This window comes from Eretmochelys imbricata, chromosome 12, assembly GCF_965152235.1.
Source record: "Eretmochelys imbricata isolate rEreImb1 chromosome 12, rEreImb1.hap1, whole genome shotgun sequence".
Lineage (NCBI taxonomy): Eukaryota > Metazoa > Chordata > Testudines > Cheloniidae > Eretmochelys > Eretmochelys imbricata.
This window is the reverse complement of record NC_135583.1, coordinates 1,420,008-1,702,144: the sequence shown is the minus strand read 5'-3', so window position 1 is coordinate 1,702,144 and position 282,137 is coordinate 1,420,008. Positions and strand designations below refer to the sequence as shown.

Genomic DNA, 282,137 nt, shown 5'->3' with positions numbered 1-282,137 from the left:
ATAAGAATGTTAAACAAAGCCAGTGTATTCTTTTTATCTGTTGGAAAATGTAATGCGCGGGGGGAGAGAAAGAATAAAGGAGAGGGTGGAAAGCTGACAGGACAGCCCGTTGGCAGACCAGCCTGCTTGCTTGCTTAAAGCTTTGTGCTGTCTTGTATCTGGACCACAACAGGACCCAGAACTGATCCCTGTAGGACCCCACTCGTTAGGCCCTTCCAACATGACTGTGAACCACTCTCTGGGAATTATTTTCCAACCAGTTATGTACCTACCTTATAGTAGCTCCATCTAGGTTTCATTTCCCTAGTTTGTTTATGAGAAGGTCATGCGGGACAGTATCAAAAGCTTTACTTAAGTCAAGATATTCCACATCTACCACTTCCCCCCATCCACAAGGTTGGTTTGACAAGATTTGTTCTTATTACCTTATTATCTTCTAGATGTTTGCAAATTGATTGCTTAGTTATTTGCTCCATTATCTTTCCGGGTACAGAAGTTAAGCTGACTGGTCTGTAATTCACTAGGTTATCCTTATTTCCCTTTTTATAGTTGGCACTATAATTGCCCTTTTCCAGTGTTCTGGAATCTCTCCCGTCTTCCATGACTTTTCAAAGATAATCGCTATTGGCTCAGATATCTCCTCAGTCAGCTCCTTCAATATTCTAGGATGCATTTCATCAGGTCCTGGTGACTTGAAGACATCTAACTTGTCTAAGTAATTTTTAACTTGTTCTTTCCCTATTTTAGCCTCTGATTCTACCACATTTTCACTGGCATTCACTATATTAGACGTCCCATCACCACCAACCTTCCTGGTGAAAACCAAAACAAAGAAGTCATTAAGTACCTCTGCCATTGCCACATTTTCTGTTATTGTTTTCCCCTCATCATTGAGTAATGGGCCTACTTTGTCCTGGGTCTTCCTCTTGCTTCTAATGTATTTGTAGAATGTTTTCTGGTTATCCAAACTATGTCTCTCGCTAGTTTGATCTCGTTTTGTGCCTTGGCCTTTCTAATTTTGTCCCTACATACTTGTGTTATTTGTTTATATTCTTCCTTTGTAATTTAACCTAGTTTCCACTTTTTGTAGGACTCTTTTTTTATTTTTAGATCATTGAAGATCTCCTGGTTAAGCCAGAATGGTCTCTTGTCAGACTTCCTATCTTTCCTACGCAGTGGGATAGTTTGCTGTTGTGTCCTTAATAATGTCTCTTTGAAAAACTGCCAATTGTCATCAATTGTTTTTCCCCTTAGACTTGCTTCTCATGGGATCTTACCTACCAACTCCATGAGCTTGCTAAAGTCTGCCTTCTTGAAATCCATTGTCTTTATTTTGCTGTTCTCCCTCCTACCGTTTCTTAGAACGATGAACTCCACCATTTCATGATCACTTTCACCCAAGTTACCTTCTATGTTCAAATTCACAACCAGTTCCTCCCTCTTTGTCAAAATCAAATCTAGAACAGCCTCTCCCCTAGTAGCTTTCTCCACCTCCTGAAATAGAAAATTGTCTCTAATACATTCCCAGGACTTGTTGGATAATCTATGCCCTGCTGTTCTATTTTCCCAACAGATGTCTGGGTAGCTGAAGTCCCCCATCACTGCCAAATCCTGACCTTTGGATGATTTTGTCAGTTGTTTAGAAAAAGAAAAGGAGTACTTGTGGCATCTTAGAGACTAACCAATTTATTTGAGCATAAGCTTTCGTGAGCTACAGCTCACTTCATCGGATGCATACTGTGGAAAATACAGAAGATGTTCTTATACAGACAAACAATGAAAAAATGGGTGTTTACCACTACAAAAGGTTTTCTCTCCCCCCACCTGTAGCCAGCCAGCCAGCCCCCCCCCCCCCCCCCCCCCAGACCAGCATTGCTGGAAACACAGGAGGAAGCCGGAACAGGGCACTTAACATATATTCCAGCACAGCCTTTGAAGCTGTGAAAGCACAGGTGTGCTGCTACAATGTGCCTCTGGGAGCAGATACAACGATTAAGCTCACAGCAGGCAGAGGCCCTGTGACAGACATGGCTCTTAGCCCCTACTAACTAGCGTGATGCACACACACCAACATCCTAGTTGGGAAAATATTTACCCTGATAAAAGAAATGTCCAGTAGTCAACACTTATTGTTTCTCTCCCTTGCAAGTGTAAACTACTCTTGCAAAAGCTGGCGTCACCCAGACAGACCAGCCTCAATTTGGCATAAGAAAGGAGAAAGAGAATAAAGGAGTACAGAGGTATAAGTAGGGGACCTACAGCACCATGATTTTTGAGTGCTTTTCACTATCTATCTGCTGGTCAGATAAGTGACAGCCTCCCAAGGCTTCTGCAGCTAAGAGGGTCCCTACGCCTTGTCCCTTATTCGTCTTTCTGCGGAATTGAGTGACCGATCCTGGCTTGGCACCGCTGGAATCGAGAGATGCAAGGAGGGTAAGAAGCACCCACACCTGATCTCCTATCTTTAGTGTACACATATTTTGAAATAGAGCTCTAGACTTTGTTTTCTTCCTTTGGGATTGTGGCTTCAGTTTTGTAACTTGTTTGTGTGTGTAACATCTCTACATTTAAATAAGTAGGCACTAGCAATTTTGTAACCACATGATTAGAATCTAGCTTAATAAATTTTGGTAACCATTTGTGCATAAGCCTGACTTGTTTTCTCTGGTTTACTGTAAAGCAGCCAACACAATTAAAGAACCTCAGCCGTTTTGGCTCTAAAGCCTGGCCATGAGGTGAGAATACTAAGAGCCTAGCGTTGAGTTGTGCCGCCTCCACGGGGCAAACTCTTGGGGCACCTGTCAGTCAATCCTGGCTGCCCGCTGCGAAGGAGCTCTGAGCTCTAGCAGTTAAAGTCACGGGTGTGGAGAGGCTCTTAGTGCTGCCATTGGGGCACCTGTCAGTCAGTATTGACTGCCCGCTGCGAAGGAGCTCTGAGCTCTAGCAGTTAAAGTCACGGGTGGTTAGGACCTTGGGGCATCCGTCAGCCTAGCCCGGGCTGCCCGCCGCGAAGGGACAGTGCGTCCTAGCGGTTAAAGTCACGGATGGTATAAACGGGCATAGCTGGCACCTCACCAAACATCCTTGGCCGTCGGCTAACACCACCCCACTCTCCTGCTGGTAATAGCTTATCTAAAGTGATCACTCTCCTTACAATGTGTATGATAATCAAGTTGGGCCATTTCCAGCACAAATCCAGGTTTTCTCCGCCCCCCCACCCCCCACAAACCCACTCTCCTGTTGGTAATAGCTTATCTAAAGTGATCACTCTCCTTACAATGTGTATGATAATCAAGGTGGGCCATTTCCAGCACAAATCCAGGGTTTAACAAGAACGTCTGAGGAAGGGGGGGGGGTAGGAAAAACCAAGGGGAAATAGGTTACCTTGCATAGACTCCCAGTCTATTGGTTAGTCTCTAAGGTGCCACAAGTACTCCTTTTCTTTTTGCGAATACAGACTAACACGGCTGTTACTCTGAAACCTGTTTAGAAAAAGCTTCATCCCTACCATGACATCACTTTTATTTTTTACCCCTTTTATCCTTACCCAGAGACTTTCAACAAGTCTGTCACCTATTTCCATCTCAACCTCTGTCCAAGTGTATACATTTTTAATATATAAGGCAACACCTCCTCCCCTTTTTCCCTGCCTGTCCTTCCTGAGCAAGCTGTACCCTTCTATATCAATATTCCAGTCATGCGTATTATCCCACCAACTCTCTGTGATGCCAACTATGTCATAGTTGTGTTTCTAGATTTCAAGTTCTTCCTGCTTATTCCCCATACTTCTTGCATTAGTATACTGGCATCTAAGATACTGATTTGATTCCCCCTGCAGTTTTGTCTTGTCTCTCCCTTATCCCTGCTATAACAGCCCATGCGCCTCCCAAATGATGAGCCTCCCGCACCAGAGCTAGACCACCACAGTCATGGATTCTGAAACCGAGCAGAGCCGCCCCTTCCAAGGTCAAGGGCCCTTCATGTTTTTATGAACAAGTTGAGAAAAGTTGTTCTGGGTGAAGTTGGTACCTATGCTCAACACACATTAGCTCCCTCGAGCCTGCACAATCCTTTTCAGCCATGGTAACATTCTGTGACAGAGGCATGGCTGCCCCCTGCTGGGCCTGTCTGTCAATTACAGCTTGCTCCTTAGCCTGGGGGAAAAGAGCCATGGGCAACCTGGGGTATGTCTACACTACAAAATTAGGGTGATTTTACAGAAGTCGATTTTTAGAATTCGATTTTATACAGTCGATTGCGCATGTCCATACTAAGTGCATTAAGTCAGCGGAGTGCGTCCTCACTACTGTGGCTAGCATCAACTTACAGAGCGGTGCACTATGGGTAACTATCCCACAGTTCCCGCAGTCTCCACCGCCCATTGGAATTCTGGGTTAAGTTCCCAATGCCTGATGGGGCAAAAACATTGTTGCAGGTGGTTTTGGGTACATGTCGTCAGTCGTCCCTCCCTCCGTGAAAGCAATGGCAGACAATTGTTTCGTGCCTTTTTTCCTGGGTTACCTCTGCAGACGTCATACCACGGCAAGCCTGGCGCGCACTCAGCTCACCATCACTGCTGCTGTTGTGGGCAAGTCTTCTGTGGGGGCTGCTGTGATCCAAGTAGCCAATGCAATCCTTGATGTTCTGTTATCAAGGGTAGTGACTCTGGGAAATATGCGGGCCTTTTTAGATTTTAGGTACATCATATTCCTGTCCTTTGTCGCTGGTGAAGAAGTCTTGCAGCCGTACATTCCAGTCTGGTCGGCGCTGTAACACCCCATAGCACTTCTGTGGTTGACACTTGTAACAGCTCCAGGGCTCTTGCTCTTTTGCCTTGGCCGAGGTACCTTGCCCTACCAGGACCTCCAAGCATTTGGCACAGAAGCACCTGCAGCAGCTGGCATTGCTACACAGCAGCTGCTCCTGGGTGCCTTTACAGCAGACGGTGCAGTAGGACTGCTAGCCATACTCGTCCATGGTGTACAGCTCCACCGCTTCTGCTGCAACTCTGCTCTCCTGCTCTCCTGCAACTCTGCAGCAGACGGTGCAGTAGGACCAGTAGCCATCCTCGTCTGACAAGTAGCTTGGCTGGGGGTTCTAGGAACGTCTTCCCTGCCCGGCTCCTAGCAACCTCCAGAGCATGGTGTACAGCTCCACTGCTTCTGCTGCAACTCTGCTCTCCTGCGAGCTGGAGGCTCCTGCCTCAGGCTGCTCTCCCAGCCAGCAGCACCACGCGGTCGCACCTACCCCAGCCTACCCCTTGCTCCCATGGCTCATGAAGCCTAGACAGTAGTAAGGAGCAGTTCAACTACAGGCTGAGCAAGTGCAGAATGGTGGTAGAATGTGCCTTTGGATGTTTAAAAGCGAGATGGCACTGTTGGTCAGACCTCAGCGCAACCAACATTCCCATTGTTATTGCTGCTTGCTATGTGCTCCACAATAGCTGTGAAAGTAAGGGGGAGACGTTTATGGCAGGGTGGGAGGTTGAGGCAAATTGCCTGGTGGCCAATTTTGAGCAGCCAGACACCAGGGCGATTAGAAGAGCACAGCAAGGCATGCTGCGCATCAGAGAGGCTTTGAAAACCAGTTTCTCTGACCAAAACACGTTTCACATTTACAGCTAAATGATTTATTAAACAGAGAGTTTAACTGTAGTCAGTGACTTAAACTGATTATTTCAGGTCAGCCTGGGAACATTTTTAGATATGCCGAAGTGAAAGTGACTGGAGCTTAAATTCTTACGTGCCTAAGTCTCTTGAAAATGAGACAACAGTTTCCCACATTACTCAGGTTGTTCTTCAAACTTTTAAAACTAGTAGATCTCATCCCGTCCCTCCTTGTTTTCATTCCACGACTGGAAGAGAAAAACAAGATCCCCAACTTTTTCAACTGCCAACCAATTTCTCAGCTTTGATTGAATTAGTCCAAATGAAGAAACTATTCTTTCTGTGCCTGCAGAAGAGGCTACTGCTGTCAAAAGCTGGTTTAGCCCTTCAACAAGCTCTGGCTCCAGCTAGTGCCTTCCACCACTGACTTTCTTTAGAACATCACCAGCCTGCCAGAAGCTGGGAGTGGATGACAGCAGATGGCTCACTCAATAATTGCCATGTTTTATACATTCCTTCTGATGCATCTGGTGCCGGCCACTGTCGCAAGACACGATACTGGACTAGATGGACCCCTGGTCTGACTCAGTATTGCCCTGCCTATGTTCTTATCAGGAAACATGTACTACTTGACTGATCCACCCCCACCCTGAAATTTATTGATGACCTGATTGATGGGTGATTATTAAATGTCCATTTCATAGCAGCATCTTCTTCAGCAGTTAGGCATTTAGAATATGGGTATGTCTACACTATGAAATTAGGTGGAATTTATAGAAGTCAATTTTTTAAAAAGCGATTTTATACAGTCAATTGTGTGTCCCCCCACTTAAGACCACTAAGTCGGCGGAGTGCGTCCACAGTACTGAGGCTAGCGTGGACTTCCGGAGCGTTGCACTGTGAGTAGCTATCCCACAGTTCCCACAGTCTCCGCCGCCCATTGGAATTCTGGGTTGAGATCCCATTGCCTGATGGGGCAAAAAACATTGTCACAGGTGGTTCTGGGTACATGTTGTCAGGACCTTCATCCCTTCCTCCCTCCGTGAAAGCAAAGGCAGACAATCGTTTGGTGCCTTTTTTCATGGGTTACCCGTGCAGAAGCCATACCACGGCAAGCATGGAGCCCACTCAGCTCACCGTCACCGTACGTCTCCTGGGTGCTGGCAGACATGGGACTGCATTGCTACACAGCAGCAGCTCATTGCCTTGTGGTAGCAGATGGTGCAGTATGACTGGTATCTGTCCTCATCGTCTCCTGGGTGCTCTTGGCCGGCCTTGGTGAGGTTGGTCAGGGTGCCTGGGCAGACATGAATGCTCCTGGCAGACCTCGGTAAGGTCTGTCAGGGACACCTGGACATAAATGAGAATGACTCAGGTCATTCTCTTCTTTTTGTCTAATGGAGATTCAGTGCTGCCTGGAATATTGGCAGAGGGATAGCTCAGTGGTTTGAGCATTGGCCTGCTAAATCCAGGGCTGTGAGTTCAATCCTTGAGGGGGCCATTCTGCCTCAGGCTGCTCTCCCAGCCAGCAGCATCGCGAGCAGCCAGGAGACAATGACAGCTAGCAACTGTATTGCACTGTCTGCTGGCGAGCACCCAGGAGATGACAATGGCTAGCAGTTGTACTGCACTGTCTGTTGCCAGCCTACTCCTTGCTCCCCCCTCCATGAAAGCAACGGTCGACAATTGTTTCGCACCTTTTTCCGTGCGGGTGCCATATTGCTGTGAGCATCGTAATCCACCCACCGCTTCCACTGCCACTCTGCTCTCCTGCTCATGCCATACCATGGCAAGCATGGAGCCCGCTCAGATCACCATGGCAGTTGTGACTGCTCTAAACACCACGCGCATTATCCAGCAGTACATGCAGAACCGGAACCTGCAAAAGCAGGCGAGGAGGCGACGGCAGCGTGGTGACGAGTGATGAGGACATGGACACAGACTTCTCTCAAAGTACGGGCCCCGGCAATTTGGCCTGGTGGCAGTGGGGCAGGCTCATGCCGTGGAATGCTGATTCTGGGCCCAGGAAACAACCACAGACTGGTGGGACCGCATAGTGTTACAGGTCTGGGACAATTCCCAATGGCTGTGAAACTTTCGCATGCATAAGGGCACTTTCATGGAACTTTGTGACTTGCTTTCCCTGCCCTGAAGCGCCAGAATACCAAGATGAGAGCAGCTCTCACAGTTCACAAGAGAGTGGCGATAGTCCTCTTGAAGCTTGCAGCGCCAGACAGCTACCGGTCAGTCGGGAATCAATTTGGAGTGGGCAAATCTACTGTGCGGGCTGCTGTGATCCAAGTAGCCAACATGATCACTGAGCTGCTGCTATCAAGGGTAGTGACTCTGGGGAATGTGCAGGTCATAGTGGATGGCTTTGCTGCAATGGGATTCCCGAACTGTGGCGGGGCGATAGACGGAACCCATATCCCTATCTTGGGACCAGAACACCAAGGCAGCCAGTACATAAACTGAAAGGGGTACTTTTCAATGGTGCTGCAAGCACTGGTGGATCACAAGGGACGTTTTACCAACATCAACGTGGGATGGCCGGGAAAGGTTCATGATGCTCGCATCTTCAGGAATTCTGGTCTGTGGGAATGGCTGCAGCAAGGGACTTACTTTCCAGACCAGAAAATAACCGTTGGGGATGTTGAAATGCCTATAGTTATCCTTGAGTACCCAGCCTACCCCTTAATGCCATGGCTCATGAAGCCATACACAGACACCCTGGACAGTAGCAAGGAGCAGTTCAAATATAGGCTGAGCAAGTGCAGAATGGTGGTAGAAGGTGCATTTTGATGTTTAAAAGCGCGCTGGCGCAGTTTACTGACTCGGTTTGACCTCAGTGAAACCAATATTCCCATTGTTATTGCTGCTTGCTGTGTGCTCCACAATATCTGTGAGAGTAAGGTGTAGACATTTATGGTGGGGTGGGAGGTTGAGGCAAATCATCTGGCTGCTGATTATGCGCAGCCAGACACTAGGGCGATTAGAAGAGTACAGCAGGGTGCGCTGCGCATCAGAGAAGCTTTGAAAACCAGTTTCATGACTGGCCAGGCTACGGTGTGAAAGTTCTGTTTGTTTCTCCTTGATGAAAACCCACCCCCTTGGTTCACTCTACTTCCCTGTAAGCCAACCACCCTCCCCTCCCCTCTTTGATCACCGCTTGCAGAGGCAATAAAGTCATTGTTGTTTCAAATTCATGCATTCTTTATTAATTCGTCACACAAATGGGAGGATAACTGCAGAAAAACCTGAGTGTCTCTGGATTAAGTTTAGAAGTGTGAGCAACAAGAGTGATGTAGTGGTGGGAGTCTGCTATAGACCACCGGACCAGGGGGATGAGGTGGATAAGGCTTTCTTCCGGCAACTCGCAGAAGGTACTAGATCGCACGTCCTGGTTCTCATGGGCAACTTTAATCATCCTGATATCTGCTGGGAGAGCACTACAGCGGTGCACAGACAATCCAGGAAGTTTTTGGAAAATGTAGGGGACAATTTCCTGGTGCAAGTGCTGGAGGAGCCAACTAGGGGGAGAGCTTTTCTTGACCTGCTGCTCACAAACCGGAAAGAATTAGTAGCGGAAGCAAAAGTAGATGGGAATCTGGGAGGCAGTGACCATGAGTTGGTCGAGTTCAGGATCCTGACACAGGGAAGAAAGGTAAGCAGCAGAATACGGATCCTGGACTTCAGGAAAGCAGACTTTGACTCCCTCAGGGAACTGATGGGTAGGATCCCCTGGGGGAATAACATGAGGGGGAAAGGAGTCCAGGAGAGCTGGCTGTATTTCAAAGAATCCCTATTGAGGTTACAGGGACAAACCATCCCAATGTGTCGAAAGAATAGTAAATATGGCAGGCGACCAGCTTGGCTTAACAGTGAAATCCTTGTGGATCTTAAACATAAAAAAGAAGCTTACAAGAAGTGGAAGATTGGACAAATGACCAGGGAAGAGTATAAAAACGTTACTCGGGCATGTAGGAATGAAATCAGGAGGGCCAAATCGCACCTGGAGCTGCAGCTAGCAAGAGATGTCAAGAGTAACAAGAAGGGTTTCTTCAGGTATGTTGGCAACAAGAAGAAAGCCAAGGAAAGTGTGGGCCCCTTACTGAATGAGGGAGGCAACCTAGTGACAGAGGATGTGGAAAAAGCTAATGTACTCAATGCTTTTTTTGCCTCTGTCTTCACAAAAAAGGTCAGCTCCCAGACTGCTGCGCTGGGCAACACAGCATGGGGAGGAGGTGGCCAGCCCTCTGTGGAGAAAGAAGTGGTTAGGGACTATTTAGAAAAGCTGAACGTGCACAAGTCCATGGGGCCGGATGCATTGCATCCGAGAGTGCTAAAGGAGTTGGCGGCTGTGATTGCAGAGCCATTGGCCATTATCTTGGAAAACTCATGGCGATCGGGGGAAGTCCCAGATGACTGGAAAAAGGCTAATGTAGTGCCCATCTTTAAAAAAGGGAAGAAGGAGGATCCTGGGAACTACAGGCCAGTCAGCCTCACCTCAGTCCCCGGAAAAATCATGGAGCAGGTCCTCAAGGAATCAATCCTGAAGCACTTGCATGAGAGGAAAGTGATCAGGAACAGCCAGCATGGATTCACCAAGGGAAGGTCATGCCTGACTAATCTAATCGCCTTCTATGATGAGATTACTAGTTCTGTGGATGAAAGGAAAGCAGTGGATGTATTGTTTCTTGACTTTAGCAAAGCTTTTGACACAGTCTCCCACAGTATTCGTGTCAGCAAGTTAAAGAAGTATGGGCTGGATGAATGCACTATTTGGTGGGTAGAAAGTTGGCTAGATTGTCGGGCTCAACGGGTAGTGATCAATGGCTCCATGTCTAGATGGCAGCCGGTATCAAGTAGAGTGCCCCAAGGGTCAGTCCTGGGGCTGGTTTTGTTCACTATCTTCATAAATGGTCTGGAGAATGGTGTGGATTGCACTCTCAGCAAATTTGCAGATGATACTAAACTAGGAGGAGTGGTAGATACGGTGGCAGGTAGGGATAGGATACAGAGGGACTTAGACAAATTGGAGGATTGGGCCAAAAGAAATCTGATGAGGTTCAATAAGGATAAGTGCAGGGTCCTGCACTTAGGACGGAAGAATCCAATGCACCGCTACAGACTAGGGACCGAATGGCTAGGCAGCAGTTCTGCGGAAAAGGACCTAGGGGTGACAGTGGACGAGAAGCTGGATATGAGTCAACAGTGTGCCCTTGTTGCCAAGAAGGCCAATGGCATTTTGGGATGTATAAGTAGGGGCATAGCGAGCAGATGGAGAGATGTGATCGTTCCCCTCTATTCGACATTGGTAAGGCCTCATCTGGAGTACTGTGTCCAGTTTTGGGCCCCACACTACAAGAAGGATGTGGAAAAATTGGAAAGAGTCCAGCGGAGGGCAACAAAAATGATGAGGGGACTGGAACACATGAGTTATGAGGAGAGACTGAGGGAACTGGGATTGTTTAGTCTGCGGAAGAGAAGAATGAGGGGGGATATGATAGCTGCTTTCAACTACCTGAAAGGGGGTTCCAAAGAGGATGGCTCTAGACTGTTCTCAGTGGAAGCAGATGACAGAACGAGGAGTAATGGTCTCAAGTTGCAGTGGGGGAGGTTTAGGTTGGATATTAGGAAAAAGTTTTTCACTAGGAGGGTGGTGAAACACTGGAATGCGTTACCTAGGGAGGTGGTGGAATCTCCTTCCTTAGAAGTTTTTAAGGTCAGGCTTGACAAAGGCCTGGCTGGGATGATTTAATTGGGGATTGGTCCTGCTTTGAGCAGGGGGTTGGACTAGATGACCTCCTGAGGTCCCTTCCAACCCTGATATTCTATGATAACTGCCAAGGTAGCCCGGGAGGGGTAGGGGAGGAGGGAAGCACCAGATGGGGTGGTGGAGGAGGGAAGGTTGGAAGGACAAGGCTACACTGCACTTCAAAACTTGTTGAATGTAGCTTTCTGTTGCTTGGGCAGTCCTCTGGGGCGGAGTGGTTGGGTGCCTGGAGGCTCCCCCACCGCTTTCTTGGGCGTCTGGGTGAGGAGGCTATGGAACTTGGGGAGGAGGGCAGGTTGGTTACACAGGGGCTGCAGCGGCGGTCCGTGCTCCTGCTGCCTTTCCTGCAGCTCCACCAGACACTGGAGCATATCAGTTTGATCCTCCAGTAGCCTCAACATTGCCTCCTGCCTCCTCTCATCATGCTGACATACCTTCCTCTCGCTCGTCCTTCCTGTCCTCACATTTTTTTTGTGCTTTTCTGGACTCTAACATTGTCTCCCTCCACGCATTGTGCTGGGCTCTTTCAGCGTGGGAGGACTTCATGAGTTCAGAGAACATTTCATCGCGAGTGCATTTTTTTCGGCTTCTAATCTTTGATAGCCTCTGGGACGGAGATGATACGTGGGGCAATGAAACATTTGCAGCTGCAGGAGGGAAAAAAGGGAGATTAGTCTTTAAAAAGAGACATTTTAGAGAACTATTTAAAACCTTGTCGCTAGCAATATACCAAACAGCTTGACATTTTTTAAAAATGTTAAAATTCATAAATGCCTAATAAAACTTTTAAACTGGAAATCTACACGTAGGAGATTTGATTATATTGAGCAATAAAAAATCATTTCAGAAGTCCAGCAAGAAGAGTAAAAACGTAATGGATAAATACTCCCACAGCAAACTAGCCTGCCAATTATATTTTGAACACAAACAGTTCAAAATTCATGAGCAATCCTCCCAAACCACAAATTGATGCCAATCAGCAAAATGAGCATTTACTTGCATGGAAAGCCATGGTGGGCCGTCTGTAAGAATAGTGCCAAAATAAGATTACTAACCAGCGGAGCCAGATTATTCACACATGCCCACACCACCATCTGCAAAGTCACTGCTTTCAGAGGAGCATTGTTCAGAATGACAGGTTTCAGAGTAACAGCCGTGTTAGTCTGTATTTGCAAAAAGAAAAGGAGTACTTGTGGCACCTTAGAGACTAACCAATTTATTTGAGCATGAGCTTTCGTGAGCTACAGCTCACTTCATCGGATGCATACCGATATTCCACGGTATGCATCCGACGAAGTGAGCTGTAGCTCACGAAAGCTCATGCTCAAATAAATTGGTTAGTCTCTAAGGTGCCACAAGTACTCCTTTTCTTATTGTTCAGAATGTTGTTTCATTCTTTTGGGGGGGAGGGATAGCTCAGTGGTTTGAGCATCGGCCTGCTAAACCCAGGGCTGTGAGTTCAATCCTTGACGGGGCCATTTAGGGAGCTGGGGCAAAAATTGGGGATTGGTCCTGCTTCGAGCAGGGGGTTGGACTAGATGACCTCCTGGGGTCCCTTCCAACCCTGATATTCTATGAATCTATGAACCAGGCCTTGGAGCTCTTGGATGCCCTGTTTGCATTGGCCATACATTCCTTTTTGACTCAGGCATACTGGGATTTCTTGAAAATATTCCTAACAAGGGTCTTTTTTTACAACCTGCAGCCATGGCAGAGTTTTTCCGCCCAGTCCCAGGTGCTGAAATCAACACTAGAGGCTGTGCTCTGAAGAATGTTGCTCCTTCTTCCCAGTCTCCTGCTTTGACTTGTGTTGTGCCTTTCGCCCTGCACACGATGCTCCTTCTCCCTCGTTATGTAACTCCCCCCACACAAAAAAACAAAAGAACTAACTTTTACCCTTCCTCCAATGCAGGGCATCGCAAAGGCTGTGGGTTGCACTACAGAGCCTGCACAGCAACCCTGACCAGGGGGTGGAGAGGGAATGGTAGCACCAGGTGCCAACAGCAGGGCCAGCCATCCCAAGCAGGAGACCCCTGGGAACAATTCACTTGAGGCTGGTAATGGTCCAGGATGCAGGCACTGGGCTGCTTGGTGTTAGTACTTTTCATTCAACTTTCTTGAGCCTGAACCACTGTTCCAGCAGCCAGAAGGGCTGTTCATAAAGCTCCTCGCCTGGCAAGCCATGCCCCGGCCGATTGGCCTAGGTATAACCCAAGGTCCGAATGCTGGGCTGTATCCCACCTGGTGCTCCCACTGGCCAACTCCTGCCACTAGCTCAGCTCACCTGCATTGGCACGAGCTTGGCCTCCGAAGGAGCGTTCACTGTGGCCCACGACCTCCCTTGCAACCTGGGGAGTCTGGCTGCTGCAGTGGGCGATTTCCCTAGATTTCCCAAACAATGGCATGTTCCCTCCCCCCTGTGCCTTGCACCACAGGATGGCAAACCACAGCCCAGACACCCATGAGCTAAATCAACCTCCTACCCCCGGCATCATCCCAACTTCACGGCTGGGAGAACCAAAGCACAGAGCAGGAATATACCCTGAGGTCCCCAGGGGGAAATACAACCCCAGGAGCCTGATCCCAGCATTCGGGGCATCCTCCACAGAGCGCTGGGGGGATGGAGCTGGGAGTGCCTGGGCCTGGCCACGCTGCACCATGGCACAGTGCTGCTGCTTGCCCCAGTGACCACAGGTGGCATAGCTGGCAGCAGCCTGGCATCGACCCAGGTAGCATAGCTGGCAGCAGGTTGGCGCTGACCCCAGGTAGCATTCCCATTAGGAGCATGGTGCTGATCCCAGCTCTCCTCCTCTTGCCTGCAGTATGCCTCCTGTTCTGGGAACAAGCAAGCAGTGCAGCTGCTGGGAAGGAACAGCTACTTCTCCCTCTTTGCCAACCCCCCGTGTTTGATCAGCCAGCGCCAGCGGCTGGCGTGCCCGGCCCCGGAGATGACCCTGCGCCAGATCAGCCAGCTTATTCGGGTCTTGAGGCAGCTGAGACTGCGAGATGCTAACGAGGCCCAGCTCCCCCACACTCCGAGGTGAGCAGGGAAGGTGGTTGTGGGATGCTGTGGGTCCTGGCAGCAGCAAATTCCCCACCCCTGCACAGCAGGCGAAGGGGCCAATTAATGGCCCCCACTCTGCACCAGCCCAGCCAGGACAGCAGGGAGAGATGTGGTGCCAAGACCTCTGGGGCACAGCATGGGGTGCCATGGACTATGCAGTCAGGCTGGATTCTGCTCTGACCCACGGACCCCAGAGGGACAGCTGTGAGCAGGCTTTCCCTGACTGGAGCCAAATCCCACCCAGGCAGGGGCCTGCAGCAGAACAGATGGGTGCCCACAAGAGTGGGGCTCTCCCAGCTGCCCCAGACACTGACCTTGCCCTGGAGCCAGCCCCGCCTGGCAGGATCCTGAGGGCGCTGTGTGCCCTCCTCACCCTGCCTCCTTCCGGTGCGTTTTTGGGCACCTCTTCTAGCCCAGCAAGCGGGCAAAGGGGATTGTGAGAGTGCAGGAGAGAGACCATGGGGGGCAAGTGCGGAGGGGCTGGGTGACAGCAGGCAAACCTCGGGCTCCCCATATTATCGGGGCCAGGAACTGGGGGACAGGCCCAGTAGCAGCAGGCTGGCAGCACAGCGGTCTGCCCCAGAGAGCATGGTGCACATCTGACCCTGCTGTCCTCTCTCCCTCCCAGCAGAAGCCGCTCCACCAGTGTCTCCACGGGGTCCCAGCAGTCCCAGGGCTGGGCTAACCCCTGCCTGCATTGCTTCCAGAGACGGCACGGCTGCAGCCCACCCTGCGTTAGCTGAGGGGAAGGAGCCAGTTGACAGGACAGCCTGAGCGTCTCTGCACTGGCCTGGAGGAGAGGAACCGCTGCCCCACAGAACCCCTGGCACCCCTATAGCCCCATTTCTCGGGCTGCAGCCTTGCAGTGTTGCCAATCCAGATCAGGGATTGGGGGGATCCATCCTCTAGCTGGCTGCAGTGACCCTCCCCGGGGGCTGGATCAGTTCCAGATGGAGGTGACCCAGCCTCCCAGACACAGAGGTTGGCGTAGCTGTGTCCCCCTCAGGAGCCTGGCAGCAGCAGAGTTGTACATGCCCAGCAGGGGCCCCACTTAGCTATGCACATGGGGCTCTCCAGCTGGCCCAGCCACAGGGTGTGTCCTTCCTTGGGCCAGTCACCTTACTCCCTGGCCGCTCTCTGGCAGAATGGGGTCCCCACAGGCATCCCCCGCCCCCGCTGCTGTGTTGGCTATGGGGGCGGGGCTGAGGTACAGGGAAATCCCTCTGAAAATGGAATTCCCCCGCGATCCCCAAGCTGGGATCCTCCCCCAGGCCAGGGAATGTCCTTGATTTGGCATCACTGGCTGGGCAGACATTGCTTGGTCACCCCCATCACCTGCAGCCTGGGAGCCCCATGCCAGTAGCTTTGTCACCAGAGCACGATTCCCCCAGCGTGGCTGGATTCCAGCCTTGGGTCAGCAGGAGTCCTTCCCCTGGAAGCCATCTCAGCCTCCCTGCGCTGACCCACCACCCTGCCCTGCCTGTGGCTGCTCCACTCAAGGGCTGGGCTCCACTAGTGATTTATAAAACAAGACCTCGAATTCCTGCCATGAGGCAGGGTCCCTTCTCCGAGAGCCTAAGGGCAGCCAGCGCAGAAGGAATGCAGGGCTCCGGGCCTGGGACTCAAAGGGCAAACTGATGCTACTGCTCCCTCCCACCGATTACCCCGGCAAATAAAGAGGACACTGCTATGCTGTGGGCCTGGCCTGTGCTTAGCGCGGAGCAGATGTTTGCCTTGTGGGGGCAGGGGCAGCAATTAAACTGCATGGATGGGACAGGTGGGAGGCAGAGGAGCTGGTGACCCTGCCTAACCAGTGGTCTAATTACACTGACCTAGCACAGGGAGAGGGGCCAGTTTCCGCCCCTCCCACAGCTCCGCCAGTGCTCCCCTAATGCTGTCCTGCAATCTTGGGCAAGCCACCCAGGCAGAGATTTTCAAAAAAAAAAAGCCTAAGGGAATTAGGTGCCCTACTCCCTTGGGCTCCTTTGAAAATCTCAGCCTTACTCATACTGTGCCTCAGTTTCCCCACATGTAAATATGGAACAACATTGAGAGACTTGTGAGGTGGGTGCAAAGGCAAATTCACGAAGGTCATAGACAGCTCTGAGATCACCAGCCCGATGGGACAGAGCCAGGCCACAGGCGGCGTGACATAGGAACAGCTGGCAGTTGGATGTGAACAAGCGACCGAGGGGGCTGGGTGGGGAATTCCCTGGTACCCAGCCAACACGTGGGGGCAGGAGCAGGAAGGCCAACAGGCTGCAAGAAGAGTCTTGTAAATACCACCGTCACAGTGAGAGCCCGGTGGTCCTAACCCAGTGTCCCTCTCCCCCGCCAGCTGTCCGCCTCTGGCATTGGGACCCTGACCTCACAGAGAAGAGCTGCTATCTAAGCCAAGCTCTGGCAGAGCACAGAGTGAAGCCTGCAGGGAGGCAGGTCCTGCCGGGTGGATGTAGCTCTGGGCACTGGAGCTATTTGAACAGGTGCCAGGGTGCTCACCCCAGCTGTTAACCGAACACTGACCTCCCACGTGTGGCACAGGTCCCGCCGCCCCCCACAGGCAGGCACATACCCATTGAGATTCCCCGCAGGAGAAGATGCCAGCACAAGCCACGCTATGAGATGGCAGGAGAAAAGGACAAGGCCCAAAGGATCAGGAGCCAAATGAAAGTGGACACAGCACCCTGGAGATTCATGTGCGCAGGGCTGAAGTGACTGCCAGATGTAGGGTCAGGAAGGGAATTCCTACACCCCCCAACTCCCTGCCACCTTCCTTTGGGGGTTTCTGGGACCACCCCCCAGGATCAGGCAGGTGTAGGATCCCACCCAGACAAGTATAGCTATCCTGGGCTGCTGGCAGGTCACTAGAACGGTGCTATATGGGAGATCACAGTGCTGGGTGACCCCTGAAACTCCAAAGGACTCCAACCCAAGCGGGGGGAAGACTGGCTTTGGCCAGGGCTCCAGCTGGATGCTGGCCATGTTGTTCCTTGACCAGGTAGAGGGGTCACTGCCACATCGCTCTTTGGGGGTGGGGGTGCTCAGAACATTGAAAGCTGCTGCAGGCCCAGCCGCACAGAATAGGAGCCCAATCAAAGAGCACAGCAGGATTCAAAGGGGCTGAGCAGTGATGGGGAGCTGCCCTGGATCCCCTCAATCACTGCTACACCCCAGGGTCCCTTGGAGGGTCCCCTGCAGTGTGCCACACCCCACAGGAGCCCCTCTTCCTCCGCCTCCTAGCCTGAGCCTCTGGACTCCAGCCCTCCTACTTCACACCCCAAGCTCTGCCCTGCGAGTCAGGCCCTGGGCAGAGATGCATTTGCTCTTCAGCCTGGAAAGTATTTGCAATGACCCCAAATAGCCTGTTCCACACACAGCAGGGTTTATTAGTCAGCTGGGACACAGCCCGGGAAGGCCTTGGGCTAGCACAGAGAAGTGAAGATTAAAGCACAGGCCGTTGGGGCCAAGTCAGCACAACACACCAGCCAAGCTGCAGTGGGACTGCAGCTTCAGCTATGTCCCTCTGACCTGGAGGGAGTCCCAGGAGAGAGAGCCAGCTTCCTCCAGAAGTCCTTCGTTCTTGAGCTGGTCTCTGCTCAACCTCCCTGCTGCGGGGGCGGGGGGGGGAAGGGAACCTCTATTGTCTCTTCAGGAATCTGCATAAATACAGCAGGTTCCTGACAGTTCCTTACTGGTCCTATTGGCTGCATCCTAGACAGCAAGGGGTCACCCACCCCTCATATCCTGCGCTGCCCCAAGAGCAGACTCAATACCTTTCCCTCCACTAGGCAGCCATGGGAAACTGAAGCACACACCGGCATTATAAAAATATTACAGCAGATTCCCACTTGATTCTGGGACATATCCAGGTCCAGGGAGAAGGACTGAGTATCTGCTAGGGACTGGACTGGGCCCAAAACTCACCTGCACTCATGGTCCAAGATACACCGAGATCAGAGACCGCGGCTCATGTATTAACCCCCTGGGCCACTCTATGCCCTTCAGAGGGAATGCAATAGTCGTCACCTCCAACAGAAACTAACAAGGTTTATTAGCATTACTGGATGCTGCCGGCCACAGTCCCAGATGACTTTTAACAGGACAGTAATTCCCATGAGTCAGCTTCCCTTCAGTACAGACCCCGCATAGCATGGACCAGCTTACCTGGAAAGAGTCTCCATTTGTCAACCCTGCTTCTGCACCCAGTCCCCGTGAGCAACAGTTACTTGGTGCCTCATGCCCAGGCCAGGGAAAACTGTCCTCTCAAGCCAACACTGCAGCTAACATTGCAGGAGGATCTTTTATTTCGGAGGCTCGCAGCCTGCTCTCCTGAGTGGGTGTGCGCTGGGCTCTGTTCCCGAGTCTCCCTGCTGTGTGCGCCTGCAGACAGAGACAGCCCAAATGAGAAACAGCCTGTCTGCACAGCACTCTTCAGGAATCTCAGAGCACAGGCAGCTGGCAAGTGTGCCTAGGAAGCATGGGATCTTAACTAGCCAAAGTGAGGAGGGCATTACAAAGTGAAGGGGCAAGTGACAAAACCTCACAGGTAGATATAAAAAAGTGACCTTAACAGAGGACTAGTTGTTGGGGAGGAAGGAGAATGGAAAATTGCAAGGGGGCTCAGGCAATTTCACCAGCATTTGTTTAATCCCGGGCACTGTCTAGGCTGCAGCTTCCATTGTTGCCCAGCAATTCCCCTGGTGGAGCTGTAATGGTACAGAAAAGGGCCCACAAACTGTCTTAATGTAGACAAAACCTAAGTAAGAGTTGTGTGCAGCCTGTATGGACCGCTGACTTCAGACCCTGGACCCTGTACAGAATACGGACCCTGGACTTCAGAAAAGCAGACTTTGACTCCCTCAGGGAACTGATGTGCAGGATCCCCTGGGAGAATAACATGAGGGGGAAAGGAGTCCAGGAGAGCTGGCTGTATTTTAAAGAATCCTTATTGAGGTTACAGGGACAAACCATCCTGATGTGTCGAAAGAATAGTAAATATGGCAGGCGACCAGATTGGCTTCACAGTGAAATCCTTGCTGATCTTAAACACAAAAAAGAAACTTACAAGAAGTAGAAGATTGGACAAATGACCAGGGATGAGTATAAAAATATTGCTCGGGCATGCAGGAGTGAAATCAGGAAGGCCAAATCACACCTGGAGTTGCAGCTAGCAAGAGATGTTAAGAGTAACAAGAAGGGTTTCTTCAGGTATGCTAGCAACAAGAAGAAAGTCAAGGAAAGTGTGGGCCCCTTACTGAATGAGGGAGGCAACCTAGTGACAGAGGATGTGGAAAAAGCTAATGTACTCAGTGCTTTTTTTGCCTCTGTCTTCACGAACAAGGTCAGCTCCCAGACTACTGCACTGGGCAGCACAGCATGGGGAGGAGGTGACCAGCCCTCTGTGAAGAAAGAAGTGGTTTGGGACTATTTAGAAAAGCTGGATGAGCACAAGTCCCTGGGGCCATATGCGTTGCATCCAAGAGAGCTAAAGGAGTTGGCGGATGTGATTGCAGAGCCATTGGCCATTATCTTGGAAAACTTATGGCGATCGGGGGAAGTCCCGGACGACTAGAAAAAGGCTAATGTAGTGCCCATCTTTAAAAAAGGGAAGAAGGAGAATCCTGGGAACTACGGGCCAGTCAGCCTCACCTCAGTCCCTGGAAAAAACATGGAGCAGGTCCTCAAGGAATCAATTTTGAAGCACTTAGAGGAGAGGAAAGTGATCAGGAACAGTCAGCATGGATTCACCAAGGGCAAGTCATGCCTGACTAATCTAATTGCCTTCTATGATGAGATAACTGGCTCTGTGGATGAGGGGAAAGCGGTGGATGTGTTGTTCCTTGACTTTAGCACAGCTTTTGACATGGTCTCCCATACTATTCTTGCCAACAAGTTCAAGAAGTATGGGCTGGACGAATTGACAATAAGGTGGATAGAAAGTTGGCTAGATTGTCGGGCTCAACGGGTAGCGATCAATGGCTCCATGTCTTGTTGGCAGCTGGTATCAAGTGGAGTGCACCAAGGGTCAGTCCTTGGGCCAATTTTGTTCAATATCTTCATACATGATCTGGAGGATGGTGTGGCTTGCACCCTCAGCAAGTTTGCAGATGACACTAAAGTGGGAGGAGAGGTAGATATGCTGGAGGGTAGGGATAGGATACAGAGGGTCCTAGACAAATTAGGCTCATATCCAGTGTGCCCTTGTTGCCAAGAAGGCCAAAGGCATTTTGGGATGTATATGTAGGGACATTGCCAGCAGTTCGACAGACATGATCGTTCCCCTGTATTCAACATTGGTGAGGCCTCATCTGGAGTACTGTGTCCAGTTTTGGGCCCTACACTACAAGAAGGATGTGGAAAAATTGTAAAGAGTCCAGCGGAGGGCAACAAAAATGATGAGGGGACTGGAACACATGACTTATGAGGAGAGGTTGAGGGAACTGGGATTGTTTAGTCTATGGAAGAGAAGAACGAGAGGGGATTTGATAGCTGCTTTCAACTACCTGAAAGGGGGTTCCAAAGAGGATGGCTCTAGACTGTTCTCAGTGGTAGCTGACGACAGAAAAAGGAGTAATGGTCTCAAGTTGCAGTGGGGGAGGTTTAGGTTGGATATTAGGAAAACCTTTTTCACTAGGAGGGTGGTGAAACACTGGAATGTGTTACCTAGGGAGGTGGTGGAATCTCCTTCCTTAGATATTTTTAAGGTCAGGTTTGACAAAGCCCTGGCTGGGATGATTTAGTTGGGGATTGGTCCTGCTTTGAGCAGGGGGTTGGACTACATGACCTTCTGAGGTCCCTTCTAACCCTGATATTCTATGATTCTATGTACGTTTGAGCCCCACCACGTTTTGAGCTCTATTCCAATCACCTAATCTAGGGGCTCCCATGCTAGGTCCCTTGTACCCAGTTTCTTCTCTGTGCTAACGCAAATAGTCTCGCTTCCCCATAGACACCAACGGAAAAAACTCTGAGCAGCTGGGACTAGCCTCTCAAGGACATAGGAACCCCAAAGACCCGTAGTAACCAGCCCCCCTGGTGCCCGCAGGATCTTTCTGCCTTCACCGTCAGCCTCCTAGCCCCCCCGCATCATCACCACTTGCTGCTCCTGTCGCATCTCAGACAGCTCTGCAGGTCAGGGATCTGCTCCAGTCAGGGCCATTTATGGCACGAGATTAGGAACAAGCAGTGCAGTCTTCCCCCGTAGCTGCCTCGAGCACCTTGAGTGCTGAATATGCTGTACAACACTGAGCTCTTCCCAGCTCCACAGGGGGAGAAAGCTCCTCAGAGCCAACTCCCCAAGCCAAATCAAGAGCATCCAATTGAAGGCAAGAAGGGCGGCCAGCATCCCACACATGGCCTGCTTTGGCCTTTGGCACAACAAGCCAGGTGGATATAGACTGATGATTTTCTGATTTATGAGGGTTTTTTTATGTTATTTAAGTAAGAGTTTTTCTTTTTAAAAATAAACCTGTTTCAAATGAAACCAGAATTTAAGACAAAACATGTTAAAGCCTAAACTTATTACAACCCCGGAAAATATTTAAATAAAAAATAAATATGCTGAATCCACGAGCCTCTCTCAAAAATGCAGGAGTTAAAGGTTGCTTTTCTGAATAAAGAACAAACCAGGGGTGGAGGGAGGAGAGATATGATAGAACTATTGAGGCCTAGTTTTATAAATATGGCACAACAGTCAGAAAGTCACGAGACCGTCTCCTTTACAAGAGACTTGACGAGACTAGGAATTTAAGCTCCAGTCACACTTAAGCATATTTGAAAGTTATCTCAGGCTGACCTGAAATAATCCAAGAGCCAAGGTAGGTGAGGGATCATCTTTTATTGGACCAACCTGAGCTCCATGTAGCTTGAAAGCATGTACCTTCCACCAAGACAAACTGGACCAATAAAAGATACGGTTTCACTTAACTTCTCTCTCTGATATCCTGTGACCAACATGGTTACAACACTGAAAACAACTGAAATCAGTTTAATTCACTGACTTCAGTTAATCCGTCTGTTTCATCAATCATTTAGGAGTAAACGTGAACTAAGTTTTAAGAAGAGAGCTTTATGTACCCAAGACATGTAAAGGCTGTTTTGGTTAATAAATGCTGTATCCTGGTTTGTGGGTTTCATTAAATTCCAGTTGCCATTCTACTTCACCGTGACACAAACTGTGACCAAACAGCTGATTATCTAGTAAATAAGCAATATCTCATTCACCATTTTCTAATGTGCTAAAGATGTGTAAGGATCAGGCCTTTGTCTGCAGCCATATTGTAAGGCCTAAAGCCTTCGTCTGCAGCCAGATTAAAAGAGCCGCCGAGCAGCAGCCATTAGCTGAGAAGCAGGAAGTCACATCCTCACATTCCATCTACATTACATTAAAGCAATGTCAGATCCGCTGTAAAGAAGGAGACCCTATCCTAACTGCCCCCACTATCACCAGATAAACAAACAGATCTTAAGAGGGTTAAAGAAAACTTAGTTTGACAGCATCTTGTCTGTCAGGAAATCATTTATCAATAGTTGTAGTTGTGAAATCCTCATTTCTTTATTGGTTTGTCATTATGGTCCCCACTTCCCCATTGTTTATCTGTATGGCCTCTGTCTGGTTAGTTAATTGTTTCTGTCTGTTACATAATTAATTTTGCTACGTGTAAATTAAGGTGGTGGGACAGGATTGGTTAGAGAATTTTGTTACACTATATTAGGATTGGTTAGTAAAATTTTAGTATAATGATTGGTTAAGGTACAGCTAAAAAGGACTCAAATGTCACTATATAAACTGGAGTCCAAAAGGAAGTTCTTTGGGAACCAACTCTAGGACACAGCCCCAAAGATCAGAGCTGCCAGACCTCAACACCGCTCCAATGCAAAAACTGGAGTCCCCCAGATGAACCTGATCCTGACTGGCCATCAAGAAAAGTTCATCTGTCTTACTGGGAGTGGTGAGCACTATATGTGTAGAGTGTGCAGTCTATGTTTGGTGATTGTTAATAAACAGAGATTATGTAGTATATTACTGTGTAAGGCTCTTTCACTGGTAAAAGACCCCATAAACCCGCAAAAGATTAAGCCCTGAGTCCACAGGGAAAGCGTGTTTGCTCTGAGTCCATGGAGGAGTAGAGCCCAAAGCCCACAGAGGGGTAAAGTTAGATGCCTAAATTAAGAGGTTTATGCCTTGAGCCCTAGGAACTGGGTAAAGGTGGGTGCCCTTGAGCGTGTGAGTAATAGAATTTTGTGTGGGTAACAGATGTACAATAAGAATGTGAAAATATTAATCTAGATCATTGCTTAAATAAACATGAGCCCTCCAAGGTAGCAAAGATGTACCAAAGCCGTTGCAAAGCTCTATTTAATTGTAAAATCCAGACATAATGATTATGTCAACCAATGAGAAAGCACCACTCTTCAGAAAATAACTGAAGTACAAATGGAAAAACTGATTAACATCAGTGATTTAAATGGCCTTGATTTCAAATCAATCCACCAGGCAACACAAGCTATAGGCCCAGATCCAATTCAGCTGCTCTTCTCCAGAGTACAAGGGGCTCCATGGCACAGGCAAGGCTCAGGCTCCAGTCACGAGAGTTCATGAAAGATGCAGGAGGTGGGTACGTAGCTGCATGCTCCTGTGAGATAGTTACAGGGCAGGTCAGTAACCGGAGAGTGCCAGCATAGCTCCAGTTACAGATCTTTGTGAAGATATCACAGAACAGCCTGAGCCATGGCCGCGTGGCTCAGCCCTGCTCCTCCACCTGAGCCGCTGTGATGGGGCTTAATTTTGGTCACATCTATTGTGGGGTGAAACTTCATCAAGTGCCCCAATCACTGAGGTGCTGACAGCTGCCGGAATTGATGACACAGGCCTGTTGCTTGGGTGATGATCAGCCACCTCTCCAATGAAGGGGAAATGTATCCTCCATCTACCACACCCAGGGAGGGGATTAAGAGAAGGGGAGTGCGATCTAGTGGGCATAGACTTCTGCTCATTTGCCCCAAACTTGACCCCTTCTGTCCCATCCCCTCCAACCCGTCCATGTCCTTGTCCTGTATTCTGCTGGAGGCAGACACACAGCATGGAAAATTCCAGCCCAAATTATAGTTTGGCAAAGTTATAAGCACCTGAGATGGGTCTTCTCCTGGAAAGTGTCACACCACCATAATAGGTAAGGCTACCAGTTTTGCCTGTAACAAACAGTCTGGAGAAGGTAGTTCAGGAACATCTGTTCTCCCGGTCTCATACGACAAGGCCCAGGGGACAGTGGATGAAATTAAAAGGCGGCAAAATTCAGAATGGAGAAAAGGAAATATTATTTCATGCAAGCACATGTAGTTGGATGGTGAAACTGAATTGTAAGCATGAAATTAGCAAGATTCCAAAAGGGAGTGGCTATGTATAGGGATAACAAGACAAGTCAGAGTGATCATAAAAAGAAAAGGAGGACTTGTGGCACCTTAGAGACTAACCAATTTATTTGAGCATAAGCTTTCATGATGCATCCGATGAAGTGAGCTGTAGCTCACAAAAGCTTATGCTCAAATAAATTGGTTAGTGTCTAAAGTGCCACAAGTCCTCCTTTTCTTTTTGCGAATACAGACTAACACGGCTGTTACTCTGAAACCTGAGAGTGATTATACTTAATGCTAACAAATGTGGGAAGGGATGTTAAGCTTCATGCTTCAGGGCTTAATCCAACCTCCCTAGATAGAGCAGGATGAGACCTAATGCAGGGGCAGATTATCCCACATCTGATACTGCCAGGTTCTTACACCTTCCTCTGAAGCACCAGCCTCTCCTGGAGACAGGACATTGCACTAGATGTCTGGCCCTTAGGAACTGCCAGACTGGATCAGAGCCATGTTCCGCCTACAGCTGCACTAGCTCCGCAGGGCTAAAACAGATGGGGAAGTGATGAGACCTCACACCAGGACATGCCCCATGGGGCCAGGTGTGTGGACCCTCTGTATCGGGAATGCACAAGGAGGAACAGAGTACCTCTCCCCACACAGGCTCAGCGAGGCTAGCCGGAGTCAGCACCGCCAGCCTGGGTGAAGACACTGGCAGGGCAGTAAAAGTGGGACAATACCAGAATTACTTTTTGGCACGCAGCCTGAAGACAGACACACACAGCGGGCTGAGTCTGCCTTTGCCTGAGTGGAAGGGCTCTGTCAGCGCCCCTTCCCTCTCCACAGATATGGCAGGGATCTCTTTTGGTCCCCAAGCTCCTCTAGGATTTCACTGCAGCCTCCAAAACAATTGGAGGGGCACAGCCAGTGGCCTCTCTCTGAGCTGTGGCTATCTGAGCCGCCATTCTCAATTACAGCAGCATGTTGATGACGACAACACAGACAGATGACAGCAGCATTTGATGGCTGGGGATGAACTGGGCTGGCTCTCCCTTCTATCTGGGTATACAGCCCCAGTGCTCTCAGCTGGCTAGGCAGCAGTGGCCCCAAAGAACCAGCACTGTCACATTGCTGGAACATTTCCCGAGAGATCCCAAGCATGCCCTACAAGGGGAGGTTAGAAGCACCTCACTGATCCCGTCACACCAAGACTGGGTGGCTCAGCACGAGGCCAGGGGTGGCCTGATTGCAGACATCAGTGAATCACAGAATATCAGGGTTGGTAGGGACCTCAGGAGGTCATCTAGTCCAACCCCCTGCTCAAAGCAGGACCAATCCCCAACTAAATCATCCCAGCCAGGCCTTTGTCAAACCTGACCTTAAAAACTTCTAAGGAAGGAGATTCCACCACCTCCCTAGGTAACGCATTCCAGTGTTTCACCACCCTCCTAGTGAAAAACTTTTTCCTAATATCCAACCTAAACCTCCCCCACTGCAACTTGAGACCATTACTCCTTGTCCTGTCGTCAGCTACCACTGAGAACAGTCTAGAGCCATCCTCTTTGGAACCCCCTTTCAGGTAGTTGAAAGCAGCTATCAAATCCCCCCTCATTCTTCTCTTCTGCAGACTAAACAATCCCAGTTCCCTCAGCCTCTCCTCATAAGTCATGTGTTCCAGTCCCCTCATCATTTTTGTTGCCCTCCGCTGGACTCTTTCCAATTTTTCCACATCCCTCTTGTAGTGTGGGGCCCAAAACTGGACACGGTACTCCAGATGGGGCCTCACCAATGTCGAATAGAGGGGGATGATCACGTCCCTCGATCTGCTGGCAATGCCCCTGCTTATACATCCCAAAATGCCATTGGCCTTCTTGGCAACAAGGGCACACTGTTGACTCATATCCAGCTTCTTGTCCACTGTAACCCCTAGGTCCTTTTCTGTAGAACTGCTGCCGAGCCATTCGGTCCCTAGTCTGTAGCGGTGCATTGGATTCTTCCGTCCTAAGTGCAGGACTCTGCACTTGTCCTTGTTGAACCTCATCAGATTTCTTTTGGCCCAATCCTCTAATTTGTCTAGGGCCCTCTGTATCCTATCCCTACCCTCCAGCGTATCTACCTCTCCTCCCACTTCAGTGTCCTCTGCAAACTTGTTGAGGGTGCAATCCATAAATGATCTGGAGGAGGGTGTGAAGATATTGAACAAAACCGGCCCCAGGACCGACCCTTGGGGCACTCCACTTGATACCGGCTGCCAACTAGACATGGAGCCATTGATCAATACCTGTTGAGCCCGACAATCTAGCCAGCTGGACAGTGGCCAGGCCAGGGAGCCGCAGGTGCTGAGACAGCCAGCTCTCCTCTGGGAGCCTTAATGCCACAATCTGAGTGCCCTGGTGACGCCACGAAGCAGAAGTGGCAAACCCCAGCCAGGGTACAATCCTGCCCTGGGCTCCCTGGGTGCAAAGTGCTGCCTTCTCAGAGTGTTGTTCCCACCAGCTACCACACAGCTGCTGTTAGCAAGCTTCCTGCATTTCCTTAGCAGACCTCTGGTCCCTCGCCCTGCCTTGATACATGCCTGAGTGAGAGTTAAGCAGGAAATTATCTCCTGCCTCCAGAACTCCCTGACAAGCTGGTCTCCCGCAGGGATGGACGTGCTCCAGCTGAGCCCAAGGAAAGCCTAGCCAGCAAGTCACTGACCCATACTGTGACTGGCATGAAAGAACTTGCTGCATGGCCACCAGCTGGTGCGTCCTGTGCTCTGCATGGACGGAGCTATGTTTGAAAACACAGACAAACCTGAACAGACCAGCCTTGACCCCCTGTAGACAAGCCTGAACTGGGTGGTCAATGTATGGTGACGTGTTTGAAGCAACCTTTACTGGAGGGCAGGGAGAGCCTGGCCTTAGGCATGGCGCCAGACCCCCGAGCCTGCCAATTGGGGTCACAGTTTAGTAGGGCACCATTTGGGAGTGGGAAGTGTCTCAAACACAGCTCCATCTACAGCATCTTCAGGTAGCTGGGCCTGCTCAAAGGACACCTCTAAGTGAAGAAGAGGGGTGGAGTGCTCACCAATAGCCACCAGGCAGATGGGCCCAAGTGGATGGTCTCCATGAGGAAGCCCTGCTGAGGAGCAGTTTGCCCTCTGAATAGCAGCAGGAGGCTTCTAAACCATCATCCACCAGACTGTAAGATGTTGTTCCAGGGCCCCGCAAGCGGGCGTTCTTCCCCCTTTTCCACACACACACTTAACCCTGAAGGAGTCACAAGCCCTGGTATCACAAGATCAATGACATGCAAAGGGTTTGCTTCCGACACCAGCAGTAGCTTCAACAGTCCTTTAGATATGGCCGAGCCCTAGTGGGCCCAGGTGTTCCACTACAGATAGAATCTCGCTGTGGCAGCAGCAGAATTCCAGCCACTGCTGCGACGCTGTTTATTGAGGGGCTAATGCGAAGGCAGGTGCCTGGAGCTGGCAGCCCAGAGAATGGCTGGGAAGTAGCATAGAGGACAAGGCAGCATGCACAGAGCACTGAACCCAAGTGGAGAAGGCTCTAGGCCTGAGCTGCAGCCTTTGTTCTGGGTAAAGGTGGGAGGGGAGTGCTGCGATGTCCCATGCCCTGGGATCAAAGCCATTGGCTGTTCACTGTCTGTGCAATGCGGTTAGCTCCGCATTACTGCGTGAGCGAGGATGGCACAGCCTTCCCTGGGGAGGGAGAAGGAGCATGCTTAGCTTTCTAGGGAAGCTGCTTCTGTAGCATGGAAATTACACTGATGGGCCATCAGACCCAAGGCTCAGTCCTTTCAAGGCAGACAGCATCTCACCTGAGCTGTTCCACTGGGCGGCTGTCTGGTTTCTTCACGCTGTTGGAGAGAACACCATGCATTCTGGCTTGGTGGCGCTGCAAGTGATGCTTGTGGCGGAAGGCATAGCCACAGGAATGGCATTCAAACTGCCCTGGAGTGACGTGGGCTTCAAGATGCGCTCTCAGCAGCACCTCGCTCCGCAGGCAAAAGGCAGATGTGATGCGCTAGGACAAAAGCAGCTGCAGCAGCCATCGCTTCTCAGCTCCCGAGTAAAGAGGAGCCATATCCTCACTCCGAATGGCAGGGGCAGGGTGCCAGCACCTGGGCTGATCAATAGGGGATGGACATTCCCTTCAAACTGAAGGGACCCAGGGGTCTCCTTGTGCAGGAAAAGGTGATGGATTTGGAGCCTTTCACCTCTAGGTGGCTAGTGTGAATCCAGCCTAGATAAGCCACCACGGTCCTCTGTTAGCAGCTGGTGGCTCTTGTGAATTGAGTGCTGGGCCCACACCACCCAAACCAGCACCCAACAGGCCACTTTGTGGGCAGCCCAGATAAAGAGGCCTAGGACCGAAGGAGCTGAACTTCCATCTGTCCACGAAAGGCAGTAACTCTACATCAGAGCTGGAGCACGGTAGCAGGGAGCAGAGCAATCCTGGGGAGGCTGGCACTGCTATGGGCCATGCCATCCCTGCTCTGTAGGCAGAGGGCTTCAGTCTCCAGAGATGCTAGGAGGTGAGACCCCAAATATCCCATCCAGTGAAGTGAGCTGTAGCTCACGAAAGCTTATGCTCAAATAAATTGGTTAGTCTCTAAGGTGCCACAAGTACTCCTTTTCTTTTTGCAAATATCCCAAGGTAATTCACGAGAAAGGGGCTCTTTCCTTGCCACTAGCTGGACTGGGAGCTGCTGGCCGTGTCAGGCTGCATTTGTCTAGTTACTAGCCTGCACCGCCAAAGACCCGGAATTTGGCTTGCACTTCCCAGGTTGTCCGAGGCTCTGAATGTGAGACAGCTGGGATGCAGCCAGCACTCAGTCTGCCAGGGAGTCCCTTACCTCTGCTGCCCTCTCTCTTCACCAGAGAAGGAGGGGGATTAGTATGGTCCCAGCTAGAGTGAAAACCACCCTAACTACAAAATACCCTCAAACTCATTCAACAACTGCTCCTTCCAGGGATACAAGCGTTTACCCAACACATACTAGCTGGAGGTGGGCAGAGAGGAGGGCTGGGTTATGTGCTGGGGAGAAGCCCAGGCCCCCCACCCCCAAACCCATAGTTGAAGGAAAGGCAGCAGGAGCTAGAATTTCTAGCAGGGTGCTGGACCCTCTAACATCCATATCCACCAAACCAGAATCTCTCCCTCCGTCATCAGCTGCTGGGAAAAGGATGGAGCTTCCTGCTTCTTCTACCCCAGTCCTGAGCCTCCTGGCTGCCACTGGGGGTGGGGGGGGAGGAGGAGGAGTTCTAAGCCCTGCCTGTTTGAGCTGCAGCGTGCCTGTCTCTCTCTCTCAGAAGCCATGTCATTGGGATCAGGAGAAGTGAGTGTGTTGGATCATACTAAAGAAGTTCTGTATTAAAATCACAAATGAGTTTGATTCCCCATAGTTTAAATTCCAGGGTATTACTAATTAAGAGGTCTCTTGGTTTTTGGTCTCTTGTTTTTACTGTTTCTCTCTCTCTTTCTGTGTGTGAAACTTGCAAGCTGCTAATTGTGTTAGTACATCCTAAGACAGAGTCTGTTCTCAAAGCAATACTTTGTAACAACAGAAACAGCACACAGAGACTCCCCACCCTTTTGTTGTATTCATCTCGCTGTATTCACAATTGTGATTAAAACAGAGATAGAGGATGTATGTGACAGATGCTTGGTATGGATAATAAGTGAATGATCAGGGAGGTGCCAGCCTAAGAATCCAGTGTTGATCGGCCGAAGAAGGCGTCAAGTGGAAACAACCAGAGGACCCCTGGAGGGGAGACTGGAATCCACCCAACAGCCTCAAGGACGGGAGAACCGAAGAACAAGATAACATCTGTCAGCACGGAGCCGTCAGGAATGTGCCATCTGCTGATTGATTCAGTAACAGCATGATGAAGCAATTCCCATAGCCTGGCATAGGAATAGAGCTTCCCTGCTGTTCCCCAAATGGCTGCAGGGGCCCCAGGGGAGCAGCATAACGCCCCCCACCGGCACCAGGTGGGGATCTGCGCCCTTACCTTAAACCTCCAGCCACAGTGTGGGAAGCTGCAGCCATCGGGCCGCTCTGCATCGTGCACCCTCATGTGTTTGTGGAGCGTGGAGCGGTGCAGGTAGGCAGAGTGGCAGACCCCGCAGGTCACTGTCCCCTGCCGGTGCAGCCATGCCACCGCGCTGACCGCCGACTGGAAGCTGCGCTGATGGGGCTGGTGCAGTCGCCGAGGGGAGGCTGTCCGCTGTGTGCCACAGAAAGGGCGGCAGCCGGCTTGGTGGGTGCTGGAGTGAAGCTGGAGTATGCGCTTTCTAGTAAAGCCCTTCTTGCAAACTGGGCAAACAAACTTCTTTCCATGGGGTCTTTCCAGAGGCCTCCCAGCTTTGTGCTTCTGGGAGCCACTTCTGCACTTCACGGACTTCACGTATGCCTCGTGGTCAGCCACACTCATGACTCTCCATCCCCTGCAATGCCAGCTGGGGCAGCGGCAGGCATTTGGTGCCAGGGTGCACAGCACGCACGTGGCCAACGAGCCCCTCCTTGGAGTAATACTTCCGGGCACAGTGCAAGCACTTTAAGACCATCCGGCCATAATCAAACGCTCTCCCCTGGACAGTCTCTGAGGTCAGGATGAAATGCACGTCTGTGCCCGGCTCAGTGTCTGGGATCTCTGGGCCTAGTGCCATCTCGGGGCCAGCAGGTGAGGCTGGGCTGGCAGCGGTGCCGTCCCAGGTGCTGGGGTCCCACCTCTGCAGCTGGTGAAGGGTTCGATAGTGGTACAGCAGGACGGTGTGGGAGGAGAAGGCTCTCGCACACAGCTTGCAGCTGTATACACTGCCACCCTGCACATCTGGGGGAGAGGAGAGAGTCAGACACGCTAAAGGGGAAGTGCTAACCAGGCTCATGGGGGTGTCTGAATGGAGGGTTTCACAGTCCCAGGGCAGCCAACACTTCAGCAGGGGTTCTCCAACCTATGGCTAACCTACGCGTGCAGGAAAGGCCATTCTGGCTCCAGGGGATCGATCATGCAGAGGTTCCCAGGCCGGGCTGGTTATGAAGCGGCTACTTGGATGATGCAGCAGAGGCGGCAGCCCAGCAAGGACTCAACTGGTGTCACGAGAACACACAGCCCAAGGAGAGTCCAGCAAAGGTTGGAAAATGGAGGGTTATGGGCAATGTTCCTTCTGTGCTTCCCCTGCTTGAGCCAGGCACTGCACCAGCTGTTCATAGCAGTCAAGTGCTGCCATCTAACCTGCCCTCGTTAGCCTTTGCAGTCAAGGTAATGAACTATTTCCCTCTGGACCAACTTAAGAGTCAGGCACTTTCCAGGGGAGCGGGCTGTGCAGGAACCCAGGGGGTTTGGTTCTCTAGTCTCCTGAACTAATGCCCCCTGACTATGCAGCAGGCCCCCCTTAGCAGCAAAGCCCAGTGTTCATTACTAGCAATGAAGCATGAGAAGGAAAAAGCCTAGCATGACTCTCAGCTCTGGGACTGAGCATGCAGGGCTGGTACAGTGCAGGTGCTCTGGAGTCAGTGAACAAGGCCTGCCCTACGCTAGAGTTAGGATGATGCAAGGCAGCTTATGTCGACACAACTCTGTAAGCATCTACACTGAAATTTCATTCCCAGTGATGACAGGTTTCAGAGTAACAGCCGTGTTAGTCTGTATTCGCAAAAAGAAAAGGAGTACTTGTGGCACCTTAGAGACTAACCAATTTATTTGAGCATGAGCTTTCGTGAGCTACAGCTCACTTCATCAGATGCATACCGTGGAAACTGCAGCAGACTTTATATATACACAGAGAATATGAAACAATACCTCCTCCCACCTCACTGTCCTGCTGGTAATAGCTTATCTAAAGTAATCTTCAGGTTAGGCCATTTCCAGCACAAATCCAGGTTTTCTCACCCTCCACCCCCCCACACAAATTCACTCTTCTGCTGGTGATAGCCCATCCAAAGTGACAACTCTTTACACAATGTGTATGATAATCAAGTTAGGCCATTTCCTGCACAAATCCAGGTTCTCTCACTCCCTCATCCCCCTCCAAAAACCCACCCCCATACACACACAAACTCACTCTCCTGCTGGTAATAGCAGGAACAAAGCTTGCAACAAAGCCCGTTGCCAATTGTGCCCACATATCTATTCAGGGGATACCATCACAGGGCCTAATAACATCAGCCACACTATCAGAGGCTCGTTCACCTGCACATCCACCAATGTGATTTATGCCATCATGTGCCAGCAACGCCCCTCTGCCATGTACATTGGTCAAACTGGACAGTCTCTACGTAAAAGAATAAATGCACACAAATCAGATGTCAAGAATTATAATATTCATAAACCAGTCGGAGAACACTTCAATCTCTCTGGTCACGCAATCACAGACATGAAGGTCGCTATCTTAAAACAAAAAAACTTCAAATCCAGACTCCAGCGAGAAACTGCTGAATTGGAATTCATTTGCAAATTGGATACTATTAATTTAGGCTTAAATAGAGACTGGGAGTGGCTAAGTCATTATGCAAGGTAGCCTATTTCCTCTTGTTTTTTCCTACCCCCCCCCCCCCCCAGATGTTCTGGTTTAACTTGGATTTAAACTTGGAGAGTGGTCAGTTTGGATGAGCTATTACCAGCAGGAGAGTGAGTTTGTGTGTGTATGGGGGTGGGTTTTTGGAGGGGGGTGAGGGAGTGAGAGAACCTGGATTTGTGCAGGAAATGGCCTAACTTGATTATCATGCACATTGTGTAAAGAGTTGTCACTTTGGATGGGCTATCACCAGCAGGAGAGTGAATTTGTGTGGGGGGGTGGAGGGTGAGAAAACCTGGATTTGTGCTGGAAATGGCCTAACCTGAAGATTACTTTAGATAAGCTATTACCAGCAGGACAGTGGGGTGGGAGGAGGTATTGTTTCATATTCTCTGTGTATATATAAAGTCTGCTGCAGTTTCCACGGTATGCATCTGATGAAGTGAGCTGTAGCTCACGAAAGCTCATGCTCAAATAAATTGGTTAGTCTCTAAGGTGCCACAAGTACTCCTTTTCTTATTCCCAGTGATGTAACTCACCCACTACGCTGACTTAACAACTCCACCTCCACTAGGGGTGTAGAGTCAGTGTTGATGTGCTAGGCGAATACAGTACCAGTGCAGACATTGCGTTGCTCACATTGACTGTTGCTGGCTTCAGAAGCTGTCCCACATACCTCACACTGGCAGTACAATTGGTACAAGTGCACCTGGTGGGGACGCGCACCGCTGACACCAGCAGCAAAGCGGAGACACGCTCAAGCCATGTAATTACTGTGGCGGCTCTATGTCAATGTAAGTTAGGTCAACTCAATTCATAGTGTAGATGTTGCCTGACTTACGGTGGGTCTTGTGTAGAGTGAAGGGCTTTATCTCGGAGAACTGGCGCAGACATGTCCCGCATACCAAGATATCATGCTCCAAGCTCCTACCGAGGCCCAGGCCTGCACATGAGAGGAGGCAAAGCTGAAGGACTCTTACATCTGGGCAGGGAAAGGGCTAGAGAGAGCCTGCTCTTGCAATAGCCATGTTACTTGGAGGAGACTACCAGACACGGATGGGTAACAGAGGCTTCCCTGACTCCACCCCATGGCTGGGAGGAGCCGCTAGTGGGTGCCTAAGCCGTACTGCCCTCCACTGTCCCAAGAGCCAACAGGACTGGAAAATAAAAGTCCCAGGCTTTTCCCCCTGTTCTGCAACTGACTTCTTTATGCAGGAAAAGTTACCAATACCAGTTACGGGTCCCCTCAGCCAGAAAATGTATTCTCGCTGGCTCCTTGGTCTCGCCTGTGCTCTCCAATGCTCTCCCTGCAGCAAGAAGGAAGAAGCCACCTGACTGGAACACAGAGTCAGGATCCGAGCCCTGAGGTGGGGGAGGAACTGGGACAAGAAGCCCATGGGGAGTCCAGGATGACAAGGACAAGCTAGAGGAGCCAGGGCAGACAGGGTCAGGGCTTTTTGGGGATCAGCACAGAAGGGTCTGTGGCCCCCAGAATGTGGATTAAAACCCAGAACTCCTGAGTCTCAGCATTGCTGTACTGTCAGCTGAACGAAGCAGGGTTCCTAGGGAAAAGCTAACACGTGATCATGTAATTAAAGACTGTGTAATAACCTACGTTACTCCTCACACAAGGAGGCTGAACTGAGTTTGCACAGGCAACCTGAATTCTGGCACATCCAAATTTTTAAGTGTTTGACTCTGCAACCTTAACGTTCTCTTAACATAGGGTTGTTTTCCCCGGGGGGGTGGGGTGGGGATTAAATGTATTCTGTTTACAGTAACAGTGCTCTTTCAGCAACAGAATATCACTGCATGGAAGAGAGGACTTCACGGATGAATATTACTCGGGGTGCTAGCTCATTGCAATACTGGCATTCCATACCTCAAGTGTACAGAACTCAGCCAGGCAACTGCCTCTGCTGCTGGGCTGGGTATTGGGATGTGCCGCAACTTACCACCCTGCTGAGCCTGCTTGGACATCACCAATTACCCTTCTTCAGCCAAACCCTGGTGCTGCTACTCACCAAAGCCTACAGTGTAAAAAGCACAAAATGATGCCCAACTTTAAAGGCATATATCAGCATAGGAGACAGTTTGATAAACAGGACTCATGGAGGTAAACAACAGCACCAGCAAAGTACAGGGTAGACACTGTGCATGTGTCCCCCACATAGCTGGACTAAAACACTGCAATTCTCTTCCTGGGTCCCCACCCAAACTATACTAAGTGCACCTCAGGTCTGATCTACAGCAAACCTCCATCAAAAAAATGGATCTCCCCCCTTCCACTGCCATTCAAGTCTGGAGAAAAATAAATAATTCACATTTCCTTTTTAAAAAGTCAACTTTGCATCAAGCAAGGCTAAGACCACAATAAAGAAAGTCACACTCATGCTTCAGGGGGGCAGACAGTTGCCCACAGGTGCTGGGAAGCAATTCCACCCAACGTACACAATTGCACAGCTAGCCAGTATGGGTTCCTTTCATCCTTCCCTTGAAGTTTACAAGAAGTGGAAGATTGGACAAATGACCAGGGAAAAGTATAAAAATATTGCTTGGGCATGCAGGAGTGAAATCAGGAATGCCAAATCACACATGGAGTTGCAGCTAGCAAGAGATGTTAAGAGTAACAAGAAGGGTTTCTTCCGGTATGTTAGCAACAAGAAGAAAGTCATGGTAAGCGTGAGCCCCTTACTTAATGAGGGAGGCAACCTAGTGACAGAGGATGTGGAAAAAGCTAATGTACACAATGCTTTTTTTGCCTCAGTCTTCACAAAGAAGGTCAGCTCCCAGACTACTGCACTGGGCAGCACAGCATGGGGAGGAAGTGACCAGCCCTCTGTGGAGAAAGAAGTGGTTTGGGACTATTTAGAAAAGCTGGACGAGCACAAGTCCATGGGGCCGGATGTGCTGCATCCAAGAGTGCTAAAGGAGTTCGTGGATGTGATTGGCCATTATCTTTGAAAACTCATGGTGATCGGGGGAAGTCCCGGACTGACTGGAAAAAGGCTAATATAGTGCCCACCTTTAAAAAAGGGAAGAAGGAGGATCCTGGGAACTACAGGCCAGTCAGCCTCACCTCAGTCCCTGGAAAAATCATGGAGCAGGTCCTCAAGGAATCAATTCTGAAGCACTTAGAGGAGAGGAAAGTGATCAGGAACAGTTAGCAGGGATTCACCAAGGGCAAGTCATGCCCAACTAACCTAATTGCCTTCTATGATGAGATAACTGGCTCTGTGGATGAGGGGAAAGCGGTGGACATGTTGTTCCCTGACTTTAGCAAAGCTTTTGACATGGTCTCCCACAGTATTCTTGCCAGCAAGTTCAAAAAGTATGGGCTGGATGAATGGACTCTAACGTGGATAGAAAGCTGGCTAGATTGTCGGGCTCAACGGGTAGTGATCAATGGCTCCATGTCTAGTTGGCAGCCGGTATCAAGTGGAGTGCCCCAAGGGTCGGTCCTGGGGCCGGTTTTGTTCAATATCTTCATAAATGATCTGGAGGAGGGTGTGGACTGCACTCTCCTCAAGTTTGCAGATGACACTAAAGTGGGAGGAGAGGTAGATACGCTGGAGGGTAGGGATAAGATACAGAGGGCCCTAGACAAATTAGAGGATTGGGCCAAAAGAAATCTGATGAGGTTCAACAAGGACAAGTGCAGAGTCCTGCACTTAGGATGGAAGAATCCCATGCACCGCTACAGACTAGGGACCGAATGGCTCGGCAGCAGTTCTGCAGAAAAGGACCTAGGGGTTACAGTGGACAAGAAGCTGGATATGAGTCAACAGTGTGCCCTTGTTGCCAAGAAGGCCAAAGGCATTTTGGGATGTATAAGTAGGGGCATTGCCAGCAGATCGAGGGACGTGATCGTTCCCCTCTATTCGACATTGGTGAGGCCTCATCTGGAGTACCGTGTCCAGTTTTGGGCCCCACACTACAAGAGGGATGTGGAAAAATTGGAAAGAGTCCAGCGGAGGGCAACAAAAATGATGAGGGGACTGGAACACATGACTTATGAGGAGAGACTGAGGGAACTGGGATTGTTTAGTCTGCGGAAGAGAAGAATGAGAGGGGATTTGATAGCTGCTTTCAACTACCTGAAAGGGGGTTCCAAAGAGGATGGATCTAGACTGTTCTCAGTGGTAGCTGATGACAGGACAAGGACTAATGGTCTCAAGTTGCAGTGGGGGAGGTTTAGGTTGGATATTAGGAAAAAGTTTTTCACTAGGAGGGTGGTGAAACACTGGAATGCATTACCTAGGGAAGTGATGGAATCTCCTTCCTTAGATATTTTTAAGGTCAGGCTTGACAAAGCCCTGGCTGGGATGATTTAGTTGGGGATTGGTCCTGCTTTGAGCAGGGGGTTGGACTAGATGACCTCCTGAGGTCCCTACCAACCCTGATATTCTATGATTCTAAGCATCATGCAACAGCCAATGCTGGAGGCAGAGGTCTGATCCAGTATAGCAACAACTTTGGATCTGTACAGTACTCATGTTCATAGCCCCCAGAGCACCTTGATAAAAGTCAAACTAAACTGCTGGAAAGGCAAGCTGGGCCATTACTCAGTGGATCCAGGAACTGCTGCAAAGTATGTACCGATGGATCTTTCGTTTTGTACAGTGCTAAGATACTTTGGTGATGAGTATTTTAGTACACCCTGACCCAACAGGCTTCTTCTCCTGCCCACACACAAACACACAGAAATAAAAGCAGCTTCAACCTGGCCTGGAGAACTGTCAAAACTAGGGGAGAGCACTCGGGTTTATAACAGCAAAGGCCCTGTCTTGTTGAGATTATAGTCCGGGATGGACAGAAGTTCCACCCACACTGATCTCAAGTGCTGACTGGAGATACGACTAGACTTCCTAAGAGACTGGCAGCTGTCCTAACCTATCAACAGTAAAACCCTGCAGATTGCTAGTGCAGGTATCTCCATCTGCAGCCAATGCAGACAGTGGGATTTGCATTTTTAGAGTTATCATGGCAATGTCCACACACAGAAAGAAGGGTCACAGCCACAGAGTTTTTCAAGAATGAAAAAAACCTCTTCTGACCACCACTGGGACACATCTACATTCAGCTCCTGGAGAAAAGTGATCACCCATGTCCACTCCTAGCTATGATCGCATTCAACTAAATTGCTCAGAGCAAATCCAACAAGGGAAAAGGCAGTCACCAACCAGGTAGATTCTCCAGGCATGAGACAAATGCTGTGTAGAAATGTGACAAGCTCAGTAGTTTTCATACTCACTAGCTGTTTACTGGAAGCCTCTTTTCCAAAAGCACCAGCCTGGGCTGTCTCTGAACAGGATTCTCTGCTGACACCTTGTGGTACTAGGCTTTGTACTGTGCTTGGGAGTCTAGCCTGGAACGCCCAATTCTCCTAAACTTTCTTTTTATGTTATAGGACTAGGGATCAGCCTCTTTGGGTTAAAGAAAGGGACTCGACTTTTCAGCTGGAGAGCTCAAAACAATTGACAAAGGTGGAGTCACATCTCCATTTTTACACAGGGAAACTGAGGCACGAAGAGGCAAAATTACTTGCCTAATATTACATGGAAAGTCAGTAACAGAGACAGGAAGAAATCCCAGACACCTGACTCTCTACTGTCCTGCATCTTTAAAAACTGCAGAGAAAAATCAGGCCCCAGCGATATTAGTAGTCATATAGTACAGATATGTGGTTTTCAGAGCAGGTAATTCTGGTAGCATCCCGACAAAGTGTGACCCAGATTCAAGAAGCACTGAAATGAACAACCTACTTAAGTGCCACTGAAGTCAGGGAGACTTTTCGGGGGGGGGCCCCACAGTGAAGCAGAACAGCCTCCCCCCAGCACAGTACAGCACAAGCCGGGATGTGTAACAAGGCTGAGTTACCAGGACCGGGGACCCATCAACTCTGCAGTGGCTAATGTTTGGTTACACACAGACAGGGCGGCAGATCTCAGCAGCCCCCAAATGCAGGTAAGGGCCGTACTGGGCTCATACCGCCCTGCTTTGAGATAACAGTTCCTGCTACCCCAGCGCTTGCTGCTTGGCTGGGGGTGGGGGCTGGGAGGGGCGCCCATCAAGCCCTGACTCGCTGCCCAGGCTCTCCGCTGTTTTCCTAGAGCCCCAGCAGCTCCTGGAGTCCTGCGGCTGGGGGAGCCGCTCAGGCTGTGCTGAAAAAAGAGAAAGGGATGTCTCCAGTCAGTCTGGTGATTGGGGGTGAAAGGGGGGGGGCAAGGGAGAGTGGAGACGAAAGGGAAGGTGACCGGGCCCACAGCGGGGCGGGAGGCGAGAAAAGGGGGCGGCCGGGCCCGGGGCGGGGCTGGGGGCGAGTAAAGGGGGGGCGGGCCCACAGTGGGGCGGGGCGGGGGGCGAGAAAATGGGGTGGCCGGGCCCGGGGCGGGGGGCGAGAAAAGGGGGCGGCCGGGCCCACAGCGGGGCGGGGCTGGGGGCGAGTAAAGGGGGGCGGGCCCCCCATGTTGTCTCGTTGGTGGCCCAGGCCCCGCCGCTCCCCCAGGGCGGCCCGCAGCCCCCTACCCCCTGCGCGCCGGCCCCCGGGCTCGAGCACGTCCGGCGCACCCAGAGCTACTTCCGGGTCATGGCCGAGCCAGGACGGGAAGGTGCCACGCGGCGATTGCGCTGTGGCCTGCGCCGGAGAGCGCCCGTCGCGAGCCGGGCCGCGCGCGAAAGGCGCACGTGGCCGGACAGGCGCCCCCTGCTGCGGCGGGGTCCGCAGGGCCGAGCTGCGGGTGTCGCCTCTGCCCCCTGCCGGGCGCAGGGGGGCCGCGGGCCCAAGGAAGCGTCGCTTCGCTGCCTGCCCGGCGCCTCTGAAGCTGGTCCCCGGGGGCAGCCCCTGGCCGGGCAGCCAGGGCCCGCGGCAGAGACGCCGAGCCGAGCTGGGGGATACACTGCCTCGCTCCCATTTTAAAAAAAATGTAATCCGTACTGGAGGGAGACGATCAGTTTCCCCAATGCCAAGATTTCAGGCACAGGGAATTTCAGAGGGAGAAAGGTGCCTGCCCGCCCTGGGGGGCAGGAGGAGCCCTGTGCCCCGTCCAGGCTGGGTCTCGGCTTGTGGCACCTTAGAGACGAACCAGTTTATTGGAGAGCAGGCTTTCATGCCTGCAGCCGACGGAGGGAGCTGGAGATCGCGGAAGCTCCCGCTCCCATCAAGTGGTTCCTCTCTAAGATGCCACAAGTCCTCCTGTTCTTTTTGTGGATACGGACTAACGCGGCTGCTCCTCTGAAACCTGACCGAAGGCTAAGCACCAGACATTCGTTCGTGGGCCCCCAGGTGGTCGTGATGTGCCCCTTCCACGTGTGGTCCCAGCATGACAGCACCCTTGATGCCACGATAAATGTATTGCCGGGATGAGAATGAAAACATTTATTCAAAAACAAAATAAGATATTTGAAGCCACACTGATGTTGAGGACACTGGGGCATGGCCGCTAGGTAACTCGAGGGGATGGAAGACCACGAGTGTCGATGAAGCCCCCTCGCACTAGGCCCAAGTGTCCTTGCCTCCCTGCCTGGAGGCACTCGCAGCAGTTATGCTGAGGATCTGCAACAATATGTTGCAGAGTCAGACTGCCTGAAACTAAACAAGGCCAAACAGGACACATATGGAAGAAAAATGCTGAATAAAGCAGCTTTATGTATAGGTTAACAAATGATACAAAAAACAAGGGAACTAGCTGGGAACTGGATTGGCTGGCTAGATGGATACTTAGGGCAGGTTGCTATTGGATAAGTATGCTGAAGAAAGGATGTATAAAAGCCTGTGTAACTTCCTGCTCTGTGTGCAGGATTTGAGATCTTATTCTCCCTGTACCTTTTTGCAGCTGCAAATAAACTTTTCTGCTTCTCCACCCCGTTGTGATTATTGGGTGAAGCACACCGGGTAGCAAACCAACCCTTGCTGTTATTTGGCCTCTCAGCACTGGGTGCTGGCAACACTGAGACCTTCACTCAGCCCATAGAGAACAAACTAGGCTAGCATCAAAGTACCCAGAACACCACTGAATTTGGTTTGTGTGGAAGGGGGCTTGTTTGTTAGTTTTGTCTTTTTTCTTTAAACACTCGGTCTGCTTGGGGTCCTGAATACAAGTGCTTAATTAACACACTTATGAGCCATATTAAGCCTGGATGTAGCAGGCAGTGGTGTCACACCTGCATCTCCCCACCACCACCTCCTCCCCCACAAACAATCTTCACACCAGGGCTCTTCCCCCACCCCCACCTATTGTCCCCATCCCACACAACTAATCCCCTTACAAAGGCTCTCCTCAATCTCCCTGCTACTGCCTACCCTCCCACACACTTTCATAGAATCATAGAATATCAGGGTTGGAAGGGACCACAGGAGGTCATCTAGTCCAACCCCCTGCTCAAAAGCAGGACCAATCCCCAATTAAATCATCCCAGCCAGGGCTTTGTCAAGCCTGACCTTAAAAACTTCTAAGGAAAGAGATTCCACCACCTCCCTAGGCAACGCATTCCAGTGTTTCACCACCCTCCTAGTGAAAAAGTTTTTCCTAATATCCAGCCTAAACCCCCCCACTGCAACTTGAGACCATTACTCCTTGTCCTGTCCTCTTCTACCACTGACAATAGTCTAGAACCATCCTCTCTGGAACCACCTCTCAGGTAGTTGAAAGCAGTTATCAAATCCCCCCCTCATTCTTCTCTTCTGCAGACTAAACAATCCCAGTTCCCTCAGCCTCTCCTCATAAGTCATGTGTTCCAGACCCCTAATCATTTTTGTTGCCCTTCGCTGGACTCTTTCCAATTTATCCACATCCTTCTTGTAGTGTGGGGCCCAAAACTGGACACAGTACTCCAGATGAGGCCTCACCAATGTCGAATAGAGGGGGACGATCACGTCCCTCGATCTGCTCGCTATGCCCCTACTTATACATCCCAAAATGCCATTGGCCTTCTTGGCAACAAGGGCACACTGTTGACTGAAATCCAACTTCTCGTCCACTGTAACCCCTAGGTCCTTTTCCGCAGAACTGCTGCCTAGCCATTCGGTCCCTAGTCTGTAGCGGTGCATTGGGTTCTTCCGTCCTAAGTGCAGGACCCTGCACTTATCCTTATTGAACCTCATCAGATTTCTTTTGGCCCAATCCTCCAATTTGTCTAGGTCCCTCTGTATCCTATCCCTGCCCTCCAGCGTATCTACCACTCCTCCCAGTTTAGGATCATCTGCAAATTTGCTGAGAGTGCAATCCACACCATCCTCCAGATCATTTATGAAGATATTGAACAAAACCGGCCCCAGGACCGACCCCTGGGGCACTCCACCTGACACCAGCTGCCAACTAGACATGGAGCCATTGATCACTACCCGTTGAGCCCGACAATCTAGCCAACTTTCTACCCACCTTATAGTGCATTCATCCAGCCCGTACTTCTTTAACTTGCTGACAAGAATACTGTGGGAGACCGTGTCAAAAGCTTTGCTAAAGTCAAGAAACAATACATCCACTGCTTTCCCTTCATCCATAGAACCAGTAATCTCATCATAGAAGGCGATTAGATTAGTCAGGTATGACTTTCCCTTGGTGAATCCATGCTGACTGTTCCTGATCACTTTCCTCTCATGTAAGTGCTTCAGGATTGATTCTTTGAGGACCTGCTCCATGATTTTTCCGGGGACTGAAGTGAGGCTGACTGGCCTGTAGTTCCCAGGATCCTCCTTCTTCCCTTTTTTAAAGATTGGCGCTACATTAGCCTTTTTCCAGTCATCCGGGACTTCCCCCATTCGCCATGAGTTTTCAAAGATAATGGCCAATGGCTCTGCAATCACAGCCGCCAGTTCCTTTAGCACTCTTGGATGCAACTCGTCTGGCCCCATGGACTTGTGCACGTCCAGCTTTTCTAAATAGTCCCTAACCACCTCTTTCTCCACAGAGGGCTGGCCATCTATTCCCCATGTTGTGATGCCCAGCGCAGCAGTCTGGGAGCTGACCTTGTTAGTGAAGACAGAGGCAAAAAAAACATTGAGTACATTAGCTTTTTCCACATCCTCTGTCACTAGGTTGCCTCCCTCCTTCAGTGTGGGGCCCACACTTTCCTTGGCTTTCTTCTTGTTGCCAACATACCTGAAGAAACCCTGCTTGTTACTCTTAACATCTCTTGCTAGCTGCAGCTCCAGGTGCGATTTGGCCCTCCTGATTTCATTCCTACATGCCCAAGCAATATTTTTATACTCTTCCCTGGTCATATGTCCAACCTTCCACTTCTTGTAAGCTTCTTTTTTATGTTTAAGATCCGCTAGGATTTCACCGATAAGCCAAGCTGGTCGCCTGCCATATTTACTATTCTTTTGACACATCGGGATGGTTTGTCCCTGTAACCTCAACAGGGATTCCTTGAAGTACAGCCAGCTCTCCTGGACTCCTTTCCCCTTCATGTTAGTCCCCCAGGGGATCCTACCCATCCGTTCCCTGAGGGAGTCGAAGTCTGCTTTCCTGAAGTCCATGGTCCGTATCCTGCTGCTTACCTTTCTTCCCTGTGTCAGGATCCTGAACTCAACCAACTCATGGTCACTGCCTCCCAGATTCCCATCCACTTTTGCTTCCCCTACTAATTCTTCCCGGTTTGTGAGCACCAGGTCAAGAAAAGCTCCCCCGCTAGTTGGCTCCTCTAGCACTTGCACCAGGAAATTGTCCCCTACACTTTCCAAAAACTTCCTTGATTGTCTGTGCACCGCTGTATTGCTCTCCCAGCAGATATCAGGAAAATTAAAGTCACCCATGAGAACCAGGGCGTGCAATCTAGTACCTTCTGCGAGCTGCCGGAAGAAAGCCTCATCCACCTCATCCCCCTGGTCCGGTGGTCTATAGCAGACTCCCACCACTACATCACTCTTATTGCTCACACTTCTAAACTTAATCCAGAGACACTAAGGTTTTTCTGCAGTTTCGTACTGGAGCTCTGAGCAGTCATACCGCTCCCTTACATACAGGGCTACTCCCCCACCTTTTCTGCCCTGCCTGTCCTTCCTGAACAGTTTATAAACATCCATGACAGTACTCCAGTCATGTGAGTTATCCCACCAAGTCTCTGTTATTCCAATCACGTCATAATTCCTTGACATCACCAGGACCTCCAGTTCTCCCTGCTTGTTTCCAAGGCTTTGTGCATTCGTATATAAGCACTTGAGATAACCTGCTGATCGCCCCTCATTCTCAGTATGAGGCAGGAGCCCTCCCTTCACAGACATTCCTGCCTGTGCTTCCTCCCGGTATCCCGCTTTCCCACTTACCTCAGGGCTTTGGTCTCCTTCCCCCAGTGAACCTAGTTTAAAGGTTAGCCAGCCTGCTCGCAAAGATGCTCTTCCCTCTCTTCGTAAGGTGGAGCCCGTCTCTGCCTAGCACTCCTCCTTCATGGAACACCATCCCATGGTCAAAGAATCCAAAGCCTTCTCTCCGACACCACCTGCGTAGCCATTCGTTGACTTCCACGATTCGACGGTCCCTACCCAGGCCTTTTCCTTCCACGGGGAGGATGGACGAGAACACCACTTGCGCCTCAAACTCCTTTATCCTTCTTCCCAGAGCCACGTAGTCCGCAGTGATCCGCTCAAGGTCATTCTTGGCAGTATCATTGGTACCCACGTGGAGAAGCAGGAAGGGGTAGCGATCAGAGGGCTTGATGAGTCTCGGCAGTCTCTCTGTCACATCGCGAATCTTAGTCCCCGGCAAGCAGCAGACTTCTCGGTTTTCCCGGTCAGAGCGGCAGATAGATGACTCAGTCCCCCGGAGTAGAGAGTCCCCGACCACCACCACCCGCCTCCTTCTCTTGGGAGTGGTGGTCGTGGAACCCCCCATCTCAGGACAGCGCATCTCATGCCTTCCAACCAGCGGAGTCTCCTTCTGCTTTCTCCCCCCAGACATATCATCTGGTCCACTCTCCGCAATGGTACCTGTGGAGAGAACATGAAAGCGGTTAGTTACCTGTGTCCGCGTTGCTGGAACCCGGACATTCCCCCTTCTTCTTCTGGAGGTCACATGTTGCCAAGCTTCTTCACTGGCCTCTTGGCTCCATTGTGCAACCTGCTCTAAATCTTTAGAGCTTTGTGCCCGTAGAAGCATATCCTGACTTTTGTCCAGAAAATCCTCTGTTTCTCGTATGCAACGCAGGGTCGTTATCTGTTGCTCCAGACCTTCAATCTTCTCTTCCAATATGGAGACCAGCTTGCACTTTGTACAGACAAAGTCGCTTCTGTCCTGTGGAAGAAAGACAAACATGGCACATCCAGTGCAGGTCACAACAGCTGAACCCCCCCCTTCCATATCACCTTCCTACTATGAGCTTCCTCAGAGAAGTTGGCAAGATGTAAGCCTCACTGGGCTCACTCCAGGCGAACTCCCAGGCAAACTCCTGCTGTGTGCTGCTCTGCTGTCCCCCGTTGCTCAGCTGGTTCGCTGACGCTCAGCTGGTTCGCGAAGCTCTGGCTATTTTTAAACAGGGCTGTCACCCCTGGGCTTTCCCCCCAGGGCTGTCACCTCCCTCTCTTCTACTACCTGCCCCCCAACACACACACACTGAGCCAACCCCCATCTTCAACCCAGACTCTCCCTCCCCACCCTCCCTCTGCCCCTGTCATACCAACCCCCACCTTAAACACCCTTCTTCTCCTACACCCCCCACACAGAGTCACTGCCAGCTCCCCCATCGCACCCTGACTTGCCCCACAACTGCCCCTTTCCTGCAAAACTGGGCTGTGCCCCTTCCCCTCCCCGGAGGGCAAGGGGGCAGTTCCTGGGCATTCCCACTGGCAGGGGGCACGGAAGCCAGCACTGACAAGTCCCACTGTCACCACCCCGCCCTGCTCCCAGGGACCACAGACCCCCACCCCCACCTGAAGTGCAGGGTTGAGACAATGCCCAGGAGCCCCCAGGCATCACATTTGCTGGGGGGCTGCCCCCAGCTCCCCGCTGCCCAGAGGGGGGGAAAGTGGGGAGATTTGCCCTGGGCCCCACAGGGGCCCCCACGAGTGTTTTCAGTGGCACTTCGGCAGCAGGGGGTCCTTCCGCTCCATGTTTTCGGCGAAGTGCCCCGAAGACCCTGAGCGGAAGGACCCCCTCCGCCAAAGACCCCAGGCCCCCTGAATCTTCTGGGCGGCCCTGCCACCGCCCCAGGAGAGTAGGGGAGACTCAGGGGTGGTGGGAGCCAGGAGCTCCAAGGGGGAAGGGAGCGCAGCAGGATTAGCACCAGGAACCCTCTCACTGCACCAGGCCATTTCCTTGGTTGGGGTTTCTTTTTGGTCTGCTCTGACAATTTAAGCTGGGGTGGCTGGTAGCATGGCGCGGGGCATTCTGGGACTAGTAGTGCAGCTGGCAGCCCAGGGCCCCAGTGAAACACAGCGGCGTGCAAACTACAACTCCCAGCACACCCTGCAACACCCAGTTCCTTTTGCACCTGCGCACTGCACTCCCCAGGCTGCTAAGTGTTTCAGCTGGCGCTGGGAAGTTGCTGACTCTTCACATTGCTGGGCTGTGGCCCAGGCCGGATTAACCCTTTGTGGACCCCTTCGAAGTGTGGGCCTGGCGCCCCCGGAGCCATTGTAAACCCTGTACTGACTGCACTGAGCTGGGGCGGGGGGGATTATACCATCTACAGTTATTAACCAACTGAATAGGAAACTAGGAAATTATCACTTAAAAGGTAGATTGATCCTTTTGTTTCATGTGATTAACAGAATTTTATTAGGCCAAGAAATCACAGTTCAGAAAAAACATTAAAAAAATCTCCCCTGACTCCTTGGTACTGAAATGTCTTCGCTCAGAGTCTCATTGTCCATTTGCTCTTTGAAGACTGAGTTAAGATTGGAACTTCACTCCTGTCTGGAAACGAGTTTCACCTTAACTTAGTTAAGAGGATTGTCTTTGTCAGGGGACTTGATCTTGTCCAACTTCTTCCCCCCAGGAGGCCCTTGGAAAGACCCTCCAGAGGGGGTGTTTCACACACTCCCTCCGGCCCCAGGGAGACGAACCGCCCGCCATGTACCCGTTCTAGCCGAGCCTGATTTTCCCAGAATGGCATTACGAGCAACGGCACAGGGAGTTTGGCCACTTCTAGCTAGAGACACCTGGGAAGATGTTGGAAGACGGGAAGCATTTGGTAATACCAGTACAATGCACAGCAAGGAAACCCTGCTTCAGCCCCCATAGGCATCCTCTGTAGATACTGTGGAGAGAAGCTGACTGACCGTGGTTTAGGAATAAGTATTAGATCCAGTTCTGGGACGCTCTCTGCTCTCACTGACTGTGCTCAGAACGTGCTCTCAAGCAGGCAGTGGCACCCGCAGCCGGTGGGGCACACTTCCTGGGTGCGAAACCACTCCATCATGTGACTGGTGTGTCCTCCATGCCCACAAGTCAGACAGAAATTGGAGGAGCCTCGCACTGCCACGTGGCAGATGGCACACTGGAAAGTGAAGCCCTTGCAGATGGCGCATTGGGTGCCCCGCACCTCGCTGCGGCAGTGAATGCAGTACACCCCGAATTCTGGCAGTGGAGGAGAGGGAAAAGAAACAGAGAGAAAAACAGTTACTGCTGGCCCCTGTAGTCCTGGAGACTGCAGTTCTTTACTGGTCCCCGGGCAGGTGCAGCAGAGTCTCCCTCGTCTTCCACCAGCCCTGCTGATCTGCCTCAGACCTGACCTGGGGAGCCTGCCTCCCTGAGTAAGAGCAGAGTTCTTCTCACAAGCCTGTTACATTCTTTTGCTGCTCTGCTGAGGCTACCCAGTTAGGCGGAGACATCACAGCATGAGACCCATTAAAAGAAGCCATCTGAACAGCGTCAGGAGAAGGGAACTGCTTTTAGCCATGACTAACCTGGGCTGGACTGAGGTGCTGTGGAGGTGAAATCCTCAGCTGCCCTCTTCTCTCTCTACATTTCTGAAGAATTTTGTCTTTAGCATCCATCTCCTCCGTGAGAAACAAACAGGCACAAGCCAAGCCCAGCATGTCAGGGGTAGCAAAGACGACCTCTGGTGTGAGGCTGCCATTTTCCTGGAGAAGAGCAGCCATGATCCAGGCTGCTCGGCTCTTCCAGCCCAATGACAAGGTGACGGGGCAAAGCGAGCTTCCTCACAGCTGCTGCTAATGCTGCTTTCCTGTCTGACATTACGCCCACCCAGAAGTGCAGTGTGCCTTCCTCTTGCTAAGCCTGCTGGAGAACTGCAATGGGCAGCCACAGGGTTTGGGGGAGTGTCTTGCCCACCCATTTTTAGGCTGGGTTTCCTAAAGCCAGAAAACAGGCTTTTGTGATTCTACCCACTAGACCAGGGGTGGGCAAACTTTTTGGCCCAAGGACCACATCAGGGTTCCAAAACTGTATGGAGGGCTGGGTAGGGAAGGCTGTGCCTCCCCAAACAGCCTGGCCCCTGCCCCCTATCCACCCCCTCCCACTTCCTGCCCCCCTCAGAACCCCCCACCCATCTAACCTCTCCTGCTCCTTGTCCCCTGACCCCCCACCCTACCCAACCCTCCCCCCCCCGCTCCCTGTCCCCTGACTGCCCTGACCCCTACCCACACCCCTGCCCCTGACAGGCCCCCTAGGACTCCCACACCTATCCAACCCCTCCTGTTCCTCATCCCCTGATTGCCCCCCCCACCTCCACCCCATCCAACCACCCCCTGTCCCCTGACTGCCCCCCGGGACCTCCTGCCCCTTATCCAATTACCCCGCCCCCTCCCCTTTACCATGCCGCTCAGAGCAGCATGTCTGGTAGCCACGCCACCTTGCTGCCTGGCAGGAGCTAGCAGCCCCGCCGCATAGAGTGCTGGCAGCATGGCGAGCTGAGGCTGCGGAGGAGGGGGGACAGCAGGGGAGGGGCCGGGGGCAAGCCTCCCTGGCCAGGAGCTCAAGGGCCAGGCCGGGCGTGGCCCATAGTTTGCCCACCTCTGCACTAGACATTGTGAGAACCTCTTAATCCATAGTCAGCGATTGGGTTGGCTCCCCATACTACCCCAGATGAGGAACAGCCTCTAGCACTGTCAAGAGGCCATCACTACACAGGGGTAAACACACTTCCAGCTAGTAACATCCCTCCGTCCCACATACAAAGCCACTTAGCCAAGATCTAAAGATCCCATCTCCACTGTGAACTGCCAACGGGGGGGGGCTGAGTACTTACCAAGCAATTTTCTGCCACAGCCAGTCTCTTGATGGACTTAATGGATACATCTTAGATCATCATGTCTGCTGAATATTTATCCCCAAACCTTTGAGGCAGGACAAGGACAGTACAGGGTAACTGGAAGAGGCAGAATTACACACTCACCAATTCCCTTGTGCGGGTCGGGAGGACAGGAGACAAACTTCAGAACCTCAGCCCGTTTCTCTCGTAGACCCCAGCGATAAAGGATTTCCCCGTAGCATTTCTTGAAGTCATCAAACTGCTGAGTGTTCGCAGGGTCCAGGAGCCTGGAGGAGGGACCCACACAGTCAGTCACTTGATCTGTTCACTCACCACAGCTCTGGCTGCGATTCTCAACCCAGCCACCAGCAATGGCTATGAAGTCACTTCTCAGGTAGCTACGGGAGCAACATATTTTCCTAGTCTCTCAGACAGTGTTATAATTTTTTGAATGACAATGTCACAGTGAGCCTGAGTGGACCACATCTGTCATCGGAACTAGGATGTGTGGGGGAGGATCAGGTTCTCTTCTGAAGCCCTCACTGCAGCTGATTCATGAAAAGATTTCACAGGCAGTCAGCCAATCACTTGAGCAGAATTGGTTTGGCGCATTAAGCTTTCAAGGCCACTAACTGAGTGAAAGTCTGGACTAAGGGCTTGCCAACTCCCCCTTGATTAGCTGTAATGCCACCACGGAACAGCTAGCTATACAGCCTTCCAGCTGACTCTGAGAACTACAGAGCCCTCTGTGGAGAAAGAAGTGGTTCGGGACTATTTAGAAAAGCTGGACGAGCACAAGTCCGTGGGGCCGGATGCGTTGCATCCGAGAGTGCTAAAGGAGTTGGCGGATGTGATTGCAGAGCCATTGGCCATTATCTTTGAAAACTCATGGCGATCGGAGGAGGTCCCAGATGACTGGAAAAAGGCTAATGTAGTGCCCATCTTTAAAAAAGGGAAGGAGGATCCTGGGAACTACAGGCCAGTCAGCCTCACCTCAGTCCCTGGAAAAATCATGGAGCAGGTCCTCAAGGAATCAATTCTGAAGCACTTAGAGGAGAGGAAAGTGATCAGGAACAGTTAGCAGGGATTCACCAAGGGCAAGTCATGCCCGACTAACCTAATTGCCTTCTATGATGAGATAACTGGCTCTGTGGATGAGGGGAAAGCGGTGGACATGTTGTTCCTTGACTTTAGCAAAGCTTTTGACATGGTCTCCCACAGTATTCTTGCCAGCAAGTTCAAAAAGTATGGGCTGGATGAATGGACTCTAACGTGGATAGAAAGCTGGCTAGATTGTCGGGCTCAACGGGTAGTGATCAATGGCTCCATGTCTAGTTGGCAGCCGGTATCAAGTGGAGTGCCCCAGGGGTCGGTCCTGGGGCCGGTTTTGTTATATATCTTCATAAATGATCCGGAGGAGGGTGTGGACTGCACTCTCCTCAAGTTTGCAGATGACACTAAAGTGGGAGGAGAGGTAGATACGCTGGAGGGTAGGGATAGGATACAGAGGGACTTAGACAAATGGGAGGATTGGGCCAAAAGAAATCTGATGAGGTTCAACAAGGACAAGTGCAGAGTCCTGCACTTAGGACGGAAGAATCCAATGCACCGCTACAGACTAGGAACCGAATGGCTCGGCAGCAGTTCTGCAGAAAAGGACCTAGGGGTTACAGTGGACGAGAAGTTGGATATGAGTCAATAGTGTGCCCTTGTTGCCAAGGCCAATGGCATTTTGGGATGTATAAGTAGGGGCATTGCCAGCAGATTGAGGGACGTGATCGTTCCCCTCTATTCAACATTGGTGAGGCCTCATCTGGAGTACTGTGTCCAGTTTTGGGCCCCATACTACAATAAGGACGTGGAAAAATTGGAGAGAGTCCAGTGGAGGGCAATAAAAATGATTAGGGGACTGGAACACATGACTTATGAGGAGAGGCTGAGGGAACTGGGGATGTTTAGTCTGCGGAAGAGAAGAATGAGGGGGGGATTTGATAGCTGCTTTCAACTACCTGAAAGGGGGTTCCAAAGAAGATGGCTCTAGGCTGTTCTCAATAGTAGCAGATGACAGAACAAGGAGTAATGGTCTCAAGTTGCAGTGGGGGAGATTTAGGTTAGGAAAAAGTTTTTCACTAGGAGTGTGGTGAAACACTGGAATACGTTACCTAGGTAAGTAGTGGAATCTCCTTCCCTAGAAGTTTTTAAGGTCAGACTTGACAAAGCCCTGGCTGGGATGATTTAGTCAGGGATCGGTCCTGCTTTGAGCAGGGGGTTGGACTAGATGACCTCCTGAGGTCCTTTCCAACCCTGATATTCTATGACTCTATGAACTGCCCAGAAGCTACACAAACGGGAGTTGCTGTGTGCTACCTTTTGTTCTTGTCGTGTTGATCTCTCTCGCGCTCCCGGTGGTCAGCGTACGTCAGGTTTCCGTAGCGGAGGTCATCAGGCGAAGACTCGCACCAGGCGGTGAATGTGTGCTCTGTCTCTTTGCTTGCTGCATAAGTCAAAAGATGGTTAATGTGTCCCAGAAAGGCAGTGATGAGTGGGGTATGAATGAGGCCCTGTGATGTGGGGAGGAGATGTGAAAGTTAGATGGAAGCACGTGCAGCTATGTGCTCTCCCACCCTAGGAAGTGTTAATATTGTCTTCTACACCAGTACGTCTCAACCAGGGGTCCGGGGCGCCCCCTGGGGGCTGTGAATAAGTTTCGGGGTTCTGCCAAGCAGGACCAGTGTTAGACTCGCTGGGGCCCAGGGCAGAAAGCCGAAGCTCCACTGCATGGCCCTGAGCCCTGCCACCTGGGGCTGAAGCCTGAGTAACTTAGCTTCACGGTACCCCCTGTGATGTGGGGCCCTGGGCAATTGCCCTGCTTGCTACCCCTTAATACCAGTCCTGGTTTTTATATGCAGAAAACCAGTTGTTGGGGCACAGGTGGGCTGTGGAGTTTTAGAGCACGTTGTGGGGGCCTCAGAAAGCAAAAGGCTGAGAACCCCTGGTCTACACCATTACAAACACTCCTACATCACAGGGAGCCAAAGCCAACCCTTTCATTTGCAATCAGCCTCTTGCGAGCATCCCTCCAGCTCCCCAGCAAAGGGGCCATGCAATGACTGTATGGGGAGAAGGACACAGGAAATCTGGATTCAGAAGGCCGCACCTGGTCTTCCACCCCATATGAAAACATGCAGATTGCTTCACAGGAGACTTGCACCGGTGGGTGCTGGTAGGAAAGTTAGCACCAGTACAGTTCCATTCCCAGTGGCTGGGAGCACACTGGTGTCACGGGTTCCACACCTTGGGCTGGGGGAGGGGAGGATTCTTGTTCCTCTAGGGCCATGTGAGGAGGCTGGTATCAAAAGGGGCCTCATGGAGGAAATCTTTCAGAGAAGCGCATGACCCCTGGGTGTAGGGAGAAGAGTGGCACACCAACATCAGTGGGATTGTCCTTGCTTCTGCTCCCTTCCCTGTTCCATAGATAGCTGCAAACTGCACGGAGCGATTAAAGGTTTGCTGCTGCTTGGGCCCAATGTAGGCCATTGAGAGTCAAATATCATGTAAATGGCATTACACTGGATCCTGGGGAAACAAAAGCGTTAACTTGGTGGGAAATGCCTGTAGGATCCAAAGTATTTGTGTCACTTTTAAGGGCTGCCACCGACACTCGAGCCTTCCCGACTGCCACTATTCTAGCTAAGCCATCGCAAAGTCAAGAAGCAAGCGCCTCTCCCACAACTCTGGAGTAGAGAGAAAACGCGAAGGCCCTGGTCATAGCCCTTCCAGCAAATATCTGAATTGTCCCAACTGGTAATGGCTATGGGCTGCGATGTACAGAATGACTGGCTTCAAAGTGGACAAGTGCTCTGGCAGCAATGATCCCACATCACCTTGTGTGACCAGCACAGCAACAAGGCAGTGTCACCTGGAGCATCTGCCAAGCCAGGAGAGGAGCAAAATATCACCAGCCACAGCCACCTACTTAGCTTTGGTCACAAATACCCGGGAAAATAGAAGGGATGGGACGGATATTTGGAATCAAGTCCTCGAAAGCTGAATGGGGCTTGGGGAAGGTTTGCTCTATTAGACAAAGCAAGCTGCCTCAGTTCCTTGTAGTCCAATATCAGAGAGACAGGTTGTCTAGTAATAGGGTCATTCTGAGTGGTTTGTCCCACCACCCATCTGCCATGGGGAGAGACACTGCCATAGAGAGAGCTGGTTTTGGCTCCAGTGTGATCTCCCATCCAATGCGCTGACAGTGACCTGGAGTCCTCGTGCACATCAGGGTGAATTTTGCAGGGAGACTCGTTCCACCAGTGCACAGTTTGACAGAACACACTATGGAAGGACGGAAGAGTCAGAAGAAACATCAACATTAAACCATTAACAAGGGCAGATGGCACTTGGAGTCATGCTCATTTCCAGCCATGGTACCTGACCCACCAAAAAAACCATGGAATTTTGCTCTTTGCTTCTCAGATCCACAACCACTTGCAATTCTTTACCACCATCACCACCACAGATAGCCATTTATTGCCTAGGGTGCTCATGCGAATAAAGTAATTTCCTCTAGCTGTCCACTCCCCTGCCTCTCCATACCTATGTTCCAGCCTCCAGTGTTGAGTCCAGGATCTGACATGCTGGAACAGGAGCCCGAAGATGTAAAGCTGGGCTGTTGAGTGGAAACAAGAGGAAGTTGTGTCACACACGAACCAAAGCTATTTCAGATTTTCAAGAAAAGCAGTTGGAAAGAAATGGCTGTGCATACATATCGGCTGTGGGAGAGCCCATTGGAGGAGCGCTGAAGGAAGGGTCCAGGGGAACTCACGCATCCCTGCAGTCTGGACTGGGCCTCAAACACACTGCAGAGCATGGCCAGGGTCTGCACGTCATGGAGCTGACAGTAGTGAGCCAGCCTGAGAGAGGAGGAAAAGGGAGAGAGCAGGAGCTGAGGCAGAAATCACCAGCCAAAGGGAACATTGACAGCAGGCCAGGGGTTGGGGGACCTTATGGAACTAACTATGCCCTGCTGCTCAGAGGGTGTATGGGGTCTAGGGGAAATAGACTCTCCTTTTCATTACTTTACAAATAAATAGATAAAAGAGTTTCCAGTTGGATAGACAATCAAGACCTAATTCCCAAGAGATGATGCCTCTCCACATGGGGGTACCTAATCCCTTACTGTGGGGTGTTTCTTAAGGACCCCATCTGCACTGGGCATGCCCAAGGATCCTGGGGTCTGCACAGCTCCAAAGAGCAGTTCTGCAGGAGCAAGGCTAATTTGAGCCATGAGACTCGCCGTCTGATCATTTTGGTGAAGATACTCAGACTTCTCAGGCTCCTGGGGCCACTCCCTGCCCAGACCCCAACCCCAGCTTATAGGCCAGAGCAACGGGGATGAGACCAAAGTTTCATTCCTAAAGAGAGTTAGTTGATAGGGAGGGCTGGGGATGGATTTAATATAGAGCAGCCTGCAACACTGGCAGGAGATGGGATCCAAATGAGAGATCCAAAGTGTGCACTCTGCTCTCTACAAGCAGGATAATTAATAGGAGATGAATGGGGATTTGGGGTGAATTTCATCTATTTTGACATGTGGAGATTGTGCCATGTCCTACGAATCAGGGCTATGGCCCGGAGCTTGGAGCAGTTCCAGAGCACCGGAGCTGCAGGTTTTTGCCTGGAGCTGGAGCAGAGCTGGAGCACAGCTCCAAAGCCCTGCTACGAACACACTGGTACCTGAGACAGAGACAGCAGATTTGGCCACTGTCAAGAGGTCAAACTTGGTGAATTAGTGGAGATAACTGTTCATGGCAAGGAAGATAGTGAACTAAGATCTCTACTTATTATAGTTTGACTAATGTAGTTATCTCCCACTTCCCTTTTCCCTCCTCCCCCTTGCCTCATCCACCATCATCGTCAGGCGATAATGTAGCCTGCAAGCTCTTTTGGGGCAGGGACTATCTTTTAACTGTGTCTGTATAGTACCTAGCACAGCAGGGCCCTGTTTTCTGATTGGCATCCACAGGCTTTACTGCAATACAAACCACAGATGCTTCCTCCCAACCAAACATAAGAGCAGCACCAACAAAGGGAGTTCTCTTCACCGTCTTGGTGAAGGACAGAGATTGGCACTGGTTGGAGGATGGTTATAAGAATGGACTGTTCCTCTTTCCCATACCAGGGCAGAACTAGGGCAGAGCCCATATAGCAGGTTTGGCAGAGCTGTCAGCAAAACAACTCAAAGCAGATTCTAAGCTTCAGAACAGATTAGCATCGGCTATCAACACTTCCTGTCCAAACAGATTCAGATCAATGTCATGAGGTAGGTAATGTGTTGTGCAAGAGGTCTGAGTGTCAATCAGGCCTTAATGGAGATAGCTACCAGAAAGCTCTCTGGATGACAAGAGATAGTTTGTACTTGGAGCAACAGCAGGGAATTTGATTGTTAAATTGGCAGCCAAATCAAGACATTCAGTTGGAAGGTGGCGAGGGAAAGAATCCTGGATAAAAGCAGCAGTTCCCTCTTACATCAGGCCTCCTCCGTGCTAGTCAATCCAGATGTCTTGGAGCACCACATAGTGTACCATACACATTACATCAGAGCAGAAGCTAATCTTAGCTCAGCCGAAGGGCAGGTGGTCACTTGACGAGAGTGCCAGGGCTGCCTTCTATTTGCAATAAACAGATTTGTGGCTTCCCTCCTTTGTCCCATGAACGTGCACCTCACGATGGAGATGGAGCAGTCTCCCCATGTCCCACTAAAGGTGTGGGCAGTCACAAGAAGTGCTAGAGAACTCCACAACTAGAGGTTATGCACTGGTTATCCCTGCATCAGCCTTTAGGCAGGATCTCTTAGCTCAAAGTCATTGGGATTAGCAAGCAGCTCCTCTCATCTGAGTCTGAAACAAGACCCTACAACTTTCAGCTCTGAACAGCTCTGCTCCAGAGACTACTGCTGCCCCTGCTTTGAGCCTTCAGAGACCTACAAGGACTCCAGGAGCTGACGTCCAAATGGATGTTGAGCCCAGGGCGTCTCCAAATCCGGGTCAGACTTTGGTCCAAGACAGAGATCTGTGGCTACCGTAGCCAGTGACCAGACCTGGACAGATACAAGAGAAACAGCGTCAAAGACAACTAGAAACAGAAATATACCTGCACTGAGGGCTCTGACCTCGCGCTGCAGTCAGGCATGCAAGGTTCAATAATGGCAGAATTCTTTCTTAACAGGTACAGCTGATTTGCTAGAGGCCCCAGAATCAGCCAAACCCTGATGGTTTTGGAGTTGGGCTCCATAATCATGGAGGATCAGTCAGTCATGTGAACCAACTAGCTATCTCTTAGCTGCAGGAAAGCAGTGTTAGCTGTTGGGGAGGGACCCCATTGACAGACCAGACCAGACCAGGGGTCCATCTAGTCTATTCGCCTGTCTGTGACAGCGGACAGCACCAAATACTTCAGTGCAATGTGCAAGAAGTTCCCTAGGGAACAATTATGGAATAAATCGTTGATAGGAGGAGTTTCTTCTTAACCCCCACTCATTTTGAGGTTGGTTTATGCCAGGCAGTGGGAGGTTATCATCATCAATAAGTGTCTAATCTGATTTTTAAAATCTGATGGTGCTCTTGACCTCTGTGACACTGTGTCAATGAGTTCCACAGGTGAACTACAACATATTAAAACACTTGACCTTTGATCAGTTTTAAATTTGCTGCCTTTCAATTTTATTGAACGCTTCTTGTTCTTTTATTATGCATGAGGAGCACCTCATTTGCCATCTGTATACCTAACCCATTCATTATTTTGTATACTCTATCACATCCCCTCTGATTTGTCTCCCTTCTAAACTAAACCGTCCCAAACTTTTCAATCTCTCTCCACTGAGACATCTCTCTAGGACTCATTCACTCTTCTCACCAGTCTTTAACCCCTTGCTAAGTTTTCTGCTATATCCTTGTGAGATGGGGTGACCAAAACTGCACACAGTATTCTAGCTGAGGGTGAACCACTGATTCCGTCACAGAAAAGGAAGAGGGCAGGGAGGGAGGTGTTAGAAGGGCAATGGCAGGTAAGAGACAAGACAAGAGAGCTGAGAACATGGGAGAGAATAGGAAGGTGGAGAGAACGTAGAATGCAAAGAAACAGAGCCAGGGAATTTCAGGAGTGTGGCAGCACTGTGGTACCTGGGGAGATTGGAAAGGATTGAAGTACAGAAGCAAAGCAGGCCCTGAGTGAAGCAGCAGGCCACAGGGGCCAGGGGAAAGCAGGGTAATTCATACAAAGCAGGCTCATAAGGGGACATTGGGAAATTGTCATGCTGCAGCTCGGGGCTCCAGGTCTCAGCTGAGGAGCAGGACATTTCTGTAATGCTGCAGTGCAGGTGGGGGAATGAAATGCAAAAGTGGTATAAGCACTGCAGCAATCAACCAGTATATCCTTCTAGGAATTAGCCTTTCCTATGACGTGCTATTGGATCCTTTTAATCCTTACATCACGTGAATCAGAAAATGTTTGTGGTTTATATTTAAGGAACACAAATATTTTTAAGGCTCGACATTTAGGTTTTTAAAACATTTTTTTTAAAAAAGCTTAAAATGAATTGAAACATTTGTATGAACTTAAGCAAATCAAATGAAATAGTGGTTTAAAGGTATAACGTTTTGCTGGAGGGTTTGCAACACAAACATCAGACTATCCTGCTAAGGTAGGAGAATCAGAAAGTAACAGAGTACAAACAAAATGAAACTGAAACTAGTCTGTTTTCACCGGCCCAGTGGAATCCAATGCAAAGTAAGCAGCGTGATGGAGAAAAGGAAGGTCTCAATACCCAAAACACTATTAGATTGTAAGGTCTTTGGGGCACAGGCTGTCCGCCTTTTGTATTCGTCCCTGTGGGTATGAGCCCCACAAGAAGAAGAGAGAGAGAGTTCCTCTTGCGAAAATGCTTACAGCAGCTGCAGTGATTTTGATGCATGGCCATTCCAGTCACTGACACAGCAGCACGCCCTGTGTCTAGGTTGGCCTATGAGAAATTCTCAGAGCACCTAGTCATCTCAGCTGGTTTGGCAAAGGGTCTGAAACGAACCATTTGCTGGCCTGGCTCGGGATTTCTCAATGAGATGTTACAAAAGTGTCAGTGCTTCTGCCCCAGTTACCAGGGACGACTCGTCTTAACCCTTCCAGGTGGTCTCTGGAGCGACTGCTGTGCCCCAACGACCCAGCCATGCCCTTGAAATCCAGGATGATGGCATGAGAATGACAAGGCGAGAGTAACGTGTTCACTAAGGCGTCCCATTCAGCTGCTGTGCTCTAGATAAAGGGCAAGCCCAATACCTGGACGAGATCCCTACGTCCAACTGCCAGGGCTGAGGAGGCATTCTTCTGGCAGGTCTCCTGAATGTTACTGATGTTCAGTCTGAAAAAGAAAGAGGGCTCATCTCTTACTGACACACTACTTGCCAAGGGAAGGTTGGCTATGGATCACGACTACTGGACAGAACTCCCTAATCACACTGCAGGGTCAGATCGATCAGCATTTCCTCCACAGTCATTAAGAGACACCCGACCGCATGCCATCCAGCCGCCCTAACAGAGTGTCCACTGCACAATGTCCTGTTTCAATCCAACAGTGAATAGCAGGATCTGCTCTGATAGTCATCCGGAGATGGTCCACCACCAAAGAGTTATTACCATGGTGACATACTGGTGCAATGTGGAGCTGAGATTTGTTCTTGAACCCAGAAGCTGATAGCCATCTGGGCTGCCCCATTTACAAATTATTGTTACCATTCAATCCACCAGTCAGTTCATTTTATAGCCAGCTCTAGACTTTGAGGGGGAGCCAGGTATGACCCTGGGTGGGATGACATGCCACCACTGACAAGCCTCCAGCAGCACTGAGGGATTAGTGAGGCAGTACATGGACTTCACAGCTACTTGGCGGATTTCACGCTCACTGGCGGCAACATAGCTCCCCTAAACACCCCCATGATTTTCTCTTTCCTCTGCTTCCATTCCTATCAGGGAGTACTGGGGAAAAGACTGCGTAAGACCTTACAAGCAAATGGACCAGAAAGAGACCCTCCCCCTTTAAAGACAACCTGCAAATGTGAAACAATTGGCCAGTGGCTGGGTTATTTTTGCTTCTTTATGATAGAAAAGGTAGGGAAGGGATTTTGTGTTTTTTTTCCTTTTTAAAAACACATGACATTTAGGGACCATCTCGCCTCAAAGGTCCTCTGCTGACGAGGGAGAATGACAAGATCACTAGAATGGAAATGAAAGTGTAGCAATTGAAAGAAGAGTTTTCCCATCTGTTTTTTTGTTTGCTTTAGAACTTCAATGACTAATTAGCACATTGGAGAAAGGATGTCTTTAATAAAGATTCAGCACCTCCATACTTTTGATTAAGAGGAAAGCACTCACAATACAGATGCACAGCCCTGAAATTAATATGCTGTGATACAGGAAGGCCAGAGAACAGTGGAAGAGTGTTAGAAGGGAAATATATAAGCCCTAGGCTAATTAAGGCATGGTTCCCTGTAGACTAGGGAGGGTTGCTACAGGTTAATTGGAGCACCTGTTGTCAATTAAGGCCCTGTCAGGAACCTAATAAAATCTTCAGGCAGTCTGTCATAAATATAAAGGGAAGGGTAAACCCCTTTGAAATCCCTCCTGGCCAGGGGAAAGCTCCTCTCACCTGTAAAGGGTTAAGAAGCTAAAGGTAACCTCGCTGGCACCTGACCAAAATGACCAATGAGGAGACAAGATACTTTCAAAAGCTGGGAGGAGGGAGAGAAACAAAGGGTCTGTGTGTCTGTCTATATTCTGTCTTTGCCGGGGATAGACCAGGAATGGAGTCTTAGAACTTTTAGTAAGTAATCTAGCTAGGTACGTGTTAGATTATGATTTCTTTAAATGGCTGAGAAAAGAACTGTGCTGAATAGAATAACTATTTCTGTCTGTGTATCTTTTTTGTAACTTAAGGTTTTGCCTAGAGGGGTTCTCTATGTTTTGAATCTAATTATCCTGTAAGGTATCTACCATCCTGATTTTACAGGGGGATTTCTTTATTTCTATTTACTTCTATTTTTATTAAAAGTCGTCTTTAAGAAAACTGAATGCTTTTTCATTGTTCTCAGATCCAAGGGTTTGGGTCTGTGGTCACCTATGCAAATTGGTGAGGCTTTTTATCCAACATTTCCCAGGAAATGGGGGGGTCAAGTGTTGGGAGGATTGTTCATTGTTCTTAAGATCCAAGGGTCGGGGTCTGTAGTCACCTAGACAGATTGGTGAGGCTTTTTACCAAACCTTGTCCAGGAAGTGGGTGCCAGGTTTTGGGAAGTATTTTGGGGGGAAAGACGTGTCCAAACAGCTCTTCCCCAGTAACCAGTATTAGTTTGGTGGTGGTAGCAGCCAATCCAAGGACAAAGGGTGGAATATTTTGTACCTTGGGGAAGTTTTGACCTAAGCTGGTAAAGATAAGCTCAGGAGGTTTTTCATGCAGGTCCCCACATCTGTACCCTAGAGTTCAGAGTGGGGGAGGAACCTTGACACAGTCAGAGGGGGAGGAGGAAGGAGAGAGGACTGGAGCGTGGAGGGTTGTTGTGAGATTTGGAAGACCAGAGAACTGAGGTAAGGGAGACCCTGCTGCAGCAGGACAGGGAGACTCCCTCCCCACAGCGTTGAAGGACTGAGGGCAAGAAACCTGCAGGGGCTGAGAGGGGCTGGGATTCAGAGCAAGGAGCAAACCCAGACCCCTCCCGTTTCCCTCCTCTATTGCCTTCCTGGGCCACTAGCGGGGCCCTCAGCACCCAAGAGCAGGGGCAAGGGGTGGCGTCTTAATGCCTCCGAGGGCCCCCCTCCCCCCCAAGAAAAGGGCACGTCCCACCATATGAACATTGGCCATCTTGTCACAACGCGCGCGCACAAAGTTGAAAACACCTTTTTGAGAGGAAGAGTGTTTGAGTGTATGTGCACACATAGGTAGGTCGGTAGAGAGATAAACAGATAGCTATGGATTTCCAGGCCTTCTCGTCCATTGTAAAGAAGCAAAAAAGGGCGAAAGCCCATTCCAAAACCAACCCTTTAGAGTTCTCCTTTAACATGCACCCCTATGAAAAGGGGCCCACGCTCACAATGTTTGTTTCAAATGATGAAGTCCTGCAACAGCCAGATATACAATTTTCAGCTGCTAGGGCTGGCGCTGGTTCCCACATTTCCTTCACCATGCATCCCTTCCAGAAGTTTTTGGGAAAGAAGCCATCTCTCCTAGGTAGACAGGGACACCATGGGAATGATGCAAGAGGTGAAGGATGGTGCTCAGTGGAACAAGATGTTGATTGATTTTGACACTGCAGAGCACAGCGGTGGCATTGAGGGCCACCTTAGTTTGGGGCTAGAGATAGGGCTCTGTGGGCTGGTACTCACATGTACTGCTCCCCTAGCGATTTGTGCACGGGAAGCAGGCAAGAGATATCCTGTATGATGACTTTGCCAGCAGCTTTAATAGGTCGGTTATTTGCATCTGTCCCCTCACGCTTGCTTTTCCATCTCCTTGATTTCTGCAGAATAGATGGCAACAAGTAACTGAGGGAGGAAGACAGCAGCTGTTATCAGGGCAGGAACAATGCATGAGCATCAGGAGTAATGCAAGCAGCACCCACCCCTGCCTTCCGAAAGCTGTGTGTTACCCCCCGAAGAACAATAATAATTACATTAATTAACAAGTGTCTCCATCTCTAGGAAGTGAAAGCCAGGCAAGTGGCAAGCTCAAGGGCAAACACACACGCTTGAGAGGGATTTTACAAATTCCAGGGGGGTAGGCAGTAAAAACAAATCAATACCTAGCAAGCCAATAATACGCAGAAAGGGTGGCAGAAGGACCAGTAAAATATCTTCAATGGTTCTGGGTCTGGTCCCAAGAGCCCACTGTACACAGGATGACCACTGAGTTCAGCAAGAGCTCTGAGCAGAGATGTGTGGGAGGAGGTCCTTTATTTGCTGCTAGCTTCAGACCAGAGTTACAAAGAGAAGTTGACATGCCCATGTTGTCTCTTCTACCTAGTTCTAATGGGTCCTTTGTGTGTCATTGTCTAGGACCAGGGTGGGACTGACTTGGATTCCAGTGCCTCCTTGTCTACAGCATTCACCAATGCTTCTGTCTGAGAATAAAAGCTGGCTGCCTGGTGGCAACACTCAATCAGAGGAGCCTAGGACCTTCCTACAGCAGTTGCCACTCAGAACCGGCTAATTTCAGGAGACAGAGCAAGGAAGCCAAGCATTTCCCCAAATGGCCACAGAGTTTTCACCTTTATGCCAGGATGTATAAAACTACTTGGGCCACCCACATCAATTATTTTAGATGGCCAGTTTCCTGGCCTCTTCCAACTCCCCAGCTTGTCGGCCCACCACTGGAGGGAGAGGAGTGGGTGCATGCAGTGGCCTGACCTCCCAAAGGGCCTGGAGCAATGTCTTGCAGGAGACACTGGCTGCTACGTGATGCTCTCGGATTGTGCCTTTGATTCCTGGAAAATCCAAGATGGGCAATGGATCTCTTGGTGAGCAGAGTGAAATAGCAAGGGTCTGCTGAACGCGCCCTGACTGCACAGGAACAGTCTGGGCAGGCTTAAAAATTACACACACAGGCACTTGATTTTTAAAGGTCATTTAAAATTAATTCCTCCCTTACTGACTCTGGGTTTTGCCATGCAGCAGCTGAGGTCATCACTAGAACCTGCCACACAGAACCAAGAAGGAATGCACGCTCCTTACCTGGTTGAGATGGCACAGGTGAGACAGAGCCCGGAGGGTCTGGACCTGGGCTCTGGCAGGTAAGTGAAGGACAGATTTTTTTTAAAGAGAGTCTAGGATGGGATTTAAGGTCAGGGTGACATAGGAGCACATATCCCATTGACTTTCAATGAGGCAGATGTGGGTGCTTTTCAAAGCCCCACCCATACTTCTGTAGCCTGCACAGGTATGATCTGATATTCAGAGGCATTGAGCATTTACATCAAAAGGGGTGCTGTGGATGCTGCACAGAACCTCTGAAAATCCAGCTACCAGGGCTCTGCCCTCACGTCCAGCTGTGCAAACCCCAGAGAATCGGGGCAGAAATTTTGACATTCAACAGCATTGTGTATTTGTTCCTAAAAGCATCAGAATTCATCTCTGAGTGGGATCACTCTGTCGGGTGTGGGCCAGTGTCCTCTCTGATATGCAGGGCTTGCCTTTAGTCCGGTAGTTCCTTGAACTGCTCCCTGAAACTGATCAATATGTTGCGTGCCAGACGTTGCTCTCATTGGAGTCAATGGAAAATGCCGACAGACTTCCCAGAGCAGGCTGGATCTATTTGGAGGATACCCACAGAAGTATCAATGTTTTACAGCAGGTAGCCATTAGTGCATGGGGGGAAGGGAGGAAATAGAGAATGTGCTTTGCGCTATAGCATGCATGCTTCCCCACTCTGTGCCCCACACAGCATTGACCAGGAACCTCCTTGGGTCAGAAGGGAGCAGACGTTTGAACCCAAGTTTGCAGGCGCAAGGCCTGTTCTCTGCAGGTGTAATGCCACCGACTCTGGCAGAGGTATGCCAGCAGAGTACTCTGGAGAGCAGTGTAGCACACAGTGGCCACCCGTTAACTTGCGGGCCCCAGCAGGGGAGAGGATTCCATCTGCTCTGCAGCACTCACAGATGGACAATTCTCCCAGACTGAAGTAGGTTCCTCTGAAACACACACACACTGCCCTTCTGTCACTGAAAGCAGATTCAAACCCCGCCTGCCTTTAGGGAGGCATTTTGGAGACTCAGAACATGGACAAAACACTGCATTTTCCACAAGTAAACTAGTCACTTTTTTTTTTTTGGGGGGGGGGGGGGGAGGGGAGGATGAGGATGGAAGAATGGGATATTCCACGAATGGATCATTTACACTGCTAGATGTCAACAGGGCAGGCAAAACAATGAAGACATTAACTGATTACTGGGCCTGTCAATCAAATCTTCCCCCTTCCCTTGGATAAGGGCTGTCTACATACTTGCAAAATTTGGACCCAGGATTGTTCACTGGCCTGGCTCCACCAGTAGAGCTAGATGACATGGTGGTTACAAAACCCACACCCCCTGCCTACCCTACAGCTTCTGTCCCCGCCACCCCCCCGGAGCTGTGCCTGTGGAGATAACTCCAATTAAAAGTCCTGCTTGCTTCAACCAACCAGTGGCAGTAGGACAGAAAGCCAAGGAATCAGCAGGAGATGTCAGCCTTGGTGTGGGCAGCCAAATGTGAGCCATATCAACCTTCACCTGTAATAGCGAGGTGAAGCCCATGGAGACTGCAGGTCCCAAGTGACGTTCCACCTTGGTCCAAATGATTGGCAAACCACAAGAGTAGCCCTCAGTTGGGCAACATTTGGGCACTTTTAAGGCAGGATTACCCAAGGTCAGAAGTGTCCCGTGTTTGGGTCTGTCATTGCACGGGGCTTGGGAAAAGATCACACAAGGTTCCATCTCCCTTTTTGCTCAACTTGTTTCCCAGGGAGCATACTCCTCGATGGTTTAAAGACACCCCTCTGTCCACAGCATTCAAGAGGCACAGGAAATGCGCTTCTCCCTGGGGGCTCTGCCACAGGCTGATGGTGCCCCACTGCCTTCATGATACACTAGCCTGCAATTGGCTGCTCAGGTTTAAAGAGGCTGGAAACATAACGGGTGGTGCTCAACTGTCAATTAATGAGTCTGCCCCCATTGTACTTGAAGCTGCAGGTGGAAAATTTGGGTCATTTGTCCCCAACCTTTCTACCTCTACCTTCGTGCAATCTAGAATCCAAGCCAGTGGGAACTGCATCTCCTCAGCTGCTTCAGAGAGCCCAAGAGGAGAGGCAGGAGAGAAAGGAAATAGCTAGTGACAGTGAATTGAGATTCTTGAGCTCCTCTGAGCATCAAGAGGAAGGAACCGAGAGTGTTCAGACAGTCATGGGGAAGGGGATGGTTGTGGGGAACAGCCCTGAGTAATGACTGCACAGCTAGCCCAAGGGTGCCATTTGCTGCAATCTGAGGTGATAATGATGGCAGTAAACGGGTTAAATGTGGAAACAGACAGCCCAAGAATAAGCCACCGACTGCTTGTAGCAACCACAATTATCTCTGCATAATCAGCAGAGCGGGTTACGAAATCCTGCATGCTCCTCTTGGAATGGGGCTACTGAACATTCATGTCTCCCCTCAGGATCTTGCTGACACAGGCAGTGTCTTAGGTAGCCCCATGAAATGTAGGGGCACATCAGAGATAGAGAGGTTCAAGGGTTAAATTTCTTTTAATGGGGTGGAGGGATAGCAGGAGGGGAGAATTCAGACAATGCCAAGGATTAAGTTCACCAAGCTCCAGATCAGGTTCAAGCTGCTTCTCATGAAATCTCCAGTGGGGCGCAGTGTGTTTGTCAAGTCTTTCTTGCTCAAAAAGTTCTCCTCCTTGTATTTTGAACAACAAACCCCAGTAAACTCCAATTACAGGTGTCCGAAACCTGCCTGGCCACCAAACTGCCAGGGTTTTTAGAACAAGCTTCTCTGCAACATTAAAATTTGCTATTTGCAATGTCTGCCCTGGTAGCCAGTTCCAGCAGCTTCCAAGGAAGGGGCAAAAAATCCCAAGTGGGCAATTATGGAAAAACTTGTCCATTTGGGGACTATTTCTTCCTGACCCTCATCATCATTAGTGGCTGGTTCCTGCCCTGAAGCAGGATGGTTTGGTGCCTCTCTCATGTAATTGGTGGATAGTCTCATTATCCTAATCAGTGTCTAATTGTTCTCTGACTCCCCCTAAGTTCTCAGTCTCAGTGATCTCTGGTGGCAAGAAAGATCACATGATAGTTATGTAGGGCATAAAAATATTTTTTTTTATCAGTTTTACATTTGCTTATGGGGTTTCACTGACTGTCCCCAGCTCTTGGTTATGAAACAAAGTAATTCACTTTTTCCATATGAGGCATTGTTTTGTATCCCTCCATCATGTCTCCTCCTCTCTAAAATTAAACAGTTCCATCTTTTGAGTCTCTCTTTATATGGAATTCCCCTCGTGGCTCTAACTATTTTAGCTGCCTGTCTTCAAAAACCCCTTCGATTTCTTCTGTATCTCTTTTGAGGCAGGGTGACTTGCACTGAACACTGTTTTCCAGGTGAGGGCGTGCTATTGGTTTATACAATCATTACATGGCATCCTTCCTGTGCCAATACTGGGGCACAGAGTGGAATCTAGACTCTGCTATTCCGCTCTGTCATTGTCTGCTGTACGGTGGTAAGACTGACTGGTCTGCTCTCCCTAGGATGCCCGAGTCTCCTCACACCAGCTGCTTTCCACTTGACAGCTTCCCAGGGGAGTTTGTCTCTTGGCATCCAAAGTACATGCCCCAAATTCAACCAGGGCTTTCTTCTAATTCTAGTGGAAATGAGACGTTGGTGAGTAATTTCTCAGATCTCTACATTGGTGGTGAAGTCTTTCCTTCCAACGCTTAGAATTTTTCAGACACTTATTTTCGACAGTGTCTACTTTTCTGTTTAACATTTTGGTAGACTGATTTCTAGAATGCCTTAATACTATGGATAGCACTAGTCTTTACACATCCTGACATTGTGACTGCTGCATATTGAGCAGAGGTTTCTATTGCACTGTCCTCAGTGATGCCCAGGTCTGCTTCCTGAGCAATTATATTTCACTCCACACTCCTCAGTTCAGAGGATTCCTTTCAGTGAGCATTACTTTGCTTCTCTCATTGTGGAATTCCTTCCACCTGTTGTGCTGAACAGTCACCTAGCTTGGTTAGGTCCTTCTGTAGTTCCTCACTCAAATTAGGTTCCTCCTCTCCTCTCTTGACTCATCTAAGCAATGATGGGTTATCCACACATTTTGACACCTCACTACTCACTCCCTTTTCCAGATAATTGATAAATAAATTGAACACTGGCCTGAGGATAGAACTTTGGAGCATCTCACTTAAACTTTTGCCATGTTGGAAAACTGGCCATTTTCCTCTAGCTCTGTTTTCTGTCTTAGTTGCTGATCTACGGCAAAACTTTATTTCTCACCCTATCAGAACATTGGTTTCCTTAATAGCCTCTTGCAACGGATTCTGTCAAAGGATTTTTGAAAGTCCAAATGAATTATGTCTTTCTATTCTCTTTCAGCCACTATTTTGGTGACACATTCATAGAGTTGTAGTAGATTACGGAGGTACAATTTTCTTTTACAAAAGCCATGCTGGTCTGTCGCTATCGTATCATGTTCCTCTAGGTGTACCATAATTCTATTTTTAATTAGAGCTCAACCATGTACCTGGTACTGAACTACAGATTACTGCTCTGTCATTCCCAAAATAATCCCTACTGCTTTTTTAGAGGTAGGACCGAAGGGTAGCAAATCTATTGAATTAAAAACCAGCAGCTGATTTTCATGATAGCAGGTTTTTGTCAGCAGCTCAACCACTTCCTTTAAGTGAATTTTTCTTCTAAAATGGTTGGATGATGCTATGAAGTCCAGGAGACTGGCTGCTCTTTAGCAGTTTGTTCCAGGACCTCTTTGAAATCTCCATCTCTGACCCCTTGTCCTTATCCGAAAAGAGAAGGCCTGGGACAGGCGTGACCCCTCCTCCTCGGTTGTTTTGACTGATTGTCAGGGTCTGTGGAAGACTGGTACCAATGACTGGGATGTGGGCGGTCTGGCCTGGTGATCACCGCAGTGTTCAGGAACCAAAAGCCAACAGGTATGTCCAGAGTCAGGTGTTGGAGCTGAAAGCTGGAGGCGGGGTCAGACAGGAAACAGGTGCACCAGTGCTGATTCAGAAACCAAAGAGCCATAGCCTCGTCAGAGCCAGAGCAGTCAGTCACCAGGGTGATAGGATTCAGGGACTGGAGCAAGTAGCGGAAATAGGGCAGGGTCAAAGTCAGGAACTGGGGACAAGGCTGGAGTCAGGGTCTGTAGCAGCAAGCCAGGATCCAACCTGTTGCACAGACAACTTCCTGTGTCTCTTTCTAGCTTAAATAGCATACTCAAGAGCTCCTCCCATCATGTACCTCTGGGCAGTAACTTTAGTGGACAGCTCCCAATTCTCCAGTCAGTAGTAGAGCTGTTAGGTGGTACTGTGGATCCAGCAGTGGCCTGAGCGCCTGTGGGCATGGGTTCAGGACTCACGGATCCTCACACTGGTGCAAAGAAATCATTTCGCTTTTCTGCAATGTCCTTAGCCTCCTTAATTGCTCCCTTTACTCCTTGAAAGTAAAGGATAAACCAATAGCACGCCCTCACCTGGAAAACAGTGTTCAGTGCCAGTCACCCTGCCTCAAAAGAGATCCTTTTCTACTATGTTATTAGCCTCTCTGATCTCCCTCAGCAGCCTTTTCGTGATCAGAAGGCTGGGTTGGACAAGCCCACTAGTATACTCTTACAGTTTGGGATCTGTCTCTCTACAGATGCTACTGCCCATTCAGAAGTGTTATCATATTTGATTCTCTGGACTCTTTTAGGTTCAGTGTATAGTGCAACTCCCCTACTCCATGACCCCATCTACCCCTTCTTGGCACTGGGTCTAATAATGGAACAGCCTGTTGTTCAGGTTAGCCTAGGTCAGGCAGGGAGTGCTTTATTCTTGGGCAGAAGACAGGGTAAGGGAAGGAGAGCATTAGCACAGCACACAGTACCGGGAAGTCGTTAATTGCTTGTATGGACCAGCGCCGCCGAGCAGAGCGAAGAGACATCTGCGCATGAAAACACTACACCCCAGAGGAGAAAGGAAGAAAGGCACCAAGAAAAAGAAAAGAATAAATAACTAAAATCCAAAAAAGCCTGGACCGAGGGAGCAAGGGGCATTGTGGCCTGTAGTTAGTTACTCCACAGTGTTCCGCAAAGGGCCATTTCAAATCAAGGTCCAATCGGAAGCATCACCCCTTCCTTCTGCAGTGTGACATTAGCCATAGGTTCTGCAGGGAGGGGGCTGCTGTCTCTCGGCCCATCACTGGCTCCTTTGGAGGACCTCAGTGCTCTACAGGCATTAATGAGCTAAGCCTCCCACCTGAGGCGGAGGAATATTATTGTAACTGGCACAAAGAGGTGAAGAGACTTGCTCTAGGTCACACAGCGAGGCAGTGATGCAGTCGAGGACAGAACCAAGATCTCTTGAGTCCCAGCCCTCTAAGCACTAGAAAATGCTTCCTCACTAAGGTGCTGGAAGCATAGAGCTAAGCACCAGCCTGAACACATGACATTTAATATAGCTGGTGCCTGCCATGGCCCCAGAACCCACAACTGTGGCAGACCGTTGGTGTGCTACCTGGAGAGCAGTCAGGGGTGGTGAAAGGGAGCTTTTCCTGTGTGTTCACAGGACTACAAAGGCAGACCAAGAATGCTATGGAGAAGGGAGGGATAGCTCAGTGGTTTGAGCATTGGCCTGCTAAACCCAGGGCTGTGAGTTCAATCCTTGAGGGGGCCATTTAGGGATCGGGGCAAAAATTGAGGATTGGCCCTGCTTTGAGCAGGGGGTTGGACTAGACGACCTCTTGAGGTCCCTTCCAACCCTGATATTCTATGATTCTAAGCAGCCCACGTGAGGAGCTCACAAAGGGTTTCCAGCATGAGAGGGCTGACAGGCCTTGACACTAAAGACGATGCCATTGCTAACAGAGCTCATGAATTCGTGGCTCAGCTGACTCCATAGAAGGGCCGTGCCCAAGCTGAGCAGCGAGCCAGGCTGTTTGCCTTTGGCTGGAGATACTGGGCCAGGTAAGGTAAGGAGCTCTCTCGCAGGCTCCTCAGCCACCCAGCTGCTCACATTGCTCCTCCCTTGGGGCCTGCAGGAACATCGGCCATTGGAACCTGGCACAGTGTTTATGGTAAAATCCCCAAAATGGGGATCTTACAATGGGCCTAAAGATTCCTCTTTTACTTTCAGTCGAATGGCTGGGCCAACGACAGGAGCTACAATTAGAGATGCTGAGAAAAAAATGGCAGACCCAGAAGCTCTGCACTGATTTGATTTCACTGACACCTGATTTACTACGATGCCCTTCTGGGAGCTGCCAAATGGTCCAGTTTCTTTGTGTCTGTGTTCTCTCTCCTTTGAGCCAGCAAGACTGGGGCAGGGGGTAACTAGGAGTAATGGTGAAAGACAAATTTAGTCTATCAGGAAAAGCTCCATGGCTGTGAGATGTTATAGGCTGTACACTAACCCAGCAAAGGGACGCCCCATTTAATAGTGAAGTGGACCAAAGGACAGGTGAACACATGGTAAGGAGCAGTCCGGCACCAGACCCAGGGACTATGGGGGCAGAGGGGACAGATCGGATCCAGTAAGATTTTCCCTTCCTTCCTTTTTGCATTCAAGTTGGATCAGCATAATCTTGGTCACGTTCACTGACTCATGTTACACAGTCAAAGTATGCCTTTACAAAAAAAAATTCTAAACACAGACTGTTTCCAGTAGCCTTAAGGATGAACCGTATGCTTCCCGAATAAATATAAAACCTTGATCTGGATTCAAAACCACTTCGAGTACAAATGGGTTGGAGTCAAAAGGAGAAAGGGGACATCTTGCTCATCTCTGCTGTCTGCAATAGCATGCCAAGCCATTTTCAGCCAATAAAGGACACTCAGAGCTGTCAACCATGGTCTGAGCCTCTGATACAACCTGACCCTGTGTCTCATTGCTGGAACATTTCTTCCATCACCACCATCCTCACACAAAGAGCTTTAACAGCCACAAGGCAGTAAACTACACCACCATGAGAGAGTTGTTCATATTCAGCTTGTTGCATGGCTCAGCAAGACAGAGTCACGCTGGGAGGATTCAGAGAAAGGCTTACCAGGAGAACTACCCCTCCTTCGGTTGCAGGCACCTGCAACAACCTTCACAAGAGGAGGAGGGAGGGCCCAGCAGCGAGAAATTAAATATAGTTGAGACAAGCAGAGAAAGAGAATTAAGATTCCCCTACTCTGCTTCACTCAAATAACTTCTACTGAAGGCACCATTGGACGGTCTCATTTATAGTGCCTCAAAGTAGTACTGAGCCTGGCACCTGCCCTTGCTGTACAGATCTCGTGCCAGTGTACGGGCAGCGGCTCTATTCTGGATGATTCCCCTTGGACTCAGATCTCAGTCTTTGGGCTTGTAATGTTCAGATCTGCCAGCCGGGTAGTGTGGATTCTGAAGCTTTGATACCAGCACGTGAGTGCAAAGTAACAAGACCACGGACGTCAGAGAAATCAGGCAAATCCATCCACTGTCCTATTACCATGGAGGGGATGCCATGTTTCTCTCATGGAATGGATTTGGGCAAGAAGCTGATGGTGCTAGTTCCTGAGCCAGGAAAGGAGGCTGTGCTCTGCACATGAGCCTGGAGAGAACTCACAAACACTTTCTTTTCTTGAAATTACTTAAGTTCCAACCTCGTAGAGAAAACCATGAGGATGGAGCCCATCCAAGTCAATGGCACTGTGCAGTTCTTTGCAGGATCAGGACCTTGATTTGTAAACTCCTCAGGGTAGCCCCTGCCTTTTACTACATGTTTACACAGTGCTGGGTGCTCTGAGTCCCAGAGGCCTTTGGGTACTAGCATTATACAAACGAAACAATAGAAAATTACAACTCTCCATTGACACTAATCGTATTGCTGTTGGCTGGTGAAACTTCTACTAGAAACCCAACTTTTCCTTCTTCCTGGCTAATAATTGTGAGTCACTTTTTTAGGGATTGAGGGTGGTGGGGAGGGGCAGCACATTAATTCTCAGAGACCCATTTTCAGTTTTCATTTAGAGATCTCAGTAGCTTAGCTGCCTCTCCAGGAACACTAGAGTATATTCTGTGTTCAGCAATGTTGATCAATGTTTGTTGATTCCAGTCATCCCTTTGGTAGTGACTGCTATGGATATGGCCGCAGAGGTATTTGCAGTTTAAATACCTAGTTATCTTTCTGGAGTATTCATTTTTTTGACTGAAATTTAACTTGGCTGGTCTCTGCTAGAAGGGGATTTTGTTTTACATCCAGGGGAGATAAAATTGATTTTTTTAAACAAAAGCAGTTTTTATTTAAATTGGATTTTTTTTATTTTGTTGTTTAAATACATTCAGAATTCATTTCATTCAGATTTTATTAACTCAAAATATGTTAAGGCCTAAATTTAGTCATAATCTCTTAAAACACTTAAATAAAAAATAAATAGGCTGAATCCATAAGCCTCTATAAAAAAAAAATCAAAAGGCTGCTTTTCTATATGAAAGAAAGAACCAGGAGAAAAACATTTAACTTTTGAGGTCAAACTTTATAAATACGGCACAAATCAGCCTAAGTAATTTAGGAGACACTCTCATTTTCAAGAGAATAGGGGAAGACTAGGAATGTAGGACAAGGACTAGGTCACTTTCACTGAGGCATATCTAAAAATGTTCCCAGGCTGACCTGAAATAATCAGTTTAATTCACTGACTATAGTCAAATCCTCTGTTTAATCATTTAGTTGTAAATGTGAAACGTGTTTTGGTCAGAGAAGTTTATTTGTCCAAAACATTTAAGTTTGCTTTGCTAAATAAAAAGAAATTGTATTTGCTGTTTCGTGTTTAATTCTAGTTACCATCCTAATGCACCTTGATATAGTTCATGAGTAAAATGTTCATTATCTAGTAAATAAGCAATATCTCATTCACCATTTTCTAATATACTAAAAATCTACAATTAATAAGCATCTGAAAATATTAAGCTACCATTGCTTAAATAAGTCTATATAGTTATAGTGAACCCTCCCAGGAAGCAAACAGATGTACCAAACCTAGTGAAAAGTCTCTATTTAGTTGTAAATGAACATGTTTTAATGGTTATATCAACCAAAGAGAAAGCACCTTTCTTCAGAAAATAACCAAAGTACAAATGGAAAAGTTGATAAAAATCAATTATTTAAATTCAGGCTTTCCACTTGGTGATTTAAATTGATGGTTTAAATGGCCCATTTACATTTGTATTAAAACCAATCGATCCTCCAGAGCAAGGAGTTGACAAGATCCAGATTTTTTTTTCCTAACCCTAAAATTTAATGATTCAAAAAACCCAAACCATTAATATAACAGGAAGGCTGTGAGATCAAACTCTGAGAAGTCAGAAAATCTCATTCCATGACTCCTCTGCCTACAGACAAGTATCTGTGACTTTTTCACCTGCAGCAACATTGCGTGCGGTTCTTACTTTCTCGCCCTGCTCTTAGAGTAGCCTGGACAAAGGAAAGCCTGCAGGGCTGGGAGAGGAGGACATATGAGTCTATCTGTATTTCACTCAACACAACAACACACATGTGCTTGGTTGTGTAGGTTTTTCCTGGACATATTAAGGTCGTGTCACCATCAGTCCATGGGCTGGAGAGGCAGGTCCCATAAAAATAACACCCACGTGCTTATGTGCACATTTTTACACTAGCCTGGCATGTTAGCAAGGTGTGTGTCAGGGACAAGCATACTACAGAGGACAGAGGGAGCAGCTCTTCAAATACACTCTCATGTGAAGGTGGGGATAGGCTGGAATGCTAATGATCAGGCAGCAACACAGCAGTGCCCACTGAAAGGAAGTTTGAGTAGAATATGGGCAGAACAATAAGGGTGTGTCTTCACTACCTGCTGAATCGGCAGGCAGTGATCGATCCAGCAGGGATCGATTTATGGCGTCTAGTCTAGACACGATAAATCGATCCCCGCGCGCTCTCCCGTCGACTCTTGTACTCCAGCGCCGCGAGAGGCGCAGGCAGAGTCGACGGGGGAGCGGCAGCTGTCGACTCACCATGGTGAAGACACCACGGTGAGTTGATCTAAGTACGTTGACTTCAGCTACATTATTCACGTAGCTGAATTTGCGTAACTTAGATCGATCCCCCCCCAGTGTAGACCAGGGCTAAGAGAGCCTACTGGGGTCTATATGGAGGCAGGGCTTTTGATGAGGAGAGGTCCCCCCAGAGGCTCCGCCCATGGCTGAACGTTCTACTGCCTATCAGTTGAGCATAATACAGACCCAAAGTGGCGACTGCTGGACATTCTGTCCATGAGGAAATACAATTAAAGCAGGCTGCTGGAAAATCAGTTCCTGTTTTGCTGCCCTGCCAGGACAAGAGGCCAGGACTAACTCCCCAGGCCAACAGTGAGGAAAACTCAGGCTCTTAGGCATCTCTTTGTCCTGCTTTAGGCATCTGGGAAGCCATCCACTGCTGCAGGAAAAACTCCATACCTGAGCACAGGCCTTGGGCCATTTACTTTGGAAGTCTGGAATGTTAAGGCATTCTGTGAATAAGCTTATACGAATTCTTTGAATTCTTTGTTTCAAGCATGTCAGTTCACCCTGGAACAGGCTGCAAGGCTGGTTACTCACACAACACCTGCACAATAGGCCCCTCTGGACCTGCCACCAAATTGCTCTTTTAGAACTTCTTGCAGCCTCACTTATTCAGCCCTTCTTCCCCCAGTGTAACAGGACACAATGGTGAGAAAACATGCCACTACTCCCAAAGGGTTTCCTGAGTCAGGACTAGCCCACTCTGCAATGGTAACAGGTGCACTTAACCTATCCAGCTGGGCCAGGGACGTCTTGTCACAGTCTGTGTGTACAGCAGTTAGCAAGATGGGTCACCATCGCCAACTGGGGCATCTAGGTGTGACCACTGACAACCGCATCTAGAAATGGAGGCAGCTCCCCCTGGAGTTCCTCAGTGAGCCAGTACCAGAGGCCTGGTTCTTTACCCTGGAGCATGTCAGGGAAAGCAGACACAGGCCAACTGGTTATGGAGATCCTCACTCCGGAGGCTCTAGAGCAGTCCCCATTTGTTCTGCAACCTCCACAGACATTGCTCGTAGGAGCTCTGTGTTCAGCAGCACAGGGAGCACCTTGGTTATGTTAGGCCTACCTCTGCAAGGGAATCAGTCCAACAAACAGCAAGTTCAGAGGGAAGCTGAAATAAATGGGCCAGTCAAAACAGAGGAGTGATCAATGGACAGAGAAACAACACAAAGGAGCCAAGCCACGGTGACTTTTCACCAGAGCGGCTCATAAGGGAACGCGTCCCTAGTAGAATGAAGAAGCTCCTTGGGCACTAATGTATGTGGTTAAGGGCAGTGATGCTAACGGGCTAGAGAGAAGGAAAGCAGGTTGTTACAGGCATTGGGAAAGGTTTCCTGGCCAGGCCCTTACCCTCTCCTTGTAGTAGAAGGAGCTGATGGAGACCTGCTCCTTCTCACTGCGGGTGGGACTCCCACTGTACAAGCGCAGATTGCCTGGGGTTTCTGTACGGATCTTCATTGGCGTGATCAGGCCACTATGATAGGCCGATAAAGCCGACAGAGATCTGCCAAAGAAGAGAACAAGCTTTCAGTAACTTACCCTTGGCAAACCACCATGGGAGTTCCAGCTACAGCATGTCACTAGCCTGGCACCACTGTTATTTCTGGCATGTATTAACATGGGAAAGCTCAGCTGAAGCAAGCAGCCAGCATCTCTGACTTCTTATACTTCCTGAGACCAAGGCACTAGCGATTGGACTTACTGAAAACCAGTGGCTCAGCAGCTGCTGTCCTCCCAGCCTCTAGCCCCTAGCTCCAGTCACTGGCAAATCCATTCATAGAATCATAGAATATCAGGGTTGGAAGGAACCTCAGGAGGTCATCCAGTCCAACCCTCTGCTCAAAGCAGGACCAACCCCAGCTAAATCATCCCAGCCAGTGCTTTGTCCAGCCTGACCTTAAAAACCTATAAAGGAAGGAGATTCCACCACCTCCCTAGGTAACCCATTCCATTCACAGTGTAATATAGGGGGATTTTGCAGGCTTTGCTGAAATGCGTGACTTTGTGTTCACCTGGGAGTAGGTTCTGTAGGAGAGACTGCACGGTGCATTGTCATGGGTCTTGTAAAATATACCAGGTAACCTGTGGAGACAGGACATAAAACCACATTCAGCACAGATAGGATTTGAACTTTCGCAGCCCTTTCCCCTGCCCAAAGGGGTAGCTTTCACAGTGATGCCTGTGAATTTAAGGCACACAAACCCCACCAACAGTAATGAGGCATGTGGCGGGATGCCCACAAACCAGCCCAGCCCCTCTCCCCTCAGCTCATCCTGGTCTGTAAATGCCATCTAGACAATCTGATTTTTCTCAAGCCAAATCTACTTCCCTGAACCCATCAAAATAAAGAGCCCAGCTATGTCAGACCTTTTCAATTCATCAGCTCCTCACAGCTGGCTCCAAGGAGAGGAGGAGAAGGAGAAGCCCTGTCCTTGAGCTGTAACTCTGCACGGTCATTTGTCAAGCACTCGGATACTCCAGTGATGATAAATAACTAGACAGAGAGGAGCTGCTCTCACTGTTCAGACTTGCAGTGTAGCCCAGCACAAGATGAAGAGAGAGGTGGTACATATGAAGTACCTATAAGTCTACGCCCATTTGGTAGTGCCCCAACAACCTTCTTCAGCCCAGTATACCCTGCCCGCCGGCATGGCACAGCAGGCTTAGCAGATCCAAGCTGCCTTGACTAACCTGCTTCACTTTGTCAGGTGAAACGAGTGTGGCTGTGTTACATTGTACTACCCCGGCACACGAGACTTTCAAACCGGAATGCAGGGAGAGTCACTCCTGCATCTAAAGCAACTTTCCACAATTCAAGAGCTTTTAAACAGACCCTAATCTGCCCCTTGAGAAGGTCACTACCTGGCACACGCCCTCCTGGGAAGATAGTTATTAATGACTGTGCCCTCACTTCCCACGAGGGCTGGGCAACAGGAGTTACTAATGGACAGGCTCCCAGCTGGCATGCTGGGAGCTTACTGCTGGGAACGAAGGTACCAGTGTGCAAGGGTTCAACCTGGAGGAAGGGAAGGGCAGCTCTCCCACCAGCCCCAGTCACAGGAGGTAGGTAACAAGAGGGTCAAGGAGCCATGTGCAGCAGTTTGCCATGGGGAGGAGCCAGCATGCTGTGCCACAGACGGGAAGGCATGCAGATGCCAACCTGCTCCTGGAGAGGGGGTTATGTTCATGCCCAAGACACTACCAGAACCCCCCTATCTCTGACAGGCGGCAGCACCTCCAGCCCAGCAGGTGGCTCTAGATATTTTCAGCTCTTCTTTGTCTCCCAGTTTCACACACCAAACACCGCTCACAACGTGGCCTGAGAGCAGCTGCGAACTAGTGCGATTCCTACAGAACGGACAGCCCTGGCTGTCTAACCTCGCCCCCTATCAGCTGGGGGGCCAGCGACCAAAGCCTGCCTTTGCTCCAGGGTGAGTGCCCACTGTCCGGGGGATCTCCAGCAGGCAGACCAGCTGACTGATCCCTTGGTGGATGGCTCTAAACCAGCCGTCAGACCAACCTGCGCCACAGAACCTGGCTCCAGAGGTCCGTGGAAATGGGATGTTGGAATCCTGGTAGGAGCCGTAGGCATTAGAGACCCGGGCGAAGGTGGGCAATGGCGGCGTTACGGTGTTCGTCAGAGCATAGGGGTTGCTGGAGGTGCTGTCGTCCTGGTTCTGAAACAGAAGTTACCCAAGATCACGCTGCGAGTCTTGGAGGAAAGCTCTCCTCACAGACAGGACGCCCAGCTGGCCTGACGACTCGGCAGCAGCCCAGTGCACTGCAACAAAGGCTGGCTCCAGGGAAACCTCTTGTCCTGCGACCCCGAAGAGGTCAAGCACATGGAGTGGTTTCTGCTCTGTGGTGGGTGTGTTCACTGCATGAGCTCCTTCTCCTCCCCAGCTCACAGAGCCTTTGAGGAGTTGCTGACCCACCTTCCTTTGGTTTCATGGCTACCTTGAGCAAGGAAGTGGAGGTTAAGAGCTCAAAAACCCAACGGTCTCTGAGACAAGAAGGCACAGAGGGTTTGGCCTTCAGACTCTGGACTCCTCTGTTATAGCAAAATGTAACATAGCAGGGAGCTGGCATAGCTAAGTGTCCCAGGCACCACACTGCCACACAACTCAACACGACCAACGTCTCTTTATGGGGGACCACCACCAGAACAGCAGGCGTGTCGCAGCTCAGGCCTGAGGGGCACTGGAAGAGCTGGGGGTGGAGTGGGGCAGGAGTGGAACGGCGGGGGGCTGCAAGTCAGGCCAGAGGGGCACCGGCAGAGCTGGGGATGGGGTGAGGGCAGGAGTGGAACGGCGGGGGGCTGCAGGTCAGGCCAGAGGGGCACCGGCAGAGCTGGGGGTGGGGTGAGGGGAGGGCAGGAATTGAATGGCAGGGGGGCTGCAGGTCAGAGCTCTGTGTGTATGGGGTGGAGGTTGGTGCAGGGATGGGATAGGGGGCTGCTGCAGATGAGGACTGATATAATTTGTTCTAGATGGTGGTGTCCAGCCCAAGCCACATAGGACACAAACAAGTAAATAAAACCCAAATTTGATTAAACCCAAGAAGGAACCCCCAAGCTTCCCTGGGGACTAAAACTTGCTCCCAACATTGCAATGTAGACAAACCAGGGGTCTCAGACAAACGTGCCCTGGCCGAGACAAGGGGGGCAGCACCTGGCACAAGGCCAGCCTGCCTGTAATGACGTCCCTAGGAAACGGGAGGGCATGGGCTCAGCACAGACCATGCTTAGCTCAAATCCACCTCACTAGCTTTGTTTAAAGAAAAAAACGTAGGTCCCTTGAAGAAGGGTGGAAGGCTCTTTCGGTGAAAGCCCAGCCTGCACTGCTCCTCCCATGTCCTGATGTCGGGAAGCCAGCAGCCCAAGCAAGAGTTAATATTTCAACTCTCTATAGCTTCTCCTGCGTGGCAATTTCCCAGAGCCAGCTCTCCCTCCACAACCAGCACCCCCCACACCAGGCCCCCCAGTGACACCTACTGTAGGAAGGAGAGTAGCTGTAAGTTCCCCCACAGCCAGTGATGAGCAGCCAAAATCTTAACAACCGGTTCCCTCCTTACCCCACAAGGGGGTCGTGGCCCACCCCCGCGACTCCTGCCCCATCCAACCCCCTCCCCTGACTTCCCCCAGAACCGGGCAGGAGGGTCTCGTGGGCCACTGTAGCGGGTGCCCACCCCGTCCCTAAGAGCCAGAGGGACCTGCTCGCGGGGGAGGTAGGGAGTCCCGGAGGTCCTTACTTGGGACAGCTCCCAGGAAGCATCCAGCAGGTCCCTCTGGCTCCTAGGGATGGGGTAGCGTAGCTGCGGGGGGAGCAAGGGGAGCGGCCGCTCCCGCCACTGATCACATCAAAAGTGGTGCCTTAGGCACCAACTCCATGGGTGCTCCGGGGCTGGAGAAGCAGAGCAGGGAGGAGGCGGCGAAGGCGGAGCAGAAGTGAGCTGGGGTGCTCCCCGCCCCATGCCCAGCCCCAGCTCACCTCCGCTCTGCCTCCTCCCCGCTCTGCTTCTTCACCCCCGGCTTCCCGCGAATCAGCTGTTCACGCGTGAAGCCTGGGAGGGCTGAGAAGCAAGCGGCGGTTTCGCGCTCAGGCCCAGGGAGGCAGAGGCGAACTGGGGCAGGGAGCAGTCCCCCTGCATCTACGCCCCCCGGGTTACCTGCTGCGGTGCGGGCAGACCTCCTTGCGCCCCCGCCCCCAGCTCACCTCCACTCCGCCTCCGCGGGCCTGAGTGTGAAGCCCTTTTAGAACCAGTTGTCCTGAAGCCCTTTTAGAACCGGTTATCTGACAACCGGTTCTAAAAGGGCTTCTAAATGTAACAACCAGTTCCAGCAAACTGGTGCAAACCAGCTCCAGCTCACCACTGCCCACGGCTAGACCTCCTCCACACTTTCCTGCAGCGACCCCTGCTGGCACATGCTGGGAGTACAAAGCCAAGGAGACACTTGAAACTTCTGAACTCAGGGAGCAACAAACCCTCAAGGGTCTGATTTTGAGAACTGCGTGCATTCAATCACATGCTCAGTTTTCCCTCCCCCCACCCCATTTACCAGACATCTACACAGGCAGAGTCTCAGAGCTCACCAATGGCGAGTGGGGTTTCTGACAAGGCTGGAAGCTCTGCAAAGGCAGAAGGTGTAGGGAGAGGAGAAAAGCAGGAAAAGTGTGCAATCCTTCCTACCACAACAGACTCCAGGTAGGAGACCAGCTGACGCAGGCAAGGCTCCAGGCAGCTCTGGTTCCGCTTCACCTTCTGCAGGGAAGTGTCATTCAAAATCTGGAACAGGCACAAGATGCAACTTGGGTCATCTTACCCATAACCACACCTCCCCACCAGCTCTTCATCTGCAAAGCAGCTGAGCTGCTAGAGTCCATACTGAGAGTCTGGAGGCCCAGGGAAGACCTCCCAGAGCCCTCAGTACAGGCAAACTGACCTGTGCTCTGCTTTGAGAAGGACTGTCATGTTAAGGCACAACACCGGCTGTCAGATCACTGGAGTCTGTTACTGGCTCTGCCACGGACGCGCTGTGTATCCTTGGCTAAGTCACAGCTATTCTGTGCTTATTTTCCTAACCATAAAGCAAGGGGGGATATTGACCCACCACCTAGTGGTGACAAAGATTACATCAGCTCATGCTGCAGACCCCTGCAATAAAGGTGCTACAGAAACACACCGTGCTATTCATTGGGGCAGAGACCATCGGAGCAGAGACCATCTTTTTGCTCTGGGTTTGTACAGTGCCTAGTGCAGTGCAGTTCAGCTCCAGGAGAGGCGCTCCTACGTGCTAATGCAATTCTAATAATAAAAACATGGCTGGGAGGCTCAGGTTCAACTCCTGGTTCTGCTGCAGATCTACTGCCTCCCAGGGGGGTGCAAGGATAAGTCCAGTAAGGCACTGAGGTGGTCAGATACTACACTGATTGGGAACAGAGAAGTATTTAAGACAGACAGACAGACGTTAACAAGCCCGGGAATCCTTTAAATCTTACTGCTCTAAGCCTCCCCCTTGACAATAACTGCTTGTCCCTAGTTTGCCCCCTCCACTCTGCAAACACGGATTATTCCCCTAGTGGGGCTTTAAACACTGGCTGCAGACCACACTGCCATGGGCCGACAGCATCCCTGGTGTAAGCCCAATTAAGTCAATGATGCACTTGCACCAGGGATGCATCTAGATCATGGTTTTTCTCTAGGTCCTAGGGGTATTTTTATCTAGGACCTTGCCCTCCTCACTTTGTCACAAAGGTCTGGGAGATATAGGCCAAGGTTGGCATGTTTAAGATCTGCTCTTAGTAGTGGGCCCCCCCGTGACAGTGCCCCCCATAAGACTTTATGGAAATATGCTTATGAATGTATGTATGACATAACTGGAATATGTTTTATGCTACATATGCCATGTAACCTATCTCTGAGCTTTGAGCAGGGCGTTGGACTAGATGACCTCTTGAGGTCCCTTCCAACCCTGATATTCTATGATTCTGTAAAGGCTATGATCTACTGAATCTATTCATCCTATTTGTATGCATGTGTCATTATTGTATTCGAAGTTATGAATACTGGCTGTAACCTTAGTAAGGCATTTGGTCAGCTTCTTTAGAAAGGAATTTGCAAGTTAAGTGCCCAATCAGGAAGCACTTAACGCACAACGGATCTTGTAAGGCTCCAATCCACATAAGAAGTCTACACGAGGACGTTCAAGGTAGCATGTGGACAATGGCTGCTGCCTGTAAAAACTGAGTCATGCATGGACATGTGACTTGCCCATGTGACTCCAAAACTCCATCTTGGAGCTGGACTTTGCATAGGAGAGAGGAGGGGGTCTCCACCCACAAGAGAAAATCTATTTAAACCCCTAGGAGTTAAATCTATTTAAACCCCTCCATTTGGTCTTCAGCTGGCTAAAGAGATAGCCTCTCCACCTCCAAAAATACTGAAAGCTTTATACAGGGTAAAATGGATTTATTTGGGGTTTGGACCCCATTGGGAGTTGAGCATCTGAGTGTTAAAGATAGGAACACTTCCCAAGCTGCTTTCAATTAAGCCTAGAGCTGTTAGGGACGTGGTTCAGACCCGGGTCTGGGTTTGCAACAGGCTAGCGGGTCTGGCTCAAACCAGGCAGGGCGCACACATATATCCCTACCTTCAGCAGCTTTGCCTTCATTGTGGAGCTGATAGTGGTAGTGGGGGCAAACTGGAAGGAGGGTGCAGCATTATTGGGATACTGCACCGGGAACATCACCCGCATCTTGACTCTCTGGTTCCCACAGTGCACAGACACTGTGCAGCTGCGATTCACTGCATCCATCTGAGAAAGGAAAAGAAACCACTTCTGACGCAGACCTCCCAGGGCCTTTAGCCATATTGTGGCTGAAATCCGCCACAAGGAGCTGGTCCCACTGCAGAGGCCCCGCCAGGCTGCAATGCACACTGTGCACAGGGGCTGCAAACACAGAGATAGCAGAAACTCCAGACACAAATGGGGGACTGGCTCAGCACTTCCCAGCTTTGCACCGAGACTGCAGGGAGATAGCCCACTCTGCAGTGGAAGCTGCAGGCAAGAATTGGGAGAATCCATTCTTAATATGGCCTTCTCAGTCCATCCCATGTCACTGGGCAGCTCCTCGTTTATTGGGTTAACCCTATGCACCCACTCTGGAGAGCCTGGCCCTTTGGCTCCAAGAGGGCAACAGCAGCACCTGCCAGACAAACCCTGTAACCACCACCTACCAAGTCAGCTGCTCCAGAGCTCTCCCCTAAGCCACACAGTTCTGCCTTCTCCTGGCAGGCACCATACACAAACAGGAGCTTGCTGTGTAAGGGAGAGTCCAATTCCCAAGAGGCAGTGTGGCCTAATGGCTAGGGCATGGAGCTGGACTCGGGACACCTGGGCTCTACTCCTGATTCTGCCACTGACCTGATATGAGACACTCTGCACCTCAGTTTCCCTTCTGGCCCTTTGTCTTGTCTATTAAGATGATAAGCTCTTTGGGATAAGGGCTGTCTTTCATTAGATGCACATATACAGCACCTTGCACAATGGGGCCCTGATCTCTGTTGGAGCCTCCAGGCTCCATTATAATGCAAGTAATGATGATGCTGGGCTCTGGGGCTCACCCAGCGCAGTGCACCTGGCCTGCTATGTAGGAGAAAGGGACCCCAAGGCTCTCCCTGGCTGCTTCCAGAACCACCAGCTGGGGAATGGGAGAGGTGGGGCAGAAGGAGCTCCAGGGCTCCCCACCTTCCTCCTCATTAGGAGCCCCCAATCATAGGTTTTAAACTTGAGTTCAGGCCAGCGCTCACGCCACACGCTTACAAAACATCACAAGGGGCAACACTGACTCCTAGCAAAAGAATGAGCTCCCAGAGCACTTTCAGGGCTTCAGCCCCTGGCCACCCCCAGGGGCATAAGCCATTCGGAATCACCCCATCACCCCACCTGAGATCTAGCCACTGCCCTGCCAGAGAACGTCAGCACTGGGGAACTTCTTACAGTGGCTTCCTTCCAGGAGAGATTTCCCCAGTCTGCCACTTAACAGCTACAGCAAGACTGTAGCTGTGGCCTGGAAAATACCTCCCCACCCCTCCGCCACCCTGTGCATCTGTGGTCTAGAAATACCTGCACCTCCCACTCCCTGTACCCGTGACTTGGGATTATCCTACGACTGGCCTGGGGAACGTCCTGCATACATAGTCCAACTTAAAGCAATCAGCCTTGTAGTGCTTGGAGAGGGTCCCCAGCACAAGATACTAGGCGATCCAGTCCTGCCCGCGTCCCCTGCTGTCAGCGGGAGGAAATTCTCCCTCTACCTCCACATTGACGTTACGGATCTGCACGTTGATAAGGGAAAACTCCTGCTGCAGTGTCTGCGGCAGCCCCAGCTGGTCCGATTTTCTTCCCACCAGGAGGTCGTTCTGGAAATCTTCCTTTAAAGCTGGCAGGAGAAAAGGAAAACAAACAGGCTGAGGCAGGCTGTGAAAGAGAAGCTTCAGGGGAATCGCCAATCTCCCAGTGCGCAAGGTGCCCACAGCAACAGGCACACACCATCAAAGAGCATGTGACCATGGGTACCACTCAGCTGTCTGGGAGTGGGCCCAGCCCTTGGGCCAGACAGACAACAGTCTCTGAAGCCAGCAGGAAGAACCGCAGGCTGGATGGGGCCCTGGAGAGCCCATCCTTTGCAAATCATGGCCAGCTGCCTGCTTCTTTCCAGGTGGCGTTTAAGGCTTGGTTTTAATCTACAAAGGCCTAACTGGCTTGAGCCCTGCCTACTCAAGAGAGACCTTCCCATGTGATATTACCAGAGCAGAGGACAGAAGAACTGTAGCTCCTGGCTCCCAGCAAGGGCTCTGCGCTTTGGAATTCACCCCCGCACCTGCTCCAAGAGACCCCAAGTCTGATGGCTTTAGGACATCCTGTAAAGCCATCAAATGAGTCAGGCTCTCAAGCAGTGAGGGGTGCAGTGAAAGCCAGGGTTCATTTGCTTCCCTGGCTTTGGGAGGCTGCTGGGTTTACTATTACTTGTGCTAATCATTTGCACTTTTAATGTGGCAAAGGGGTCTAGAATTCTGGCAAGGCGAATTCCAAGCCAAGGTGCAGTGTGCACATCTAAATGCATACATCTAGCTGCCAGGTCTACTGCTCACGTGGCCTGTCTGACAGCTAAAGCATGCAAACAGAAGGAAGATTCCCTTCTCCTGAGCTGGGGACTCCTGCCTCTCCCTGTTTACAAAAGGATGGCGCTAGCTTGGCCACCATTCTGAGACAGCCAATCCCCACAGCAGGCAGCCACAGAGAGCAGGCTTTTAGAAAGGAGATGGGCTCTTACACCTCACCCATTCTCCCAGCAGGAGTGTGGGCTATACACCTGTAAGCAGTTTCTCTTTGAAGTTTGTTTCTGAAGTTTTTTTGTTTAAGTATGGCTACTTTTAAATCTGTTATAGAATGTCCAGGAAGACTGAAGTGTTTTCCTACTGGCTTTTGTATGTTACCATTCCTGATGTCCCATTTGTGTCCATTTATTCTTTTATGTAGAGACTGTCCGGTTTGGCCAATGTACACAGCAGAGGGTAATTGCTGGCACATGATGGCATATACAACATTAGTAGATGTGCAGGTAAATGAGTCCCTGATGGTGTGGCAGATGTGGTTGGGTCCTCTGATGGTGTCGCTAGAGTAGATATGGAGACAGAGTAGGCAACGAGGAACCAATCTGTTACAAACCTTGTTGCCTACTCTGTCCCCATATCTACTCTAAAAGAAAAGGAGTACTTGTGGCACCTTAGAGACTAACAAATTTATTTGAGCATAAGCTTTTGTGAGCTACAGCTCAAATATGCTTAGGCTCAAATTAACTGGTTAGTCTCTAAGGTGCCACAAGTACTCCTTTTCTTTTTGCAAATACAGACTAACACGGCTGCTACTCTGAAACATATCTACTCTAGCGACACAAAAAAATCCAGCCCTCATGGCTGCAAAGGAAAGCTTAAAAACTTGAATCAAATGGATGCAATGGAGCAATTTTGACAGGGTGAACGTATCCTATGCCCAGCTGGGCAGCAAAAGGGTTAACTCTTAGTTGTGGGGAGAGACAAGAGAGCACATTCTGCCCCATAAGAGCACATGAGCTGCCAGGTCAGAAGGAGAGAGCCATGGCCATGGCTCATTAAGGGTGCTCTAGACTAGGATAAGAGGTGCTGTATTTCATAGAATCATAGAACCAGAAGGGACCTCGAGACGTTATCTAGTTCAGTCCCCTGCACTCATGGCAGGACTAAGTATTATCTAGACCATCCCTGACAGGTGTTTGTCCAACCTGCTCTTAAAAATCCCCAATGACGGAGATTCCACAACCTCCCTAGGAAATTTATCCCAGTGCTTAACCACCCTGACAGTTAGGAAGTTTTTCCTAATGTCCAACCTAAAACAGCCTTGCTGCAATTTAAGCCCACTGCATCTTGTCCTGTCCTCAGAGGTGAAGAACAACAATTTTTCTCCCTCCTCCTTTTAACAACCTAAGAAAACACTGACAATGTCTCGGTAGTTGGTGTGCCAAGCCACTGCCCATCACGCTGACCAACTTCCTTGGACTCCCCATATGTCTGCATCCACCTGCTGTCTCCGGTCTTACACTTCAATTGTAAGCTCTATGGGGCAGGAACCATCTTTCCAGGTCTGCCTTTGCCCAGGGCCTGGCATGATGGGGCCATGATCCATGCCCAAGACTCTGAGGCAATACTGCCATGCAAATCAATGGTACTAACAATAGAGACAAGGAACCAGTTTGCTTTTCGGGTGTTTTTTCCTTCCACAGGTGGATGACCGTTTCTTGGCAGGGTCACGTCAAACCCTTCCACAAGGGACAGTTAAGCAGGCATGCGTCAGTCTCTTACTCAGAGCACAAACGACCACTGGCTTAGAGATGACCTCCAAAAGGTTTCCATTTCAAACAGCAAAAGAACTTCTCTCACCTTCTTCGTCTGCATGCCCGGAGCTATGCTGGGGTTCAGAGTCCTGGGTGTGGAGGGTCTTATCCGGCTCAGGCAGGAGGGCAATCCCATCAATGAGTTCGTCAACCCCTTCCAAGATATCGTTAGCACACAGCTGAAAAGAACAAGCACACCCATGTGCTGTGTCACAGGGATCAAACAAAGGCAGCCCAAAATACATGAGGAACGATAGAGCAGCTCATCTCTCCAGGGAGCTTAAATTAGCCAGGTGGGCATATGCACAACAGCCACATCTCAAAGACCATGGCACTGCTTTCCTGACGGCACCCTGTGACAAAAGGCATGGCTTTTCATCAGAGAAGAGGCCTGGCCTTTGTCACCCAGCCTGCTCGACCACATCTCCCCTCATCACTTGCAAACGTGGCTCTGTGTGCATGGCCATGTAGCAAGCAGGGGGATATATTAACCAATGGTTAGCCAAGTTTTATTCTAAAATAAAGGAGATTTGACTTTTCTAATACCATCCCATGACAAACTGATCAGTACAAGAATATCACGTGCCATGACTTGCTTTGCTTTTTAAAGCCAGTACTAGGATTTTTGCCATTGTTATTTACACTATGGTCAGGACTAGCACCCCAAATTAAGGGCCACAACCCAACTGGGCTGGGCAACGCCCAGACAAATAGACAACAGGCCCAGAGAACTCACAGCCTGGATTTACAAGACACAGGAGAGGGTGAACAGTCAAATGTGGGGAGGCAGAAGGACACAGTAACGACCAAAACAAGCGTGCTGACACAGCAAACTACCAGCCTTACTCATGGGCATCTCCCTGGGATACAAACGATGAATCTGGACATAGGAGAAAACTAATACAAATCATGCAAAACTGCTTGACAAGAGACCAAACCAGGACTACTGCTAACGAGTAACGGGACACAGTGTGATCTGGCTGGAGGCAATGGGTCGAAGAGCTGCTACTCTCGCAAGTCAGAAAGCAAGGGAGGCCAGCTGGGACCAAAGTCTCCATCAGAGCTTTGCACGCCAGAAGAGAGTGCACGTATTCTCAGACTTGACTCCCTAGGAGAGTTGGGTTCCTGCAGCACTGAGTCATCTGTACCCAAGTATGCGGAGGTCTGCAGAGGCAATGCCTGCTGGAGAGTTTTAGATTCTGCAGTTATCTTGGGGCAGCTGGTAACCCTTCCCACTGATACTGGACAACACCACTTCATAGTGCACCTGCTCTTACAGCAGGGCTCAGGTGTTGGGAATAATCATTTGAGTGACAAAACAGCCTTGCTGTTCCTGTGAAGCCTTCGAGGTTCTGTATGTCCAGTGGAAAACCTCCTGCCTAGCAGACATTTGTCCAGAGCACAGTGCAGCCTGCTGTACATTACAGGTCAGACCATCATAGGGCCTAATCACATCAACCACACTATCACCTGTACATCTACCAATGTGCTATATGCCATCATGTGCCAGCAATGCCCCTCTGCCATGCACATTGGCCAAACTGGACAGTCTCTACGTAAAAGAATAAATGGACACAAATCAGATGTCAAGAATTAAACATTCAAAAACCAGTGGGAGAACACTTCAATCTCTTTGGTCACTCAATTACAGACCTAAAAGTTGCAATATTACAACAAAAAGACTTCAAAAACAGACTCCAACGAGAGACTGCTGAATTGGAATTAATTTGCAAACTGGATACAATTAACTTAGGCTTGAATAAAGACTGGGAGTGGATGTGTCATTACACAAAGTAAAGCTATTTCCCCATGTTTATTTTCTCTCTCCCCCCCCCCCCCCCCGCACTGTTCCTCACATGTTCTTGTCAACTGCGGGAAATGGCCCACCTTAATTATCACTACAAAAGGTCCCCCCCAATCGCTCTCCTGCTGGTAATAGCTCACCTTACCTGATCACTCTTCTTACGGTGTGTATGGTAACACCCATTGTTTCATGTTCTCTGTGTATATAAAATCTCCCCACTGTATTTTCCACTGCATGCATCTAATGAAGTGAGCTGTAGCTCACCAAAGCTCACGCTCAAATAAATGTGTTAGTCTCGAAGGTGCCACAAGTCCTCCTTTTCTTTTAAGGTCAGAGTTAGGCTCTGTCTACACGACACACCCTGGTGGCACCGTGTAGCATACGGCTAGCCAGACACTGCAGTGAGAAAGCACACAGCATCCACACTGGTGTGCAGCTCCATATGTGAGCGAAAGGCTCCAGCAGCGGGGAAACCTTTCCCCGCTGCTGGAGGAGTCTTTCCCTGCAGGAGGGAGAGGGCTCCAGCACTGGGGAGCTATCGGAGCCTTTCCCCCATGCCAGCATCTTTCCCCACGGTGGGGAAGGCCCCCAGAGAGGCATGCAGCATTCAGACATGCGTAGGCCTTCTCTCATGGGTATAAATAGCAGTGTAGACGGTGAGTAGAGAACCATGTGCGGTATGTACTCAGAGTGGTATGTCTGTACTGGTCGAAACTGTGCCTCACTGTCTCCTCTGCTATCTGTACCTGTGGTAGGGGGGCTGTGTGTGTACACTCCATGCCACTGAAAGAAGGGTGCAGTGTAGACACACCCTTGGGGGGCTGAGCTGTGAGTGAGAAGGCTGGATGGCACCTAGAGACTTTGTGCCTGAGCTCTCCATGATGCCATTAGTCGCACTTCATACAAGTAAATGATGGTAAATTTGACACTTCAGAATGCTGTCCCCAGTCCAACGCCAAAAGTGCTTTGCATACCCTCTGCAGCTGGGAGTCAACCCGCCACATCCGCAGCGTCTGGTCACGAGACCATGTGACCAGCTGGTAGTCCTTGGAGCCTAAAAGAAGAGAAAATAATTTCTAGAAGCAACAGAAAACAGACTTGACTCTATTTATGATATAAGTGGACTGAACCAAGTAGCTAGGTCCAGTAGATGGGACACTGGAGTGGGAGTCAGGACTCCTGGGTTCTATTCCTGCCTTTGATATTCTCCAAGGTCACATAGCAAGTCAAGTCACTGTTCCACTCTGTGCCTCAGTTTCCCCATCTGTAAAATGGGGATGGGGCTGCTGCTGGAGTTAGAGGAGAAAACTGCAATGCAAATAAAAATACATTTTGCAGTGAAAGTTATCACATGGGAAATGAATCGGATCTACTAGGAGGCACTTATTTTTAAAGCGTCACACTGTTGTGTAGCTGAAAATCCAAGTAATAGCTCAGTAGTTTGAGCATCGGCCTGCTAAACCCAGGGTCGTGAGTTCAATCCTTGAGGGGGCCATTTAGGGATCTGGGGCAAAAATTGGGGATTGGTCCTGCTTTGAGTAGGGGGTTGGACTAGATGACCTCCTGAGGTCCCTTCTAATCCTGATATTCTATGATTCTAAGTAACAATGTAAAAGTGAATTGCAAAGCAGAAAAAAAAAAAAGGGTTTCTCCTGTAACATCTCCTTTAGGATGCAGAGAGCACAACAGGTTTTCTACATTTGGAATATCAAATTCTGGCTCCCCGCCGCCTTCCCCCCTCCCCCCAAGGATTTTGGGAATCTCTGGAGGACCTGAGGCTGTAATGCTGCAGAGATCCCAGCCCTCAATTGGCTGACACAAACATATGAGCAGCTGCCCTACACACAGCATGGATTTCACTTAAACTAGTTTCAAAACAGTTTAGTTAAACTGGTGTAACTGTGTGTGGATGTGCTTCAATAGGTTTAAAACTGGCTTGCGCTGGTTTAGCTTGTTCCTGTAAATTTACCAACACAATTAAACTGAGACAGACCAGGTTTAAACCTACATAAGAGTGTCCACACACTAAGATCCCCCAGTTTAACTAAATCAGTTTAAACAACACCTTTAGTTAAGCCAGGACAACTTTGTCTGGAGCACCAGCCTCTGTGAGGGTATGAGGGCATACAGACGCAGTAAGAGGTTATAATAATCAAATGTATAACACCCCCCCCCTTGCATAGCTCTTTTCAGTAGATCTCCAAGTGTGTTACCAAGGAGGTCAGTGTCATTATCCAAATTGTACAGAAAGGGAAACCGAGGCACAGAGAGGGCGGTGACTTGCCCAGCAGGCCAGTGGCAGAGCTAGGGATAAGAACCCAGATTTCCTGAGTCCCAGCCCAGTATTCTAGTCACTAGGCTACACTGCTTACTGGTTAGCACGTATGTTCAACGGGAAGAGAACAGCCAAACACCCATCGCTCTGAGCAAAACCAAAGGAAGAAGTTTCCTAAGTGCCATTATAAAAATTCCATTAAATGATTGGGAGGGGGGCCTGGGGACCTGTTCTGGAGAAGAAATTGGTCCTGGTTAAAACTGTGTAGATAGGTGTTTGCACCAGTGCTGCCAGTCTCACTACCAAGCAGCACAGATGAAATGGTGGTGACAGATATAAAGTCCATGCCCTGTACCCAAAGAGGGCAGAGGTACCATAAGACCCTTGTGTAAACCAAGGACCAGGGGCCTATGGTTACAGCAAGAGAGGAGGTCCCAGCACTGGAGCTGTGCAGGTTAAAGCCCTGTGTGTGCCCTCATTGATCTGTTTGGTTATCTGACCTTTTTGTGGGGTTTTCTTTTATATTTGAAAATGTCTGACTAGGGCAGGGGTGGGCAAACTTTATGGCCCAAGGGCCACATCGCGGTTGCGAAACGGTATGGAGGGCTGGGTAGGGAAGGCTGTGCCTCCCCAAACAGCCTGGCCCCCGCCCCTTATCTACCCGCTCCCACTTCCTGCTCCCTGACGGCCTCCCTCAGAGCCCCCAACCCATCCAACCCCCGCTGCTCCTTGTCCCTTGACTGCCCCCTCCTGGGACCCCACCTGCACCTGACCGTCCCCAGGGACCTCACCCCATATCCAACCCCCCCCTGCCCCCTTCCCCTGACTGCCCTGATCCCTATCCACACCCCCAGCCCCTGACAGGCCCCCCCAGACTACCATGCCTATCAACCCCCCTGTTCCCCATCCCCAACCGCCCCCACCCCCAAACCTCCACCCCATCCAACCACGCCCTGTCCCCTGCCCGCCCCTCCCCCAACCTCTTTCCCATCCAACCACCCCCTGTTCTCTGTCCCCTGACTGCTTCCCAGGACCCCCTGCCCCTTATCCAACCCTCCGCTCCACGCCCCCTTACCATGCCGCTCAGAGTGGCAGGACTGGCTTATTGGAAAGCCTGGGAGGTGGGTGGGAGCAAGCCACGCTGCCCACTTGGCGGCGCAAAAGGGGGGACAGCAGGGGAGAGACCTGGGGCTAGCTTCCTCAGCTGGGAGCTCAGAGGCCGGGCAGGAAGGTCCCATGGGCCATAGTTTGCCCAACTCTGGACTAGGGTCTGAAAACTGGCAGGAGGGTTCCTTTCCCCAGGCTCCACCTCCTTTGGCTGGTGTATTGAGTACATGGATGCTACTGAAAATGCAGCTTTTATTGCATGGGATGCTCCTGATATTTGTGGCTTGCTTTTTCCTTGCAATAAACGGTGAAGCTCAGAGGGGTTCACTCAGTTTTGAATTTTTTCCTTCGCTTTATGCAAGAATCTTATTGTTGTACAATTTATTCTGAAAAATCCATTTAAAAACAGACTGACGGGATAGTGGGAAATGAAAGAGTCAATGTTGATACTCGTATCGATTGGCTCTGTTAGCCTGGGAATAGTTTGCGTGGCCTCGTGCAATGGGACATGTTCCAATAAACTACGCTCTGTGGGGATTGGAAAGCAGATAGAGGCTAGTTCAAGTCGTGGCAAGAGCAGAAAGGCAATTGCTTGAGTATGGCAGCCGCAAGGCAGACTTCAGCTGCTGCCGTGCACCAACGGCAGTTGCATGAGAACAGCAGTCACAGTCCTGTGCCCACCTTCTTTCTGCTTTCTCCACTGGAACTCCAGCACCACATCGTCGTGTCCCACGAAGGTGTGAACTGGCGTGTTCAGGTCAAAAGTGTTCCAAAGGAGGAGGCTGTTCTCTCGCCGCAGCTGGGGAACCATCACGGTCACCAGCCCATTGCTGAAAGGCTGGGGGAGAGAAGCACACCCAGAGAGGGGCTGCTCAGCTGCACAACGGTTAGCCTGGCAGCTCTCACTCCCCCATATTGCCTCGATCGTACTTTCCAACACCTTCCCATTCACACTGGCACCAGGGCACATCCTGGCACTACCACCAGCTGACTTCAGGGAGGATTGTAGGGGCTCAGGAGCCAACCCTACAAGGAGGAGCTTTCAAAGGGGATTACCATGCAAGAGGATTCAACATGCCCTGAAAGGAGAGGGGTGCACTGCGCTCGAAAGAGGCATTCACCACAGCTCATTTAAAACCAGCCATTTCCTTCTGCTTATTACTAACCCCACCTAGCAACAGCGATTTTAACACTCCCTCTTCACCCACCATTGCTGCTGCTCTTTGCACAGGCCGAGCCAAACAGCAATCATTCTTTGGGTCTCACGCGCTAGCAATCGTTTGGGGTCCTGACCCTGAAATGGAACACTAAACTACAAGTATGTATTGTGCATACACACCAGGCATGGTACAGGGCCGGAGGGAGGGAGAGGTGAGGAAAGGCTCATTCTGGTGTCTGGGGAAGATGGTGAGTACAACCTAATGCTGAACGGCTAGGTGTCAAAGGCTATGTGCAAAAGCCGCTCTGCGGCAACGAGTCTCAGAGCGCGGGTCAACTGACGTGGGTTTGCGCTACGGGGCTAACAGTGGCAGCGTAAACATTCCTGCTCAGGCTGGAGTCCAGACTCCAAGACCTCCTCCCTCGCTGGGTCTGAGCCTGGGCTCCAGCCCAAGTGGGAACTTCTATGCAGCTATGTTTAGCCCCCCACCGTGAGCCCGAGTCAGTTGACCTGGGCTCTGTGACTCACTACCGTGATTTTTATGTTTTGAATGTAGATATAGCCAAAGCTGAGGAACAACTTGTGCTTTAAATGCCTTGGACCTCACACCACAAAGACAGCAAGTTAGTGCATTCTTAGCTACACAAAAACCGTGACGGCCCATTAAAATACATGGGCATGGTTAAAAAGCCCTCACAGAAGAGATTCAAGAGATAAAATCTCTGAGCAGAAGCTGTGAAAGAGGCATGGCTAGGCTGCTACAGTGCCGCTCTTAGCGCGTTGTCTCCACCAGTGCAATGTAAGTCAGTGACAGAGCGGACAGAGGGTATAAGGAACTGCTGAACCAAAGCTGCAGTCCTTCTTTAGGACTTAGACACCAGCTGCAAGCCCCATGTGTGCGAGTCTCTGTTACAGTCCTCTGGGAAAGAGCCAAGTTTCACATTATTAGGCACCCCCTCCCATGAGCCTGGTTCTCACGGAAGATGCTCTCACACTCGTACTGATCAGTGCTGTAACTGAGGTTTTTAACTCAGATTAATAAAAGCCAGTGGCAAAAACAGTGCTAATGATTCCCAGGGAGGAATGCCTCACTAGGTAATTTCCCTTGGCCATCCCAGGCTCTAGCAAGGCTATGGGGCAGAGGGACCGGTGTTCACACTCACCGTGTATCTCGCCTTCCAGACTGGAACCTGGCAGGGGAGGATATTGAGATATTTCCGAGGCTGACGGTAATCCCAGAACTTCAACAGAACAGAAAACAAGCCAGTGAGCTTCGCTCTCAGGGGCGGGGGGGGGGATATTTCTGTGTAAGACATGTGCCAGACATGCGACAGGTGCTCCACAGTGTCGTAAGAGACATCCTTGCACTAATGGAGCTGAACTGGCCCCAAGGGGGGGCTATCAGCCTCAGACACAGTGACTCGGGGTGACAGGTGTGCACTGACCAACACAAGACTTGCTGTAGAGGGTGATGTCTAATACCAGATCTAGTTCCCACTGAAGTCAATGGACAGATGCCCAGTGATTTCAGTGGGAGCTGGGTCAGGCCCTTAGGATGGCACTGGTACATTCCCTCTGAGAGACCTGGGCACTTACCCTGACAGAGTTGTCCTGGCTGGAAGTGGCCAGGATGTACTCGTTGTCCGGATGCCAGTCCAGGCCATGGATTTTAGAGAGATGCGCTGCCAAGTACTCCACTGCAGTGCTGGGTTTCTGCAATCAGAGGCATTTTAGTTCTCACCATGCTGGTTATTAGGAGCAAGAAATCTGGCCCGATCCTGCCAGGTAAAGAAGGCACTTCTCCACCCTCACACTCAGTAGACATCACCAGCCAGAGAGAAAGATAAACAATGGCTTGTAGGCTAGAGAAAAGTTACTGTGAAGTACAGTGGTAAAGTTCCATAGGAGTTAAATACAACAGTGCACTGGGTAAGGGGGCGCTTTATATTTGATGCAACTAGTATCCATCAAGAAGCCAAAAGCAAGGTGCTAAGGGGTATGTTTTCAGAGAGAGGGAGGCCAATGATACAGCTCTCCTTCAATCTCAGACTCCATTGGCACCGCGCTTACCTCAAACTGATCGTTCAGAGGGGTGGGAAACCAAGGAAGGAAGAAGCAGTGTAGGACTGGCATGGTGCCTTGATCCCACATGTGGGAACATGCAGAGGCTACTCAAAGACTAACAGGAGCTCACCCGCTTGTCCCAGATACGGACATCCCCATCGTGGCTGGTTGCTAAACAGCTGGCGTTTTTCTTGTTCCATTTGACCTGGGAGGCTCCAGCTGCAGAAGGAGCAGAGCAGAAAAAGGTCAGCGAACAGCATCTACAAATAGCTTAAAAGTGAGGTGGGCCAATGAGACATGAAGCAGATGCAAAACGTAGGGCGGCCCCACAGCATTTCAGACCACTTGTGCTCTGCACAGGACATACAACTAAGAGGAGATACATCCCAGGAGCGAGTGTGAAAGACCGTGGCAAAACATTTCATGGGAATGCAGCAGCAAAGTTAAAGAGCAGCTGTTCTTCAGAAAGAGGCTAACCCCAGTTTTGGGGGGCTTCATGCATGTCTCTCAAGGAGCTCAGATCCAATGTGGTCCATTTACAAGTCAAAAGATGTTTTTCTGAACCTCCAGCCACTTTCAGCTCATCACAGGGAGCAACTGCCTCTGTGGGGGAGCTACAAGCTCTGCATCTCTCACCACTTTAGCACCAACCCTCTCCCTCTGTCTGCTCCCTGGTGCCCTGTGATTAACTCAGCCCCTTTACTCTCACATGCACCAGTAATGCACTATAGAGATTTTAACACTACTCACCTATCACTAACATCCAGGACTTTAATCTTGCTGAGGTTGGAGTGAAGGCTGAGCATAGGCATGTGACTGAGGCGCTAGATGTGTGCACTGCAAGTGGTTCATTGTTGGAAGTGAAGGGGAGTTCATCATGGAGGTGGGGAATCCAAGGGTATTTGGGTGTCAGGAGACGAGCTAAGGTTGTGGTGGATGTTCATGTTGGCCTATCTAGAGAACTCTTGGATTGTTAGAGACTGACAGGAAATGCACTTCAGAAGCCTTGACCCTAAAATTTGTCGGATCCTCAGAGACGCCAAGGTTCAAGATAAGTTTTGGGACTCTACCGTCTCCAAGGTAATGGCAGGTCAGAGACAATGCATTTTGCTAAGGGACAGGAACAACCGATGCAGTGTACGGATCTATGTTTCTCAGCTCCATCAGTACTTAGGAACTCAGTCAGCTGCAAAGCCTGCTGCTCAGCAAATGTTCACAGACACAGAGGATGTGTCGGATCTAGGAAGAAAGCTATTGCAGCAGACACACACAGCTCTGCTGTGTCAGGGCTCTGGCATACAAAGCCTATGATGGATGAAAATGGTTTGCTCGCCTCAAATCATAAGAGACATAAAAAATAACGGTCAAACAAGATGGTAACTAGACTAAGGGGCAGATCTTTCCTTCTGTAGCCGACCTCCCTGTCTCCACATATAAATATATGGCTCTCTTGAGATCTGGCCAAAAATAGGGGACCACCACTTAAGCAGACTTTTTTTTAGAACATAAGAACGGCCATACTGGGTCAGACCAATGGTCCGTCTAGCCCAGTACCCTGTCTTCTGACAGTGGCCAGTGCCAGATACTTCAGAGGGAATGAGCAGAAGGACAATTATCAAGTGATGCATTCCCTGTTGTCCAGTCCCAGCACCTGGCAGTCAGAGGCTTATGGACATCCAGAGCCTGTCTAACAGCCATTGATAGACCTATCCTCCACAAACTCATCTACTTCTTTTTAGAATTTACTTATACTTTTGACCTTCACAACTTCCCCTGGCAACAAGTTCCACAGATTGACTATGTGTTGTCTGGAGAAGTACTTCTTGTTTGTTTTAAACCTGCTGCTTATTCATTTCATTAGGTGACCCCTGGCTCTTGTGTGATGAGAAGGGGTAAATGACATCCCTGCTCATGCTCTCCCCACCCATCATGGTTTGATAGACCTCGATCCTCTCCCCCCGTAGTCGCCTCTTCTCCAAGCTGAACGGTGCCAGGCTTTCTAACTTCGCCTCATGTGGAAGCTGTTCCATCCCCCCCATCACGTGTGTTGCCCTTTTCTGTATCTTTTCCAATTCGAATCTACCTTTTTTCAGATGGGGCAACCAGAACTGTACACATATTCAAGGTGTGGGTGTACTACGGCTCTATATAGTGGCATTTTTTAAAGATGTAGTGCCCATCTTTACAGAAGGGAAGGAGGAGGATCCTGGGAACTACGGGCCAGTCAGCCTCACCTCAGTCCCTGGAAAAATCATGGAGCAGGTCCTCAAGGAATCAATTCTGAAGCACTTAGAGGAGAGGAAAGTGATCAGGAACAGTCAGCATGGATTCACCAAGGACAAGTCATGCCTGACTAATCTAATTGCCTTCTATGACGAGATAAGTGGCTCTGTGGATGAGGGGAAAGAGGTGGACGTGTTGTTCCTTGACTTTAGCAAAGCTTTTGACACGGTCTCCCACGGTATTCTTGCCAGCAAGTTTAAGAAGTATGGGCTGGATGAATGGACTCTAAGGTGGATAGAAAGCTGGCTAGATTGTCGGGCTCAACAGGTAGTGATCAATGGCTCCATGTCTAGTTGGCAGCAGGTATCAAGGTGGAGTGCCCCAAGGGTCGATCCTCAGGCAGGTTTTGTTCAATATCTTCATAAATGATCTGGAGGAGGGTGTGGATTGCACCCTCAGCAAATTTGCAGATGACACTAAAGTGGGAAGAGAGGTAGATACACTGGAGGGTAGGGATAGGATACAGAGGGACCTAGACAAATTAGAGGATTGAGCCAAAAGAAATCTGATGAGGTTCAACAAGGACAAGTGCAGAGTCCTGCACTTAGGATGGAAGAATGTTATGCACCGCTACAGACTAGGGATCGAATGGCTTGGCAGCAGTTCTGCAGAAAAGGACCTAGGGGTTACAGTGGACAAGAAGCTGGATATGAGTCAACAGTGTGCCCTTGTTGCCAAGAAGGCCAATGGCATTTTGGGATGTATAAGTAGGGGCACTGCCAGCAGATCGAGGGACGTGATCATTTCCCTCTATTCGATATTGGTGAGGCCTCATCTGGAGTACTGTGTCCAGTTTTGGGCCCCACACTACAAGAAGGATGTGGAAAAATTGAAGAGAGTCCAGCGGAGGGCAACAAAAATGATGCGGGGACTGGAACACATGACTTATGAGAACAGGCTGAGGGAACTGGGATTGTTTAGTCTGCGGAAGAGAAGAATGAGGGGGGATTTGATAGCTGCTTTCAACTATCTGAAAGGGGGTTCCAAAGAGGATGGATCTAGACTGTTCTCAGTGGTAGCGGATGACAGAACAAGGAGTAATGGTCTCAAGTTGCAGTGGGGGAGGTTGAGGTTGGATATTAGGAAAAAGTTTTTCACTAGGAGGGTGGTGAAACACTGGAATGCGTTACCTAGGGAGGTGGTGGAATCTCCTTCCTTAGATATTTTTAAGGTCAGGCTTGACAAAGCCCTGGCTGGGATGATTTAGTTGGGGATTGGTCCTGCTTTGAGCAGGGGTTGGACTAGATGACCTCCTGAGGTCCCTTCCAACCCTGATATTCTACGATTATGATATTTTCCATCTTATTATTTATCCCTTTCCTAATGGTTCTTAACATTCCATTCGCTTTTTTGGCTGCCGCTGCACAGTGAGTGGCTGTTTCAGAGAACTATCCATAATGACGCCAAGATCTCTTTCCTGAGTGGGAACAGCTCATTCAGACCCTATCATTTTGTACGTATAGCTGGGATTATGTTTTCCAACGTGCCTCACTTTGCACAATCTCCCTTCTGCTTCCCAGTTTCTAATAGAAAAATGAGCTTACGTTGACATGGAAGGTTCAGATGTTACGGGAGTTATATAAAGCTACCTGAGGTTCTCTTCTCCCTGCTTTAGTTTGAAACTCCTTTCAAAAGGATTCAAAAACAACCCGGCAAACTTCTGCCGTCCAGCTCCCAAACAGAGACATAAAACAAGAGGCTGCTGCAGGTCAAGAGGTCCTCTGCATTTCTGTAGCATTGCGAATTCATGGCCTGTGAGTAAGGCTGCTGCTGGTACAGACCCTAAAGGGCTGTTAACAAGGCAGATTCTCTCTCTCTCTCTCATACACAAGGAGATTAGTGAGGCAGAAGAAACAGCAACCCATAAGGACACTTTCACGTTGGCTCATCTGTGCTCTATCTTCCTCCGTCGCCATTCTAATGTTCTCCATGTGCAGTAACTCATTCACAGAACCTATTAGGTCTTCCCTTAAGGATGATGGGTGGAGATTAACACTGTTGGGGTCTCTGACAAGAGCCTGTCCAGCCAAGGTAGTGTTAGCTGATCGCCTTGACGAGAGCGTGACGTGTAACCCAAAGGAGGACACCTGTGGCATCCTTTCAGATCCCCAGCTGGTTTAAGGTGCTGCAGGGAAGCATGATATTGCATGTTAATGTACCCAGCCCAGAACCCCTCTCTCAGTAACTGGACGGAGGGTGGGAAGTCAGCAGCACTCCAGTGACACCTAAACCAGAGTGGATCCAGACTGCTGGCATTTCACATTAAAAAGGTTGCTGAGCAGTTTTTAAACTAAGAGATTGTGGGGAGGCGGGGGGAAGCCGATTGCTGCAGAGGCGCACATGGATCGGACAGAGAGGTCTCTTAGAGGAGAGTCTATTGAGAGAGATTCTCTAGGTTTTAGTCAGGAGGAGAGGATGGAAGAGGATAAAGTATGGGCTAGATCAGATGAGAAACATTCACAAAGAATCTGACACATCAGAGAACGGCAGACAAATAAACAGTGACTAGTTTTTAAAGTGCTTGTACACAAATGCTAGAAGTCTAAGTAATAAGATGGGTGAACTAGAGTAAGAAAAGGAGTACTTGTGGCACCTTAGAGACTAACAAATTTATTTGAGCATGAGCTTTCGTGAGCTACAGCTCACTTCATCGGATGCAGCTCATGAAAGCGTATGCTCAAATAAATTTGTTAGTCTCTAAGGTGCCACAAGTACTCCTGTTCTTTTTGCGGATACAGACTAACATGGCTGCTACTCTGAAAATTGATATAATAGGCATCACAGAAACCTGGTGGAGTGAGAACAAGCAATGGGACACAATCATTCCAGGGTAAAAAATATATCGGAAGGATAGAACAGGTTGTGCAGGGGAGTGGGGGTGGGGGTGCACTCTATGTGAAAGAAAATGTAGAATCAAATGAAATAAAAATCTTAAATGAATCCACATGTTCCACAGAATCTCTATGGATAGTAATTCCAGACTCTAATAAGAATATAACAGTAGGGATCTTTTATCTACCACCTGACCAGGATAGTGATAGTGATGATGAAATGCTAAGGGAGATTAGAGAGGCTATCAAAATAAAAAACTCAATAATAGTGGGGGATTTCAATTATTCCCATAATGACTGGGTACATGTCACCTCAGGACGAAATGCAGAGACAAAATTTCTCGACTCTTTAAATGACTGCTTCTTGGAGCACCTGGTACAGGAACCCACAAGGGGAGAGGCAACTCTCGATCTAGTCCTGAGTGGAGCGCAGGATCTGATCCAAGAGGTAACTATAAGAGGACTGCTTGGAAATAGTGACCATAATATAACAACATTTAACATTCCTGTGGAGGGAAGAACACCTCAAAAGCCCAACACAGTGGCACTTAATTTCAGAAAGGGGAACTGTGCAAAAATGAGGAGGTTAGTTAAACAGAAATTAAAAGGTACAGTGACTAGAGTAAAAAGAAAAAGGAGTACTTGTGGCATCTTAGAGACTAACAAATTTATTTGAGCATAAGCGTTCATGGGCTACAGCCCACTTCATCGGATGCATAAAATGGAACATATAGTAAGATATATATATATATATATCTCATACACACAAATACAGGTAAGTTGGAAGTTACCATACAAACTGTGAGAGGCTAATTAGTTAAGATGAGCTATTATCAGCAGGAGAAAAAAACTTCTGTAGTGATAATCAAGATGGCCCATTTAGACAGATGACAAGAAGGTGTGAGGATACTTAACTTAAGGAAATAGATTCAATGTGTGTAATGACCCAGCCACTCCCAGTCTCTATTCAAAGCCAAGTTAATGGTATCTAGTTTGCATATTAGTTCAAGCTCAGCGGTTTCTCGTTGGAGTCTGTTTTTGAAGCTTTTCTGTTGCAAAATTGCCACCCTTAAATATTTTACTGAGTGGCCAGAGAAGTTGAAGTGTTCTCCTACCGATTTTTGAATGTTATGATTCCTGATATCAGATTTGTGTCCATTTATTCTTTTGCGTAGAGACTGTCCAGTTTGGCCAATGTTCATGGCAGAGGGGCATTGCTGGCACATGATGGCATATATCATATTGGTAGATGTGCAGGTGAATGAGCCCCGATGGCGTGGCTAATGTGATTAGGTGCTATGATGGTGTCACTTGAATAAATGTGGACAGAGTTGGCATCGGGCTTTGTTGCAAGGATAGGTTCTTGGGTTAGTGTTCTTGTTGTGTGGTGTGTGGTTGCTGGTGAGTATTTGCTTCAGGTTGTGGGGCTGTCTGTAAGCGAGGACTGGTCTGTTTCCCAAGATCTGTGAGAGTGAGGGATCATTTTTCAGGATAGGTTGTAAATCTTTGATGATGTGCTGGAGATGACGGCTAGTGGCATTCTGTTATTTTCTTTGTTGGGCCTGTCCTGTAGTAGGTGACTTCTGGAAACTCTTCTGGCTCTGTCAATCTGTTTTTTCACTTCAGCAGCTGGATATTGTAGTTTTAAGAATGCTTGATAGAGCATAATAAGAACAGATAGATAAGAATGTTTGTCTCTGTCTGAGGGATTGGAGCAAATGCAGTTGTATCTTAGAGTTTGGCTGTAGACAATGAATCATGTGGTGTGTCCTGGATGGAAGCTGGAGGCATGTAGGTAAGTATAGCGGTCAGTAGGTTTCCCATATAGGGTGGTGTTTATGTGACCATCGCTTATTAGCACAGTAGTGTCCAGGAAATGGACTGCTTGTGTGGATTGGTCGAGGCTGAGGCTGATGGTTGAGGCTGAGGGGATGGAAATTGTTGAAATCATGGTGGAATTCCTCAAGGTCTTCTTTTGCGTGGGTCCAGATGATGAAGATGTCATCAATGTAGCGCAAGTAGAGTAGGGGCATTAGGGGACGAGAACCGAGGAAGCGGTGTTTTAAGTAAACCATAAAAATGTTGGCATACTTTGGGGCCATGCGGGTACCCACAGCAGTGCCGCTGATTTGAAGGTATACATTGTCCCCAAATGTGAAATAGTTGTGGGTGAGGACAAAGTCACAACGTTCAGCCACAAGGTTTGCCGTGACATTATCGGGGATACTGTTCCTGATAGCTTGTAGTCCATCTTTGTGTGTAATGTTCGTGTAGAGGGCTTCTACATCCATAGTGGGCAGGATAGTGTTTTCAGGAAGACCACCGATGGATTGTAGTTTCCTCAGGAAGTCAGTGGTGTCTCGAAGATAGCTGGGAGCGCAGGGCCTGAGGAGAGAGTCCACATAGCCAGACAATCCTGCTGTCAGGGTGCCAATGCCTGAGATGATGGGGCATCCAGGATTTCCAGGTTTATGGATCTTGGGTAGCAGACAGAATACCCCTGGTCGGGGCTCTAGGCATTTGTCTGCACAGATCTGTTCCTGTGCTTTTTCAGGGAGTTTCTTGAGCAGATGGTGTAGTTTCTTTTGGTAATCCTCAGTGGGATCAGAGGATAATGGCCTGTAGAATATGGAGTTAGAGAGCTGCCTAGCAGCTTCTTGTTCATATTCCAACTTATTCCTGATGACGACAGCACTAGAGTGAAATCCCTGCAAGCTGCATGGACACTTTTCAAAGACACCATAATAGAGGCCCAACTTAAATGTATACCCCAAATTAAAAAACACAGTAGAAGAACTAAAAAAGAGCCACCGTGGCTTAACAACCATGTAAAAGAAGCAGTGAGAGATAAAAAGGCATCTTTTAAAAAGTGGAAGTCAAATCCTCATGAAGTAAATAGAAAGAAGCATAAACACTGCCAAATTAAATGTAAAAATGTAATAAGAAATGCCAAAAAGGAGTTTGAAGAACAGCTAGCCAAAAACTCAAAAGGTAATAACAAAATGAAGCATCAGAAGCAGGAAACCTGCTAAACAACCAGTGGGACCCCTGGACGATCGAGATACAGAAGGAGCACTTAAAGATGATAAAGTCATCGCAGAGAAACTAAATGAATTCTTTGATTCAGTCTTCACGGCTGAGGATGTTAGGGAGATTCCCAAACCTGAGCCGTCTTTTGTAGGTGACAATCTGAGGAATTGTCACAGATTGAAGTGTCACTAGTGGAGTTTTTGGAATTAATTGAGAAACTTAACAGTAACAAGTCACCTGGACCAGATGGCATTTGAAAGAACTCAAATGTGAAATTGCGGAACTATTAACTATAGTTTGTAACCTGTCCTTTACATCAGGGATAGTGCTTGGGGTGTGCTATAGACCACCGGGATCTAAGTTGGATATGGATAGAGCCCTTTTTAATGTTTTTAATAAAGTAAATACTAATGGAAACTGTGTGATCATGGGAGACTAACTTCCCAGATATAGACTGGAGGACGAGTGCTAGTAATAACAATAGGGCTCAGATTTTCCTAGATGCGACAGCTGATGGATTCCTTCATCAAATAGTTGCTGAACCGACTAGAGGGGATGCCATTTTAGGTTTGGTTTTGGTGAGTAGTGAGGACCTCCTAGAAGAAATGGTTGTAGGGGATAATCTTGGCTCAAGTGATCATGAGCTAATTCAGTTCAAACTGAACGGAAGGATTAACAAAAATAAATCTGCAACTAGGGTTTTTGATTTCAAAAGGGCTGACTTTCAAAAATTAAGGAAATTAGTTAGGGAAGTGGCTTGGACTGAAGAATTTATGCATCTAAAGGTAGAGGAGGCCTGGGATTATTTTAAATCAAAGCTGCAGAAGCTATCGGAAAGCCTGCATCCCAAGAAAGGGGAAAAAATTCATAGGCAGGAGTTGTAGACCAAGCTGGATGAGCAAGCAACTCAGAGAGGTGATTAAGAAAAAGCAGAAAGCATACAGGGAGTGGAAGAAGGGAGGGATCAGCAAGGAAACCTACCTTATTGAGGTCAGAACATGTAGGGATAAAGTGAGACAGGCTAAAAGTCAAGTAGAGTTGGACCTTGCAAAGGGAATTAAAACCAATAGCAAAAGGTTCTATAGCCATATAAATAAGAAGAAAACAAAGAAAGACGATATGGGACCGCTAAACACTGAGGATGGAGTGGAGGTCAAGGATAATCTAGGCATGGCCCAATATCTAAACAAATACTTTGCCTCGGTCTTTAATGAGGAGCTTAGGGATAATGGTAGGGCGACAAATGGGAATGAGGATATGGAGGTACATATTACCATATCTGAGGTAGAAGAGAAACTCAAACAGCTTAATGGGACTAAATCAGGGGGCCCAGATAATCTTCATCCAAGAATATTAAAGGATTTGGCACATGAAATTGCAAGCCCATTAGCAAGAATTTTTAATGAATCTGTAAACTCAGGGGTTGTACCGTATGATTGGAGAATTGCTAACATAGTTCCTATTTTTAAGAAAGGGGAAAAAAGTGATCCGGATAACCATTGGCCTGTTAGTTTGACATTTGTACTATGCAAGGTCTTGGAAAAAATTTTGAAGGAGAAGGTAGTTAAGGACATTGAAGTCAATGGTAAATGGGACAAAATACAACATGGTTTTACAAAAGGTAGATCGTGCCAAACCAACCTGATCTCCTTCTTTGAGAAAGTAACAGATTTTTTAGACAAAGGAAACGCAGTGGATCTAATTTACCTAGATTTCAGTAAAGCGTTTGATACCGTGCCACATGGGGAATTATTAGTTAAATTGGATAAGATGGGGATCAATAGGAAAATTGAAAGGTGGATAAGGAATTGGTTAAAGGGGAGACTACAACGGGTCCTACTGAAAGGTGAACTGTCAGGCTGGAGGGAGGTTACCAGTCAAGTTCCTCAAGGATCGGTTTTGGAACCAATCTTTTTATTATTGACCTCAGCACAAAAAGCGGGAATGTGCTAATAAAGTTTGAGTATGATACAAAGCTGGGAGGTATTGCCAATTTAGAGAAGGACAGGGATATCCTACAGGAGGATCTGGATGACCTTGTAAACTGGAGTAATAGTAATAGGATGAAATTTAATAGTGAGAAGTGTAAGGTCATGCATTTAGGGATTAACAACAAGAATTTTAGTTATAAGCTAGGGACGCACCAATTAGAAGTAACAGAGGAGGAGAAGGACCTTGGAGTATTGGTTGATCGTAGGATGATTATGAACCACCAAAGTGATATGGCTGTGAAAAAAGCTAATGCGGTCTTGGGATTCATCAGGAGAGGTATTTCCAGTAGGGATAAGGAAGTTTTAGTACCGTTATACAAGGCACTGGTGAGACCTCTCCTGGAATACTGTGTGCAATTCTGGTCTCCCATGTTTAAGAAGGATGAATTCAAACTGGAACAGGTACAGAGAAGGGCTACTAGGATGATCCGAGGAATGGAAACCTTGTCTTATGAAAGGAGACTCAAGGAGCTTGGCTTGTTTAGCCTAACTAAAAGAAGGTTGAGGGGAGATATGATTGCTCTCTCTAAATATATCAGAGGGATAAATACTGGAGAGGGAGAGGAATTATTTAAGCTCAGTACCAATGGGGACACAAGAACAAATGGATATAAAGTGGTCACCAGGAAATTTAGACTAGAAATTAGATGAAGGTTTCTAACCATCAGAGGAGTGAAGTTTTGGAATAGCCTTCCAAGGGAAGCAGTGGGGGCAAAAGATCTATCTGGCTTTAAGATTAAACTCGATAAGTTTATGGAGGAGATGGTATGATGGGATAACATGGTTTTGGTAATTAAATATTCATGGTAAATAGGCCCAATGGCCTGTGATGGTCTATTAGATGGGGTGGGATCTGAGTTACCCAGGAAAGAATTTTTCTGTGGTATCTGGCTGATGAATCTTGCCCATATGCTCAGGGTTTAGCTGATTGCCATATTTGGGGTCAGGAAGGAATTTTCCTCCAGGGCAGATTGGAAGAGGCCCTGGAGGTTTTTCGCCTTTCTCTGTAGCATGGGGTATGGGTCACTTGCTGGAGGATTCTCTGCTCCTTGAAGTCTTTAAACTACGATTTGAGGACTTCAATAGCACAGACATAGGTGAGAGGTTTTTTGCAGGAGTGGTGGGTGAAATTCTGTGGCTTGCGTTGTGCAGGAGTTCGGACTAGATGATCATAATGGTCCTTTCTGACCTAAATATCTATGAATCAGCTACCGTACCGAATGACTTGAAGATAGCGAATGTAACGCCAATATTTAAGAAGGGCTCTAGAGGTGATCCTGGCAATTACAGACCGGTAAGTCTAATGTCAGTACTGGGCAAATTAGTTGAAACAATAGTAAAGAATAAAATAGTCAGACACATAGAAGAACATAAATTGCTGCGCAAAAGTCAACATGGTTTCTGTAAAGGGAGATCATGTCTTACTAATCTATTAGAGTTCTTTGAGGGGGTCAACAAACATGTGGACAAGGGGGATTCAGTGAACACAGTGTACTTCGATTTCCAGAAAGCCTTTGACAAGGTCCCTCACCAAAGGCTCTTAAGTAAATTAAGTTGTCATGGGATAAGAGGGAAGATCCTTTCATGGATTGAGAACTGGTTAAAAGACAGGGAACAAAGGGTAGGAATAAATGGTAAATTTTCAGAATGGAGAGGGGTAATGAGTAGTGTTCCCCAAGGGTCAGTCCGAGGACCAATCCTATTCAACTTATTCATAAATGATCTGGAGAAAAGGGTAAACAGTGAGGTGGCAAAGTTTGCAGATGATACTAAACTACTCAAGATAGTCAAGACCAAAGCAGACTGTGAAGAACTTCAAAAAAATCTCACCAAACTAAGTGATCGGGCAACAAAATGGCAAATGAAATTTACTGTGGATAAATATAAAGTAATGCACATTGGAAAAAATAACCCCAATTATACATACAATATGTTGGGGGCTAATTTAGCTACAACTAATCAGGAGAAAGATCTTGGAGTCATCGTGAATAGTTCTCTGAAGACGTCCACGCAGTGTGCAGCGGCAGTCAAAAAAGCAAACGGGATGTTAGGAATCATTAAAAAAGGGATAGAGAATAAGAAAAAGAATATCTTATTGCTCTTATATAAACCCATGGTATGCCCACATCTTGAATACTGCATACAGATGTGGTCCCCTCATCTCAAAAAAGATATACTGGCATCAGAAAAGGTTCAGAAAAGGGCAACTAAAAGGATTAGGGGTTTGGAACAGGTCCCATATGAGGAGAGATTAAAGAGGCTAGGACTTTTCAGCTTCGAAAAGAGGAGACTAAGAGGGGCTATGATAGGGCTATGATAAAATCATGAGTGGTGTGGAGAAAGTGAATATGGAAAAGTTATTTACTTCTTCCCATAATATAAGAACTAGGGTCCACCAAATGAAATTGCAAGTTTAAAACAAATAAAATGAAGTTCTTCTTCACTCAGTGCATAGTCAACCTGTAGAACTCCTTGCCTGAGGAGGTTGTGAAGGCTAGGACTATAACAGGGTTTAAAAGAGAACTGGATAAATTCAAGGAAGTTAAGTCCATTAATGGCTATTAGCCAGGATGGGTAAGGAATGGTGTCTCTAACCTGTTTGTCAGGGGGTGGAGATAGATGACAGGAGCGAGATCACTAGATCATTACCTGTTAGGTTCCCTCCCTCTGGGGCACCTGGCATTGGCCACTGTCGGTAGACAGGATACTGGGCTGGATGGACCTTTGGTCTGACCCAGTATGGCCGTTCTTATGTTCTTATAACACCCCTAGGATACATTTTAGTTTCTCAACTGGTTCAGTCAAGTATAAAAGGACATAGAAAAATTGTGTTAGGGAAGAGAGCCATGGTTTAGAGAGAACAGACACGTGCAGCAGGGTGATGAGGAAAGAACAAGGCTCCGTACATCTGAGTCACAGAGACACCACACAGCTTAGCACCTCACTTTCGAGCAGCTGCCCTAGCACCACCACAGGGTCCTGTACCCAAGAGCTTTCCAACCATTCATTCAGCCTCCCAAGCCCACCTGGAGGGGAGTAGGTATTATGGGGAGGAGGTGACTGGGATAAAGTCAGTGGCAGAGGTGGGACTAGAACTCAGCTCTCGTGCTTTAGCTCCTCCCCTTTTGTCATAGTCAGTCATTGTTACGAGACACAGAGTCCCTAGCAAGCCTGTCAGCATGAGACATACATGTATACGGAGCTCTCAGCACAGGAACAAATGAGCACAGCACCATAGCGCCTCCTGCATATGGAGTAGGTATGTGCTTGAGGCATAATCAGAGCCAAGGTGAGAGGGGGCCCAGACCCCTCCATCTTATCACCCTCACCCTCTCTGTGCTTTCAACCACTCTGCATAGCTCATTTACCTGCTAAAGCCGGTCTTCCTTTGTTCCAGCCAGCCAGCTCTGCAACGCCCTCCCCTGCCCCCAGCTGGCTGGCACGCCACTTCTCCACTGCACCCCAGGCACTCCTTCAGGCTGACTCACAGCTGCCCAATGCATGCAGGCCATCCAGCCAGCCTCCTGCCCACTCACTCAACACCTCTCCACGCCCCCAATCGCTGTGACTCTTGGCCCTAGCGATTATTTTGGCACTGGAAAATGGCAGCATGCAATCAAGGAGGCCTCTCCTCTTCATACACCTCAATTCTGCTCTAAACAGCGTCTCTGAAAAGAGCCTTTGGACCTCCAAGAAACAGCCACTGCCCAGGCTGCTGCTGTGTGGGACAGTCACCTATGCGAGTGTTTTCATGCCTGGGTCTGAATGCAGAAGAAAACCAGAGAGAGCAGGGAGGGTGGAATAGCAGAGGCATATGACAATGCAGGCAGAGGTTATGCCTATAACAGGAACTAGTACTTACCAACTGCAGAGAGCGAGACTGTAGGTTTCCTGGTGTCCCTGAAACACAACATTACCAATATAAGTCCCTCATCTCTCCTCAGCTGGGACAACCCCTTCTCCCCTAAGCATTGGCCTGCTAAATCCAAGGTTGTGAGTTCAATCCTTGCGGGCGCCATTTGGGATCTGGGGCAAAAATTGGGGATTGATCCTGCTTTGAGCAGGGGGTTGGACTAGATGACCTCCTGAGGTCCCTTCCAACCCTGATATTCTATGTTTCTATGTAATGGAAAATTGAACTTATTACTGGCTCCTGGATCTTATTTATCTCTGGGGGGTTGTTTTTTTTTTAAACAAGGAGGCGGATATGACACAAACTTGTCTGTGCTCACAAACAAGTCTAATGGAAGGGGGCACCAGCCAGAGAAGAATCACAATTTTAGCCTGTGCTTTAACATGTAAAGCATTAAGGTTAAATATAATACTTAGTCCTGCCTTGAATGCAAGAGACTGGACTAGATGACCTCTCAAGGTCCCTTCCAGTTCTATGATTCTAAGACTGTAGGCAGAACTGGGGGCTTTTTAGCAGAGTCTTTGTGATAGGGTAGGGGGGAGAGAAACTATGCTCCCTTTGGCGTGTGGCTATTGTGGGAGGCAAAGGGACAGCTACTGCCATTCTTGTGGCGGACGTTACAGCACAACATTTCCAAAAAAGATTCAGCAGTATATGAAGAAGCTACAGTAAAATTAGACAACCTGTCAATCAGTTTATCAAAGCCTTTGATGATCCCAATTCACAGCAGATGGAATCACAGCCCCAGAGTAAAGACAACTTATCTGTCTCCAGGCTATAATAAAATTAGGAGGAATTAATAAAGTTGAGCGGTCCCGATGGGCCAGTTGCTGAGCTGGTGTAAGTAAATGCAGCACTGTGACAACTCACAGCAGCAGACACTCCGACCTTAGGACTTTAACATAAGAACATAAGAATGGCCATACTGGGTCAGACCAAAGATCCATCCAGCCCAGTATCCTGTCTACCGACAGTGGCCAATGCCAGGTGCCCCAGGGGGAGGGAACCTAATAGGTAATGATCCAGTGATCTCTCTCCTGCCATCCATCTCCACCCTCTGACAAACAGAGGCTAGGGACACCATTCCTTACCCATCCTGGCTAACAGCCATTAATGGACTTAGCCTTCATGAATTTATCCAGTTCTCTTTTAAACCCTGTTATAGTCCTAGCCTTCACATCCCCCTTAGGCAAGAAGTTTCACAGGTTGACTGTGTGTTGAGTGAAGAAGAACTTCCTTTTATTTGTTTTAAACCTGTTACCCATTAATTTCATTTGGTGGCCCCTAGTTTTTATATTATGGGAACAAGTATAACTCACTTTAACTCACTCTTAGGTGGAACTGGTCAAGAAATTCTTCACTCTAATGAAATACTTCAAATAAAAACAAATAAAAAAAATTTAAGCAGTTTTCTTTGCAATTATTCAGGCTGTTGAAAAACTGAAGGTTTTTGACAAAAATGGAGTTTTTTCTTTCCTCCCCAAAGGAAAAAAAAGGCAGTTTTCTATTAAAAAAAGTTTTGATAGAAAGATTTTTGGGGCAAAAATCCATCAGTGCCTCTTCCTGTTCAGTGTGGGACCATGACATAACTTTATAGAACAGCACAACTGTGCAGATTCTGAACCTACTTGAAGGACTGGGAGCTGTTGAGACTAAGGGAAATTGGTTCTGGCTTCTGCAAGCACAGCTGAAAGAGAACGAGAGCACTTTTTCCTCCAAGCTGCCAGTCACCAAAAAAGAGAAGCCCCATAATCTTCCCATAGCGTAAGAGTGGAGGTTCTTGCTCTTACTTGATATCCCAAACGTAGATGTACGTATCAACAGAACTGGTAACCAGCAGATCTGGCTCAAACACCGCCCAGTCTAAATCACTGCAAATGCAAAACCAAAGGAGAACACAATTGTCAGTTGCACACATAACACACTGTTGGCATTCTCTTCTCGGCAGTTCATAAAGCAACTCTCCACAACTTTCCGTAACAAACCCATGGCATTTACATTGAGATTTCCTAAAGACTTCATGAATAAAAGCAGGACCTACCTTATTTCTTTAAGTAAATGATCCTCGCCACACTCTGCCTTATAGCTACTACTTCTGCCCACCGCCCCACAAAAAGAGGGTTTCAGAGTGGTAGCCGTGTTAGTCTGAATCAGCAAAAACAATGAGGAGTACTTGTGGCACTTTAGAAACTAACAAATTTATCAGGGCATAAACTTCTGTGGGCTAAAACCCACTTCATCAGATGCATGGAGTTGAAAAGGTGTTACTCACACCTTCTTGTCAACGGTTTGAAATGAGCCATCCTGATTACCACTATAAAAGGGATGTTTCCTCCTGTTGATAATAACCTACTTTAATTGAATTGTCTCGTTAGAACTGACCCCACGCTTGGTAAGGCAACTCCCATCTTTTAATGTACTGTTATATAGATCTTCCTACTGTATTTTCCACTCCATGCATCTGATGAAGTGGGTTTTAGCCCACAAAAGCTTATACCCAAATAAATTTGTTAGTCTCTAAGGTGCCACAAGTCCTCCTCGTTGTTTTTACAAAGAGAGGGGATATTTTAGCAGCAAACCCCAGATTGCCAGGCATTTCTTAGCCCCAGCCCTCCATTCTGCGAGGCACATCACAGCTGTACGTGCAACACAAACACAGCCCTCAACCAGAGAGGGCTGGCAACTGTCCGAAGGGCTGCAATTAGTCTTCACAATCCACATGCAAGGGAGAAATGCTTTCTTTACCCCATCCCCAACACAGAATGAAAGCACTAGTCCTGTGACAATCCCAGGCCCATCCGCTGGCATGCATCAGACTCCAGAGCTTCCCCGTGTACTAGTGCAATGTGCGACAACTTAGCCATTAAGGACAGCCTGTGCCCTACTTCCCTGTATCTGGCGTCAGTCTGAGTCGCAGGTGGGATTCAGTTTAATAGCGCCCGGCTGTCTGTTTCCCTGATGGCGGCTGCTGTTCTTTAGGAGAACTGCCATGGGAAAATGTAATGACACCGAAGTCACCAGACACTAACTTGAACCAGATGTGCATGCTGCAGCCATGGAATGGTGGTCTCTTTAAATCAGAGATCTTCTCCAAGTGGCAGCAGGGGCTAAGGAAGTGGGTAAAAATAGTCTGAATTTCTCCAAGCAAAAGGGTTGTGATGACTATGCTTCAGTGTACACCAGCTATGAAGCCAGCCCTGTGATTTTCCTCACAGTACCTCAAAGCAGTGCTGGGTTCCTCATTCTCATACCTGATCACACGCGTGTGCCCTTGCAGTGACGTGCCAACTTCCCCATTACCATCTTTCCATTTATACAGGTCAACTCGCTGGTTGCTCTGAAATTAAATGGATGAAATGAGGTGGTGGAAGGCCCACAGAGCAGTACAGGGCTCCGGATCTGTCAAGTTCGAGGTCCCTGCGATTGGAACAGTATCAGTTACTGGTGAGTCAAACCCTTTATGGCAGAGGCTTCACTCAGACTGGAAGGGGAACGAAGATGAACCCATGCCTGATTGGCAGATAAAGCTTTTGAAACTCTCTTCAAAGCCTAAACCTTGCTTCAATTCACTCAAAATTAGAGGTGAATAGGAATGTAGACAAAATCCCAAGGTCAAATGTTTCCCTAAGTGTCCTACTCTGGACCCAGTGTGTGGTGTTCAAACTACCGGCAGCCATGAGTCAGCCTGCAGGAATTCCTTTGCATTCTATACAGATTTATCCTGGAGTTTTAAATGACAGGTGGGAAGAGGTCCCCCAAAACCCATCTATGCCACTGCCAAACAGGAAGGAGTGACTGTTACAGTGGGAGCATTTCAGGGTGCTCCCCACTCCTTCTGGCTAAGGGAATGAGGCACTAGCTCACATTGCTATTTGGAGATCACAAGGATGACCCAGGTGTATCTATGGTAAGTATCTCCCTGGAACTGTTACTTAGATTGGAAGCTCTTTGGGGAAGGGACTGTCTTTTTGTTTTGTGTTTGTACAGTTCCTAGCACAACAGGGTCTTGGTCCATGGCTAGGGCTCTGAGGCACTACTGTAATACACCTAATAAATAATAGTGTGGTTCCAAGACTCATTCTTGTTACAGCAGAGTGACCGCTTCGCTAGAGTTAAGACCAGTTTTCTGTTTAAAGCTTGATTCTAAGTTCTCTAGAATCAGATTGCCTTGAAATTCAGTGTGCCTCATAGGGCTGTGGGGTTTTCTTAGCGAGCCAAATTTGGCCCCATTTGGCCAAGGGGTTCCCAAGATAAAGCTCCTGGAAAAAAACAGCTTTTCTTAAAGCTGACAGATTCTGGCAACCTCCCTTTTACTCGCAGACAGAGATAAAACCAGGGCTCAGCTCATCACACCACAGCAGAGCTCTTTTGGGGGAAATCAAATTAAATGCTATTTCAAAAAGGGCTCGTTGCAAGCCTCCCGCGCTTATTCTTGCACCTAACCAATTACACTGAGCATGTACAGACAAAGAAGTTAACAGGATTATTAGCTTCAATGTTTCCCACCAGCTGGATAGTGCAAGTGGATAAGCAGCAGTCCACTGAACATGACCTAAGCTCAACTCTGCCCGATTTTCAGAAGTTTGAGCTTCGCTGAACCTGACATTTTGGAAGGGAACGAGGTATCACCGAGAACATTAACTCTGCATTAACAAAGCTTTTGCCATTTAATTATCTGCATTATCCCCTTGTTTTAACAGTACAGACATCTGATGGAAACCATAATAGTTCAGAGTACAGGTAGTTTACATTTATGCAGCACTATTCATTCCAAAGCTCGGTATTTACAGATGGATAACACACTTCCTCATCACTGAAACGCAACCCTCCGGCTCTGCGATGGAATGTGGCACCTGTTTAACAGTGACAGCAATTCTATATGTGGGCTTAGAACAGGGAGACTCCCACAGCCTTTTGAAAGAGTCGGGGGATTTGGGGGAGGTGGAATACCAGTCCGCAGTGGAATTTGGCCAGGGCACCCCGGATACCACCTCACCTCTTTGTAGGATGTGTCAGCAGGTGTCTCAGGACCTCAGTGGCACATGTCAGCCGGAAGGTGGCATCTTTGGCAGCACAGCTCCTGGTTCCAGAGAGCGACAGCTGCACACTGCGATTGCTTCCCAACAACTACTCCTCAGGGCACGTATGAGCAATGGCTTCAGAGGGGTCTGTTCACCCCTCTTGAAGAAATGTTTATGACTATCCTGAAGGCGGGGGAATAACAGGGTCCCAGGAACAGAAGGGCATGAACTTTCCCAGGCCAGACTCTAGTCAGAGCCAGGCACAAGGAGAGAACGTGTGTGCGGATTCCTTTGGGAAGAAGCCAAAAAATAAGAACTCCTCCTCCAGCAACCCTGGGATGGACTTCCTCTCTGCCTGCATTGACTGCAGTCATGTACAGCACACAAAAGAAACGTGAATGACTCCCAAGTCAGAGTGATGGTGTTTCACACCCCCTGCGCACAGCCATAAAGGGCCACCCAAGGTGCAGTTCACTCGAGAGGGCTATCTCTAAAGAGTCCTGAAAACCAATGAAAACTTCAGAAGTGTCATGAGAACACTGCACAGACTTCAAGGAGAAGGATTCTAGCATTCCTGCCTCCAAATTAGATAGGGTAAGTTTTAGCCCGTGGAAAGCCCTCTTCCAGACTGCCACCGGAACATCAGCCAACAACAACAAGGGAGAAAAGGAAAGTCCTCTGGCCTGGAGATGGGGATGCCGCCACTTGAGCCCTAATGCAAACTCCTTCCCTGACCTGCTTCAGCAATGAGGATACCTATAAACCTATTACCAAGACACTGAAACGCAATGGAATTCGTTTTAGGCAGGCTTGGTGCAAACTACAGCTTATTATGGGGGAGCAAAAGGATGCTCTTTGCATCTCAAGGATGCTGGGTTAGAACTTTAGCACCGCTCTTCTGAAGGCAAGGCTGCCTGGAGGGACCCCCTGGTTCACTGGGAGTTAGCAAAGCTCACACTGCTTAGCTACAGCATTCCCAGGAAGTTGGCTTGCTGCTGGAACCAGCATTGCAAGGACAATGCATTCCTTTTTCAGCCTGCATTTGAAGAGAAGCCTCTTACTTGGCTTGCAACTAACATTGCTTTTGGGCTGCCAGGTATTATTGCTTGTGATCATCACAGGCTGTAAATATCAAAAAGCAGTAGTGAAGGGCACCTTTTTGTAAGCTATTTAGGAAGAGCCAGCTGCCTGAAGGCATGGATAAGATGCCTGTCATTTGTCTCATGGGTCAGAGCAACCAACGTAGGATGATTCCTCAGTGTCTCTGTTTTTTCATTTTAAAACCACCTTAACTTTCAGTGTGATAGTCACTTCAGGACAAAACTCAGTCCTTTGCCCATTTGCAAATCCCAACTCTTTTTTTTTGCCCTCCTGTGTTTGTTATGGAGATAAGCCAATATTGATCGGCTTTATTTACAGACTGGGTCAAGAACCACATCCCATCAGCAATGCCAAGAACAAAATAGTACAGAGCAAGAAATTTAACACACTTGTAAGTCATGTAACAAAATGAAGGGGTTAAAAAAATGCAGAGCCCACCATTCCCTATTGGATAATGATAATTTGTGGGCCTTATCTATTTGAGAAGATTCTTTAGAAAAGACAAATAAGAGACATCTAGAATCATCATCCACTGACCAGTAACTAAGAATTACCACCTTGCCAGCAATAAACCAAACATAAGACCTGATCTTGCAATATGATTTGCACACATGTGCATATATATGCTACTCTTGTACCTGCACAGAGCCCTGTCAGGGGTGCTGGAACAGAGAGGGTCTGGGGGCATGGCCCCATCACTTTTAAGAGTGGGAGGGCTCTGCCCTCCCATTTTTTACTGGCATAAAGGTGAATCATGAGGGTGGGGCCTAAGCAGAAGGGGCCTCAGGGGCTGAGCCACAGTTCAGGAGCCGGTGACCTCTCCACTTCTGCTGCTCCCGAGCCCCACTAGCCTTGTAGAAGCAGAAGTTCCACCTGTGTGGATCCAACTGCAGGACTAGGGCATTCATGGAGATGTAAGTGTTTAAAAAGTGAGCTCACCGAAGCTGCAAAGTAGTGTGCATAGCTGTCATGTGGATTCCATTGCACTGCCCCAATGTCCCATTTGCTCTGACGGGAGATCTTGCGGTGACCTTCGGTTGGCACATCCAGGTTAACTAGGTAGAGGAAACGGCGGCTGCAAGGTACATACACACAAAGAGCCTGCATTATCACAGCTAGCCTGAAACCAAGCTGAACTAACAATCTGCCTATCATGCCAAAAAAAAAAAAAAGAGAAGCATTTGATAAGGCACAAATAAATATTACTCCTGCAAACGCTGAATTCCCTCAATCCCCTTTTGGTAAGTGTGTGAAGTCAAAAGTGTAGAAAGGATCAGACTGGAGACACTGATAAGTTAGAGAGGATCCAAAGAGAGACAGAAAAGATAAGAGGATATCAGGACTGTTAAAGTTACTTCTACAAAAGGCTGGCACTGGAATGTCCTGAATTACTTATTACTGATCACACAAAGGTCAGATGTACGGTAAGCAGGCAGCTGTTCTGGGCGCTCTGACAGCACTGCCAAGAGGAGGAACAGGAAGACAGCTGGGTTTCCTTTGCAAACCAAGCCTTTTAAAATCATCGGAGGCTACATTCTCAGAAGTGTAAGGCGTGTGGGAGACAGGCATATGCATGGTTTTCACAGGGTGCTGAGCATGCTGGTGGACAGAGGCATGGGAATGGGCTCAGGTGTGGGTGTGGCACACACAGCAGATTTTCAAAAATGCAGGGCTGCCCCCAAGCCATTATAAATGCAGGCAAGCTAGCTGTGTTACTGGCATGAGCAAATCAAAACGTGCAAGTGGGAGTGGTATCCAGCTAGACCGGGGTGGGCAAACTTTTTGGCCCGAGGGCCACATCGGGGTGAGAAACGGTATGGAGGACCGGGAAGGGAAGGCTGTGCCACGCAAACAGCCTGGGCCCCGCCCCCATCCGCCCCCTGACTGCCCTCCTCAGAACCCCCGACCCATCCAACCCCACCTGCTCCTCGTCCCCTGACTGCCCCCTCCCAGGACCCCCAGCCCTAACCACCCCCCGGAAACTCCCCATCCAACCCCCCCACTCCCTTTCCCCTGACTGCCCCCCCGACCCCTATCCACACCCCCACCCCCTGACAGGCCCCCCAGGACCCCACCCCCTATCCAATCCCCCTTCTCCCTGCCCCCAGACTGCCCTGACCCCTATCCATAACCCCAACCCCTGACAGACCCCCCTTGGACTCCCACGCCCTATCCAGCCCCCCCGTTCCCCATTCCCTGACCGCCCCCCTGAGAATCTCCACCCCATCCAACTGCCCCCTACTTCCTGTCCCCTGACTGCCCCCTGGAACCCCCTGCCCCTTATCCAACCCCCGCCCCCTCCTTATCATGCTGCTCAGAGCAGCAGCAGTTCGCAGCCCCACAGCGCTCAGAGAGGGAACAGCAGGGGAGGAGCCAGGGGCTAGCCTCCAGGCCAAGAGTGCAAGGGCGGGGCAGGACGGTCCCGCGGGCCACACAGTTTGCCCACCTCTGAGTTAGACCTACACTGACTGCCGGGCCTGCTGTTCCTGTTCAAATCAGACACTGCTGGGGACAAAGCGGCACTGAGGGATGTGACTACAAGGAGGAGACAGGCAGGCTTGGGGGTGGGGTGATGGGTATCCACAGACTTTGTCTTTTTGCTTTAAAGACAGAGAGACAGGAGCAGTAGAGGGAGGAACAACCATTGAGCACAACTGTGGAGTCAGCCAGATAGCTGCAGCCACATCTTTCATTTTGAAAAGAACATGCTAATGGCTGGTAATGTGCCATTAGCATATGGCAATGAGTTACTAGCTCACCGTAATGTGACAGGTGGGAGCAAAACACATGCAGCCCAAGCAGTTTAAACACCAGCCACTCAGGAGGCTTCCGAGTCACAGTGCCAAAGGGAGCAGGTGCCTTGAAAGCCAAATATCTATGGCACCTGCTACCATGCCAATCTAGAGGGTTTCTTCCAACAACCAGAACTGCAGGACCATACATGCATTCTGCAGGGTTATGCCCTCACATATCACTGGAGGACCATGATGGTAGCTGCTCCCCATCCTTGTCCTGACCTCCTCTGGGCCTGGTATAACCTGACTAGTCCCTCCATATCTTGGCAATAGTGCTCCAGTGCATAAGCACAGGGTTTTGCACTTTTCAAATAGGTAATTCATTTGTTGGAGGCCCGACTTTGCGGTGCACACTCAGGGGAAAGTCAAAGCCCAAGGGGTGTGCTCAGCCTAGGTCCTAATTTATAAGAGAGCCACTTCTACTCTTCTCTCATGTTTCCTTGCAGGATCCAGAGGCAGAGAAGGCAAGGGCCAATGTACAGAGGGGTCAGGTGCTCTCAGACCACTGCCTCCAGTTCCTAACACATACCTTGCCACACAAGGACGTGATACACCAGGGTCCTATACAAAAGGGAATGAGGGGTAAGGAGTGGGGTGGGGGAGCTGGACTTTGGAAAACCACGGTAAGATAAACTGGGGCATTAATTTAGCTGACCATACTGCATGGATTCACCTGGCAGCGATATTGACAGCAAAATACAGGATCTCCCACCCACTTGCATAATTTAAGAGCTTATTAATTCATTTATGATTCTAAAGAAAACCATCAGTGATCTGTACTTCAAGCAGAATTCCAGATGGCCATACTAGTTAAGTGACACTCCACAGACTCTACTGGTGTCATCAGGAAAGCATCCGCTGCAGAAACAGCGACAGTGTTTGAGTTAGTGTTTCTGTCTTTTGCCTCTCTGTCGCGTGGGAAACGTGACCCAGTAAGCTCTGAATAGAAGTCAGTTTCACCCCCCTCCAACAGTACATCAGCTTTTCAATCAAGATCAGCCTGAAGGTCACTGATTTGACTTCTGAAAGAGACTGCCACAAATTTCTATTGTAGAGTGTCACACTCACCCTGAGAGCACCGCATGCTGTCCAAGACAATCCACTGACATAGCAGTTGCCTGTCAAAGAGAAAAAACTAAATTACACCCATCAGTTTACGTTTCCAGTCAAACAAAGCTATGTGCAAGATTGAAATCCTGAAGGAACGCCTGCCTGCTTATCTTTAAGAAGGCCCAAGCCGGGAGGGTGGAAGCAATGCTTGCTTGACATCAGGGATAGAAGAATTATCTTCCTCCCACAAATCACAATCTGAGATGGGGAGCTGATCTGAAGGATGAAGGTAGTGTGAAGATGTTGTCTCTTTAGTGTAGGTTGAAGAATAGATATGACAGACACAGCTGCAAGCACTGAAAGCTTACTTCATTTCCCTTAACTCTGCAACCACAGATGAAACCTTTTAATCACTGTTCTCTAATGATTATTATTAATAAGTAGCTTTTAAAAAATGTTAACCCTGCTTTTATTCCGGGAACATCTTTTACAATCCTGCACGTATGTAAAGTGTGACCACTTCTGTAGGCCAGACATGCACAAATGGAAGATAGCTAAGATATATCAGAGTCTTCTTTATGTTTAACTTTCGTATTGATGGAAACTAAGAGACCCCTAAGTCCCTCCAAGAGATTGAGACAGAACAGACTGGCAGATAAGTTTCTGCAGGAAGAGAAAATGAAGCAGGTTTTGAAAAATTGACATCTACGTGCTAACGGTGCGTAGGAAGCTTTATCTGAATAGCCAAGGGCCTAAACCATCAATTTACATATCATTTAAATGTAATTAAAAAAACTTCTAGCTCTTATGGTTTCAAAGATAAGCTTCTAAATATGACCCAACTGTAAAGCAACACAGTGCCATCTTCCTAAGTCTGCAGCCAGCTAGCTAGCTCCTGTCCTTTTACTGCTGCTAAGAGCTTTGCCAAGCAGTGTCAGTGTGAAATTAACAAGCCTCTGGTCAGCTTCAAGCTACCAACTGGGCAGCAGAAAAAAGAATAAATATATATGTTGGTTTTACTCTATTGCCGGGCTGGCAAACCTATGAGCAGGGTAGTGCTGGCTGCCCTCCCTGCATTTTTTTAGTGTTCAGATTGTTTTGTTCTGGCTGGTAAGTTGAGTCTTCTGGCTAGTAGTGGGTCTCATACATTTCTCCAAACACTGAAGCTAAGAATTTAAAACGACTCCGTTATTTAGGACCCTAAATAGCAAGGGCTAAAGCTATCCCCCTGGACTCCAGTTAAGAACTGCAAACAGAATTACTAGTATAAAGTGTGTTATGACATTTACAGCAACGTAACATAGGGGAGGAGGATTTGCAACAATATTTCTGTCACAGTTCAGGGCAACTGTACCTGTATTCCCCCGAGTGGTCCCTCAAGGGCCCCCACTCTAAGTTCCCAGCTCCTCAGCCGTCACCTCTCTTGGGTAGAGAGCTGCATTATTTTCCTTTTTTCTTTAAAGGCTGCACAGTTTTCTACCCACCCTCTGATACTCCCAGCAAGCCAGTCTGCCTAAAAGGCCAGCATCTGTGCTTTGCTTTCTCTCCAGAGGCTGTGCCCTGTGGATAGCCCACAGTTATAAGTTACCACACAGCTCTTTGTAAGCAAGCACCTTTACTCTTCAGGTGAAAGCATTACAGAGAAAACATATTAAAAGACTAAAAGAACCTACTTGCAAGCTAAAAAGTTTATCAGAGGTCAACAAGGGCTCTGGTAGGTGTCAGTCCTTCAAAACTCACAACTGGGCTTTCCCCATGGTTACAGGTTCATAACTGGCACAGATTCAGAATCAAGAACCACCATGAATAGCTTAATCTTGGCCTCATGTAACAGGTGATCAGCAGACAGTGGCCTGCTCCTCAGGGCCTAGCTTTGAAAGGCTGGGTTTTTGCATAATCAGAGGTGAGGAATTTGCATTCACCTCCCCATAGATCAGGGGTGCACAAACTACAGCCCACGAGCCGTTTTAAGCCGGACTGTGAGCCACACCACGCGGCTCGGCCCCACTCCGGCTGGGGCATTGGGTCAGGGGCCGCACCACGCTGCTCCCAGAAGCCGTGGATGGGGATGCATGGGGCGGATGGAGCTGCGGATGTGGCAGCGTGCAGACCCGCCTGGCCACGCCTCTGCGTAGGAGCCAGAGAAGGGTAATGCTACTGCTTCCAGGAGCCACTTGAGGTAAGTGCCGCTTGGAGCCTACACCCCCTGAGCCTCTCCCCATGCCCCAACCCCCTGCCCCAGCCCCGATCCCCCTCCTGCTCTCCAAACACCTTGATCCCAGCCCAGAGCACCCTCCTGCACCCCAAATTCCTCATTCCCAGCCCCACCCCAGAGTCTGCACCCCCTCCTGCACCCCAACCCCAATTCTGTGAGCATTCATGGCCCACCATACAATTTCTATCCCCGTCGGGCCAAAAAGTTTGACCACCGCTGCTCTAGATATTCCCCAGGAAATCCACTTGACACTTTGTATTACAAAAGCCCATTCTTGTCTGACACATTGTTCAAGATAGTCCTTTGAAACGCTAGGTCTCACATCTGTCACATCTCCCCCCTCGAGCAGTTACATGCAATCACGACCCACAATAATATATGAACTATTCATTTAATACAATGGACTCCAAAGATACTTAAACTTAATTAGTAAGGTCTCCCTAAGATATAACAGGAAATTGCCATCTCTATCACAATAGCTAGAATAGCTCCTTTTACGAAAAATGAAGAGGAAAATAGCTGAAGCCATTATTGACATAAGCGCTTTTGGTCTGATGAAGAACTAGTCAACTGGCAGGTATTTAATACAGCTAGCGTGGAGCAACCTTATGCTCTTGGTACTTTGTCCATCTTTCCCAGGAGATAGGAGAACGCCAATAATTCAAAGCTCAAGTCATCTTGTACAAAGGTTTTTAAAATAGGTTTAATCAGCTGTTCCTGTTTTAAAAAGTTCTTTGCAATTTAGTAACCATTCATATATGGTTGTAATTAACACTTTATGTATCGGTATACTGCATTTGTAGACAGTGAGTAAGTGTTGTTAGGACAAATTTCAATGCCATAAAACTTAATTACTGACGAGAACAGGACAAAGTGCCAGTATACAGTCTCACATCCTGGACGACCATTCTGTCAGCGTCACAAATGAGGTCACTTGATAGGAAGATGGCCGGTCCAGTATTACAGGTTCGAATCTGGGTGTAAAACTTCACTGTCAAATTCATTGCAGAGGTTTTGCATGCCAAGAACATGACCTTTCAGAATGCAGCTCTGAGCAAAACTAAGACAGATTTCCTCTAGACTAAATTCTCAGGTTACCTGCAATTGCTGCAATTAGCTTATTTAGATAGGTATGTTCAAACTATTGCATGTTTGAAAGGAATGCTTAGTCAACAGCACAGGCAGCATCCCCCACCCCCCAAACATCTTTACTGCTCTTCTATCTTCAGAAAGCACCTTCTCATACCCCCGAATGCTATCTGCTTTTGGATGTACCGTAACTATTGCTTTCCACTTTGCAGAAAGCAGACAGACTTGATTTTCCATGGTTGCACTATCTTTAGATTCAGTAAAGAGTCCTGTGGCAACTTATAGACTAACAGATGTATTGGAGCATAAACTATCTTTAAATTGTAAGCTCTTGGAGGGTAGAGACCAGTTACTTATTTAGCTTAGCTCACTGTCTTGCATGCTGAAAGCTAATCAGAAAAAAATTATTTTAACCCACCTTTGGGCTGCACTGACAGCTTGCCAAGAACCTATGGGCCACATCCATTTGGATCAAAGAGCACAGATTACAAGCTCCTTCAATTTCAGCGAGGAGATGTAGCCTGTAGACACTCCAGGTTTTAATCTGCTATACGGCTTTCTGCTAAGCGATACAGTATTGTAGGCTGTGGCCTGGAGTTTCCACAAGTAACGCTTTGGTATTAAACATCAGGTTGGCTGCAGTGAGGAGCTCTATGGGCTGTAAGTGCTGAGTGTTATTTGTCTGTAGATTGCTCTTTAGCATCTGTGTAATATTCATGTCACAGAGGCAGTGTGGATAGAACATAGATGAGATGCAGGCTGTCACTGGTCTGTAGGGTGACTCCAGAAAATCACTTCACCTCTGTGAACCTCAGCTTCCCCAGCTGTAAAATGGGGATAATGATACTGAGGATTGACTTTGTAAAACATTCGGAGATATACTGCCAAGAAGTGCTCTGTAAGAGCTAAGGAGTTATAGTGTTTTACCACATGCTGTGAGCAGAGCTCTCACACAGCCCTACCCATACAGATCCAAACCCAAACCATATGAGTATGTTCAGCGTTAGTGAAAGGTGCCAGCCTACCAGCCCTGGGGACTGAAGTCCTCTACTCCTAGAACTGGCAGTGCCAGTTCCTAAATCCACCAGTGGGCCTTGCTGCTGACCTGCAAGAAACAGCTCTAGGAGAAAGGAAGTAGGTTCAGCCTCCATAGTCTTTTTAATCCTCAGCTTCTCTATTAAGATTGACAACTGTCATGTTGAAATCTATCTGCAAGGAAGAGGACTGAGACCCCCGACTCATTTCACATAAACTGTCAAGTGGTAAGATTTGCTTTCTCCTGATCTGGACCAGATCTGAACAAGTGAACTAGAGGTGAATGTCTTCATCTCATTATCAATTCTCTGGAAGCAATTCTTCACCACGGCACCATGTTCATTTCTCAAAACTTGATCTCTTTAATACTTTGACTAGAGGAAGAGATGGAGGAATGCAAGATGCAAAACAAAGAAGGCTGTAGGCTGGATTCATTACACTGAAAACATTAACTCAACACCTTTGTTCCTAAAGAAGTAGTGTGACAGAGATGGTAATTTCCTGCAATATACTGCACAAACCTGACTGAATTAAGTTGGTCTGTCATTGTGGCCAGGGACTGCATGTAATTCCATGGGGAAGAGGGACCACAGCGCTAACAGGAGCTAAGAACAGGGGGGCTGGTTAGGTAAATTCCCTTCAGCTGTAACACCACCAGAGCAGCATCACCACTTGGGGAGGCTTGCATAGACAGGTTCAAACTGGATTCTCCATGGACCAACAGACAAAAAAAGGACTTCTGGTTAAACAGCCTGAGTTAAAACAGACTCAGGGCCTTCTTTCTGATCCTACAGATGAACAGGACCATCTGTCTCAGTGGAGAAGGGGCAGTCCTTTCTTGGAAGGACGTGGCCCAGTTTGTCGCCTTGTTCTGAGCAAAAGGGGTTATGAATTTGTAACCACAGAAATAATCCCTGGTGGGGTTTAAAGGACTGTTTACTGGCCAGACCACTTGTTGGAGTTGGGGTGATCTCTGGTACACTTATTGGCATGTGCAATATAGGCTCTTTTATTGTGTTAATATGTTTTCTCTGTAATGTTTTTACCTTAAGAATAAATGTGCTTGCTTAGAAAGAGCTGTGTGGTAACTTAACTGTGATAATTACACCGTTTTCTGTCTCCAAGACGAAGAGTAAAGCAGGCCCTGCTTAGGCATCCTGGCTTTACTTGGAAATTCACAGCTCAGGAGGGACAGAGGCACTAGTCTGCACCCAAAAGAGGTGACTGCTGGGGAGCTAGAAGCTAAAAGTGGGAACTCTTGCTGGACCACAGAGAGAGAATACAGGTGCAGTTGGGGATCGGTCCTGCTTTGAGCGGGGGGTTGGACTAGATGACCTCCGGAGGTCCCTTCCAACCCTGATATTCTATGAACTGTAACAGACAGAGCTACTGTGTTCAACTGTTGTTGCAATTGCTAGTGCTTCTTTTACGCATGTTTCCTTATGTGGTATATTTTAAAACATCTGCATTTGGATGCACTTGTAAGAGAGTTTCACTATAAGTAGTAGCTTCCAAAATATAAGTTTGCCTTCTTGTTTTCTTGAAGAGAGGGCCCCCAATTTTCTTCCACTCAAACCCAGTTGAACAATGTAGACTAGAGATAAACTGCCACAGAAAATAATTTAAATGTTGCTTTCACCAGCAACCCCAGCAGTAACAGAAACAGTAAATCAGCACGTCAGACATGGGTCTGTTCCCCAAGTGTTTTAAATGGGTTATGGCTAAATGAACAAGATATAATTTGCACATCAGATTTTAGATGATTAAGCTGGACAAAAATACTAGAACTCTGGGTATAGTCATTTTAATAAGAGGAATAAATATATGATCAGCAATTGAGCAAAAACAATAAAAAAGTTATTCTCAATTGATTAAGTGTATGCATTCAGCAAAACACGGGATGCTTAGCAACAAACTTCAATTTAAAATGCTCATTTTCTTGGCAACAGAGGTTATGAGTTTTTAAAAATATGTTGCTTAGCAGGCACAGAGCTATCTTGGCTGTTCAGATATTTGATAGTCACTACACTTTCACACAAGGATTTCAAGGAAATGAAGCCAAGAGGATTTCCTATCACGCTTATTGCCAGAGATCTTTCTGCTATTTTATTAAAAGAACCTTAAATGCAATAGACGTGCAGGACAGGAAAGCAGCCAGGTTTCTACGTATCAACTTGGTCATTCATTTCCATTCACCATGAATCTCTTTTGCAGATTGCAGCCATGCTTAGATCCCCATCACCTTGCAAGGGTTGTAGCTGTGATGGTCACTAACACTGAAACTAGCAGCAACTGTCCAGATTACCAAAATCCATTTCAGGAGAAAGAAACAGAAAATACTTTGACGGAGTCAGTCACTCACCTGGCAGTTAAGTAAAGGGGCGAGGCAGGCGAGCCAAGAGTTAAAAAATAAACCTAGGGTAAGCATGTTGAAAGAAGGGGAAAATGATACAAGTATGTCTTATCTGGTAGTTTGGAAGAAAACATAAAACCAAGGCCTTGAACACTTATGGTCATAAATGATTCCAAGGCATTTCTCAAAAAAATAGGCCTAACTCTGGGATCTTGCCCAAATCCTGGATTAAAGAGACACCAACACATTTAAAAATATATGCTGTAAACAAAATAATATTGCTAAAAGTACCAGGGGAACCCAATTTACTGCTCACATTTTTATTCAACTTTACTTTAATAAGAACTTGTTCTGAAAAAGTTAAAGGGATAGTCAACTTTAAAAGGTTTCTACAACTGAATTAAAAGTAGTTTCAGCTAATACACTCGCTACTGAGTATCCCTGCCAAACTTTGGGGTTTAGCAATTACATTTTATTTTTTAAACAAGAGAAGAACGAGGGGGGATTTGATAGCTGCTTTCAACTACCTGAAAGGGCTTCCAAAGAGGATGGATCTAGATTGTTCTCAGTGGTGGCAGATGACAGGACAAGGCGTAATGGTCTCTAGTTGCAGTGGGGGAGGTTTAGGTTGGATATTAGGAAAAACTTTTTCACTAGGAGGGTGGTGAAACACTGGAATGCGTTATCTAGCGAGGTGGTGGAATCTCCTTCTTTTGAGGGTTTTTAGGCCCATCTTGACAAAGCCCTGGCTTGGATGATTTAGTTGGGGATTGGTCCTGCTTTGAGCAGGGGTTGGACTAGATGACCTCCTGAGGTTCCTTCCAACCCTGATATTCTAGGATTCTCTCTCTCTCTACTGCTGCTTTAAGGCCTCACACAAACAATGGGGGAAAATGACTAATTTCAAAGGAAACTCTGAAAGTGACTATATAGCAAGTACCACCAAAAGAGAGAGAATTTTCTCTCTAATATTTTAATTACAGGCATCTCAGTTGTTAACTGTAACAACAACAGGTAAAAAAAATTCTTGATAGAAGTATGATTTTATACTTCAGTAAGGCTTTTGTTACTGTCTCATATGACTTCTCTTAAACAAACTAGAGAAATATAGCCTAGATGAACCTACTACAAGGTGGGTGCACATTATCAATGGTTCACAATCAAGCTAAAAGGATATAGCATGTGGGGTCCCACAGGGATCTGTCCTGAGTCCATTTTATTCAATATCTTCAAATATAATTTGGACAATGACATAGAAAGTACACTTATAAAGTTTGTGTATGATAACAAGCTGGGAGGGGTTGCAAGCACCTTGGAGGGCAGGATTAGAACTCAAAATGATCTTGACAAACTGGAGAAATGGTCTGAAATAAATAGGATGAAATTGAATGAGGACACAGATAAAGTACTTCACTTAGGAAGAAATAATCAATTCCACAAATACAAAATGGGAAATGACGGCCTAGGAAGGAGTATGCAGTGTTGTAGCCATGTCAGCCCAGGAGATTACAGACAATCTGAATGAAGTAATAGCTTTTATTGGACCAACTTTTGATGGCGAGAGAGAGCTCTTGAAAAGCCCTGTGTACTTTGAAAGTTTGCCCCACTTACCAACAGAGTTGGTCCAATAAAAAAAAAATATTACCTCACCCACCTTGTTTCTCTAGGAAGGAATATTGCAGAAAAAGATCTGGAGATTATAGTGGATCATAGACTAAATTCAGGTTTCAGAGTAACAGCCGTGTTAGTCTGTATTCGCAAAAAGAAAAGGAGGACTTGTGGCACCTTAGAGACTAACCAATTTATTTGAGCATGAACTTTCGTGAGCTACAGCTCACTTCATCCACGATATGCATCTGATGAAGTGAGCTGTAGCTCACGAAAGCTCATGCTCAAATAAATTGGTTAGTGTCTAAGGTGCCACAAGTACTCCTTTTCTTTTTGCATAGACTAAATGAGAGTCAACAATGTAACACGCTGCAAACAAAGTGATCGTTCTGGGATGTATTAGCAGAAGTGTTTTACACAAGACACAAGTAGCAATTACTCCATTCTAGGGAGCCCTGATAAGGCCTCAACTGGGAGTATTGTGTTCAGTTGTGGACACCACACTTTGAGAAAGATGTGGACAAATCAGAGAAGGTCCAGAGGAGAGCTAGAAAAATGACCTGTGAGGAAAGATTGAAAAAATTAGGTTTGTTAGTTTGGAATAGAGGTGACTGAGTGGGGACATGATAACAGCCTTCAACTATATAAAAGGCTGATATAAAGAGGAGGGTGAGAAATTGTTCTCTTTAGCCACGGAGGATGGGACAAGAAGTAACAGGCTTGAATTGCAGCAAGGGAGATTTAGTTAAACATTAGGGAAAAGTTCTTAACTGTCACAGAAGTTAAATGCTGGACCAAATTAACTAGAGAGGCTGTGGAATCTCTGTCATTGGAGGTTTTTAAGAACAGATTGGACAAACAACTGTCAGCGATGGTCTAGATTTGTTTCAGAGTAGCAGCCATGTTAGTCTGTATTTGCAAAAAGAAGAGGAGTACTTGTGGCACCTTAGAGACTAACCAATTTATTTGAGCATAAGCTGTTGTGAGCTACAGCTCACTTCATCGGATCCATCGATCTAGATTTGGTCCTGCCTCAGTGCAGGGGGCTGGACTTGATGACCTCATGTGGTCCCTTCCACTCCTGCATTTCTATGAGCTAGTCTACACTAGAAGTGCTACAACGGCACGGATGGAGCTGTGCCACTGTAGCATGTCTGGTGAAGATGTCCAAGCCGATGGGAGAGAGCTCCCCTGTCCACTTAATTACTCTACCTTTGCCAGAGGAGGTAGCTCTGGTTTTGTCTACACTGGCACTTTTGGCAATAAAACTTTTGTTGCTCAGGGGTGTAAAAAACCACACCCCTAAACAACAAAAGTTTTAACCACAAAAAGCACCAGTGTGGACAGTGCTTTGCTGGGGGGAGCCGCTTGCCCACCAGTGAAGCGATCGCCCCTGGTTGGGGGTGGTTTTATTTTGTCGCCAGGAGAGCTCCCTCCCAGCGACAAAGAGGGGCTACCCGGCACCTTCCCAGGGCAGGGCTGCAGCAGCACAGCCATGCCATTGTAAGGAGCGTGTCTCCAGCCGACGAAGCGCTGTCTACGCCCGGGGGGCTCCGGGGTGGCGTATTCACACCCCGAGCGACATCAGCGACGCCCAGGACGAGGCGGCGCAGACAAGGCAATGGCAGCATGCCTCCAAGCGGACAGTGTCCCTGCAGCTCCGACTGGGCATGGACTCTTCACTACCCGCCCCACATTTCTGCGCAGCGCTGTGGCTGTTAAATAGCTGTCCAGTGCCCTGCTCACCCCTGCAGACCCCTGAGCCGAGCCCTGTCCCTGCGGGACTGCAGTGCCCGGCGCTGGCAGGAGCAACGCCGCCACCGCGCTGCTGCGTGGCTCCCCAGAAGCGGCTGCATCGCGGCGCTGGGCGCAGGGCCCTGCCCAGGCAGCAGCCCGCCCCACCCGCAGGGGGCTGGGAGAGGCGCCCCCCGGCGCGAGGGCTGGGCGGGAGGATCCGAGCCCTGGCGGGGCCCGTGCGCCGGGGAGCGCCGCAGGCGGGCTCCCCCTCGGCCCCAGCGCCATGGGAGGGGGGAAAGCAGGGCGCTCCCCACACGGACCGGGGGCGGGGGGGGGGGGGCGCGGAGGCCGTGGCGCATGCGCTCTCCCGCAGGCTGCGGGGGCTTGTTACCTGCGAGTCCCGGAACTCCACCACCACATTCTCGCTGCTCCAGCGTGCCGCCATCTTCAGCCGCCCCGCGCGACGCCGCCGAGGCGAACGGCATTGGAGACGCGACTGCGCACGCCCCCGGCCGGAAGCGCAAGGGCTGCTGGGAGATGTAGTCCCGGTGTCCCAAGGCAGGACTCAGAGAAGCGTTCGCGCAGCCGGGCTCCTCCCCCACAGCCTGTGCGCTCAAGGCGCGTGGCCGCTCCTAGCAGGGAGCGCTCCGGCCGTGAGCGTCACGGGATCCCATGACTCCTGGAGCTGGGGCTTTAAGAAAAAACACCAACTATTGGGAGACCCGCACTCAGAGCACAAGTTGTCACCCCTCTCTAGCTCTCTCTGCGTGTAATCATCTTCCCCAGGGCCTTGTACTGCATTGCTGAGCTCATGAAAGGAGCAGCGAGGCAGTTTTCTTCAGTTACCTAAATATTTTCTTCTTTAGGTATTTTTTTGCCATTGGTTAAGAGGCTATTGGTTGGTAGGTTAGGCCCTGAATTTAGGTACTGTAAAAATTATTAAAATAAAAAATGTTGACAAAAGCTGGTATTTACAAAATTGCTTTAATGGGATTAAAAATAAAAATAGTTTTGTGTTTGGGTTTCAACATTACCTTACAATGGTCCCAAACCTGCTAACACTTGGATGCATGCTTCATTTTGCTTAAATTAGTAGTCCCACTAAAATTAATAAAACTGCTCACAGCCCTGATCTTGTAAAAATGTCTATGTGCGTGTACTTAACTTTACTACCATGAGTAGGTCCATTGAAGTTAATGGGATTACTCATACAGTAGAACCTCAGAGTTACAAACACCAGAGTTATGAACTGAGCAGTCAACTACACACCTCATTTGGAACCGGAAGTACACAATCAGGTAGCAGCACAGAAAACAACTACAAAAAAGCAAATACAGTACAGTACCGTGTTAAACTTAAGTTAAAAAATGTTTTGAAAAGGGAAGGAAACTGTTTCTGTGCTTGTTTCATTTAAATTAATACGGCTAAAAGCAGCATTTTCTTCTGCAAATAAAATTTCAAAGCTGTTTCAATGTTCAGTTGTAAACTGTTGAAAAGTTTCAGAGTAACAGCCGTGTTAGTCTGTATTCGCAAAAAGAAAAGGAGTACTTGTGGCACCTTAGAGACTAACCAATTTATTTGAGCATAAGCTTTCGTGAGCTACAAGTCACTTCATCTGATGCATACTGTGGAAAGTATAGAAGATCTTTTTATACACACAAAGCATGAAAAAATGGGTGTTTACCACTACAAAAGGTTTTCTCTCCCCCCACCCCACTCTCCTGCTGGTAATAGCTTATCTAAAGTGATTACTCTCCTTACAATGTGTATGATAATCAAGTTGAAACTGTTGAAAGAACAACCATAATGTTTTGTTCAGAGTTACGAACAGCTTCCATTCCCGAGGTATTCGTAACTCTGATATTTTACTGTAATAGTAAAGTTAAGCATGTGTTTAAATGTTTGCAGGACTGGGGCCAACGTTTGCAACTGCAATGCTGAAGATTTATTCTATATGAGAACCTGAAAGTGAAACTAACTAGGAAATAACTTCAAATAAAATTGAGTAGTCTATTTTCATAGTGGAAGCCAAGTAAAATGCAAAAACTAACCAAAAAATAAAAATACTGAAAAGTAAATAAGGTTGTAACAATTATTTGGTGTTAATATTCTAAAATGGTCCTACTAGTGCTAATTTGGGATTTTTTCAATCTAGCCCTGTTGCACATAAGGAATCTGAGAAAGGTAAAATTATTTCACTCAATCATACCATATCAAATCACCAAGTCACTGCTTTTTTTTTTTCCTGGTTGTGTGTCACAATCTGAGGCCCCAAATTCTGCAATGAGATGTATAGTAAGACCTCTACATCCACATGGCACCCTACTGACAATTGCACAATCAGTGACAAAGGGAGGACATGACAAAAATCTACAAATACTTGAATGGTGTAGGTGACAGGAAGGGAGAGGAATTATTTCAAGTACTACAAAGAACATAAGACCTAAGAGTAATAATGGGATGAATTCAAATAGAAACTTTCTGGCTGACTATCAAGAAAAACTTCCTTACAATAAAATCTATTAGAATCTCCAGCAGAGTGGTGGAAGTGCACAAGGACAGGACATTTTTACAATGGTCTGGATGCATTATTATTTTAATTAAGACCTGACACAGTGTGCTTTGTGGGTGCATGACACAAAATACAGACAAACAGCAAATACAGACAAATACAGCAAACAGGAAAACATCAAAAAAGAGCTCTCCGACCTGGAGACTCTCATAAATAACCAACCTTCCATACAAATGGACTTTGCTAAAATAAGACAGGAGATCTACATTACACACTTCACCTCCCTACAAAGGAAAAAGGACTGTAAGCTGTTTAAAATCCTACCTGCCACATGTGGCCACAACAGTGGTACCCCAAACTCACCCAGCAATATCGTCAATCTATCCAGATACACACTCAGCCCAGCAGAAGAGTCTGTCCTATCTCGGGGACTCTCTTTTTGCCCCACCACCCCCACAAACATGATACAGTTCTGGGGTGATTTGGAAGCCTACTTTAGCCATCTCTGACTCAAAGAATACTTTCAAGATAACACTGAACAGCGCACTGATACACAGATACCCTCCCACCAACAGCACAAGAAGAACTCCACATGGACTCCTCCTGAGGGTCGAACTGACAGTCTGGACCTATACATACAATGCTTCCGCTGACGTGCACTGGCAGAAATAGTGGAAAAACAACAATGCTTGCCTCATAACCTAAGTCATGCAGAACGCAATGCCATCCACAGCCTCAGAAACAACCCTGACATTATAATCAAAGAGGCTGATAAAGGAGGTGCTGTTGTCATTATGAATGGGTCTGACTACCAAAAGGAGGCTGCCAGACAACTCTCCAATACCAAAGTCTACAGGCCACTTTCCTCAGATCCCACTGAGGAATACGCAAGAAACTGCACCATCTACTCAGGACACTCCCTACACTAACACAGGAACAAATCAACATACCCTTAGAGCCCCGACTGGGGTTATTCTATCTACTACCCAAGATCCACAAACCCGGAAATCCTGGACGCCCCATCATCTCAGGCATTGGCACTCTCACTGAAGGATTGTCCAGATATGTGGACTCTCTACTCAGACCCTACACCACCAGCACTCCCAGCTATCTCCGTGACACCACTGATTTCCTGAGAAAACTACAATGCATTGGTGATCTTCCAGAAAACACTATCCTAGCCACCATGGATGTAGAGGCTCTCTACACAAACATCCCACACGCAGATGGAATACAAGCTGTCAGGAACAGTATCCCTGATGATGCCACAGCACAACTGGTTGCTGAGCTCTGTGACTTTATCCTCACGCACAATTATTTCAAATTTGGTGACAATATATACCTCCAGACCAGTGGCACCTCTATGGTCACCCGCATGGCCCCACAATATGCCAACATTTTTATGGCTGACCTGGAACAACGCTTCCTCAGTTCTTGTCCACTCACGCCCCTTCTCTACCTACGCTACACTGATGACATCTTCATCATCTGGACCCATGGGAAGGAAACCCTGGAAGAATTCCACCACGATTTCAACAGTTTCCACCCCACCATCAACCTCAGCCTAGACCAATTTACATGGGAGGTCCACTTCCTAGACACCACGGTGCAAATAAGTGATAGTCACATTAACACCACCCTATACCAAAAACCCACCGACCGCTATGCCTACCTTCATACCTCCAGCTTCCATCCCAGACACACCACATGATCCATTGTCTATAGCCAAGCGCTGAGGTACAACCGCATTTGCTCCAACCCCTCAGACAGAGACCAACACCTACAAGATCTTCACCAAGCATTCTCAAAACTACGATACCCGCACGAGGAAATAAGGAAACAGATCAACAGAGCCAGATGTGTACCAGAAGCCTCCTGCTTTGAGACAAGCCCAAGAAAGAAACCAACAGAACTCCACTGGCCATCACATACAGTCCTCAGCTAAAACCTCTCGAACCCATCATCAGTGATCTACAACCCATCCTGGACAACAATGCCTCACTTTCACAGGCCTTAGGAGGCAGGCCAGTCCTCGCCCACAGACAACCTGCCAACCTGAAGCATATTCTCACCAGCAATGACATACCGCACCATAGTAACTCTAACTCAGGAACCAATCAATGCAACAAACCTCGATGCCAACTCTGCCCACATATCTACACCAGCGACACCATCACAGGACCTAACCAGATCAGCCACACCGTCACCGGTTCATTCACCTGCACGTCCACCAATGTAATCTACGCCATCATGTGCCAGCAATGCCCTTCTGCTATGCACATTGGCCAAACCGGACAGTCCCTACATAAAAGGATAAATGGACACAAATCAGATATTAGGAATGCAATATACAAAAACCTGTAGGAGAACACTTCAACCTCCCTGGACACACACTAGCAGATTTAAAGGCAGCTATCCTGCAGCAAAAAATCTTCAGGACCAGACTTCAAAGAGAAACTGCTGAGCTTCAGTTCATTTGCAAATTTGTCACCATCAGCTTGGGATTAAACAAAGACTGTGACTGGCTCGCCAACTACAAAAGCAGTTTCTCCTGCCTTGGTGTTCACAGCTTAACTACTAGAAGAGGGCCTCATCCTCCCTGACTGAACTAACCTCCTTATCCCTCGCCTGATTCTTGCTTGCATATTTATACCTGCCTCTGGAAATTTCCACTACATGCATCTGAAGAAGCGGGTATTCACCCACAAAAGCTTATGCTCCAATACGTCTGTTAGTCTATAAGGTGCCTCAGGACTCTTTGCCGCAAAATACAGTCAGTCTCTGCTCCAAAAATCTGCAAAGTTATGCATGTGTATTTGCATAAATGTAATCACACCAGCAGTTCCACTGAAGTCAATGAACCAGGTCACTCACATGAGTAAAGCCACTCATTTGTCTGTGCTTCAGCTTCCCAACTTTAAAATGGAGATATTAATCTTTCCTTTGTCTGTCTTGCCTGTTTGAATGCTGTAAGCATTTTGGGACAGGAACTGCCTCGTATTATGTGTCTGTACCATGCCTAGCACAATGGATCCCTATCTCTGCCATGGGCTCTAGGCAATAGTGTGAAATTAATAATAAACTGAAATCTATGGTGCAACCTTAACTATGGACCCCGGACTGTTCCGCCATGAGAGCACACCGCCAGCGCTTCACACACCATTATAACCAGCAGCAGAGGCTTGCGGCTGCCCCAGAGCCCAGCCCCGCACACCCCCAGCGCCCAGCCCTGTCCGCGCACCCGCAGAGCCTAGCCCCGTCCCTCCCCAGCGCCCAGCCCCGCGCACCCCCAGCGCCCAGCCCCATCCCTCCCCAGCGCCCAGCCCCGCGCACCCCCAGCGCCCAGCCCCGCGCACCCCCAGCGCCCAGCCCCGTCTGCCCATCCCCAGCGCCCAGCCCCGTCCATCCCCAGCGCCCAGCCCCGCCCGCCCCCAACCCCGTCTGCTCATCCCCAGCCACCAGCCCCGAGCACCCCCAGCGCCCAGCCCCGCGCACCCCCAGCGCCCAGCCCCGCGCACCCCCAGCGCCCAGCCCCGTCTGCCCATCCCCAGCGCCCAGCCCCGTCCATCCCCAGCCCCGTCCGCCCCCAGCGCCCAGCCCCATGCGCCCCCAGCGTCCAGCCCTGTCCGCGCACCCCCAGCACCCAGCCCTGTCCACGCACCCCCAGAGCCCAGCCCTGTCCGCCCATCCCCAGCGCCCAGCCCCATCCATTCCCAGCGCCCGGCCCCATCCATTCCCAGCGCCCAGCCCCGTCCGCCCAGCATCCAGCGCCCAGCCCTGCGCATCCCCAGCGCCCATCCCCGTGCACCCCCAGCGTCCAGCCCTGTCCGCCCATCCCCAGCGCCCGGCCCCATCCATTCCCAGCGCCCGGCCCTGTCCGCCCATCCCCAGCACCCGGCCCCGTCCGCCCAGCATCCAGCGCCCGGCCCCGACCGCCCCCAGTGCCCAGCCCCGTGCACCCACAGCGCCCAGCCCTGTCCGCCCAGCGCCCAGCGCCCGGCCCCATCCGCCCCCAGCGCCCAGCCCCGTCCGCGCACCCCCAGCACCCAGCGTCCAGCCCCACGCACCCCCAGCACCCAGCCCCGTCCGCGCACCCCCAGCACCCAGCGTCCAGCCCCACGCACCCCCAGCGCCCAGCCCCGTCCGCCCAGCGCCCAGCGCCCGGCCCCATCCGCCCCCAGCGCCCAGCCCCGTCCGCGCACCCCCAGCACCCAGCGTCCAGCCCCACGCACCCCCAGCGCCCAGCCCCGTCCGCGCACCCCCAGCACCCAGCGTCCAGCCCCACGCACCCCCAGCGCCCAGCCCCGTCCGCCCAGCGCCCAGCGCCCGGCCCCGAGGCTGTGCGCCGCTTTGATGGTGACTCGAAGCGTGCGCCCGAGGCGGGCTTTCGGGCAGGGTCTGGAAGCAGGGGCAGGTCCCCGCTGCCGGGGAAGGTGGGGCCGCGCCCCCCCGAGAGCGCATCTCTAACCCCCCCTCGCGCCCCGGCCCGCCCCCCGCGCCGAAGGCGCCGAGCCGGCGATGGGGGCTGGCAGTGAGGGGGTTAATGCGGGCTGCGGGGGCGGAGGGAGGCGGGCGCATGCGTCCTGGCAGCCTCTATTGTCTCGCTGCCCCAGCCGCGAGGCGCCGCTGGAGAGAGCGGCCCGGGGCGGAGGCGAGAGAGCGGGCGGCCGGGCGAGGGGCCGGGCTGGGCGGCGGGAGGCCCCGCTCCACGGGCAAGGCCCCCTGCGGGGCTGAGCGGGCCGGAGGCTGAGCCAGCCTCGCTGCGGGAGTGCGCGCAGATCGTCCCGGCGGCGGCTAGCCGCCAGGCGGGCGGGCGGGCCTTGCCTGCTGTCTCCCCTTCCTCCCGCCGCGGCTGTGGGCGAGCGGCCGGGGCCTCTCGGCACTTGGCGGGGACATGCCGCAGGCGCGGATGAATTTTAATTCCTAGTTTGCCGTCGCCGCCTCCTCCCTTTTCGTCAGCCTCCCCTCCCCCGCCGAGGGGTGTCCGCAGGGGCTCGGGGCCGAGCGCCCTCCTTCGGGCGGCGCGGAGCGGCAGCAGGCCGGGCCGGGCCCGCCGATGGGCGGCAAGCAGAGCACCGCGGCCCGCTCGCGGGGGCCCTTCCCGGGGGTCTCCACCGACGACAGCGCCGTGCCCCCGCCCGGGGGGCCGCCCCACTTCGGGCACTACCGGGCCGGCGGCGGCGCCATGGGGCTGCGCAGCCGCTCCGTCAGCTCGGTGGCGGGCATGGGCATGGACCCGAGCGCGGCCGGCGGGGTCCCCTTCGGCCTGTACGCCGCGGCGGCCCGGGCGGCGGGCGACCCCGAGCGGGCCCCGGGCGGCGGCGCGGGCGCAGACTCCGCCTACGCCCCTGGTGACGGTTACCAGGAGACCGGAGGCGGTCGCCATGGAGACGGGATGCTGTACCTGGGCCCGCGAGCCTCGCTCGCCGACGCGCTGCCCCTGCACATCGCGCCCCGCTGGTTCAGCGCGCACAGCGGTGAGTCCCGGGGGCGCGGGGCGCGGCCGGGCTGGGTTCGGGATCGGGCTTCGCACGGGGCAGGCCGCCGGTCTCCTCCTGCCTCGGCGCGGGAAGCCGGAAGGGGGCTTGGGCAGTTGACTGTCGGGCTTGTGTAAGGAAACGCGGGATCCGCTGGAGCTCACTGGGGGCCCGAGGGGCACACTGGCCTGAGCTGGAAAGGAGCAGGTTGCAGCCATGTTCTTTAATTCGGAGAGATTGGGCCCTAGGGGCTCTCCCCAAAGGGGATGATCTGGTTGCCTAGGTTATAGAACTGCACGTGGGCCACACCTGACTCAAGGCAATGCCTGCCCTTTACCTTCCTAGAGTGCCTGGTGTAAGAGTTGAGGCTGGCATTAACTCTTGTGGTCTGTCTCATGGCAGGAGAAAGGGGGAGGCTTCCTAGAGAGAGGATATTGTTCTGCCTTCTAGATGTGTCAAGTGTGGGTCTAGCAACTTCGACAAAAGTGGGCTGAGGCAGGTGTAAAGTCACTACAGTTTAAGCCATTGGCTTGGAAGGACTGAGCCGGGTTTTGGTATCGTATGTGAAAGGGGGTTGATTACAGTTCTTATTGTCCAGATGTCCTCAGACAAGAGGAAGGAGAAGAGGGGATCAGGGGAACCTTGGGAAAACGAGAAGTAGGAATTTCTCATTTCCTCTGAGAAGAGGCCAAAGGGGGTTTCCTATCCAACCATCTGGTATGGTTATGATGCCCTGGAGCAACTGGAATGAGAGAGGCAATGGCTTGTCTGGCTTACTTGACTAGACTGGGAAGCCAGTTTGGCACCACTACGGGAAATTTGCTAGGCTGAGGGAAGGGAGGAAGCTCCCTCCCCCATGCCTGACCTCCACTCTTGAACCATTCCATTGGCTGGGCTGGATGGAAAGAACCTGGCTCTTCCAGTGGGATTGTTACTGGCCTGGGACAGGGGAAGAGGTGGGAGCCCTCCCTGCTATGAAGTCATTTCAGGGATGTTGTCGTTTCCTGGAACAATCTGGGACTTCTCTCCCCCTCCGCCCCCTTCCTGAATATTGTAAATGTTCTTGTTATGTGACATGGTTCTGGGAATCTCAGTACATCTTGGGGGAAATGCCTCATTTCAAGAGGGGCTTGAGACTAGGGAGCAAAACCTAGTAGAGGGGAATTGAGTACAAAGCAAGACTCACAGGACTTGCTTCCCACTCCTCCCAATCCATAGGGGTTGCTGCAGCCACTCAGATGGATGCTGTCTGGTGTCCTGAGTTAAATCCTAGATTGTGGAGTGCCACAAGCACAGTTACTGCTTTTTACTGCCTGCCTGATTATCTGGGTTAAGTCTAGTGGCTGGAGCACAGGATTGGGAGTTAAGACTCCTGGGGTCTATTCCTAGCTGTCTTGATGTATGACCTTGTGCAAGACACGTTATCTGTGTCTACCTCAGTTTCCATCTCTCTTCTTAAAAAGAAGATACTTCTGTAAGGCATTTTGTGAAAATGCCTGAAAGGTGCTATAGAAATGCAAAGTATCATTCTTGCAGTAGAATCTCACTGATTTGCACCTCCCAGCAAAGGTTTTATTAGATGGCACTGTAGGCCTTTTATTCCTAAGGCTTCATTATGCAGAATATACAGAGAATGCTATCAAGAATACTGTAGTATGTGATGGCACTAGTTCAATTAGAGCTAAGCTACCATTCTCAGCCTCTCTCTGCGAGGCAGAATCTGAATTTTTGAAATGTTTTCTCGCTTCCTAGCTAATTTGGAAAATGAATTTAAAAAAACCTCCTGGGTCTCCCAGTCGTTAGTGTGAATTAGTGAAGGTTTGTGCTTTTACTCGGACCTTAATCCATCCCGTGCTTTGCTGCACACTGGGCTACCCACATTTGCCATCCTTGCCTGTCAACTGCCCTTCTCTCCAAAACTTCCCATTTCATGTTGAGGTGCTTGATGTCATTCAGAACTGTTAGTTTCTATGTTATTTGCTGTCTTCCTCTCCTTCTTCTTATGTTTTCTGGCTTCCATTCAAGGGCGGTATTTGGTAAGCGTTCTTTTTCCATTCTCAGCACATGTCCCAGCCACTGATGTCTTCTTTTGTAGATTATTTGTGAGAGGGTAATTTTTCTGATTTCTTCATTCGTCTTCCTATCTCTGTTATTCCCAATATTCTTCTCAGACATTTGCTATGAAATGCATCCAGCTTTTGTGTATCTTTCTTGGTTAGTTGCCATGTCTCACTGCTATATGTTGTGATGGTGATAACAATTGCTTTGTACACATTCAATTTTGTCTTGAGGGAGATGTTTTTGAGTTGCCAGATGTTTTTGACAGGTTTCAGAGTAACAGCTGTGTTAGTCTGTATTCGCAAAAAGAAAAGGAGTACTTGTGGCACCTTAGAGACTAACCAATTTATTTGAGCATAAGCTTTCGTGAGCTACAAGTCACTTCATCGGATGCATACTGTGGAAAGTTTAGAAGATCTTATTATATACACACAAAGCATGAAAAAATACCTCCTCCCACCCCACTCTCCTGCTGGTAATAGCTTATCTAAAGTGATCGCTCTCCTTACAATGTGTGTGATAATCAAGGTGGGCCATTTCCAACACAAATCCAGGGTTTAACAAGAAGGTCTGGGAGGTGAGGTAGGAAAAAACAAGGGGAAATAAGCTACCTTGCATAATGACTAAGCCACTCCCAGTCTCTATTTAAGCCTAAGTTAATTGTATCCAATTTGCAAATGAATTCCAATTCAGCAGTTTCTCGCTGGAGTCTGGATTTGAAGTTTTTTTGTTGTAAAATAGCGACTTTCATGTCTGTAATCGCGTGACCAGAGAGGTTGAAGTGTTCTCCGACTGGTTTACGAATGTTATAATTCTTGACGTCTGATTTGTGTCCATTTATTCTTTTACGTAGAGACTGTCCAGTTTGACCAATGTACGTGGCAGAGGGGCATTGATGTTTTTGAGTCTTTTTTTTGTTTTTTGAGTCTTTCAAATGCAGCATTTGCCTTCCCGATTCTTCTTCTTCTTCTTCTTTTTCCTCAGAACTAGTACCACCTTGGCTGATGGTACTTCCAAGATACATAAAATTGTCCGCCTTCTCCAGTTTCACCTTCAGTTTTGATTTCTGTCCCTCTAGTCCCCATTAACATGACTTTACATTTCTTTGCAATGTATCTCAAACCTATCTTCTTCATTACTACTTTTACTTGGTATGTGCATTTTTGTAGTCCCTTGGCATCTTCACTGATAAGAGAGATGTTGTCAACAAAGTCTAGATCAAATAGCCTTGAATTGTTCAATTTTAGGCCACGTGTATCACTGTCGCATTGTTTTTAGTATTATGCTTTTACTACTGCCCTCTAAAAATTGCATATGAAATGCTTTGCTGTCTGTGTGAAACTCTAGGTATTTGGTCTCTCTGGTGTCTGCTTCAGGGTCCTGTAGGATGTTGTGGGTTTACTCTAAGACATTGATTCCCAAATATTAACAACCTGTGGACCCCTTTCACTAAAATGTCAAATCTCGTGATCCCCCTCCTAAAAATGAATATTTCCAGGGATTTTTCTTCTTCACCTGAGTATAAATTTATAAAAAGCAGTGATCTTGGAAATATAAAATTTGTTTTTATGACATGCTTATTACACTCTTATTAATTATCATTAATGTAATAAAAATACTGTATGAAAAGTGCAACACTCTTCCAAGATCTCACTTTCGTGGCTTGTATCACTTTGAATAAGCCTGTTATAAGACAAGGCTCCTATGTTTCATCAAGGAGTATCAGTTCCTCCTACACAAGCATTCAGGTCTTGAGCAGTCCAGGCAAACAACACACGTTACAACAAGGCTTAAACTTGTTCTTCATAATAATTTTAAAAACAATACTAGCTGCCTATTTCATTTTAAAAACAGCAAAAAATATCCACCTCCCTTTCCATTTCTTATAAGGAATCTTGAAGTTTAAATCTCCTCAGTGTGATAAATATGCTTGCTTTGATCTGCTTAGCTCTTGGAAGTCCAGGGGCTCTGGGCTGCTGGCCCTGTGCTGCCTGGGGTTCTTAGGGACAGCTCTGTCCACCATTAGGGAATTTTTTCCCGAGAACCCCCTGTAACATTTTGCAAACCCTCGGGTTCACGAACCCGTTAGGGAACCACTGCTCTAAGAATCGGGGGGTAGCCGTGTTAGTCTGTATCCACAAAAACCAGTAGTCCGGTGAAAATTAGATGCAGACAAATATACTGGCACATGAAGAGAAGGGTGTCCCCTCTCTTCATGTGCCAGTATATTTATGTCTACATCTGTAATTTTCACTCCATGCATCTGAAGAAGTGGGGTTTTTACCCACAAAAGCTTATGCTCAAATAAATCTTTCAGCCTTTAAGGTGCCACCGGACTCCTTGTTTTTACTGTTCTAAGAAGTACATTACACTGTTTGGCCTAAGCCAATAACCCTCAATGTGGTGGGTGCCCCCTTTGCCACTGAGAAGAGGAGAAAACGGGAGCACAAAAAAAACTAATAATGGAAACTTGTCTGATTTTTGTTTCAGTATTCACCTCCCATGTCTTCCGTGTGCGGACAGGTCTGTGGGGAATTTTGTAAGGGGCAGGTTGAGGGAGGGGGAAACAAGCTATGTGGCTACTGTAGCCTTTTGTTGCCCATGGTTAGAATAGAGTGGGGGAGGGAAATTCAATACACCACAATAGATTGTCCTCTGCAATCCCTCTTCCTCTGTGGTCTCACTGCTGCCTGGAACAAAACCACTCCCCTATTAGCCACAGTGAAAATGCTGAAACAACAAAGCTTTGGTAAATGGAGAGAAGCCTTGATATTGGCTTGGGTGACTTTACCATTCATTTGTTAAGGGGACTTGAGAATGAGAACAGGGGGAGTTGCTGATACATCGAACCACATTCAGAATCCATGCGTTTCAGACCTAAATGCACTTGGTCCTTTGTTAGAAAATATTTTAATCTGCTTCTACAAGGAGGAACCTTCAGAGGATGTTCCCTCCTTGTAGAACACAACTTATTGTCTGAGGATCTTATTTATATTACAGCAGTGTCAAGAGGCCTCAAATGAGATCAGAGCCTCCTTGTTGTGCTAGGCACTCTGCATGCTCCTCAGAAGAGACAGGCTATTTTTACTGAACAGCTGCCTCTGTTGTACTGTTATTTCTCGGGTACAGTGACACCGGGACAATACTACCTCTTAACAGCCTCTAGAGCAGGGGTGGGCAAACTTTTTGGCCCGTGGGCCACATCAGGGTTACAAAGCTATATGGAGGGATGGGTAGGGAAGGTTGTGCCTCCCCAAACAGCCTGGCCACCGCCTCCTGACTGCCCCCCTCAGAATTCCCAACCCATCCAACCCTGCCTGCTCCTTGTCCTCTGACTGCCCTGACCCCTATCCACACTCCAGCCCCCTGCTCCGTTCCCTGCCCACCCTGAACCTCTGCCCCATCCAACCTTCCTCTGCTCTCTGTGCCCCCGGGATCCTCCACCCCCTTACCATGCCAGAGCCAGCCATGTCGCCGGCGCCGCCTGGCAGGAGCAGTGAGTCAGCGTGCTGGCATCGCTTTGTGCTGAGGCTGTGGGGGAGGGGAGACAGTGGGGGAGGGGCTGGGGGCTAGCCTCCCTGGCCGGGAGCTCAGGGGCCGGGCAGGATGGTCCCGTGGGCCAGATGTGGCCTGCTGGCCGTAGTTCACCCACCTCTGCTTTAGATCTTCCTAGGAGGAAATGTGAAGAGACTGCAGACAGAATGATTCTGTAAAACAACCCTGAGAATGGGTTGGTTAGAGTTTCTTGTCAGACTGGATGCCCTCTCCTTAGGGAAGGAGCCTCCATTATTTACTAAAATGAATTCCCCTTACTGAGAGGGTTTCCTTAGGGGGGCTTAGCTCCCCAGTTAACCGTGGTTGTCCTTTTACCTGGAGCTGTGATTGGCAAGTCATGGTCTTATTTGGTGGTTATGGCCTTTCTTATGCTTCATTTGATTAGGAGGCCACAAAGTCTCCTATAACGTGTGGATTTGTTTTTAGGATGTTGGCTTTTCATAAGATAGAGAGTAGAGGATGATTTGTTTGGGGTTTTTTGTGGGGGAGAACAAATGGTAGGAACTAACTCCTCTAGGCTTTTTCACAGAAGCCGGTGCTAATACACAATTATGAAGGGCCACAGTAAAATGAGGAACGTATGGCTGGCTGACATATCCCCAGCCTTGTATGGGCATATGTACCTCAATCCATGTCATGCTGATGCCCCCCCCCGACCCAGCTTCATCACAGGAAGTTGTGAGACTTATACAAGATGTAAATGCCCTAAATGCATCTGGAAAATCCACCAGCAGCAGCCCCAGAATTCCCAGTCCTTGAAAGTCTGAAGCTCCTTGAAAAGCCAGATCACTTTATATGATACCCCTCTGCTGATCTCAGGAGATGCCCAGCCATTTGTGTTTTGGTTTGCTGTGTCTTGTTAGGAGTATCATAAACTTTCTGTGCATCAGCTCTGATGGGACACACATTATATGTGACAGGTTTTAGAGTGGCTAAATTGTTGTCTTGGGCACTGTAAGCAGTTGAGCCATTTAAACACATTCTTGCTGTGAAAGTCTCCAACCTGTATTTGCACAGTGAACCAATGGGTTCTCTGCAGCTTCTCCCACCATAGCACAGAGGGGCTACAGATGTGCACTATACGCATCCTGAGTGTGGGTTTCTGGAGGAGACAGACCAGAAAGCCCAACATACAGGAAGCTGCTGATTCTAGATCTCTTGCAAAGCAAAGGAACATGTATGTGTTTTTTGGTTGGCTCTTTAGAAGGCAAGTGGAGAGTCCCAGCATGTGCATGTCTGTATCGGAAGAGCATATTCTCCCTCTAGCCCTGCTCCGTACAGCTAGATAGCAGGCATAGGATGATGAGCTGTAGTGGTAGAACTTGGATGTGGTGGGGCCTGAGGTCCCAGAGCTTTCTCACAGTTGCTGAGTGACTTATTCCAAGATCCTGGCCTGCATTTGAACCCTCTGACTCAAGACCCGAAACCAGCCCAGTCACAAAAAGAGAGCTTTGTTCTGACTTGCCGGTCAGCAAGTTGCTGATGAGCCTTGAGTGCAGCTGTTTTGGTTGGCTTGTACAGATCTCCAGTACATAAATATAACCAATCATCCTCTCCCTCTGCTGGCCCCCACAGCCAGAGTTAGAGAAGAGTGTCTCAAAGTCAGGAGACAGTCACCACCAGGAATTCCACTTTATTAGTGGAAATGTCTAGGGGGCTGTACCTGGGCCACCGTACATTGGCATGGTGCCTGTCACTCTTGCTAGCTGTCTGTTGGGGCTTACAGGTCTGAAGGAGGATCAGAGGTCTGATCTTGACCCACCTCCAACAACTCTGCCCACTGGAGTCCATGGAAGAGAGTGCCTTTTCCCACAGGTCTCGTCTCGTCTCCTCTGTGCCAAACTAGACAGGCCGCAGAGAGCTCATTTAATGAATATCTCTGAGATGGGGAACAAATCTCTTGGTACCATAGTAGCTAAGTGGGCTACCACAAGATAGGGCTAATTAACCTGCCATTAACTTGTGGTAGCCTCCAGATGTGTCCAATAAACAATTTGTGTTTTTCCCTTTGCTAGAACAAATATGCACCAGCTTTTTCTCACTGGATTTGAGCCAACATCTCTGATCATGGAGGCTCATGAGTAATGTACCAGAGACTACAAGCTTAACTCACCTGCTGAAAACCACATTAAAGGAAGGCTAGAGGAACATTGTAAAACAGACAGCCCAAGGTCTGGCTTTCCTTAAAATACGGCTGTGAAGATGTCTGGTTCTCATCACTTAGCATCCCTGTCACTCCACTGAGGTCCATGCGTTTACTCTTGAGTTGCCCGGATATAAGTGTGATCAGAATTAGGCCCCAACTCCCTTTTTGTATTCCTCAGTGCCCTTGTGAGGTAGGTTAGCAGGATTTAACCGTGTCTAAAAGACTGGGGAACTGCAGATGGAGAGGTGAAATAGGTTGCCCACGATAGCACAGGTAATGGCTGAACTAGTAGTAGAACCCAGGAGCCGTGACTCAAGTTCCCTGCTCTAACTGCTAGTATACTCCTCCTCTTTGAAAGTGACTCTTTAAAAGAGATGAATGCCATTAAGTGTTGGTGGCAGTAGAAGTTGCCCATTTGCTGAGGGGAGACATGTGCTGCACTCTTCCAGATCCAAACAGAAGCAGTGGGTCTCTTCTCCATTGTCAGATGTGAGTGTGATGGGGCACACCAAAGCAATACTTTCTTGTACCTTTGCTGTCTTCCCAGGCTGCTGATGTGGCTGTATCATCAAAGAGAAGTGCCTGAGTGGATTGCTGCGGAGTGCTTTTGGGGCTTGCAGTAACTCTAGTGCTGGGGGGCCAAAGTAACTCCAGAAGCTTGTTCACTCCCTGGCATGCTGCTGTTGTGCCTGTGAGCCAGTCGGAATGGCTTGTTTGTCATACCTTGTGCCAGAGTGTGAGTGAACAGGCCCAGCCTCTGGAATGTGCCTGGAGGAGTTTCAGGGGCTGTCTGCTCCTTCCTCCTCTGGAGTCTTTGCTTGGGCTGCCTGGGGTGTGCAGTGCTGTGAACCCCACCCCTTCCCTTGCCTGCGGCTAGTCTGACTGCTCACACCATCCCCCTCCAAACTCTTCTGATCAACTGCTTCTCTGCAAAGATGAATGTCTTAAGGGAAACAGAGGGCCAAGCAGGAGTATGGGGAACAGCTGCAGGAAGTCAGTGATCATGGTGGCCTGGACTCTGTAAAAACACCACCTGATCCTTGTGCAGTTGCGCACCACTTCCTTTGGGCAAAGCAAGAGAGAGCCTGCAGGCTTCCTGTGCTACTCTGCTGATGTGTGTTGGGTTAGGGGGCCTAGCAGGCTTCCTGCGGGGGTGGGGGACAGGACACTAAAGAGGAAAAACCAGTCCTTCCCCCTCTCAAAACTGGACAGCTTCCCAGTGCTGGTTCCTGCAGTGCAGAGGGCTGCTCCTGTGAGGTGCTAAGCACCCAGATCCCAGCCAAGAGAGAGGAAGTTGAAGATGCTCAGTATCGCCTGAGCCCATAGCGTGTATCTAAGGCACCCCTGGCAGGGGATGTTTTCAAGAGGAGACTGCTGGGACCTTTGCTTATCCTGCACTATTCTGAGATAGAAATCGTAATCCAAGAGCTTGGGTGACACCTGTGTAGCCAGCATCTACTGGGCACAGACTGCAAGATGCAGGAATTTGGGTGGCAGCAACCAGGATCTCTGGAGGATCCTGGTTGGGAGCCACTTACTATCTGCGTGTGTTAGTGGCTGTGTAAAGTGCTGCTCACTTTCTCTGGGTACAGAAGCCTCCCAGCCCAGGTGCACAGAATCACATGACAGGGCTCGAGCAAGCACACTAAAAATAGCTGTCTGGATGTTGTGGCACCAGTGGCATCTTGGGCTAGTTACCCAAGAATGAACCTACCCGCCCAGCTGAGTCTGAGCTCCAGTACATATGGCCAGCTATAGTGCGAGGCTGTCTGAGCTGAACAGCTCGCTCGCAGCTGCAGTGTCTAAGTATCCTGTGTGACTTGGCAATGCAGACAGTCCAGTGTGATGTGCTTCTGAGGAAGTAGCATATGGGGCTACTCTGAGCATAGTGCGGTGACTTGTAGGGGATCTGAAGGGAGCTGCGATAAAAGGCAGGGATTTCCACGTTCATTAATGAATCCAAAAGCGACCCCAAAGCCTGTTGCAGCTTGCTTAAAAACTCTCTTGTCTCACATAGCAGCTGACCCTTTAAATGCTTGCAGAGATGCCAAAGCTCACCGGTGTGCTGGCAAGAGAGCTTGCAGTGACCCATCGCCAGGCCAACTGCTAGATGCTGCCTTGGTTCCTTCCAATCGAGCTGAGGCATGCATTGCTGAGTGAGTTGTGTTGTCCCACCCCCCAACACACTCTTGCGTCCTGTGTGCAGAGGAGACGTTTCTGCAGAAGACCAGGGTTGTGAGCACTGAGCTCAGTATGTAACTTGGTGGCACGGTACAGAGGCTGATGTGGAGCTCTGAACTGGAGGAGACTGAGTGTCTCCTTCTGTCTGCACTTACCTACTCCCAAGGTGTCTCCTGGGTCACCTCGTGTGTGTGGGTGCAGAAGGGGAGCTGGGCCGGGGCTGGCATAGCAGGGTGGTGTCAGGTGAGGACTCCGGGATGTTGGTAGAGCTGTGAGGTCTCCACAATCTGGGGTGCAATAGCAGAGCTATGTGCTGGGAGCTCTCCCTGCCCCAGAGCTCTGAGGCTGTTACTTCGTCAAAGGCAGCTGCAGCTCCCATTTTCTGCAGAACTAAAATACACCAAATATCCAAGCAGACAAATGCACTGGCCACACTGAATTGGGACAGGGCAGTGACTCCAGTGGAATCTCTTCTGGCTTGTGGACAGTCCAGATGGTGAACCAATGTCCAGGTTGGATAGCTGTTTATTGTCACCTGCTGTGTTTTGCAGGCTTGTGCTCTTCAATCTGCCCCCTGTTTCTGGCTACAGTCTCATTGATTCCTGTACACTGTGAATAAAGGAGCTAATAATTGAATTTCCAGTTTGCCTTTATGTGTGCAAGAGCCATGATCAGGGTCAGGGAGGGCTTAGTTTGTGCTAGAAGCTTAGGAGAAGAATTTCAGAGACCGATGTAGATGCCTAACTCCCATGGATGGTCAGTGGGAATTAGGCACCTCATGACCACTTGTGCCTTTGAAATTCTCCCCACTTTCCATCAGGGTGGGGTGGGAATCTGTCCAGTTGTGAATGGACAGAAACATCAGCCACATCCCCTGTCTCTTGTGTATGGGATGTGTGTACTGGGCTAACTGTCACTGCCAACTGGACATTGTTACAGCTTGATGCCAAGACACTTGGACGCGTGAGGTGTTGCTGATATGTCTTTGGCTAGTGGCTCCTAGGGCTGTAGCTGCCCTTCTCACTCCAGTGGCCCTCTGCTGGAGTCGTGTGGACTCAGTACTGAGGTCCCTTCTGCTTTATGGGAGGCTGTGCTGTCTGGAGTGCACTGCCAGTCGGTGTTGAGATTTCAAAGTGTTTTAGTTCCTGCTTTATTCTTGTGGCTCTTGGTATCAAAGATGTTTCCATGTCTTCTCCTGCACTATAAATAGCACTAAAGACCTATAGTGAATTCCACCCTTGGCATTCGCAATGTCTGGGTGTTTCTCTGTTCATTGTGTGTGTTACTTGCCACCCCCCAAGCGAGACTGCTTTCAAATCTCTGCCCTTCAAATTCAGGACCTGTTAGTGTCAGCAAAGACCATGGGTCCTTTCTGATACAGCACAACCTCTTGGGTATGCCTCTGCCACTGGGGAGAGAACAAAGGCCCTTCCTTAAAGGCTGGAGGAGGGGCTGTCTGTGATTCATGCGGGAGTCTCTCTGTGGGAAGTGATGGAGCTGCATTTCCTCAGAAGTATGCTGCAGAGGAGCTAGCCCAACCTCTCAAACCATTCCTCAAAGGGCCTGCACATCCCTTAACCAAGGATGGGAAAGAGGCACGAATACCAAATACACACAGGTGATCTGGATGCAGAGCCCTTAAATAAATGATGGCTGGTGGGGAGGGGAGACCAAGTCAGTGCAGATCAGGACTGGCTTTTGGCCATTCTTTAATATTAAAGTTGGCACTTGTGTGGGATCAGGTCAGGCTGAGCATTCTGCCCTGCTCTGTAGCTCTTGCTGGTTGCCGGAGGCACTGTCCCCACTAAGAAAAACTGAGTTCCCTTCCCACTCCATTTTTCATTTGACTGCTGTCCAGTGGCATAATCCCCTCATTCCTTCGATGAGCATCAGTTCAGCCATGTGCGGCGCATCCTCCCATCCATATTGCTGTGCTATCTGGGCCCGGTTTATGATTTTTCTGCCTGTAATCTCTCTGCCTCTAAGCTATTGTCCTTTGGTCCCTGTTAGGAATTTGCCATGAGTTACAGCTTTTGTCTGTCTCATTGGGAATAGTTACTGTTCACCACTTTCTTTGTACATCAGTTTTTTTGTCTAAATTGTACACTTCCTTATGGGTGATTTTTTAAAAATATTTTCATGCACATTGATATTTGCTAACCTGCACACCCAAAAAAAGAGGGGTACGGGTTACCAATAGTACAGTACAATGGTATCCTAAGCCCAGTGAAATAAGCTTGGCGGGGGAATCTCTAATCCCTGCTCAGCTCCAGCTGCTTCTGCTTGTGATTCGTGGCCCTTTGGTTTGGGCTCAGGTAGCACAGAGAAGACAGCCTAAGAGGAAGCCGTGATTGCTGTAGAGGGCAAGATAGGAACAGCAGGGCAGGGCTGTATCTGGAGCCAAAGGTGGCACGCAAGCCAATTTTTACTGGCACGCTACTGCCAGCCGGGGTCCTGGCTGCTGGCCCCGCTCAGCCTGCTGCCGGCCTGAGTGAATGGAACCCCAGGCCGGCAGCAGCTGATTGGGGCCGGCAGCCAGGACCCCGGCTGACAGGGGCCGGCAGATGGAACCTTAGACTGGCAGCGGGCTGAGCTGCTCAGCCCGCTGCCAGTCTGGGGTTCCAGCTGCCAGCCGGGGTCCCGGCCATCGGCTCAGCTCAGCCTGCTGCTGGCCTGGGGTTCCAGCCGCCTGGCCCTGATCAGCTCTCCTGCCAGCTTGGGGTACTGGCAGACAGCCCAGGGCTCTGCTCCTGGCCTGGGCCCAGCGCTCTGCAGCCCTTATCAAAAATTACACTACAATTAGCTTAAAAACTTACTGTTATACACAGTTTTTTAAAGTAATCGTTTCATCAAACCTATATTTATTAACATACATTTTTTAACAAAGTAGTTGTACATATGTGTCTGTACTTAATTTGTGTTTTCAATGATTTACCTTCTAAAAAAATCTCGCATGTCTTGCACCCCCAGAAAGGGCGTCTTGCACCCCACATTAAGAACCACTGTACTAAGCTGATAAGATCTGTATTTTAATTTAATGTTAAACGAAGCTTCTTAAACATTTTTAAAACCTTTGTTTACCTTACATACAACAATAGTTTAGTTACATACAGTAATAGAGAGAGAGACTTTCTAAAAACGTTAACATGCATTACTGGCATGCGGAACCTTAAATTAGAGTGAATAAATGAAGACTTGGCATCCCCCTTCTGAAAGACTCAGCACACCATGTCTGTAATAAGCCATCAGACCCAAGCAAGGCTCCTTGCTATCAGGTACTGTTTTGTGGTGAGATCTCTGCACTCTGGAATAGCAGCATCTGTGACTGTTTATTTGTGGCATAGGCTGGTGCTCTGGGCAGAGGTATTGCAGTGCACTGAGTTTTGGGGGAGAGACTGCAAGGGGCTTCCATTACGGAGAAGGGCAAAGCAATCCGGGTGACTGGTTTAGCTCAGGGGCAGGCAAACTTTTTGGCCTGAGGGCTGCACTGGGTTTCTGAAACTGTATGGAGGGCCGGTTAGGGGAGGCTCCCCAAACAGCCAGGCATGCAGCCCCTCCTCTGCTTCTTGCCCCATCCACCCCTCGCCCCTAACCGCCCCATGACAGCCCCCCTCGAGACTCCTGCCCCATCCTCCTCCCCTCCTTCCTGACTGCCCCCTGGGATCCCTGCCCCCATTCAACCCCCATTCCCTGCCCTCTGACCCCTGTCCATGCCCCTGCCCATCCCCTGAACTCCCCTGCCCCCTTACCGCACTTCCTGGAGCACCGGTGGCTGGCAGCACGGCTGCACCAGGTCATGTAGCCACGCTGCACAACACAGAGCACCGGGTCAGGCCAGGCTCTGCAGCCCCGCCGCCCAGAGCATTGCACCTTATGGCTGCGGGGGAGAGGGGCTAGCCTCCTGGGCCAGGAGCTCAGGGGCTGGGTAGGATGGTCCCGCGGGCCAGATGTAGCCCGCGGGCCATAGTTTGCCCACCTCTGACCTAGCTGCTGCGAGTGTTGCTTGAACAATAACAGTAACTGTACCCTACAAGTAAGTGTTGCGTTGGCTGTGTAGCCAGCCGGCTGCTGCTGCTTTACCAAGGGAGCATCTCCCTGCCTTCAGACTGGCAGATCTGTCGTAGGCAGGACCCTGAACAGCTTCTCTGTGCTTGTCTGGGAGAGGGAGAAGTGCTTCAAGGCTTCAGTTGCAGTACTGTGTCTCTTGAAAACGAGGCTTACCTAAGCCACCTCCAGCAGCCTTACCCATGCTGAGAGAGTCAGCAGGAAATCAGCTGGCAGTCCTGCTCCAAAGCCAGAGTGTGAATCTGTCTGGTTTGACTCCATTGGACTGCAGAGGTGCAACCACAGCACAAATGGTGGAGTGTAGTGGGGAGACTGGGAATTGGCAACCCAGGAGAACAGCCATATGAATGGGGCACCAGCAAGGTGACACATCTGTGCGGAGTATGCATGTCCCCCTATCCTGCCCCTCCATCAGGTGCTATTGTATTGCATTTCTGTTGCCCGGCCTGTGTGGAACTTGTGCTTTCCCTGCATCTGCCAGAAGCAGGCTTGTGTCTATGCTACTGTGGAAGCGCTGGCTGTAGATTGGCACCTCACTGTTATGTCCAACATCATGTTCCTCGCTGACGGCCAGGGGACAGGATTTCCTACAAAACACCTGTGCTGCTCTTTGGGTGGCCAAGAGGCTCTATCTCCCGTATATGTAAAATCTGCCTCTTTCCTGAAAGTGAGGTGGAAGGAGCTGGAGCCAGACCTGGCATGCAGGCTGGCTCTGTGCATGCTTCCTCCACTTAAGGACATAAGATTTAGCACTGCGCCCCCAATCCTGACCTGCAGCACTCTTTGCTTCTCCAGTCCTGGGTCCAGCCTGCACCTCTGCCAGTGCACAGCACTCCCTGCTCGTCCAGCGCTGGGGTCCTTGCAAGGGCCTGCCAGTGCACCTCAACCCTGACATGCTCCACTGCCTGCTACCCCAGTGCTGGGGCTCTGAACTGGCTAAAACATCATTGCAGCTGCATGATGTGGGTGCACTTCTTGTTTGAACCCTGTTCCCTAGAGATGAAAAGGCACTGTAGAAGAGCATGGTGCTACTTCAACCCCTGTGACATCCCCTGTGTGGCGGGGGTGGAGGGGGCTTTCCTGGCTTGTAAAAGTAGCCTTGCAAGAGTGAGCACAACAGTCTGGACTGTGCAGCCAGTGTATCACTATGTAATGCGCGTGGTGTACACACTTAGCTTCCCTGGGTACTTCCTTTGCCCTGGCAGCTGTAATGGGGAACCAGCTGAAATGGTGTCCACCTTCGGGGAGAAGCCCTCTGCTGCTTGTTGTGCAGCTGTGTAGCATTGTTGTGCTGTATTCCTCCCCGGGTGGGGTAGATGAAGACGCTGATGTACGCTGGTTGGTACAGCGCTCTGGGGTGAAAGGTGCCATGGAAGCTGTCCCTCTCCCTGCTGGAAACGTAATGGGGGGAAATGCAATCTGAAAGTAACTGGCTGCTGGCCAATACTTTAGCCAAACTGCCTCTAAGTGATCCCAGTTCTGTAGTGTTCTTGAACCCCCTGAGAGGGTAGAACTAAGCAACAGGTTTTGTTTTGATATGTAGGAGGAGGATGTCCCACGGCGAGGGATGGATAGAAGGATGTGTACTTGGCATGGGATTGGGGGAAGACAAGACTGGAAACGAACACTGCAGTTTCTTCCTGCCTAAAGCTATTTTTTAAGGTACCTTTCTGGGGAGACCTGCAGTGTCTGTCAGTTGGGACTCAGACACCCCAATGATCCCTAGAGACCATCCAGATTAAACCCAGCACGGTTTACATTCTGCTCTGTGAAATATGGCTCTTTGTGATGCCCCTTGTCATAGGGTGGTGGCCCCGTCAGGGCAGATGGTCTCCTCACAGGTTGACTGGGTCCCAGGTGTGGAAGACAGGTTATGTGACCCAGTCAGGCCTTCAGGGGTAAGTAAGAGGGAGGCCTGAGCAGAGCGGGTTTGCCCGCTGACCTCTTGGATTGGCTGCGGCTCGTGGCAGCACCCCAGGTAGGAGAGGCCTCAGAGTGGCTGCTTGAGTTACTGCAGGACTTTGAGAGGGGGTTGAATTGTTTTGAGCTATGTTAGACTAGATCCCAAGAAGGGCTGTTGGATTTGTGCAGATCTCTTGTGAGCTGGTGGGAGACTGAGGTAGGACTCCACAGAGCCACCCCAGACCACAAGGGGGTGCTCAGGGGAGGCAGTCACCAACCTATGCCCTGCATCCTGAAGGATCCCAAGGGCAATGCGTGCTAACAACATGCAGAAACTAGTTCATCCACCATTGCAGTGGGACTGCCTCTGTAAGGCAGCGGGGTGGCTCTTTGCACCATTGCAGCTCAGACTTTTCCATGCTTTCTGTCTCCCCTGCACCATGGCTGTCAGTATACCATTAGGACAATACTGATGTGGGGAGAGCTTTCAGGGCTTTTCTCAATAGCCACGAATGGCGTCAGTCTGTGTAGGATCTGTATTGCATTGGGTGGCAGCTCACAGGCCGGGAGGGACCAAGGCACAACAATTACAGAGAGACTTGTAAATAACTTGGCCGCAGAGAGCGCCTTTTGGGGGGGGTCTGTGGCACTAAAGCACTGCTTTGTGCTTCCCCTGTTTTTGTGAATGCCAGCGTGGCTGGTTGGCTAGCTCTGAGTCCTCACTGCTCTTTCTGCCCAGGGTTGGATTTTTAAAGGAGCACAAAACTGCCAGAGCCTCAAATTTGAATCTACTCTAAAAGTGCCCCAACTTTCCTCCTGATCCTGAAACATGCACACAACCCCACTTCCTCCCCCACCTGAAATGCGCACATGGCATGCCTTCCCTCTGCTCTGTCTGTGGAAGTTCCCCCGCCCAGCCTAGTGTGCCTGGCTGAGCCAGTTTGATTGTGGGCCCGGTCACCTTGCTGTGTCTCCTTGAGCGTTCCAGGCAGTTAGCTGATTCTCTCAAATGGTTGCACGTTTTAAATGCTCAGGCCTGGAGGGATGCAGGACTCATGGGCGCAGGCTGTAAGTTACAGTGGTGATCTGAGTCTGTAAAAAACACAACTGCTCAAGGCTGCTAAGAGGGGGAAGGACTGCAGGGGAGGTGCATCTGATTTTTGGGCTTGACAGATGTGGCTGCACCCTTCTGGTTTACTGTCAGTCTCTCTCTCTCTGGAACTGTTCCGCAAATCCTGGGGCCCCTGAGCATGCTCACATGCTGTCTCATAGCTCTGGAGAAGCTTGGCATTGGCTGACCCTTGAGACAGTGGGGTGGTGGGGGCCATTACCTTGCAGTTGGGAGCTGTTGATTCCTTGCCATTCCCACACCTGGCAGTAGCTGTGCCCACAGGATGTGCACTCTGATCACCACTAGTTGGTATTGAAACAAGGAGTGTCTGGTTTGGGACTGGTCAGGTGGGAGCCAGCCCAGGGGATGTCCAGCTTTCTGCTCTGTAGCTGCCATCGAATTGGCCTGGGAATAGTGTTTCCTCCCTCGGGCACTTGTTTTGCATGTTGCAGGTTTGATGCTGGAGTGGTTCACAGCTGTCAGGAGTTGCCATGGCAACTCTAGTCATAGGCCTTTCACTGTCCACCTGCATACAGCATGTGTACAAGGAGCAGCAGAAGCACCTGCCCCAGCCAGCAGTGCCCTGTCTGGGGGCAGTAATGCCCATCAATACACCTCCAGAGCAGGCGGGGAGGAGGACTGGCTCATGTCTGTACAGCATTTAGTTCCTAGTCATGTGTCAGGTAAAGTGTGATGTGGCTGGGTAGCTTGCCTAGTGCTGGGACCAAAGAGCATTATCCAGGACACCGACCCAGGTGGGCATAGGGGTAGCAGGAGCCTGTGATTAGGGTCTAGGAACCTGGGGGCATGGTTCCCTGGAATGGCCCAGGGTTGATACCCAGTGGAGTGATGCTGGGACTGCAAAATGGGCTTATTCGCTGCTCAAAGTGGAGTATTGGTGTAATCTGGAATGGCACTTGGCCACTGGACTGAACGGGTTGGGAGCCTGAGCCTAGTGTGCAAGGGGCTGCTTAGCACATGTCTTAGGTGCAGATGGGATGGCTGTGGCTCACGTTTGGTTTGAGACTATGCAGTTGCTGCTGCTGCTTTGAATTCTTCCAAGCAACCTCCCCTCTCCTGGCCTCTGGAGCAGGCTTGCCAGACTGCTGCAGGGAGAGGGCACCTGTGTCCAACCATTGCTGGCTAGTATCCTGAGCTCTGCTCCCTGTGGCCTGTCATGTGTCTGGTGAACTGTCCCCTTCATCCTGAGGCATGTCAGCCAGATGTCCAGGGACTAAGGAACTGACCATGCTCCCATTGAAATCAGTGGCAGATCTCTGTGGCTGAATCAACAGCAGCATTGGGCCATGAAGAGCAGCAAGTGCCAGCAAAGCAGCAGTATCCCATGTCACTGTGCAGAGTTCTAATAAATGCACAGCCTGAGACTTAGCTGAGTGTGGAGGCAAAAGTGCCCACTGGCCCAGGGCAGGGGACTTCTGCATCGGAGGATTGATGGGGCACCTTCGTTCAGAATGGGCTTGGTCTCAGCCAGCAGAGTTGCCCATGTGTCCTGGTGGTGGTGGGTTCCTGACCCTGATCAAATCTCACCCACTGGAACATTCACACTGTCTGTCTCCTGGTCAGGGGTTAACTGTTCATGCTGGGTTACTGTAACAGGCTGTGAAATGGCTTGGCCTCTGAAACAGGAAGTACGCAGGTTAGTCTTTAAAGGAGGGCATAGTGAGAAAAGTGACTCATCTTGTGGTTCCCTGTGCCAAGGTCTCATCTCAATCTCCTCCAGTCCCCTTCTGCCAAGTTTTCAAAGCCAAAATCTCTGTGGGTTGGTAGAGCAGAGCCCTCCAGTACCTGCAAGCCCAGCGTATTGTTCAGCCCTCCAACAAGAATCCCGTCTTCTGAGCTGAGCTGGCGATTCTGTTGCCTGAGCTAGAATAGGGCTCATTTTGCTCTCCCTTAGCCATGTTGAACTCTATTGTAGCTGTTGAATGAGTCAAGATTGAGTATGTCACACCTCCTGCTGAGCCCTGGCCAGCTTCTCCCCTAAGGGCCGGTAGTAAAAACTGAACCCTTTACCCCCCTCCCCGAAATCTGCCTAAGGTACTAACGGTGAATCTGGCAAATGAGCAAAAGTAGCAGTCCTGGTGTCTGTGAAAATGCATTGGGTGCTGAGCCAAGGGGCTTGCAGGGAGGAGAGGGTACAACAAAGCCAGTTCAGATACACCTGCTCTGTGGGAAATCTCCCATCCGTGGTGTGTGGTAAGCAAGGCTCTCCTGCCGGCACTGCAAAGTAAGCAGAGATGACCAGCAAGATGAGAAGGTGCCAGGCTCACTGCGACTGCCCTACAATATAAATACAAATGTAACCACCTGGCAGGCAGCTGGTTGCCCTGCTGCCATTCAGCACACCTCTCCCTGTGAGCACTCTGTGCTGCTTGCCTGCTGGCGGCTTTGATAGCCCTGCAGGGAGAGGGGGAGGAAGTCAGGCCAGCATCTCTGGGTGCTGAGGGCCCAGGAAAGAGACATTAGCACTGCCCCTATACGCCCTCATCCTCGTGCTCAACAGGTGTGACTAAAAAAAAAAAAAAGGTGCTGCTCAGCCTCCCTCTGGTGCCTCTCCACACTGACATGTTCACACTGCGCATCATGCCAAGGTTTCATGGCTCCAGCAAGTCCTGAAACTCACCTGTGACTCAGAATAAACTTGAACTGAGCCATCCTGTGGTGAGAATCTCTGGTGTCAATCCAGTCCCTTTCCCATCACCAGCTACCCCCTCGCTTAGCCTTGCTGCTCATCAGGATGGTCATGTTAGCAGTTGGCTGCTGTGTGCTCCCAGTAACCTTTTGTTTTAGAATGCCTGTTTCCCAGCAGCCTCTGGGGGCATTCACTTGATTAAAGGAGAATCCTAAATGGGACTGACTGAAAAACTGACACCACCCTCCCTACAGGGAAGCGTGCCCTGTTCCCCCAATTCAAGGTGCTGTAATGTGCCCTGGAGCTTCTGAGCTGGGGCTGCATGGGACATGAATTCCAAGGTTAAATCCCACCCACCCACCCGCTTGTCTGCCAGCTGCTCCCCAGAGTTCCTGTCTGGGAACTGCTAGCTGTAGCTTCCTGACTGCTCTGTCACCTCTGTGGTGCATATGGATTAAAATCCACAAGACCCAGGCTATGTGGGAACTCGTAGATGGCAGATTGCACCCATAAACAGGGGGAGGTGCTCAAAGGCAGAGAGGGCAGGTGGACACCCAGCCACCCTTTGAATGAAGCAGCGCACCCATGAGAACGGAGTCCGCAGGCAGAAAAATACCGGTGCTGGTGTCTGAGGTCTTTCTGATCTGGGGATTAAAGCCCACTCTGCTTAAAGGTGCAGGCTGCCTGTCTCTCTAGCAAGGCTCAGGTGGTTCTTGTGTGTCTCGGTGGCCGGCGTGTCTCTGCTGAGCAGTGTGGCAGGGAGACAGGCTGAGCTCCTTGGGCTTTGGAAGATCTGAATTTTCCATTTCTGACAGCTTAACCTGCTGCCGTTTGCACTAGCCTTTGGTTGAGAGAAGTGGCAGAACTTTGTGTCCATCTCTGGCTGGGGAAGCTGGGAGGATGTATTGCAGATCTGCAATAAGGCAGCTGCTACAACATATCTAAAGTCTATCCAAGCTGTCCTATAAAGCTCTCTTCTATGACCAGAGGAAGCATCACCTTGTGGTTAAGGCACAGGACTAGGAGGGGTTTGATTCTTGGCTCTGCTACAGACTCTCTGTAACCTTGGGGAAGTCACTTAATCCCTCTATGCCTCAACTTCCCTGCCTGTAGCACATGAATAGCCCTTCCCTTTTTTGTTGGAGGAGTCCATCGTTGTCCCATGGGCCCCACTGCCGTGGGGCTCAGAAAAGCCTCTGAATAGAAGTTATTAAAGAGGAGTGACTGCACAAAGAGCCTTGACATTCTGTCCTGTCAGAGAACTAGCATGCCCATGTATACGCATGCGCGTACATGTCGTGAGTCTCCCATCCCCCAGCCCTCTTGATGAGTCTATTTTTCACCCCTTAAGAGCAAGTGGAAAAAAATCCTAAAATAAACTGCAAGCAATAAATAGCAGAGGCCCTTGTGCCTGTGGCCCATGTGATGTCCCGGGGAGGCTGGTTCCCTCTTCTGTCACTTGCGTGTCACGTGTTCAGTTTGAATGTTAAAGCTTTAAGGGTGGGGTCCTTTTTGGGGAAGAGGGTTGGCCTGGAAATTGGTGTCAGGGACAGAACTGTCCCAGCCAAGCTCAGTGGAGAGGAGGGCATCCTGGCTGAGGGAGTCTTCTCTCTGCAATCCACAGGTGGTGGGGTGGCGTCGTGGAATTAATTTAAAGCAAATGACTGTAAAGCTGAGACTTCCCACCCCTCTTTTCACATGTTTGTGTATCCCCATGCCGCTGAAAGAGTCCTCTCGTTATCATAAACCTCATCACTTTCCACTCCAACTGCAGGCCGCCTTTCCTTTTAATGGGCTTTCTTGAATGTAAATACAGAGCAATGTATTGTTAACCCCCGAAACCCTACCAAACAAGACACTCCACTGCACATGCCTCTTCCCCAGGGGGAGAGGAGGAGAGAACAAACATGGGACAGATGTTGGTCACGTCACTTGATTCACTTCTGGCTGCTGGTACTATGGTGATGAGTGGGGGGTAAGAATCGGTGTGGGGTAGCAGCAGGGGCTGGTCCCTGGGGCAGTGAGCAGTGCTCATCTGGTGGGGTTTTTGGCACTCCACTAACTCTTGCCTGGTAACTCTAGTTCTTTGAGCAGGATGCTAACAGTGCAATGCAAGATCTTTCCTGCTGTGTACGCTGAGCCAAGATGGCACTGGTGTAAGTGGATGCAGCTCATTGAGGTCAGTGGGGTTGCAGCTGTCGTGGTCCAGGGCTAGCTCCACTTCTGACCCCTCAATTTCTTTTGAGCCCACCCTTCCAGGTGTTGGGCCTCTTGCCTTTCCCTGGCCTGGAGTGGAATCCCTTGATTCTCCCAGTTTCAGACCAGGTCCCTATGATGCAGTGTCTGGGCACAAACTGTTGGCTTAGCAGACCCGGCTGGGTTTGGCAACCTGCGTGTCTTCCCTACGAGAGCTCTGAGCAGTGCTGACTTAGTGACCCAAACCAGCCTTCTCCAATCGAGTAACACCCAGCTCGTATTAACCCTTCTCATCCTCTGATATCCTAATGCTGCGCAAAGGGGTCAGGACCATGGGAACACAACTCCATCAGCACCGCTTCATGTCTGCAGCTTGTTTGGTACGGTCATGTTAGGGTGGAAGATCAGCAAATGAAGTGCATTTACCAAGGGATGTCGCTACCTGGCTGGTGATCACGTGGATACCAGAAGCCTCACTGGTGCAGTAATATCGCCAATGATTGCTAGGCTGAGCAGACTGTCATAAGGACCTAGCGAGAGACTGGTCCATGTGACGCTTGATCTGCAAGTGGGCAACCACCCCTGGGGTTTGCCTTGCTGAGCAGGAACACAGCAGAACCAGAGAAAAGGACTCTTCTCTTCCCAATCTCCCTGAAGGCATAGATAGGCCCAGCTTATCCCAGGCATCTCACCTCTTGGGGGTGGGATTCAGCCTGCTCCCCTGCAGTCTGCCTCTCGCTCCCCTGTGTTTCAGGGGCTGTGGTTTTTTCCACCCCAAAGTTCTTAGTTTCTGTCCTGGATTTCCCTTCTGGTGCTAGGGCAGCATGGTCAGAGACGAATGTCAAAGGGAATGAGCTCTGTATTACCCTGCATTACCCTTTAGCTATTGAGTAAATGAGGTGTGGGCTGCTTTCTTGTTTGTGCTGGACTTAACCCCTGTGTAATCGTGTGGCCAGCTATACACAAACAATCACCAAGCAGATAATAGTCACAAAATGTTAGATTGCTTCTCCATCCTTCATGGTGACCTCTTACAGGAGTGCTGGATATGTGCTCATGCCTCTAGAATGACTGCTCCTTCTGCTCCCTGGGCATTCCCCCATAGCTTCTTCTGCTCTCCCATGTGAAGATGGGATAAGCTGCAGGGCAAGGCTGGATCCTGCAAGGCACTGAGCCCTCTGGCCCCAAACCAGCAAAGTGCTTAGGCACATGCTTTGCCAGATTGGGACCAGAGTGCTGAGCACCTTGCAGGATAAACCTTCGTGCAGCTGCCTGCATCCTCCTTACTGCCGCGGCTCCAGATGTCTCACTGCAAAGCAGATCTGGCCTCAGTAGCAAGTTTCTAAAAGAATCTCACTTCTCCTTTAGCTAAACCCTTTCTCCCAAGTTCTCTGGGGCTTGCAGATGATTTGCCTGCAGGGCAGAACACCTCTAATCACCTGTCTCGAGGATCCTGCCCAGCTCTTGGCCAATGCTAGAGAGTGACAGTCCCTCCGCTTTGAAAGGTGAGATGCAATTTCTATGGGACCATCAGCGTGGCTACTGAAATAGACAAAGGTGTGGGCTACTTTCCTGTTTGTCACCTCAGTCCCTGGAAAAATCATAGAGCAGGTCCTCAGGGAATCAATTCTGAAGCACTTAGAGGAGAAGAAAGTGATCAGGAACAGTCAGCATGGATTCACCAAGGGCAAGTCATGCCTAAGTAATCTAATTGCTTTCTATGATGAGATAACTGTCTCTGTGGATGAGGGGAAAGCAGAGGACGTATTGTTCCTTGACTTTAGCAAAGCTTTTGACATGATCTCCTACAGTATTCTTGCCAGCAAGTTAAAGAAGTCTGGGCTGGATGAATGGACTCTAAGGTGGATAGAAAGCTGGCTAGATTGTCGGGCTCAACAGGTAGTGATCAATGGCTCCATGTCTAGTTGGCAGCCGGTATCAAGTGGAGTGCCCCAAGGGTTGGTCCTAGGGCCGGTTCTGTTCAATATCTTCATAAATGATCTGGAGGATGGTGTGGATTGCACCCTCATCAAGTTTGTAGATGACACTAAAGTGGGAGGAGAGGTAGATAGGATACAGAGGGTCCTAAACAAATTGGAGGATTGGGCCAAAAGAAATCTGATGAGATTCAACAAGGACAAGTACAGAGTCCTGCACTTAGGACGGAAGAATCCCATGCACCGCTACAGACTAGGGACCGAATGGCTTGGCAGCAGTTCTGCAGAGAAGGACCTAGGGGTTACAGTGGACGAGAAGCTGGATATGAGTCAACAGTGTGCCCTTGCTGCCAAGAAGGCCAATGGCATTTTGGGATGTATAAGTAGGGGCATTGCCAGCAGATCGAGGGACGTGATCGTTCCCCTCTATTCGACATTGGTGAGGCCTCATCTGGAGTTCTGTGTCCGGTTTTGGGCCCCACACTACAAGAAGGATGTGGAAAAATTGGAAAGAGTCCAGCGGAGGGCAACAAAAATGATGAGGGGTCTGGAACACATGACTTATGAGGAGAGGCTGAGGGAACTGGGATTGTTTAGTCTGCAGAAGAGAAGAATGAGGGGAATTTGATAGCTGCTTTCAACTATCTGAAAGGTGGTTCCAAAAGGCTGGATCTAGACTGTTCTCAGTGGTAGCAGATGACAGAACGAGGAGTAATGGTCCCAAGTTGCAGTGGGGGAGACTTAGGTTGGATATTAGGCAAAACTTTTTCACTATGAGGGTGGTGAAACACTGGAACGGGTTACCTAGGGAGGTGGTGGAATCTCCTTCCTTAGAAGTTTTTAAGGTCAGGCTTGACAAAGCCCTGGCTGGGATGATTTAATTGGGGATTGGCCCTGCTTTTGAGCAGGGGGTTGGACTAGATGACCTCCTGAGGTCCCTTCCAACCCTGATCTTCTATGATTCTAGAAAGGGTTGGCAAGAAAGGCGCTTTCCGCTCTTGCCCTCACTTCTTTCAAGGGCTGCTCACCCTGCTTCTCCAGCGCTCGGCCTCAGCCTGTGTCTGGGTGAATGGCTTGAGTCTAATTTGATGCCACCACTTGCCCAGTCAGACCCCCAACTACCTGACTCTGCTTTTGCGCATGGGCTTCCATTGGGAGGTGAACTGGGGCCCAAGTGATGGTATTTATGGACGTGGGCTCCAGCCAGGATGGGAGTCCCCTTGTGCCTAGTGCAGTACAGCTCCTGCCCCAAAGAGCTCAGTCTGGACAAGCCGAGTGTGGAAGGGGAGCAGAAGTGTGGTGAGAGGAAGCGACCCTCCCAGCTCGGAGCAGTTTGGAGGTAGAGCCAGGAGCGGTGTCCCAGGCACTAGACCCCATGCCAGCGTCGGTTGTGGGTAGCACAGCTCTGGAGCCAGTTGCTGGGGCTGCAGTGCTGGAAGCCACCTGTGTGTTTCTGCTAGTATCTTTCTCTGTAACTCTCCCTCCTCCTGGCCTGCTCCCTATGCAAACGCTCCAGCTTGGTTGTGGTGCTGTGAATGAACTGTCTCTCACTGGGAGCCTGCTCTTGGAGAGACTGGCGCCTACTGGAGCAGCTCCTGGAGGAGTTAATGACGGAGGAGTGGTGGGCAGAATGCTCCCTTTCCTTGCTGAATGTCCATGGATTCCTTGCACAGTCAAGGAGGCTGACACAGAGAGCACTCGCTAGGTACATGGCTGCTGGCCGTTCAGGTACAACTGACGATACAGCAGAGGGAGGAGATGCAAAGCTAGGTTAGACTATAATTAAACGTAATTGGCTGAGCTCTCCCCTCCCCCTTGTGGAATTAGGACTCTAGTGTGACCCACTTCCCTGTTGGCCAGAGACAGCTGTTCGTTGCTTTCTGCAGTCTGGCTGCGAAGGAGAGATGGGCTGCGGTAGTGTGTACCTTGCTGCATATGGGCAAACAGATACACCACCGCACCCGTTACATGAGCAGTGGATACACAGCGCAGTGCTGAGAAGTTTGGTCGGGGTGGGGTGTACATGTGCAGCGTGGCACCCTCAGGAGTTGCTCTCTGCTCTGACATCCCCGTTTTGTGTAGGTGACAGGGTACCAGAGAGGTTTTTCTGCTGCTTTTCCCCCTTTCATTTGTGGCTTCATGACTTTTTTTTTTTTTCCCCTGCCCCTCACCTCCCCAGTACACTTGGTGCTTATTAAAATAAATCTCACTGTTGAGATAGATCAGAAGTTTGTCCACTAAACATTCCGACTTTGGAAGTGGGGGTTGAGCATCCAGAATGTAGCTGTAAGTGTGAACTGGTGTGGCTTCTGCTTCACTGGTATCTCTTAATCCTGTTGAGATACTGTGCATTCAGGCTGGCCGGCCTCGCTCATCTCATGTGGACGCTCTGCTCATCTGAGAAAACAAGCATGTTTGTCTGGCTCTGTCAGTGTAAATACACCTGAGCTTCCCATCTGTGGTGGGACTGACTCTTGGGACTTGTTACACTGCCAAGTTTTGTTGACAAAACTTGTGTCGACACCCAAAAGTAAACAAAAATCGCCAGAGGGTGTTCACACTTGCTCCCTCTGTCGACAGATCATGTCTGCATTGGGGACACCATCATTGACAAGGTGAGCAATGCACCGTGGGTATGTATCCCACAGTGCAGTGTTGTGGGAAGGAAGAGCTGATTCCTGCGCATCTTGGGATTCTCTGAGTTCTCCCACAGCCCCCTCAGCTGCCGTGAGCTCTCCGTGCTGAGGAATGGCAAAGCAGCACAGCAGGCTGTCCCGCAGACTGCTGCTGTGTTCCTAGTGCAGGGCAGAACAGGAGCATTCCAATGATTTGCTCTTCATTTGTTCCCCAAACGGAGCAGCAGCACACAGATACTTCCCAGAGCTTTGAAAGAGGAGGGGCACATGCCTGCCATACAGCAGAGATCAAAACACTGAGCAGAGCATCAGGGCAGGCCATTGTGGGAGACTGTCGGAAGCCAGTTCTGTGGACAAAACAATCAGCAGTGTCTACACTGGCTCTTTGTTGACAATAAAGGGAGGGGAAAAGACAAGTCTCTCTCGTAGGGTGGAAGTTTTTTGTCTCCAAAACTGGGTGTTTTTCGTGACAAAAGTCCCATTGTAGTGTGTACCTCTTGCTGTTTTGTAGACCAGGCCTTAGATCGCATATTCATCATCTCTGGGCACTTGTGCAACACTAGCCCGGCAACATGTTTGTGTAGGCATGCCTTAGGGTGAGGATGTGAAGGTGAGTTTCAGGTCTCTCTTTCGTTCCAGGAGATGAGGTAGCAGCTGAGTGTGCCTATGGCAGGAGCCAAGACAGATCCTGGCCCAATCAGCATTGCATTTGTGGTTCCCATTGCTGCCCAACAGACCCTCACTGGTTTGGAACTACTGTGCCAGCTGCCCCAACAGCTGGCTCCTACAGAGTGTAGTTTGCAAACAGAAAAGGAGGACGTGTGGCACCTTAGAGACTAACCCATTTATTTGAGCATGAGCTTTCCTGAGCTACAGCTCACTTCATGGGATGCATCCGATGAAGTGAGCTGTAGCTCGCGAAAGCTCATGCTCAAATAAATGGGTTAGTCTCTAAGGTGCCACAAGTACTCCATTTCTTTTTGCGAATACAGACTAACACGGCTGTTACTCTGAAACCTGTCAGAGTGTAGTTTGGTATTTTTAGACCTAACGATATGTTAGCTACTGGAAAACAAACCCCAGAAAGGAGGCTTACAAGGACACTGAGTACGTATTTTTGAAAATGTTTTTAATAAACCCCTCTTTCTTTTTCTTCCTCTGTCCACTCCCCAGACTCGAAACTGCCATCTTCCCCTACTGAATTCCCCTCTTCATTAGCAAGCATATGCTGGTATTTATTATTATAGGGCTGCCACATGACTGTTGGATGTGCATGTGATGTCTTGGTTTTATTTAGAGTCCTGAACCATTTAATTCTTGTGGAAATGCTGCCCACACACAGAGTTGGCAGGGCCTCTTCAAACCAATATGTGAACAAAAGAGGGCCATGCTGAGGCCTAAACAGAAACTGACCGTAGGAAAGGGGCCCTGAAACAGGGAGTGAAAATGATTGATTGGAAGTGTTGTTGAAAGACTTTCCACATAAGGCAAGATTTGGACTCTTGTTTAGAGAGGAGATGGGTAAGAGGGAACATGATAGTGTGCACAATAGCAAGTGATATAGAGGTGGCAAATCCCCTCTCATAATACAGAATGAGGGGGTGTTGAAAGGAAACCATTTTAAAAACTAATAAAAGGAAATACCTTTTTTATTTTGACACAGCGTACAGCTAGCTTCTGGAACTCATTGCCACAGGATATCCTGTGGTAATGAGTGCTTTAGGCTTTGAACAAGTGCAAAATCCACAGTTGTTAGCTAGGATAGATTGCTGTAAGGGATGGAAACCCAGCTGCTGCTGAGCGTTACAGCAGACCTGTTATTGGCAGGGGTCCCCAATAGACTGCTTCTGCAGGCAGGCCACTCCAGCACTGTTTTGGCAGGGGGTTTCTTGAACCTCACAGTGAGATCTGCTGTCTGACAGTGGCCAGTACTAAATATCACCCTGAATGGGGTGCTGATTTGATCCCATCAGGCAGTTCCTATGTTCTGCAGCCTCCTGTTCTGGCTTTCTCTCATTAAATACCGAAAGGCATTTTGCCATAGGCCCTCAGCTGTGGGCTCCTCAGTGTTTTAATCCTGCCTTGCCAAACAGTCCCCCAAACGGACCAACTCAGGCACAGTGTGCTTGCCTTCCTTCTCCCATGCCCCGAGTGAGGACCACTGCCATAACGGGCTGCCTTCAGGCAGTAATGGACTGTTCATTTTCCATGCGCTACCAGGTTGGGATAGAAGATCTCTGCTCTGCAGGCTCCCTTCTCCCAGCCATAGGCAGTGACCGCACCCTGCTTCTCCCTACTAGCCCCGCATAGACTCGCTGAGCCTTTGGCCTTGTCGGCCAGCTCCCTGCTGCTGTGAATGCAGGTTCCATGTGTGTGGTGTAAATCTGCCGTTTTCTTCCCCTCTCTCACCTGTACCCTGAGCTGCAGAAGTATCCGAATAAACCTCCATGCTGGAAGGTTCCCCAGAGGAGGGAAAAATGCTTCCTCTTTGGGACATGTTTCAGAGTAACAGCCGTGTTAGTCTGTATTCGCAAAAAGAAAAGGAGTATTTGTGGCACCTTAGAGACTAACCAATTTATTCGAGCGTAAGCTTTCGTGAGCTACAGCTCACTTCATCGGATGCATACTGTGGAAAATGTTGAAGATCTTTTTATATACACACAAAGCATGAAAAAATACCTCCCCCCACCCCACTCTCCTGCTGGTAATAGCTTATCTAAAGTGATCACTCTCCTTACAATGTGTATGATGATCAAGGTGGGCCATTTCCAGCACAAATCCAGGTTTTCTCACCCCCGCCCCCCCCACACACAAACTCTCCTGCAGAAGGACTCCTTTTCTTTTTGCGAATACAGACTAACACGGCTGTTACTCTATACCCATATGTACAGACACTCTCTTTTCTTAACCTGTGTAATATTTAATTTTTTTACATTAGCTTTAATAAAATTTTTAAATCTATTCCCTGGGGCGGGGAAGAGCTTGCTCCACAACCCATCCCCAGCCCGTCCGACTTCTCCCCAGCAACAGCAGGATGTCTGAAAGGCAGCAGAGTCCAGACCAGGCTTTTAATTAAATTAACATGTCTCCCTCCCAGACTGATGGACTGGAGCCTGAATTAAAGATTCTCTTTCCCCCTTCCCCCCATACCAATTATTGGCTTTGATTTTTTTAAAGCTGCTCTGTCTCTTTCAGCATCCATCCTGCAGCCCCTATTCGTGTGGCAACAGTATAAGAGCTTAGGGAGCAAGATGAGCCTCAGGAAAGGAGGGGTGGGAATTGTCAAAATTTAACAATGAATGTGGTTTGGTTTGCCAGAGACCTGCAGCTGGCTGTCTCCTGCAGGGGGCAGGGGATCTTGTGTCAGGGAAGGGTGAGGGGCAAAGGCCACATGGGCTGAAATGCCTGCAGGTGTGGCTCCTCTTTGAAACCACGTCTTTCCTCAGGTAGCTCTGGCCTTGTCCTCCGCTGGTGTCAGTTGGCCTGGTTCAAGTGAAGTCAGGGAGCCTGCTGCTGAGGATCTGGCTCGCTGCTCACAGCTGCTTTGGGTGAACATGAGTTAGCTTGCTAGCAGGGGCAAGGCTAGACTAAATGCAAGACCACCTAAAGCTCTAGGCTGGGATAGAGGTGGACTCTGGTTCCTGGCTCTGCCACAAGACTCCCACTGTGCCTTAGCTTCCCCATCTGGACAACGGGGATAATTGGCCTTTGTTTTCAGACTGTGAGCTCTTTGGGGCAGTCGGACTCTGCGTGCTGCACCAGACCTGCTGGGGCCCAGTCTTCACTGGGACACCCACGTGCTTCTGGAACCCAAGTGGTCAGTAGTAACAACTAGCTAGTGATCAGGTGTAAAACCACTCCAGGAAAGGCAGGTCCACTACCCATGTAATAGGCTCTTGGTCCCCATTCCTCTTGGGGCTGCCAAGGAGCTCAGGGATGGGTTAGGTGTTGTGGAGAAGGTTGGGTGAGAAGTTGGTACATTGTTCCTATGGGCAAATACCTTCCTTTATTTACATTGAATTTGTCTAGCTGCAACTTCCAGCCATTGGATCGTGTTAAACCTTTGTCTGCTATATTGGTCAGCCTGTTATATATTTGTTTCCCATATAGGTATTTATAGATCAAGTCACCCCTTAGAATCATAGAATATCAGGGTTGGAAGGGACCTCAGGAGGTCATCTAGTCCAACACCTGCTCAAAGCAGGATCAATCCCCAATTTTTTCCCCAGATCCCTAAATGGCCCCCTCAAGGATTGAACTCACAATCCTGGCTTTAGCAGGCCAATACTCACACCACTGAGCTAGCCCTCCCCCCTCACTGAGCTAGCCCTCCCCCCTTAAACTTCTTCATTCAGCTAAATAGTCTCTTGCTATACGGCAGGTTTTCAAATCCTTTAATCATTCTCATGGCTCTTCTCTGGCCCCTCTCCCGTTTAACAACATCCTTCTTGAACTGTGGGCACCAGAACTGTGCACAAGTTTCCAGCAAGGGTGGCACAAGTGCCAAATAGCCTCTCTGCTCCTACTCGAGATTCCCATCCCAACTTCACATTAGCCCTTTGGCCACAGTGTCACACTGGGAGCTCATGTTCAGCTGATTATCCACCATGGCCCCCAGATCTTCCCAGGATAGAGTCCCCTGTCATGTAACTCTAACTCTGCCTGCTTTCTTAAAGTACATGTCCTGTCTTGAGGAGAAGATCTTGCTGACGCACTCCCGCTAACTTTTTTCTTCTCAGTCATTTCACCAGCGTACATAGTGCCTCATATTGCGTGTCCCTTTCTCTGCCCTGCTTGCAGCATGAGGCGCGAGTAGAGACGTAATATCTCTGATGTGATGGGCAGTGGAATATAAGCTCCATCCTCCACAGTTGAGAGGAAGAAGCCATTCAAAGAGCCACTCTCTGCTCCGCAGGGAGGGTGTGAAATGGTGCTCTGTTCATACAGCCTCCCCCGTTACATATACAGACACAACAGGGGCTTCTAATCACTTGTGGCAAACATGTCAGCCTTCTGTCTTTGGCTCTGATCCTGTTGTCACTGCTGTCTGGTGCCTCTTTCCACTGCCGCATTGGTGTCATGTAGGTGACAGGCTGTCAGCTTTTTCCTGTTCGTTCTTTTCTGGGCCTCTCGCTCCATAGGAGCAGATGAGATTTTGCATGTCTTTGTTATGCAGACTTGGTTTTGTCAGGTTTTGTAAGGCTGGAAATGTGTTGCTAAGACTCGGAGCTGCTGGGGAAGGTGGGCTTCAAGAGCATAAATGAGGTGGTGGGTTGGGACAATTGCTCAGCTGAGGTGCTGGCCAGGTTTCTGAACCAGTTGGGCTGCTGGGTGTCTGCACTGCAGCTGGTGGAGGGAGTGGAGATTGCAAGCAACTACTTTGGCTGTGGTTTGTGGGTGTTTTTAAATGAACAAAAAAAACTCCCTACGCTTACAGTTCCAGTGCAGCCAAGGTATCAACAAGGTCCAAGTTAGGAGGCGAGCTCTTGGGCCAAGTACTAGGAAGTAAATAACTATACACCAGCAGTATTTGCAGAACCTTATTAAGAGGCGCACCGAGTGGCACCGAGTTGGGGTGTCAGATGCCGAACTCCCTTTTGCACTGTGATGAATGCATGTCAGAACTTGGCATAGGCATAGGAAAAATCATGGAGCAGGTCCTCAAGGAATCAATTCTGAAGCACTTAGAGGAGAGGAAAGTGATCAGGAACAGTCAGCATGGATTCACCAAGGGCAAGTCATGCCTGACTAATCTAATTGCCTTCTATGACGAGGTAACTGTCTCTGTGGATGAGAGGAAAGCGGTGGATGTGTTGTTCCTTGACTTTAGCAAACCTTTTGACACAGTCTCACACAGTATTCTTGCCAGCAAGTTAAAGAAGTCTGGGCTGGATGAATGGACTCTAAGGTGGATAGAAAGCTGGCTAGATTGTCGGGCTCAACGGGTAGTGATCAATGGTTCCATGTCTAGTTGGCAGCCGGTATCAAGTGGAGTGCCCCAGGGGTTGGTCCTGGGGCCGGTTTTGTTCAATATCTTCATAAATGATCTGGAGGATAGTGTGGATTGCACCCTCAGCAAGTTTGTAGATGACACTAAAGTGGGAGGAGAGGTAGATATGCTGGAGGGTAGGGATAGGATACAGAGGGCCCTAGACAAATTGGAGGATTGGGCCAAAAGAAATCTGATGAGGTTCCACAGGGACAAGTGCAGAGTCTTGCACTTAGGACAGAAGAATCCCATGCACGGCTACAGACTAGGGACCGAATGGCTCGGCAGCAGTTCTGCAGAAAAGGACCTAGGGGTTACAGTAGACGAGAAGTTGGATTTGAGTCAACAGTGTCCCCTTGTTGCCAAGAAGGCCAATGGCATTTTGGGATGTATAAGTAGGGGTATTTCCAGCAGATCGAGGGACGTGATCGTTCCCCTCTATTCAACATTGGTGAGGCCTCATCTGGAGTACTATGTCCAGTTTTGGGCCCCACACTACAAGAAGGATGTGGAAAAATTGGAAAGAGTTCAGTGGAGGGCAACAAAAATGATGAGGGGACTGGAACACATGACTTATGAGGAGAGGCTGAGGGAACTGGGATTGTTTAGTCTGCAGAAGGGAAGAATGAGGGGGAATTTGATAGCTGCTTTCAACTACCTGAAAGGGGGTTCCAAAGAGGATGTCTCTAGACTGTTCTCAGTGGTAGCAGATGACAGAACAAGGAGTAATGGTCTCAAGTTGCAGTGGGGGAGATTTAGGTTGGATATTAGGAAAAACTTTTTCACTAGGAGGGTGGTGAAATACTGGAATGTGTTATCTAGGGAGGTGGTGGAATCTCCTTCCTTAGAAGTTTTTAAGGTCAGGCTTGACAAAGCCCTGGCTGGGATGATTTAGTTGGGGATTGGTCCTGCTTTGAGCAGGGGGTTGGACTAGATGACCTCCTGAGGTCCCTTCCAACCCTGATATTCTATGATAGGCAAAGCCTATTGAATTGCACTCCAGATGACGGCCGCGCCTGGGGAAGGGGTCTGGCACTTCCTTCAAGGACCAGTGTGAAGAGCCATCACAAAGCTATGCAGTAAGTTGGATTGTGTCTCATTGGCTGGCCCACCTCTATGGACCGGTGGGGCACCCATGACTGGGGTTTGAGGGAGGGGCTGTTGGAGCATCACAATGAAGCAGGTGGCAAGAAGAGATGCTCTTTAAGAGCAACGTGCAGGCAGCCAACAGCCATCACCACACATAAGGAGGCTGGGTAGGAGGGACTCTGCCCAGCCTGAAGTGCTGACACCCCTTGGACTCGTAAAAGGGGGTGAGATCAGAATTCCGGGTGACAAATATCTGGAACTCTTGAGTGCTTTTAAGAGTGAAGTCAGTATGGTTAAGAAATCCCTTTGCAAAGCCTGTGGTCCTTGCTTTCCTGTTACGTTGTCCCTGAATGGGTTAAACTAGCAGCCCACAGCTAGTACCCACAGCTAGTGTTCTCCTGCAGGTAACATAACTACTCATTTAAATTGGGCATTTGTACTTGCTAGCAGGCAGCTAGGTGTATAACTGGCTACTAATGTGGGTTTGTGCATGCAGTCATTTTAATGGAGTGTGCAGTGGTGTGTGGTACACTATTCATTTATCCTCCTTTTCCCTTCCTTGCTGCTCCTGTAGCTCTGCCTAGAGATCACCAGGTCCTTGAGTCTGTCTTCAGTCTTGCATTGTCTAAAAGAGCCAATGTATTGCAGAGGCAGAAATCTGGAGTTATGGTCATGCTGGCCATGTGCTAGAACTTACCATGCAGAGAGGGTAGGATGCGTGCCTTGCTCCTCCCCATGGGACGAGAGCCCAACGGCCAGGGAGAACTGCATTGTCACTGGTGTGGGTGACCCTCCTTGAGCCACTGCAGCGGGGAATGGATTGTGGGGCAGATGGGAGAAGTCTGTTCCAGTGAGTCCTGTTGCCAGGCTCCCTACTCCTGACACCAGAACAATGGTGATGCTGCTTTCGCTGCACTTCGTCATGAAAACTCAAGGGGCTGTGAGGCCAGGAGCCAAGAGTCACTTCAGGTTGTATGATGCTTGGCCCCTGTGACATCTTAACAGAGAGCTCCAAGTGGTGGTGATTCTGGCCAAGGTTTCCCCGTTCCAGCTCCCGCTCTCCAGCCCTCCTGGTAGGAGCTTTAGGGATGGGAAGATGCTGGGGACTAAGAGCTGTGCAGCTAGTGGCTGGCTTGAACCATCACTGTGCCACATACCCATGTATGGTTCAAGTGTGGATGCTCGCACCCCAACCTCGACTAGCCAGCCCTGGGTTAACTCTGCACTGCAAAGAGCTCAGGCTAGCCCTGGCACTGGAAGGTTAACCATCAAGGGTTCAGCTCTGCCAGGACCTGATGGAGGCTTCCAAGGTCCGAAGCTCAGCAGCAGGCAGCTCTCTCTAAAATTAATCCTCCAACCTTCTAGACCAGGCTGCGGGGGAGATGACATTGTAGCAGAGTCGAACCTTTCTGAGAGCAGCAAGTCCTTGGATTTTCAAAGCCTCTTCCACAAGAAGCCTCCTCCTCAAATTCTGCTTAACCATGAGGAGAGCTCTCTGGCTAGAGGAACTGCACGAGAACCTTATTGGCTGGGTGGGAAAGTCAGAATGGAGGGTGTTGTGGGAAACCTGTTAGAGGAACTGAGGAGTTGAATCTGTGGGCTCAAGGTGATCTCTGTAGTTTGACAGTTCCAGCCTGGGCAGGATTTGGCCTTTTGAAGCCTGACTTCTATTGGAGGTGTTAATGGAGGGGCAAGTCATGCCTGCTGTCCTCACCTCGATCACCTCCAGGAGGAGGTTTGGCGCTTTTACAGTAGCTAGCAATATGGTGCCAGACCGGGACCAGGGCAGGCAGTATGCACTGGAGGGAGCACTATAGAGAGGCTGCATGAGCCAGCAGAGATCCCTGCCTGCAGCATAGCTGAATAGTGTCCCCAGCCACTGACCAGCTTGGCTCTCCAGCCCAGGTAACGGGATGGCAGTACCTTGGATAAAATACTGGTAAGCATGGACTAGGTGAAGGTGTGTGGGGCATAGCGTAGGTGCTGCCGGGCACCATGACAGTACTTGGCCTTTTGTTCCAGTCACTTACCATTTGTATCTCTCTCTTGGCTTGCACCCCGTGCTGGGGCTGCCTGGGGTCCGAGGGGGAGGGTGTTGCAGCAGCAGTTGGAGGGGGAATAACTCCAGGAATGTCCCTGCAAGCCCTGTGGGCGGGGACGGTCTCCGTATGGCGCCCTGGCTTGGAATGAGCCTCTAGGTACCGCCTACCACCACCATGGCCCTGAACACTCTGAGGCTCGGGAGGTGTTAGCAGGTTGGGGGTGGGGTGTGGGAGGTTTCCCTGCAGCCTTTCCCAGGCAGTTCCGGTGTTGAGTGGGTTGAAGTTGGTGGGGCCAGAGGCTTATTTCCCCTGCTTGCTGAGGCTGCTCATAGAACCAGTTGTGACTAGCATCTTGTGTGTGTGTGGGCGGGGTTTCTTGAGGGCCCAGTGTTGTTTGGGGAACCTCTCCCGTGGCTGTCAGTAGTGCTCAAGCTGTTCCTGTATGAAAGGGGAGCTCGGTCTAGTTCCCAAGCTGGCCGCTGCCATTGGAGTGGGTGCTGGATCCGCAGGCTCAGCAGAGCCACCTGGGTGAGTGAGGCTCAGCTGTCTCCCGTCTCTAGAAATGTGCCCTGCCCGATCAGGGCTGGGGAGCAGGGCGGTGGACACTTATACTGCTGCATCTCTTCTGTGGACAGAGGGCATCAGTCTCCAGGGTGGTCAAGCCAGCAACTTTCGCCAGCAATAACAGACTGTCACTATCCCCTATCAATGGGCAGCGTGATGCAGAGGTGTGGGTCACACCTGCTCCCTCTGTCCTGGCTGCAGATCACAGCTGTTGCCTGGACACCACCTGCCATGAGTCAGACGCGAGCGAGCTAGTGGGACGGTGCTATGACTGGGTCAAAGCAGGGACCCTCCTCACCAAACAACACAGTATGCAGGCTTCTGTGGGGGGGGTCTCATGCAGAATGCCCCGGAGTCCAACCTGGCTATCGCTTAGGCTTGTTGAGTTTCTCCAGGGGGTAGTGAGGCTGCTGAGCTGGATCATAGTGGGGGCTGTGGGATTCTGGGCCTGTTCTCCTGTAACTGTTCTCAGTCCAGGCCCTGCTGCATGGCACGGGTGGCTAACTTTTATAACACGGGTAATTGCTCTGTCTTAGGGGCTTGGTGTCTCTGCTAATGGAAACAGTGTAAATATCCCTATTCTAACAGAACTGGCTTTGCCTGCTTGGAAAGGGTTAATGGGTATGGAGGTAGGAGGGAGACAGTCCGGGCCATCCATATGCCAGCTGGTACAGAAGCCTTTGCTGGCAGAGGTTGGCTTCCCTGCTGCATCCCTGGTTATCGATTGTCCTGCTGCTTCATTCTCTCTCCCTGCTCTGGCTGCACTCTGCAAGTCCTTCAGAGCCTTTCCTCAAGGGAGTGTGAAGCACCTGGCAAGTGTGAATTCAATCAAGCCCCATCACTGCCCCACGGGAAGCAGTCAGTGCTGTCAACACCCTCTTACACCTGAGGCACCGAGAAGTGAAAGAGACTTGTCTGAGCTTACACCACAGGCTGGTAGTGCAGCCAGGACTGGAACCCAGGACTCCTGACTCCCAGGTCTGTGCTCAAACAATAAGGTGACATTTCTTTTCTGATCCATGGCTCTGCAGCAGCCTGCTTCCCAAAACCATTGCAATTCCCAAAGCATTCTGGGTGCTGCAGCACGTAGAAGGGTTAAGTTGTGCAAGAAGGATGCAGAGTGGGAGACTGGGGGTGGAGAGCAGGCGCCCTGGGTTTTCCTGGGCAGCTGATGAATGGGGTGTGTGAGGCCATAGGAGAGCTAGAGGCCTGGTGGGTGAGATGGGTGGGGAGGCCAAGACCTGGGTGAGGGAGGGGCATGGGAAAGGAGGAAACTCTTTCAGGGGAGGCAGACATGAGGGTGGTTGAAGTGGAGCAGGAAGTGATTTGATTTGCCAGGTGGTAGCTGGAGAAGTAGGTAACCAGTCCGCAGGGCCGAGGGCCCCTGTAGGGAAGAGATTTAACCCCCACCTGCTGTGGGTCCAGTTACTCAGTAGCTGGCATGGTCTGTCTAGTCCCTGTGCTCTGCAGGATGGCTGCAGCCCTTGGGCAGGGGGAGACACTACCAATGCCCAGAGGAGGGGAGGAAAGCCTAGACCCAGCAGCCTGCCATTCCTGTGGGTTCCCTCTGGCCCCCCTCCTGCAGAGGCTACACATGTACACGGGCTGGACTCCTCCACCCATCCTGGGGCAGTGAGCTCCTGCCAATTTTCCCTGTGCGCTATTGTCCACCTCTGGGTGAAGGCAGCCCTGGGGCTGGGGCTGGGGTAGGTCCTGTGATAAAATCAAGGAGGAGCATGCAAGGTAACGTTTGAAGCCTAGCAGGAGGATTATGGGTGGCCGATTATCGAGCTGATCTATAAGTAGAACAGTGAGATCTGTGGGAGCTGCCAGTGAGAATTGGGAGCCATCCAACTGTGGGGCTCATTAGACGCCTCTGGTGCTACTTCTCTTCTGGGTGTGGAAGCCAATCCTCCTGTCCCAGGTGCCTGGGGGAGAGCAAAGAGTGCATGCTGGCCGGAGGCCTGGTTCAGCCCTAGCAGGAGACGCAGTGAGGTGGGGGGGATCTCAGGTCTGCGTGACCCGCTCCCAGTGGGCAGAGGGTACTGCTTGTCTTGCGCTGTGGAGCAAAGGAGGCTGGCAGCGGTCTCTAGCACGCTGAAGGTCACCTGTAAGGTGGAAGGTGTATGGAGGCCCCAGCTAATCCCTGTTGGGCAGAGCAAGGAAGAATCAATAGTGTGCTGAGCTCCAAGGACAGGGCAGCGGGGGCTAGAGCAGCCAGAAGTGAAGCTGGGGAGCTGGATGTCCCTCCTCCACCAACCCAAGGGCCGGGTGGGGGCGACAGCGAAGAGCAGCAGCTCCAGCCCCTGCCATCAAGGAGGGGCCATCTGCCCTAGGGGTGTTCTAAGCCATGTCTTTGCAGCTGCCACGTTTGAGCTGGAGGAGACTAGGCAGCAGGTGGCCCAGGATGATGGAGCCTGTGGCCCCGGCTCACCAGTCTGACTCTGAACCCAGTTACCCTCCAGCGATGAGCTGTGGCCAGTGGGAAAGAGTGGCTTTCTAGTCTAGTTGGGAGTACAACAGGTGCACACAGTGTTCATCTGGCAGCAACTGATCCCTTGGTGACAGGCTGAGCAGAGGTCCGAGGACTGAATGTGCCATGGAAACCGAACTCCCCAGAGCTGGTTCCACTAGGATGGGGGCACAGAACGCTCCTTTTCAGGGGATGGAAGTGTGCATGCTATTGCCCCTTGGTGCCTGCTCTGAATAAAGCGTGCCTCCCTCTCCTGGGCTGTCAGGTGGCACCTGTCCTCACTTAAAGCTCCTTGCTCCAGATCCCTCAGTCAGTGTAGTAGTGTCCCTCTCCAGGAGCAGCCAGGTGGAGAATGGCAGGTGGTTCTTAGAACCAGCTGGCTCTTCCTGGTGCCTCTCTAGAGGAAGCTGGTAGTGACAGTTGAGGTTACATGAGCATTTCTGTTCTAAGCCCCTATCTCCAATTGCTCACATCTGCTCTCTTTCGGACAGGACAACATCCTGCCTTGGTCTCTGCCCAAAGGTGACCTGTTTTGGAAAGTTGGAACAAAATTGGTGCAACCATATGGGAGGAGGCGACAAAGGATGCTCCAGTGGTTAGGATACCAGCATGGGACTTGGGAGACCTGCGTTTGTTTCCCTGCTGGCTCACAGATTGCCTCGGTGGACTTGGGCAAATCACTTAGCCTCTCTGTGCCTTGATTTTCCCACCCTGTCAGATGGAGCTGACAGCACTGCTGTGCCCCCCAGGGGTGTGTTGAGGATAGAGGTTGAGACGTGCTTAGATACTGTGATGAGGGGGACTAGATAAGTACCTTCCATGGATGATGCTTTCCATGCTGCAGAAGCATAGCCAGACAAGTTTTACGCAGGGCGAGACCTCAGCTGGGCGTGCGCTGCGACTCAGAAGAGAAATGGCCCGTGCTGAGTGTGTCCCAACAGCAGCCTTCAAGGCGGGTGCTCTGCTGGGTGCAGGGCGCGCTGCACGCCTGCCTTCCCTGAACTCTGTGTGTGGCTTAGGAAGGTCACCCGCACACGCAGGGCTAAGCTACTTGTGCAGTCAGGCTGACGTTCGGGCACCTCCCCCCCACTCTGGCAGCCCCCTCAGGGCACAGCATTCTGCTGTGCCCAGACCAGCTGGGCAGTGGCCGTGGGGCTCCTGGCTTATGGGCTGTGTCTTATAGGTTGGGAAGGAGTGTATGGTCTTCAGCCAGTGCCACTGGCTCAGTTTTACTGTGCGTTGTGCACTCACTTGCCAGGTGAAGCAGTGAGCCTGGCTGTCCACCCTGCCATCCTTCCCTGGACTGAGAGCACCGGGCTCTGCTCTGGGTGGAGGGGGGGCTGCTGGGTCACTGCTGCTCGGGAGATGAGCACTGGGCTGGCTGAGTGGGGAGGGCACCCATACAGCAGCAGCTGCGCCCCACTAGCAATCTGCCTCCCACCCGATGGCCCAAAGTCATCCCATAACCCAAGTGCCCCCAAAGGATTGTGGGATGTGGTGGGTCACAGGTGGGTGGGCGAAACGTCCTGTGAAGCCTGTCATCTCAGCCCATAATTGGGGTACAGGTCTGTCGTTCTAACCCCATCTCTTCAGTCTCCTGCATGTCTCAGCCAGGCACACTCGAATCTGCTCTTCATCTCCACCCAGCATCCTGTGCTCCTCTGCTGCTGTAACCTCAGAGGCTCACAGGATGTCTGCATGTGGCTTTGCATGTTGTTGTGTATCCTGCACGCCTGTGTCTGTCGGCCCAGGTGTGTAATGGTGAGCAGATGGCCAGGAGCATTTTGCATCCCCTCTAGCTCTGGTGACCTTCCCACCTGGCGAGTGGGGTTTGGTTGGATGTTCAGGTCCCCTTCTCACTGGCCATTTGCAGTCTGGTACCAGGGCATCCGCACGCCCTGGGCCCCTTGTGCTTCTGTGACCAGCTCCTCGGCCTGGGGAGCGGGAGTATAAATCTCTCCGGCTCCTATGGCTGACTGCCTCCTGGTACTGCAGGGTTTCTCCTCCCAGTGCACAAGGGAGACAAGTCAGTGTTCCTAGCCCTGTTTTACAGATGGGGAAACAGAGGCACTGAGGGATGTGACTCTCCTGAGATCACCCAACAGGCAGTGACAGAGTGGGAATAGATCCCCAATCTTGTGGTTACTATCCCATGGGCCATGTGCTAAGCCAAAATACGTTCCTCACCCCGTCCCCTGCTGCCTGCCATGGATTTGGCAGTGGGCAGGCTGGGATTCAGGGTGGTATTCCAGGGCTTGGTACTGTGTGGAAAGGAGGTATGTGGGGGGTAGGGAAGGGACTGAGGTGTCCCGCTAAATGATCTTTTGGTCGCTTGTACTATTCATTCCCTGGAGAGCTTTAGTGATGGTTTTGCCCTGTGATTCAAGGCCCTGCGCTCAGACCCTTCCTTGCAGAGCTCTGCGGTGAGAGGTGCAGGTCACACACGCTGACCTGTCGAAGCAAACAGACCTGTCCAGGTGCCCAGAGCTCAGAAGATGGTTCTTCCAGCCAAAGCCCTCGACTCACTGCAGAGGGGCTCTGGTGGTTACCTAACTGCTACCACACATCCAACCCTGCCAGTACCCCAGTCTGCTGCAGAGGCTGTGTGACAGCAGAGGGTGCTCTGCTGGGCAGCTTGGGAGCCCTCCAAGCAGAACAGCATTTGTAGCCAATCCCCCTCGAGCCCTGCAGAAGCTGGGACCTCACTGGGTTCTGAACAGATACCCTGTTCTAATAGCTCGCAGTCTCATAGCCTTGGTTCAACCCTCTCCTATCCTGCACAGTCAGCAGTGTTGCAAGAGGGAGGGAAAACTTATCTTTATTCTCAAACCTTTCCCCTTTCCTCCAGTTCTAAAGCCCATTGTCTCCAGCCCTGAATACAGCCCATTCTCCTCATTGTAATCTTGTTAACTCCCTTCCATTCCTGGTTGGGGCAGACACTCAGTTGCTTTTGCAATGCCAAATATTTGTGGAAACAGCTGAGGTGCAGAGCTCCTTATGCTCGTTGGAAGGCTTGTCCATTGCTTGTGTCCATGGTGGCTGCCTGTCTGCTCCATGCCCTGGGCTCACTGACTCCCACTGAGGCTGGGGAATTTTCAATATTGCACTTTCACAAGGTTTTCTCTCTCCTTGTGAAATTGGAAGCCAGGAAAGCCTCAAATTGCATGGTTTGCCCGGCCACTTTCCAGGGCCAGCTCTGAACTGATTTGGTGTTTAATACCCTGAAGCTGAGGTTCACTTCCCCTCTCTTAAGCTCTGCTTTTTGTGAGTAATCTAAGCACATTATTGGTAATCGAACATTGTAAATTGTTCTGAACTGTCCCATGGGCTGCTCGCCCCAGAAGTTCAGAGCCCTCAAATTTCTGCCCTGATTGGTATCCTCCATGGCCACCCTGCTAAATGTACCCTGAAGCTTTTTTGATTGAGATTATCAAAATGATTACAAATTGATGTCAGTGGAGGGGGGAAACCCACTTCCCCAGCTGCTGTTTTCATGGGAGCATCCTCTGTCAGATGTTGTTTCCCCACCATGTGTTCCTTGAATGGCTATAATGTATGTCCGTACACATATAGAGCCAAGCTATTTGCAGCCTGCACTGCTGAAATGTGGCTGTGTCTGGGGTGGAAGGCTGCAGGCAGGCAGCATTGCAATGTAGAACAGAATGAGAAGAACCTTTGGCGAAGGACACTAGAGCCATCAAACTGCGTGGAGCTCCACTGATCTACCTCAGGAGACTGAACTGACAGGCTGGCTGTGGAATCTTTGGTATCAAGTAGCCTTTTGTGCGTAGCCTCACAAAGCCATCCCCAAGCCTGTCTGCTGTAATCAGCCAGCCCCTGAATGCTCCACCCACCACTGGTAGCTCCCTCCCCACAGAAGGCACCACCTTTCCTACTGCCCAGGGAGGGAGCAGGCAAGCCCCATGTCAGTCTGAGACTGGGATAATGGCGGGCACCTGTCAGCTCTCCAGTCAGGACAGCCTGGCAGAGGATGACCACTGGTGTCTCTGTGTTTGCATTGTGACTAGCCAGAACAGCTGGCCATACTGGGAGGGTTAGAATAGACCCACTGCAATTGCCAGCCGACAAGCCAGGTTTCTACCTGCAGGACTTCTGCCCGCCAAGTCCCCTGCCGTCCAAAGAGCTGGCCTGGATTCTGTTCTGGGGGAAAGTGATGGACAGAGAAGGGTTTGTGACCCCTCCGTTCTGGATGCTGGCTGCTGCTGCCAGTGTTCTTCAGCAAGTCTTGGGAACTGCTTAGCCCTGGCATGAGCAGCCATGTGGAGTTTCAGGGCCATAAATGACAAGTAACCTACTCAGCTGTAGCCTCTGCGGGTGTTGAGGCTGGTAGATTGGAGCTGGGATTTCCCCTGGGCACCAAGGTTAATGCCCTGGGCTCACTAGCCAGGGCATCCTATGGTTGTCTCCCAAAGCACAGCACTACTACTGTCTCAGCTGCCTCCAGGATATGGTTCAGCACTGACTGGGAGGGAAGGGTGCCCCCTGCTGGGTCACCAGTACCGTGGGGAGCAGTTCCATTGCTGTCCCCATAGGCTAGTTTGAGATCTGGCAGCCAAGCCGGAAGGGCTGGGGTTTGCTGTGGTGGTGGTGGGGAACGTGTTTGCAGAGCAGGTTTCAGAGTAGCAGCCGCGTTAGTCTGTATCTGCAAAAAGAAAAGGAGTACTTGTGGCTCCTGAGAGACTAACCAAAGGTGCCACAAGTACTCCTTTTCTTTTTGCAGAAGCAGGCTGTGTTTGGGAGGAAATCTTCATGGATTCTAGGAGCTGCATCCACCTAGCGCAACCCCAGCAACGCACTGTGCGACCAGGCCAACAGCACTCTCCCCTCTCTGAGATTCCCTCTTGCCTTCGGTACCCGGAGACTGCATGCGGGGAGGTACAGCCGGGCATGCGAGCTGCTCACAGCTGGGCAGGGAGCCAGCCAGCTTGCGGTGTCCAGCAGAGCACAGCCAGTGCCAGAACAGGGCCAAATGTTCATTGATTTTTATAAGGCAGGGAGGGAGCCAGGTAATGAGCCCTGCTTCAAACGAAGCAGGAGGCCAGCTGGTTGTGTGTCCGAGCCGAGCGCCTCCACAAGAGTCCTGTGTCCTCGTCCCACATCCTGCTGCTCGCTATCTGGGGGTGGCAAACTTCACACCTCAAACCACTTAATGGCACCACCACATCCCGGCTCCAGGCGGCAGAGTGGTCTTGGCTAAGTGGGGCCAGATCATTGAAAACTGGGCTGCATGGGACAACTTTCTGGGGTGGGGGGGACTGGAAAGCAAGCCTCAAGCGGGGCTGCTGTTGGGGAGCTTCCTCCATACCAAACAGCCGCTTGCCAACTTTTGTTAGGGCCACCTCACAGCCTGTCCCAGCCAGCACCCGCAGGCCAGTTGCCCATGGTGCAGGGTCTTGTGGGAGCCTGAGAAAGGGGAACGGTCTGGGGTGTCCTGGGGCTCTGCCAGTGCCAAGGGTTTTATTACCTGAGGAAGTGCCAACCTGGTTTGCACCAGAACAATATGGAATAAGTCAGGCACTACATCAGTGAGGGGGCTGGGCATGCAGCAGCCGTCTAGCTGCCTGGGACTCCATGGACATAGCCCCAGAGGACAGCTGGGCTTTTGCTACCTTGGGGTTGACTTTCCTGCTGCTAGGGAGGTATTGCTGTGGGAATGCTGGTGGATTCCATGCAAGCAGCTGGAGATTGAAGTACTGAACCTTGGGTTAGCCCAGGTGAGTTGTTTGAATTAACCCACCCACGTGCAGTGATTGGGCTGGCCTGCCTGGAATGGAGGGGTGGGGCAAGACAAGACAGGTGGAGCTGTTCAGAGCAGGAGGAACCAGCAGCTTGTGCTGACATGTCTCTGGCTGCTCGCAGCTGGTTGTCTAGAACACGTGAGTGGCTGAAAGTCCCAGCAGGCCTCGCTGAGCTCAGCAGCAATCAGAACCTGAGCCCCAGCTGAACAGTGGATCCCTATAAAGAGCCAGCGAGCAGTTGGCACGTCAGGTTTCTTGATCTTCCTCTCTGCTGGCTCCACCGTGTGAAATAGCCTGTATCTGGGAACTGGCTTCAGGGTGAAATCACAGAGCTGGGATAACCCAGGAAATTCGCCTGCAGTACTCTGCTCCCCCAGTCTGATCCATCTGTTCCTACAGTCCCATGCCATGCATGGTCTTGTGGCTGAGTTGGGTTATTGGGTTCTAGTCCCAGCTCTGCCTCTTAACCTTGGGTAGTCTGTGCCTCAGTTTCCGCATCTTCAAAAGGCGGCTGATGCTTGCAGGAGGCTGGTAAGTCTCAGCTCCTGAGCTAGAAAGCCCTACATAAACACTGGTCATTTAAATACCACATCAGTCTCTTTCCCCATGTGGCCACCATGGTGGGTATTTCAGCTTACAAGCTGCATCTGGCTAAGTTCCTAGTTGTAGCTCACCCTTTGGGCCCTGGAAGGGTCAGTACAGCTGAAGGAAGCATGGGATGCTGACGTACCTTGGCCTAGTTTTATACAAATCTAAAGAATTGCTTGGGCATGCCAAGACTGTGCTAACAGCTGAGGACTTAGGTCAAAACAGCCCCCAACCCTGCCCTTTCTGGGACTGGAGCTGTTAGTGCACAGAGAGCTCTGAGAGGGTGTGGCACCGAGACAGGCATGCCTTGTGGGGGCTGGCATGTCTCATTCTCTCCCCCACAGCCCCTCAGTGCTGTCTCACACACGTCATTCGCTAACCCTTTGTGTGTGGGGGTTCAGGGTAAAAACTCTGTGCTTCTCTGGCCTCTAGTAGCCTCTGCCTGTGTAGTGTTTGGGGACGTATTTCTTCTCCTGTTACTTGGTCGGGGGGTATGTTGTCTTAGCTGCTCCCTGCTGGGAGGCCAGCCCTTTGCCGAGGGGTCCTGTGATAGCGCAGGGCTGTGTGAGTGACTGTTATGTAAAATATAACATACAGGCAAGCCGCCTGTTGGAGTCTGTGGGTTCTGTACAACATGCGTGCGTGTGGAGCATGTTGATGGAGTGGGGTGTATCCCATGTGATTTACTAGAGTAAATCTCTGAAATAAACTTGCTGGGGTCATGCCCTGGCTTTGAACCTGTGTTATCTGCTCTCTTTAGCTCTGTGTCTCACCAGCGTTGCTTTATTCTGCCCCCTCCCCTCCGAAATCTTTTTTTCCTGCCCCTGGAAATAGCAGCTGTTACAGAACAGGCCAGGTGGCTGGCTGCTCCTGCTAGGCACCCTCGGCATGTTCCAGTCGGTGGCATGGTGCAGGGAGAGGGACTAGTGACCTGGCAGGGCAAAGGAGAAGGCGCCTGGGATCTGTTGCTTGCTTAGAAACACCTGTTGTTTGCTACAGGCCTGAGTAGCCAAGTACCCTTGAGACTTTCCCTACAATCTGACAACTTGAAAATTTCCAAGAATAAGCCTTTCCTGGTGTCCCTGGCACATCCGGCCAGTGCCGCAGGGGGCTCTCCTCAGACTTAATGTGGCCTAAACAAAACAAGAACTGCCCATAAGGCTGTGTCCCCTCCGCTTTCCTGTTTGGTGCTGGCTGCGAGAGGAATCGCCCCTGATGCGATCAGAAGGCTGCTCGGTGACCTGGATCTGAAGGGAGTTTGACAGTTGCAATCCTGTTCCCAGTGAGCTTCCAAAGCTGGTGCTTCCTTCCTGGCACTATTTGCGAGGTGCACTTTGACCTCTACCCCCTCTCGTGCTCCATGTATGTTTAGCAGGGTGTTAGAGGGCTTTTCCTTCACCCCCTCCCCTGGTTCTTGTCATGCAGACAGAAAGCAGAAGTCCAAAGTGCAGACAATGCGATGTTTGTTGGAATTGGTTCCAAGTAAACCTATCCAAAGCTCTACATGCCAGCAGAGTCTGTTTCCCAGGGTTCCGTTCCCAGCGCTGACACTACAGAGCCTTGCCTGTGTCCCTGTTCCCCATTCTCCCCTTCCCTCCCTATTCCTTATTTCCCTCTCTCCCTTCTGAGGCCCAAATATCCCTGCAATGCACTCCCACAGTCCCACCCCTTTCAGACCTCAGGGGATGGGGTAAGGAGTGAGGCTGTGTTGCCCTCACAGACAGGCATTTCTTTGGTCTTTTAGTGTGTTATACCTTCCCAAATGGTGGCTTGACTATGCTTTAAGATTTCCCGCCCTCAACCCCTATGCAAAGTGTGCTCTGAGTAACACTTTAACTGCTCTCATCTGTTCCTGTTGTACTAACAAACAGCCTGGGGACTGCAGCCTCCCCTGCCTTCTCACTGCGGTGTCACTGTGTTCGCCAGGCTGCGATCGATAACGCTTCGAGAACAAGGCACAGGATTGTTGGCAGGGGGGAGAGTGTTGGAAATTACTTTGCTGCTGTAACCAGCCCAATAGGAGCATACCTTATGTGAGTTCCACTCCCACCCCCACCCTGGCTGTGTCTGAGACATCAGCATGGACAAGTCCTGATTATCAGGCAGTGCAGAGCAGCGGCAGAGTACCAATTAGGGGCCAGCCCATGTTAGAGCAGAGCACTACCCTAGGGATTGCCATGCCAGAGGGTCTTGGCACTAGGCTGGGGTCGGTAAGACTGAAGAGGGCTCACAGAAATGCAAGGGACTGTTGCAAAGGGATACGAGCAGGCAAGCTGAAAACCAAAGGGAACATTGGACCTGACCCAGAACCTGTGGAAATCCATAGGACTTCAATGGGCTCTGGTCCTGGCCCTCAGATCCCAAAGGGCTGACTGGCTGTAGGATCTGCCTCAGGCAGGGCGAACATGGTGGGATCTCCTAGCCTTTTGGCTTCTCATGTAGCAGTGGTTTCTTTTAACAAGGGAGCTGTGCAGTTCCACTCCTCGGGCACCGGTCTGACTTCAGCCTGCTGTTCTGGAGCACTAGAAGCCAGGGGGCTGGAGGCCAGCTTGTTGGAAAGGAACTGTTGGGTCCCATTTGTGCTCCTGCGTCCCCCATCACACGCTCCTCCAGCATGAAGGGTGCAGCTGGGTCGAGAGTCTGGGGTTGGCTGGGCTGTCCCCTAGATGCAGTCTTTGCTATCTGGGAGGAGGCACGTTGGCATGTCCGTGTAGGGAAAAGTTGCCCTGCAGCTGCTAGGGCCACCCAATGACTTCAGCCCCCACATCTTCACCCAAACCTGCAAAACTGCCCTAGCGCCATAGCAGTTCCTGCCGGGGTCCTTCTGTGCCATGTTAGAGTTAAATTCCCTCCCCATAGCCCGTGGCACTCGCTGTCCTCGTTACCCTGCTATTTTAGCTGTAATGAATCCCCCAGAGAAGGGGCTGCTCTCCCCATAGTGTGTGGTTGGGACACTAAGAGCCAAGGAGTTGGAATCACTTTATAGGGAGCGGGTTCCTCTCTTCCCTGCCCTTAACGCAGAGGCTGGAGGGCAGCAAGCCAACCTCCTGCTGCTGTAGTCGCTGACCAGTAGGGACACAAGGACTGTGGCTTTGGCAGATCGTAAGCAGAAGATCCCATCTGAGCTCTTCCTCTCACTGTGCCCCTGTTGCTGCTCTTGAATGATCCCTTCAGGTGATCCCAGAGAGGGGCAGAACTGGGGCAGCTGTTAAAATAGCATGTCAGGTGGGACCTGGGGCTGTGAAACGCTGTTTAGCAACTGTCAAGTTCAGCGAGAAATCAGGTCTTTAAAGGGACACGTACCTGTTCTGGGCTTGGTACGCTAAAAGCCTGTGAGTAGTGGACACGCATAGCAGTTGTCAGAGAATACCCATCTGTCAGCCAGTTGTTGTTAGCATCTGCATGGAGCTGCCTTGTTCTGATGCTGCTTTTAACGATGCACAGGGTCACTTTGTAGGGCACTGACCGGAACAGGCTCAAGGGAGTGTTCCTGGGATCTGGCACTCATGCAGCAAACAGGGGATCTCTGCAGAGTTTGAGGGTGCCAGTCGGTCTGGCATGCAGACACCAGTGTGGGCCCCCAGTGGAGGCTGGGACCGGACAGCACCAACTGCATGCACTGTGATGTACAGGCAGACTAGATGCGTAACATCTTCTCTTCCTCTCCCTCCATGTGACCCTGAGGCCCCAGAGCGACTCCCATGGGTTGCAGAGAGGGTGATCTGCAGTCCCAGCCCTTAGCTGGGAATCTTGCCCTGAACTGGATATGGAAGAGTCATCCCTGGGCTGCTTCACTTTAAAATGGGAGAAAGGGCTAAAAGGCTCAATGTGTGCAAGGCTGCTTGCTGGAACCAGGCTCCAGCTGCTGCCATTAGTCTGTCAATCGCCTTAAGGTTCAGGTGGGCCCCAACCTCAGTGGGTGGCCAGCCCAGCTAAGCTGCCCCCTTCCAGCTCCCTCTGCCTGGGACATTCCAAAGCACTTATCAGTCGATGGGAGACCTTCACTCTGCTTTAGTGGGAGCAGTTAGACCTAGGTGGAGCCACCTTCCTGTATCAGAGCTGGGTCTGATGCTGACCCCAACAGCTGCTCACCTCACATGGGGAGGGAGGCTGGGCCAGCCTGCATCTGTCTCCTGCACCCAGAAGGATGCTGCAGCCTCTCCTGGGGCTGCCATTCTTGCAGATGACTGTGTGGCTGTGCGGAATCAGGATTGAGATGGCCAGGAGTTTGGGGCTCCTAGAATCCCCCCTCATGGGCGGGGGGGCACGGACCGGGACCTGATGGGCTGAAGTCACTGCAGGTGCTTACCGGGGAGTGGGGTGCGTGTAAACAAGGGACATGGAGAGCACGGGTAGAAGGAGAGTCCATGCAGAGGACAGAGACGGAGCGGTGGGGATGCAGCCTGCCCCAGCCTGCCGGAGAGCCCTGATGCACACTGGAGCTCTTTGTGTTGCTAGAAGAGTTCGCCCAGCTTCTGCAGAGAGCCTGTGCTCCAAGTGGCTTTTCCTTGTTTGTCCCCAGGAGAAAGCAAGAGACTTTGGCGTGTGATAAAGGGCACGTGTGCCTGGTTGCTAGGTAACTGGGAAGACACGCCCCTTGGTTGCCTGGCAGACAGGCGGTGTCTATGGTCCAGGTTGCTCTTTTTTTGGTCTGGTATTTTCACCTCTCTGAACGCTGGGCTGCTGATTCCTGTTAATGCCTCTTCCAACCAAAGCTTAAACTGCCCTTCCAGGGAAGGGGTGCCTCAAACTCTGACACTTCCATTCAGCCTTTCCTCCTTTTGTGCTTTGGGGCGCCCCCGAGTTTGTACCTGAATGGAACAGCATGCAGATGCTGTTTGGAACTGGGTCGCTCTCCCTTGCCCCCAGTCTGCTGTGTAATGTGTCCCCACACTTGAATCAGTACTCCTGGCCGCGGAATGGCAAGGAACACCCATCGCTTACAGCCTGTTATGTTATGGGAAGTAACCATAACAGTGCCGTTGTGGACTTGATATCTGTCCTCTCTCTGCCCTGGTCTACACTAAGAGTTTAGGTCTTATTTAGCAGCGTTAGATCGATTTAACCCTGCACCTGTCCACACAACTAAGCCATTTTTATTGACTTAAAGGGCTCGTAAAATCGATTTCTGTACTCCCCGATGAGGGGATTAGCGCTGAAATCGACATCTCCAGGTCAAATTTGGGGTAGTGTGGACACAATTCAACAGTATTGGCCTCTGGGAACTATCCCAGAGTGCTCCATTGTTACCGCTCTGGACAGCACTTTAACTCAGATGCACTAGCCAGGTACACAGGAAAAGCACTGGAAACTTTTGAATTTCATTTCCTGTTTGGCCAGCATGGGGAGTTCATCAGCAGAGGTGACCATGCAGTCCCAGAATCGCAAAAGAGCTCCAGCATGGACCAAATGGGAGGTACTGGATCTGATTGCTGTATGGGGAGACGAATCCGTGGGATCAGAACTTCGTTCCAAAAGACGAAATGCCAATATATTTGAAAAAATCTCCAAGGGCATGATGGACAGAGGCTATGACAGGGACCCGCAGCAGTGCCACATGAAAATTAAGGAGCTCAGGCAAACCTACCAAAGAGGAAAGTGGATGCTCCAGGTCGGAGCCCCAGACATGCCACTTCTGTGATGAGTTGCATGCAATTCTAGGGGGTGCCCTACCACTACCCCACCCCTGTCCATGGACACCTGAAAGGGGGAGTCTCACGCATCAGGGATGAGGATTTTAGGGACGAGAAAGATGAAGAGGAGGAGGATAGCACACAACAGGCAAGCGGAGAAACAGTTCTCCCCGACAGCCAGGAACTGTTTATCACCTGGAGCCAATACCTTCCCAAGGCGGGCTCCTGGACTATGAAGCCGGAGAAGGCACCTTTGGTGAGTGTACCTTTGTAAATATAATACATGGTTTAAAAGCAAGCATGTTTAATTATTGATTTGCTCTGAATACTTGGGATGCATTCGCGGCCAGTAAAGCTACTGGAAAAGTCTGTTAATGTGTCTGGGGATGGAGTGGAAATCCTCCGGGGACATTCAGAGGGGGCCGTTCCTGCTGGTCTGTTTGCCTGTGGCTGAAAAGAAATCATCCCTGCTTTTAGCCACGCGGTGGGGGGCTGTTCACGCTGAGCTGTTCACGTTCAGCTGACAGGGATCTTCCCTGATACTAGTCACACAGGGGAGGAGGGGTGAAGCTATCATCCCAGAGAATTGGGTGGGAGGGGGGGTTTAGTTGGGTTTGTGCTGTACGTTAACCCGAAAACCGCAGCCCCTCCTTTTAAATGGCCAACCCAACGGGTGCTTGGTATGGGAAAGAAGGGTGCTGCTCTTTGAAACCATTCCCACGTGTTATGAAGGTTGAAGAAGCTGAAAGACTGTGGCTTACCATGGCTGCCTGCAAGCCAAATTCTGTTGCCTGGCCCGCGTGTGTGATCTCTCACACCAAACCAGCAGGCCCTCACTATAAGAAGCAAAATGCGACCTTGTACCAAAAGCACCGGTGCTATGTAATGTTAACAGCTTGGTTCACTGTGAAAGAGTCTACCCATTGTTCTCTAAAATGTCTTTTTAAATACTACTCTGCCTTTTTTTCCTCCCGCAGCTGCAAATATTTCAACGCTCCTCCTATCGTCTCCGTCCCAGAGGTTAGCACGGATAAGAAGGCAAAAAAAACGCACTTGCGATTAAATGTTCTCTGACCTCATACAGTCCTCCCGCACTGAAAGAGCCCAGCAGAATATATGGAGGCAGACAATGGCAGAGTCCAGGAAAGCAGAAAATGAATGCAAGGACAGGAGGGACGAGCAAGATGAGTGGTAGTGGGAGCAAGAGGAGAGGTGGCGTCAGCGTGAGGAGAGGAGGCAGGATGCAATGCTGAGGCTACTGGGGGATCAAACTGATATGCTCCAGCATCTGGTGGAGCTTCAGGAAAGGCAGCAGGAGCACAGACCGCTGCTACAGTCCCTGTGAAACCACCTGCCCTCCTCCCCAAGTTCCATAGCCTTCTCACCCAGATGCCCAAAAACATTGGGGGGGGGGCCCCCTTCGGGCACCCAACCATTCTACCCCAGAGGACTGCCCAAGCAACAGAAGGCTGGCATTCAATAAGTTTTGAAGTGTAGTGTGGCTTTGTCCTTCCCTCTTCCCCTCATTCACCACCCCACCCGGTGCTTCCCTCCTCTCCCACCCCTCCTGGGCTACCCTATTTGTGTGATGAATTAATGAAGAATGCATGATTTTGAAACAACAATGACTTTATTGCCTCTGCAAGCGGTGATTGAAGTTGGGAGGGCGGTTGGTTTACAGGGAAGTAGAGTGAACCAAGGGGGCAGGTTTTCATCAAGAAGAAACCAACAGAACTGTCACACCGTAGCCTGGCCAGTCATGAAACTGGTTTTGAAAGCTCCTCTGATGCACAGCGCGCCCTGCTGTGATCTTCTAATTGCTCTAGTGTCTGGCTGCGCGTAATCAGAAGCCAGGCAATTTGCCTCAACCTCCCACACCACCATAAATGTCTTCCCCCTTACTCTCACAGTTATTGTGGAGCATACAACAAGCAGCAATAACAATGGGAATATTGGTTTCGCTGAGGTCTAACCGTGTCAGTAAACTGCGCCAGCGAGCTTTTAAACATCCAAATGCACCTTTTACCACCATTCTGCACTTGCTCAGCCTGTAGTTGAACAGCTCCTGACTACTGTACAGGGTGCCTGTGTATGGCTTCATGAGCATTAAGGGGTAAGCTGGGTCCCCAAGGATAGGCATTTCAACATCCCCAACGGTTATTTTCTGGTCTGGGAAGTAAGTCCCTTGCTGCAGCTGTTGAAACAGACCAGAGTTCCTGAAGATGCCAGCATCATGAACCTTTCCTGGCAGTCCCACGTTGATGTCGGTGAAACGTCCCTTGTGATCCATCAGCACCATTGAAAAGTACCCCTTGCAGTTTATGTACTGGCTGCCAAGCTGGTCTGGTCCCAAGATAGGGATATGCGTTCCGTCTGTTGCCCCACCACAGTTCGGGAATCCCATTGCAGCAAAGCCATCCACTATGACCTGCACGTTTCCAAGAGTCACTACCCTTGATAGCAGCAAGTCAGTGATCGCGTTGGCTTCTTGGATCACAGCAGCCCCCACAGTAGATTTGCCCACTCAAAATTGATTCCCAACTGACCGGTAGATGTCTGGCATTGCAAGCTTCCAGAGGGCTATCGCCACTCGCTTGTGAACTGTGAGAGCTGCTCTCATCTTGGTATTCTGGCACTTCAGGGCAGGGGAAAGTAACTCACAAAGTTCCATGAAAGTGCCCTTATGCATGTGAAAGTTTCGCAGTCACGGGGAATCATCCCAGGCCTGCAACACTATGCGGTCCCACCAGTCTGTGCTTGTTTCCCAGGCCAAACATCAGCTTTCCACAGTATGAGCCTGCCCCATTACCACCAGGACGGCCAAATTGCCGAGGCCCGTACTTTGAGAGAAGTGTGTCCATGTCCTCATCACTCTCGTCACTGTGCTGCCATCGCCTCCTCACCGGCTTTTGCAGGTTCTGGTTCTGCACATACCGCAGGATAATGCGCGAGGTGTTTACAATGCTTAAAACTGCCGTGGTGAGCTGAGCGGGCTCCGTGGTATGGCATCTGCAGAAGAGCAGAGTTGCCACGGAAGCAGTGGCTGACGACGGATGCCATGAGAATAGATATTTATAGAGAACGACGAGGACTCGCGAGGTGCATTAGTGAGAGCAGAGTTGCAGCAGAAGCGGTGGAGGACGACGGTTAGCACCGCGCACGTTTTCTGAGGAAGAACACACGTACCCGGGACCCCAGGACAGACAACATGGAGAAATTTGCTATTGAGGCAATAGCAGCAGAGCAGAGTGGCAGCGGAAGCGGTGGATGACGACGGTTAGCAGTCCTACTGCACCATCTGCTGAAAGCAGTATGGCATCCACACGGAAAAAAGGCACGAAACGATTGTCTGCTGTTACTTTCACGGAGGGAGGGACAACTGACGACGTACCCAAAACCACCCGCAACAAAGTTTTTGCCCCATCAGGCATTGGGAGCGTAACCCAGAATTCCAATGGGCGGCGGAAACTGCAGTAACTGTGGGATGCTAGCCACGGTAGTGAGGACGCGCTCCACTGACTTAATGTGCTTAGTGTGGACATACACAATCGACTGTATAAAATCAATTTCTAAAAATCGACTTCTGTAATATCGATCTAATTTCGTAGTGTAGATCTACCCTCTATGAATTCCAGTTGGAAATCTGCCCAGTTTACAACTCATGCTGTTTGTTCTACATGGTAGCTCCTGCCAATCCTCCTTGGGATCTGAGAATCAAGCTGGGTTCTTTCTGGCTCATCAACAGTGAAGAATCATAGAATATCAGGGTTGGAAGGGACCTCAGGAGGTCATCTAGTCCAACCCCCTGCTCAAAAGCAGGACCAATCCCCAATTAAATCATACCAGCCAGGGCTTTGTCAAGCCTGACCTTAAAAACTTCTAAGGAAGGAGATTCCACCACCTCCCTAGGCAACGCATTCCAGTGTTTCACCACCCTCCTAGTGAAAAAGTTTTTCCTAATATCCAACCTAAACCTCCCCCACTGCAACTTGAGACCATTACTCCTTGTCCTGTCCTCTTCTACCACTGAGAATAGTCTAGTCTAGAACCATCCTCTCTGGAACCACCTCTCAGGTAGTTGAAAGCAGCTATCAAATCCCCCCTCATTCTTCTCTTCTGCAGACTAAACAATCCCAGTTCCCTCAGCCTCTCCTCATAAGTCATGTGTTCCAGATCCCTAATCATTTTTGTTGCCCTTCGCTGGACTCTCTCCAATTTATCCACATCCTTCTTGTAGTGTGGGGCCCAAAACTGGACACAGTACTCCAGATGAGGCCTCACCAATGTCGAATAGAGGGGGACGATCACGTCCCTCGATCTGCTCGCTATGCCCCTGCTTATACATCCCAAAATGCCATTGGCCTTCTTGGCAACAAGGGCACACTGCTGACTCATCCAGCTTCTCGTCCATTGTCACCCCTAGGTCCCTTTCCGCAGAACTGCTGCCTAGCCATTCGGTCCCTAGTCTGTAGCTGTGCGTTGGGTTCTTCCATCCTAAGTGCAGGACCCTGCACTTATCCTTATTGACCCTCATCAGATTTCTTTTGGCCCAATCCTCCAATTTGTCTAGGTCCCTCTGTATCCTATCCCTGCCCTCCAGCGTATCTACCACTCCTCCCAGTTTAGTATCGTCCGCAAATTTGCTGAGAGTGCAATCCACACCATCCTCCCAGATCATTTATGAAGATATTGAACAAAACCGGCCCCAGGACCGACCCTGGGGCACTCCACTTGATACCGGCTGCCAGCTAGACATGGAGCCATTGATCACTACCCGTTGAGCCCGACAATCTAGCCAACTTTCTACCCACTCTTTCTACCCAGAAGAGTCTGCAATCAGAGCTTGGCTGGCTAGTCTGTTGACAAAGCATGAGCCTGCAGATTCCAGCTCCCTCTCCTGGGGCTCTGCTGTCTGGGCAGTGCTAACAGAAGTGGGAAGGAATAAAAACTTATTTTAGTCACTGAAGTAAGCTGCTCTGACTCTGTCCTGAGTGTCTGAGTAAGAAGGTGCCTTTATTTCTGGTCACTTTCCAGGGGATAACCACAGTTGTAAGGTGTAAGGCAGTCAGTTCCAGCAGGAGGCACTGTGTATGTTCATCTGCTGTGGGACCACTAGCACCTCCGCTTCCAGAAGTAAGAAGGAGGCTGCTCTGTGGAGGAGCTGCAGGGTGCCCTGTTCCTCTTTTCTGCCTGCTGTCATTTCCTGGAGGAAACCCCCCCCCTTTGGCAAGACATTCCCCCCCAGGGCAGTGGCAGCTCGACCAAGGAAAATGCAGGCAGAGCAAGCCAATGGGTAGATCCACGCTGGTGTCCTCTGGATCAGGGAGTGCTTAGCCAGGCTCCTCAGGAAAGGCCTCTGGAGAGATCTATTGCCACCTTTTGTGAAGCCCAGCTTGACAGTGCTCTGTACTATATAGTAAGCACAGGCTGTCGCAGCCAGGGACACGCTGTCCCTGCAGGGGTGAGCAGGAGAGGTTCACATACACCTTCCCTAGGTAAGTCTGGCCCCCAGCCTCCTTACCAGAAGCTCTGGAAAGACACCAGTCCCATGATCTACATGTTCTGTACTGGTGTGAGTCAGACCATGCGGAGCAATCGGAACCAGGATATGTCTCTGTCCCAATCCAGGACCCCTTCCCGGGCAGCATGCCCTCCTCACAGCTTGTAAGGAGCCTAACTGAATGGGAAATCTTTGGGGCCTGGTGCAGAAGGCTCAGGTGGGTGCTAGCATGTGCCCCACATCCGACTGCCCAATGTACTCCTTCAAGCTGGTGGAGTTTGATTATGGATGTTATCAAAGGATAGGTGAAAAGAGAAAAGGAGTACTTGTGGCACCTTAGAGACTAACCAATTTATCTGAGCACAAGCTTTCGTGAGCTACAGCTCACTTCATCGGATGCATTCCGATAGGATAGGTGGTGATTGCTTCAGCGTCCCTGATCATAGAGGAGGCAGACCTGTTTCTCTTGCCCTTAGCTGGTCTGTTTGTGGTTTCAGTATGTTCTTGACACAACCCTTGGAAAGGCTTGGTCAGGGGTGCTAGGACGCCGTACAAAGGTGCTGGGGCTTCTCTCCTCCACACTAAGATTTCTTACCCAGCAGGTCACTTCCTGCTGGCAGTGGTGCAGTTCAGCAAGCCAGTGTCAGACCCTTGTGTGGACAGTGTGTTGGGGAGACTGACCTTCCTCCCCAAGACACTGGTGGATTTCTCCCTTCATATGCTGCCATTATTGCAAGGCCCTTCTCCACCAACTCCCCGGGCTTCCGACTGCAGGGGTCCGCAGCCTTTAAAGCTCACCTAGGATATGAACTCTTGGCACCGTAGATCAGCAAGCCTTTCATTGTCCAGGAGAGCCCTGTCTACAGGACTGGTGCTGTGTATCAGTCTTTGCTCCGTAGCAGCCTTGCAACTTCCTGGTCGTGTCTAAAGCACTTTGGGGGGAATATTGACACTGCAGTTAAAAAACCTGCAGCTGCCTCGTGTCAGCTGCCTCGGGCTGCGGGGCTGTATAATTGCAGGGTAGGGATCCAGGCTTGGCAGGAGCCCAGGCTCTAGGACCCTGCAAGGTGGCAGGGTCCCAGAGCTCAGGCTGCAGCTGGAAGGGCAACAGTAAACAGCCCCTTTGCCCAAGCCACACAACCCATGGGGGTCTAATTGCAGCGTAGATGTACCCTGGTGCCAGGGGAGGAGGTTAGTTTCTGCAGCCAACCTTCAATCCATTCCTAGGCAGAAGATTTGCAAGGCAGCCATTGGGTGGTGGTTTGTTGCTAAGACTCACCCACACAGGAAACATGGCTCATGGATTGTTACAGATCTCTTCCTGGGCTAGAAGTGCTCCAGTTCATCTTTCCTCCTCCTCCTCCCCCACCCCTGTGTAGGTGGGTTTTAGCCTGTACGTTTCATGTACCTTAGCCCTTGCCATTGTTCCTTTAAAACGGTCTGTTTGTGGTTTCGGTATGCTTGCGAGTGTTGCTCCGCATCCTGTTTTCAGGTTTCAGAGGAGCAGCCGTGTCAGTCTGTATTCGCAAAAAGAAAAGGAGGACGCGTGGCACCTTAGAGACTAACCAATTTATTTGAGCATGAGCTTTCCTGAGCTACAGCTCACTTCATCGGATGCATTTGTCAGTTGCAGCAGCTTTCAATCTTTTCCTACAAAGCTACAAGCTCCTGCTCTCTTTAAAAGGCAGCCCTGGGGCGTTCGGCCCCAGAAGTGGGGGTGTGTATTAGGGTCCTCTGTGAAGAAGAGTGGATTACTGCAGGTCATGCTTACACAGGAAGGCCTAACCAGTCATGCAGGAATAAGTGTCCCGCAGGGGTAGGGTTATTTTGGTGTGAGCTGCTTTTCTGGGTTCTGTTTGAGCTGCTTCCTAAGCAGCTTACTTAGGTAAATGGGAAAATGCCTCTATTATACCAAAACAAGTGTCCATGTGGGGGCTATGCTGGTAGGACTCTGTTTAAATTCCCACCTTGCTCATTCCAGGAGAACTGCCCTGTGCAGACTGGCTTTCCCTGTGACTGTTGACCTGGAAAGACTACCTCGCCCTCAGGTCACCAGCCTGCCTTCTCCTCTCATTGTGAGGGGGTCCCCAGTAACTTTCATGGCACATTTCAGAGTGTCAAGCTGCTTTGCTTAGAGAAGCTGAGAACAGGGAGTGGTTGTGGCTTCTGCTGTGGGGCTTGGTGTACTGGCCTAAGCACAGGGCTGGTAACTAGGACTCCTATGGTTCTAATCCAGGTTGGCCCTGATTTTTCACTGCCTCTCAGCAAGCCAGTTCATCTCTTTCCCTTTCTGTAAATACGTACCTAGCTCTCGGGGAGGCTTGATGAGCTACAGGGGTGAAGAACAGTATGTTGATCGCATCCTTGGTAATACCGATAACCACCACAAAGCCCTCCTCTGTGGGTCCGTCTGGCTGAGGTCTTGCTGCCCTGGCCTGGGATTCGTCTTTGATTTTATGTTGTTGGCAATTTCCTGACAGCCTCATGGAAAGCTGCACTAGTGGCCTATGCACAGCCATCATGCGGCAGCTGTGGAAACCCCACAGTGCTGCAGGGAGTGCCGGGTCTCCCTTTGCGTTACCTACAGTGCCAGGATGATACCTAACACACGGGGCCCTCACCTATTTTATGGCCACTGAAGGTGCCGTGACTCTCTCCGCAGATTTCCAGGCCTAATGCCAGATCGGGCAAGTACCTTATGCCTCCTGCAGTGTCCCCCAGAGACAAGATTTTTAACTTCCTGTCCTGACCAGTGCGGTGTTGTGCGCTGTTCAGGAACGTTGCGTGGCATTCCAGAGATGGCTGCCTTTCGGTTGTGGATGAGTGACTTGTTTGTTGTAATTCTTTTGGCCTCCTTTTTGCTGTAAAGCACTAAATAACGTATATTTCGCATTCCTGTTGAGGCCATTTTAAGTGTACAATCATTATTCTGGCTCTGTGCACAGGAAGGGCCTGAACTCTCTCACTCTCGTTAAACCGGGGGAATTTGTGTATCGAGACCTGCTTTCAAGAGCAAAAATGACCCAGCTAAAACCATTTGGTAGCAGAGAAAAATCTGATTAATCCTTAACCAATTTGTATACGTTCCTTCTCTCACCTCTACGGGCTATGCATATATATGAAGAAGGCTCTTAGTACTGCAGTCAGACCTAATCAAAGGACCTGTCTTCTTAAAGCTATTTATCCTCTCCCTCTCTGCAGGCAGGGAATTTCCTGAAGTGCACGAATATTCTAATACCGATCTGCATCAGGAGCTTATGAGCGCTGGCTGCGTCAGAGAGCGCTCTGCTTTGCTGAGCTCAGGGCGGGCAAACTGGTAACCATGGCGTAGCTTGGCTCTGCCCACGCTAGTTCAGCACACTGCCTTCTGGAGCTCTGTGCTGGAAGAGGTGGCTGGCTGGTAAAGGGTTGGACGGGGCAGTACTGAGCGTGACTGCACGGGGGTGGGGGAGAGACAGAGACAGCCCACCCAGCTTAGGGTTAGCACTTGGTCTTTCAGTGCCAGAGGGCTAGGGCTCTGGGGGCGTTGTGAAGGCAAAGTTCTCAATTGTCATGAGTCCCTTGTGCTGCTCAACAGCTGTTCACCAGCCCTGGGGGAGCAAAGGTTCTGCCACCCCCTTGCCTTCTAGATAGGTGGGGGTGTGAGATTGAGACGATTTGAGACTAAAAGGCTGGGGGATGGACCCCATGGGCAGGTGGGGGAGGAAACCTTTTGGAGCAAGAATAGGTGTTGGGATGTGACTTTTGCTCCTGGAGGCTTGCACGGGACGGGGCTTTGGCCCTCAATCAGCCTCGACCTTTGATGCAGCCTGGGTGCCTGGTAGTACAGCCTCTGCACTCAGTGCTGTTGCTCACTGTGGGCTTGTCTACACACAGACTTGTTCCCCATTAGCTCCAGTGTGGAGACTTTGCTCTGGAATAAGTGTGTCCACATATGGAGTTAATCGGGAAGAACTTTGTGTAGATGAGCCCCTAGAGCCGAACATTAACACTCTCCCTCTCTCCTTTTCTGTCCCTTTCCCTCTCTCTCATGGTTACATTTTAAGGGCATGGCTACGCTTGCAGATGTAGAGCACAGAGGGAAGGTGATGCCGTGTGTCCACACTGACAGCTGCAAGCGCACTGGAGTGGCCACATTTGCTGTACTTGCAGCAGTATTGGGAGCGGTGCATTATGGGCAGCTATCCCACAGAGCACCTCTTCCCATTCTGGTGCTGTGGCTTGTGAGAAGGAGGCAGGGAGTGCGGGGCATTCTGGGTCATGTCCCAACGCCCCGTGATGCATTGGTTCGCATCCCAGCAATCCCTGAGCTTCCGTCCACATTTGGCGCCATCTTTCAATGTTTTTTTTTGTACTGCGTGCTCTGTCTTCCCTTTCGTTCTGCGGGAATGAATCCCGAAGTGCTGAGGAATATGCTGATGGGTCTTGCCAGCACGTTACGTCTGGCAGTCGAGTTACTCCTTAAGCTGCAAACTGACAGTGAGGAGTCCGATGATGATATTGACTTGAGTAACGCACATGACATGAGTTTGCTTGTGGCATTCACGGACTTGCTCACCACAGTGGAACACCGCTCTTGGGCTTGGGAAACAAGCACCGAGTGGTGGGATCACATCGTCATGCAAGTCTGGGATGACCAGCAGTGGCTGCAGAACTTTCGGATGAGAAAAGCCACTTTCATGGGACTGTGTGAGGAGCTCGCCCCCACCCTGCGGCGCAAGGACATGAGATTGAGTGCTGCCCTGCCAGTGGAGAAGCGGGTGGCTATTGCGATCTGGAAGTTGGCAACTTCAGACAGCTACTGATTGGTTGCTAACCAGTTTGGAGTGGGGAAGTTGACCGTTGGAATCGTGTTGATGCAAGTTTGCAGGCCCATTAATCTCATCCTGCTCAGAAGAACCGTAACTTTGGGTAAGGTGCATGACATTGTGGCTGGCTTTGCACAAATGGGTTTCCCTAACTGCGGAGGGGCGATAGATGGGACACATATTCCAATTCTGGCACCAGCCCACGTAGCCTCTGAGTATGTTAATCAGAAGGGGTATTTCTCGATGGTTCTCCAGGCACTTATGGATCACCGTGGACGTTTCATTGACATTAACACAGGCTGGCCTGGAAAGGTCCGTGACGCACGCATCTTTCAGAACACTGACCTGTTCAGGAACCTGCAAGCCGGGACTTTTTTCCCCCAGATCAGAAGATCACCATAGGAGAAGTCAAAATGCCCATTGTGATCTTTGGAGACTCCACTTACCCTTTAATGCCATGGCTCATGAAACCCTACACAGGGAGCCTTGACAGCAGCAAGGAGCGGTTCAACGACAGGCTGAGTCGGCACAGAATGACTGTGGAGTGTGCTTTTGGCTGTTTAAAGAGCCTCTGGCGCTCTCTGTATGGGAAGTTGGACCTGGCTGATAAGAACATCCCCGTGGTTATATCCGCAGGGATGTACCCTCCATAACATTTGTGAAGGGAAGGGTGAAAGATTCACTCAGGCATGGAACTCGGAGGTTCTACACCTGGAGGCTGAATTTGAACAGTCAGAGAGCAGGGCTGCCAGGATTAGGGATGCCTTGAGGGAGCAATTTGAGGCTTAAAGGAACCAGTAATTTCTGGTGCCCTGCACAGGAGGGAATTGCTGTGGTTCTTTTGTTAGTAGGAATCTGTGTTGCTACGCTGACTTGCAGTGCCTGTTTCTTTCCTGGGCTAAAGTATCTTTTACTTAGAGCAATAATAAAGAATGTTTTCAAAGCCAAAAAAGCCATTTACTGAAGAAGGAAAAAAAAAATGCATTTGTTGAAAAGAAACACAACTGCTTGGGAAACACAAAGGGCAAGGGGGTGGGATGGGGAATGGTACAATCACAGATTTGTGTATGCCCTGTTATCATACTCAGCCTTCCTGTCTGGAGTGCTGTGCAATGAGTGCTGCACTTCTGGCTGGCTAAAATGCATGGTGATGAGGGTTGAGTGCAGTGAGTAACGGTCACGGTTTGCAGGGCTGGGTGGTGAAGCTACAGGTGCAGGCAGCTGGTGGCGGTAAGAACCCGGATGTTGGGGAAAGTGGGTTGGAGGTGACATGGGGGCACAAGGGAAAAAGAGTTTTGGGACAAGGGCTGCGGGGGAGACGGGGCAGGCATGGTAGTGCTCCGCCTACATGGCTACAAGTGCCTGGATCAAGTCCACCTGGCGCTCCATTATGCCTATCAGCTGATCCGTGCTCTGCTGCCGGAGCACCGTGCTTTTGTGCCGGCACGCCTCATTCTGCTGGTGGATCTTACTTTCACTGTTCCGCCACTCCTGCACTTTTCAATTTTCATTTCTCGAATGCTGCATTACTTCATGCAACAGGTCTTCCTTGCTTCTACGTGGCCTCTTTCTGATTCTTTGGAGTCTTTCAGCCGGTGATAACACAGACAGCTGAGATCTCACGGTTGCATCTGTAAAGGCAAAATGCAACACTTAACAGAGGCAGCATTGTTTACAACAGACAGAGCAATGATTCCCCTGTACTTAAGGGCAAGCACAGTCTACACAATAGCATAATTTGTCTGTGCCAAAGCGCGTGCACGTAACCCACAGGAGCCCCAAAATGGTGAGTAAGCACAGGGTCAAGTGTGACTGATTGTTTCACGGCTGTACTGTCCTCTGGGATTCTGTGCCTTGGGGAGAGCCAACAGCGGCAGAGCGCCCCTATGCTGAACACTGTCCCCACATTTTCCACAGGAGTCTGTCCTGGAAGATATTTTGCTGCTGAGGGTGACCAGGGAAGCAAGGGAGGGTCTTCTACTGCAATGTGGCTTCCACCCTGGCCCATATGCAGCTTGCCTGTGTGCAGCAATGGTCCCCCCGCCCCTCATGGCACAGTGGCGCTGACAGGTTAGCCTGACTGGGTCAGGACCACAGTGGCTCTCCCGAGAAACCTGTGCAAGCGCATTGCCCACGTTCTGGATGAGACCTTTGAAGAGATCACTGAGGCCGATTACCGCGATGTGAGAGAGCACATCAACGCCCTATTCCGCATCTAGGCATGCGTGCGGCCCTAACCCTCCTCTCCCCAAGAGCCCGCACCGAATAACTTCCTTCCCAAAATAAAAGCCACATACCAGGAACCTCCTGTGGTGTTTGTCCTTCCCCAAGCACTGGCCGTCACGACTGGCTCCCTTCCTCCTGGCTTGAGAACAGCTCCTGGCTGCATGCATCTAGGGATTCCGGGGTGTCTTCCTCTGCCGGAGCACCCTCACTCCTGCTTTGCTGCTGCTCCTCCTCCTGCCTTGTTAAACTGGGCTCTGAAGTGTCTATGGTGGTACTCGGAGTGGAGGTGGGGTCACCCCCAAGTATTGCGTCCAGCTCTTTGTAGAAACGGCAGGTTGCGGGGGCAGCACCGGAGCAGCTGTTAGCCTCCTGGGCTTTGTGGTAGGTATTCCACAGCTCCTTCACTTTAACCCTGCACTGTGGTGCATCCCAGTCGTGGCCCCTTTCCATCATGTCCCTTGAAATCTGCCCAAAGATATTGTAATTCCTGCGGCTGGAGCGCAGCTGGGACTGGACAGCTTCCTCCCCCCAAACACTGATGAGGTCCAGCACCTTGCCATTGTTCCATACTTGGGATCGTCTAGCGCGCGGAGGCATGGTCACCTGGAAAGATGAGCTGAGAGCACTTCACGCCTGGCTGAGCAAACAGGAAGGGGATTTTCCAGATTCCCTGAGAATTTAAAGGGCGGGTCTGACGGTTGGTCACCTGAGGACAGGGCAATAGAGTTCAAAGTGATGACGAGAGTGGCTAGCACAGGTATTGTGGGACACTTCCGGAGGCCGATCAGAGCGCACTATAGGACCAGGGCGTCCACACTGGTGCCGCGGCGCTCCAGCGGGGGTGCACAAAACGTTATTCCACTTGCCGAGGTGGAGTATCAACAGCATTGTAGCCGCGGAGTCAGAGCTCTCTACTTGCCTTGCCAGTGTGGACGGGTAGTGAACTAGTTTGCCCGGGGCTCCTTTTTTGCGCTCTAACTCGCAAGTGTATCCAAGCCCTTAGAGTTAGTGCGTGGCAAGCCAGGGTGTGAACATACAGTGCACTGGCTTGCCACAGGCTAACTGGCTGCGTGGACCCTGGGGCTGTGTGCTAAAAGTGTACTTTGATATCCTGCTCTTTGAACGGGAGTACATTGAAGTACAGTAGGGAGCTTTCGGGGTACGGCAGCAGGGTCTGCACGGGGCTTTCAGGGCGTGCAGGTTGGGTAGGGCACTGTATGTTCACACACTGGTTTGCAGCATACTAACTTTCCATGTAGATTGTGAGGTAATATCTTTTATTGAATCATAGAATCATAGAATATCAGGGTTGGAAGGGACCCCAGAAGGTCATCTAGTCCAACCCCCTGCTCAAAGCAGCACCAATCCCCAACTCAATCATCCCAGCCAGGGCTTTGTCAAACCTCACCTTAAAAACTCCTAGGGAAGGAGATTCCACCACCTCCCTAGGTAATGCATTCCACTATTTCACCACGCTCATAGTGAAAAAGTTTTTCCTAATATCCAACCTAAATCTCCCCCACTGCAACTTGAGACCATTACTCCTTGTTCTGTCATCTGCTACCACTGAGAACAGTCTAGAGCCATCCTCTTTGGAACCCCCTTTCAGGTAGTTGAAAGCAGCTATCAAATCCCCCCTCATTCTTCTCTTCTGCAGACTAAACAATCTCAGTTCCCTCAGCCTCTCCTCATAAGTCATGTGCTCCAGCCCCCTAATTATTTTTGTTGACCTCCACTGGACTCTTTTCAATTTTTCCACATCCTTCTTATAGTGTGGGGCCCAAAACTGGACACTACTCCAGATGAGGCCTCACCAATGCCGAAGTATAAGGAATTAACACATGTTGCAAGAAACACCTTAAAGGAGAGTTATGGGTTACCAGTTGTGCTACTGAGACATAAAGGCAGTATCTCTGCAGGGTATCATGAAACAATTTACAGCCCACGCTTGACGGTGACCACATCCTGGAAGAAACCTTTCCCAAACAACCTCGCCAAGCTCATCAGAAGCAAGCTTCCCACAGACCACGACACACCAGCTGAACAGATGCAAAGCCTGCAGTGTCCTCTCCACTTCTATGATGATCAACACCCCCCACAACATGCCTTTCAGGGGTCCTACGTATGCCTATCACAACACATGGTGTACCTCATCCAGTGTATCAACTAGGTGGGTGAAATCAGAATGATGTGTGCTCGAACAAAGCTGTGCAGAAATGTGCGCTGTGCACGCGAATGAAGTCTCGCAGAAAAATAAGACAAAAACACCACAAAACAATTGCTCCATATCTGACCTCTCAGTCTTCCTCCTCAAAGGAACCTTCCTAGCACCTTCAGAAGGTGAACCTGAGAGCTGAAATTCATAACTCTGGTGGATACCAAAAATCATGGACTCACAGAGAGGGTGGTTTTATCTCTCATTACAAGGGCCTGTAACCCAGTAACTCTCCTTTATCCTGCAGAGGTGTTAATAGCTCACTTCAGTTGGAATGGTCTCTTGCAACACATTAACTCCTTATGCTTAACAATCTGTTCCACCTTGTATTTAGCTGTGACACTCTGAGTACCTTCCTCAGACCAGAAGGAGAGGTCTGTGGCACTCAAGTTTGTCTCTTTTACTGGGACAGCTTCTGTTGGTAAAGATCCTCCTCCGCCTTGTCTCTCTTATCCTGGGACCAATGCAGCAACACTGCAAGCAGGTAGATTGTGACAGAGATGGCAATTTCCTGGACAAACCTTAAAATAATTAAGTTTAAGTATTTTAGGAGTTCAGTGTATTCAAAATGCAAATGGTTATGTATTGTTGTGGGACTGTGTAACGTCCCTAGGGGGCAGCCATGTCTAATGTAAACTCTGGGAAGTATTCTGAGCCTCAAAAGACTGTTTGAAACAATGGGCCAGACAAGAGTGAACTTTCAAAATTCTAGGAGTACTTGTGGCACCTTAAAGACTAACAGATTTATTTGGGCATAAGCTTTCGTGAGCTAAAACCCACTTTGTGGTTTCCCAGGAAAGCTCTAGGGGAATTGTTAAGCCGATGTCTGCAAGAACTCAGCCTCCAGAAGCTTTGCACCAGGGAGTCTGCTGATCACCTGTTACATGAGGAGAAGCTCACAGCCCTAACTGTGAAGTGGTAACTCACAGCATGACACAGGGGCGTGCTTGTTCTGAGCAAAAGGTGTCAGGAACTTGCAAAGCCTTGGCTGGAAGCCCCCGATTTCACTTGGTGTGGGGCTTGATAGACTCTCTAGTGCTGGGCTGCTTGACAAGGCTACAGCCTTGGGCTGATGGGACCGACTGGTTGATGGAGGAGGGAGTTACTGTCCCCACACCTCCTGCTGAGCCCCCCACCCCCGAAGCAAAAGTGGCCTTTGGACTCCTGTTGTGCTAAGAACTGGCCCTGAACCCCACAGGCCCTGAACAACCCTCCAAAAACTTCTCCATCGCTGCTGACCTAATCTGGACAGGCAGGGCAGCCTAGATGTTGAAGACGGTACAGCATCATATCAACTCCTTGACCCAGCCAGTTCCACAGCCCTTCAGATTTGTGCTGTGCTGGGGCCTACCCAGCAATGGGACCCTCATCAGCATCTGAGGCCAGCTGCAGAGCCGCTACCACTGAAGGAGAGATGGCCCCTAGGGGCTGGTATTGGACAGGCTTTCCCATCAAAGTGGGGTCACTTAGCTCTGTCCTGCCCTTCCTGCAGAGACTTGTTGTTTCCATTTGCCAGAGTTAGCTCTCACTGCAGACCTTGTTCATTGCCTGCTCTCTTTCTCTGTTTCTGCTGGGACCAGTCCCATTGCTGGGAGCTCTGTGATTAACAGGCCAGCTAGCACAGTGTTCAAAGCCTGGGCCATGGCTGGCTGTGACCTTTGTGCTGAGGTGTTTGTAAACAGGCAGGCTGTCTCTAGAATTGTGTTGAGTTGCTTCCCCCACCCCCACCCCCCCCCACCCCCTCGCAGACCCATGGGGATTGTTCAGGGCTCCAGCAATCAGAACCAGATCAAGCAGGCTGAGAGCTCTGTTACATCGGGTGCTATCAGAGATGGGGTCTGTGAGAGCTAGGAGGTGTCCTTTGCAGGACTGGATCATTTTGAGCAGAGTTCACTTGCCTGTTGGCCCCCTTTGCCTGCCACCTGGGGCTTGGGTTGACTCTTTCATCTTAGGCTGCTACTCCTCCCAGTGCTCTCTCAGATTCCTAAAAGGACACACACATGCCTACGTCACACTGTGTGTCTGGGGGACATGTTAGAAGCATGTCTCTATGTGGCCACCATATAATTCCAGTGCTGAATTGAGGCAGATTTAGGTGGCAGTTGGAACCCAGGACCCCTATCCTGTGGCAGACTGGTTGACTTTAGGCAAGTCACTTTCTCTCTGTCTGTCTGAGATTATCGCCATGTACAGATGGAATAAAACCACCGAGGTGTCTGCTGAGGTTTGTGAAACACTGTGGGTTTGCCCAGTGGTATCAGGGTACAAACCATGTCTTTGTGGGAAGCAGCTCCCCTCTCCACTGAGTAAGAGGGAACAGGAATGCCAGCAAAAAAGGGACTTGGGATCCCAGGCAGCTAGGCGCTGAGAGCACGAAGTGCAGCATAGTGAATGTCAGGGTTCCTTCCCCACTCTGAACTCTAGGGTACAGATGTGGGGACCTGCATGAAAGACCCCCTAAGCTTACTCTTACCAGCTTAGGTTAAAAACTTCCCCAAGGTACAAACTTTGCCTTGTCCTTGAATCGTATGCTGCCACCACCAAGCGTGTTAAACAAACACCAGGGAAAGAGCCCACTTGCAGACGTCTTCCCCCCAAAATATCCCCCCCCCAGCCCTATCCCCCCTTTCCTAGGGAAGGCTTGATCAAAATCCTCAGCAATTTGTACAGGTGAACACAGACCCAAACCCTTGTATCTTAAGAAAAATGAAAAATCAATCAGGTTCTTAAAAGAAGAATTTTAATTAAAGAAAAGGTAAAAGAATCACCGCTGTAAAATCAGGATGGTAAATACCTTACAGGGGTAATCGGATTCAAAACATAGAGAATCCCTCAAGTTACAAAAAGACACAAAAGCAGGAATATACATTCCATCCAGCACAGCTTATTTTACCAGCCATTAATCAGACGGAAATCTAACGCATTTCTAGCTAGGTTACTTACTTACTAACAGAAGTTCTAAGGCTGCATTCCTGATCTGTTCCCAGCAAAAGCATCAGACAGACCCTTTGTTCGTCTCCCTCCCTCCCCTTCCCCCCGCCCAGATTTGAAAGTATCTTGTCTTCTCATTGGTCATTTTGGTCAGGTGCCAGCGAGGTTACCTTAGCTTCTTAACCCTTTACAGGTGAGAGGGTTTTGCCTCTAGCCAGGAGGGATTTTCTAGCACTGTATACAGAAAAGTGGTTGCCCTTCCCTTTATTTTTATGACCTCCTGAAAAAGGGCAAGAGCCGCAGCTGTGGCCAAGCTGAGCAGCCATGTCGTGCTGCTGGTGTCCCTCACCCCCATCTCCCTCTCCCCTCCTGCTCCCTCCTGTGGCTCTGCGCCCGTTCATTACGTGAGCTGGGTTAGCTCCTCATTGTGGATCCTCTGCGTGTCCAGCACAGACCTGCTCCATGTGCTAGCAACAGCAATACAAATGCTCCCAACGGGAGGGGAACTATCAGTGTGGCTAGCAGGAGTGGGGTGAAATTCAGAGGGGGGAATCTGAGCTTCCGGCACAGGCTCTTTCTGACCGAGCCCTACTGGGAAAGGTGGGAGCTCCATTACTCTAAACCTAGTCTGGAGAAAGCTGTGGGCAGTGCTCGCTAGGGAAGTGAACTGGCCGATAGCCGTGTTCGTTGGGTGGTCGGGCTCTAGGTGGCGTGGGACCCCGGTGTGGGGTCTCTGCCTCTGTCCTGCCTGCGTTAGCCGTGGCACAGAATGCATTTGCATTTCCCGTGGCTGGCAGGCGTGTTCTGGCCTGTGCGTCATGCGGAGAGCAGCAGTGGACTGGGCACAGAGTGCTAGCAGAGTTCTAGGTACTGAGCAAGGAGTGTCTTCGCTCCTGGTAAGAGCCTCTGTTAACACCTGGGCAGTGTTGGCTGTCTGCTTGGAGCAGGCTGGTTACTTCATGCCAGGGCCTGCCGTCTGGCAGCAGTGAGCCTGCGGCCCGGCTCCCTTGTGGGGTTGGGGTGCATGTTGTCTAATCGTGGTTCCCTCTGCTTCTTTCCAGGTTTCAAGTGCCCCATTTGCTCCAAATCTGTGGCTTCCGATGAGATGGAAATGCACTTTATCATGTGTCTGAGCAAGCCCCGCCTCTCCTACAACGGTAAGGGCTCCCTTTGTGTGCAGCAGCTGGCTCGTGAGCCTGAGGGAGGGCCAGTAAACATCACAGGGTTTGCTAGGCAGCTCAGCCCAGGACACGGAGAAAAGCCTCATCGCAGGTAGATGTGCTGCGTCTCTCCAGGAGAGGGCCCAACTGTCAGGCTTGGAGGGGTCAGCTTTAGCTGGCTTGCTACGGGGAAGCATGTCCAGATAAATGCTCTCCTGGGCTATGAGTTAGCCCCACCCCCAGCTTATCCAGGGCTCTTGCTTCTTTCCACCCTTCGGATACAGGAGCTGCCCCGTCTCGGCCATGCCCTTCCCCCCTGCTTTGCTTCCAGCTCAGGGACTTCCCGTCACACTTGTGTTCTTCAGCTGGGAGTGGCCAACCAGCTATTGGTCCTGTGTGCCCAGGCCTCTGCTCTCCACCCCCTTGTTAGGTGTAACACCCTTCCCCACACAGCCCCCATCCAGCCCTACTTGGCTCTTCCCAAAACTACCCCAGTGGGGGGGGAAGGGGGCAGCTAGCTGGGTCACACGTGTGGGGCTGGGGGCTGAGGATCAACCCTGTTGGCTTGCACTGTGCAGAGCTTTGTCTTGCCAGGTGGGAGTGGGGTGGAGGAGTGTGTGGGGAGAAGATGGGGCAGCCCTAGACATAGGCTGTGCTGGGAGCAGAAACCCTGAAGTGTAGTGTCTGGGGAGGGTGGGCTATGTGCATTTCCTCCAGAGCATTTGTGGGGCGGGAGTGCCCCCAAGGCACTCTGGGGTCACTTCATTTCTCTCAGTGACTTGATCAGTGAAGAATTGAACACTGGGGATGGGAACTGATTGGCCTAACTTGGTTACGCAGCCAAGACACTGTGTGGCTGGTGGTAGGATCTAGTGGTCCAGGTAACCCACTTCCTGGGAAATAGTCAAGATGGGTTTTGTAAAGGGAAATCATGCCTCGCCAGTCTACTAGAATTCTTTGACAGGATCAACAAGCATGTGGACAAGGGGGATCCAGTAGATGTAGTGTATTTAGATTTTCAGAAAACCTTTGACAAGGTCCCTCACCAAAGGCTCTTAAGTAAAATAAGCAGTCATGGGATAAGAAGAAGGGTGTTCTCATGGATTGGTAACTGGTTAAAAGATAGGAAACAAAGGGTAGGGAATAAATAGTCATTTTTCAGAATGGAGAGAGGTAAATAGTGGTGTCCCCCATGGGTCTGTACTGGGCCCAGTCCAATTGAACATATTCAGAAATGATCTGGAGAAAGCAGTAAACAGTGAGGTGGCAAAATTTGCAGACACAAAACTACTCAAGATAGATAAGTCCCAGGCAGACTGCGAAGAGCTACAAAGAGATCTCACAAAACTAGGGGTATGTCTACACTACGAAATTAGGTTGATTTTGTAGAAGTTGATTTTTAGAAATCGATTTTATACAGTCGATTGTGTATGTCCCCACTAAGCACATTAAGTCGGCGGAGTGTGTCCTCAATACCATGGCTAGCATCAATTTACAGAGTGGTGCACTGTGGGGTAGCTATCCCACAGTTCCCGCAGTCTCTGCTGCCCATTGGAATTCTGGGTTAAGCTCCCAATGCCTGATGGGGCACAAACATTGTCGCAGGTGGTTTTGGGTACATGTCTTCAGTCGCCCCTCCCTCCCTCCCTCCATGAAAGCAACGTCAGACAATCGTTTTGCGCCTTTTTTCCTGGGTTACCCGTGTGGACGCCGTACCACAGCAAGCATGGAGCCCGCTCAGCTCACTGCTGCTGTTGTGAGCACTGTAAACACCTCGCTCATTATCCTGGAGGATGTGCAGAACCGGGCTAAGAGGCGCCAGCACGAGGACGACTGATCGGTTCATGGACACAGACGTTCCTGAAAGCATGGGCTGTGGCAATTGGGACATCATGGCGGCAGTGGGGCTGGTTGATACAGTGGAACGCTGATTCTGGGCCCGGCAAACAAGCACAGACTGGTGGGATCGCATAGTGTTGCAGGATTGGGATGATTCACAGTGGCTGCGAAACTTTCGCATGCGTAAGGCCACTTTCCTTGAACTTTGTGAGTTGCTTTCCCCTGCCCTGAAGCGCAGGAATACCAAGATGAGAGCTGCCCTGACAGTTGAGAAGCAAGTGGCGATAGCCCTGTGGAAGCTTGCAATTTCTGACTGCTACCAGTCAGTCAGGAATCAATTTGGAGTGGGCAAGTCTACTGTGGGGGCTGCTGTGATTCAAGTAGCCAGGGCAGTCACTGACGTTCTGCTATCAAGGGTAGTGACTCTGGGAAATGCGCAGGTCATACTGGATGGCTTTGCTGCAATGGGGTTACTTAACTGTGGTGGGACGATAGACGGAACGCATATCCCTATCTTGGGACCGGACCACCTTGCCAACCAGAACGTAAACCGCAAGGGGTGCTTCTCAATGGTGCTGCAAGAACTGGTGGATCACAAGGGACGTTTCACCAACATCAGCGTGAGATGGCTGGGAAAGGTGCATGACGCTCGCATCTTTAGGAACTCCAGGCAGTTCGAGCAGTTGCAAGAAGGGACTTACTTTCCAGACCAGAAAATTACCATTGGGGATGTTGAAATGCCAATAGTTATCCTTGGGGACCCAGCCTACCCCTTGCTTCCATGGCTCATGAAGCCGTACACAGGCAGCTTGGACAGTAGTAAAGAGCAGTTCAACTATAGGCTGATCTAGTGCAAAATAGTGGTAGAATGTGCCTTTGGACGTTTAAAAGCACGCTGGCACTGTTTGCTGACTAGGTGAGAGCTCAGTGCAACCAACATTCCCATTGTTATTGCTGCTTGCTGTGTGCTCCATAATATCTGCGAGAGTAAGGGGGAGACGTTTATGGCCAGGTGGGAGGCTGAGGCAAATTGTCTGGTGGCTGATTTTGAGCAGCCAGACACCAGGGCGATTAGAAGAGCACAGCTTGGCGCGCTGCGCATCAGAGAGGCTTTGAAAACCAGTTTTGTGACAGTTGTGTGTGTTTCTCCTTGCTGCAAACCCGCCCCCTTTGTTGATTTTAATTTCTTGTAAGCCAACCACTCTCCCCCCTTCGATCACAGCTGGCAAAGGAAATAAAGTAACTATTGTTTTGAAACCACGCATTCTTTCTTTATTAAAAAAAAAAAGTGAGATAACTGACAAGGTAGGCTAGGTGGGGTAGGGTGCGGGAGGAGGGAAGGACAAGGCCACATTGCTTATTGTAGCCACACTACAAATCATAGAATCATAGAATATCAGGGTTGGAAGGGACCTCAGGAGGTCATCTAGTCCAACCCCCTGCTCAAAGCAGGACCAATCCGCAACTAAATCATCCCAGCCAGGGTTTTGTCAAGCCTGACCTTAAAAATATCTAAGGAAGAGATTCCACCACCTCCCTAGGTAACACATTCCAGTATTTCAGCACCCTCCTAGTGAAAAAGTTTTTCCTAATATCCAACCTAAACCTCCCTCACTGCAGCTTGAGACCATTACTCCTTCTTCTGTCATCAGCTACCACTGAGAACAGTCTAGATCCATCCCCTAACTCAGGGGTTGTACCGTATGATTGGAGAATTGCTGACATAGTTCCTATTTTTAAGAAAGGGAAAAAAAGTGATCCGGGTAATTATAGGCCTGTTAATTTGACATCTGTAGTATGCAAGGTCTTGGAAAAAATTTTGAAGGAGAAGGTAGTTAAGGACATTGAAGTCAATGGTAAATGGGACAAAATGCAAAACATGGTTTTACAAAAGGTAGATCGTGCCAAACCAACCTGATCTCTTTCTTTGAGAAAGTAACAGATTTTTTAGACAAAGGAAACACAGTGGATCTAATTTACCTAGATTTCAGTAAGGCATTTGATACCGTGCCACATGGGGAATTATTAGTTAAATTGGATAAGATGGGGATCAGTAGGAAAATTGAAAGGTGGATAAGGAATTGGTTAAAGGGGAGACTACAACGGGTCCTACTGAAAGGTGAACTGTCAGGCTGGAGGGAGGTTACCAGTCAAGTTCCTCAAGGATTGGTTCTGGGACCAATCTTATTTAATCTTTTTATTACTGACCTTGGCACAAAAAGCGGGAATGTGCTAATAAAGTTTGCGGATGATACAAAGCTGGGAGGTATTGCTAATTTAGAGAAGGACAGGGATATCCTGCAGGAGGATCTGGATGACCTCGTAAACTGGAGTAATAGTAATAGGATGAAATTTAATAGTGAGAAGTGTAAGGTCATGCATTTAGGGATTAATAACAAGAATTTTAGTTATAAGCTAGGGACGCACCAATTAGAAGTAACGGAGGAGGAGAAGGACCTTGGAGTATTGGTTGATCGTAGGATGACTATGAGCCGCCAATGTGATATGGCTGTGAAAAAAGCTAATGCGGTCTTGGGATGCATCAGGAGAGGTATTTCCAGTAGGGATAAGGAGGTTTTAGTACCATTATACAAGGCACTGGTGAGACCTCACCTGGAATACTGTGTGCAATTCTGGTCTCCCATGTTTAAGAAGGATGAATTCAAACTGGAACAGGCACAGAGAAGGGCTACTAGGATGATCCGAGGAATGGAAACCTTGTCTTATGAAAGGAGACTCAAGGAGCTTGGCTTGTTTAGCCTAACTAAAAGAAGGTTGAGGGGAGATATGATTGCTCTCTCTAAATATATCAGAGGGATAAATACTGGAGAGGGAGAGGAATTATTTAAGCTCAGTACCAATGTGGACACAAGAACAAATGGATATAAAGTGGCCACCAGGAAATTTAGACTAGAAATTAGATGAAGGTTTCTAACCATCAGAGGAGTGAAGTTTTGGAATAGCCTTCCAAGGGAAGCAGTGGGGGCAAAAGATCTATCTGGCTTTAAGATTAAACTCGATAAGTTTATGAAGGAGATGGTATGATGGGATAACATGGTTTTGGTAATTAAATATTCATGGTAAATAGGCCCAATGGCCTGTGATGGTCTATTAGATGGGGTGGGATCTGAGTTACCCAGGAAAGAATTTTTCTGTGGTATCTGGCTGATGAATCTTGCCCATATGCTCAGGGTAGCTGATTGCCATTTTTGGGGTCAGGAAGGAATTTTCCTCCAGGGCAGATTGGAAGAGGCCCTGGAGGTTTTTCGCCTTTCTCTGTAGCATGGGGCACGGGTCACTTGCTGGAGGATTCTCTGCTCCTTGAAGTCTTTAAACTACGATTTGAGGACTTCAATAGCACAGACATAGGTGTGAGGTTTTTTGCAGGAGTGGTGGGTGAAATTCTGTGGCTTGCGTTGTGCAGGAGGTCAGACTAGATGATCATAATGGTCCCTTCTGACCTAAATATCTATGAATCTTTGGAACCCCCTTTCAGGTAGTTGAAAGCAGCTATCAAATCCCCCCTCATTCTTCTCTTCCGCAGACTAAACAATCCCAGTTCCCTCAGCCTCTCCTCATAAGTCATGTGTTCCAGTCCCCTAATCATTTTTCTTGCCCTCCACTAGACTCTTTCCAATTTTTCCGCATCTTTCTTGTAGTGTGGGGCCCAAAACTGGACACAGTACTCCAGATGAGGCCTCACCAGTGTCAAATAGAGAGGGACGATCACGTCCCTCGATCTGCTGGCAGTGCCCCTACGTATACATCCCAAAATGCCATTGGCCTTCTTGGCAGCAAGGGCACACTGTTGACTCATATCCAGCTTCTCGTCCACTGTAACCCCTAGGTCCTTTTCTGCAGAACTGCTGCCGAGCCATTCGGACCCTAGTCTGTAGCGGTGCATTGGATTCTTCCGTCCTAAGTACAGGACTCTGTACTTGTCCTTGTTGAACCTCATCAGATTTTTGGCCCAATCCTCTAATTTGTCTAGGTCCCTCTGTATCCTATCCCTACCCTCTAGCGTATCTACCACTCCTCCCAGTTTAGTGTCATCTGCAAACTTGCTGAGGGTGCAATCCACACCATCCTCCAGATCATTAATAAAGACATTGAAGAAAACCGGCCCAAGGACCGACCCTTGGGGCACTCCACTTGAGACCGACTGTCAACTAGACATGGAGCCATTGATCACTACCCGTTGAGCCCGACAATCTAGCCAACTTTCTATCCACCTTATAGTCCATTCATCCAGCCCATACTTCTTTAACTTACTGGCAAGAATACTGTGGAAGACCGTGTCAAAAGCTGTTTGAATGACAGTCTTCTGTTGCTTGGGCCATCCTCTGGAGTGGAATGGCTGGGTGCCCAGAGCCTCCCCCACCGCATTCTTGGGTGTCTGGGTGAGGAGGATATGGAACTTGGGGAGGAGGACAGGCGGTTGGGTTAGGGTTAGGGGGAGCATAGAAACATTTGCACCTGGGGGGAGATAAAAAGGGAGAGTAAAATTTAAGATGATACATTTCTGAGAACACAAGGGAGACTCTTTCACAGTGAATCAAGCAATTCAGAGCAGACAGCACATGTGTTTTAGGTACAAGGTCGCATTTTGCATTTTATATTGAGCGCCTGCCAGTATGTTGACACATCACAAAGAGCTGGGCCGCAGAATTCGGTTTCCAGGCAGCCATGGTAAGCCTTTTGGTACGCGGGGTTGGCTTCTTACGCCTTCATAACATGTGGGAATGGTTTCAAATTGCAGTTCCATCCTGTCCCATAGCAAGCAATGCCGGTTGGGTTTCACATTTAAAAGAAGGGGCTGCAGTTTTCAGGTGGATGTGCAGCATCCCGCACCCCACTGCACCGCATGGCTATTCTCTGAGATGATCCCTTCACCCCTCCCCCCGCCACTTAGCTATTCTCCGTAACACCAAGGGAATTTCCAGAAAACCGGAAGAAAGCTAATGTTGTACCAAGGTTTTAAAAGGCAAATGAGATGACCCCAGTCTGACACTGATCACAGATAATGGAGCAGCTTATATGGGACTGGTGGGTGAAATTCTGTGGCCTGCGTTGTGCAGGAGGTCAGACTAGATGATCATAATGGTCCCTTCTGACCTAAATATCTATGATCCCTTTTAGCCCAGCGCAAGCAATCCAGCATGAACAGGGTCCTTTTACTGTTCCCTTACAAAAATTCCCCTATTTCAACCAGGTGACCATGAATGATATCACTCTCCTGAGGCTAACACAGAAAGATAAAGACCGAATGTTGCTTGAATGCGACCAAAACCCAGGACCATTCGCTGCCATGCTTTGTGCTGCAATGATTCCAGACTCCTTGCTACTGACTTGGCATGGTAAAGTGTCCTACTGTGGAGGACGAAATAAGGTAGCCCTCCCCAGAAACCTTCTGCAAAGGTTTTCAGAGCACCTCCAGGAGAGAATCATAGAATCATAGAATATCAGGGTTGGAAGGGACCTCAGGAGGTCATCTAGTCCAACCCCCTGCTCAAAAGCAGGACCCATACCCAATTAAATCATCCCAGCCAGGGCTTTGTCAAGCCTGACCTTAAAAACTTCTAAGGAAGGAGATTCCACCACCTCCCTGGGCAACGCATTGCAGTGTTTCACCACCCTCCTAGTGAAAAAGTTTTTTTCCTAATATCCAACCTAAACCTCCCCCACTGCAACTTGAGAGCTTCCTGGAGAAGTCCCTGGAGGATTCCCGCTCCATCCCCAGACACGTTAACAGACTTTTCCTATAGCTGTACTGGCCACGAATGCATCCCATTCTTCAGGGCAAATCAAACATTAACCACTATTGCTTTTAAACCCTGTACTGTAGTTACAAATGTGCACTCACCAGAGCTGCCTTCTCCAGCTTCAGGGTCGGGGATCCTGCCTTGGGAGGGTATTGGCTCCAGGGTGATGAAAAGGTCCTGGCTGCCAGGGAGAATGGATTCACCACTTGCCTGCTGCGCATTCTCCTCCTCCTTCTCATCCACAAAATCCTCCTCCCTGTTGAATGAGACTCCCGCCTTGCAGGTGTCCACGGACAGTGGTGGGGTAGTGGTAGGGTCCCCGCCTAGAATGCCATGCAGCTGATCATAGACGCTGCATGTCTGGGGCTCTGACCCAGAGTGACTGTTTGCCTCTTTTGTCTTTTGGTAGGCTTGCCTGAGCTTCTTGACTTTCATGTGGTACTGCTGTGTGTCCCTGTTCCAGTCTTTCTCCACCATGCCCTGTGCGATTTTGGCATATATATCAGCATTTCTTCTTTTTGATTGGAGTTCAGCCTGCACAGATTCTTCTCCCCATATAGCAATCAGATCCAGTGTCACCCATTTGCTCCATGCTGGAGCTCGTTTGCAATTCTGGGGGGACTGCATGGTCACCTGTGCTGCTGAGCTCACCACGCTGACCAAAGAGGAAATGAAATTCAAAATTTCCTAGGGCTTTTCCTGTGTGCCTGGCTGGTGCATCGGAGTTGAAAGTGCTGTCCAGAGGGGTCACATTAGAGCACTCTGGGATGGCTCCTGGAGGCCAATACCGTCTAATTGCGTCTGCACTACCCCAAATTCAACCCAGCAAGGTCAATTTTAGCGTTGCTCCCCTCGCCAGGGAGGAGTACAGAAGTCGATTTTAAGAGCCCTTTAGGTCAACGGAACGGGCTTGGTTGTGTAGACGCAGTCATCTTAAAATTGACCTAACGTGGCTAAATTCGACCTAACCCCATAGTATAGACCAGGGCTCTGTGACTGGGCAACAAAATGGCAGATGAAATTTCATGTTGATAAATGCAAAGTAATGCACATTGGAAAGCATAATCCTAACTATACATGTACAATGATGGGGTCGAAATTAGCTGTTACCACTCAAGAAAGAGATCTTGGAGTCGTGGATAGTTCTCTAAAATCATCCACTCAACGTGCAGCGGCAGTCAGAAAAGTGAACAAAATGTTGGGAATCATCAAGAAAGAGAAAGATAATAAGACAGAAAATATCATATTGCCTCTGTATAAATCCATGGTACGCCCACACCTTGAATACTGCATGCAGATGTGGTCGCCTCATCTCAAAAAGGATATATTGGAATTTGAAAAGGTTCAGAAAAGGGCAACAAAAATGAGTAGGGGTATAGAACGGCTTCCATATGAGGAGAGATTAATAAGACTTTTCAGCTTGGAAAAGAGGCGACTAAGACAAGATATGATAGAGGTCTATAAAATCATGAGGGAATTGAGATGAGAAAGTAAATAAGGAAGTGTTATTTACTCCTTCTCATAATACAAGAAAAAGGGGCCACCAAATGAAATTAATAGGTAGCAGGTTTAAAATAAACACAAAGTATTTTTTCACTCAACACACTGTCAACCTCTGGAACTCCTTGCCAGAGGATGTTGTGGAGGCCAATACTATAAGAGGGTTCCAAAGGAAGCTAGATAGATTCATAGAATATCAGGGTTGGAAGGGACCTCAGGATCTAGTCCAACCCCCTGCTCAAAGCAGGACCAATCCCCAACTCAATCATCCCTGCCAGGGCTTTGTCAAGCCTGACCGTAAAAACTTCTAAGGAAGGAGATTCCACCACCTCCCTAGGTAACGCATTCTAGTGTGTTTCACCACCCTCCTAGTGAAAAAGGTTTTTTCCTAATATCCAAACTTAAACCTCCCCCACTGCAACTTGGGACCGTTACTCCTTTTCTGTCATCTGCTACCACTGAGAACAGTCTAGATCCATCCTCTTTGGAACCCCCTTTCAGGTAGTTGAAAGCAGCTATCAAATCCCCCCTCATTCTTCTCTTCTGCAGACTAAACAATCCCAGTTCCCTCAGCCTCTCCTCATAAGTCATGTGTTCCAGTTCCCTGATCATTTTTGTTCCCTCCGCTGGACGTTCTCCAATTTTTCCACCTCCTTCTTGTAGTGTGGGGCCCAAAACTGGACACAGTACTCCAGATGAGGCCTCACCGATGTCGAATAGAGGGAACTGATCACATCCCTAGATCTGCTGGCAATGCCCCTACTTATACATCCCAAAATGCCATTGGCCTTCTTGGCAACAAGGGCACGCTGTTGACTCATATCCAGCTTCTCATCACTGTAACCCCTAGGTCCTTTTCTGCAGAACTGCTGCGTAGCCATTCAGTCCCTAGTCTGTAGCGGTGCATTGGATTCTTCCATCCTAAGTGCAGGACTCTGCACTTGTCCTTGTTGAACCTCATCAGATTTCTTTTGGCCCAGTCCTCCAATTTGTCTAGGGCCCTCTGTATCCTATCCCTACTCTCCAGCGTATCTACCTCTCCTCCCACTTTAGTGTTATCTGCAAACTTGCTGAGGTGCAATCCACACCATCTTCCCCATCATTTATGAAGATATTGAACAAAACCGGCCTGTGGACCAACCCTTGGGGCACTCCACTTGATACCAGCTGCCAACTAGACATGGAGCCATTGATCACTACCCGTTGAGCCCGACAATCTAGCCAACTTGCTATCCACCTTATAGTCCACTCATCCAGCCCATCCTTCTTTAACTTGCTCGCAAGAATACTGTGGGAGAATACTGTTGTTCCTTGCTGAAGTCAAGGAACAACACGTCCACTGCTTTCCCCTCATCCACAGAGCCAGTTATCTCATCATAGAAGGCAATTAGATTAGTCAGGCATGACTTGCCCTTGGTGAATCCATGCTGACTGTTCCTGATCACTTTCCTCTCCTCTAAGTGCTTCAGAATTGATTCCTTGAGGACCTGCTCCATGACTTTTTCCAGGGACTGAGGTGAGGCTGACTGGCCTGTAGTTCCCAGGATCCTCCTCCTTCCCTTTTTTAAAGAGGGGCACTACATTAGCCTTTTTCCAGTTGTCCGGGACTTCCCCCGATCACCATGAGTTTTCCAAGATAATGGACAATGGCTCTGCAATCACATCCACCAACTCCTTTAGCACTCTCAGATGCAGCGCATCTGGCCCCATGGACTTGTGCTTGTCCAGCTTTTCTGAATAGTCCCGAACCACTTCTTTCTCCACAGAGGGCTGGTCACCTCCTCCCCATGCTGTGCTGCCCAGTGCAGTAGTCTGGGAGCTGACCTTGTTCGTGAAGACAGAGGCAAAAAAAGCATTGAGTACATTAGCTTTTTCCACATCCTCTGTCACTGGGTTGCCTCCCTCATTCAGTAAGGGGCCACACTTTCCTTGACTTTCTTTTTGTTGCTAGCATACCTGAAGAAACCCTTCTTGTTACTCTTAACATCTCTTTCTAGCTGCAACTCCACGTGTGATTTGGCCTTCCTGATTTCACTCCTGCATGCCCGAGCAATATTTTTATACTCTTTCCTGGTCATTTGTCCAATCTTCCACTTCTTGCAAGCTTCTTTTTTGTGTTTAAGATCAGCAAGGATTTCACTGTGAAGCCAAGCTGGTCGCCGGCCATATTTACTATTCTTTTTACACATCAGGATAGTTTGTCCCTGTAACCTCAATAAGGATTCTTTAAAATACAGCCAGCTCTCCTGGACTCCTTTTCCCCCTCATGTTATTCTCCCAGGGGATCCTGCCCATCAGTTCCCTGAGGGAGTCAAAGTCTGCTTTTCTGAAGTCCAGGGTCCATATTCTGCTGCTCTCCTTTCTTCCCTGTGTCAGGATCCTGAACTCGACCATCTCATGGTCAGTGCCTCCCAGGTTCCCATCCACTTTTGCTTCCCCTACTAATTCTTCCCGGTTTGTGAGCAGCAGGTCAAGAAGAGCTCTGCCCCTCGTTGGTTCCTCCAGCACTTGCACCAGGAAATTGTCCCCTACCCTTTCCAAAAACTTCCTGGATTGTCTATGCTGTGCTGCTCTCCCAGCAGATATCAGGGTGATTGAAGTCTCCCATGAGAACCAGGGCCTGTGATCTAGTAACTTCCGTGAGATGCCAGAAGAAAGCCTCGTCCACCTCATCCCCCTGCTCCGGTGGTCTATAGCAGACTCCCACCACGCCATCACCCTTGTTGCTCATGCTTCTAAACTTAATCCAGAGACACTCAGGTTTTTCTGCAGTTTCATACTTGAGCTCTGAGCAGTCATACTGCTCCCTTACATACAGTGCAACTCCCCGACCTTTTCTGCCCTGCCTGTCCTTCCTGAACAGCTTATATCCATCCATGACAGTACTCCAGTCATGTGAGTTATCCCACCAAGTCTCTGTTATTCCAATCACATCCTAATTCCTTGACTGTGCCAGGACTTCCAGTTCTCCCTGCTTTTTTCTCAGGCTTCTTGCATTTGTGTATAGGCACTTGAGATAACTCACTGATCGTCCCTCTTTCTCAGTATGAGGCAGGAGCCCTTCCCTTTCATGCACTCCTACTCGTGCTTCCTCCCAATATCCCACTTTCCCACTTACTTCAGGGCTTTGGTCTCCTTCCCCCGGTGAACCTAGTTCAAAGCCCTCCTCACTAGGTTAGCCAGCCTGCTGGCGAAGATGCTCTTCCCTCTCTTTGTTAGGTGGAGCCCGTCTCTGCCTAGTACTCCTCCTTCTTGGAACACCATCCCATGGTCAAAGAATCCAAAGCCTTCTCTCCAACACCACCTACGTAGCCATTGGTCGACTTCCACGATTCGACGGTCGCTACCCAGGCCTTTTCCTTCCACGGGGAGGATGAACGAGAACACCACTTGCACCTCAAACTCCTTTATCCTTCTTCCCAGAGCCACGTAGTCTGCAGTGATCCACTCAAGGTCATTCTTGGCAGTATCATGGGTGCCCACGTGGAGAAGCAGGAAGGGGTAGTGATCTGAGGACTTGATGAGTCTCGGCAATCTCTCTGTCACATTGGGAATCCTAGGTCCTGGCAAGCAGCAGACTTCTTGGTTTTCCCAGTCGGGGCGGCAGATAGATGACTCAGTCCCCCTGAGGAGAGAGTCCCCGACCACCATCACCCACTTCCTTCTCTTGGGAGTGGTGGTCGTGGAACCCCCAACCCTAGGACAGTGCATCTCATGCCTTCCAATCGGCGGAGTCTCCTTCTGTTCCCTTCCCTCAGATGTATCATCTGGTCCACTCTCTGCATTAGTACCTGTGGAGAGAACATGAAAACGGTTACTTACCTGATTCTGCGTTGCTGGTACATGGACCCTCCCCTTTTTCTCTGGAGGTCACATGCTGCCAAATTTCTTCACCGTCCTCCTGTCCGCGCAGTGCAGCCTGCTCTGAATCTTCAGAAAGTTGTGTCCATAGAAGCATATCCTGACGTCTGTCCAGGAAATCTTCATTTTCTCTTATGCAACGCAGGGTCGATACCTGTTGCTCCAGACCTTGAACCTTCTCTACCAACATGGAGACCAGCTTGCACTTTGTACAGACAAAGTCGCTTCTGTCCTGTGGAAGAAAGACAAACATGGCACATCCAGTGCAGGTCACAACAGCTGAACACTCCCCATCCATATTACCTTCCTTCTACGAGCTTCTTCAGGAGTTGTAGAAACTACTCAGAGAAGCTGGCAAGATGTAAGCCTCAATGGGCTCTCCCCAGGCAAACTCCCTCTGTTAGGTTCTCTGCTGTTTGCTGCTCAGCTGGTTCACAGCTGACTGGCTTTTTGTAACAGTCAGGCCCACTCAAGGCTCGCCTGGAACAAAGCACTCCCAATTCACACTTTTCAAACAACCAATCAAGCACATGGTCAAACTGTCCCCACAACAGACACTCAGATACTCACCAACACAGCCTCCCTAATGCAGCCCTTATTCATGGAAGATAGGTCCATCAATGGTTATTAGTCAGGATGAGCAGGGATGGTTTCTCTAGCCTCTGTTTGCCAGAAGCTGGGATTGGGTGACTGGGCATCACTTGATGATAACCTGTCTGTTCATTCCCTTCGGGCACCTACCATTGGCCACTGTCCTAGAACAGGATACTGGGCTTGATGGACCTTTGGTCTGACCCAATATGGCCATTCTTATGTTCCCACCCGCAAGAGGGTCTGGTGCCGCACCGCGTGGGCGACATGTGGGTTTCATCTGTCCAGTGCCATTGAGGGCAGCCTGGACCTGGCCTGCTCCTGGGCTGTGAGCGCTAGGGACTTGCCCTGAGCCCCTAATCCTGTCCCACGAGCCAGAGCAATTCCTGCCTGTCTGGTATTGGGAAGGGCCCATTCTCCTCAGTCCCTGAGTGGGAGCTGTGCCTCCTGGGTGGCAGCCCCCCTGTCTCATTCCATAGTCCTGTATGTTGTACTCAAGGGGCTTGTTTCCCACCCCAGCCCCCTTCTCCAGGTGCCTCATTCAGACGCCCTTGGCCTGGCAGCTCTGAGAACCCCTGGGTGGGGACCTCTTTGCCTTCGTGCTGCTGGTTCTTCAGTCCACATGGAACCCCTATCTCCCCTCTTGCATCCCCTCACCGTGTGTCATCCCAGGCGTAGGAAGCACGCTGGCTGTGTCTGTGGAGGGTTAGTCATGTGCTCCTGGCTTCTGCACGAATGGCAGGCACAAAAAGACTACTGGACCCGGGGCCAAAGGACAGACCTGCTCCTGGATCGGGGTAGGCAGAGTGCACTGACTGTAGATTGTCTGGTCCCACCAATCCCATTGCGCAGAGGGGTTAGCAGTGGAGAGCTGCCTGCACAGATTCTCTAGTGCAGCGAGAGAACAGGGGCATTGAGCGGCCGTGGCAGGTGGAGCGAAGTCTGGAGAGGGGAGCTGGGTGTGGTGTGATGGAGGGGAGAGCCCTGCGAACGGGGCAGTGCTGCAGCATTTGTGCTGCAGGCTCTGGTGCAATCAGCCTCTGAGCTGTCTCTCTCCGGAGAGTAGGCAGTGGGGGAACGATGCTAAGACGGGTTCAAGGCGAGCTGAGAAGCTGATGGTTTTTCAGTGCAAAACCCATTTCAGCTCCTAGCTCAGTCATGCAGACTTCACGGCTTCAGGCCATTACCCTGCAGCCCCAGTAACCTCTTTTGCTCCCCGGCCGGGACCATGTTCATGGGGATACATTTGCCCTGTGACTTCAGAGCCCCTGGGCTGATCTGTGCTCCCCACACTGAGCTAGGTGTTTGCGATGTCAGGTAGCCAGGGAGCCGCATGGTGCTGAGCTTGGGACTCAGCGGATTGGTCGAGGGACCAATCAAAATATGTTTAATGTTCACGTCCGTGCGATTGTCTGATGCGCTGCTTCCTGCAGCCCACCTGAGACACAAGGCCTAGAGGAAGGCCCTGTATGAATGGAAGGCTAGGAGCAGCTCTGTCAGCACTCCTTCGTCCTGAACACAGGGCCTCCTGAAGCCCTGCACTTCCTTCCAGCCTCCCCTTTGGCCTCTCACCCGGGGTGGGGGTGCTAGGAGCTGGTGTGTCAGTCCATGGGTGCCTTGCTTTAAAGCCGGGGTGGGGAGGGGGTGAGGCTGTGATCTGGTAGCGTTCCCCTGAGGCTGGCAAGTGTCCTGGCTGTTGTGCTGCCCTTTGCTACTCTTCTGGATCCCACACAGCTCCTGCGTTCCACGTGGCTCCCGGCCTGAGACAGGCGCTCTGGTTTCAGCACGTCCCTACCCTCCTCGCCCTTGAGCCTGCTGGCAGTCTGCTTAGGCGCTGGGGTTTTGACACCGCCAGAGCAGCTGTCTGGCTGGGTGCCCACTCCCTCATGCTGGCCTCCGTCACTTCCTTTCTTTATCCCAACTGCTGACGTCCTGGGCTCTGCTAGCAAGAGCTGGCGAGCTCCCGGCTATGGCCTTATCCTGTGTGCTGCCTCCATGCCTGCCCAGCCCTTCCAGGTCTGCTACCAGGCTGGGGGCCAGGCAGAGCAGGCCTTGGAGCGTCCCCCTTCTTCATGGTGCCTTAAGGCCCAGCACATTCTGTCCAACTGAGCAGCAGGTTCTCCGGTGCGTGCCCCTTTGCGGGAGGCACGGGTACTACTCTGCTGCTTAGCTCATGCTGCTCCCTCACGGCCCAGTGAGTAGAGAGTCAGACCTGGTTCTGTTCCAGTGTCCGCGTACCACCGTGGGCACGAGTGGGGAAGCTCCAAGGTGTGTATATGTTCACGTCCGCTCCTGCCCTGTTCTGCCATGGTCTGCGTGCCCGTGTACTGGGCACTCTCCCTCGCTGTGCAGTGGCAATAGCGGGGCTCCTCTCCCTTGGCAAAGGTATGCTGCTGGTGAGGGCGTGAGGCAGGTGGTGCTGGGCAGGGACACCCTCCCCCATGGCTGGCACTTGGAAGGGTCCTGAGTCTGGGCATAGGCTCGGCTCTGGCAGGGCTGTGGGCTGGGAGCTGGCAGGGCAGTTGACGACCTTCTCCCTTGTGGAGAAGGTGCTGAACGATCCCTGTGCTGGGAACAGGCTGGAGAGAGAGGAGCTGGAGAAGCAGAATTGGCATCAGAGACTGGAGCATGGAGGGCCAGGGTGGCGGACTCTGCAGGAAAGCAGGGCCCTGTCAGGTGTGCATAGAGGCAGGTGACCCAGCAGTGCAGCCTGCACACTTCCAGAGGCCGGTGTGAGAGCACCCTCACCTGCCAGTGTGGCATGTATGCATGCAAAATCAGGGCCTGCTGCAAAGGCAGGGAATCTTAACAGCAGCTCCCGCTCAGCACGGCCTCTCTCCAGTGTGACAGGCTCCCCCAGTCCGTGTCCTCATGGTAGCAGGCAGGGATTCGGCCCCACCATATCCTGTGATGAGCCAGGCCGACTCCATGACAACAGGTTTCTTGAGGGAGGCTGCCCCCTGTGTGCTAGCTGGCTCAGCTGGAGCAGGCATGGTTCTAAGCCAGAGAATGGGCACCGAGAGGGGAGCCAGTGATGAGGCCCTAGAGCAGAGCTCCTACACTGAGAGCTTGGGTGTGAGCAAGGGGCCGGGCACTTTAATCACCACCGTGGTGTGTGGAGAGCTGCTCCGGGCAGGAGTGTGTAAACTTCTAGCCACCACCTGGAGCTGTCTGCCCTGGCCCATCCCACTGTTGCCAGCCCAGGGGGATAAAAATCCCATTGTTTTATCAAAATTGAATTTTTTAAATTTAAACCTTTTTCAAATTAAATTTGAAATTGACAACCTACATCAAGGCCTAAATGTGTTATATCTATTAAAATTAGTTTAAATTAAATAAAATAAATAATAAGCGGTACGTGGTTGCTGCTAAGTTTTAAAGCAAGTCATACCCCTGACCTGCTGGAAATCATCAGCAAAGCACCTGGAACCAGAGTTTGCTGAAGTGCCAAACCATCTTTTGACAGCAATAGCCTCTTCTGCAAGTGCAGCAAGAATGTTCCTCATTTCACTTTATTCGACCTGGTCAGTTTAATGGCCAGCTCATTCAAAATGAAGAAACCAATTGGGACTTGAAAAAGCAGGAAGGCTTGTTTTCCTCTTCCAATCTAGGAATAAAAACTAAGTATGACAGGATGAGCTCTGGTAGTTCTAAAATCTTGAAGGACCTGGTGACCAGAAACAATCAGTATAATTCCTTAACTACAGATTATCCTGCCTTTGTAAATCAGTCAGTTTTAAATGCAAGACATGTTTTGATAAACTTTGTGATAAATCTTTCTTATGTAGCCAGCATTTTTAAGGTAGCCATAGTTAGTTAATAAAACAACACCAGAACCGTAAAATGCTGGATTTGTGCATTTTTAACTTTGAATTTCCATCCAAATCACAAATTAAAAAATAATCTAGTGAATAAGAAACGCATCATTCAGCATTTTCTAACATAATAAATGTAAAAATTTTAAGATAAGTTGTGTAAGTTGCTTAAATAAATGTCATTACTCCTGGGGCAATTCTGCGCCTAAAAATTCTGCAATGAAGAATTTTAAATTCTTCACACACCATTTTAAATTTCTACAAAATTCTGCATATTTTGTCAAAATAGCACAATATAATCACACCAGTTTCAATTATTTTTGGTCATTTATTTCAAAATACCTGTCAGGAAGTATGTCTGTAACAATCCAGACAACAAAAAAGATTCAGGAAATGTTTTTTTGACAAATATATTCCTTACTAGGTATATTTATACAGAACTCTGAGTAATAATTCATTTAAACTACAATACAGAACCGTATTTTCTGCACCCCTCAGAAGCAGTGCAAAGGCTTGGGGGAGTTAGGGGTAACAGAGGAGCTGAGGAAGAGGGAAGTAATTTCTGGGAAGGAAACTGGTTGTGAACTTGTAGGGGGGTTGTGTATGGGTGGGAAAAGTATGGAACAGTTTTTTTTGGGGGGGGGGGGGAGGGCGGGGGGAGGGCTTGATAAGGAACTTCCCTGATGCAGACCCTGGCTGACTCCTAGCCTCACCCTTTCAGTCAGGCACATCTGCCTCGTCCACATGTGCCCCTCCAGCTCCATTCAGACACCCACTCCCCCATCCCCATGTGGTCTTGCACCCCTCCCCATCATTATGTGGCCCTGTACCTCCCTTCCTCCTTGTGGCCCTGTGCCTCCACTCCCATTCAGCCCCTGCCCATCCTCCCCCACTAGCTCTTATGAGCCCCTGTCTGATCCCCCAGCACCCTCATGCTGTCTTCCCATAGCCCAGGAGTTCTCAAACTGGGGGTCAGGAACCCTTGGGGTCGTGAGGTCATTGATGGTGGGTCGCAAGCTGTCAACCTCCACCCCAAACCCCACTTGCCCTCAGCATTTATAATGGTGTTAAATATATTAAACAGTGTGTTTAATTTATTTGGAGGGTCGCACTCAGTATGAAAGGGGTCATCAGTGAAAAAGTTTGAGATCCACTGCCATAGCTCCTGTCTCCTGACCTGGCCTGACAGGCTCTGTGAAGAAGGCAGGCTCTTTCTCTTCCCTAGCTGGCTGGGTGCTGCTGCTGGGATCTGTTGCCACAGTGCCCTCTGATGGGCAAAAGGCAGAACTGCAGCAACATTTTGGCATTTCTGTACATGGTTTTCTGCACAAAAAATTAAAAATCTGTGAGGCTCATTAATTATGCATGTGTGCAATAGTACAGAATTTCCCCAGGAGTAATTAAATGTGTACAGATCTAGTGCTACCCTCCGGGTTAGCAAAAAATAACCTTCAAAATCAGTGTAAAGCATATATCTGGCTGCAGATCCACATTTCAGTGATCACCAATGAATGAGACTCAGGCTTTCCTTAGAAAAATAATTTAAAAGTACAAATGCAAAACAATTAAAATTAATTATTTAAGCCCAGATTTCCTGTTTGCTGCTTTAAATCATGATTAAAATTGGTGATTTAAATTGCTTTGATTTAAATCTCTCCACCCTGCTGACAGCCATGGTGAGGAACTCAAGGCAAAATAATGTTGTGCAGAGATTGCTGGAGTGAGCAGAATGGTGTGGAATGAGCTGCCTGGAAACTAAGGTGGTAAGGGGACTGAGGGAGTGGATCTGGCCGTATGTCTGTGTCCAAGTAATTTGCCTGCTTTTCAGCTAATCTCATCGGTGCTGCCCACACACAGTTAATGTGTATTTGAAGTCCTCTCCTTGGGGGGGGTTCTCACTGCAGTGCCTTTGGGTTTGTTCAGCTGCCACCTTAATGGTGCTGAATCAGTTTACAGTGTGGTTGGTGCTGGAGGAGTGGCTGCAGCCCTGGACTGGGATTTTGGGGGCTCCCACAGGTGTCAGTCCTGTTCTGTAGTCGCAAGGAGAAGTGGGGCTGGTAAATGAGCAGGGAGGGGGTGTCGAGAGTGACCCAGCACCAGAGCATGTTTTTAGTGGCTCGGCGAGGCAGAAGGTACCACCTTTCCAGTGGGCATTGCCTAGTTACTCCAGCTAGAAACCCCCTGCAGTTTCAGTTAAACTTGGTAGTCCTCACTTCCTGTCCAGGAATGGACTGGTATGGCTGTGCACTGCTAGGCTGTGCTACACCCGAAAGGTGGCCACAGAGCCATGCTGGGTGAGGTGGTGTGGCACGCTAGGAGTTGGAGGGCATTCTATGGGCGTTGTTTCTAAGAGGAGCCATTGCAATCAACTTGCCTATTTACCTGCGCATCAATATTCTAACTCTTCAGCCGGGTCCTCTTCCACTTGAATGTGCCCGTGTATCCCCACGCCCACATGGCACGGTGCCCACCAGACGACCTGCTTCGGTATGGGAAACCTTCCTCTGGGCACACCACACAGCTGTGAAATCCTAGCAGAAACCAGCCCCAGCTGCCACCAGACCTGGAGCAAGCAGCCCCTTGCATAAAGCTCACAGGGCAGCCAGCGTGTGGAGGGGGTCCAGCTACGCTTCACGCTTCCCGAGGCTCATTCAGGAATTTCACAGAAGCCTGCAGTGCCTGATGGGATGCGCCCAGGTCTTGGGCTGGGCGGAGCCTTGTCCAGACTGCTAACAGCTGTGAGCATACTCGGCTGGCTGAGCAGGACGGGGGAGAATGGCAGCAGAGCATCTGCGCCAGAACACACCCATTTCCAGCCAGGACAAGGCTGCAGCCAGCCCCTGCTCTGCTATAGAAGCAGACTAGCCAGGCTGTCTTCCTGCTGCCCAGAGGTCCCGAAACGCACTGCTGCAGGTCCTAGTAGAGGGCTGGTAGGGCCCCTCTGCACTGGACTCAGTGTGGCTCCTAAAGCCCTGGAGGCCAAGTGGGGTTGTTGGCTTGCACCCATGCTGCAGTACAGGTGGTCCTGGTGCTTTCCAGGCCCTGCCCCCAGGACCCAATCTACTAGGCATAGGTAAGGGAGACTGGCCAGGAGAGCAGAGCCTACCTTTAATGACCCTTGGCCAACCCTCCCTCCCTGTGGCATTTACATAAAGACACCCACTGAGCTGTCTCCCTGTGGTTTGGTCTCTCACAGCCCCACGCCCCACCCAAGTTCTGTGAACCCGTTCAGAGCCTGACTGGGACCTGGGTCTGCAGCCGAGCAGGGCAATGGCCTTGCAATTTATAACTATTCCCTTTAAAACAGAGGCCCGCAGAGCCCAGCGCAGGGATCCCACTGGGGACTTGTCACAGCCTGAGTGTCTCGTGTAAACTGTCTAGAGTGCAGCCCTGTTGGCTTCCATGGCTGGCACTGCTGCTGTGCGAACAAGGAGGTAAACCCCCCCGAAGCCAGGCCCCCCTCCCACCCCACCCCCAATGCCAGGGACTTGCCAAGTGGCAGCAGCCCAACCAGTAAGGGCAGGAGGTGATGCAAAGTGCAGTTACACCGGCATTTGGTGCACAGAATCTGAGTTAAACACAGGTTATTTTGCTTCGCTACCCTGCTAAGCCGGCACTGCCAAGGTGGGCATCCTGGGGCATTGGGCCGGCTCCAGGCATTGGGCCTGCACATCCATTTTGTTTTCAGGCCAGTGAACCCTGCCAGTTTGACCGCCCGGCGGCTGTAGTCCTCAACACAGAGGCCAGGTGGAGCCCGGGGCAGTGGTGCCAGCCACGCTGCCCTCCCTGGCAGCAATCGCCTACACTCTGGTGCAGTGGGAGCAGGGCCCCGTTGCATTGGACTCTGTACAGCCTATTCCTGAGCTCAGGGGCAGCAAGAACAGCCTATCCAGGGAAATGGGGGGTTGGCACAGCTGGGCGAGCTACGGAGGCCTGCTTGACTGTCATCCGTACTTGGGGTAGAGGGAGGGAGTAGGGCAGGGGGCAGTCGCAGCTCCTCACCTGCCCAGCTGTGGTCAGTGCCCAGGAGTAGTTGCTGCGAGAAGGGGGCGGCTGTGCGGGTTAGATTGTGGTGAAAGCGGGAAGGGGTGTACGCAGGTTCTGGCGTGGCTGTCCAGGTTGGAAGAACTATGGGAGGCGATAGGCCGGCTAGCTATGGTGGGCTGGCCTGGGAGCTGTGGGAGGGTCAGGGCAAGCCGTCACTGGGGCAGGAGGGGGCTGAACAGTGTGTGGGGCAGGGAACCAGCCTGGGCTGCAGCCAGCCCACAGTCACTGAGCAAACAGTGCTGCGGCCGCAGAGGCCAGCATGATCTCCTCTGGGGTCACTCCCATGGTGCTCGTGGCCTGGCTTGGCAGCGGCTCTGGCCTGTGCACTGATGCTGGCAGGCTTGGGGGGCGGCGCGGGCGCGCTCTGTGCTGGGGGGTGGCACTCGCCCATCAGCTGGGGTGGGGAAGCTTGGACCCGGTGCCGGCTGCCCAGTGCTTTGAGCAGAGCAGCGCAGAGCTGGGAGCGGTCCTGACCGTAGCGGTGTGGTGGTGCCAGGGATCTCCGGAGCAGCAGCGCAGCCGGCTGTGTCTCAGGGTGGCTGGTAAGTACGAGCATGGGGCTGGCTGCAGGGAGGCTGCTCTGGGGCCAGCCCTGCGCTCTCCTTGCTGGTGCTGCCTCCCAGCTCTGGGGCGGGAACCTGCCATGGGAAATGGTGGCAGCCCTGCCCCCTCTCTGTCATTGACTGGGCCGCAGCTGGGCAGGCTGTGCTCTGGTTAGCCCCCTGCTAGGACTGGGGTGAAATGCCAGGGGAGCGCGAGGCTGCTGTCAGGCGCCACCTGCCCCTCCCACCAGCCCCGTGCAATCTGGGCCAGCTGTCCGTGCCAGGATTGTGCTGGCACCACACCTTCCCCGTCACGTGGGAGTCCCTGGTGCGCCGTGAGCGGGACTGGGTCCCTGGGAACTGGAAATCAGGTCAGGGGGAGGAGACTGTCTGCATCACATGCTGGGTCCCCCTCGTCCTAGGGGGACGGATTAGAAAGCGCAGTTTCATTGTTGCTGGGCAGCTCCCTGCCAGTGCTGCTGCCTCTATTCCTGGCAGTGTTCCTGCTCTGAGAGCCGGGGGCTGGAGCGGCGTCCGTCTGCCCTGCTCTCTGCAGCGTCTCCTGCTGGAGTGGCGCAACTCCGAGCTCCCTCCGCAGCCTGGCCAGCATCCCCCTCGTCTTCCTCCTCCCCTGCCCCTCCAGCTCCCAAGCAGAGGTAGTGTTTTCATGTGCTTCCTGCTGGGGTGGCTGGGAAGGGAGGCACTGGGAGCCCCCCGCAGCCCTTGCTCCGGCACCAGTCCCTGCAGCAGCTGGGAGCTGCTGGCCAGACACCCTGAATGCTCTGGCAGATGGATGCTTAAATTATATCCTTCCCTGCAGTGCCTACTGGGCAGGCGTGGCCTGGAATCCCTCCTGCTTGGGCTAATGCCAGCACCGTGCTGTCCGAGGGAAGCAAACCTCTCTGCAGCCTTGGGGTGGGGGTCATGGGATTTCTTCACCTACAGTGAGCGGGATGGGGACAAAGTCGGCACAGGGTGAGAAGCCAGTGCTGGAAAGCAGGGCTGTGCATGGCTCCCGAAGGCGGCAGCAGGCAGGTAGGACTCTTGGGGCTGGCGTGCACCCAAAATCCTCCTCAAGTGCTGCACGGAGCTGCTGGCCCCCACCATAATCCGAGCGGGGCTGTCCACCCTGGCACTGAGTCCACAGACGCCCTGGCATGAGTGTCTCCTCTGCTTCCCACCACTGTGTCCCTGGAAACCCCTGTGCAGGGGCGTGGTGTGCTGTGGGGTGGGGCTGGCTCTGGCTTCCTGAAGCCAGGGCTGGGTTGGCTCTGCAAAGCCCCAACCCAGGCCGGCAGGTCTGTGCCCTGCACTTGTAGCTGGCGCCCTCTGTCCATGCTGAGGGCTCCTTGTGTCAGAGCCATGAAACCCCATGGCCACGGGGCTCGGCAGGCTGTCTGTCCAGATGCTGGGAGGCAGGACATGGGGACAGCAAGGAGATTATAGTCCCAGGAGAGGGGGCAGCCGGCTTGCTCCCGGCGTGCTAACAACTCAATCTGCATGGCCTCCGCCAACCCCGGCCACTCCCCAGCAAGGGCACGGGGATGCCTTTGCTGGTTCATGGGGGCATGTGAATTCAGAGGCTGGTTTTGGCCCTTGTGAAGATGAGGAGCTGATAGCACTGGCATAAAGCAGTGCACTGGTTGAGCAGCCTTTGCCATGCCGTGGCTCCCCACACAGCTCTGCCAGACCCCTTGGGGCCAGCCAGCAGCCCCCTGCCGTTCCAGTCCAGACCACACCTCCCCCATGGGAAAAACTGGCCCTTTGCATGGGACTGAGCCATGGCCCGAGTTGCCAATTAGTCTGAGATTCCCAAGCTTATCTCGTGACTGACTCGAGACCCAGTTCCAATGGGCAGAGCCCGCCCAGCTGATGTGCTCTGGGCATGGAAAAGCAGCACAGGTTTGGAAGTGGTCCTGAAGCGGGCGGTGTCTGGGCTCTCCCTGGGGGTGATTCTGCCTCGCTCGCTGGCATTTGCCCGGCTGGCGGTTGGAGTCCTACCCCATGGCTAGATGGGCTGGGGAACTGAGCGCATAGCAGCTGGCGTGCCATCGCTTTTGTCTGTGCGGGGGGCAGAGCGCAGAAAGCCTGCGTTCTTCCTGCCAGGTCCTGGGAGCTGCCAGCACAGTCTCAGGGCCAACTGCTTTGCCCTCGTGCGTCCAAACGCTGGGGGCCTCCTCACCCACCAGCACGTGCTCTTGCTGCTGTGCCTGGCCCCTGGAGAAAGCAGCCCTTCGGGGGCAGGGGTGTTTATTTCTCCTTCGCCAGTGTGGCCCAGAGCTAACCCACTTCCCTGCCTGGCGTGTGTCCAGGTGATGCAAGACAAGGCTCCAAGCAGCATCCCTGCTCACAGCCTGACTCACTTCAGGGTCCAGGTGCAGCCTTATCCCCCCGGATCAGCCGCTGGCCTGCCAGAGAGATGGGCCCTTGGGCAGCAGGACGGCAGTTGGGGGTGAAGGGGCTGCTGGTGATCTGCGTTTCCTGCTGGGCCCGGCTCTGGCATGGCTGCTAAAGCTGGCTGAGGAGCCTTAGTGTTGCAAGTCGCTGTGTCTAATCCTCCGTGCGGGTAGGAAGGATGAGCTGGGGAGTCTGTTTATCTACCTTTGTCCTGTGTGGCCTCAGCCAGGGCACTCTGTGCCTCAGTTTCCCCTCTGGTAACCATGGGACAGTGGTTCATTAGCTCGCAGTGGTGCTTTGAGGTTTCCTTTGTGTCTGCACAGGGCAGTAGAAAGACAGTTACTCAGTAAGCATCCCCAGGGGTACAGGACTCTCGGGGATCGGGGCCACATTGCATTCTGTGGGGATGTGGATCACCACCTGTTTGTGCAAGGGGCCCAGGTGCCACGTGGCCAGTCCAGAGGAGAATAGGACGGGTTGTGGGGAAAGGGAGATGCTCCTTGCCCTGCAGCCAGCCTGGCCATAGGGCCAGCTCCTGTTTGGGGGGCCCTGTTACTTTACTGGAGCATGGGGGCTGCTCCCGTCCATCCTGGGGTCAGAGCTGCATGGAGATGTGACCGATGCAAGCTGTGTGCATCCTGCATCTGGTCCCCCACCTGCCCCATGCAGCAGCCTTCGCAGGGCCCTAGTGCCCACAGCCCTCCATGCCCGCAGTGATCAGTGTCGGGGGTGAGCAGACAGCGTAGCAGGGTGGAGCTGGGGTCTGGTGTTTGGCCCGTGGGAACTGCTCGCTGGGGACAGCAGTTGCCCAGCGCGCTGTCTGCCTCTCTTCTCATTTCTCCTCTTTTGGCCCCTTTTAGATGACGTGCTGACTAAAGACGCAGGCGAGTGCGTGATCTGCCTGGAGGAACTTCTGCAGGGGGACACGATAGCCAGGCTGCCCTGCTTGTGCATTTATCACAAAAGGTACCGAGCCAGGCATGCGCCACTCCCTGTGGAGCGGAGGGAAAGGTGCGGGGCTGGCTCAGCTTTGCCTCTGCAGGACGGCTGCTATTGGGCAAGCCCCAGGCAAACCCTTCCACGTCCCACTCGCCCAGGGCACGCACCCACAACCCCCTTTTCCCCTCCACTGCCACTAACTAACTGTGTGGCCTCAGGTCCTTACCCTCCCCGTGCCACTGTGGCCCTCGCTGCCAGTGGTGATGTTCCCCACGCCATTTGTTCATTGCCAGGCTTCAATGGCTGTGAAGTGCTGGGGAGCCCTGGCTGCACCCCCAGGAGCTGGGCAGGGTCCCATGCTGGCTCTGGGAAGCGGCTGCTGCCCCACGCTCTTGGGGAAGGGAGAGAAGCTGGAGACAGGTATTTGTACCTGGTGGTATGGGCCCCAAACACCAATTTCACCCTCCCCGTATAATATCAGAGCTAATTTTGATTCCATTAGGCGTCTGGTTACAGGCTCTTGAGCTGATTTCACTTTGGCCCAATGGTGCACCAGCACTGAGGCTCCCCCACTATGAGCTGAAATCACTGAGTGCTGTTAAGGGGGGGGCTAAAGATATTTTTAAAAAAGGGGGGTGCGGGGAGGGATAGCTCAGTGTTTTGAGCATTGGCCTGCTAAACCCAGGGTTGTGAGTTCAATCCTTGAGGGAGCCATTTAGGGATCTAGGGCAAAAATTCAGGATTGGTCCTGCTTTGAGCAGGGAGTTGGACGAGATGACCTCCTGAGGTCCCTTCCAACCCTGATATTCTATGATTCTATGACCTGGGGGGGAATAGATGGTACAGGCGAGTGGGGTCTGTTGCATTCCCGGGGGAACTGATTTCCTTTCCCATACCCCTTTGCTCAATGCTGAGCTCCTGGCTACTAAGCAAATGTTCCCGGACCCATCTGCGTAGTGCCCAGCAGTGCCCTGTCTGCTCCTGGGCGTAGCAGTACAGTTAAAGCCTCTCAAAGGGCTTCCTGGTTCACTGGCTGCCACAAGAGGTATCCCAGGGGGATCAGACCGCAAGACCTCACCTCCTTCCAGTGGCACGGCAGCCCCTAGCACCATGCTGGGCTATTGGCTGAGCCCTGGGCTGGGGGAAGCATACCCCCATAAGTGACAGCACCCTGATTTTCTCGTAAAGCCCCCAGCCCAGGCAGGCCCTGACCCTGACCCTTAGCTCGTGACCTCTCTGGCATTGCGGCATAAGGCAGTGTGCCTGGAAGAGAGCATTTCCCCAGAGAGGAAGAGGACAGAACTAATGCAGGGGAGGCTGTGAGCCAGGTCCGGTGGCACCTGTCCTGAGCCTGCTCCAAGGACCTGCCTTCATGGCAGTAGCGGGCGCTGTGCTGAGGCCAAGCTGCGCGTGTGGTGTACACGTAGATCCCCGTCTGTCCTCACAATGCTGAGACAAAGCAGCAGTGTGAACGAATCCGCCAGCATCGAGTGAAGGATTGTGGAACATGGCTGCTTTGGCACCCTTCTGTCTGTCTGAGCCCCGTCACTGGGTTATCTGAGCACGAAAGCTTATGCTCAAATACATTTGTTAGTCTCTAAGGTGCCACTAGTACTCCTTTTCTTTTTCCCAGTCTTCAGTGGATCTAGCCTCCTGGGGGGCAGAGCAGGCCCCCATTGGACAGATAGTGAAACTGAGGCACAGATTGACTGGGGGACTTGTCCAGACACCCAGGGAGTCTGTGGAAGAGCAGGAAATTGAACCTGCTCTACCGAGTGCCTGGCTAGTGCTCTGACCACAGCCCCACCCTTCCTCTCCTAACAGAGGCTACCCTGGGTGCTGAACCAGGACTCCTGGCATGGCCAGCACGAGCCACCCCCCTGAGCCACCTCAGAAGCCTATAGCAGAGTCTCCTTTACCCCAGCTTTCCACCTCGGGCGCAATGATACAGGGTGCCCCTCCCACCTGCTCAGCAAGTCCTTCCCTCCTGGCACTCGGCTGGCAGCGCCGGGGTGAGAATTCTGGGCATCTCATCTAGAAAAGCTGCCTTATGAAGCAGTTTGAGCCGAAGGAGGCACCTGGCAGAGCAAGTCCACTGCCTGCTCCATGGGTACTAAATGACGGTCATCTCTCTCTCCCCAGCTGTATAGATTCGTGGTTTGAAGTGAACAGATCTTGCCCAGAGCATCCTTCTGATTGACCTGCTGGGCATGCCTGCTGACTTCTTTCTAAGGTGAGGCTCTTTCTAACATAGGATGCCCTGACCTGCCTCTAGGTGTAGAGCCAAAGGGATTTGTAGCTCCTGGATTTCTGCTCTGTTGTGCAGGTCTGTGATGTATAAAGAAGGCTTTGGAGCAATGTATATGTCCTATAGGTTTCTTTTACCTTAGTGGTGTCAAGTCTGGATGTTGGAGGATCTATAGGAAGTCTTGGAGGTGGTTAGTGGAAGCTCATACACCTTCACTAGAGAGGCAGGAGTGAATGAATTTTTTAAAATTACATTTCTTCCAAGTGTGTGTGAGTCACTGGAATTGAATAGTAAACCAACCCCAAAGCAAGTATTCACCTGTCTCAGGATCTCTCCTCCCTGGGGCCAGGTGAGAGCAGCATTAAATCTCTGCCTCGGCGAGGGAGGCTGATCTCTGGTTGAGCTGTAAAGAAAATGCTTTGTTTTGCAGTGACAGTGTCAGAGCGCTGAGGTCAGAGTGCTGGGCCGGTGTGATTTGAAATAACCGGGGCTTAGTCTGAAAAGCAAATTGGGGTCATTTGTTTTTATCAACGTTCAAAAGCAAAGTATCGTTTTAAGTGTGGTTCTGCTGCTCAAAATGACACTAAAAATAGCTGCCTCTTTCTTATCTCATCATGGGCATCTGTCTGAGCTGCTGGCTTCTGTGGCTAAGAGATGGGTCTGCTGGCTCTGTGGGGGCCAGCCCTGTCCCGGGGGAGGGAATGGTGGCTGTTCCTTCCTGCGCATCAGCACCAGAACTGAGCCCTCTGTTTTAATCAGCTGCACCTGTGCAGAGCTCACTCCTAGTGCATGCGCGGGGTCCCGGGGCACAGCACATGGCCTGCGGAGCCTGCCTTCCTGGTGGCCATGTCCGAGAGGGGAAGGGGCTGACGGGGAGAAAGTTGTTGCTTCAGCTTGTCCAGTGAGCCACTTTGCTAGGGAATGGCCGAGTGAGGACAGCTGGAGCTCCCTGCCCCGTGCCAGGGTTATCACTTGCACCATCTCCTGTGTCACTTGGGATCCAAGTAGCACTGCCAGCAGGCAGGGCAGGGTCCACCTGGCTTCACGCTGGCCACGCTGGGAGAAGGGCAAAGGGCTGACCCTTGAAATTGGTTGACTGTGTAAATGAGACCGGACATGTTCAGCGGGAGGTTCCAAAGCTTTGACTAATGCAAGTGAGAGAATGTCCCTCCTGGCTGAGGTGATCCGAGCCAGCTAAGAAATCGGGACTCAGTTTCCCTAGGCAGATTGGAGAATCCCACCTTGTGTTCAAGGGCTTGTCCACACAGCCCAGCAGCAGGGACTACGGGGGTGAATTGCAGCACTTGCTGAAGTGGTGCGCTGTAACCGCTGTATGGTGACTCCGCTAGGGTGAACTAAAAGGCACCAAGGTCACGTTCACTAGTCCTATTTGAAACGGGGCTAGCTGAGCATCAGCTCGGTACCTTTTAGTTCACCTGAGCAGGATCTACACGGGGCAGTTACACTTCGGGGGACACTGCAGCTGGCTGCCACGATGTGCACTGCGGGGCCATGTAGATGTAGCTTCAAGTCCAGCGTTGTCCCTTAATAACTCCTTGTCCTCCAGGGATCGGAACGCTCGGCAAGCACGAGTTTAACCCTTTCCTGGAGACTGCACAGCTCCCTGCTTGTGGGAGTGTGTCCCTTGTGCAGCATGGGGTGGTGGAAGCTAGACGTGCACACGCTGCCACGCACTGGGGCGGCGGGTCTGTCTGAAGGCCCATCTGCATGCACACTGAGCACGCAGCCATGGGGTGCTAGAGTGCACTCCACCATGGAGCTGGCCTGGCTGGGCGAGGCAGGTGTGGTGACATTGGGTTGTCGCTCTCTCTACAGGGCACCTTGCTGTACCTGCCACTCATCCTCTCCCCTTCCCACCCGCCGCAGCCGGGAGTTTCGGGATGACTCTTCAACTCCTCAAAAACCAGAAACTTGAAGGCACTTGAATGCTGCAGGTTTTTTTTTTAAATTTAAAGGGAAAATCAATACAGGCGAGTCTGTCCCTGCAAGCAGAGCTGCCTGCTCTCCATACTTTCACCTCCACAGCACCTGACATGGGGGGAGAAGAACCTGCCAACCAAGGGAGAGGAAGCAGGAGCAGTGAATTGCGACCCTGAAATGAAATTCCATCATGATGTTTGGCTCAAGGGCCTTTTCTTCCAGCCGCAAAAGGAAAGCTGACCTGGGACAGAGGTGTCACGGGCCGACTGGCCAAACGGAGCACGCATTATTTATTCCTATTGAAACCCCGGTGAATTCCTGTATCCCTAGCGAGCACCTCTGCTCTGGGCTGGGCCTGGCACCGTGAGCCCTGCTCACTTTTGCACTGACTACAGATTTTTTTTTTTCCCTTTGAGGACACCAAACTGTAATCAGCCGAGCATGACAGGAGACGAATGGCCCCCAGCAATGGGGGCAGTTTCTGTTCACCTGCAGGAGGCATTGTAGGTCTGTCTTTAAAGTGTTTACAAAAAAACAAAACAGTTCAGTGTCGACTGGTGTGTTTGCCTGCTGATGTTTACGGACTGACTGCTCTTGAACTGGGTTATCAATGCTCAGTGACTGAAATAGCCAGATGCCACCCAAAAAGCTTTCATCCCCTCTCCTACCGCCTTCCACTCAGCCTCATGATACCTAGTGGCCAAAAAAAGGATTCCTTATTTCTTTTGATGAGTCTCCACTGAACTTTCCCCTCCTTTTTTGTGTGTGTGTAAGGGGGGGAAGGTTTCATTACAGTTAAAGGTTCAAAGTCATGCACATCCTACAGAGACGCTGGATCCTTTTTATTAGGAATTTTTTTGTTCCAGACAGAAAAAGGAAAGAGGGGGGATTTTATTAAAGCAACCCCTCCCCCCCCACACCTGCTGTTGAGGAGAGCAGCACATGGGAGGAGCATTTTAGCCGTGGCAAAAAGTTTCCCAGCGGTGGGCTTGGGCCTTGCCGGAAAGGTTTCTGTATTTATATATTAAAAAAAAAAAAATTAAAAATTAAAAAAATTGTTTGGAGCTTGGGGGGGAGGGGAGCTTTCTTCATTAGTCCAGGTGTTTTGATATGGTATTAAAATACTGTTCAATAACCTCCTCGCTGCTTTATTTCAATGGCATTGGTGAAGCAGTGTGGCATGGGAACAGGATGCTGCCAGGGCCCTGGCACCAGGTGAGTGGGGCTGGAGCAGCAGGATGCCCTTCAGTTGCTGCAGCTTACATGTGGGGGTTGCTGGGTATGGGGTGGGGTGTCCTTGTTCGGGGCATTGAACAAGGATGAATGGACAATAAGGTGGATAGAAAGTTGGCTAGATCGTCGGGCTCAATGGGTGGTGATCAATGGCTCCGTGTCTAGTTGGGAGCCGGTATCAAGCAGAGTGCCCCAGGGGTCAGTCCTGGGGTGGTTTTGTTCAATATCTTTATTAATGATCTGGAGGATGGTGCGGATTGCATCCTCAGCAAGTTTGCAGATGACGCTAAAGTGGGAGGAGTGGTAGATACGCTGGGGGATAGGGATAGGATACAGAAGGCCCTAGACAAATTGGAGGACTGGGCCAAAAGAAATCTGATGAGGTTCAACAAGGACAAGTGCAGAGTCCTGCACTTAGGAAGGAAGAATCCCATGCACCGCTACAGGCTGGGGACCGACTGGCTAAGCAGCAGTTCTGCAGAAAAGGACCTGGGGATTACAGTGGATGAGAAGCTGGACATGAGTCAGCAGTGTGCCCTCGTTGACAAGAAGGCCAATGGCATACTGGGCTGGATTAGCAGGAGCATTGCCAGCAGATCGTGGGAAGTGATTATTCCCCTCTATTCGGAACTGGTGAGGCCAGTCCTGGAGTATTGCATCCAGTTTTGGTTCCCCCACTACAGAAGGGTTGTGGACAAATTGAAGAGAGTCCAGCGGAGGGCAACAAAAGTTATTAGGGGGCTGGGGCACATGACTTACGAGGAGAGGCTGACAGAACTGGGGTTATTTGGTCTGCAGAAGAGAAGAATGAGGGGGGATTTGATAGCAGGCGTCAACTACCTGAAGGGAGGTTCCAAAGAGGATGGATCTAGACTGTTCTCAGTGGTGGCAGATGACAGAACAAGAAGCAGTGGTCTCAAGTTGCAGTGGGGGAGGTCTAGGTTTGATATCAGGAAACGCTATTTCACTAGGAGGGTGGTGAAGCACTGGAATGCGTTACCTAGGGAGGTGGTGGAATCTCCATCCTTAGAGGTTTTTAAGGCCTGGTTTGACAAAGCCCTGGCTGAGATGATTTAGTTGGGGTTGGTCCTGCTTTGAGCAGGGGGTTGGACTAGATGACCTCCTGAGGTCTCTTCCAACCCTGATATTCTATGATTGGATTGGACAGTGCTGGTGAGGGGGTGGGGCTAAGGGCACTAGATCCCCCCACTACTGCTCATAGACACATAGCCAAAGGCCACAACAGGCCATCGTGATCATCTAGTCTGACCTGCACACTGCAGGCCACAGATCTTCACATCCTGTGATAAACCTCTAGCCTCTGGCTGAGTAACTGCAGTCCTCAGTCATGGTTTAAAGACATCAAGTTACAGGAAATCCACAGTTGACTCTAGTTCAAACCAGCAAGTGACCCATGATCTGTGGGTCTCAGCCAATCTGACACAGTGGAAAATTCTTTTCCAACCCCAAATACAGTGATCAGTTAGATACTGAGCATGTGGGCGAGACCCACTAGCCAGACAGCTGGGAAAGAATTCTCTGTAGTAACTCAGAGCCTGCCCCATCTAATGTCCTGTCTGCAGCCATTGGGGATATTTGCTGCTAGCAATCACAGATTGGCTACAATGGCATGCAGCCCAACTCATCACTCCATCCCCTTGTCAAGGTTCCTTCCCCACTCTGAACGCTAGGGTACAGATGTGGGGACCTGCATGAAAAACCTCCTAAGCTTATCTTTACCAGCTTAGGTCAAAACTTCCCCAAGGTACAAAATATTCCACCCTTTGTCCTTGGATTGGCTGCTACCACCACCAAACAAATACTGGTTACTGGGGAAGAGCTGTTTGGAAACGTCTTTCCCCCCAAAATACTTCCCAAAACCTTGCACCCCACTTCCTGGACAAGGTTTAGTAAAAAGCCTCACCAATTTGCCTAGGTGACCACAGACCCAGACCCTTGGATCTGAGAACAATGAAAAACATTCAGTTTTCTTACAAGAAGACTTTTAATAGAAATAGAAGTAAATAGAAATCACCTCTGTAAAATCAGGATGGTAGATACCTTACAGGGTAATTAGATTCAAAACATAGAGAATCCCTCTAGGTAAAACCTTAAGTTACAAAAAAGATACACAGACAGAAATAGTTATTCTATTCAGCACAATTCTTTTCTCAGTCATTTAAAGAAATCATAATCTAACACATACCTAGCTAGATTACTTACTAAAAGTTCTAAGACTCCATTCCTGGTCCATCCCCGGCAGAAACAGCATATAGACAGACACACAGACCCTTTGTTTCTCTCTCCCTCCTCCCAGTTTTTTGAAAGTATCTTGTCTCCTCATTGGTCATTTTGGTCAGGTGCCAGGGAGGTTACGTTTAGCTTTTTAACCCTTTACAGGTGAGAGGATTTTTTTTTCTCTGGCCAGGAGGGATTTTAAAGGGGTTTACCCTTCCCTTTATATTTATGACACCTCTCCATAAACTTATCAAGCTCAGTCTTGAAGCCAGTTGGGTTTTTTGCCCCCACTGCTCCCCTTGGGAGGCTACGCCAGAAGTTCACTCCTCTGATGGTTAGAACCTTCATCTAATTTCAAGCCTAAACTTATTGATGGTTAGTTTCTATCCATTTGTTTTTGTGCAACGTTGGCTCTTAAATAACTCCTCTCCCTCCCCGGTGTTTATCCCTCTGATGTATTTATAGAGAGTGATCCTATCTCCCCTCAGCCTTCATTTGGTGAGGCTGAACAAGCCAAGCTCTTTGACTCTCCTCTCGCAAGGTAGGTTTTCCATTACTCAGATCATCCTAGTAGCTCTTCGCTGCTCCTCTTCCAGTTTGAATTCATCTTTCTTAATCATGGGAGACCGTAGTATCCCACGCACAGTGCTCCAGGTGAGGTCTCACCAGTGCCTGGTATAATGGCAATAACACTTCCCTGTCTCTACTGGAAATACCTCACCAGATGCATCCTAGGATTGACTTTAGCCTTTTTCACAGCGCATCACACTGATCACAGGATGACTGAGCCATACACCCAGGTCTTTCTCCTCTCACTTCCAACTGATTTGTCCTCAGTTTATAGCAAAAATTCTTGTTGTTAGTCCCAAAGTGCATGACTTTGCACTATTAAATTTCATCCCATTTCTATTATTCCAGTTTTCAAGGTCCTCTAGCTCTTCTTGTATTATATTCCAGTCCTCCTCTATATTGGCAATGCCTCCCAAATCTGTGTCCTCTGCAAATTTTATTAGCGAAGTCCCACTTTTTGTGCCAAGGACAATGCAAATGTTGAATGAGACGGATCCCAAGGCTGATCCCTGAGGAACTCCACTAGCCTTTCAATAGTCCCCCTGTAACCCATTCTTTACCCACCTTTTCCATTTTCATGTTAATCCCCATTTTCTCAAATTTAACTAATCGTTTCCTGTGTAGACTCATATGAAATGCCTTAAGGCAATTCAAGTAGATTTGATCTACTGCATTTCCTTTGTCTAGAAAGGAGATCAGGTTGGTCTGGCATGATCTACCTTTTGTAAAACCATGTATTTTATCTTGATTCCCATTCACCTCTGTCCTTAATGGCTGTTACAGAATGTGTTATAAAACCTTGCATACAACTGAGGTCAAACTAATGGGCCTGTAATTTCCCAGATCACTTTTGTTTCCCCTTAACTATGGGTATATTAGCAATCCTCATTCCCACGAGCCACCCTGCCACTGCCCCCAAGTCCTCCTGATCCTGGGGAAAACTGAGGCCAAGTTTGTGTAGGCGTTGGGCCATGCCTAGATTATCTTTATCATAGAAGATCAGGGTTGGAAGGGACCTCAGGAGGTCATCTAGTCCAACCCCCTGCTCAAAGCAGGACCAATCCCCAACTAAATCATCCCAGCCAGGGCTTTGTCAAGCCTGACCTTAAAAATATCTCCAGCCCCTTCTCAGCGCTCAGCCCTCCTCCTTCTTTCCTTGGTTTTTTTGTAGTTAGGGCTGTCACACCTGTCACTGTTGGTTTTAATGCCCTTTGCACAGTGCAGCTCTGCTCGGCTTGTGGCAGCTCTCCCTTTCCCCTACATTTTCTGGCCCGCACGAGGCAGCTTTCCTTGCTGATCCCTCCCTCCCTTCCTTCCCTCCCAGCCTCTTGGAAGCAAAGTTTGCCTGTCTTAGAAGCTAGATGGGAACAGTGCAGAGCCTCCCCTACCCAATCCCCTCCACTCCCCAATATCACTGCACCGATGCTGTTAGGGAAAGGGCCTAGGGAACCTTGACTGCAGAAGCGGCCATGGTGCCCTCCTGGTTTATGTCCCCTGTGCCCCTTCAGCACAATGAGATGTTAACTGCCCCCTTGCCCCATGGCCGCTTCTGCAGTCAAGGTTCCCTAGGCCCTTTCCCTGACAGCACCGGTGCAGTGATATTAGGGCGTGGGGGGAATTCCTGGCTGCTAAAGAAGATCAGAGTGGTGGTATGAAGATGACAGGCCCTTCCCTGCCCCCACTCTGCCCTAAATCAGCTTGACCAGGAGTCTGTCTCTCCACTCCCCCAAGCAGCAGTGCAAAGGGTGCCTCATTATTCTATGACAGTAGCACCTAGAAGCTGCCAGCGGAAGTGGGGCAGTGTGGTGCTGGGAGCTGCGCACCGGATCAAAGCCAGACCTTGCCCCAGATGCGGCCCCGATCTTGTCGGCAGCCCTGCAGAGACCCATCAACCTACTCCAGGGATGGCGAGCATGCCTAGCAGGGTCTGGCCATTTCAGAGACAGGGCTGTAATCGCTACTAAGGTTGATCAGACAGCCCTACCCTGCATTGAGCTCAGCTTCCCATGTACCCGCAGGGCTCGGCCGAGGACAGATTGGGGCAATGGTGCCATTCTCATGGGCAGGCCGGGTGGGAACCAATTCCCAACACGAGTTGATCTTATCTCGTATTTGTATTGGCACCCTGGCAAATCTCTAGGTCACCCTCTGTCCCATGACAGCAGCCAGCACTGCCAGAGAGATTACTGCCCTGGGAAGTTGCCCCCTTCCTTGGCGGGAGCCCTAGAAAACAGGCATGCTCTGAACAGTGACTCTGCTACAAAAGGCCCTTCTGTAAGAGATCTGTCCCCGCCTGCCGTGGAGTCAGAGCTCCTGGGGGTGCTGGGAATGGGGGTTACTGCTGTGGTGCTCTGAGCTTGGCCAGCCCGTCCACGGGGCGGAAGCTGGATTCTGGTCACCGGGGGCTCTGTGGGGCCAGCCCGGCCATGGGGGCAGGAGCTGGATTCTGGTCACCGTGGGCTCTGTGGGGCCAGCCCGTCCACGGGAAGGGAGCTGGATTCTGGTCACCGTGGGCTCTGTGGGGCCAGCCCGTCCACGGGGCGGGAGCTGGATTCTGGTCACCGTGGGCTCTGTGGGGCCAGCCCGGCCACGGGAGAGGGAGCTGGACTCTGGTCACCTTGAGCTGTGTGGGGCCGGCCCAGCCACGGGAGAGGGAGCTGGAGCCTGTCCCTGTGGGGCCGGCCTGACCATGGGGTGGGAGCCGGAAGCTGGTCTAACGTCATCACCAGAGTTCTCAGGTATGGATCAGTTGGTGGCTTGTTACTGTTGCTGATCCATGGGCTCGCCTACACCCCCGGCTGCAAGTACAGCTGCTGGGGGCGCTGATTTAGGGCCCGAATGGGCACTGGTCGCTGTGGTTACCCAAATGGGGTGTGGGGGGGCTGGATGCAATTAAAGGCTCTGCAGTCACCAACCAGCACCATGGTGCCATGTGGCTTCCAGCATGGGGGCCCGGCTGAGAGCAGAGGCCCAGGTGTGGAGGTGAGGAAGATCCTGCTACATGACGTTGGTGCCATGGCCCTGTGTGGTGCTGGAGGCAAGCCCGAGTGCCAGCAGGGTTTACACTCCCTGGCTGTGGAAAGGCCAGGCTGTGTGAATTCCCACGGTGCTGGAGCAGCCAAGCCCTGCCCTGGGGTGCCCCATGGCTGCCCCAGGTCCGTGCTGCTGTGCCTGCTGGAGAGAGGGTGTTCTGGGCACTGCCCCCATGACCACTCTCGTGTGAAGTGCTTACGCAGGCAGGCAGATGCAGGATGTGCACATGTACAAAGCCACGTGTGTACACACCCACAGCTCCCAGGCACCACACACGGCTGCACACATGCACCTTTGCTTACCACAGCTGGGAGCACTTATGAGCCCCACCTCCCGCCCCTTTGCGAAGCCCATGTCCTTTCTCAGATGCACTAGGGGGGCCTTTGCTTTGCCTCCTTGCCCCCAGCCATGTGAAGGACTGTCTTGGAGGTGAAGGGCCCCAGCCTTTGGCCTTGGGGAGGAGTTGGGGCCACAGGAGCTCCCCGGCAGGTGCAGGCAGGGGCCACAAGGACAGAGGACTCAGGGGCTCCACCAGGCTGGTCCAGAGACTCCCTCCTGCAGGTGGGCGCTGAGGCCAGACTGGCCCTTTGTTGGGCCAGGCCATTGCTCACAGCTGGAGCTCCAGCACCGGGAACCTGCCCTGCAGGGTCAGGGGCTCCAGCTTCCCGCTAGGGGGAACCGTGGCAGGGCCCCTCGCCTTGCAGCACGGGTCTCCACCAGGCTTTGCTGTGCAGGCCTAGGCTCTGGGGCCAGACCCCAGGCTCACAAGCCTTGGGGAGCAGGGTAGGGGCCCTGCTGAGCCATCCTATGCTAGTGCCCCAGTAGGCCAGGCGCAGGCGATGCTGGGGAAGGCCGCATGGCGCCTGCAGCCTCTACCAGGCCCATGCAGCGGGTGCAGCTGCCAAGGTGGCAGTGCCCTCTCTCTGTTGGGCAGTGCTGGAGGCTGGGGCAGAAGGGATGGGCACAGGGGGCTGCAGGGCTGGGCTCCTGGGGGGTGAAGGAGGCACATGTAGCTATTAGGCAGGGGGAGGGATGGGCTCCCAGCCAGCCCCCAGGGAGGTGCTGGCTGGCAGGGGAGCCCCATGCTGTGCCTGTGGGGAGCAGTTTCCCCGCCCCATTGCCCCCTCACTGGGAAGTTGGGAGCTTGTGCATGCTCCTTCTGGGGCAGGCAGTCCCCTGGAGGTGCGAGGAGAGTCAGGAGCTTGCTGGCAGGGAAGGGTGCTGGGGGCCCCAGCATGCTCCTGGGGGTGGGTCACCTCTTCCTGCAGGGAAACCCCTTGGGCCGTGCTGTCAGCTGTTCCGGCTGGGGGTCTGCCATTGTCTCTGGCCCCCTGGGGGAGCTGGGGCAGGTTCACCCCATAGGCCAGGTGCACCATTAACCCTTTTGTACCCACTGGGTAGCCAGGCACCTGAAACTGAGGCAGACGTGGGCTTCACAGCTTTATTACAAACAATTCCCATGTTTGCTGCAGGCTGAACACAGGGCTCACCCCTACGCTGTGCTCCACGCAGAGCTCGGGGACGGCCAGACTGCAGGGGCAGAGGGGAGCCACCTGGGGCCCCACTGGCCCCTCTCCACTCTATCTCCATGCCCAGCAGGCCCCATGAACAGCATGGCACAGGTGCCCCCTAGCATGCCCTACTCCCTGCCCTTACCTGTCTGGAGCTTTGCCCTGGCGGGTGCTGGGCCACACAGGACTGAGGTGCTTCTGCCCCTGCCATGGGAAGCTGGCACAGTGGCTGCCATGCTGGGCCAGGCTCTCAGCACCCAGTCTGGATGCCCGGAGCCATAGACGGGCATAAAGCCATGCTAGGCTCCAGGTGCCGTCTGTGGCCCTTGGCACCACCCGGCTGGGCAGCAGGGAGGGTGGGGGTGGGCCCTGGGCACTGCCGGATTTGGGGACCTCTTTTGCAGAAGGTGGGTTTATTGACTGAGCACTGCGGGGAATACCCTCTCCCCCCAGCCCTCTGCCCCTGTCCCAGGGCAGGAGGTCACTCTGCTCACAGCCAGCTTTAGCACTGGCTTTGGAGGGGCTGGATTTGCGTTAGCCAGCGCCATGGCTCTGCTGTGCAGGGTGCTGGCAGAATGGGGTTGGGGGAAGGACCTAGGACAAGGCTGGGCCAGCAGGGGCCTGCAGGCTGGGGTTGAGGAGTGTCACACAAGCACAGCCCTGGTGCTCTCTCACTCCCCCATCCGGTCCCTGGGAAGGCCCCTTTGCAATGTTTACCCTCCGTAAGGTCACGCGTTCTCACGAGGGGGAGCCCTTTGCCCCCACCGCCAGCCCGCGGCCTCACCCCGTGAGCCCCTGTCAGCGCCCCCACGGCCTGCCCACCCTGAGGGAGCAATACGGCCCCCGCCTGTTTAGCCTGTAGTGACTCAGCCAGCGTGTAAAGCAGCGGTTATTGGAAGTGGGGAACACAGAGTAGGAAGTTACCGCACAGTACAACTGGGTCTGGCCAAGTCCCAGCGGGCCCAGCCCCCTCTTTGTCCATCCAGCCGACCCCCTCTACCACCTCCTCAAAGGCCCCTCCTCCATCCTTTGTCTTTGTTCCGGGCACACACATCCCCTGGGCCCTCTGCAGCCCTTTGCTCTCCCGCTGGCCGGACCCAGTGGGTTCCAAGCTGGGCAGGGCCGCCTAGTCATCAGTAGCTAAGTGACACAGCGTCCAGGCCAGGCTGCTAGGCAGGGTCACACCTGGGCCTCTGCAACACCAAACCCCCTCACCCACCCCCTGGGTAAACAGCAGCACACAGGGGAAACTGAGGCCCACACAGTATTCATACAAACTGTTAAGAAAATTCCCCACATTGTCACAAGGCCACTAGCAAAACTGGGGTGGGGGTCCTAGGGCTGGAAGAGGCAGGAGGGCTGAGGCAGAGCTGAGAGTGGGGAGCCTAGGGCCAGAAAAGGTGACTGGGGGAGAGGAGGGTGATAGGAGAGCTAGGGGGAGTCACAGGGCTGGGAGAGGCAGTGGGGGGAGCTGGGACAGAGCTGGGAGGTCCTAGGGCAGAGAGAGGTGGGGGGGGCTGGGACAGAGGTGAGGGGGGAGCCCAGGGCTGGGAAAGGTGAAGCGGGGTAGTATTAGAGCTGTGGGGGAGCCCAGGGCCAGGAGAGGCAGGGAGGACAGGAAGGGGTTTGCTGACATTAAGCCTGCTGCCTTCTACCGCTTCCAGTCCCTCCCTCCCGTGGCACATACGATCCAGTGGCCTCAACTCGGCTCAAGGGTCCAGACTCGAGTCACTGTCTGCATGGGGAGGGGGAGGGAACCTGCCATGCCAGCGCTGGGTGCTCTGGGCTGGCTGGGCAAGGGTGGGCGGTGCCCCTCACAGCACCTTCCCAGGGTTCATGAGATTCTTGGGGTCCAGCGTGGCCTTGATCTGCCTCATGACGGTCAGTCCCAGCTCCCCGATCTCCTCCCGCATCAGATGGCGCTTGCCCAGGCCGATGCCATGCTCACCCGTGCAGGTGCCGTCCAGGGCTAGGGCCCGTCTGGGAAGAGAGGGGGCAGGATATGCATCAGCAGGAGGGCAGGACAGCTGGGGGGAGGGTGGCCGGGGCGGCTGCACCAGGTGGGGGCAGCACAGTCAAGGGGAGGGTGTCACCGGGGGACCCTTGGACCAACTGGCAGGGGGTCCACAGGGGTACAGGAACCCCAGGGTCAGATCCCTTCATGTGAATTCACCCTAGGGGCAGGGGAGGGCTCAGCTGTGTGTCAGCTGCCCATAGCGGATGCTGAAGGTGTAGCATGCCAAAGGGAGCAGGTGAGGGGGACACAGCCCAGGGGGAGGGTACAAAAGAGCAGGGTGTGGCCCTGGGGTGCGCCCCATGTGTGTGCAGTCCCCCCCGCCCTTTGCCTCTGGGACAACTACTGACCCCGTCCAGACCCTGCCCAGCCTGGCTGTGCTCCAGGGCCCCATGTGAGGAGCAAGTGCCCGACTGTCCCCCATGTGCAGAGCAGCTCCAGTCTCCCATGTGTCCTGGGAGGGCTGCCTGAGCTCTCAGCGAGGAGTCCAGGACAGGTAGCTCCTGGAAACTCTTCTGGTTGCTTCTCCTGCCACCCTGGTCCTGAGCTCTGGGCCCCTCCCTGGTGTGCCCCCCCATGTCCCTAGGTCTGTGCTCAAAGGCCAGTTAGGGCGGGCCCCATCTGCCCCCCGCAGGATCCCATGAGTTGCTTCTGCCCTTCAACACCAGAGATGGGCCATGCAGGGCTGAGCTGCACTGAGCAGGGTGGGGTAGCACTGGGCAGAGCAGAGCTGGGTCGGGCCGGGCAGATAGGGCTGGGCAGGACAGAGCCGGGCTGGGCAGGGCTGGGTAGCACTGGGCAGAGCTGGGCCAGCAGGGCAAGACAACGTGGGTAGTACTGAGGAGAGCAGAGCTGGGCAGAGGCAGGCTTGGCAGGGCAGATCAGGGCTGGGAAGAGCTGGCTTCCTACCTGGCCAGTCGGGTTGCAAACTCCTTGACGCGCTGGCTCTCGGCCAGGTTGGCCGGGTCGAACAGCAGTATGCAGTGAAAGTTCCCGTCGCCCACGTGCCCAACTATCAGGCCTGAGGGGACACAGACCAGCTGCTCATATGGAGACCCTCTCCCAGCCCAGACACCTACTGCCTGGCTCCCTCCCACCCCTCCTCCAGTGGGGCCCCTTGCCCTACAGAGCCCACGCTGGAGTCATTACCCACCCCTGAAATGCAGCCCCCTCTGGGCAGAAAGGGGCCATGCCCAGGGTTTGGGGAAGGAGCCCCCCGCCCCACTGAGATGGGGGTGGGGGTGGGGGTGGGGTAGCTCATCACGGATATCCCCCCCATCGGGATCTGGCCAGGGCATGAGGGGCCGCACGTCCCAACGGCTCGGGAGGACGGGATCTCCAGCAGCGCCGCTCCCCGGCGCGGGCTGGCTCAGCCATTGGCTTGTCCTGTCCAGCCTGCCCCAGCACGGGGTGAGACTGGATGAGGTCACAGTGTAGGGGCACAGGAATGTCGCCCAGGGAGCATGTTCCCTGACAGGTTCCCTGGCAGGCCCAGGGCTTATTAGTTCCAGCTCTGGGGAGCCAGGCTGGCTTAGTCCCCTTGCAGCCTCACTAAAACACAGGTCCTGCTCAGCACAGCCCCCGGGCTCGGACCCCTGGGATCGAGGGGCACTAGCCAGAGCTGTGGGTGGAGTATGTCAAGTGCGTTAGAAGCATCTGATGCATGTCTGATGTGTGTGAAGCGTGTTGTGTGTGTGATGCATGTGAAGCGTGTTGTGTGTGTGAAGCGTGTTGTGTGTGTGAAGCGTGTTGTGTGTGTGAAGCGTGTGTGTGTGTGAAGCGTGTTGTGTGTGTGATGCATGTGAAGCGTGTTGTGTGTGTGAAGCGTGTTGTGTGTGTGAAGCGTGTGAAGCGTGTTGTGTGTGTGAAGCGTGTTGTGTGTGTGAAGCGTGTGTGTGTGTGAAGCGTGTGAAGCGTGTTGTGTGTGTGAAGCGTGTTGTGTGTGTGAAGCGTGTGAAGCGTGCCCAGCCGCCCTGTTCTCTGCGTTGGTGGGCATTGTCAGGCACTCGTGCCGGTGAGGCGTTCACCCCAGACAGGTGCACTGTGGGTGGTTGGCGTTTAGGGGCCGCATTTGGGTTTATTCCCAACCCCTGCGGCAATGTGGGGCAGGGCCTCTGCCCCCTCTGTCTGCAGCCCTCAGTCCCATGGCTCCCACACCCAGACAGGATAATGGCAGGCAGGCCTGACCGCAGGGGGATGGGAGCAGCACCAACCCCGTCATGTCATCCCTTCTCCTGCTGCCTCGCCCAACCCCAGTGAAGTGACCCCCAGCTGCACAGGCCCTGACCCCAGGCTCAGTGGAGACCTACCTGTGAGCCCCGACTCCTGCAGGTCTCTGTGGGTCTCTCCCACGATGTGGGGCAGCCGGGAGATGGGGACGCACACGTCCGTGGAGTAGCCCTGGGGGGACACCGGAGAAGGCTCACTGACCCCCTCCACAGGATTGACAGGACACATTTGGGCACCCTGATCCAGCCTCATGCAGGGGGTGCACACTGGCCTCTCTTGGGCCCCCAGAGGATCCCAGCTCCCCCTGCGCCCCCCTGGTGGGACCCAGGCTCAGCTTGGGAAAACCCTTGCTAAGCCCTCCCAGGCATGGGGCTCGGGACGTGCTGTTCAGTGGAGTCCCCTGAAGGTCTGGGGACCACTGACTTTGGGACGCCCGTTGAGGAGCAGCTGTCAGCAGTCACGCTAGAGCAGAACAGTTCTGTGGGTGGGCACTGGCCCCCCCAGACTGGGGAAAGCCCAGAGAGTCTCATGTCCCTGGCCCACCAAAAGCCCCCATATCACTCCCCAGTCCCTTCCCCTGATGCCCCCCAGTCATAAGAACATAAGAATGGTCATACTGGGTCACACCAAAGGTCCATCTAGCCCAGTATCCTGTCTACCGACAGTGGTCAATGCCAGGTGCCCCAGAGGGAATGAACAGAACAAGGAATCATCAAGTGATCCATCCCCTGTCACCCATTCCCAGCGTCTGGCAAACAGAGGCTAGGGACACCATCCTTGCCCATCCTGGCTAATAGTAATTGAAGGACCTATCCTCCATGAATCTATCTAGCTCCCTTTTGAACCCCCTTATAGTCTTGGCCTTCACAACATCCTCTGGCAAGGAGTTCCGCAGGTTCACTGTGCGTTGAGTGAAAAAATACTTTCTTGTGTTTGTTTTAAACCTGCTGCCTATTAATTTCATTTGGTGGCCCCTTGTTCTTGTGTTATGAGAAGGAGTAAATAACACTTCCTTATTTACTTTCTCCACACCAGTCATGATTTTATAATCATGTCCCTTCCCTCGGTACCCCTTACCCTCTCCCCAGACACCCCTTGTCCCTCAGGCACTCCCTCACCCTCTCCCCAAGTGACCCCCTCTTCCCCCAGCCTCCCCCACCCCCTCTCCTCGGGCACTCCCCCACCCCCCTCCAAGTGACCCCCCCTTCCCCCTGGCATTCCCCTCCCTCCAGCGCTAGCCCACCTTGCTTCCAGGGCGCAGGGCCAAGGCTGCATACCAGGCATTGTGCCGAGCGGCCCACAGCTTGTTCCTTGCCTCTGGTTCCCGGGCCCAGGCAAAGTCTGAGCCGCCATTCAGCTGCACGATCTCCTCTGCAAAGGGAGAGACCCCCTCACTGTCAGACCCCTGCCCCCGGAGCGGGGCCTGGCTGCCAGCCATCTCTGCCAGGCAGGCCAGGGCAGGGTAGAGGCCTGGCTTCCCCCGTTGCTGGAGACCTACACCAGCAGGTCTGTGGGACGGGAGGTGAGAGATCCACTCCCTGGCATGGCGACAGACTTGGCCAGGGCAGGACAGAGCAACTCTGTCCCCTACAGAAAAGGGGAAGGGCAGCAACAGCCCACCTCCGCCACAGGCCGGGCAGCCAGCCACCCCGCAGCTCCACCCAACCCCACGGCACCATCCGAATATGCCTCTGGTGTCCTAGCAGTGCCCACCTGCCCCAGGGCTGCTGCTCCCCTGCTGCACCAGGAGGAGGGAGGGCCCCCAACCTGTGCCCCCTGGGCAGCACCCCCCTGGCGTCATGGGCATACCTGCCTGCCGGACCTGCTCCTCCACACTGCTGGGCGAGCCGTGAAACTCCAGGAAGAGCGTGGGGGACACGGTGTAGCTCAGGCCACTGAACCGGTTACAGGCAGCCATCATGACATCATCCAGGAACTCTGGGGGAGCAGAGAGGCTGGGGGTCAGAGCCCTGGACGGCTCTGTAGCCCACTGGGGAGCGATACCCCCTGCTCCCCAGGGCATGCTCTGCAGGGCACGGGGCAGCCAACTCACCGATCCGGGCCACGGGGATGCAGGCCTGCAGCACCTGCACCGTGCAGCCCACCGCCGCCTGCACACTGGGGAAGGCGCACACGGCTGCCACTGTGGCCTCAGGGCTGCCATGGAGCCGCAGCGTAGCCTGGGTGATGAGCCCCAGTGTCCCCTCGGAGCCCACAAACAGCCCTGTCAGGTTATAGCCGGCAGCGCTCTTCCTGCAGCGGGGCGAGAAGGGGCTGGGGTGAGATTTGGGGCAGGAGCCCTGTCATAACCATACAGCTAAGGGTAGCCTAGAATTCCTCCTTACCGTAAGGGGTTAAGAAGCTCAGATAACCTGGTTGGCACCTGACTAAAAGGACCCATGGGGAAAGAAGATACTTTCAAAGCTTGGGGGGCGGGGGGAGGAAGGCTTTGTTTTGTGTGTTCTCTTGGGAAGCAGAGAAGTATCAGGTCAGAAAACTCCTTCTCCTATAAAGCATCCTAACAGTCTCTCATATTACAAAAATTGTAAGTAAAGCCAGGCAAGGCGTGTTAGATTATCTTTTGTTTTGCTTGTGAATTTTTCCTTTGCTGGAGGGAGGTTTATTCCTGTTTTTTGTAACTTTGAAACTAAGCCTAGAAGAAGTTCTGCTGTGTTTTTGAATCTTTTGTTACGCTGTAAAGTTATTTTCCGTCCTGATTTTACCGAGGTGATTTTTACCTTTTTTTAAAAATAAAATCCTTCTTTTAAGAACCTGACTGATTTCTCTATTGTCCTAAAACCCAGGGGTTTGGGTCTGTGATCACTTTGTAACCAATTGGTGAGGATATTATTCTCAAGCCTCCCCAGGAGAGGGGGTGTAAGGGCTTGTCGAGATATTTTGGGGGAATAGGAACTCCCAGTGGTCCTTTCCCTGACTCTTTGTTAAATCCCTTGGTGGTGGCAGTGTACCCTCCAAGGACAAAGAGTTTGTGCCTTGGGGAAGTTTTGACCTAAGCTGGTAGAAATAAGCTTAGGGGGTCTTTCATGCGGGTCCCCACACCTGTACCCTAGAGTTCAGAGTGGGGAGGGAACCCTGACAAGCCCCCTGGTGCCCCCCTTCCCCGCAGCCCCCAGTACCTGAAGTGGCGGCCCTGGCCGGCCGTGTGCAGCACCCTGCCATCAGCCAGCACCACCTGCAGGTTGAGCACGTTGTGGCGCATGGTGCCGTAGCGCACAGCATTGGTGCCCGAGGCGCTGGTGGCCGCCATGCCGCACAGGGAGGCATCAGCGCCGGGGTCTGCGGAGGGCAAGGGCACAGCCGGCGGTCAGTGGCGGACGGGGCCAATGGTCACAGGGCACTGCAGAGCCAGCATCCCGGGGAACCGGCCCCTCCGCACCCAGGGTAGAGCTCGGCCCAAGACAGAAAGCCGCCCGCCCCCAGTTGCTGTGCCGCGGGTGCTCCGAAAGCTGGTCCAGGCCGAGCCCCTGGCAGCTGCCAGCACCGAGCCCAGCACGCCGCGGCCGCGGGGACGTAGAGGGAGCGGCCAGGTCAGAGTCAGGCCCTTCACCCTGGGCGGCTGCAGCGCAGACTGTGCCCCCATTGCCCTGCCTGGCGCTGCCCACCCCGTGGCCCAGGCGGGCTGTGGCCTGCGGCATGCTGAGCGGGCCAACGAGGGTCCTGTGGCGGGGTTGATTTTCATGGCACGTCCACTGGAGTGCGACCCAGCTGTTCTGTTCCCGGCAGCCAGCCCCACTGCACTGGGCTGGATTGGGGCGGAGGATCTGGGGGTGAAGATAACCGGCCCACTGATAGCCTGCCGCCCAGGTATGTCGCCCAGTGCAGCTGCCAGCTTCCTGCTCTGACACCATTAAACCCAGCAGCAGGCCTGGGCATCGGCCATGTGCTGGAATGGGGCTGGGACCGCTCGTCCCCCACCACTGGAGGGCGCCCCTCACCCCGTGCCCAGCATCATACCGACAGGGAACCAGAGGCCGGTGTCCCGCAGGTAGTTGTTGAGCGCTTTGTGGGTCACCCCCGGCTCCACGGCCACAGTAAAGTCCTCAGTGCTGAGCGCTGTGATGCGATCCATTCGGGTCAGGTTAAAGCACACGCCGCCCTGGCCCAGAGAGATGGGAGCGGGCATGAGAGACAGCCCCAACGGCGCTCCCTGGAAAGGGTCTGAGACCTGCTGGGTCACCACCTGAACACACATAGGCAGGTGGGGCAGGGGCAGGACACTGCCAGGCTGGGGTTCCCCTGCTCTGTGCCCCAGTAGTATCTCGCCATGGCTGCCCTGGCATCACTGCCCGGCCAGGGAGTCGCCAGAGCTCCAGGCGAAGATGAACCACCATGGCCCCCCCAGCACTGATCCCCCAAGACTCGCGGGCACCGCAGAGCTGCCCTCCTGGCACAAGAAGCAGCGGAGCCTGCCTGGGAGGAACCTCCCCAGAACAGCCATGCTGGGCCACGCACCTACTGGCCTCTGCAAGCACTTCCCTGCTCGGGACAGCGGGGCAGCAGCCAAGGGCTGGGCCGGCTGGCTCTTGTCGAGAGGGGAAGACTCGCTGTGCCAGCCTCACCTGCAAAAGGACCAGTGCGTGGGGTGGCAAGGGTCTGGGGTGGCACCTCAGCTGGATGAGTGGGCAGAGTGCCAGCTGCACTGGAGCCCCACTGGGTTATGCCAGCTGGGGATGGGATCTGTCACACCCTATGGCCAGGGAACGCTCACTGCACTGCCCCCCCCCCGCTGCGTATCCTCACTGCGCTGCCCCCCCCGCTGCGTATCCTCACTGCGCTGCCCCCCGCTGCGTATCCTCACTGCGCTGCCCCCCCGCTGCGTATCCTCACTGCGCTGCCCCCCGCTGCGTATCCTCACTGCGCTGCCCCCCCGCTGCGTATCCTCACTGCACTGCCCTCCGCTCCATACCGTCACTGCGCTGCCCCCCCCGCTCCATACCCTCACTGCGCTGCCCCCCGCTGCGTATCCTCACTGCACTGCCCCCCCCGCTGTGTATCCTCACTGCGCTGCCCCCCCCTGCGTATCCTCACTGCGCTGCCCCCCCCGCTGCGTATCCTCACTGCACTGCCCTCCGCTCCATACCCTCACTGCGCTGCCCCCCGCTCCATACCCTCACTGCGCTGCCCCCCCGCTGCGTATCCTCACTGCACTGCCCCCCCGCTGCGTATCCTCACTGCGCTGCCCCCCCGCTGCGTATCCTCACTGCGCTGCCCCCCCGCTCCATACCCTCACTGCACTGCCCCGCTGCGTATCCTCACTGCGCTGCCCCCCCGCTCCATGCCCTCACTGCACTGCCCCCCCGCTCCAAACCCTCACTGTACTGCCCCCCGCTGCGTACCCTCACTGCACTGCCCCCCGCTGCGTACCCTCACTGCGCTGCCCCCCCGCTCCATGCCCTCACTGCACTGCCCCCCGCTGCGTACCCTCACTGCGCTGCCCCCCGCTGCGTATCCTCACTGCGCTGCCCCCCGCTGCGTATCCTCACTGCGCTGCCCCCCTGCTGCGTATCCTCACTGCACTGCCCCCCGCTGCGTACCCTCACCATTGGCCCCCAGCTCCGTACACTCACTACGCTGCCCCCCCGCTCCCTACCCTCACCATTGGGCCCCCGCTCCGTACCCTCACTGCGGTGACGCCGCCCTCCAGGCCCGTGCCAGTGCTGAAGGGGATGATGGGGACACCATGACTGTAGCAGATTCCCGCCAGCTTGCTGACCTGTTCCACGTCCTGGGGCCAGACCACAGCATCTGGCGGGCTGCACCTGCAGGCAGGGGAGAGCCCCATGTAATGCCAGCTCCCAGGGGCAGGGTGAGCCAGCTGCCTCTGTGCACAGCGTGTGCAGCTCCAGCTGGGCTGAGAACACAGCAGGGAGCCAGCCGTGAGCCAGGCTGGGTGGGGCAGACAAGGCCTGGATGAGCCGGGGGAAGAGGGGCTTTGAGGGCTGAGCAGGGCACTGGCCCCTGGCCCCACAGGTTGGCTCCCGCACACTGATCCAGAGGACGCTAGAGGGCTCAGCACCAGGGCCCATCTGCCCCAGCTGGCAGGGCATGGTGAGAGAAACTGGGATTTCAGCGGCGCCTTGGAGGCAACAGTTTGGCGCAGCCCTGGGGCACCGGGTGGGGCTGCACCCGCTGTGGCCGTGCTGGGCACGGGGGGCACTCCTGCAGCAGCAATGGGACAGCTATGCCTATGCACCCCAACAGCTGCTGGGGTCCGGAGCCCGTCCCTGGAGCGCTGTCCTTCCCGTGGCCATGTCACTGCGTCTCCCTGGATCGCGATGGGTGCTGCACACACGTCACAGTCCCTCCAGGGGCATGGGCTCCTCCCAGGGCATGAGGGAGCCAAGCCAGCAGAGGCCCTTCACAGCCCCTCAGAGAGCCCCAAGGCCCGGGTCAGCGAGGCTCTAGCAGGCTCCCCGGTCTGCACTGGCTGTATGAGCCAGCCTCTGGTGAGTGTGTGGCGTGTGCTGGGAGCTCCGCAGGTACCTGTGCATGGATTCATCCCTCCCGTGCTGCTCCCGGGCAGCCAGGGCTGTGGACACATTCGGGGTCCCCACCACGGCTCGCAGGGCCTCCACCAGCTTCCCCGGCAGCTGGCCCTAGAGAGAGTTAAAGGGCCAGCGTGTTACAAGCACCTGCCGAAACACTCCCTTTCTCCAGGCGGCGGCAGAGCTCCCAGGCACGAGCTCGAAGCGTGTGGGCAAACCCCAAAGCTGTGCAGGGAGATGGGCACCTAACCACAGCCACTCGTCTCTCCCCAGGGATGAAGGGCACAGGACATGGGGCTCGTGCTGGGATGAGGGCTTGGCTGCTCCAGGATGGGGGAGGGATAGCTCAGTGGTCTGAGCATTGGCCTGCTAAACCCAGGGTCGTGAGTTCAATCCTTGAGGGGGCCATTTAGGGATCTGGGGCAAAAATTGGGGATTGGTCCTGCTTTGAACAGGGGGTTGGACTAGATGACCTCCTGAGGTCCCTTCCAACCCTGATATTCTATGATTCTAAGACATGATGGGCAGCGGGGTGGAGCTACGTGGGAAAGTCCCTCCCATCATCTATCATTGCCTTAAGAGGTCTGTCACAGACACAGATATGTACTGTGTCTTCAGTGTCAAAAGGGCTGGAGATTTCCTTTCAATCCCCTCCCCCTCCCAGTGCCGCCCTTCAGCAAGGATGGCCCTAGCCAAGCTGATCCAGTGCTGCGCAGGGATGCCAGGCTCCGGCATGCACAGGGACCTGGAGCACAGGAGCCAAACGCGGAGACCTGCCTTCCCTGAGCTCCTCCAGAGGTGTTTGCCACCACTACAGATTTGTCTGGGTGTGTGAAAGAGAAGGGCCCCTGGCAAGAGATGGGTTGGCTAAGGGGTGCAGTTCAGCTGTTTACAACATTATTGGCCCTGGAGATCACAGGTGCCTGGTTTCGCTTCATTGGCCCTGCAGGGCCTCTGGTCAGCTCTTTCTGACCCAAATCCAGGGGCGTGGAAAGGAAATCTGAAGGGTTAGTGCAACACTTCCAAACAATCTGAGGAGATTATGGTTGCGGGGGTTGCAACTGGGTCTGAAACGACTCCTCCCTGTGGAGCCAAGGCCTGGCCTTCAGGGAGCTGGGGAAATGCTGGACCTCTAGAAACCACAAGGCCCCGAAGGAAGGCTGCGTTAGGGCAGAATAGGATTCAGGTGGAGAGAGGCTCATACGCCCCTGGCCTGACGTGCAGGCTGGCTGTGAGCATCACCAGAGACTCTCGGAAGACACATAAGATCCTGGTCTTAGCAGCCAAATTCATAGAATATCAGGGTTGGAAGGGACCTCAGGAGGTCATCTAGTCCAACCCCCTGCTCAAAGCAGGGCCAATCCCCAATTTTTGTCCCAGATCCCTAAATGGCCCCCTCAAGGATTGAACTCACAACCCTGGCTTTAGCAGGCCAATGCTCAAACCACTGAGGTATCCCTCCCCCCCAGCTCCTTGATTTCTGGCCACCTCTCGCTCTGCAGTAATGTGATGCTGCTCCGTGCAAATGAGCGCTTTCTAAATGAGCATGAATTAAAGTCAGGTGAAGAGCTGCCCAATATTCGGTCAGGGGGTCTCCACTCGGCAAAGCGTCGATGGGACAATGGCTCCTCCTGACGCAGCAGAGTTCACAGAGTTGGAGCCAGAGCTGCGGAGTGTAACGGCTCAGGTGTTTGCTGTGTTTTACCTGCGGGGCCAGCCCAACCTCAGGGGAGGGAGGGAGCGTTCCTTCCGCACCAGATCTGAGCCCGACGTTCTAATCAGCGACTCCCGTGCAGGATCCACTGCCGCTTCTCGGAGCAGAGCCCCACTTTGCTGAGTCTGCCCCCTGGCCCAGACACCCCCTTGCCCCTTGGCATGCACGTTCCTGGCCTAGGGAGGCGGGTTTTGGAGCCCCCCACGCTCCCTGGGTTTCTCCCCTCCTGGGGGCTGCCTTTGTCAGTGGTTTGACATTGCTCCCCTGCTGACCACAGCTGGGGGTTCACTCACTTGGGGTGTGAGTCCTTCCCTTTCCTCTGAAACTCACCAGAGATTCATCACTAATGTCCCCAAATCCCCCCCTTCTGCCCAGTGCTGGGGGCGTGGCGGGAGGGCAGGGTCTGGGTGTGGGTAGGCCGCAGCCCGTTGCAGCGAGGGTTCCTGGGCCCAGGGGCCACCTTCGCAGCGCTGGCTTGGTGTCTTTCCTGCCCTCCCCATCCTGGGCCAGGTGAGCTCCAGGGCTGATAACAGCCTGTGCGGGTCAAATCCAGCCTTGCGGGCGGCGACGGACTCTGTGAGATGGGATCAGGTGGCATCATTCCAGGGGTCCTGGTAGCGGGCCCCATAGAGAGCAAACTTCCACCCTTAGATGTGGCCCTTGTGGGTCAGGCGGGAGGTGCCCTGGGGAGGTGGTGGGGCAAGCAGGACTGGCCAGGGGGTGATGGGGGCTCAGTGTGCAGCTCTCAAGCCAGTGCTGGAATTGGCTATTCAAACAAAAGTGCTGGATGCAGCTGCCCTGGCCAGAACGTGGCTGGCGGAGACTCCAGACCCCCGGCATGGGTGGAGATGGGGTGGCATGGGGGGTGTTGCCACCCCAAATTGTATATGTCAATGGGGGGCACAATTTAAAGGGGGCAGAGGAAAGTTCGGTGTCCAGCCCCCCCCCGCCCCCCCAAATATAGAAGTCAAACTACATCTATAGCCGCCGGCCAGGGTCCAAGCAGGCACGTGGACCCTCCCCACCCTGCATCAGCCAGGCCTGGGCCAGGCACGGGCCAGGCACGGTACCCGCCCAGCTGGGTTGGGAGGGCACAGAGGGGCCTGTCTGGCTGCCGCCGCTGGCTCGGGGCTCAGCCCTGCCCTGCGGGGAGCTGGGTCGGAGCCGCCCCCGGCAAGGTCACACCAGGCCCGAAACGCTGGCGATGGGCAGGGCCCAGCTGGCCTCCTGCCAGTACCTGCAGGCCGGAGCTCCTCCTGCAGCCGAGCGCCCCGCTGCCGCGACACAGCCTCTGCAGCGCCATGGGGCGCGCAGGGGCAGGGGCCGGAGCCGGGCTCAGCCTCCCAGGGCCCGCATGGCAGCCCCCGCTGCTCCCCAAAGCGAAACCAGCCTCCCCACTGGCCCCGCCCCGCCCACGTTAAGGCGGAACCGACTCTTAAGGTGGCGCCGATCGGCAGAGCCGGGGCAGCGAGCGCTGGGCAGGGGCAGTCTCCTGCCCACAAGGGAGGCGGTGGGGTTGGCTCGGGGGAAGGCCGCTGGTGCCGCCTGGCATGACAGCCCTCCCCTGGCCCGCCTCGGGGCGCCCAACCCACAGCGTCCCGCAGAGCTTGTAAGGCCTTCGGAGAGCCCCAGGGACAGTGGGCTACAAGGACAACCTCCCCCAGGCCGGGGGCGAGAGCAGACGAGGCCGGGGGTCCCCACTGCCCCAGCTTTCTCCCCTCCCGTGAGCCCTGTCGCGGCCCAGGAGCCAAGGACTGCAGGGCATGGGCACAGCTGGTCTCTAATGTGTCTTTATTGACCCGTCACGCTGGGAACGTGCTGCTGCGTTAATTGGCCGCGATGGTCTGGTCGATCCAGGCCCTGAGCTTGGTGACGCGGGCGTAAACGCCGGGTGTGGAGGGGGAGCAGGTCCTGCTTCCCCAGGAGACGATCCCCACCAGGGTCCAGGCGCCGTCCTGCTGGCACACCAGGGGGCCGCCGGAGTCGCCCTGCAAGGAGAAGCAGCAGCAGGTTGGGGGGGCGTCTCCTTCTAGGGGGTCGCAAAGCGAGGGGGACCTGCTCATCCACCGGCTGATCCCCGAATGCAAACGAGTCTGCGCTTGTCTGGATGGGGCCCTGTGTATCCACTGCGGGTCCCAGGGCTGGGGAGAGCTATGGGGAGCGGGGATCGCGGGCAGAGAAACAAGGGGTGTCGCAGGGAGACTGGCCCTTTAAGAGAGAAGAGGCCCATGCCCCCTGTGACTGGTCAGCTGCCTCCCAGGTGGGCTTAAGAAAGGGGCCGGGGGAGGACAAGGAGAGAGGTAGGGGGCAGAGGTAGATCACATCACAGAGACGGTGGGGCTAGCTAAAGGTGCAAGCCATTGTTGGGGAGAACGGCCCAGAGCTGGGGAGCCCAGTGGAGTTTTGGGAGCTGTTGTGCTGAGACCCCTAGGAACAAGGGGAAGAACCGGGCTGGTTAGGGGGCACTGAGCCTGAACCAAGAGGATGGGTGCTGGATGGGGGATCTGGGGTAGGACTGCAAGCGAAGAGACCCGGGCAGTGGGATACTGCGGGGAGCCCTCTCCCAGGAGACCAGACTGGGGGCTCGAGGGGAAGAGCGAATCTGGGGGCCCTCAGGGGCATGGCTGGAGAGTAGGGCCTGGAGCAGGGGCAAAGAGCTGGGAACAGGCTGGATACGCTCCTTGGAAAGCAGCTGTGACTGTCCTTCGGGGGTTTGGGCAGACCAGTTTTACCATGAGGGTTCTGCATGTTCCTGAACGTGTACACGAATACACCATGCCCGGAGGTAGGTCTTGAACTGCACACTGAGACACTGTATTCCTGTCTAGGGGCGATGGAAGGGGAAACTGAGGCAGATGTCCCAATTGTGCAGAAGCCTGGGGCCACCCTGCTCCAGGTGCATGGAGGAAGGGAAGGCTGGCTGCATGGAGCCAGGGGTGGACAAAGGAGGGCTATGCAGACAGCTGTAGGGATGGGGTGACAGGCAGGCAGGGATAGCTGAAGGGGGAGGTGGCCAGAAGGACAGTCCTCTCGGTGGTGGCTGTGGTGAAGTGGGAATTTTCTAGGCTATTTTTAGGAAGCTGGTGTGTGCCTCAGTTTCCCCACTTTGCTGCATTGTTACCCAGTGGGGTGGAAAAGAACTGTTTGTTCTCAAGGCAGGTGAAGAGACAAGTGGTACTAGCTATCTGGGCCTGAGTCCCCATATCAATGGGGTGTCTGAGAAGACAAAAGGAAACTCAATCACAGGGCTCTGACAGCCAGTGAAAAAGGGATTGCCCGTCTCTGGCAGGGAAGCTGGGCAAGGATACCCGGCTGCCAAACCCCGGCCTGGAAGGCATAAGAGAAGAACTGGCTGCTAGAAGGAGTCAGGCCTCTCGTCTGGAGGTGAGGCGCCGCCCGAACAGTGGGGGTCCCTGCATCTGGGCAGGGTGCTGGCACAGTGGGCCTTGCGGTGTGAGGCAGGGGAGCTGAAGGCCAGCCTAAGGAGGCGGTGAGGCCGTGCTCTAACCCGGAGGGAGAGTGAGACCCCCTGGAGGTCTGGCACATTGCAGGGGTTCTCTCTAGAGACTGTTTTAAAGTGGGGGCCATAGCATGGCCCCTGGGGATCTGTGCCAGCACTAGGAGCGATGTGTGGCCAGACAGGTGGGCACAGGGGGCCGCGGCGCTGCAGAGCTGGGTACCATGCAGGAGGAGGCTCCAGCAGCGCCCGCGCAGATCATGACGTCCGCGATCCTGAAGCCCCAGTAGGTCTTGCACTGCGTGTTGGTCAGCAGGGGCAGGGCCACCTGCTGCAGCTCGTCTGGGGTGTTCTGAGCTGGAAAACAGGCAGGCAGGAGACGGCGTCAGCTGGGCAGCATGGGGCAGCTCCCGATCCCTGGCACTACAGCCCCATGGCCTCGCCTGGCACTGGGACCCCAACAGAGAGGGAGGGGCCTGGAGAGCTCCCCCCGGGGCCCCTCTGCAGAGGAAAGGCCCCAGCTGCCCCTGCCCTCCTGGGGCACGCACAGGGTAGCTGTGCCCAGTCAGGTGGGGACCCCTGGGGGGGCCTTCCAGCCAAATTTTCTGGGTTTGGCCTGGGACAGGGAGAGAGGCAGGGCCTGGAACTCTAGCCGGAAGGGGCAGAAGGCTGCCCAGAGCTGGGGGTCCTGAGTAGGGCCCCCTTTCCTAGTCCAGTATGTGCCCGGGAAGGTCAGGGGGCGGGGGACTGAGGTGAGGGGATGGCAGCCAGATCAGTTGGCTAAGTTGAGTTCCCCTTGGCACTCCAGGAGTCTGTCCTCCAAGCGGCCAGAGCGGTGCAGAGACCCGGAGACTTTACCCTTGGGATCAGTCAGGCCCCAGCCCGTGGTCACGCAGGTCAGGCCTCCGGGGAAGTCATCAGTGGCCTCGGGCAGGCACACGGGGGACACGCGGGCTGTCAGCTTGGCTGGGGAGGCCAGCTTCAGCAGGGTGATGTCATTCTTCACGGTTAACATGCTGAAACTGGGGTTCTTGAAAACCTGCCACAGGAGACAGCGGAGTCTAGACCACATCCAGCACCTGTCGAAGACCCCACCGAAATCTCATCCACCCCACAGCAGGACCCATGTAGGCCGCATCCACCCCACTCCAGCCGGACTCCCCAGAGACCGCGACCACCCCCTGCAGGACCCTGAGGAGCTCCGCGCGTGAGACGTGGCACAGGCTGACCTGTGAGTGTACCGGGGGTTGAGGTGGGCACGAAGGCTCACATGGAGGGAGGATGTGTGCAGCCCCCGAGGGGACCCTGTGCCGGCCAGCCCCCTACCTGGGCGATCTGCAGGACTTGCACATCCTCGGCCGGAGAGCCTTGGTCAAATTCCCCCAGAACCACACGGTCACTGGTGCTGCAGGGGGAAGAAAAGGAAGCCCCGAGTATAGGGAATGGTGGGGCAGGCCTGGCTCCCTGCAGCACCTTCTGTCCCCTCCCCCAGGCACTGCCCAGGCCTGGTGTGGGGGGATCTATGCCCAGGAAGCGTGGCAGGGGTATGGCAGGGCAGTGGGAGCCCCTGGAGCTGGCTTATGCTCTGGGGATTGCAGGGCTGAAACAAGCAGCTGGGGACGTGTGCCCTGAGCGGAGCTCCCTTCATCAGGACACTGATGCCTGGGCCCCATCCCCAGCAGTATCTGCCAGGACAGCTCAGTGCAGATGGCGCATCCATCCCCTCTGCGTCCCCTCGCCCGCCTGTCCAACTCTAGTGCCTGGTTCTTGCAGGGTTGCCAGGCGTCAGTTTTTTTACTGGAACGCCCGGTTGAAAAGGGACCCTGGTGACTCTGGTCTGCACCGCTGACTGACCTGTTAAAAGTCTGGTCGGTGGCGCAGCAGAGCTAAGGCAGGCTTCCTGCCTGACCTGGTACCATATGGCTCCCAGATGCGGCAACATGTCCCGTGGCCCCTAGGCGCAGGGGCAATCGGGGAAGCTCTGGGATCCACAGCCAATGGGAGCTGCGGGGGCGGTGCCTGCAGGCTTGGGCAACGCGCCTCAGTCTAGTCTGACTGCTTCTGGGAGCAGCATGGAGCCACTGCCAGGGCAAGCAGGAACCCTGCCTTGGCCCCGCTGCACCACCAACTGGAGCCGCCAGAGGTAAGCGCTGCTGAACCCGACCCCTGAACCCCCTCCTGCACCGCGAACCCCTTGCCCCAGGTTAGAACCCCCTCCTGCACCCTAACTGCCTCCAAGACCCTACACCCCTCACCTGCACCCCAACCCTCTGCCCCAGCCCTGAGCCCCCTCCAGGAGCCCACAGCCCCACCTGCATCACAACCCCCTCCCCCAGCCTGGAGCCCCTCGTGCACCGCAAACCCCTCTTACCAAGCCCCATCCCAGAGCTCGCACCCTCAGCCGGAGCCCTCCCATACCCCAGCCCCCTACCCCAGCTCGGTGAAAGTGAGTTAGGGTGGGAGAGAGCGAGCGACTGAGGGAGGGGGGCTGGAGTGAGAAGGCTTAGGGCCTCGGGGAAGGGGCAAGGAAGTTCGGTTTTGTGCAATTAGAAAGTTGGTAAACTAGGGCCTTGGCGCCCCGTGGCTCCCACGTAGGTTCCTACCTGACTCTGCAGTGGGCAGCCGTGACCACCCAGTTCTCGCTAATCAGGGAGCCGCCGCAGAAATGGAAGCCGGTGTTGTCCTGTGGGGAGGGGGAGAGCAGGCAGTGTTTGAGCTGGCCTACCATGGCCATGTGCCAGGGACCCCCGCTGCTGTCTGGAGGGGGCTGCCAGGAACTAAGGGAGGGGAATCAGGGCCAGAGCATCAAAATAAGGGGGAGCAACTGGCTGAGACCCATCGCTGGGAAGCAGGCGCCCCTTCCTAGCAGCCAGTGCTCTCTGCCCCATTTGCCAGGCTCTGCCAGACACAGATTGCAGCAGGGGCAGGCCTGCCCCACCCCGCAGGGATCTCTGCCGAGCCTGTGTGCTTGGAAGGGAGCCAGGGTCTGCGATGCCCGGCAGGGGCTGGGAGCGGCAGGAGAGAAGGGAACTCGGGGCAGGGGAAGGGTTCCCACCAGATCCTGGGTGCTGGAGCTGAGGGGCTCTGGGAGCAGGGCTGGGGGAAGGGTCCTGGCAGGTGCCCTTGGAGTGGCAGAGAGGCCAGGTCAGTTCATCCCACGATCTTGGGCAGCGCTGCCCCGTCGGGTAACAGGCCCTTGTTCCACAGTAGAGCAGGCACTGACTGGGGGCAGGGAGGCTGGGAGTCCATCTACACACTGGAGCCAATCTAAGCAGCCAGGGACAGCCAGTGCTGCTGGGAAACGCACACAGAACGTGGAGGCGGGTGCTGCAGGGAGCAGCTGGGGGCCCAGATGCCAAGGTGATGGGCATGTGCAGGCCCTGTCAGATGAATCCCCAGTAGCACTGAGACACTGCCTAGCTGCCCTGGGACACCATGAAATCACATCCCCACCTCCCCGGGTTCTCTAAGGGCCAGACCCCTCCTGCCTTTCCCCCCAGCTTTGCTCCCCACGGGGGTCCTTGCCTGGCCGAAGGGGTTGCTGGGCTCTCACCTGCAGGGAGACCTGCCAGGGCCAGGATCCAGGAACCGCCGTCTCGCCGTTCACGATTCGTGCATAGCCGCTGATGACAGGCTGGATGGCAGGGAGGCCGCAGCCTGCAGGAGGGAAGGAGAGGAGCTGACCACAGCTCCTGGTGTCCAGCGGGGAGGGAGCACAGCGCTAGGGCCCAGGCTGCTCCGTGGGGCACCCCAGCAATGGGGCGGTAGCTGGGGGGTCGGTCAGTTGCTGGGGGACCTTGCTACAGCCATGGGCATGCACTGCCCACTCCAGTTCACCTGGGGGCGTCCCCCAGAGCCAGGGCCAGGGCTGTACTGCCACCATGGGGGGGAGGATGGACTGGGGGGGCCCCGAGCGCTGTCGAGCACAGCAGGGCATTGGCTGCATCCATCTGCGCCATCAGCAGTGTGTCTCTCCAGCCGCGGGAGTAGCGACAGGGCTGGGGCCACCGTCACCTGCGTCCTCTCGGGAGCTCCCTGTGGCAGAGAGACCCTTCCCCGGCTCTGGGCCTTCCAGCCCCTGCTGGCAGTCGAAGGAGGCCGGGTGGCACTTACCATGGGCAGCGCCCAGGAAGGCAAGGCAGGGCAGGAGCCAGAGGAAAGCCATTCTGCTTCTTACATGGGTGGCAGAGACCAAGCAGGGTCAGCAGCCCTTTATATACTCTTGCCAGGAGGCAGCTCAGAAAGGGACAGGAGCCAATTTTCCACCCTGCTGTCCTTGGAGAGATAAGCTGGCAGCCCCAAAGGAGCCGTGGGCAGAGCACCAGGGGTCAGGCTGGCTGGGGGCAGGGCTTGGGACCGCAGCAGCTGCTGTCTGGAGGAGTGTGGGGAGCCAGAGAGCCGATGGACATAGGCCTGGGAGCAGGGAGCCCGTGGGAGTCAGTGACCCTCTACCCTCAAGGGAGTGACAACCCCGGGAGATCCGGGTGCCAGGCAGCCAGGGCCTTGCCTCGCAGTGTGGGGTGCACACTGCCCCTCCCCACTGAGGTGTTAGTGATGAGCAAATTGTTCTGGCGTACAGTTGGCACTGCCTAATCCTCCCAGCACCATGCGTTGTGAGCCAGCACCCTCCTGTGGCCCCCACCCCAGCCAGATGGGCCACTGCAGAGCAGGGTCCTTTAGTGTGTCCGGGATGTAGCTGCATGGAGAACCCAGGAGTCCTGAGCCCTGGTCCCTGCAGTTGCCCCGCCCGCTTCAGTGCATATTGTCATGATGTTGTGGGAATAACAGCCCCATTTATACCTGTTATTCCCTCTCTCCTTGTGCTTCTTGTGGTGCGGTTTCCTTCAGAGCTCCTTTGCTTTGACAGCCCTGCCTCGGACCTCGCACTGGTTGGTTGTGCTGTCCCAGGGCAGGGGCTGGGGTGCAGCCGAAGACCTCCATCTGCCAGCCCATCTCAGGGTTTCTTTGTTCTGGGTCCCCCAGAGAACTGGTTTTCGGGCCGAGCTGCTGACCCTGGAGGGGGATTGCCCAGCCCAGTCCTGCAGGAATGGGCACTCGGGGCCAGAGGGTGGGCGTTGGGGTCATGGGGGTGCTGGTGCTGCATGCGAGGAAGTGGAAAGCGGCTGCTTGTGCCCGAGGCTAAACTGAGCTGGTATCAGCAGGGCGTATGATTAGCCAGACGCCAGCCCAGGCCTGGCTTTAACCCCTTGACAGTCTCTAGCGTCCGTCCCCAGGAGGTGTAGGGCTGAGCCCTTGGTGTGGCAGATGCCAACCTAGCAAGTGCTGAGACAGGCTGATTCCCCCACCAGGGACAGCTCTGGTTTCCACAACATGGGAGATTGCCAAGGGGCAGAGGAGAGGCTGCCCCCGTGTGAGGAGAGGGCCCCAACAAGGTTGTGTCAGAGAAGAGCTGGAGGGGATTTGGCTAAGTGGCTCAGAGTTGAGGAAAAACAATGAGGAGTCTGCTGGCACCTTAAAGATTTATTTGGGCATAAGCTTTCATGGGTAAAAAACCCACTTCTTCAGATGCATGGAGTGAAAATGACAGATCCAGGCATAGATAGATACTGGCACATGAAGAGAAGGGAGGTACCTCACCCATGCGGACAGGGCCAATTCAGTCCACTCCAATAATTGATGAGGAAGGTGTCAATTCCAAGAGAGGGGAAATTGCTTAGGCCCAAATAAATTTGTTAGTCTTTAAGGTGCCACCGTAATCCTCATTGTTTTTATGGATACAGACAAACGCGACTACCCCTATGATACTTGACATCATGCAGAGTTGAGGGAATCAAGAAGGCTCGTAGGTGCCCAACTCCCATGGGAAGAGGCGCCTAATTCCCATTGTGAATGCCACCTTTGATCTTTTCTTAGGTCTGGAGATGGTGGCAGCGGCTGCTGCCCCTTTTAGCCAGGAAATGAGGCCTGGCCGGTCGCTGCAGGAGGAAGAGGAAGGGAGGATGCACATCACGAGTTTCTTTGGCTAGTTGCTCACAAAGAATGGCCTTGGCCCAGGGTGGCTGGCCTGGATCCTACTGGGATCTGGGAAGTGGGTGGGCGAAAGCCCGCCCACTGCTAAAGGACCCCCCTCAGCCTAAGGGGAGGATCCACAGGACCCGAAAATCAAATGATTCCGGGGGACAACTAACGAAATAACAGGGACAGGAGTGTGGTCAAAGGGTCAAACGAAGGGAACCGGAAGGGGACACCGAGCAGAGAACCCTGGACAGCGCCCACTGCTCCTCAAAGGCATCAAGGGAGTCAGTGGATGCCGCCCAGAGGAACTTTGCCCGGAGGCGTGAACAGACGGAGGATCGGAAATAGGCCCCGCAGTCAAAGGAGACCCTGGCTGGCTGGCTGGCCTGGATAGAAGGCAGGTTCAGCGCCCCTGTGCCAGGACCCGTGCCCCGCCCCTTTGGTCAGTTCAGAGGGCGGGGCAGCACTTGGCACTGCAAGGGCTTAGGGAGACAGAGATAAAGGCCATCTCTGAGGGGCAGGCTGAAGGCAGCAGAGGGGTGAGCTGGACAGAGGCAGGGATGTAGCAGAGCAGGCTACCCCACCCCCCCTCCATGTCTCTATGGTGGAGAGCTGGAGCCAGAGGACCTGTGCAGGGGAAGTGATCTCCCAGCAGAGAGGCTGGGAGGGTCCCGCTGGAGGAGCACGCTGGTACGCCAGGGGAAGGGATGGCAGGGACAGAAGAGGACTGAGGAAGAGCCTGAGTGTGGTGGAAGATGCTGGCATGTGGCATGTGCTGTGTCATGGAATTACGGGGACTCCAGCAGAGGGAAATTGAGGCAGGGACAGCTTGCCCACACCACAAGAGAGCCCTCTGTTGGTGGCTGCCCTGCTACAGCACACACAGTCCTGCTCCCCTGGGCACAGTAGGATTGAATGACAGCAAGCACTAGCTCAGACATCCCCAAGTCTGCAACTCCAGCAAGCTCTGTGCCCAGGAAAGCCCAATCCAGCTGCTTCCTCTCAGGTCCATACTCCCAGCTCACGAAAGCTTATGCTCAAATAAATTGGTTAGTCTCTAAGGTGCCACAAGTACTCCTTTTGTTTTTGCAAATACAGACTAACATGACTGCTACTCTGAAATACTATGTATAGTGCCAATAAAAATAAATAATACTTTATGCCATTTATAATCGACCTGTGGAACTCATTGCTACAGGACATCATGGCGTTAAGGGCCGAGTCTGGATTTCCAAAGTGCTGATTAATCTCCTGACTGGGATCAAAGTGTTTAGCTGGGATGCATGGGCAGGGTCACCCTGTTTATGACTTGAGAACATACTCTGATTATCAGAGGGAGTCAGGGGGTGATAGCTTCACAACTGGCCAGGTGCATTGTGGACGGTGCTCAGCTTTTTCCGAAGCATTGGGGTTGGGCCCAGCTGGAGTCAGGCCACTGAGCTGGAAGGATCCCCATCAGAGTGGGGGTGGCCCATCTGAACCTTCACCTGCTCCCAGGTGGGTTATTTCCTTCAGATGAGTATTTCTCATGTATTCAGAGAACCTTCATCAGCATCTGCCATGAAATGGCCAGTAGAGAGGCTGGGGCAGTGTTTCCATAGCAGGAGGGAATCATGTCTCCTCTAGAAGGGCTGAGATGCATTACAGCAGTGGTTCTCAACCAGGCGTGCATGTACGCCTGGGGATACACAGAGGTCTTCCATGGGGGTACATCAACTCATCTAGATATTTGCCTAATTTTACAGCAGGCTACATAAAAACACTAGGGAAGTCAGTACAAACTAGAATTTCATACAATGACTCTTCTACTGCTCTATATATTATACAGTGAAATGTAAGGACTATATTTATATTTTAATTGATTCATTGGTGCCGACTTTTCAAACTGCTGGGGGGTGCTCGACCCCTGGCTCTGCCCCAGGCACCGCCCCCCACTCCACCCCTTCCCCTAAGGCCTCACCCCCATCCTGCCTCTTTCTGCCCCCACCCCGCATCTTCCCTCCCAGTTCTGCCCCCGCCTTGGAGCTCATGGTGTCCCCACTCCTCCCTCCCAGCCTCCCAGAACACTACAAAACAGCTGTTTGCGGCAGGTGGGAGGCGCTGGGAGGGAGCGGGGGCACTGATCTAGGGGCCCGCCGGCAGGGGGGAGGTGCTGGGGGGAACTGATGCGGGGCTGCCAGTGGGTGTTCCACACCCACTGTTTTTTCCCCATGGGTGTTCCAACCACAGAGCACCCACAGAGTCAGTTCCTATGAATGATTTATTAGGGCTAGTGTCCCTAGCCTGTGTTTGCCAGAAGCTGGGAATGGCCGACAGGGCATGGATCACTTGGTGATTAAGAACATAAGAATGGCCAGACTGGGTCAGACCAAAGGTCCATCCAGCCCAGTAACCTGTCTACCGACAGTGGTCAATGCCAGGTGCCCCAGAGGGAATGAACAGGATGGGTAATCATCAAGTGATCCATCCCGTCACCCAATCCCAGCTTCTGGCAAACAGAGGCTAAGGACACCATCCTGCCCATCCTGGCTAATAGCCATTGATGGACCTGTCCTCCATGAATCTATCTAGCTCCCTTTTGAACCCCCTTATAGTCTTGGCCTTCACAACACCCTCTGGCAAGGAGTTCCAGAGGTTGACAGCGCGTTGTGTGGAAAAAAACCTTTCTTTTGTTTGTTTTAAACCTGCTACCTATTAATTTCATTTGGTGGCCCCTTGTTCTTGTGTTATGAGGAGTAAATAACACTTCCTTATTTACTTTCTCCACACCAGTCATGATTTTATAGACCTCTATCATATCCCCCTTAGTCGCCTCTTTTCCAAGCTGAAAAGTCCCAGTCTTATTAATCTCTCCTCATACGGAAGCTGTTCTATACATTTCCTAATCATTTTCTGAACCTTCCAATATACCTTTTTTGAGATGGGGCGATCACATCTGCACGCAGTATTCAAGATGTGGGCGTACCGTGGATTTATACAGAGGCAATAGGATATTTTCTGTCTTATTATCTCACTCTTTCTTGATGATTCCCAACATTCTGTTCACTTTTTTGACGGCCACTGCACATTGAATGGATGTTTTCAGAGAACTCCCCACAGTGATGCCAGGATCTCTTCCATGAGTGGACCATGCAAAGGCAACCCAGAGAAGGTGGAGGGGACAAATGCAGCTGATGAACATGCACAGACTGGAGCTGACCGAACAGGGAGGAGATGGAGGGAAAGTCTTGAAAGCATCAGTTGGCAGCTGAGTCGGTAACTGGCGGCAGCATCCGAGCACACTGCAGGGCATTCACTGAGGAGCCCTGGAGCTGAGAAGAGCAGCTGAGGGTCCTCCTGCTGCCCTATTGCTCAGCCTATTACCCACTTGTGTCCTGGTCAGGGTGCTGCCCATCCCCCGTGCTTATCAGAAACCTTCTGGCACCTGCCACAGGTGTGCTGGCTGGCCAGGGAAAGCCCCACACCCCGCTCTGAGGGCGCTCTGGTGAGCTGAACAGGCGCCGAGGAAAGCCACCCAGCCTCTGGACGGGGGCAGAAGTGCAAAGGGTCTGTTGACTGTGGGTTGGGGAGAGCCAAATATCTCTGCGCAGGGGACTCCCCAGCTCAGGGCAAGGTTTAAGCCCAGCTAAGAACTGGCTGCAGAATTGTTAGGGTTTGGGTGCTGCACACTTTACTCCTGGCGGAATTCTGTGCCTGAAAATTCTGCACCCAATATTTTAAAATTCTGCATATTTTATTTGTCAAAATAGCACAATATAATATATAATGTAATATAATCACCCCAGTTTCAATTATTTTGGTGATTTATTTCAAAATACGTGTCAGCAAGTATGCCTGGAACAATCCAGACAATGAAAATTATTCAGGAAATGTTTTTTGTCAAATAGATTCCTCACTAGGCATATTAATATGTAACTTTGAGTAATTCATTTAAACTACAGAACAGGAACGTATTTTCTGCCCCTTCAGAAGCAGTGCAAAGGCTTGGGGGAGCCAGGGGTAATGGAGGAGCAGGAAGGAGCCTGGGAGTGAACCTGGAGGGTTGTTGGGTGTGGGTGGGAGAAATATGAAACAGATTTGGGTGGGGGGGGCATGGAGGGATTGTTAGGGAGCCTCCCCCATGCAGACCCTGGCTGACCCCTAGCCTCTCCCATTCAGTCAGGCACATCTGCCCCTTTCCCCATCTGTCCCTGCATCCCCTCCCCTATCCTCACGTGTCCCTGCACCCCCTTCACCAATCCCCTCCTACCATCCCCATGTGTACCTGCACCCCCTTCCCCCGTTCCCGTGTGTCTCTGTGCCCCCACTCAGTCACCTGCCTTCCCCCATGTGTCCCTGCACTCCCTCCCCCATCTCCATGTGTCCCTGCCCGCTCCCCCCTGTACCCACGCCTCCACTGCCATTCAGCCCCTGCTGCAAGTCTGGCACCTGGGAGCGCCTACTCAGTTCTAGCACCACAGTGGTCCCTGGTGGGCAAAAGGCGGAACTGCAGCAACTTTCCGGCAGAATTTATTTTCTGTAAAAAACCAGGCTGCGTGGGACATTAATTACGCGTGTGCGCAGTGGCGCAGAATTCCCCCAGAAGTAACACTTGCCGCCAGCAAGGCACGGTGCGCGAGGAGAGGCCGGGTCACAGGGTGACTGGTAAAACACCATTTAGATGGTAAACCAAAGAAGCAGCCCACTGAGCATTAGGACAGCTTTCGCAGAGCCCTGGGCATTGTGTTCTCCCCTCTGCACAGCCTGCAGGATGCTGAGTGGGGAAGGGAAGCATGCATCATGCACTGCAGGACGTGGTGCCTGGCTCCCTGGGGTTGTCACTCCCCTGAGGGCAGAGGGTCACAGACTCCCATGGGCTCCCTGCTCCCAGGTCTTGGCCCTCTGGCTGCCACGCAGCTCCCTGGCTCCCCACACTCCTCCAGGGAGAGCTGCTGTGGTCCCAGCTCCTGGCCCAAGCCCTGCCCCCAGGCCAGCCTGCCCCTTGGAACTCTGCCCATGGCCCCTCAGGGATGCCCAGCTTATCTCCCCAATGTCCCCAGACAACAGGGTGAAAAACTGGCTCCTGTCTCTTTCTTAGCTGCGACCTCCCCAGAACTGCCCCTGGCAGGAGTATAAAAAGGGCTGCTGACTCTGCTTGGTCTCCACGACCCATGTAAGAAGCAGAATGGCTTTCCTCTGGCTCCTGCCCTGCCTTGCCTTCCTGGGCGCTGCCCATGGTAAGTGCCACCCGGCCTCCTTCGACTGCCAGCAGGGGCTGGAAGGCCCAGAGCCGGGGAAGGGTCTCTCTGCCACAGGGAGCTCCCGAGAAGACGCAGGTGACGGTGGCCCCAGCCCTGTCGCTACTCCCGCGGCTGGAGAGACACACTGCTGATGGCGCAGATGGATGCAGCCAATGCCCTGCTGTGCTCGACAGTGCTCGGGGGCCCCCCCAGTCCATCCTCCCCCCCATGGTGGCAGTACAGCCCTGGCCCTGGCTCTGGGGGACGCCCCCAGGTGAACTGGAGTGGGCAGTGCATGCCCATGGCTGTAGCAAGGTCCCCCAGCAACTGACCGATCCCCCAGCTACCGCCCCATTGCTGGGGTGCCCCACGGAGCAGCCTGGGCCCTAGCGCTGTGCTCCCTCCCCGCTGGACACCAGGAGCTTTGGTCAGCTCCTCTCCTTCCCTCCTGCAGGCTGCGGCCTCCCTGCCATCCAGCCTGTCATCAGCGGCTATGCACGAATCGTGAACGGCGAGACGGCGGTTCCTGGATCCTGGCCCTGGCAGGTCTCCCTGCAGGTGAGAGCCCAGCAACCCCTTCGGCCAGGCAAGGACCCCCGTGGGGAGCAAAGCTGGGGGGAAAGGCAGGAGGGGCCTGGCCCTTAGAGAACCCGGGGAGGTGGGGATGTGATTTCATGGTGTCCCAGGGCAGCTAGGCAGTGTCTCAGTGCTACTGGGGATTCATCTGACAGGGCCTGCACATGCCCATCACCTTGGCATCTGGGCCCCCAGCTGCTCCCTGCAGCACCCGCCTCCACGTTCTGTGTGCGTTTCCCAGCAGCACTGGCTGTCCCTGGCTGCTTAGATTGGCTCCAGTGTGTAGATGGACTCCCAGCCTCCCTGCCCCCAGTCAGTGCCTGCTCTACTGTGGAACAAGGGCCTGTTACCCGACGGGGCAGCGCTGCCCAAGATCGTGGGATGAACTGACCTGGCCTCTCTGCCACTCCAAGGGCACCTGCCAGGACCCTTCCCCCAGCCCTGCTCCCAGAGCCCCTCAGCTCCAGCACCCAGGATCTGGTGGGAACCCTTCCCCTGCCCCGAGTTCCCTTCTCTCCTGCCGCTCCCAGCCCCTGCCGGGCATCGCAGACCCTGGCTCCCTTCCAAGCACACAGGCTCGGCAGAGATCCCTGCGGGGTGGGGCAGGCCTGCCCCTGCTGCAATCTGTGTCTGGCAGAGCCTGGCAAATGGGGCAGAGAGCACTGGCTGCTAGGAAGGGGCGCCTGCTTCCCAGGGATGGGTCTCAGCCAGCTGCTCCCCCTTATTTTGATGCTCTGGCCCCAGTTCCCCACCCCTGGTTCCCAGCAGCTCCCGCCAGGCAGACTTGGGGGGTACCCAGCACACAGCTGTTGTGGACTGGCTCAGTCACCACCCGCTCTCCCTCTCCCCGCAGGACAACACCAGCTTCCGTTTCTGTGGCGGCTCCCTGATCAGCGAGAACTGGGTGGTCACCACTGCCCACTGCAGCGTCAGGTAGGAACCGGGGCAGGAACTGCGGAGCACCATGGTCCTAGCACTAGAGTTGGACAGGCGGGCGAGGGGACGCAGAGGGGATGGATGTGCCATCTGCACTGAGCTGTCCTGGCAGATACTGCTGGGGATGGGGCCCAGGCATCAGTGTCCTGACACAGAGAACTCCTCTCGGGTAGCATGTCCCTGGCTGCTTCCTTCAGCCCTGCAATCCCCTGCCCGGCTGCCCGGGCCCTGAGCCTACTCCAGGGGCTCCCACTGCCCCTTCCATACCCCTGCCACACTTCCTGGGCACAGATCCCCCCACACCAGGCCTGGGCAGTGCCTGGGGGAGGGGACAGAAGGTGCTGCAGGGAGCCAGGCCTGCCCCACCATTCCCTATACTCGGGGCTTCCTTTTCTTCCCCCTGCAGCACCAGTGACCATGTGGTTCTGGGGGAATTTGACCAAGGCTCTCCGGCCGAGGATGTGCAAGTCCTGCAGATCGCCCAGGTAGGGGGCTGGCCGGCACAGGGTCCCCTCGGGGGCTGCACACATCCTCCCTCCATGGGCCTGGAACACCGGGCCCCCAGTGAGCCTTCGTGCCCATCTCAACCCCCGGTACACTCACAGGTCAGCCTGTGCCACGTCTCACGCGCGGAGCTCCTCAGGGTCCTGCAGGGGGTGGTCGCGGTCTCTGGGGAGTCCGGCTGGAGTGGGGTGGATGCGGCCTACATGGGTCCTGCTGTGGGGTGGATGAGATTTCGGTGGGGTCTCCGACAGGTGCTGGATGTGGTCTAGACTCCGCTGTCTCCTGTGGCAGGTTTTCAAGAACCCCAGTTTCAGCATGTTAACCGTGAAGAATGACATCACCCTGCTGAAGCTGGCCTCCCCAGCCAAGCTGACAGCCCGTGTGTCCCCCGTGTGCCTGCCCGAGGCCACTGATGACTTCCCCGGAGGCCTGACCTGCGTGACCACGGGCTGGGGCCTGACTGATCCCAAGGGTAAAGTCTCCGGGTCTCTGCACCGCTCTGGCCGCTTGGAGGACAGACTCCTGGAGTGCCAAGGGGAACTCAACTTAGCCAACTGATCTGGCTGCCATCCCCTCACCTCAGTCCCCCGCCCCCTGACCTTCCCGGGCACATACTGGACTAGGAAAGGGGGCCCTACTCAGGACCCCCCGCTCTGGGCAGCCTTCTGCCCCTTCCGGCTAGAGTTCCAGGCCCTGCCTGTCTCCCTGTCCCAGGCCAAACCCAGAAAATTTGGCTGGAAGGCCCCCCCAGGGGTCCCCACCTGACTGGGTACAGCTACCCTGTGCGTGCCCCAGGAGGGCAGGGGCAGCTGGGGCCTTTCCTCTGCAGAGGGGCCCCGGGGGGAGCTCTCCAGGCCCCTCCCTCTCTGTTGGGGTCCCAGTGCCAGGCGAAGCCATGGGGCTGTAGTGCCAGGGATCGGGAGCTGCCCCATGCTGCCCAGCTGACGCCGTCTCCTGCCTGCCTGTTTTCCAGCTCAGAACACCCCAGACGAGCTGCAGCAGGTGGCCCTGCCCCTGCTGACCAACACGCAGTGCAAGACCTACTGGGGCTTCAGGATCGCGGACGTCATGATCTGCGCGGGCGCTGCTGGAGCCTCCTCCTGCATGGTACCCAGCTCTGCAGCGCCGCGGCCCCCTGTGCCCACCTGTCTGGCCACACATCGCTCCTAGCCCCTGCTCGCCACCTCCGCTCTCTAGCCATCCCTCCCTCCCTGCCTGCCTGTCACCCCAACCCTGCATCTGTCCATGCAGCCCCTCTTGATCTAACCAGGGATCTATGCATCCCTCCCTCCCTTCCTTTAGGCTCCCCTTTCCCTGCCCGCAATCCCCGCTCCCCATAGCTCTCCCCAGCCCTGGGACCCGCAGTGGATACACAGGGCCCCATCCAGACAAGTGCAGACTCGTTTGCATTCGGGGATCAGCCGGTGGATGAGCAGGTCCCCCTCGCTTTGCGACCCCCTAGAAGGAGACGCCCCCCCAACCTGCTGCTTCTCCTTGCAGGGCGACTCCGGCGGCCCCCTGGTGTGCCAGCAGGACGGAACCTGGACCCTGGTGGGGATCGTCTCCTGGGGAAGCAGGACCTGCTCCCCCTCCACGCCCGGCCTTTACGCCCGCGTCACCAAGCTCAGGGCCTGGATCGACCAGACCATTGCGGCCAATTAATGCAGCAGCACATTCCCAGCGTGACGGGTCAATAAAGACACATTAGAGACCAGCTGTGCCCATGCCCTGCAGTCCTTGGCTCCTGGGCCGCGACAGGGCTCATGTGGTGGATGGGGTACAATCGAAACCAAAGGCACAGGGTGTCTGGTCTTCTCCAGTCTGTCTGCATCCCCTGGTGGGATCATACACATGGCTACGTACTGCAGCGCATGGTACCATCCCGTAGCATCGACAGATCATCTAGTCCAGCCCCCTGCGCAGAGGCAGGCCCAAGTAAACCTAGATCAGCCCTGACAGGGGTTTGTCCCACCTGTTCTTAAACCACTCATGACAGATTCCATAGCTTCCCTTGGAACTTACCTACCCTGAGAGTTAGAAAGTTTTTCCTCACATCAAACCTACATCTCCCTTGCTGCAGATAAAGCCCATTAGGTCTTGTCCTGCCCTCAGCAGACACAGCAAATAATTGATCTTTCTAACAGCCCTGAACATGTTTGAAGACTTACCAGGTACCTCCTCAGCCATCTTTTCTCCAGACTAAACATGCCCATGGCTGACCAGGTTTAACCTTTCCTCACAGGGCAGGTTTTCTAAACTTTTGATCCATTTTGTTGCTGTTCTCTGGACTCTCAATTTGTCCACATCTTCCCTAAGGTGTGGTGCCCAGAACTGGACATTGGGGGCCTCCCCAGTGCTGAGCAGAATGGGACAATGACCTCCTATGCCTTACACACAACACTCCTTTTAATACACCTCAGAGCCATATTAGCCTTTTTCACAGATATGTCACGTTGCTGACCCCTGCTCAGTTTGTGGCGCATTGTAACCTCCAGCCCCTCTCAGCAGTGCTGCTGCCAGCCAGTTATCCCCAGGTTGTAGCTGGACACGGGCTGCAGTTTGACATTAACTCGGCCACTTTGCAGGAGTGGTGGCACAAATCACACAGGTGCTGCCCACCCTCCAGTGCCTCCCCATCATTCCTTTTGAAGGAGAAACTGGGAAGAAATCCGTGTACATCTCAGCCCAGCGTACCACGGGCCATGCTCCAGCCACACCCACGTGAGGGCAGAAGCATGGAAGGCGCAGTAACGAGAGGTGTGCTTGGCCATGGGGATGCTCACACCTGAGCTAGGCTATGCCGGGTGCAGATAACCTGGGAGAACTGTGCAGTGAAGACACAGTCTGGCAGTGCCAGTCTGCTAGCAGGCTGGACAGGTCCTAGTAGTTCAAAGTCCCCACCCAATAGAATTCAGCAGCCAAGCCGTCCCTCTGGGCTTGCCTAGCTGGGGAGCAAAGAACCCCTCCAGCCATGGCTCCTCGATACTCTTCTTCTTTGAGCCGGCAGCAGGGGCTGCAACCCAGCGTGACAGTGCAAAGCTGTCCTCTCGGTGTTTGCTGGCAAGGCCGGGCCCAGGTTTGTTCCAGCAGCAGCGTGGCACTTTCCATAGACCCTCTCTCGGAAACTTGATTCATTGTGCGAGTGGAGCCCCAGGGGGCCCAGACCTGGTCCCACACATGGCTGGACTGGACTCCCAACCATGTTGCTGAGCACAGCCCCAGCTTCTCACTGAAGTGCCAGGCCGCGCCGGGGGTGTGGCAGCCAGTACGCCCTCTGCCAGCTCCTTGGGTGCCCCGGCTGGTACACGCCGTGTCAGCCATTCAGCGTGCGCTGATCACTGGGGAAGGGTCTCACGCATTTACACAACCTACACTTCCGCCTGCACTGATCCCCCCGGACCCCCACGGTTGCCAGCCAAGATCGGCCCAAGAGGTTGGATGCTGTGACTGCAGAGGATCTTCTGCTCTCACTGCGGGAGTTGCCCCATTCTGTGGCCTCGGGGCTGTGAGGCCCCGCAGGTTAGAGCGTGGGGCTGCTGGTCCCTGGGGGCTGGTACACTCAGCAGCGCTGGCAGAGTCACCAGACACAGGCTGCGGGCGTTCTGGGGCCAAGCACCAGGGGCTGCCTGAGGGGCAGTGTGCTGGGGGCCCTGCCAGCGAGAGGCATTACTGAAGCCTGGTGTCGATGCAGCTAGGTGACCCTAGATGGCTGCCATGGCAGACCCTGCTTCTTCGCCTGGCTCTGGTCCCTGGCTTCTGACCCTGCCTCTGGCCCCACCGGCTAGGCTGGACCCCCACGCCCTGGCTGGGACAGTGGGAATTCCATCCCACAGGTGAGATCCCAGCCGACAGAAGTGAGCCATGCCTCCCCCACCACAGCAATGGGTTGCTGGGGCCTGCAGCCCATGGCTCGCCTGCTTCAGTCCCTTCAGATCTCCCTGGTGCCAGACAGTTCACCCCAGGGTCCAGCCCATGAACACTGCCAGCAGGGGACACAGCCCTGGGCATGGTGACAGCCCACGCAGGGTGTGGTATTTGATGGGCATGGGGGGCTCCAAACACCACATGGCCCCTTGCTGAGGCTCTGCCCCGAGGCTGCATTTGCAGGACAGCAGCCAGGCACAAGAGCCCCAAATGCCCTTCTTGGTGTGACAGTCCTTGTGTGTGGGGTGGGTCACTCTGAGCCTGGCACTGGGGGCAGACACTGACTGTGGTTCTTTTTCAGGGGCTGACTATGTGATGTCCCCCCAGCTGTGGGTCAAAAGTGCAACTGAAGCAGCCTCTGGCTGTTTAGAATATTTTTTTTAAAGGGGGCACCTGGAACAGTGGCTCGGGGCTGGGGACCTCCAAGGGTTCCAGGGGAGTCGAAGCAGGATCAGCTTGAGCCCAGGGTGGTTTTGGGAAAAAGAAAAAAAGAGCAGGTGGCAGCTCCCCCCGGAGCACTGCTGTGAGTAGACCAATCAGGCAGTGGTGGAAACGGCTGGTGGAGTCTGGAGCAGGCTGCCCAGTGCTGCGGGAGAGAGAACAAAGCAGCAACTGCCACCAGAAAAGAAGGGCCGCAGCGAGTGAGGAGCCAGTGACTAGGGCCCCCGACGTCAGAGGGCCGCCAGGGACAGAGCTCAAAGGGAGAAAGTCCAGTTGAGGAGGAAGAGAAAAGCCAGAGAGAGCAGGAGCAGTAGGGCTAGCCACAAACGGGCAGTACCTAGAAAGAGGAAAGATAATGGTGTAAGGGGAAAAGAGGGAAAGTTAAAGGAAGAACAATGCTGTTAAATGAGAGGAAAACTAGCCAAAGAGTCTCTAAGAAACTATTAGAAAACATTGTTAGAAAACTGGGAGAAAAGTACAGCCCCAATGAAATGTGAAGGAAATAAACTGTAATTAAAGTGAAACCGATTTAAGAAATAAGGCGGAAGTGAGTTGTAGTGAAAGAAAGAAAATAGTAAGGACTGTAAAACAAACCATCCAAACAGCATCCTAAGGCAGACAAGGTGAAAAGATAGGAATAAAGAAATTGTGAGAGCAAAGGGACTGTAAGCCAGAAAGGAGCAGAGGGATAACAGTTCAGCCAAGAAGCCAACATATTGCATCAAGCAATTTAGGCTGCAACTCAAACCAGTAAACCAAGGTTGCACAAGAGGATTGCCCAAAATAACTAAACAGCCTAAGAACTTTTTCTCCAACCTCTGGGCTTGTGGAGGCTGAAAACCAGGAAACTGACAAGGGGATGTGGAACTGTGGGGTTTGTATTCTAGTGCACTGGTTTTCAAACTGTGGATCATGACCCAGCAGCGCTGGGTTGCAGAACGTAAGGCAGTGGGTCGTGGCAGCTCTGGTCAGCGCTACTGACCGGGCCATTAAAAGTCCCATCAGCGGTGCTGCCCGGCAAAGGCAGGCTAGTCCCTACCTGTCCTGGGGCACCGCGCTGTGCCCCGGAAGCGGTGAGCAGCAGGTCTGGATTCTCTACGTGGGGGGGGGGGGGCTCTGCGTGCTGCCCCTGCCCCGAGCACCAGCTCTGCACTGCCAATGGGAGCTGGGGTGGGGGAAGGTTCCTGTGAGTGAGAGCCATGCGGAGCCGCTTGTGCACCTCCGCCTAGGAGCCAGACCTCCTGCTGGCCGCTTCCAGGGTGCAGGACAGGCAGGAAGCCTGCCTGAGCACCTCTGCTCCGCCGCTGACCAGGAGCCGCCCGAGGTAACCCGTGCCCCAGCCCCACGCCCCAATCCCCTGCCCCAGCCCCAAACCCGGAGCCCCTTCCTGCACCCCCAACCTCTTATCCCTGACCCCACACCAGAGCTTGCACCACCAGCCCAGAGCCCTGACCCCCTCCAACACCTCAACCCCCTGCCCCAGCCATGAACCCCTCCCACACCCAGAACCCCTCATCCCCAGCTCTGTTGGGTTGCAGGCATCAACAATTTTCTTCAACTGGGTCTCCAGAAAAAAAAGTTTGAAAACCACTGCTCTAGTGCATTGTGTTCACTAATTCAAAATGCTGTTGTTTTATCCATGAAAACTGTTACCTGTCAAGGCTGATTCCCCACTCTGGCAAGAAATAAGCATCAAGAATTGCTCTCGAGGTCCAGCTTAAAAGTTACAAGCAAAACGAAAACACCTGGGGTTAGCACAGAGGAGTCCACAAGCCATAAAGAAATAAAAGAGACACACCTCATCACGTCTTCCCCTGATCTACTCACATATCTGGGGTTTTAAATGAGTAGTTTCTAGGTGTGATCTGATGATTTTTTTCAGACCTGGACCAAGCTTCTCAGAGAGAACAACCACAGACAGACAAAAGGGGAGTCTTTGTTTCAATTTTAAAAGGTTCTAGCCTTCCCATTGGCTCTTTTGGCCAGGTGCCCACTCCCTTCCTTCTACCCATGCAGGGAGACTTTTTAACCCTTTACAGGTAAAGCAATTAGAGAACAGATACTAAGAGGGATTTTATAGTTACTGGCTGGCTGGGTGTCCATAAAAGGGAGCTACCCTCCCCGCCCCCTTCATTTATCACGTTACCTATGAAGTGAGTTTAATGAAGACAATCACTGCTAATACACAGTCGATAACAGGAATAGTTTATGGTGTAAGCGTAAGGAGTAGTTCCTGCTAAAACAGCTAACTCTGATTTCCTTGTGATTTGTCCCTGTTTAATTGATTTCTACTTTACCCCCACCTGATTGAGAGAACATACTACAGTCTCTAGATTGCCTCTGCCTCTCCTCATTGCTCTGACTCAGAATGCCCCTCCTTTCCCTGCCACGCTGGGCAGAGGCTAGGCACCTCCCAGGCCCATCTTAGCATCAGGTGTTAAGTCCTAGAGCCCCAGTGCAGCTGTTATCCGAGGATGCAGGCAGGGTCATCCCATTGTCTCTTAGCATCTCTGGGGCAGGGTTCAGGACCCTTGGCCCAGTTTGTGGGGTTTGTTTTTTGGACAGTCAACAGCACTCTCAGCTCCTCTGAAATACACTGCTTCTCAGGCCAGCTGGGCTGGGCAGAGGGACCCTCCCATTTTAGCCCTGCTTGCTGCCCCCATCAGAGCCTTGGAAAGAAGCTTTTTTTTAAACCAAACATCTCGGTAGGGACAAGTTCTCCCCCAAAGGTGCAGCAAGGAAGGCTCTGGGAGTTCCTTTTTTTGGAGATTAAGTGCTTGAAAAATTGTTTCTTTGCAACTGTTTTGCCAAATATCCAGCAAAGTCCCCTGGCACGAATGTCTATTACAAACAAGTAGAGTCTTTTTATGCCAGTGCCAAAAGGCTTGAGCCAGTTGTCCAGTGAGGAGGGAAAAATCTTGGGGATGGACTAGTTATTATTGTTCTTTATTATCCAGCCTTTAGTAAAATGCCTCCTCCTGCATCCCTTTGACCTGGGGAAAGCACACAGGGCCATTGTCCAGGAACTGAGAGCCAAGTGATGTACCCATGGTTACTATTAGCATTGTTAATTTAGAATCCAGCTACCCTGACCAAGGCCAGGGGCACTGCACTAAGGGCTGAACACAGAGCTCAAGAGGGGTAAGAGAGATAGGGTCTCTGCCCTGAAGAGTTAACAACCTAAATAGAAAACACAAAGGGTGGGTGGGGAAACTGAGGCCCAGAGAGGGACCGTGACTGCCCTGGGTCATACATTCATAGAAATGTAGGGCTGTGAGGAACCTTGAGAGAATATTAGTGCCTCTGTGCCAAGGCAGAACCAACCTAGACCAGCCCGGATGGGTGTTTGTCCCACCTGATCTTAAAAACCTCCAGTGGCGGGGATTCCACAGCCCCCCGGGAAGCCTGGTCCAGAGCTGAACTACCCTGAGAGTTGGAAAGGTTTCCCTAACATCTGACCTACATCGCCCTTGCTGCAGATTAAGCCCATTACATCTTCGCCTGCCTTCAGTGGCCATGGAGAATCATTGATCACTGTCCTCTTTGTTACAGCCCATAACAGATCTGAAGACTGTTATCCGGTTCCCATCTTCCGTCATCTTTTCTCAAGACTAAACATGCCCAGGTGGTTTTATCCTTTCCTCACAGGGCAGGTTTGGATAATTTTTGTTGCTCTCTTCTGGACTCGCTCCAATTTGTTCACATCTTTGCCAAAGTGTGGTGCCCGGAACGGCACCCAATATCCCGCTGAGGCCTCCCCACAGTGCCAAGTGAGACAATGACCTCCCGTGCCGTACATACGATACTCCTGGTAAGACACCCCAGAACCAGATTTGGCTGTTTTGCAACTGCATCACACTGCTGCCTCCTATTCAATTTGTGATCCGCTGGAACCCCAGAGCCTTTTCAGCAGCACCGCCATATCGCCAGTTATTCCCCACCGTGTAGCGATGCCTTGGGTTCCT

The 282,137-nt window shown here is 51.6% G+C and overlaps 6 protein-coding genes and 1 long non-coding RNA gene across 16 annotated transcripts; 3 read left to right on the top strand and 4 right to left on the bottom strand.

Moving 5' to 3' along the window:
• Positions 1-30,388: 30,388 nt before the first annotated feature.
• Positions 30,389-35,354, bottom strand: LOC144272800 (uncharacterized). The gene is made up of 3 exons (XM_077831116.1): positions 35,280-35,354; positions 34,166-34,267; positions 30,389-31,640 (listed from the first exon to the last, which is right to left on the bottom strand). Exons 1-3 carry the CDS (start codon positions 35,302-35,304, stop codon positions 31,228-31,230), a joined length of 540 nt encoding a protein of 179 aa, XP_077687242.1. The 5' UTR covers positions 35,305-35,354; the 3' UTR covers positions 30,389-31,227.
• An 11,653-nt stretch (positions 35,355-47,007) lies between these two features.
• Positions 47,008-129,869, bottom strand: WDR59 (WD repeat domain 59). 6 transcript variants are annotated; one of them, XM_077830943.1, is made up of 26 exons: positions 129,598-129,847; positions 119,188-119,237; positions 116,264-116,399; positions 112,454-112,539; positions 110,993-111,073; positions 109,152-109,189; positions 95,285-95,373; positions 94,687-94,803; positions 94,254-94,331; positions 92,613-92,769; positions 89,524-89,603; positions 86,792-86,924; positions 84,131-84,255; positions 82,464-82,628; positions 80,504-80,599; positions 77,835-77,991; positions 76,327-76,396; positions 75,665-75,818; positions 61,897-62,030; positions 58,801-58,882; positions 56,457-56,569; positions 54,236-54,383; positions 54,067-54,139; positions 51,841-51,967; positions 49,618-49,760; positions 47,008-47,837 (listed from the first exon to the last, which is right to left on the bottom strand). In XM_077830943.1, the coding sequence occupies exons 1-26, from the start codon at positions 129,649-129,651 to the stop codon at positions 47,602-47,604; spliced, it is 2,922 nt and encodes a 973-aa protein (XP_077687069.1). In that variant the 5' UTR covers positions 129,652-129,847; the 3' UTR covers positions 47,008-47,601. The 6 variants fall into 6 exon arrangements, 4 of the variants coding, with proteins under 4 accessions (XP_077687069.1, XP_077687070.1, XP_077687072.1 ...); XM_077830944.1 differs by lacking the exons at positions 54,236-54,383; positions 56,457-56,569 and having other exon boundaries at positions 129,598-129,849; XR_013347620.1 differs by lacking the exons at positions 47,008-47,837; positions 49,618-49,760; positions 51,841-51,967; positions 54,067-54,139; positions 58,801-58,882 and having other exon boundaries at positions 54,244-54,383; positions 129,598-129,864.
• Positions 129,870-136,416: 6,547 nt separating this feature from the next.
• On the top strand, positions 136,417-237,433 carry ZNRF1 (zinc and ring finger 1). The gene is made up of 5 exons (XM_077831371.1): positions 136,417-137,195; positions 206,511-206,606; positions 231,824-231,929; positions 234,045-234,135; positions 235,987-237,433. The coding sequence occupies exons 1-4, from the start codon at positions 136,775-136,777 to the stop codon at positions 234,100-234,102; spliced, it is 681 nt and encodes a 226-aa protein (XP_077687497.1). The 5' UTR covers positions 136,417-136,774; the 3' UTR covers positions 234,103-234,135; positions 235,987-237,433.
• A 1,877-nt stretch (positions 237,434-239,310) lies between these two features.
• Positions 239,311-258,513, bottom strand: LDHD (lactate dehydrogenase D). Of its 3 annotated transcripts, none has more exons than XM_077831524.1 (11): positions 258,377-258,513; positions 255,424-255,536; positions 254,537-254,699; positions 252,895-253,036; positions 252,057-252,216; positions 250,973-251,172; positions 250,729-250,857; positions 250,163-250,290; positions 249,000-249,090; positions 247,600-247,711; positions 239,311-246,656 (listed from the first exon to the last, which is right to left on the bottom strand). In XM_077831524.1, exons 1-11 carry the CDS (start codon positions 258,440-258,442, stop codon positions 246,491-246,493), a joined length of 1,470 nt encoding a protein of 489 aa, XP_077687650.1. In that variant the 5' UTR covers positions 258,443-258,513; the 3' UTR covers positions 239,311-246,490. The 3 variants fall into 3 exon arrangements, with proteins under 3 accessions (XP_077687650.1, XP_077687651.1, XP_077687652.1); XM_077831525.1 differs by having other exon boundaries at positions 254,558-254,699; XM_077831526.1 differs by having other exon boundaries at positions 254,654-254,699.
• A 442-nt stretch (positions 258,514-258,955) lies between these two features.
• Positions 258,956-265,594, bottom strand: LOC144273052 (chymotrypsinogen 2-like). Its single transcript, XM_077831528.1, has 7 exons — positions 264,710-265,594; positions 264,150-264,253; positions 263,200-263,279; positions 261,923-262,001; positions 261,455-261,635; positions 260,820-260,953; positions 258,956-259,127 (listed from the first exon to the last, which is right to left on the bottom strand). The coding sequence occupies exons 1-7, from the start codon at positions 264,759-264,761 to the stop codon at positions 258,966-258,968; spliced, it is 792 nt and encodes a 263-aa protein (XP_077687654.1). The 5' UTR covers positions 264,762-265,594; the 3' UTR covers positions 258,956-258,965.
• On the top strand, positions 259,120-267,730 carry LOC144273053 (uncharacterized). 3 transcript variants are annotated; one of them, XR_013347716.1, is made up of 4 exons: positions 259,120-259,924; positions 260,295-260,523; positions 261,645-261,827; positions 266,471-267,730. It is a non-coding gene; the product is annotated as an uncharacterized LOC144273053 (long non-coding RNA). The 3 variants fall into 3 exon arrangements; XR_013347717.1 differs by lacking the exon at positions 266,471-267,730 and adding an exon at positions 262,527-262,867; XR_013347718.1 differs by lacking the exon at positions 260,295-260,523.
• Positions 267,731-271,736: 4,006 nt separating this feature from the next.
• LOC144273051 (chymotrypsinogen 2-like) lies at positions 271,737-275,469 on the top strand. Its single transcript, XM_077831527.1, has 7 exons — positions 271,737-271,788; positions 272,246-272,349; positions 273,221-273,300; positions 273,710-273,788; positions 274,099-274,279; positions 274,781-274,914; positions 275,308-275,469. Exons 1-7 carry the CDS (start codon positions 271,737-271,739, stop codon positions 275,467-275,469), a joined length of 792 nt encoding a protein of 263 aa, XP_077687653.1.
• The last annotated feature ends 6,668 nt before the right edge of the window (positions 275,470-282,137 follow it).

What these genes read in the sequence shown, in the direction of transcription:
- LOC144272800 (XM_077831116.1), bottom strand. Translation starts at nt 35,304, where the DNA reads ATGTCCAAGCAGGCTCAGCAGGGTG. An exon ending in CAAGCAGGCTCAGCAGGGTG is followed by an intron (nt 34,268 to 35,279) that starts GTAAGTTGCGGC and finishes TCTCATGTGCAG; the next exon opens with GCCTGGGCCTCGGTAGGAGC. An exon ending in CACTCTACACAAGACCCACC is followed by an intron (nt 31,641 to 34,165) that starts GTAAGTCAGGCA and finishes CCTCTCCCCCAG; the next exon opens with ATGTGCAGGGTGGCAGTGTA.
- WDR59 (XM_077830943.1), bottom strand. Translation starts at nt 129,651, where the DNA reads ATGGCGGCACGCTGGAGCAGCGAGAATGTGGTGGTGGAGTTCCGGGAC. An exon ending in GCCAGGACAACTCTGTCAGG is followed by an intron (nt 94,332 to 94,686) that starts GTAAGTGCCCAG and finishes GTTCTGTTGAAG; the next exon opens with TTCTGGGATTACCGTCAGCC. An exon ending in AGCCAGGTTCTGTGGCGCAG is followed by an intron (nt 76,397 to 77,834) that starts GTTGGTCTGACG and finishes CTGTCTCCACAG; the next exon opens with GTTACCTGGTATATTTTACA.
- ZNRF1 (XM_077831371.1), top strand. Translation starts at nt 136,775, where the DNA reads ATGGGCGGCAAGCAGAGCACCGCGGCCCGCTCGCGGGGGCCCTTCCCG. An exon ending in GCCCCGCCTCTCCTACAACG is followed by an intron (nt 206,607 to 231,823) that starts GTAAGGGCTCCC and finishes GGCCCCTTTTAG; the next exon opens with ATGACGTGCTGACTAAAGAC. An exon ending in TTGTGCATTTATCACAAAAG is followed by an intron (nt 231,930 to 234,044) that starts GTACCGAGCCAG and finishes CTCTCTCCCCAG; the next exon opens with CTGTATAGATTCGTGGTTTG.
- LDHD (XM_077831524.1), bottom strand. Translation starts at nt 258,442, where the DNA reads ATGGCGCTGCAGAGGCTGTGTCGCGGCAGCGGGGCGCTCGGCTGCAGG. An exon ending in GGAGGAGCTCCGGCCTGCAG is followed by an intron (nt 255,537 to 258,376) that starts GTACTGGCAGGA and finishes AACTCTCTCTAG; the next exon opens with GGCCAGCTGCCGGGGAAGCT. An exon ending in GGAGCAGGTCCGGCAGGCAG is followed by an intron (nt 250,291 to 250,728) that starts GTATGCCCATGA and finishes CTCCCTTTGCAG; the next exon opens with AGGAGATCGTGCAGCTGAAT.
- LOC144273052 (XM_077831528.1), bottom strand. Translation starts at nt 264,761, where the DNA reads ATGGCTTTCCTCTGGCTCCTGCCCTGCCTTGCCTTCCTGGGCGCTGCC. An exon ending in CCTGGCAGGTCTCCCTGCAG is followed by an intron (nt 263,280 to 264,149) that starts GTGAGAGCCCAG and finishes CCCTCCCCACAG; the next exon opens with GACAACACCGGCTTCCATTT. An exon ending in AAGTCCTGCAGATCGCCCAG is followed by an intron (nt 261,636 to 261,922) that starts GTAGGGGGCTGG and finishes CTCCTGTGGCAG; the next exon opens with GTTTTCAAGAACCCCAGTTT.
- LOC144273051 (XM_077831527.1), top strand. Translation starts at nt 271,737, where the DNA reads ATGGCTTTCCTCTGGCTCCTGCCCTGCCTTGCCTTCCTGGGCGCTGCC. An exon ending in CCTGGCAGGTCTCCCTGCAG is followed by an intron (nt 272,350 to 273,220) that starts GTGAGAGCCCAG and finishes CTCTCCCCGCAG; the next exon opens with GACAACACCAGCTTCCGTTT. An exon ending in CTGGAGCCTCCTCCTGCATG is followed by an intron (nt 274,915 to 275,307) that starts GTACCCAGCTCT and finishes TTCTCCTTGCAG; the next exon opens with GGCGACTCCGGCGGCCCCCT.